This window comes from Macaca nemestrina, chromosome 4 (genome assembly GCF_043159975.1).
Source record: "Macaca nemestrina isolate mMacNem1 chromosome 4, mMacNem.hap1, whole genome shotgun sequence".
NCBI lineage: Eukaryota > Metazoa > Chordata > Mammalia > Primates > Cercopithecidae > Macaca > Macaca nemestrina.
In genome coordinates this window covers 131,022,555-131,270,332 of record NC_092128.1, presented here as the reverse complement: position 1 = coordinate 131,270,332, position 247,778 = coordinate 131,022,555, and the positions used below count along the sequence as shown (strand labels likewise).

General features: G+C 42.3%; 1 protein-coding gene, 1 long non-coding RNA gene, 1 other non-coding gene and 3 pseudogenes across 5 annotated transcripts; 2 read left to right on the top strand and 4 right to left on the bottom strand.

Annotated features, from left to right (window-relative positions):
• The first annotated feature begins 10,446 nt into the window (after nucleotides 1-10,446).
• On the top strand, nucleotides 10,447-126,421 carry LOC139362922 (uncharacterized). Of its 2 annotated transcripts, XR_011622549.1 has the most exons (5): nucleotides 10,447-10,806; nucleotides 111,664-111,737; nucleotides 112,050-112,164; nucleotides 118,583-118,656; nucleotides 124,328-126,421. It is a non-coding gene; the product is annotated as an uncharacterized lncRNA (long non-coding RNA). The 2 variants fall into 2 exon arrangements; XR_011622547.1 differs by lacking the exons at nucleotides 10,447-10,806; nucleotides 111,664-111,737; nucleotides 112,050-112,164 and adding an exon at nucleotides 117,642-117,892.
• Nucleotides 30,138-117,112, bottom strand: LOC139362920 (uncharacterized). 2 transcript variants are annotated; one of them, XM_071095271.1, is made up of 3 exons: nucleotides 116,545-117,112; nucleotides 32,284-32,538; nucleotides 30,138-32,156 (listed from the first exon to the last, which is right to left on the bottom strand). In XM_071095271.1, the coding sequence occupies exons 1-3, from the start codon at nucleotides 116,836-116,838 to the stop codon at nucleotides 32,091-32,093; spliced, it is 615 nt and encodes a 204-aa protein (XP_070951372.1). In that variant the 5' UTR covers nucleotides 116,839-117,112; the 3' UTR covers nucleotides 30,138-32,090. The 2 variants fall into 2 exon arrangements, with proteins under 2 accessions (XP_070951372.1, XP_070951371.1); XM_071095270.1 differs by having other exon boundaries at nucleotides 30,138-32,538.
• Nucleotides 126,422-149,994: 23,573 nt separating the features above from the next.
• LOC139363055 (U6 spliceosomal RNA) lies at nucleotides 149,995-150,101 on the bottom strand. The gene has a single exon (XR_011622936.1). It is a non-coding gene; the product is annotated as a U6 spliceosomal RNA (small nuclear RNA).
• Nucleotides 150,102-160,736: 10,635 nt separating this feature from the next.
• LOC139362918 (septin-14-like) lies at nucleotides 160,737-231,694 on the bottom strand (annotated as a pseudogene).
• Nucleotides 175,684-179,434, top strand: LOC105463717 (protein capicua homolog; annotated as a pseudogene).
• LOC139362496 (borealin pseudogene) lies at nucleotides 191,997-195,035 on the bottom strand (annotated as a pseudogene).
• Nucleotides 231,695-247,778: the final 16,084 nt, after the last annotated feature.

The window sequence follows — 247,778 nt, the reverse complement described above, 5'->3', positions numbered from 1 at the left end:
CCAAGGTTCATGTAGTATTCTTTATATGATGTCCTCTGTGATTGTAAGAATGACTTTTATGAAATTTAATAGTGCTCAGAAAATAACTTTTAGACGTTAGTGTTTCTACAGCGAGTGTTTTTAAGTTACATTCATTCTTTTTCTTTTCATTGGAGAACTCCATTTAAGCCACTTTTTCTTTTGTGATTGTTCTTTTTGTAATTGACATAATCAAGTTTATTGAGCTAATTTGTTTATGTAAACAATAGGAGGCTTCCTACACCATGAGGTTGTTTTGGCACATAAATGAACGTACACAGGGCAGTGCTCGCTGTGTAATAGAAGCTCCATAATTAGCAGTAAACATGCAGAGGCCCAGGGACTGTCATTTGTTCACTGAATTATGCCAGGCATCTAGAAAACTGACTTTACACATTGTGCTGAAAGTATATGTCTTTAATAAACAAACCTCAACAAGAACCTCCTCAGATAGCTGAGTTGGGTAGGGACTCCTCTTTCAGCATCCTAGAAAGTTTGTCTTTCTGTGTCAAGGACAAAATCCAGCTAGAAAGAATCTCAAATGTGGTTTACCAATGCAAAAACAGCTTTGCTTTTTATGTGCATTTTCCAAATGTTGAGGGACACAGACCAATGAGGCAGAGGACTTCTTGGGCAAAAAGACAGGAAAAAAAAAAAAAATATATATATATATATATATATATAAAAGCAACCAGAGCATCCTAAGTAGTCTTTGTACGGAGCCAGGCACCAGGCATCTGCTTACTGTGTCTTATGCCGTTTAGTCCCTATAATAACTCTGAGGTTCATCTTTCCGCTTTTCAGAGGCGTAGACAGGCTCAGAGAGCTGCAGTTATATCCTTAATACCCACCTGGTAGCTTGCAGAGTCACCACTGTTTCTTGGAGGAGACAGACACCTACTAAATAGCTGGCCTGGGAACTGTGCATTGGTGGTGAGGTCCTGGTAGGAGCCCAGGAAGGTGGTAAAGGAGAATATGGCTCAACCTGGAAGTCTAGTACCAGAGGCTCATTTAGCTTCTCCCTTGTACCTGGCTGGGAGTATCTGGATTATTCTCAAGGTTTCGGGTAGACTTATTTTTATATGGAGGGGAACAAGAAGAGGCATATGGTCAATGACAGCACTGTGAACCACTGGCCGTTTGGGGGCTGCGGCTTATACCAAGAAGGTCCTATTTTTCAGAGACTTGTGCATGTGGAGGACACAGGTGTCCGTGGTGAAGAAGGTTCTAGGCTTCCAAAGTTTTATGTGGGCCAGGTGCAGTGGCTCATGCTTGTAATACCAGCACTTTGGGAGTCCAATGTGTGTGGATCACCTGAGGTCAAGAGATCAAGACCAGCCTGATCAACACGGTGAAACCCTGCCTCTACTAATAATACAAAAAATTAGCCAGGTGTGGTGGCAGGCACCTGTAATCCCAGCTACTCAGGAGGCTGAGGCAGGAGAATCACTTGAACCCAGGAGGTAGAGGTTGCAGTGAGCCAAGATCGCACCATTGCCCTCCAGCCTGGGTGACAAGAGTGAAACTCCATCTGAAAATCAAAGAAACAAAGACAAGAAAGTTTTATGTGGCGGTGTTAAGCCATTAACACTGTCAAGGCATCTTCATGATACTTTGTCCTCTGTGGAGCACCAGCACCCACCTATATTAACAGCCTGTACAAAGAGAATTATCCCAGAGAGTCCTCAAAAAACGTCGTTCTTATAGAGTTGGGAAAACACAGGTTCAACAGCACATGGGTCAGAACTGAGAACTGTAAACAGTGAGGCCTGCAAGAAATTTCCCTCAAGCTTCTGGAGACTCTGTCTGCTCCTCACGTGGATGGAAATGGCCTCAAGAAGCCTCATTTTTTATTTTAGAAACAGTGCACAGGGCAAGACAGCCTAGGAATACTTTTTTGACTTTAGCAATACAGTTTTTTAACATTAAAAGGAACTTTGCCAAACAACTGCAATTCCAGACATGACAAGGGGGCATATGCTGGGAGAGTCCAGGATGGGAGAAAGCCCATTTAAAGGGCCAAGAATCGAAGCAGATGACTCAGGGAAAGCACATATGTATGAAGCAATTCAAAGATGACTCAAAAATTTCGGTCGGAAAACTGGAAATCACCATGATTTTATTTGCCACATGGATACCAGATTGGCAACAAATTAAAAGAAAGTGAACATCCGGGAGAATCTAGATTCAGGGAAGCAGCTACATTCAGACATTGCTGGTGGCAGTGTACCTTCCAAAGCCCTTTTGGAAAGTGATCGGTCTATAGCTATTACAATTTTACATGTGCATATCCTTCCACCGAGTAATCTCCTGGGAGTTTGTCATCTACAAGGGAATAATATGTCCAGTGGGCTGAGTGGTGTCCCCTCCCCGAAGTTCACGTTCTCACACTCAGTGCCTCAGAATGTCACTAGTTTTGAGTTTATTGGAGTGGACCCAAATCCAATATGACTGGAGTCCTTATTAGAAGAGGCAGTAAGGACGCAGAGATAGAAGTCAGCTATCTACAAGCCAAGAAGAGAGTTCGCAGAGAAACCATCCCAGCTAACAGCTTGTTGGATTTCTATTCTCCAGAATTGTGGAAAACTAAGTTTCTGCTGTTAAAGTCCTTCAGTCTGCAGTGGTGTGTATGGACGCTCTAGCAGATGGTTACAGACTACTGGGGCACATATAGGATGTTTCCTGAAGAGTGGCCGAAATTGAAACAGAAGATCATCATGTCCAGGCTCCACCTGCATTGCAAGGCTGAACTGCTGAGGGAAATGGCCTCCTTCATGGAATATTATGAAGCCATGTGAGGTTGCAGCTCCAGCCCTGATGGGGCTACAGGAATGAGTTCTGTGGGATAACCAATACATAGAGCAGCTTAACCATCCTTCCTCCCCCTTTTGGCTCCCTTTTTGTGTAAAAAGCATACTAGAGTGTGGACTTTTAAATCTTAAAGTTCTGGCAGGGCAGGGGGGTTGCCTGCTGAAGGAAACACATGGGGTGGGTGTTTAAAACAATATAAATAGGCTGGGCATTGTGTTTCATGCTTGTAATCCTAGCACTTTGGAAGGCTGAGGCAGGCAGATCACCTGAAGTCAAGAGTCAGGACCAGCCTGGCTAACATGGTGAAACCCTGTCTCTCCTAAAAATACAAAAATTAGTTGGGTGTGGTGGCACCTGCCTGCAATCTCAGCTGCCTGGGAGGCTGAGGCAGTAGAATTGCTGGAACCTGGGAGGCAGAGGTTGCAGTGAGCAGAGATCGGGCCACTGCACTCCAACCTGGGTGACAGAGTGAGACCTCTGTCTCAAAAAAAAACAAAACAAAACAAACAAACAAAAAACTATGTAGGTAGCAACACAAAAAGGCACTCATGGCCTAGTGTAAACAAGACAAAACTATTTCTCTCCTCTTACTACAACTATGTGAGCAAGAACTTAGCATCAAACCAAATTTCTGTTGGAGACGAATGAAGGTCCAGTTGTTTTGGGCGGGAACTGTGGGTCACTTAGGTGTGAAAGCACTGAGGCAGAGGCAATGGAGTTTCCATATTTGAGTCTGGGTCCTGGGCCTGCCCTGATTTTCTTGGATTCCTGTCTGAGATGACCCCTCTGTTCCTACTGTCGCCCCACAGCAGTGCTGGCCATGGGTGGTGGCATGGTGCTCCTGCCCTTTGTCCAAGGAGATGGAGTGGTTGAACCTATTACTTATTTTTACTGATCTGCGTGAAGCTGTGCAAGGAGAGTGCCCAGCAGCTGGGCCAAAAGGTGTCAGTAACCTGCCTGGCTATTTCTGCAGGGAGAAAGCCCAATTAAAAATTCTGCTCCCTAGATCAGACACATAAGAGCATCTGCATAGACTTCCAGCCAGAGAGAAAACCAGATTACAGTGTGAAGTCTTGGGGTTAGCATCTGAGTGGACAAACTTGTTCCCCAACACTCACTTCTTATCCTGCCAGCCATGACCTGGAATGTGATCTTGGTAGACCCATCAGATTCCCAACACCTGACAGCCTGCTCCTGTCCAGGGAGGGAAGCCTCATCTCTGGCTCCCCTAACACATGGTGATGGGCAGGAATGTGGGGTTGCCCAGGTGGGATCTTAGGCGAGGTCTGGCCTGGATGAGTCTGCCCTGAGCTGCCCTGTGTTACTTATGGGTGCCCCCTGTCAAGTGACGCCCTCACTTCAAGCCTTCCACAGATGAGAGCCTCAGGAAGTCAGGATATAGCAGGAGAACATCTTGCTCTTGAGCGTCTCCATGAAATTAGCTTGATACAGGGCTGTGTCTAGAATAAGGGCTTCTGGTTACCAGAGTTTGAAGTTCTGGTGGGTCTGTCACCAAGGACATGAGGTTACTTGAAAGTTCCCTCACCTGGGCCCCTTCCTTCAGTATGACCTGCTCACAGGCTCTGCTGGGGTCCTGACTACTCAGCCTCCTTAACCATATCAACTTCTAGAACTGTCTTAATTGCAAATGACATAATCTGTTATATAAAAACGTGTAAGAGTTTCACTAAAATACCACTAGAATTAATAAGTTAATCAGTGTCAGAAGATACAAGATACACATAAAAAATTATACTTAAAGCAACCAACAATGAAAATAAAATATATACATTTGATTTATAATAGCTTCAAAAATAATTAGAAAAAGTAATGTAAGTGCAACAATTTTACAGTTTTTTTTTGTTGTTTTGTTTTTGTTTTTGTTTTTGTTTTGTGGACAAGATCTTGCTCTGTTGCCCAGGATGGAGTGCAGTGGTGTGATCACAGCTCACTGCAGTCTCGACCTCCTGGACTCAATTGATCCACCTGCCTCAGCCTCAGCAGTAGTTGGGACTACAGGTGTGTGCCACCATGCCTGACTAATGTTTGTATTTCTTGTAGAGACAGGTTTCTCCATGTTCCCCACTCTGGTCTCCAACTAGGCTCAAGCAATCTGCCTGCTTCTGCCTACTATAGTGTTGGGATTATAGTCGGGAGCCACCATGCCTGGCCTACACTTAATTTTTATTAATACTGAAAGAAATCAAGATCTGAAATAATTGAAAGGTGTCTAATTTTTAAGGATGAAAATACTTAATATTTCCAAGATAACAATATCCCACAAATGGACCGAGAAATTCGATATAATCCCTTCAAATTCCCCACTATGTTTTTATGTAGAAATTGACAACTCTCTCCCCAGCAAAACCGATATAGATATGCACAGGAAACCAAATACAGGAAATGATCTTGAAGAACAAATGACTTCCACTTCCCAATACAAATTCTTATTGCAGGCCAGGCGTGGTAGGTCACACCTGTAATCCCAGGACTTTGGGAGGCCGAGGGGGGCGGATCACTTGAGGTCAGGAGCTCCAAATCAGTCTGGTCAACATGGTGAAACTCTATCTCTACTAAAAATATAAAAATTAGGTGGGCGTGGTCGTGGGTGCCTGTAATCCCAGCTACTTGGCAGGCTGAGGCAGAAGAATTGCTTGAACCCAGGAGGAGGAGGTTGCTGTGAGCTGAGATCACAGCAATACACTGCATCATGGGTGACAGAGTGGGACTCCATCTCAGAAAAAAAAAGAGGAAATCTTACTGCAAAGAATAATGGCTGTTACCTCACTTCCTCCCCACTTTTCTTCCTCTGTGAAGACAGTATTACAGAGTAACTTGAACACTCTTGTGATACGACCAGCTTCAGCTTCAGGTTTTTCCCTGCAGGCTTCAACCCAAGCCAGGGTCTCGACCATTCCCAGGTGCTGATAAAAATGTTTAGGATGTTGCCCACAGCATCGAAAGAAACTAGCCCTGGCCCGAGGCCAAATTCCTTAAACCTTCATGTGAACTCCATAACCAGACCCACTCATTGCAGACATACTTGGGTAGAATATCTCTGATTCGTGCCTTGCAAGGATACGCTGCAACCCCTCTGTGTTGGTTCCTCTAATGCATGCTTTGGACAGACCACTCTGGGCTTCAGGGCTTCTTTCTTTGGAATTCCAACTGCCCCATTTCAGGATGGTTTGGGGTAGTGTCTTGTGGGAATTCCGCTTCTGTCACTTTTGGGGCAACTCCAGCCACTGGTTCAGCCTGAGGGAAGAGCTGGTGTAGTGGGCATTACTCTAAAGAATGGGCTGGGAGGCCGGGCATGGTGACTCACGCCTGTAATCTGAGCACTTTGGGAGGCTGAGGTGGGCAGATCAGGAGGTCAGGAGTTCGAGACCAGCCTGGCCAACATGGTGAAATCCTATCTCTACTAAAAATACAAAAATTACCCAGGTGTGGTGATGGGTGCCTGTAATCCTAGCTACTGGGGAGGCTGTGGCAGCAAAATTGCTTGAACCTGGGAGGTGGAGTTTGCAGTGAGCCAAGGCCACTGTACTCCAGCCTGGGTCAGAGACTGTGTCTCTAAAAAAAAAAAAAAAAGAAAAAAAGAAAAGGGCTAGGGAAAACAGGACCCTTCTGGGGAGATCCCAGGATGCCTGCAAGTGCCTATGTGAGGCTCTGTCAGCCGCTGCCTGATGCCTGCAGGCTGCCCTGCCCTGTGAGTGCCAAGATGCTGTGAAAGCTCCAGCAGGCTAGAGGAGGCTGATGGGTTAAAAATTGCCAAGGAGCCCAGACCTCAGCGGGTGGAAAGGGGTTAGGCTGGCCTCTCCCATGGGCAGGCCACCTAAGAACAAAGGCTCTGCTGGGGGCCGAGAGCAAAGTCCCTGAGTTAGAGGAGGAGGAATTGCGCCTGGAGAAAGACCTGCCCACTGTCGCCCACTGTTAGTTGCCCCTGTGGAGGTTAAATGGAAGAAAGACTCTATGGAGAGGTGCTGGGGAGCCTGCAGCCTCAGGCCTACTTCTGAGGGTGGCTTTTGATGGTAGTGGCAGCAGGGGCTCTGAGTCCCATTTTCTGTGGCAGGCAGAGAAAAAAAAAAGAGAAGCTGCACCACCTGCCCCACACTCACCTCAGGCTCACTGTGGCTCTAGGTGGTCTGAGGCGGTAGCTGGGCCAGGCCTTGAGGGGCAGGGCTGAGGGCCACAGCAGTGGCTGTTTTGGTGTAGACAGCAGGCATGGCTGATACTGGGACCCGTGCGGGCCAGGAGTAGAATTTTTGTGGCTGGGGATGGAGTGTGGGTGCCAGTGTGAGGAGCAGGCTGGTCTCGCCGCCTCTTCCCTCTCCCAGGAGGGGAGCAAACTCTGCAGCCCCCAACATGACAGGAAGGCCAATGTTCTCAATGTTGGGCCATTGAAGGGGACCAGAGGCCCCATGTGGCTAGAATGAGTCACTGGCCCCTTCAGAGCAAGCAATGAGATTTGTCTCTGAAGGGTCTACATCTTCCCAATACCCGAGCACATGCTGGAGACAAACATTCTCCTGAGAACTGTCCTTGAGGCAACCTTAGACAAGTTCTGTCTTTAGGTGAGGGTCGCAAAAGCCATGCTCTGAGGGGAAGCCAAAAGGAAACCAGTGACATTATCCTGCACAAGAGGAGTGGTGTGCATCAAACAATGTCACCTCCCAGGAGGGCACAGGAGATCATGGCTTTTTCTTTTTCTTTTTTTTTTTTTTTTTGACAGAGTCCCTCTGTCACCCAGGCTGGAGTGTATGGCATGATTTTGGCTCATTGCAGCCTTCACTTCTCAGGTTCAAGTGATTCTCTTGCCTCAGATCCCCAGTAGCTGGGATTACAGGCAAGCACCATGATGCCGGTAAGTTTTGTATTTTTAGTAGAGATAGAGTTTCACCATTTTGACCAGGCTGGTCTCAACCTCCTGACCTCAAGTGATCTGCCCACCTCAGCTTCCCAAAGTGCTGGGATTGCAGGCGTGAGCCACTGTGCTTGGCTTGAGATCATGGCTTCTGTTCAGGACTTCGTAAGGATGGGGATTGCATGTCTGCACAGAGCCCATAAAACAGGTTTGTGTGGTTGGTGCCAAAGCCTGATGGCACTTGGAGTATGATAGTTGATTCTTGGGATATTATGACAGTTGATCATTGATTATTTGGAACTGAATAAGGTGACTCTGGCCATGCATGCTGCTGTCCCCCAAATGGCTCCAATCCTGGAAAAACTAAACACTTGCTCAGGTCCATGGCATACTGTCCTGAATTTGGCAAATGCTTTCTGCAGCATACCCTTAGACCCAAAGTCCCAGGACCATTTTGCCTTCAGCTGAGAGGACCAACAGTGTACCTTTTGATTGCTCCCAGAGAAACTTACACAGCGCAACTCTCTGACATGGTTTAGAGTGACGCGAGACATTTTGGAGTGATGTGCCCGACATTCTCTGGGAAAACCATATGGATAATATTATTCTGACCTCTACAGATTGAAGTCTTTTGTAGAAACCTACCCAGAAACTCCTAGAGCATTTACAATCCAGAGGATGGGCCAGTCGTGCCCAGAAAGTCCAGGGACCATGGGACACCATAACATTCCCGGGCACGGTCGGGTTAAGTAAGAGCCAAGTTGTGCCAACAGTTGTGATCATCAAAATCCAGCCATACCCACAGGCCTGTGTATAGTTTGGATCTGTGTCCCCACCTGAGTCTCTAATTGTAATCTGCAGTGTTGGAGGTGAGGCCTGGTGGGAGGTGATTGGATCAGGGAGGTGGTTCCTCATGAATTGTTTAGCACCATACCTTCCGTGCTGTTCTTGTGATAGTGAGAGCTCTCACAAGATCTAGTTGTTTAAAGTGTGTAGGCCAGGTATGGTGGCTCATGCATGTAATCCCAGCACTTTGGGAGGCCGAGGCAGGTGGATCACAAGGTCAGGAGATCGAGACCATCTTGGCTAACATGGTGAAACCCCATCTTTACTAAAAATACAAAAATTAACCAGGCATGGTGGCACGTGCCTGTAGTCCCAACTACTCAGGAGGCTGAGGCAGGAGAATTGCTTGAACCCGGGAGGTGAAAGTTGCAGTGAGCTGAAATCACACCATTGCATTCCAGCCTGGACGACAGAACAACACTCCCTCTCAAAATAAAATAAAATAAAATAAAATAAAATAAAATAAAATAAGTGTGTGGCACCTCTCCCCGCTCTCTCTTGTTCTTGCTCCAGTCATGTAACATATGCCTGCCTGCTTCCTCTTCCCCTTCCACCATGATTTTAAGCTCCCTGAGGCCTCTCCAGAAGCTGAGCAGAAGCCACTTAGCTTCCTCTATAGCCTGTGGAACTGTGAGCCAATTAAACCCAGTTCCACGTATTTCTTTATAGCAGTGTGAGCATGGACTAATATACCTTGTTTTATGAAAGGGATGTATCTGCAGAGAGATCCCCAACACAGGAGTCCAGAAATCAAAGAATGAGACAGACAAATCCAGTTTGTCAGTAAAAGGTAATTTATTGGGGGGAATTTGTGGACAGAAGCATGGTCTTGAGTGGTAGCATGACAGTAGTTCTCCAGGCTGTTACCCCCAAGATTTAGGGCTTACTTACTGTAGGAAAAGAGTAAATATGCTCTATAAGGAATTTGCAGAGCAATTAAGACCAGCCTTCCAGAAAGAGAATGAGGTGCACATCGTAGCCTATAGTTTGTGTGATGACATCTAGGTAGCTTTGACCTAAGGAGAGGGCTTTCAGTAAGTATGTGCTCTTACACAAGAAAAAGCAGATCAAGTAGAAATCTTAAAGGAATTCCCAGAACTGGGGTTAACCCAAAGTCAACATGGTGAATTCGCATCCAAGATGGAGCTGCTGTAGCCTCCACAGAGCTCCCTCCCCAGACCCATGGAGCCCTTAGGGTTTACAGGACCAGCGTAGAAATTCTCATCCAGGCAGTTTGATCCTTTTGGTTCTCAAAAGGGAATGGAATGTACGTATCTGCTTATTATTCTCAAATAATTTCTTCTTTCACTTTATTATTTCTCAAATCTTTCCTCCTTTTCCCTTTCCACAGAAAAAGCTCCAGAAGATTTACAAGTCTTTTCAGAAAAGACAGTACACTGAGCAGGATTTGCACATCACGAAAAAGTAGAGATGGGAGATGGGAGTCAAGAGCTTTGTGGGGTAGAGAGAAAGATTAGGCTGGAAGGGGTACTGGACCAGGTGTGTGTGTGTGTGGTGTGTGTGTGTGTGTGTAGTGGTGTGTGTAACTTTCTCACTGAATGTTTACTTGAAAAACTCCAGCACTGTCTAGCCTGGATTAACAGAAAGATGTGTGTTTGCCCATGGGCAGGTAGGGGATTTGGGGGGCAAGTGACCCTGGTAATGAGATGGTGATGGCAGCTGGACTGTTGAGCAGGGCCCCAGTTTCCCCCCTCCCCGAGGGCCCTTCAGCATCTTCCATCCAGGCCCTGTCAGCCTCCTGTCCTTCCCTCTGGCTCCAGGAGATCAGAGTCCTCCAAGAAATGCAGCTGTTTCATGACAAGAGGGAATTATCATCTTCAGACTCAGGAGGACTCTGGGGTTTGTTTCAAGTCCATGGAGCAGCACAGTCCAATTGAGAGGTGAGAGCTTAGCGGACTGGCAGAAGGTGGGTGGAGATTCTGTCTTGTGGTCAGTTTCAGACAGCCTGTGGCCACGGCTCCCTGGTCAGCAGCAGGCCCTGTTGAATGGGAGCCCTGGGCAGGGACTGGGAGGGAGGCCTGAGGTGTGGCTCCTGGAGCCTCACAGCTGCTACTCTGTCCTACAGCTACAGCCTATCCTGCCACTGAGCCCTCATCCCAGTATGCCAGCCATGCCCTCATGGCCAAGAAAACGAGGCCCTGAAGAATCTCAGGTCCACTGAGTGCCAGGGTGGCAGGGGCAGAGTGCCTCAGGGCTCAGTGAAGTTTGGACTGATATATCACAAATATCACAAATGTTCCATAAAAGTAAGTAGACATAAAAGTATACATACTGTGTAATTTGATTTATGCAAAATCCAATAAGCAGACAAAACTGAGGTCCTGGCTTTCAGTAATACTGGAGTAGCTTGTTGAATTAACACAGATTATAATGATAACACCAGAATAATATATTATATATTGTTATAGAAACACATCTGTATAATATAAGTATGACCTATGTGTGAGTAAGAACTGAAGGGGGATTTCAGCTGTGCCCACTATAGGGGAGATAGATATTGAGGTTTGAATCCAGCCCAATTAACACCTTTTGTAAAACATACTGCTCTTCAAAGTTACACAACAGAATTGAGCATCTCTATAATGATTCTTTACAGTTTTAGAACACAATTTTAAAATTCATGAGACATGTAGAAACATGAAAATGTAATCCATTCACAATTTAAAAAGCAGGCAGTAGAAGTGATCCTAAGATATTCAAGGTTTTCTAATTCAGGATGTTTAAAGGCAGCTATTATAAATCTGTTTATGGGGGTAAAGGAAAATATTCTAACAGTGAAGAGATGTGGAACCTCAGCAAAGACATGGAAATTATGAAACAATAGAAAGATAAGGAAATTTAAAAAATACTTTTGAGCTTATTCAAAGATTAGAAACAGGAGACAGAGCAATAGAAATTGCCCATTCCGAATAAAAGAGTGAAAAAGCTTAAAGAAAATGAAGAGTCTTAGAGACCTATGGAGTGATTGAGTCCAAGTTGGAGGGGGGACAGAAAAATGAGGTACAAAAATACATCATCAACTAATAGCTGAAAACTTCCAAATATCAGTCAAAACCCCCCAATATTTATATCCAACACGTCAACAAACCCCTTCAAAAAATACAAATAAAACCATACCAAGGCCATATTGTGATTTCGGAGAATGGCAGGGCAGAGCTTTCTATTGATTTGCTGTGATTTCTAATTTTAGCTACTTAGAAGAATGAAAAATAGGTCCTCCTTAGAGTTTCTTTTTTTTTTTTTTTTTCTTGGAGAAAGTCTGACTTAGGCACAGATGACTGGCAGTTATTAAAGTCAGATGTCTTTCCAGCCTTCTCTTAAATTTGCAGTGTCTTACCTTGGAAATTATTTAAAGTTGTTACTTCGAAATCCCGCAGTAATACTGATGCTCCCAAAAGATGTCCCACAGAGATTTTTGCTCTTGTGCATCCATCCTGCCTAGTTGCATTAGCGTGTAGTCATGGGGTACTTTGAGTTAATCTGGAAAACTAAATGTTAAAATGGATTCAGGGCGCGGTAGCTCACGCCTGTAATCCTAGCACTTTGGGAGGCCTAGGCGGGCATATCACTGGAGGTCAGGAGTTCAAGACTAGACTGGCCAACATGTCAAAACCCCATCTGTACTGAAAATACAAAAATTAGCCGGGTGTGGTGGCGGGTGACTGTAATTTCAGCTACTGGGAAGGCTGAGGCAGGAGAATCGCTTGAACCCAGAAGGCGGAAGCTACAGTGAGCCCAGATCAAGTCATTGCACTACAACCTGGGCTGCAGGGCAAGACTCCATCTCTAAAAAAGAAAAAAGAAAAATGGATTCAAAGAATAATCACTGCTAAGTTCCAGCAGCAAATTATTAAACGTGGTTCCAAAGGGATATTTAAAAAGGGAAATTTAAAGTGTTTCTAAGAAAGCCCTATTCACAGCAGCAGCGCAGACACGGTTCGTGACCTCACCACACAAACTTCCCTCATGTGTTGGGAGGGACCAAGGGGCTCTCTGGTCCTGCACCTGTGTTAATTGTGGCCAGGAGGTCCACACTAGGACCCCAAGGCCTGGGAACCAGCCTGGGTCGGGGGGCAGAGAAGTGGTGGATGTGGCTCCCATCCCTGTGGCTGTTTCCTGACTGGATGCAGCAGGGTCAGGTCTTTTGCTGTGACGTTTTCTACTCTATTAGAGTGACAGGAGTATTCCTGGGTGAGGCCTGACCCAGGTGTGGGCCAGGCAGCCAGCCCCGGGTCCAAGGAGCACTCCTGGCATGCAGAGGAGGATTTGTGACAGCCCAGAGGATAGAGGAAATGGTGGCTTTGAAAACGCAAGTGCCAGGTTGTCAGGGACCATGTATCTCCATTTCTGGCAGTAAATTGATGGTTTCAGACACTCATGAGAAAGCGGAGTCTAGCTCTTGTTACCCAGGCTTGAGTTAATGGTGCCATCTCAGCTCACTGCAACCTCCACCTCCTGGGTGTAAGCAATTCTCTTGTCTCAGCCTCCTGAGTAGCTGGGATTATAGGCATGCACCACCATGCCTGGCTAATTTTGTAATTTTAGTAGAGACGGGGTTTCACCATGTTGGTCAGGCTGGTCTTGAACTCCCGACCTCAGGTGGTCCGCCCATCTCTGCCTCCCAAAGTGCTGGGATTACAGGCGTAAGCTGCTACACCCAGTCTAGTATGAGTATGTCTTAAGGCTCCTCTAGTAATTCTATTATGCACCCGGGGTTGATAGATACTGGATTCAACAAGTAAGAGGTGATGATCTCGCCTAGAGGTTTTCAGGGAACAATGAAACAATGAGTTTTGGGTATTTCAGGTGGACTGATGGGAGTAGGGCACATAGATGGCTATGTCAAGTCATGGGCTGAGAGGTCACGTGCCATTTCTCATTGTGGGTGTTGTCAGCACTCGGAGCAGTTGTTCACTCTCTGCTCTGAGCACCCCCATATCTCCTCTACTGCACTCAACATTTTGTTTCCGTTTTGCTATCTCTAGAGATATGTGTCTATCTACTGACCATCTAGCTATCTATCCATCTGTCTATCATATCTGTGTCTCTCCTATTGATTTTGTTTCACTGGACTACCTTGATAATACACAGTCAATCCGTAATTTGAGACAGACAAACTCAGTCTGGATGTGGTACCTTGAGCCTGTAATCCCAACATTTTGGGAGGCTGAGGTGAGAGGATCACTTGAGGCCAGAAGTTTCAGACCAGCCTAGACAGCATAGCAAGAAACTATATCTCCAAGAAAGTAAAAATAAAAGTTAGCCAAGCCCAGTGATGCATGCCTGTAGTCCCAGCTACTCAGAAGGCGGAGGTGGGAAAATTGCTGGAGTCCAGGAGTTTGAGGTTACAGTGAGCTGTGATTGCACTACGGCACTCCAGCCTGGGGCCAGAGAAAGGCCCAATCTCTAAACTATAAAATTATGAGAAAGGTTTGTCCAGACCCCTAAAATAATCTTGTAAAGATGTATTTGCTCTTTGTTCTCCTCACTTAATAAAGTGTGGGTTTCCCTTCTACTTTCTCAATTCAAACTTAACAAAACCCATTTGCTTCCTAGAATGTGTATGATCTTAGTCTTGACATAGTCATGCAGATTGAAAGGAAAGAGGGAGGATAAAAATAAAATAAGCAAAAGTTTCCATTCTTAAAGAGTTAGTGGGAAAAAATGGTTATGTTTTCAAATACCTATATGGCAGATTATATTTTTCAAAAATAGCAGCAACAGTATTTCCTTTCCCATATATTCTCCTGCAATGTAACTTTGCCATTTTCTCAACAAGAAGTGGAGTTTAATTTTCCTTCCTATAAATTTGGTTGACCTTAGTTACTTGCTTGACCAATATAATTCAGTAAATGTGATAGTCTGTGATTGTCCTGCCTCAGCCTCCCCCTTGACCAATACAAGTCAGTGAATATGATCGTCTGTGATTTTCCTGCCTCAGCCTCCCAAGTAGCTGGGACTACAGGCCCCTGCCACCATGCCTGGCTAATTTTTGTCTTTTAAGTAGAGATGGGGTTTTACCATGTTGGCCAGTCTGGTCTCGGTCTCCTGACTGCAGGCGATCCACTTGCTTCGGCCTTCCAAAGTGCTGGGATTACAGGAGTGGACCAGTGCACATGGCCAGGGCTTTATTTCTAATTTAAAAATGATTATGTGTTTTATTTGTGAAATGTGTGTTCATCCTAATGACATAGAAGAAACATGTTTTGAAGACCTGAAAAAAATAGATCTGTATCATCAATGTTCTTTCATCAGTGTTCAAAATTATTACTATTATCATTATTTTTATATTACTCTCATTTTCTTGATTAACCCCATCTTATATAAAGTCTTGATAATGTATCTCCTGTACTATTTTCTAAACCAAATAAATGTATGTATATAGAATTATGAATCTCTCTATATAATAAATACATTTTCAATTTTGCCTGTCTAAGGTGCATACTATCTATGTTCCTCATGTACCTTGGCCTTCATCTCAGTAATCATATCCTTATTCTGTGTTCTCTCATTTTATATTTAGCACTTCAGTTGAGCATATAAAATGAACAGTATTTGTACAGTTGAATAGAATTAAATGTATGTTAATATGAAAAGACTCACTAAAACAATTAAAAATATATTCAGTTGAGTCTTTCTCGTGGTCTATCATTTTGATACAATTTGTTCATCATCACTCTTCCATGATTTTTGACCCTTGTGATTTTACTGGACTCACCATGATAAATTCATGATATTTCATCAGCATAATAGCAATATTCATCCTATCTGCACCCTTATCTTCTCTGTCATGAATTGTAATGTGATATCTTGGAATTCAAATGTCAATATCCTTATAGGGGCTGGGGGACGTTATTCTGCTTAATGAAACCCTAATTTACTGTATATAATATAGAAATGGTCCTGGCTATCTCTCAGTTTAGTTCATATCCCATAGATTTATTATGCAATCTCTCTTTATCTCAGAACACGTTTTAAAATATTTTCCTCTCAGTTAACAACAAAATAAACTCTATTTTTTTTTTTTTTTAGACAGAGTCTTACTCTGTCACCCAGGTTGGGGTGCAGTGTTGTGATCTCTGCTCACTGCAAACTCTGCCTCCTGGGTTCAAGCAATTCTCCTACCTTAGCCTCCCAAGTGGCACTCACCCTACTACACCAGCTAAATTTTGTATTTTAGTAGAGAAGATTTCACCATGTTGGCCAGGCTGATCTCAAACTTCTGACCTCCCAAAGTGCTGGGATTACAGGCCTGGGCCACCGAGCTCGGCCACTACTTTTAATTACTTTGTTTCACCATAAAGTTGAATCAAAATAGTCACATGTTGGTCTTCTTCCTGAGACTTCACTTAAAACAGAGATACTCTACCAGCCTAGAAAAATACTTAAGTCTTAGTCTTAGTATTCAATAAGAATTCTAAGTCTTCAATAAGACTTGGTATTCAGTAAGATTTAAAAAAATACTTCAACTAGATCTTCAATAAGATAAAAACTACTTAGTCTTCAATAAGAAAGATAATTCCTCTCAAGTTTTCTTGGGATAACTTCAGATAAATTGTAAAATTTTGCAGAACAATTTTGCAGTTACCATTTCATGTTATTTGGCCAAGATTCAGAAGTCATTTATTATTTTACTTTAATCCAGATCTAAGAACAGTTTAGCTTCATGACATTAAAAAAGTGAAACACCATTAAATTCACTCAGATTTTTTTTTTAAATGAAAGTGTGTCTGATTCGAGGTCACGTATTATACAATTCCATAAATAAAAATATATGAGATGATGCAAAAATGTTGACATTGAGTATCCTTGGATAATAATAAAAAATTAGTGACTGAGAAAAAGTTGCTCTAAAACCACCAGATATGTTTGATTTTATAAAGGAGACATTTAGTTGATTAAATGGTTATTATTCTTTCTACAAAACTTTAATAAGTAATTGCATTTATCCTGGAAACAATGAAAGATTTCCACCAGCATACATCTACATCATCAGCACAGTTCAGTTCTGCTATTGAGTTGAAATCAGAAAAAAAAAAAAAAGTAATTTTAAATTAAAGGCTTAATGGTATCCAAATTTTAAGGATCACATTTCAGTACTAGAAAAATATATTTGAACATGAGATAATATATGTATAATGAGTTTTTTTCTATATATCTGTATAGTTTTATTAATATAACCCTTATGAACCAAACACCAAAAGAAGATACAGGACAAAGAATTAGATTAAATAACATAGATAAGAATTTTAATATTTTATTTTTTCACCCTAAAAAAATCCAGTTTATGCTAAATCATTCTCTGTAAATAACCTAAACATACTGAAACGGAATAATCTTCTGCATGATCAGATGGTGTGTTTTTCCACTGAGGCTCTTGAGAGCATTGATGCTGATCCCAGACGAGATCAGCAATCTTGGCCGTCACGATCTTGGTTGTCATAAATTGGAGAACACAAATAGAGTATGATTGAATTGATTGTATCTTCAAAAATTTTTCTCGGCCGGGCGCGGTGGCTCAAGCCTGTAATCCCAGCACTTTGCAAGGCCGAGTTGGGCGGATCACGAGGTCAGGAGATCGAGACCATCCTGGCTAACACGGTGAAACCCTGTCTCTACTAAAAAAAATACAGAAAACTAGCCGGGCATGGTGGCGGGGGCCTGTAGTCCCAGCTACTCGGGAGGCTGAGGCGGGAGAATGGGGTAAACCCGGGAGGCGGAGCTTGCAGTGAGCTGAGATCCGGCTACCGCACTCCAGCCTGGGCGACAGAGCCAGACTCCGTCTCAAAAAAAAAAAAATTATTTTTCTCACCTGCCAGAGCTAAACAATTGATAATTGGTTTTAATATATTGCAGAAGTCATTTTTAATCGAAATATTAAACTTAGCTGTGTTTTATATTGTTAAGTCTGGCAACTACACCATAGAAGAATTATGGAATTTGCATTGATATGATGCCAAACTGGGTGAAACAAAATAGGGGAAAAATCTATAGATGCTACTTTTAGGTTGTTCAGAGTGCAAAATAATTTGATTCTATGTGACCCGTTAAAAATTTCAAAATCTAACTGCAGAGCTTAGCTCTCGCTATTAGAAGTGACAACCTAAGGCTGCTGGGGCTGAGGGTGAAGCTCCTGAGCACTGTCAATAAACACATAATGCAGCTCAAGTTTACTCTCATTATACTGCCTTTCACTTTAGTATATTCTCAATATTTGTAAGTCCCAAAATGTATAATCATGTATAATAGGGGAATAACACCATTATACAGACCAGGAATGAAAATCTGATCACAAAAAACATAAGCGACCTGGCATGGTGGCTCATGTCTGTAATCCCAGCACTTTGGGAGGCCGAGGCAGGCGGATCACGAGGTCAGGAGATCCAGACCATCCTGACTGACACGGTGAAACCCCCTCTCTACTAAAAATACAAAAAATTAGCTGGGCGTGGTGGCGGGCGCCTGTAGTCCCAGCTCCTGGGGAGGCTGAGGCAGGAGAATGGCGTGAACCCGGGAGGCGGAGCTTGCAGTGAGCCGAGATCGCGCCACTACACTCCAGCCTGGGCGACAGAGCAAGACTCTGTCTCAAAAAACAAAACAAAACAAAAACAAAAACATAAGCTTAGATCAGACATCTGAAGCAAAGATAAAGGGTTTATTAAAGGAAAAAGTCACAGAAATCCAAAAGCTGTTTTGTATATGATGGATATGTTATTTGTATTCATAAATAGAAGTTTGTTTTTTTGGTTTTTTTTGAGACGGAGTTTTGCTGTCGTTGCCCAGGCTGGAGTGCAATGGCGCGATCTCGAGTAAGCGCACTCTCCGCCTCCCAGGTTCAAGCAATTCTGTCTCAGCCTCCCGAATAGCTGGGATTACAAACATGCACCACCACGCCCGGCTAATTTTGTATTTTTGGTAGAGACGGGTTTCTCCATGTTGGTCAGGCTGGTCTGGAACTTCTGACCTCAGGTGATCCGCCTGCCTCGGCCTCCCAAAGTGCTGGGATTACAGGTGTGAGCCACTGCGCCCGGCTAAAATACAGTTTTTTAGTATTGTTATTTTATTAATAATATTATTCGAATAGTGATGTTTGCACTGTCCCTTGTGTAGATTTAAAATATATATAAATGTAAAATGTTTTTAATTAATAACATTTAATTCTCAGCTTCCTCGAAGGAAAATATAAGCAGGAAAATTATTACTTTAAATGTAGGCAGTAGAAAAATACTAGAGGGTCTTGATCACAAATTCTATGCTACTAATTTTGAAAAAGCATAAAATCCTTTTGGAAGAGTGTTTCTTTCTGATTATTTCAACTGAGAAGACACCAGCTAAGTGTAACACTCATTTTCCTCTAAAAATTTGAAAGGTCTTGTACAATCATGCCCCTGTGCATCACAGTATAGACAAGAGTCTCACCAAATATGTCAAGTATTGAATTTGGAGGAGTATTTCCAAGTTGAAAATTCCAATTTGGAAAACCACATCTTCTATTCTTCACGTACACTTACTATGAGCAGTTCAGCTCCTTCCTCCCTAAATACATAAAATGCAGATATGTGAACCACTTAGAAATGCTTTTTTTCCCTAATGTTCAGAGACACAGTGATTTAGTACTATTATATTTCGTTGAGGGCTTGATGCCCTTATGAGCCACAATTAGACAACCATTGCCAGGTGCGGTGGCTCACGCCTGTAATCCCAGCGCTTTGGGAGACAAAGGTGGTTGGATCACAAGGTCAGGAGATCTACACCATCCTGGCTAACATGGTGAAACCCTGTCTGTACTAAAAATACAAAAAATTAGCCAGGCGTGGTGGCGGGCGCCTGTAGTCCCAGCTATTCAGGAGGCTGAGGCAGGAGAATGGCGTGAACCCAGTAGGCAGAGCTTACAGTGAGCCGAGAACATGCCACTGCACTCCAGCCTGGGCGACAGAGCAAGACTCTGTCTCAAAAAAAAAAAAAAAAAAAAAAAAAAATTACACAACCATTATTGTTATCTTTTTCTTTTCTGTTTTGACTTCTCCGTACTCCTTCCTGTCTTTTATATGTTAAAAATCTCAGCACTAGAGAACATTATTTCCTAATAAAGTTAGACAAAATTACCTTATATATTTTAACAGCAAAATTAAAATATACTGGCCACATTCATGAATATTTTTTAATATGTAAATTGCAAATTTGAAACTTACAGAAAAAACTGTAAGAATGCAAAAGTTGGAGAATTTTTTATAAAGTTGTAGCTTAATAAAATAACTTATTTTAGCTGCTTATATTAATAAAATATAATACACTAAAGCTGAATTTGTTTTACAAATTTGTAATCATGCTTAGTATTACAAGCTTTTATATGTGTAATGTAGTGATTAACTCTACAAAATGTGATAAAAGAGGGATATTTGTTTTTCATGGTAACCAGAACCAAATCCTGTATGTGCCATAACCACACCACAATAAAACAAAATAATTTTATGGTCATTCACTGAAAGCTAATTAATGTAAAATATGAAATGGTAATCATGCTTTGAGATGACTCTAAACATTATAATATACTTAAGTGTTTTCAAATTCAAAAGAACAAAGAAGTATGACTAAATTCTTATGAATTAGTTCTGATTTCTTGTTTCAAAATATAACATTTTAGCTATGTATATACAGTAAGTTAAACTGAGAAAAAGCTAGTATAATAATATTAATGTAAAACATTAAATAGTAACCATGCTTTGAGATGACTCTAAACATAATATACTTAAGTGTTTTCAAATTTAAAAGAACAAAGAAGTATGACTAAATTCTTATGAATTAGTTCTGATGTCTTGTGTCTCAAAATACAAAATTTTAGCTATGTATATACAATAAGTTAAACTGAGAAAAAGCTAGTATAATAACAAAATGCAATTACAATTCAAATACAATATTATAAAATTAACAAAGTATAAGATCGATATATTATGGCCTCAGTATTCATAAAGTTGCTTTTTTCATTTGGAATCATATTAGATACTTAGATATGATTGACTAAGACATGACTGAAATTATGAAAAGACAATGATCCTAGCTCTTCATTGAAAAAATTCTGCCTCATCCCACCACTCGCCTGAGTCTTGAGCTTTCACTGGTAATAATGCTGACCAACAGTCACCCAGCTGAGTCTTCAGAGTGAGTCCATGTTTGAGGGATGAGGCTCACAATATGTGGCTATAAGGAAGCAATGCCATCAGCCCATCCCCTCCAGGCCTGTAATTTTCACGTCAACTATAAAGATAGTACAAGCTCTGTTTTTGTGATTTTAAGAAAGGAACCACCAAGGGAAATGAAACTTTTTGATTCCTACAAAATACATTAGAAATAGCTGTGCTCCAACTTTTCCACTTGTAAGCTTATTTCCCCAGGTATATTCAGCCCAGTGGGTTGTATGGTGCCTGTTCTTGTAAACAAAACAGTAATTCCCAATTACCCTACCTTCAAAATCAGTAAAACACAATGTCAGATTTTCCACTGCATTACTACTGGTTCAAGTAATTCATGGTTGCCCTCACTAATGTTCCTCAGTAATCTCTAATTTTCATTAAGAAGTAGACCAAAAGCACCTTTGTGAGAATCAGAAAAAGTGCCACCTCTGTCAGACCTAAATGGGCAAAGTGCTCCATTTTCCAGAGGATGCAGTTCTGAGTCAGGGCACTAGACATGGGAGCAAAATGTAGGCTGCTTTATACCTCTCACTACTTTGTCCAGGTACATTTACAGAGTAAAGAAGTGCACATCTATTTCAAGCAATGAGTGTTTGGATTCAAACTGTCCATGCCAAGAGATTTTTTTTTTTTTTTTTTTTTTTTTTTTTTTTTTTTTTTTTTTTTAGATATGGACTATCAAAGAGTTGTTCTACCATCCTGACCTTCAGGTTTCTTTGTGGCTTCCACTCACAGGAGTGCTTTACACACTCAGTAGTAGAGCACACATTATAACAAAGGCCTTTTTTTTTTTTTTTTGGCTTCCGTGACACAGATCAAACATGATTCTATTAAAACTAAAGTTAACATTACTCATAATTATCACTGCCTATTTGTTTTCTTAGTCTAATAGTGTATGTTAAATTGTTATATGTTAAAATGGTGACTTCTATTTCAATGAACCTGTGGATCTCAGCACAGTGCAGGTGCTCAGCCTCTTTAGTTTCAGCATGGCTGTGCTCTCATGCATCATCTTTCATTCTCTAAAAAGCATGCCCTCCGTTTGGCTTAAGTCAGGACCAAACAACTCACAGACCTATTGTCCACAAGTTTAATTCTTCCTGGTCTCTGCAACCCAGTCCAACATATCATCAGCTGTCATCAATATAATTTTATTTTCAATTTAAAAAGTTTCATTTCCATTTTTTTAGATCATAATTTAGTTGCCTTTTCTAAGCCTTTCAACTCCATTTAAATCTTTGTCTACTCATCGAAGAAAAACCGTCAAGAAGTAATTCTCTGAATGGGAAAGCTATCAATAAAAAATAAAGGCAACATAAGACCTTTCTAGGTAAACAAAAACTGAGTTGATTTCAACTAGGTAAAAATACAAAAATTAACTGAGTGTGGTGGTGGGCGCCTGTAGTCCCAGCTACTCAGGAGGCTGAGGCAGAAGAATCCAGGAGGCGGAGGTTGCAGTGAGCTGAGATCATGCCACTGAATTTCAGCCTGGGCGACAGAGGGAGACTCCGTTAAAAAAAAAAAAAAAAAAGAAGAAGAAGAAGAAAGAAGGAAAGGAGGAAGGAAGGAAAAAGAAAAAGTGAGGGAGAGAGAGAAAGAAAGAAAGGAAAAAAGAGGCCTGGCGTGGTGGCTCACACCTGTAAAACCCAGCTTGTAGTGAGTGGAGGTCGCCCCACTGCACTCCAGCCTGGGCGACAGAGTGAGACTCCATCTCAAACAAACAAACAAAAAGGCCGGGCGCGGTGGCTCACGCCTGTAATCCCAGCACTTTGGGAGGCCGAGATGGGTGAATCACGAGGTCAGGAGATCAGACCATCCTGGCTAACACGGGTGAAACCCCGTCTCTACTAAAAAATACAAAAAAACTAGCCGGGCGAGGTGGCGGGCGCCTGTAGTCCCAGCTACTCGGGAGGCTGAGGCAGGAGAACGGCGTAAACCCGGGAGGCAGAGCTTGCAGTGAGCCAAGATCACCCCAGTGCACTCCAGCCTGGGCGACAGAGCGAGACTCCCTCTCAAAAAAAAAAAAAAATCAACCAAAAATAATAATTTGAATCTACATGAAATGACAAAAGCACCAGTAATCACGTCATTGTAAAGATATCGTGCATACATTTTTTATTTCTTACATTGTTTTTAAAAATGAATGTGTAACAATATAAATAAAATTGTATTGTTGGACCAATTACAAATACGTGTAATATACTCACCAATAACTGAACAAAACAGGTGAGTTATAATATGTTTCGCAATAAAAATTAGCTGAATATTCTGGAACAAATGAGAAAATTCAGAAATGGGAAATAAAAAGGTTGACATCAAACAATTTGTAGCTATATCTGCTCTCTTTTCTCATTAAAAAATAAAATTATATAAAATAATAAGTGCAAAATATTGTTTATATTATATGTAGATGTAATAACTGTAAAATTTATATCACAAAATAAGAAGCAGAAATAAAAATACATAGAACATTTGTATAACTCATCAGTATTGTTATTATAAATGTAAAACAGATTCTGATTGATGAAGACATATATCAGAAGCCCTAAAAGAACAAGAAATAGCTCCAAATATATATTAAAAATTATTTTTAAAATTGCAATGTTACATAAAAATGCTTTCTTAATGCAAAAGAAGGCAAACTAGTAGGAAAAGAAAATACACTTGATATGTAGAAAAAATAATACAGAAAAAATAAATCCAGCTATATAAATACTAAATATAATAAGATTAATTAATTAAATAAGAAAAACTGAGATTGTTAGACAGAATATAAAAATATGATACAAATATATGCTGTGTACAGCACAATTGCTTTGGATCCGAATAAACAAATTGTGTAGACGTGAAAGAATAAAGCTTGCAAAGAAGAGCCATAATAAAGTTGTAGTTGCAATTACACAAATAAAAAAGAATTTAGGCCGGGCGCGGTGGCTCACGCCTATAATCCCAGCACTTTGGGAGGCCAAGGCCGGCAGATCACCTGAGGTCCTGAGTTCAAGACCAGCCTAATACGGAGAAACCCCACCTCTACTAAAAATACAAAATTAGCCGGGCATGGTAATGCATGCCTGTAATCCCAGCTACTTGGGAAGCTGAGGCAGGAGAACTGTTTGAATCCAGGAGGCAAAGGTTGAGGTGAGCCAAGATTGCGCCATTGCACTCCAGCCTCAGCAACAAGAACGAAATGCCGTCTCAAAAAAAAAGGGGGAATTTAAAACAAATAAAAATAAAAACACATGCTTAGGTGTAAAATGAGACATTCATTATTGACCAAAAAAGAGTCAATTCCTTAGGAAGATGTAACAATCATCAACCAATATGCAAATAAGGAATGAGAAAGAAAATACATGAGGCAAACAAAGACTGACAAAAATAAAGCAAGCAAGAAATAATCAAAAAATAACAGAGATTTAAATACTTCACTCTCAATAATGAATTAAAAAACAACAGGTCAAAGAGTAAACAGACTTGAAGAAAACAAAACCACTGAGATCTAAAAGACATGTGTAGTCGGATCCACCTGCCAGGAATAGGCTAGGCATTTTTAGTGCACATGGAATGTTCTTCGGAATAAACTATACTCTAGGTGATTAAATACACAAGAAAATTAAAAGAATTGTGAAATGCAAAGTATTTTCTCTGACTGCAATGGAATAAAATTAAAAATTAATGACATCAGGAAATTTTGGTAAGTCAGTTACGTGAAAATTAAGCAGTGAAATTCTAAATAGCCAATGTGTCAAAGAAAAATTTAACAATTAGAAAATATTTCACATAAATAAAAATGTTTACTTGACACAACAAAGCACGCCAGATACAGCAAATTTATAGCAGTCAATTTCTTCATGAAAAAAAATGGATTTCAAATCAATAACCTTGGGCAAAGGAATTTCTTTGGGGCAAAAAGTAATCACACTGACATGCCCAACAGGAAAGAACGGAGAGTCAGTGCTTTGGGAATAAGATATTTGAGAATTGTCCACATAGTTAAGACAATCTAGCAGGCAATATACAGGATAAGGGCCAGCTGATGGCTCAGAAAAGACCTAGAAAGACCCTAATTTCTGATGTCTGTTTGATCTTCAATCAGTACAGGGAAAGGCCAAGTTGAAAACATTCTGGTAAACTGGAAAACGTATTCTACAAGAGACACACAGAACACTGCTTCAAAGAACTTGGAATTTTTTGCCTTGGTAAATTTATTTATTTAAGTTAGTAAGTTATTCTATAACTGTCACATAATTTCTTTTTTCTTTTTTTTTTTTTTCTTTTTTTTTTGAGATGGAGGCTCGCTGTGTCTCCAGGCTGGAGTGCAGTGGCGCCATCTCGACTCACTGCAACCTCTGCCCTGTGGGTTCAAGCGATTCTCCTGACTCAGCCTCCGGAGTAGCTGGGACTACAGGCCCATGCCACTACACCCGGCTAATTTTTATATTTTTAGTAGAGACAGGGTTTCACCATGTTGGCCAGGATGGTCTCAATCTCCTGACTTCATGATCCACCCACCTCGGCCTCCCAAAGTGTTGGGATTACAGGCATGAGCCACCTGCCAGGCCCTAATTTCAAATATTTATAGGGTATAGTGTAATGTTTTAAAACATATGTACATTGTGTCATAATAAAATTAGGGTAATTAGCATGTTCATGATCTCAAGCTATTATCCCTTCTTTATAGTGATAACTTTCAAGTTACTGTTTTCTAGCTATTATAAAATATATGTTGTTATTATACCATAGTTGTTAGAGTTACCCAACTGTGTAATAGAACACCAGATCTTATTTATTCTATCTAACTGTAACTTTGCACCAATGAATGACCTCTCTTAGTCTTTTTCTTCCCAGACCCTTCCCCAGACTCTGGTAACCACCAGTCTCTGCTTAACTTCTGCAAGATCAGCTTTCCTATATTCTACTTATTAGTGAGCTCATGCAATATTTGTCTTTCAGTCTATGCTTTATTTCATTGAACATTATATTATCTAGGTTCACACGTATTGCCACAAATGACAGTATTTTGTTCCTTTCTGTAGTCAAATAGTATTCCATTGTGTATACATATACCACATTCTCTTTATCTATTTATTTACTGATGAACATGTTTTGATTTTATCTCTTGGCTACCATGAATAGTGCTAGAATAAATCTCTTAGTGCAAATATCTTTTTGACATACTGATTTTAATTACTTTGGCTGTATACCAGTAGTCAGTAATGAACCATATGTTAGTTCTATTTTTAACTTTTGGAGAACTCACCATACTGTCTTTTATAGTGATTGTACTAAGCTACATCCCCACCAACAGCGTCAAAGAGTTTTCCTCTCACTACATCCTCACGTGGATTTGTTATATTTTGTCTTCTTGATACTAGCCATTGTTACTAGGGTGGGATGGTATCTCGTGGCTTCAATTTTCATTTCCCTTATAGTTAGTAATGTTGAGCATTTTGTTATAAACCTGCCAGTCATTTGCACACTTTTTTTTTTGGAAGACTGTCTATTAAGGTATTTTGTCATTTTTAAATTGGATTATTTGTTTTGTTGTGTTGTTTGCTTGCTGGTTAGTCATTTGAATCCTTTATATACTCAGGATATTTGTATAGTTTGCAAATGTTTGTGCTCATTCTGTAGCTTGTGTCTTCACTATAGAGTTTTTTGTTTTCTTTGCACCTTTTTAGTTTGATGTAATCTATTTGCCTGTATTTTCTTGTGTTGCTTATGCTCTTGAGGTCCTACGCAAAAACTCCATTTAAAGATCAGTGTCATAGAGAATTCCCCATTTGGTTTCTTCAAGTAGTAGCGTAGTTTTGGGTTGTATACTTAAGTTCTTAATGCATTTAAGTGGATTTTTGAATATGGTGAGAAATAAGGATCTGGTTTTATTAGCCTGCATGTAGATATACAGGTTTTTTCAGCATCATTTATTGAAGAGACTATTTTTCTCCAATGTGTATTCTTGTACCTTTGTCAAAAACTCAGTTGTCTTTTTAGTGTGGATTTATTTCTGGGTTCTCTAATCTGTTCCACTGATCTAAGTGTCTGTTATTATTGTCAATACCATGTAATTTTTGTTACCATAGATTTGTAGTATGTCTTGAAGTCAGGTGATGCAATGTGTCCAGCTTTGTGTGTGTTCTTTCTCTCAAGAGTGCTTTGGCTATTTTTGGTATTTTTTTGTTTCATTTGAATTTTGTTATTTTTTTCTGTTTCCATGAAGAATTTCATTGACATTTTGATGAAAATTGTCATAATTATATAGATCATTTTGGGAAGTGCAAACATGTTAATTGTATTATTCTTCAAATATGAATGCAGAATATCGTTTTTGGTATCTTTAATTTTTTAACAGTGTTTTATATTACTGTTTACATTACTTTTTTTTTTTTTTTTTGAGACAAGAGTCTCGCTCTGTTGCCCAGGCTGCGGTGCAGTGGCGCGATCTTGGCTCACTGCAAGCTCCGCCTCCTGGGTTCATGCCATTCTCCTGCCTCAGCCTCCCGAGTGGCTGGGACTATAGGCGCCCGCCACCACGCCCGGCTAATTTTTGTATTTTTAGTAGAGATGGGGTTTCATCGTGTTAGCCAGGATGGTCTCGATCTCCTGACCTCGTGATCCGCCCGCCTCCGCCTCCCAAAGTGCTGGGATTACAGGCGTGAGCCACTGCGCCCGGCCTGTTTACATTACTTTTAATGGCAAAAGCTGCAATTACTTTTCAAAAATCTAATAATTACTGTAGATATCTTACACTTCCTTGGTTAAATTTATTCATAGATATTTTATTTTATTCTGTAGTAATTATATATAAGATTGCTTTCTTAATTTCTTTTTCAGATACTTTGTTATTGACATATAGAAATGCTACTTATTTTGTATGTTGATTCTGTATCCTGCCACTTTACTAAGTTAATGTATTAGTTCTAATAGTTTCTTAACGGAATCAAGATTTTCTATATACATAATCATGTCATCAGTGAAAACAACTTTACTTCCTTTTTACCAATTTAGATGTCCTTTTTTTCTTTCTCTTGCATAGTTGCTCTGGCTGGGACTTCAAGTACTATGTTGGAAAAAAAATGGTAGAAGTAGGCTTACTTGGTTTGTTACATATCTTAGGGAAGGGCTTTTAATTTTCCCCCATTTAGTATAATGTTAGCTATTGATATTTCATATGTGGCTTTTTATTTTGTGGAAGTATGTTCCTCCAATATCTAAATTGTAGAGTTTTTATCTACAAAACTCTTTATGAATGGTGCTAAATTTTACTGAATACATGTTTTTGGATGCATTGAAATGACTATATAGTTTTTGACTTAGATTATGTTGTGATGAATCTTGTTTATTGATATGACTATATTGAACCATTTTTGCATCTTTGGGATAAACTCCACTGGTTCATGGTAAATAATCTTTTTAAAGTGTCATTGAGTTCAAATTCCTAATGTTTTTTCAAGTATTTTTGCACCTGTGTTCATGAGATATTGGTCCGTACTTTTACTTTTTGTTGTGATTTTGGTATCATGGTAATACTGGGCTTGTAGAATGAGTTTGGAGTAATTTCCTCCTCTTTCATATTTGGTAAAGATTTGAGAGGTATTAATTCTTCTTTAAATGTTTTCAGATGTTAACAGTAAAGCCATTAGTCCCTGGGCGGTTTTTTTTTTTTTTTTTGAGAGTCTTTATTTCCAGTTTGATCTTGATACTAATTATTTGTCTGTTTATGTTTGCTGTTTTTTCATGATTTAATCTTACTAGATTGTATGTTACCACACATTTATCTATTTTTTTCCCAGTTTTTCATTTTGTTGACATACAGTTGATCTTAATGGTCTCTTGTGATCCTTTGTATGTCTTTTATTTATTTGAGTCTTCTCTGTTACTTTCTTAGTCTAGTAGGAAGTGTTGATTTTATTATTTCAATAAACCAACTCCATCATTCATATTTTCTATTTTTAATTCTCTATTTTATTTATTTTTACTTTGATTTTTGTGATTTTTTTTCTTCTACTTTTTGACATTTGTTTCTTGTTTTGCTGGTTCTTTGAGATGTAATATTAGGCTGTTGATTTGAAATATCTCTTCTTTTTCATGTAGGTGTGTATTGTTATAAATTTTTATCATTGCTTTTGCTGTATCTCACTTTTTTTGATATGTGGTATTTTCATTTTCATTTGTCTCAAGAAACTTACCAATTTTCAATTTTTTCACCTACCTACTCATTGTTCTAGAGCCTGTCATTTAATTTCTACAAAGTTGTATAGATTTCACCACCCCTTCTGTTATTCATTTTTAGTTTTCTTATATTTTGGTCAGGTAATACAGTTAATATAATTTCAATCTTTATAAATTTATTAAGACCTTTATTGTGATTTAACATATGGTCTCTGCTAAAGAATATCCCATGTCCTGTCCAGAAAATTTTATATTTTGCTGATGCTGGAGGAAATGCTCGGTAAATGTCCTGTAGGTACATTTGGCATAAAGTGCAGTTTAACTCTATTTTTGTGTTGACATTTCCTATTATTATTGTATTATAGTTAATTTCTCCCTCTAAGCCTATTAATGTTTACTTTAGATATTTTGATGCCTCAGTGTTTAGTACATATTTCTTTACAATTGTTATAAACTCTTGTAGTATTGACCTCTTTATTATTTTATAATGGCACTTTACCATTCTGATTTAAAGTCAATTTTATCTAATATAACTATATCTACTCTTGCTCTTTCTGGGTTTTCACTTCATGGTATACCTTTTTCCATCACTTTAAGTCTATGTGTTTTTGCAGATTAAGTGACATTTTTGTAGACAGCATATATTTGGTCTTTTTTTAATCCATTCAACCATGCTTCATTTTTTAATTGAATAATATAATCCATTTACATTCAAGGTTATTATTTATAGGTAAGGGTTTTCCACTACCATTGTGTTACTTCTTTTCTGGTTTTTTTGTAAATCTTTTTTTTCTTTCTTCCTCTCTTACTGTCTTCCTTTGTGGTTAAGTGATTTTCTCTAGTAGCATGCTATGATTTTATGCTATGTCTTATAATGTATCTATTATAGATTTTTGTTTTATAGATAACATAATGAATGCTTAACAAAACTTCTTATGGTTATAACATGTTCTTTTAAACTAATAACAACTTAACTTTAATTACAAATACAAGTAATATAAAACACTCTACACTTTAACACCATCCCTGTGACGTTCTTACTTTTTGACATTTTAAATTAACATCTTCTTATAAAACCTATCTCTTAACCACTTGTCATAATTATTCTTGAGGCTAGTACTTTTGTATTATGTCCATACTTATAATATAAGCAGTTTACCTGCCACAATTATAGCATTATTCAGATTTTTTCTGTATTCCTATTAATATTTCTACCCGTGAGTTTTATAACTTTAGATGTTTCTTTGTTACATGTCAGTGTTCATTCCTTTTAAAAAATTGTCCTTGGCATTTTCTGTAAGACTCATCTGGTGTCAAGAAATTCCCTCAGCTTTCAGTTGCCTGGGAAAGTCTTTATTTATTTTTTGTGTTTGAAGGCTAGCTTTGGTGGGCACAGTATTCTCGTTTTTATTTTTGAGACAGAATGTCTCTGTCATCTCGGATAAAGTGCCGCAGCAAGATCATAGGTCGCTGCAGCACTGAATTCTTGGTCCCAAGTGATCCTTCCACCCCAGCCTTCCAAATACTTGGGACGACACAGTTGTTTTAAATTATTCATAAAGCAAGACATAAATCTGTTTGTCTTTAGGCTTGTTTTCTGAAGGTTTATTTTATTTCTATTGAGCCACATTTTCCTGTTTTATATGCTTCATAATCTTTTTATGAGAGTTAACAATTTGCAGGAAAAAAAACAAGCACTTTATTCACTGTTATACACAGGCTTATGCAGGAATAAACTGTCACTAGTCAGTGTGGTGTAGAGATGCTAGGAACTCACAAAACCTTCCTGAGCTTTTAGTGTATGTTTTTATTCCAGTTTCTGATAAATATGCTTCTCATGTCTCCTTTCAAGAGAGGGTCTAGGTTTGGGGCTGGCATCAGGCCAGAAGGAGTCTTCTTGGAGGGGTCTGTGCCTTCACCCTGTTTGTCCTGGGCACCTTGCACTGGGCAGTGCTGGTTCCTTTCTGGACACCCCTAGGATCCAGCTCTGCACAGGAGGCCACAGATCAGGGAGGCTCAGGCAGGGAAGCACTTGCCACACTCCTGCGTTTCATCTGAGTTGTGTCAGGGGTAGGTTCAGTTTCCAAGAGGACTCATGGTGCCCTGTCCAGCCCACCAGGCCTAGCTTGGCTTGGCCCTCCCTCTGGGCTAAAGCAGAGGGTCCTGTGGGAAGTGTGAGCTCTGCCCTGGGACCAGGTTTGTTGTGCTTGTGTGCTCCCCCGGCACCTTCTGTACATGGGGACAAGGTTCTATGCACTTTCAATGCCGCATGTGCCCTGGCTATGAGCGTGAGCTCGCCCTGCAGAAGGCAGATGTTCCAGAGCCTCAGGATAAGTTTGTGATGAGCTTGGAGTGGGTTTGTGGGGACAGCAGGCATGGGAGGACCTGGCCCTTTAAGGCAGAGGGCTGGTGGCCTGAGCAGGGCCTACTGGGGCCTCAGTCTGTGGTGTCGGGGTCCCCCTCTGCATGGGATGAGGCCCCCCCAAGGAGGCTGGATCAGATAAAGTCCTGCAGCTGCTTATGGGGGTGTTCTCATCTCCATCAAAGGTGGCCCCTGACAAAAGGGGCTTCCCAAGTGCTCTCCCAAGATGAGTCCTGGCCCAGTCTGCCCAGGATGCTGGCCCTGAGTCCCAGCCTCAGCTGTGTGATGTCCCTTCTATGGCAGGGCATGGTTTACATGCCCTTCAAGGACCTGCCTCTACTTCCTGTGCAGAAAAGGGGAGGTGGATCCTTCTGCAGGAGCCAGACCCCTGGGCTGGGGAAACCAGGCCCTGTGGGGCAGCAAGGTCCCTGACCTGAGGTTTCCTGTGCACACTTGTCCCATCAGTCAAGCACTGTAGGAGCCACTTTAAAGTAGCAGTCTGGGTGCACAGCATTTGCTTGTCTTCATGGAAGGAGCAGAGGTGGACTGCTGGACTGCCCTGGAAACCTCACTTTTCAGGCCCTTCTGCAGACCCTTCCCAAGGCCAGATCTCCAGGCAGTAGGCTGGGCTATCACCCTCTTCTCTGAGACCCTACCCTGTCCTGAGACCTCCCCATTGTCCCTCAGATGCCCCATCCCTCTGGATTCCCCACCTCCCCTGGGACCCTCCAGGCCCCACCTGCCTTACTTGATGCTGCAGCGCTCTCTGAACATGGCGTGGCTTGTGAAGGTTTGGCTCACATCTAGGTCATTCTGGTGCATGTTCACTGAGGACATCTTGGCCTGCTCCATTTTGTATACAGCAGTGCGAAGCCTCAGAACAGACACAAGACTCACTGTCAAAACTGCTGTCATAAAACAGCCGTTCTGCAAGGAAAGGGGGCTTTTTCTGCAGATACTTCATTTCCATAGCCAGGGAAAGTCAGCAGCGTGCAGCTCACCTGTGTTGCCCACACCACTGTCTGCCCAGGATGTGTGACTGATCCCTTCCGCCCCCTTGGGGTTGACTTTCCCTCCATCTTGGTAACTGGGCTTCTGACACGGTCTGGCCTATGCATTCTGCTCTGGCTGGGACTGGAAGGACCAGAGCTGCTGTTTCCCTGGTTCTTGGCCTTCACCTTCTTGACATTCAGTAGGGGTGACCATACTGGATCCCAGACCTCTGTGAGGATTCCTTCGTAGACCCAGTGAGACATCTGTGGACAGAAGAATGCTCTGGTGAGACAGGCCTCAGGGTGACCTCAAGGAGGATCTGAGCCTAAGGATTCTGGAAGCTTCCAGCCTTTGGCTCCACGGTTCCTCGGGAGAGGTTCAGTCTGCCAAGAACTGGACCTCCCTTCCAGTGAATAAAGAGTGGGCAAGAGCTCAGGCTGTGAACTCTGATCTGGATTTATTCCTTCCTTTGGAGTGACTAGAAGATGTTCCTGTTCCTGGCTTAGAAGTGGCCCAGGCCCAGGCATCAGATTACTCCCAGCAAGGTGATCCTTGCAGAGATGGGCAGGAAGGCTGGGGACCAGGCCTGTGGTCCTTTGAGTGAGGACAATGTGCCCTGCTCTGTCTGAGAGGCAGGCAGCACCAGGCAGCAAAAGTGGGCACCTGTCCTAAACCCTGAAGAGCAGTCACAGGGACCCTCACTCACTGCTGCGCCTTTTCGCTCTTCCTAGATTTATTCCACCTGTTAAGCATTCACGGCCATTTATCTGTGCAGCTGATGCCGTGATGTTTTTGCTGTAGGTAAGAAGTGATGGAGTGAGCTGAGCTGCCAGGCTTCCTGGAGTGATTCTTGGATGCTGGGTCATGTGCTTAGAGGCCCCGATGGGACTGAACTGGAAGGAGCCACAATAGGACAGAACCCAGTCCCTGATGAGTGGGCACTGGTGGCCTGGCCTCATGACCACAGAACACACTGTTCCCAGGGCACAGACACCCTGGGCTTTGGTTGGGTCTTGGCCTCTTAACTTAGTTCAGTGATGCTGTCTAACAGCTCTGCTTCATCTAGACTTTTGACTAGTTTTCTTAGTATCATCTGTGAACCATATATAAGAAGCTAATAACAATGTCCCAGAAAATACTGCATATTTGCAATACAAATCAAATAGGTGGTATGAAAAAAAATCATGAGTGAGAGATCCTTCAACAAGGGTTAGATTGAGTTAAATGGAGTGTTTGGCACCTTTTTTTTGCAGTTACGTTGTAGAGGGGGAAAGACTGCAGTTATGCAGTTAACACACCAGCCTGATACAGCATTTCCAATATGGTATGATTCATTATGATTCGTGCCTTTGGACTGTTGAGAAAATAAAGGCACAATTTAAACAAAAATATGAGTTACATTTTATATAACTACTGTTATCATTACCATTCAAATACTCTCCATATGGTTATTGGTAAAATTAACCCATTTTAAACTGTGATAGTCATTACTGGAGTATGAAATTATAAACACATATGAATAGCAATTTCTTAGCCACTTAGGAAGGACTTCAATATATTGAAATATATAGATAGGAGAATGACAATAGAACTTTGTGTCAACTTTTTTCTTAATGCTCTATACTAAAGTAGGAATCAGACATGTAAGAAAATAGCTAACAATCCTAATTTTATTTAACTAGTTATAAATGTTTCCAGTAGATACCCCATTATTATTATTGTCAATCTGGACATTTACTTGATTTTAATTAGTCTTAGACTATTTCCAGAACACAAATGATCTTATGTAATAAAATACGTCAGAATTAAAGTGGCCAGAATTTTTCTATCTCTGTTGTTTGTAATAAATGACTACTTCCTCCTCTCGGTTGATTAAAAAGAATAATTCATGGAGAAATTTGTGTCAGTTAAAACTTCTAGACAAATTTTCATAAGACACTTGGCTTACTGTGTACCAGACACTATAGTAAGTGCCTTATATGGATTATCTCATTTAATACTATTAATATCCTATAAAATGTACTATTATTACCTTCCATTACAAAAGAGAAACAGAGGCTTCAAGAATTCAAGTAATGTAGTCAAGGCAAAACACATGACAAGTCATGGAGATGAAACATGGACAAAGATTTATCATCATCATAATAGCTGTTTAAGACACTTAAAGCTAACAATAATTGAGCATATCCAATGTGCCAGCTCTCTGCAGGATACTTAACACGTATCAGTTAATGTAATCCTCAAAATTCTATATTATGTGTGTAATAAGGTGACATTATATCAGGCTCTGGGCATATAGACATGAAATCTCTGATGAATCTCTGAGTACAGTTAATATTTGGGTTACAATAGATATAGCCAGGAGAATTCAGAACTCTGGATATGGGAAGGTGTGAAGCAAAGTGTTCAGAAAGAAAAGTTGTGTGATCATTGTAAAACATGTTCTAAAATTCTGACACCTAAGTAAAGAGGGAAGATCTATATCACCTCCCTTTGAGTAACTGAACTTAATGACTTATCTGAAACCAATGGAAAGGAATGTAAATGATGCTGTGTGACTTCCAAGGCACAGTGTGATAAGGCAATGCAACTTTGGTCTTATTTGCTGCAACGCTTGCACTTGGGGCCCTGAGCCCCAACATGGAAAGTTCAACCTCAGATGCCAAGCAGTGAGGAGGTCACACTACATGGAGAGACCACATGTGGCTATAGTTGGCCATCCTTGTCTTTAAGTTAACCCAGAGTAGGCAACAGATACGTGAATGAACAAGATTCCAGAAGATTCTAGATCCCAGACATTGAGCCATTCCCAGTCAACAAGACTTACCTTCAAGGCTCTAGAACCTGTGGAGCAGAAACATGTCACCTCTGCTCTGCCTTTTCATATCCTGACCACAGAATCTATGAGCATAATAAAATGGTGATTTTACACTAATATGATTTGGGGTGACTTATTATGCAGCAATAGTAATTGGAGCAATGCTTTTAGAAATTTAAACAATAGTCATAATGATAAGATATCTCACTAATATTGGACATTTTTAGCCTGAAAGGAGAATATTACTGAAAATAATTTGAAAATATCTATAGTTTGAATATTTGTCCCCTTCAAATTTCACATTGAAATTTGATTCTCAGTGTTGGAGGCGGGACCTAATGGACAGTGTTTGGGTCATGGTGATAGATCCTTCACCAGGTGAGTGACTTCTTAATGTATTAGTAACCGTAAGAGCTGGTTGTTTAAAATACCCTGGCACCGCCCCCTCCCCCATTCCTTTCTCTGCATATGCTGGTCCACTTTGTCTTCCACTTTGAGTGGAAGCTGCCTAAGGTGCTCATCAGAAACTGAGCAGATGTCAGCACCCTCCTTCTTGTACAGCCTGCTGAACTGTAAGCCAAATAAACCTCTTTTATTTATAAGTTTTATTTATAAGTTACTTTGCCTCAGGTATTCCTTTATAGTAACTCAAAATGGATTAAGACATAGACAATACAAATATATTTGCCGTTAATTAATATTTCCTTTGTTGACTTAATGAATAAATGAAGGGAATGAAGATATTCCATTCATTGGGACAAAATAGAATGTCCCAATTTCTGCTGTCTTATATGATAACACAAGCCACAAGTGGCTATCAATCGAATAGAGATGTGCTATAAGTATAAAATACAAGTGTTTGAAGACAGTTTTTAAACTTATCTCAATAATTTTACATTAACCATTGAAGTGATATTTTGGATATCTGAATAATTTTTATATTGATTACATGATAAAATAATATTTTGGATAGTGGGTCTGATAAAATACACTATGAAGATTAATTTCATAAGTTTTTAAAATTTTTATTAATTTGGTTCCTAGAAAATGTTAAATTTAACAGCAACTCATATCTGTGATTCATATTGTTTATGTGACAGCACTAGACTGACCATTATTTTATCTTGGAAAATACTAAAACTAGCGAAAGAAGATAGAATCTGATTAATAATTCTTATTTTGCATAATTTTGTCAAATTCCAAAAAGCGAGAAGATAGATATTAGTTTATCCAATGATTTATATAACCCTAGTAACTAAAATAATGACTTTGAGATGCTTGTCATTCCAAAATAAGAAAGCAAAAAAGACTTGGTGTCAAAAACACATGCACAGTAAAGTTGTTGGTACTGCTGATGCCAGCCCTGTCTGGAACTGCCGTTACTAAGATGTGGGCTGCACAGAGGAGGCACGGCCAGGGTTACGCACCTCACAGAGTCAACAGGTGCCATGAACAGGCAGGATCCCTGCTCACTACCAAGTCATCAGGGCTGGAGCCCCATGCTCCTGGGCACAGCTGCAACTTACTAGCCATGGCTCTGGACCCAGGCATCCCTGTGCTCTTAGGAACCCAGGAAGCCCCTTGCCCCTGCAGGCTTGAAAGGGCTTGCTCCCATTGCCTGTCCTCTGCCCACTCCTGGCACCTGGGAGTGGGCGGAGGAAAGTCATGGCCGAGCCTGGGTGCTGTTGCAACCCGGCCACATGTGTGCCTGCTTGGGCGGTGTCAACATGACAGCCTCCTGCTGCCTTGGCCCCCTCCAGACTTTGGGCACCAATGATCATGAGAGGGAGGCCTAGGGGGGCTGAGGACTGCTTGGCATGGGCCTGCAGGTGCCCTTCCATATGAACAGTCTGGGCGCCATGGATGACGTGTTGATGGTGCCAGGAAGCAGACAGGCTCATGGGCAGAAAGGGACAGTCTCAGGTGAAGCCCCACCTTCAAGCTGGAGACAGCCTGAAGCCTGTGGGCCGAGCTGTCAGTTCCAGGTGGAGTCTGTGGCCCCCAGTGCGAACTTATGGTGCTTTTTCTGGTCCTGCCCATGTCTGCCTATGGACCAATCAGCATGCGCTTCCTCCCTTCTGAGCTCATAAAACCGCCAGACCCAGCCAGACTCACATAGACGTTAAGACTAACAGCTGCCCAAAGGAGCTAACCACTTTGGGTCTCCTTAACTTGTTGGGACAGCCTGCCTGTGAAAGGAACTACCCACTGTGGGTCATCTCTCCACTGAGAGCTGGAGACTTGTTGGGACAACCTGCTTGTGGATAGGAGCTACCCACTTTGGGTCTCCTTTCTGCTGAGATCTGGACACTCATTGGGATGACCTGCTTGTGGAAAATTGGCTACCCACTTCAGGTCTCCTGAGAGCTGTTCTGTCATGCAATAAACCTCCTCTCCACCTTGCTAACCTACCAGTTGTCCATGTACCTCATTCTTTCTGGAAGTGGGACAACTGAAAGAGCTGTAACACAAACAGGGCTGAAACACCACCCGACTTGCCACATTGCAGGCAACTAGAAGGAAAGAAGAGCTGCAGCCCAATGGGAGCCCAGACCTAGGTGAGACTAACTGTTTCCTTCCCTCGAGGAAGTGTATAACCCCTGAGCCAGGGCTGTGACACCCTCTTTGGGGCTCTGTGGTTGCAGCTTCAAGCTTCCAGGCACCACTGCCTTCCCCTTGACAAGATGTACATGCCCACAGCAGAAGCTGCTTGTGGTGCATCTAATCCAGCCACAGGCTTGCACCTGGTGCCTGTGCTAGCACCCGGAGCTGCCCACCCCACTGCAGCAGCCGGTGTGCCTGGCTGTGTGCGGTGGCCAGACCTTGTGCTCACTCACTCATGCACTCCTTGTCACTCTGTGCCTGACTCACCCTTGGAAGGCATGGGATCTGGACCAGTAGCATGAGATGAGTGCACTTGCCAGGCTGAGTGGGCGGAAAAAGCCCAGCGGGCCCAAGCAAAAATTCAGGCAAAGGCACCACCGGCTACAGAGGTTTCTGGCTGGAAAAGCAATTCCCTAAGGTGTCCATGACAGTGTCACATTAGATGCTTTATTTTATTAAATTAAGGTTGCTCTATTTACTGTGTTTTATTAGACTATTCAAAATCTTGATTGGCTTAGAATCTCTTCTTCATTTTCACACAAAAATATAATGAATCAAAACTATTCACAAATTTTCTGAAGTTTCTCATTACCTTTAAAGGTATTTACTGTAATCTCTGCCCCTTTAACATGTAATTTATTTATACTTTCTCACATTTCCCTAGCTCTTAAAGCAGAGACTAGGGTGACAAAATGCAGTAAGTTACAATAATCTTTAGATAGAATCTCAACATCTTGAAAACTGTTAAAAAAAAGGGGGGGGGGGAATTCATATTAACATTTCAAAAGTAAAGGGATTAAAAGTTATCATTTTAATAAAATTCTGACAGTTTTTCTTCGGACTGCTAAGATAATTTTGAACTCTTAAATCTATATATATTTTAGCCTTTCTATCCCTAATCAAACCCCATGCGTGCGCTGAGCACAGCCTAACTTCCTTTTCTGCCAGCAAACACAGTCTTCTCTTTACCACTCGTCATTCATCTGTCACTCTTAATTCCAGACTTCACTCTACCTGCCATGCTGCTACAGAGCTGCCACCAGTTTCATCTTAAAAGCCTGACATTTAGTCTTTCCTGCTCAGCTTCAGTCAGTCAACTACTTGAACTTTGTGAATGTATCTTGCAAAATATGTGGATAGTGTCAGCCTGACTAAAAACTGTGAGATTGACTGTTTCCTTCCCTCAAGGAAGTGTAAAATTATGCCAAATGCAACTGTTGGCCTGCTTATCTGATGGCGTTTCTGTCATACACTCTCCTCAGAAAGACCTAAAAACTGTCAGATAAAAGCTGTGTGAAGAGGTTGGTGTCACCTCTGGGAAAACACCTGTCAGCTTCTATGTGCAAGTCAAAAACTCAGAACAAGAAGACACTCAAGGTGGTGGAATTACAATGAGAGAGATAGGTACCGTAAACTAACATGCAGCTTGATCAGGAGTTCTGTCAATAACCTCCAGTCATTTTGCTGTGGACCAGTGCCAAGGTCTGATTAAGGTTTAGAGTTGCAGTCACAAATTCAAACGTCTTCAGAAGCCAAGGAGGTAAGATGTATTTGTGGAGAGACCAGATATTACTCTTACTCTTACTACAACTATTACAATTATTGAGAACTTACTATATGCCAGGCTTTTTCTCAAGCAATAGATAGATCTAGATCTAGATCTGGATCTTTATTTAACCTTTAAAAAATGCTACGAGTTAGGTACTGTGATTTTCATTACTTTATGGATAAGTATAGTGAGGTGTAGACCACATAAGCAAGAAGTGTGGCATTCAATTTAAACTACTTCTGGAGACTGTGTGCTAGAAGGAGTGGTGGCACCTGTGTCAATCTGAAGAGCAAATGTATTACCTTAAAGCATTCAATTTTGGCCACATTAAAAAAAAAATGCATCTGCCATCCTAATTCAGCTAGTGATTTGTCTACAAAATCAAAGTTGGCACAATTGTTTTCTAAATTCCGGCCATGTGAGCTCATGCAACCTGAAATTAAATATAAATATTTAACTGTAAAACTCAATTTTTTTGTAGTAACCAAAACACGTGTTTTACTTACAACTTCTTTACAGTATCCCTTAATGCTTAAGTTCAGTGCTTTTTTCATTTATATTTATAGGATAAAGAAGAAACATAAAAATTTCACAGTATATGAAAATGAATGTTGCTTACTTTCACAGTCTAAAATAGTTTTAATGTTTTGTCTTTAAGCTAGCAAGTAAATGCTTGAAGAAAAAAATCACTGATTATTCCTTAGTTTGTGGTCAAATATGTGACACTCTCCTTTTTAATATTAACCACTGGATATGCCATTGTGAAATATTCTTTTTACTTTATAATTAGGAAGGATGTGATAGAATAATAACTTGTTTCATATCCAATATTGTCATTCCTTTAAATCTGGCTATGTTGCCCAGGCTGGTCTCTAACTCCTGGGCTCAAGCGTTCCTCCCACTGCGGCTTCCCAATTACCTGAGATTACAGGTGCACACCGCTGTGCCCAGCCAATATTCCCTTTTCTAAAACTGCAGGGTAATCAAAGCTAGAACTGCCTTCAATCACTTTCTGTCCCTGCGGAAGTCATCAGATTTAGGTTGCTGAAATCACTTATCTTAATTTTCAAGTAGAGACTCTTCGATATGCCAATGAGATAAAATCCCCTCCCATTAGTTTGACATGCTTAATCAAAAAGCAGAGGATATCCATGTCTGAATCTGTTATGGCACAGAGTTCCCATTGATGCCCCTGTGCAGTAAGAATGAGCCTTTGCTGTGTCAGCAAGATAAGTGCCAAAAGAATGATCTTTTATTGACTAAACTGTCTACCTCAATCTTGTGAGGAAGAACACTTTCCATGCTGCACTAGACAATTATTGACCAGCAATATTGCATAAAAATTTAAATTGTTTCATTAAAAATTTTATCCACAAGCTAAAGCAAACCAATTATACTGCTTCTATAATTCTATAGAAGAAAGTGAGTCTTTCAAATTATCTTAGGTTGTATTTAAAATTGTTTGAATAATCTTCACTATTTCATATAAAACATACATATCTCAAATACGAGATTTTATGTTTATTTTTAACTAGAAACAAGTAATAGGCACACATGTTTAGGTCTGGCTTACAAACAAGTGACAGACACATGTGGGGTTTTAATGGGAGATTCAGTAGCACTGAAATAAATAGAAAAGACATTTTTAATTTCTACTGCAGAATAAAAATGTAATGCTGTAATCTTTTTTATAATTCAAAAATCTGAGGTTGAAGGTCTCTGCATCATCAAGGGGGAAGAAATGAAAGTAAAATCTTAGATTATTCTGACACTGAGTGAAAAGAGCCAGAACTTTGTGGATTCCAGAAACTTTTAGCTTATATGTCATATAAACAACTATTTTTTAAATTATAAATAAAAATATATGATGATTCTTACTAAATTTTAGTCTGATGTCATAAGAATGGAGATATAACCAAATATTTAATTTTATTAATGGTTAGAAATATTCCAAATAAAACATTACTTAATTCTACTTTCAGCCATGACAGAGTTACTAAAATCACCTTGAGCCTACTGCCATAAATAACTACATTCAGTGACTATATATATAGGAAACAAACTGAGAACACAGGACAAGAAACGTGGCTGGGCGCGGTGGCTCAAGCCTGTAATCCCAGCACTTTGGGAGGCTGAGACGGTCGGATCACGAGGTCAGGAGATCGAGACCATCCTGGCTAACACAGTGAAACCCCATCTCTACTAAAAAAAATACAAAATCTAGCCGGGCGAGGTGGTGGGCACCTGTAGTCCCAGCTACTTGGGAGGCTGAGGCAAGAGAATGGCATTAAACCCGGGAGGTGGAGCTTGCAGTGAGCTGAGATCTGGCCACTGCACTGCAGCCTGGGTGACAGAGCGAGACTCCGTCTCAACAACAACAACAACAACAAAAGAAACATGTGAAGTATGTCCTATGATATCACCCAAGCTTTCTGCCAGGAGGATTTTTCAGATCATGGTGAAAAAAAGGTGTGAAGGGTAGAGAGAGGGATAATTAGTGACAATAGGCTTTCTGGGTCAAGGAGACAGAGAAAAGTGTTTGGGAAAATTGAGGCACCTGGAATATCTTGGGCAAAGTGCTGGAGAAAAGGGAGCACGGTGGAAAAAGAATCCAAAAATCTGCATAGGAGTCTCCTTGAGAGTGTTACTGAATATTAAGCCATGCATATATATGGAAAAACTTCAGAAGGCCAGCCAAAGAACAACTGTGGGAGCTATAAATGTGAGTTCAACAATTATCAGAATGCACAAAGGACTGGAGACATATTGGTTCTGATAAGTCTTTTTTAAACAACCAAAGAATTAAGAAGAGTAATATTTTAATAGTAGGGTAAAAGTAGGTCATTTTGGAAAAGTTTTAAAATATGCCTGAAAAAGAAACAAGCTGATCTACAAGTAACTTTAGTTGCCTGTCAGATTAAAGCCTAACACTCTTTAAAGACAACTAAACTCAACAATGACATCAACATAAATTTATAAGGTCCAGTATCCAATTAAAGCTTAACAGACATGGAAGAATCTAAATTTGTAATGAGTAGAAAGGTTAGTAGAAAAAGATACTTAGAAAGAAATGACAGAGCAGGTGGAGATACTATAAGCAAGCCTAAAATTAAAAGAAAAGCATGAAAATAATGAACAGAGAAATGAAAAGTATATAAAAGAACAAACTGAACTTGTGTGGATGAAAAATACAATTATCAGAAGTGAAGAATTCTGTGGATGGGATTAATAGCTGATTTAACACTATTCAAATAAGATCAGTGAAAATACAGCAATAGCAAATATCCAAAGTGAAGAACAGAGAAAGATAAATGGTGGGAACTGACAAGAACTTCAGTAAACAGCTTAAAACCATCAAGATGTTAAACATACATGAACTGGAGTTCAAAAAGAGAGAAAAATAAATACTTGAAGAAAAATATTCCATATTCTATGAAATAAACTTACTGATTCAAAACCTGTAAAAAACCTTACTGGGTAAATCTAAAGACAATCATACCAAAGTGTTTCCTAATGAAATTGTTGAAAACCAGTGAATGAAAGAAAATTTTGAAAGTAGCCAGAGGAGAAAAGACCTATTTTGTACATAGGAGCAAAGATTACCACAGTTTTTGCATCAAAAATTAAGTCAGAAATCAATTAAATTCCATTTTGAAAGACCTGCTAGAAAAAAAAAAAACTATAATACTAAAGTTCTGTCCAGCAGAACTGTTCTTAAAAATGCGGACAAAGTAGCTGAGAGAATTTGCTGCTAGATCTGCAAGGTGTTTTTCACATGGAAAGAAAAGAACCCTAGAGGGAAATTTCCATTTACATAAAGGAATAAAAAATACCAGAAATAATAAATATATGAATAAAAAATTTTAAATTTATTTAAAAGATAAGTGATCATTTAAAGTAAAAAATATATATATTGTGTTAATAATATACATAAAGTATAATGTGAAAATAGTAGGAAAAAACAATAAAAGGTTATGGAAGTACATTGTTGTAAGATTCTTACATTATATATGAAGTGAAATAATAGGATTTGAAGATACACTGGGATTATATAAAGTTGCAAATTTTAAACTGTAACCTGACCACTAAAAAAAGAAGCAAAAAAAATCCAATAGCAGAGATAAAATGATATTCTAAAAAATAATTATTGAGAAGATTGGAAAAAAAGGAAATAGAACAGTGAATGGACAAATGAAGGCAGATAAGATAGTAAATTTAAATGCAACCATAATAATTACATTATTATTTAAAGTGCAGATATCTTAAGACGGGATCATTTTCTTATATGTCATTGCAAAATTTTTCACTTATTTCTTTTGCTCTTTCACTTATTCTAAAGTGCATCAAAATCAGAATTCTCTTCAAAATCTATACATGAAGCAATCAGAACAGAGGATTCTATTTGTAAATAGAAGAGGAGAGTGGTTAGAAGAGAAATGAGTTAAAATGATAAGAAAGATGATTTTCCAAATTTTGCCAATATCACTGTATAAGACAGGGTTCTACAGTGAAACAGAACCAATAGGTTGTGTACTTGTGCATATGTGTGTGTTTAATTTTAAGGAATTGATTGACACAATTGTGGGAGTTGGCTTATCTGAAATCTGTAGGGCAGGCCATCAGGTTGGAAATGTAGGAAAAAGTTGATGTTGTAGCCTTGAGACCACAATTCGAAGGCAGGCTGGAAAACTGAAAACTCAGGCAGAATGTATATGTTACATCTTGAGGCAAAATTTCTTATTTCTCCAGGAAACCTCAGTGTTTGCTCTTTGTGCCTTCAGTTTAATGGATGGTGCCCACCAATGTAATTGAAGGTAATATCTTCTACTTATCAGTCAATTGATTGCTCATGTGATTAACATCTGCAATAAATATGTTAATAGCAACATATAGACTAGTGTTTGACAAAACAAACAAACAAACAAACAAAAACACTCGGCACCATTGCCTAATCACATTGACACTTTCACGCTCAAGAGTGAACCCTATTTTATTCTCAAAGGAGGTCCAGTTTAGAGGACATATTAGTCAAAATGGGAGGTTCTCCTGACAGTTTGGCTGTAAATTATGACAATGGGTAAATCTTGACACATTAGAATCTTCTAGAGGGCTTATTAAAAATATAGCTATTTGAAACCAAAATCAAAGACACAACAAAAAAAGAAAGCTACATACAGACTGATCTGTTTTATGAAAATTGATGTAAATATCCTCCAGAAAATACTAGCAAATTGAATTCAGCAGTGTATTAAAAGAATTATAGAACATGACCAAGTTAGATTTATTTCTAGAATGTAGGGATGGTTCATTAAACAAAATTTGATCAATGTGATACTTTACATTCACAGAATGAATTAAAAAACATAATATCATCTCAATTGATGCAGAAAAAGCATCTGACAAAATTCAATGGCCTTTCATGATTAAAAAAAAGGAATACAAGAAAACAATCTCAACATAAAAGCCATAAATGTAAAACTCATAGTCAACGTTATACTTAATGGTGAAAGATTAAAAGATTTTTTTTTTTAAACAACAGGAACAAGGCACAAATGCATGCTTTTACTACTTCTGTTCAACATAGCACTAGAAGTTCTAGCCAGAGCAGTTAGGAAAAAACAAAAAACAAAGCAAAACAGAGAAAGAGGCATCCACATTGGAAATAAATACATAAAATTATCTCTTTTTTTTTTATAATATGATCTTATATACAGAAAATACTGAAAATGCCACAAACAACTGTTAGAGTTAATAAATCAATTAAACATAGTATCAGGTAGCAGGATAAAAATTTGACCTAAAAAAATCAATTGCAGACAATAAAAAAATCTAAAAAATTTGAAAAAACAATTCAATTCAACTTACAATAGTATCAAAAGAAATGAAAAACACAGAATTTAATTAAACCAAGGAGGTTAAAGACTTACCCGATGAAAATTACAGAATAAATTAAGACATAAAGAAATGAAAACACATCCCATGTTCATAGATTGGGAGACTTAATATTGTTAAGAGGTCCATATTACCCAAATCAATCTGCAGACTCAATGCAATCCCTGTCAAAATCCCAATGACATGCTTTTGCAGAAATAGAACCCATACTAAAATTCATGTGGAATGTGAAGCAACCCTGAATATACAAAACTATCTTGAAAACGAACAATAAAGCTGGAGGGCTCATATTGGGAGACTTAATATTGTTAAGAGGTCCATATTACCCAAATCAATCTGCAGACTCAATGCAATCCCTGTCAAAATCCCAATGACATGCTTTTGCAGAAATAGAACCCATACTAAAATTCATGTGGAATATGAAGCAACCCTGAATATATAAAACTATCTTGAAAATGAACAATAAAGCTGGAGGACTCATATTGGGAGACTTAATATTGTTAAGAGGTCCATATTACCCAAATCGATCTGCAGACTCAATGCAATCCCTGTCAAAATCCCAATGACATGCTTTTGCAGAAATAGAACCCATACTAAAATTCATATGGAATGTGAAGCAACCCTGAATTTACAAAACTATCTTGAAAACGAACAATAAAGCTGGAGGACTCATATTTCCTGATGTTAAAAGTTACTACAAGGCTATAGTAATCTATACTATGTGGTACCAGCATAAAGACAGACATACCAACTAATGGAGTAGAATAGAGAACCCAGAAATAAATTCTTGCATACATGGTCAAGTGATATTTGACAACGCTGCCAAGATCACTCAATGGGAAAAGAACAGTCTTTCTGACCAACAGTTCTGGGAAAACTGATACTCAAATGAAAAAGAATAGAACTCAACCCTTACCTAACATCACATACAAAAATTAACTCAAAATGGATTAAAGACCTAAATATTAGACCTCAAACTATAAAACTCTTAGAAGAAAACATAAACAAACACTTAAGAACACTGGATTTGGCAATAATTTCTTGGATATGACCCAAAGGCAAAAGCAGCAAAAGAAAAAACAGACAAATTGAGCATCATTAGATCAAAAACATTTTGTGCAACAAAAGGTAATATTGGGTTCTGGTGTTCGAGATGGCTGACTAGAAGCAGTTAGTGGGTGCCTCTCATGGAAGAGAATTAAAATAGTCAATAAATACTAACACTTCAAGTGGATCAAGCATATTTGAATTCATTAGACAAGTGATAGGATTTATGGAAAGCAGAGGAGAGTAAAGCCAGGCAGCCTATAGAGCTGGCACCACAGCAGAGCTGGGAGAGGCTCCTTAATGTGGGTAAGGGGTGAGTGAGCGAGAGACTCCCAGGGTTCCACACTTTCACCATGGACCTTTACAATCCTAGTTATAAGGGAGCCTCTTTGACCCCCTTGGGCTTCCAGGTGAACACAGAGAGCTGCCTGAAGATTGTGTAGAGGCACTGCTCAAGACCAAGTGGAATACCACAGGCTTTTAATTCCCAAACATCCTGGTGTCAGCTGTTGCCACCTGATAAGGGCAGGGTGGGGAGGACAGGCACTTTCACACATCCCAAAGACATATTGCAGACATAGTAGGAAGGAGTGGACAGACTATACTGCACAACTCCCTGCTTCCACTGTTGCCTGCTAAAGAGGGCCCACCCACCTCAGCATTAGGCTCCCAGTACAGCTGCCTTGTTCCCACATGAGCACTATGGCTGCAGCTCCTTACAGTCTGACGTCCAGGCTGTAAGGACACCAGTAAGCCCTTCAGCTCCCCAAAAAGTCACTGCCACTACTACTACTGCCTCTGCCGTCCTTGGGCCAGGGAGTGAGCAGAGAGTCAGGGCACATTCATGCACTCCCAGCAATGAAATGCACTGCTGCTTCTGTGGGAGGGAAATGTCAGTCTATTGGTCCAATTGAGTGGGGCATGACTTCCCCAGTGAAAAGCCCACAGCATAACCACCCTGCTACAACTTGACCATTTCAGCTGCAGCCTGGAGCACTCTGACAGCCCTCCTACCACAGGCTTGTGATCTGCCCTCAGGCTCCTACCACCTAAGCATTCTGCCTGCTCCCACCTTACAGTTCTTTGAGTGACCCTAGAGAACAGTGTTCCCTGCTGTAACACAGCTAGCACATGAATTCTTGGCCCCAGAGAGCAAGTCTGGTGTTGTGGTCCTGGTCCAGCCCTTTCAGGACATGTCTGGGCCATGCTATAGATCATTTAGGGGTCTGGGAATTGGAGAATTGCCTCGTCCAGTCCAACACTACTGGCATCTGACCACTGCTCCCAGGGGCTGAGGTTGGGCTGACCCAAGTAACCACTACCACCACAACTGACATGACTTGTATGGAAGCTCAAGGTGTGGACTATATGAAAGCTCAATGAAATGAAAGAGAAAGTTGAAAACCAACACAAAGAAACCACAAAAGCAATCCAGGAAATGAAAAAAGGGATATATATTTAAAACAAACAAACAAACAGAACTAGTAGAAATAAAAAATTCACTAAAGAAATTTCAAAATACAGTTAAAGTTTTAACAATCTACTAGACAAATCGGAAGAAAGAATTTCAGAACTTGAAGGTCAACCTTTCAAATTAACCCAGTCAGACAAAAATATAGAAAAAATAATTTTTAGAAAGGACTTTGATAAATATGGCATTCTGTAAAACAACAAAACCTACTACTTGTAGGCATTCCTGAGAGAGAAAAAAAAGTAGTAAATCTAAAAAACATATTCGAGAGAATAATGCAGGAAAATTTCCCTGATCTTGTTAGAGATGTAGACATTCAGATCCAAGATATGCAGAGAATGCCTGAAAGATACTGTACAAGATAAATATTACCAAGTTATATAGTCATCAGACTATCCAAGGTCAACATGAAAGAACAAATCTTAAAAGCAGTTAGAGAGTAGTGTCACATCACCTATAAAAGGAATCCCATGAGACTAACAGCAAACTTCTCAGCAGAACCACTATAAGGCAGAAAAGAGTACAGGCCTATTTTGGGCCTCCATAAAGAAAATAATGCCAGCGAAGAATTTCATTTGCTCCCAAATTAAGCTTCATAAATGAAGGAAAGAAAGTTAAGTCTTTCCCAGACAAGCAAACACTAAGGGAATTTATCACTATTAGATCAACCCTATAAGAAACACTCAAAGGAGTTCTAAACATGGAAATGGATGGATGATACTCACCATCATAAAAGGGCATGTAAGCACAAATATCACAGATCCCAAAAAGTAATTACACAAATGAAACTTCAAGGCAACTAGCTAACAACACTATGACTGGAAAAATTCTCACATATCAATATTAACCTTGAACGTCAATGGCGTAAATGCACTATTTAGAAGAAAGAGTGGCTACAGGGTAAAAACAAACCAACCAACAACAAAAAAAAACCAAGACCCAAACATCTGCTGCATACAACAGACCCACCTAATTGCTAAAGACACATACTGACTCAATTTAGGACTTAAACTGGACTACAGACCAAGTGGACACAATGGACGTTTACAGAATATTCTACCCAACAAAGGCAGAATATACATTCTTTTCATATATGCATAGAACATTCTCCAGAAATTACCATATGCTTGGCCATAAAACAAGTCTCAAAAACATCAAATTCATATGAAATGTATTCTCAGACTACAGTTGAATAAAATTGGAAATCAATTCCAAGAGGAGCTCTCAAAACTACAAAAATGCATGAAAACTAAACAATTTGCTCCTGAATGGCTTTTGGGTAAATAAATAAATTAAAGCAGATATCAGAAAAATTTTTCAAAACAAATGAAAATAGACAAACTATAAACAAAAACCTCTGGAATAAAACAAAAGTGCTGCTAAGCGAAAAGTTTATTGCATTAACTGCCTACGTAAAAAAGAAAGATCTAAAATTAACGACCTAATATCACACCTTAAGAAACTGGAAAAACAAGAACAAATTAAACACAAGGCTAGCATAAGAAAATAAATAACAAAGATTAGAGGAGAACTGATTGAGATTGAGACCAAAAAAAATTATAAAAAGTACCAATGAAAGAAAAAGTTGGTTCTTTGAAATGATAAACAAAATTGATAGACCACTACCTAGTTTAACGAAGGAAAAAGAAGATTCTAACAAGTACAATTAGAAATTTTAAAGGTGATATTAACAACTCATATCACAGAAATACAAAAGATCATCAGAGACTGCTATGAACACCCCTATTTGCACAAACTAGAAAACCTAAAGGAAATGGATAAATTTCTAAAAACATACAACTAGCCAAGATTGAACCAAGAAGAAATAGAAACCCTTAACAGACCAAAAATGAGTAATAAAATTGAATTGGTAATAAAAAAAATCTTCCAACAAAAGGAATCCCAGGACTAGAAGGATTCATAACTGAATGTCATCAAACATAAAAGGAAGAGCTATTTCAAAATATCAAGGGGGAAGGATTCCTCCCTAGCTCATTCTAAGAAATCAATATCACCCTGATTCCAAAATCAGACAACAAAAAAGAGAACTACAGGCCAACATCCATGATGAACCTAAATGTAAAACTCCTCAACAAAATACTAGCGAACAGAATCCAACAGCACATAAGAATTAATTTGTCATAGTCAAGTGGGTTTTATTCCATGCATGCAAGATTGGTTCAACATATGCAAATCAATAAATGTGATTCATGACATGAACAGAATTAAAAAATATATATGATCATCTCAATAGATGCAGAAGAAGCATCCAATAAAATCCAACATCCCTTCATGATTTAAAAAACCCACAAAAAAACAGGCATTAAAGGAAAATACCTCAAAATAATAAGAGCCATCCATGGCAGATACACAGCCAACATCATATTGAATGGAGAAAAGTTGAAAGCACTCCCCCTAAGAACTGGCACAAGACAAACATGTCCACTCTCCTCACTCCTATTCAACATAGTATTGGAAGTTCTAGCCAAAGTGATCAGGCAAGAGAAGGAAATAAAATGCATTCAAATTGGAAAAGAGGAAGTCAAATTATCTCTGGTCCTTATGACATGATTATATACCTAGACAACCCTAAGATTCCTCCAAAAGACTCCTAAAGTCAATAAATGATGTCAGTAAAGCTTCATGATACAAAAATCAATGTGCATAACTCAATAACATTTCTACACACAACGTTCAAGCTGAGAGCAAAACCAAGAACTCAATCCTATTTACAGTAGCCAGAAAAAAAATACTTTAGAATACATTTAACCAACTAGGTGAAAGATCTATACAAGGAGAACTAAAAACACTGATGAAGGAAATCATAGATGACACAAACAAATGAAAATATCCCATGCTCATGTATTGAAAGCATCAATATTGTTAAAATGATTATACTGCCCAAGGCAACCTACAGATTCAACACAGTTCCTATCCAATTACTAATGCCATTTTTCACAGAATTAGAAAATCAATCCTAAAATTCCCATGGAAGCAAAAAAGAGCCAGAATAGCCAAAGCAATTCTCAGCGAAAAGAAGAAATCTGGAGGCATCATATTACTTGAATTCAATTCATACTACAAGGCTATAGCAGGTGTAAAAGCATGGTACTGACACAAAAATATACATGTAGATCAATGGAAAAGGATATAGAACCCAGAAATAAAGTCACATACCTACAACTGATTGATTTTTGACAAAAAGGTCAAAAATAAAAAACAGCAAAATGAAAACTTATTTGATAAATGGTGCTGGGAAAGTTGGCTAGCCATATGCAAATACATGAAACTGGACCCCTATCGCTCATCATATATAAAAATCAACTTAAGATTGATTAAAGACTTAAATGTATGACCTAAAACTGTAAAAATCTTCAAAGAAAACCTAGAAAAAAGTCTTCTGGACATTGACCTAGGCAAAGAATTTATGATGAAGACCCTAAAAGTAAATGCAACAAAACCAAAAATAGACAAATGACACTCAATTCAACTGAAAAACTTCGCCACAGAAAAAGAAATAATCACCAGAGTAAGTACATAACCTAGAGAATGAGAGAAAATATTTGCAAATTATGCCTCCAACAAAGGACTAATCTAGAATCTACAAAAAACTCAACATATCAACAAAAAAAAAAATAAACAATCCCATTAAAAACTGGGAAAAAGACATGAGCATACATTTCTCAAAAGAAAACACACAAGCAGCCAACAAACACATGAAAAGAATGCTCAACATCACTTAATCAGAGGGAGACAAATTAAAACCATACTGAGGTATCATCTTGCAACAGTCAGAATGACTACCATTAAAAAGTCAACAAGCAACAGATGTTGGCATGGATGTGGAGAAAAGGGAATGCTTACGCCCTGTTGGTGGGAATGTCAGTTAATTAAACCTCTATGGAAAACAGTATGAAGATACCTCAAAGAACTAAAAATAGAATTACCATCCAACCCAGCAATTCCACTACTTGGTATCTACCTAAGGGAAAATGAATCATTGTAGAAAAAAAAACAAAAAACAAAAAACCTTCACCCGTATATTTATCACAGCACTATTCACAATAGCAAAGTCATGGAACCAACCTAAGTGCTCATTAATGGTTGATTAAAGAAAATGTGGTATATATACACACCATGGAATATTATGTAGCTATAAATAAAACAATAAAATTGTTCGCTTTGAGGCAACATAGATGGAGATGGAGACCTAAGTAAAATATCTCAGAACAAAAAATCAAATGCTGCACATTTTCACTTATAAATGGGAGCTGAACAATGGCTAAACATGGACATACATACAAAAATTTAAAAGTTAATATGAACTGAATTCTAGAAAACCCACAGAATGGGAGAAAACATTTGCACATATTATATCTGATAAGTGATTAATGATGAGAATATATAGAGAACTCCTAAAACTCAACAAAATAAACAACCCTATTCAAAAATGGGCAAAAGACTTGAATAGAAATTTCTTCAAAGAAGATATACAAATGGCCATAAAGCACATGAAAAGATGCTCAATATTACTAATCATCAGGTAAATGTAAATTAAAACCACAATGAGATATACTCTTAAACCTGTTAGAATTTCTATTATCAGAAAAACAAAAGATAAGTGTTGGTGAGGATATGGAAGAAAGGGAACTCTTGAACACTGTTGGTGTAAATATAAATTCATACAGTCAGTATGAAAAACAGTAATGAGGTTCCTCAAAAAATTAAAAATAGAGCTAGTATATGATCCAGCCATCCAACTTCTAGATCTATATCCAAAGGGAATGGAATTAGAATGTCAAAGAGATAGCTGCACTTCATTGTACCATTATCCACAAGAACCAAAATATGGAAGCAACCCAAGTGTTCATCAATGGATGAATGGGTCAACAAAATGTGGTATATACATACCATGAAATAATATTCAGCCTTAAAAAGGAAGGAAATTCTGGCATGTCCTACAACACAGACAAACCTTGAGGATATTATGCTGAGTGAAATAAGCCAGTCAAAAAAAATTATTGTATGATCCTACTTGGGTGAGGTATTCAGAGTATTCAAAATCATAAGACAGAAAGTTGAATGGTGGTTGCTAGAAGTTGAGGGAGAGAGGAAATGGGAGTTATTGTTTAATGGATATACAGTTTTAGTTTTAAAGGATGAAAAGATTTCTGTAGTTGGAAGGTGATTATGATCGCAAAACTTATGAATATACTATTATTAATACCATTAAATTGCATACTTATAAATAAATGGTCAAGACGATAAATTTTACATTAGGTATATTTATCACAATAAAAATATTGAAAAAGAAATGCTGCCATCTGTATCTTACTCCTCAGTAAATCTGAGGCAGGTCTTGGTCCTTATAGAGTCACACATTAATTGATACATGCCAAAATTTGCAAATGACTAATTCCAGATTGAATGAAGTTTGAGTTGTTCCACCTATAGCAAACATAAATTTAAACTTTTGTGCAAATGATAACATACTTTTCTACTACAAGACTTCTGAGAGATATTTATGGCCTAAGTTTCTCATTCCTAATACAATCTGTAGCCTAAAATAACCTCGAAAGGCCTTTGAAATGAATTAGTAAATAGGCTTCCCAGTTCAATGCAAATAATGACGAGAAAATGATAGCAAGTTAAAATGTAGTCAATTCTTAGGCTGATAACTTGAATAACTCTAACAAGTGATTCTTTCCATATTCAATATAAATGAGGAATGGGAGGAAATTGTTCGAGGAGATGGGATAGGCTGGTAGAGAAATTTTAAAAGAAACTGTAAACGAGAAAATTATATTCAAATGTATTAACACAGTCACTTTGAAAAATCTAATATAATCATAGACTCAAGAGTATGTTGGTTGTATAAAACAGTATAGCTCTTTAATTTTAAAAAGCTGGGAAAATTGGGGCCAAGTTTCAATAATTTAGATAACTTACCCACAAGTAATTACTGGTTTTAGAAAAACTAGAGATACATTGTTTGGCTCTTATTTCAGTTTCTTAAAAATAGTATATTACCCAGTAAATTTTGGATATGTACTCTCAAGGTTAGCTGTCTGATTCTATTCCTTCATTAACTTGGATAATTGCACCATAAAGGTCTTCAACCATCTGAAAAAAATCACAAGCATGAGTTCTTGTTTAGTTGCATAATTTCTGAACAGACATCCAGAGTCAATATACATTTGTAGTAAATGAATAAAATGTTCAAAGAAAACAAAAATGTCTACTGCTATATAATAAAGTATAATGCGAATTAGACAGAAAATAAGTGACTCTAGTATGTAAAGAGAAGAAAAAAATCCTTGGCTTTGTTGTAGCTTGCTGAAGCCTTTAGTCATTCTAATATTTAATTTTCTTTTAATTTAGGAACATATCTGCTGTTTTGATTGTTTATTTTTCATAGTCTCCACCCCTGCCCCACCAACTTTTTCCATAGTTTGAATTTATTTGTATATTTGTCATTTTTTTGTTTCAGTATACAAGAATATTATTATAATGTAGTTTAAAAATTCTTTTGTTGCAGACTTTCTCTCAAAAAGAGAAAGAGTAAAGGGCACAGCATGAGAAAGCACGAAATGTTCTATGCAATTCAAGATCATCATTCTTTCTCCTAATGACATCCAAATGACCTACAGTTAAATGGCCCCTGTGAAAAAATACACACCATAATACTTCCATTATCAATGGATACTAGTAGCCAAATGACTGAACTTTTGCCTGACCTAATCAAATGAATTGGTTTTATTTTCAATGTACTAAGGCACAAAGCAATTAATTCATTTCACCTTTAGTTACTGGAGGGAGAGATGGGGTAAAAGAAGGAAGTAAACAATTTTGCGCTATTTTGTTTATTTCATATACATTATTTTACTTAATCCCCCAAGGTAGGTGGTATTAACACATTTTACAATGAAGAAGTTGAGGATGCTCAAAAAAGTTATGTAAATTATTCATGATTCACAGTATAAGTAAATAGCAAAGTTAAAATTTGCACCTAAATGATTGTAACCTTAAATCCTTCTTTAGTTGGCACTTCATCACAATCAACAGGCATTCAGACATTAATTCCATAACTATTTATTGAGATTTTTTATTTTTATTTTTTTTTTTTTTGAGACGGAGTCTCACTCTGTCGCCCAGGCTGGAGTGCAGTGGCCGGATCTCGGCTCACTACAAGCTCCGCCTCCCGGGTTCACGCCATTCTCCTGCCTCAGCCTCCCGAGTAGCTGGGACTACAGGCGCCCGCCACCTCGCCCGGCTGGTTTTTGTATTTTTTAGTAGAGACGGGGTTTCACCGTGTTAGCCAGGATGGTCTCGATCTCCTGACCTCGTGATCCACCCGTCTCGGCCTCCCAAAGTGCTGGGATTACAAGCTTGAGCCACCGCGCCCGGCCTATTGACATTTATTATGACTAGCTCTTTTCCTAGGAGTTGTTGAAGATCCATAAAACTAATAATCCTATTGTTTAATGTTTTCAAAAAAAATTCTAGGATAGACTATTATTAAGCGAATCATTTTTTCAACCCTTAGTAATCCGTTACAATGCATAATACCTTCAAAATTTAAAAAACCTTTTTCACATACAGCATAATCTTATTTAATTATAGGAATTCTCTTCAGAAACTAGCTTTAGTTTCATAAGACCAAGTGATATTAAAATAAATATTTCCTGTTTTGATGCTAGATGCTACATAAGTTAAATGTGACAGAAATTGATTATCTTGATTTGCCAAGATATTTAATAAAAATATCCTATGCCAGCCAAATGGGCAACATAAGAGAAAATGGCTATGAAAACATACAGTTTGGTAAATTTATAAGTGGTTGAACTTCTGCACTCAAATAGTATTAGCTAATTAATCTATTTTGTCATTATCTACATATGTAATTTATATAGTCCAGGAGAGAGATTCTTTGAGATATAATTTAATACTGTCCCATTCATTGGTCACCAGAAGGTAGATAACACAAATCTCAGGGAAGCTGCTTATATATTAGAAAATAGAATAAGACATTTAAAATAATTTTTGTAAATGAAAATTATGAAAGCATATTAACAAAATGAATATCAGCTTTGATAACTATAAAGCCTTGATTTACACTCAGATAAGTAAATTGCATGAATGCAGCATGAATGGATACTTGCCTAAATAGTATTTTACATGAGCTTTTTATGAACTTTTTATTTTATATGAATCTTTATATGAAGATTTTAATATATTTGTTGATTGAACAATCATTACAATACAAAATGAAAGTATTGCTAAGTAATTAAACTTGGGCCGCACTAATATAAATATGATGATATGTAGTTTGGGAGATTCAGGACCTTGGAAAGCTTTTATTTCTGGTGTTCAGACAATAATTTTAAAAACCTTTATGTCTGTAAAATCACTATTCTACAAAAGTAACCAACAATTCAGGGAGAAGCCATGCAAGGATTAGCAGGAAGATAATAAAAGATCTAGAAACTACGAATGGGAAAAACATTGAAGGGATTGTGGCACAGAGCAAAACATAAAAGACTTTAGCAATAAAATGTTTACAATTTAAAAATATCTGAATGGCTATCACATGGATTGAGCCTTAAGCTTCTCTAAAGATGCAGATTATAAGCCTGGGAAGAAGTTAACATTATGAAAATGCAGGGTGAAGCTTAGTCCAGGAAATATTTCCCAATAGTAATAGTCATTTTTAAAAGTGTTCAAGAGAAGCCAGATTATTATGTGTGACAGATATTAATAGGGGTGTTTCTACAGAGTATGAGATTGGGCTAAGGATACATAAGAACTTTTTGCTTTCTAAGACTTCTATTTCATAGAGTACATAAGAGAACCTACTATTTATAGGAGGAAACATGTCAAGAGGTGGTAAAGAAAGGCAGAGCTAACTTACATTTTGTACCACTTTTTAAATTAAGTATAATGATGTTGAGGTTAGAATTGACGGAAGAAACATGATTATAAGAATTAAATCTAAGAGAGGTAAAACTGTTATAATAGTCACTAGAAAGTAGTTTATATGAAGAAATTGTTCCTTTTTGTATTATTTTGTGTATATATGTCTTCAGTTCCCCCAGGGAAATTCTCAAATACATTTTTACATACCTGTACAAATTTTACATAAATGCAAAATTCTAGAAACTCCTGAAATCACTTTGAAATATTTTTATATTGTTAAAATAATGTCCTTAAATGTAAAAATTAAAAACAAAGCAAATAAGCATTACATTTTTCAAAATCTATAATAAAACATAAATCCCAAATACGTACAGAATCATGTAACCAAAATAAGCAACAGAATCATTATATCTTTATTCACTTAAAAGTGAATAACAGGGAGACATCTTTTTAAAACATTATCTTTAACCACAGTGTAAGGAAAAGAAGGTTTATTTCTTGTGGAGCAATTTCCTGCACATAAAAACAACAAAGAAAAGATCTAGGTTCACTGTGCCATATCGAACGTTGGCAATTTAAAAAAAAAAAAGTTACCAATTTAATCAGTCAGCTTTGCTTACACTAAAGGCTCTAAATCTGCCCCAAACTACTGGTTCTTCTAAGAAAAAGCACAATTTTCCCTTAGGTTTCCTTGAAACCTGAAGGTACATTTCTACACAAAATTGTTCCAAGAAAGCTGGATTAAATACAGAAAAAGTAAACATGTCCATGTGCTAAATAACTATTTCAAAATAAGAAAATTAAGGAAGATATATTAGTCACATACACCTATTTTCCATTTCTAATATTAATTTCTGTGAGATAGACCTGTATTTTCTATTTTAAGAGACTAGAGATTTCTTAGCAATTGTATTGGCTTGTTGGGTGAAATTGCTGCAATAATCACGGTAACCATGGAGTAAAGATTGAAGATATACATCTGGAGCAGACTAGAGCTAGGATTTCATGACCTGACTCCATCACAGTCCTGCCAAAAAAATTTCCTATCCTACTGGCTTCTGTGGCCTTGGAGATGCCAACTGAGCAGCTGAGGCACCAAAGAGACTCAAAAGTAAGGATGCAGATGGATTCAGAGTGCCCAGGACTATTCACAGCTAAACTCTGTTCCCATTTTGTAGATGAGAAAACAGACTTGGATGAGAAAACTGTGATCATATACACATCTGAACATACCTTTGGATACTTCTGAATGATTTCAAACTTTTTACGGGCTTCAAGTTTCATTTTCCAATGATAGCCTGTATTGTATGTGATTGTCAGTCTTACAGATGTAAATTTAACTTGACTATGCTAGAGACTGTACTTAACTCATACAAAGGTTCTCAGGAAATAGAGTGTGAGTGCCAGTGTAATAGTCTGCCTCCCCCAGTTCCTCTTTCCTAGAAGATGTTTGTGCTGTTTGGTTTTCTTGTTTTTCCTCTGTATAATTTTCAACGCTCTTAATGGCATTGTTTTCTTGTTTGTTTGTTTTTGTGTTCCTTGTGAGCTTATGTTTCATGAGAATCAAGCCAAGATGCTATGTAACCTTACGTAGAAATAACCTGTATCTTTTCCTGTGGTTCTGTGATATACCAGTTGGAAAGCCACCAGTCCTCCACTGAAGGAATTAGGAAATTGCTCTACTCCTGAGTTTCTTTGCCGCCAAACGCATTACTGTCATATTCTCTGAGCCAGAAGAGATCCAGATCCCCTGTGCAGTTCATCTGTTACAAAGGGGTCATCAGGTACTCCTAGGACTGCCCATGTAAGAGTGACTGCATTCCTTTCCAGAATCCACATTTCTCTGCAAGGCAAGCTTTCCAGGTATTCAGACCCTCATCCAAAGGACTCTATGCCATAAAGCCACAGGCTTCTATATTGCACATATGGTGACTGAGTCTTGTGTCCAAGGTCTCTCTGCATGGTATTCCCTGTCTCTGATCACCTTGGTAGATTAGCGTAATGCCTCTCTAACTTTAATGAGCACAGGCATTGCCTGGAGATCTTATTAAAATGCAGAATCTGATTCAGTAGGCCTCTAGTTGGGCCCCAGTGTCTGTCAAGTGAGACAAATGTTTCTGGTCTGCAGACCACATTTTGTATAGCAAGAAGGTAGTTAGTCTAGTTAGTAGTGATTTGAAAAGGCAAAAGTGGCAAGTAGCTGTATTAGTGAATAGTGGTCACTGCTAAAGCAGGATGCCCATCTGTTCCATTTCTTAGAAAACTTTTCCTGTAAATTTTATACCACCATTTTTTCACCTACTTGATGGAACTCCTAATTATAACTGTAAGGAAAAAACAAATTATGTTAATATATTAGTAGAAATATTAAATTGGTAAATTTAGGAGAATATGTGTTGGTCAAAACAATATATGAAGATGTTAATGAGTTAATATTTGCTTATGAGTTTTTGATACCATTAAACGTAGAGGCATCACTGGTATGACCAAAGTTTATCACAGGGAATAAAAAAAGACTGCAGGTTGTAAACTTGCTGGCTGGCTATAGTTCACTCTCCTTATGCAAATGAACTATAATGAGTAAGATCACATGCAATTAAATTAAGTATCGGGGATGAGGTTACATGATAGCTGGCACACAATGGGATTCACAGGAAGGATTTTACAGCAAGTATTTTGGTCAGGATTTGAATCCAAGAGACTACTGAGTTTGCATTTTTAATCACTAATGTAAGCATTTGGAAGTTGAATTATATTATAGCTTCTGAAGTTTCACATGGCTTGTTCAGCTGTGAAATGACAGTAGGAAAAAAGTCTTACATACTGAAATCAAAGAACAACTGTTCGGTGGAAATCTAAAAGGCCAGGTTGAAAAGAGTTCTTAGATATATCGGCTTCAGTAATACTTCAAAGTACCTAGAGGTCAACTGTCATTCAAAAATTTTAATTGGAAAATTCCAGAAATAAATAATTCATAAGTTTTAAATTGTGTGCCATTCTTAGTAGCATGATGAGATCTCACAGGGTCCCGCTCCATTCCAGGACCCAAATTGTCCCTATGTCCAGTGTATCCATGCTGTCTTCACTACATGCCCGTTAGTCTCTTAGTGGCCATCTCAGCTCTGATAGGATCAGCTCTCACTATTGCAGTGGCTGTGTTCAAGGAACATTATTTTGCTGAATAATGGCCCCAAAGTGCAAGAGTAGTGATGCTGGCATATTGTTATAATTGTTCTATTTTATTATAGTTGTTGTTAATTTCTTACCGTGCCTAATTTATAAATTGAAGTTTATTATTGTTATGTATGTATAGGAAAAAACATAGTATACATATGGCTCAGGACTATCTGTGATTTCAGGCATCCACTAGGCATCTTAGAATATATCAGCCACAAGTAAGGGGGGACTACTGGACCTCATTTTTAAACGTACTCTTCCTACATAATTGTAACTTCATGCCCTTTAACTAAATCTTGCTACTCCCCCACTACAATCCAGTCCCACTCCTGGTAACTACCATTGCTACTCTCTGTTCCTATATATTATACTTTTTTTAGATACCATATATATGTGAGATCATGCAGTATTTTTCTTTCTGTGTCTGGCTTATTTCACTCATAAAATTGCCATTTATAGAAGAAAATGTAATAGGCAGCATATGCAATCCTAAATAACACGATTGTCAGGTCCCTAGGTTAAGAAGAGTTAGATTTTCAGAGATTAGTATTAATTATCATTAATTGGCATAATGCCTGACATATTGTATTCAATAAAACTTATTGAATGAAGACAGGAAGGAGCTTCTGAAAAATACACTCAAACTTCTAGGATTTCAGAGCTTCCCTAAACTCAACGCAAAAGATGATTCCTTTGCTGTACAATCACAAAATCTAGCGGCGAAGATAAAACATCCATTCAACAATTAGAGAGAACCAGAAATAGAGAATAGGTAACTCTCGATTAAGAGAGTTAGCCAAGGGCATTTAATTGACAAGTTCTCTGACTTGAAACCTCCTCTTACAATGTCTTCCCCAAACAGATAAGCACGGTGATGGGCTGCCTCTCTGCAGTGGTCAACCCAAGCATCCATGTCTACCTTATCCTCTCTTCTTCACTTGAAATTTGGTCTCCAGCATCATTTGCCACTGATACAATAATTTACTCTAATCCATATTATCCTAAACCAAAATATTTTTGAATGCAAAATAAGAGGTGAGTCTCTCAGCAGAAGAGAATTCTCTGGCAAAGAGAACCACAAAGTTTTGGTGGTGGGGGAGCATTGCTAGAAATAGTAATCACAATTAAGACAACTGAAATAGCAATGAATGGAATAAAAACATAATTATATCCCAGGCTATGCTGTCTCTGTTGTTATTGTATTGTCCCTTCACAAGCTTTTTGGTATTTATAGAAATACCCATGGCTCTGGATAGTTTCTACATTTTGTTGCTGATATTATTATTATCAATATATTTAGTTTAGCTTCCACTTCACCTTCTTTTGATAGCTTCCTTTTTTTGCGTTTTTTTGAGAAATTGTCTCTTTTCCTGTTGTTTACAGCCTAGTGAACATTTTATTTCAGGTATATTACCCTTCCCTAGCCAAGAGATAGATTGGTAACCTGAGACAGATATTTGGACACTCTCTCTCCTTATAATCCAAATATGGCATAAGAATGAAATTTGAAAATGGGTTCATGTGAGTCTAGCTAGCAATTAGACTTTTTAGACTCTGTAGTTACTTTGGATTTATCATTTTCCATGTCTGATTCTCCAGTCTTCTCATGGAAATTGTAAACTCTCGCATAGTCTTCCAATACATTCATTTTTGCTTAGGTTAGGCAGAGTTAGTGTCCATTTGTGGCAATTAAAAAAAAAAAAAAACAAATATATTGCCTACACTTGATTGTAAGAGTTCAGAGCTCTCTTGTACTATGCCTCTACAGCATGCTTGGAGCTCATAACCCAACCCAGTGTCTCCTAGCAGCCTCCTTTCCCCACTGTTTCTTGCCCTTTTACTGCTGACCTGTGTTAGCCCCTACTCTGACCTGATTTTATCTATGTGAAATATTCAACCACAGCTTGATCATATCCTGAGATGTCTAATTTTTTCCTGAGTCCCTTAAATCCTGAAATAAGTTATCACTTTCATTAACATAATTTTTATTTTCACAAGCCAAATCTTTGCTTAGTTACTCTTTAATTGGTAATCATATACTATTTTTCCATTCTATTACACCATTCTTGATGTTCTAATTATTAATCAAAATAGTCCAACCTAACAAACTAAATTCACAATCATCTACATGAAAAATGAATCACCATGAAATGCAAATTTAATCTCACAAGAAGTAAGTATTTTCCAAACTGCTGAATGGGTTACATAAAAAACTACTTCAAAATTTAAAAATATATAAAGGACAAAGGATCTGTTTTCTGCTTTTTGAGATTATCCTAAGATATATTTGTGGTTGAATAAGAGAATAAATATAGTTCTTAATTGCTTCTAAGACAATTATAGTCTGAATTCCCTGAGTATAATTATTTTAATGTTTTCACTTACTGTATCTTTTTATGATTTCAAAATAATTATTACATTAAATACTTACAAACCCACTATTCAAAATACTTCATTAATTAAACTAATATGAACAGAAAAATATTATTTTATCTTTTTTCCCAAATAAAAAATGTCACTCAGTAATTTAAAAAAAAAATGTTAGACAAAGAACCACACAAACAGAAAGTGCTATTTTGGGTCTCTATTAAAGAATATGGAATCATTTTTCAGAAAAAAATGATGATAATGACATGAAAATGTGATGAATGCTTAACGAGACCTTACTATATTGTTTATAGTATTGTTGATTACTATTGTGTCCTTCACAGACTCGGTGCAGTGCAAAGGGCAAAGGCTAGTGACCATCTTTAGAAGAAAGAGAATGATGTGTTTCAGGTGCCCTGAACTCAAAACATGCTGCCAAGGACAAAATCAGAAAGTGCTAAAAGCAATTACAAAGAACAATCCTCACTGAAACTTACAGCACATGTTGAAAAACTATATCCATATTTCCTAATTATCTCTGTAGGAGAACTTTTCCTCTCCAGTGACCAGAAATTTTAAATTCAAATTTTAGTATATATAAGTCAACATAAACCCAGAAAAAACCCCTCATAATTGCAAAACTGGGAAATAAACCCACAGAAGTGATTTAAACGAACAGAAATGGCACATAAATGAGTTCAGCTAACAGAAATAGAAACTATCATTCCACAACAATTTTTTTTGTGTTTTTTATTTTGTATTTTTTTTTGAAACGGAATCTCGCTCTGTCACCCAGCCTGGGGTGTGGTGGCATGATCTCGGCTCACTGCAAGCTCCGCCTCCCGGGTTCACGCCATTCTCCTGCCTCAGCCTCCCCAGCAGCTGTGACTACAAGCGCCCACCACCACGCCCGGCTAATTTTTTTGTTTTGGTATTGTTAGTAGAGACAGGGTTTCCCCCTGTTAGCCAGGATGGTCTCGATCTCCTGACCTCGTGATCCGCCCGCCTCGACCTCACAAAGTGCTGGGATTACAGGCATAAGCCACCGCGCACGGCATTCCACAATTTTTTAAAAAAATCATTCTTAAATGGAAATACAAAGAAATGCTCTAATCTCTTATAACTAAAGGAGTCTATAAGTGAAACAACTAGGCTGATTCACAAACAGTGACTTCTCATCTTTTGAATGTCAGTTTCGCAGATGATTTAAGTATGCTACCAAATACAAAGAAACATGCCAAATATAGTAAATTAATACCTAATTTGGAAACTTGTGAGACCCAGTTTATTTTTAAATTTGTACAACTAATACCAGACAAGTTTATGCTTTCAAAATAGTGTTTTCACTAATGAATATAAAGGAAAAGCACAATTGTTGTAAAGGAATAAGCCTTATTAAGGAAAAGCACAATTCTTGCTAACCCCAATGTTGACTTAAATTATATCTAGTACACTACTAAAATACATATAAATGTGAAACTAAATATAGCTTCTTTACACTTATGATTTAAACAACTATAAAATAAAACTAATTTATAAATTAAACAGAAATAAAACAATAATATCAATAAATTCAAATCAGCAACATTAAATTAATGGGATGGATCATGAAACTAAAAAATAGCTTACAAGATGAACATACTTGTATGGTTCAGGTTCTTTAGACTTCTACATTGTCTTATATCCCAGAGTAATGCTCCCAATGACTGCATTATATGGCTCTTCCAGTAAAATTATTGCAAAATCTTCATTTGGGCAGTGTGACCTAAAGTCTTTTCACTCAAAATTTTCACTGGGCTATTAATCAGCATTTGTTTTTTTTTTCTGATTAGGCCAATTAGGCCACGAAATCATAGCAACAATTTTCTATAGTAAATAGATCTTCTAAAGACTCTAGAATAAATAGTAAATATAGTAAATGGTGCCAACTCTTTTGTAAATACACACTTTGTGTGATAGACACAATTAAAAGGTGGCCATGTTTAAAGTATGATTCAGATTATGCATGTATCATCTTCATTAACATATTGTAATAAATATGTTTAAATGTTCATAGAGAATACATAAGCTATAGCAATATTTTTGATGATTTCAGATTGCGATATAAAGTGATCAATGATATAAAAGAAGTCACAATAGTCCTTTAATTCCTCAGCCTGTGTCACTATTTCCCTCTGCTTTGAGACTCTTATCATTTCCTTTTCATCCAATAACTGCTGATTGCTCTGGATCCATCCCAGGCCTGTCCAGTCAGGGGGAAAATTACTTTGATGAACATAAGGCATTGCTTACATACTGAGTAACAGGTCCCAGGATTATTTATAAAAACTCTCTCCTTCGAGAAAACAATGCTAAAACAAGATGAATTAATTTCTATGATCTCGTACCATAGTGGGGATATAACCAAAACAACAGGGTACTGGCTTAAAACAGACACATTGACCAATGGAACAGAATAGAGAACCCAGAAATAAATCCACACATTTTTAGCCAACTGCTTTTCAACAAAGGTGCCAAGAGCATACATTGTGGAAAGGACAGTTCATTTATAAACAATGCTGGGAAAATGGATATCTATAGGCAGAATAATGAAACTAGACCATGATTATCATATATAAAAATCAAATAAAAATGGATTAAAGACAAATATAAAACCTCAAAATATGGACTTACTAAAAGAAAACATTGGAGGAACTCTTGTGAACATTGGTCTGGGCAAATCTTTCATGAGCCATCACGGGCAATCAAAGCAAAAATGAACAAATGGGATCCCATCAAGTTAAAACACTTCTGCACAGCAGAGGAAACCAGCAGCAAAGTGAAGAGACAACCCAAAGAACAGGAAAAAATATTTCAGACTATCCATATGACCTGGGATTAATATGCAGAATACAAATGTAGCTCAAAAATCTCAACAGGAAAAAAATTTAATAATCTGATTAAAAATGGGCAAAAGATCTGAATAGACATTTCTCAAAAGAAGACATACAAATTGTAAACAGGTATATAACAAGGTGCTCAACATCATTGGTGATCAGAGAAACGCAAATGAAAACTACAATGGGATATCATTTCATTCCAGTTAAAATGACTTTTATCCAAAAGGCAGGCAATAATGAATGCGCCTGAGGATTTGGAATTGCTGTATATGTGTGACCGTTATGGAGAACACTATGGAGGTTCCGGACAAAACTCAAAATTGAACTACCCTATAATCCAGCAATTCCACTTCTAAGTATTCACCCAAAAGAAAGGAAATCAGTATACTGACGTGGTATCTGCACTCCCATCTTCACTGCAGCACTAGTCACAATAACCAATATTTGGAAGGAACCTAATTATCTATCAACAGACAAATGGATAAGAAAAATGTTGTACCTACACACAATGAGTACTATTCAGCCATAAAAAGAATGACATCTGGTCACTTACAACATGAATGGAACTAGAGAACATTATATCAAGTAAAATAAAGCTGGCAAAGAGATTAATTTGCTTATTTTCACAATTTGTAGCAGCTAAAAAGTAAAACAATTGAACTAATGGAAGAGCAAGCAGAATGATGGTTACCAGACTGGGGAGTGTATTGGGGAAGTAGTTAGTGGGTACAAAAATATAGTTAAAATGAATAAGAGCTAGTATTTTACAGCCCAAAGCATGATTATATTCAACAACAACAACTAGAAGAGTACAATTGTAATGTTTGTAACACAAAGAAATGATAAATGCTTCAGATGATGGGTAACCCATTTATCCTGATGTGATTATACACAGTGTATGCCTGTATCAGAATATCACAAGTGCCCTATAAATATATACACCATATACTCATGACATGTTTTAAAAGAAATAAAAAATACTAAAATTACTCAAAGGATATCTGATATAAACCTCCAAAAAAACTGATCTATAATTATGAATGACATCTTCACTGCCAGCATAATTTTGAAATAAAAATGTATGAGTAAAACACTGTTTTTGGTATTTATATTTATATGGATGTTGCAATTTTAACATTGTGAAAATTCAAAGAAACAATTATTAAACATAATTAGAATGTTTGCCTGCCTTCACTTAACAATCAGAGTTAAGAAGAATAACAAAGTCTACCATTAAGTCGTATTACAGGCTTTTCCTGACAATATAAATATCCACATATTTCAACTCATTGAAGGCATACAAGTCATCCCATTTTTAATACATAGCTCCAACTAAAGAAGATACAAATCCCTTCTTTGCAAACTTTTTTATCTATAATATCAATAAAATCTCTTAAAACCTATAATAATGTTGCAATCTTTCTATAGATGTAGAGTAACTTTGATCCTCCTCCTTCGTCTTCCTCCTCCTCTTCTCCAGGATGAGGGTCTCATTATGTTGCCCAAGCTCTAGTGCACGCCTATTCACAGGTGCAACCATAGTGCACTACAACCTTGAAATCCTGGGACAAAGCAATCCTCTTGCCTCAACCTCCCTCACAGTTGGACTACAGGCCATGCCACTGTGTCTGGCTTGGTTTTGACATTTCCTCTTATACTCACTGCTCACACTTGAACAAACTCTACACATTGCAAAGATTCCACATTTTAAGTATTTTATCCTATTTTATTTGCTTTCCTAGTTAATGTTTGTTACTTCTAACAAATCAATTCATAGTCTCTCTATAAAAATTCCCCTCCCAGTAAAGTAGAATTTCAAGAGCCTGGCTAAGCAAAGGGTGGGAGAAAGCCTCCAGCCTTATCTGTATACTGTGAAACCCAGATACTTATAGCAAAGGATTCTGGGATCCATCCAAAGGGCTTGGGTAGTAATGTAGAAGCCAGACAAGATGCAATTACGTGATAATGACACAGTCTATCTGGGAGAGAATATCAGAGTATGTTTGTTAGATGGAAGATAGGGGCATTCTTGGAGTCCATCCATTATGGATATTAATTAATTAAAAATTTTAGTGCATTCATTGTCTCAGCCATGGACAAAAAGAGTTTCTAAGGGCAACAAACCAGCTCATCGAGATGATTTTTCTCACACAAGTGTTTTAAATTATTTTAAAACTTAGATATGGGGCTGGGCACGGTGGCTCACACCTGTAATCCCAGCAACTTTGGGAGGCCAAGGCAGGCGGATCACGAGGTCAGGAGATCAAGACCATCCTGGGTAACATGGTTAAACCCCGTCTCTACTAAAAATACAAAAAAAATTAGCCGGGCGTGGTGGTGGGCACCTGTAGTCCCAGCTACTCCGGAGGCTGTGGCAGAAGAATGGCATGAACCTGGGAGGCAGAGCTTACATTGCAGAGCAAGTTCCATGGGAAAGCTGAAGTAACCCTGATTTGGTGAAAAGTCAGTTATCCAATCCCTAGTTGTATGTGTGTTTGCCTTGTTTTTTATTTTGCCTGTTCTTAAATTCCTTGAACCTGAAAAAGTCTCTCTTAACTTACATATATGTACATAGCACTAAATACACATTTGGTCTGAAAGAAATAGATCTTGGTGAGAGTGAAGTAGATTTATTGCTTGTTAAGAACCATTTTAGTGTGGACTCCTGTGGTTTAATATTTATTGAGTGGCTACTCTCTGAAGTACTGTTCTGTATGAGACACTTCATTCTCAAACTATTTGCACTTAAAAAGCACTTAGGCAGAACTCATTGCGACAGTTTTAGTCATGGTTGCCCTCTCACAATAGCATTTTAGAAGGATGACTTCTGTATTGCATTAAAAGATACACTTCAAACAGTCTGAATGTAATTCCATGGCAATCAGACATCTTAGGTTTCTGGAACAGATGCTGTATGGCCTGATCTGCTTTAAACATACTATGACCAAGTTGATCCAGGGACAAGATTAGGCAATGTGATCCTGGGCTCAAACTCCTCAAAGCTTTTAGAAAAAGAAGTGAATTTTAAACAGTACATCAGAATATATTTTGATCTAGCCTAGTGATCAGCATCTACATTTTTTATATTACTCTCTTTTTACTTAATAGTCACATAATATTATGATGCCATAAAAAGAAAACTGTTATACTGTTTAGTAAAATCTTGATGATAGAAGATCCTGTCATCTTTCAAACACTGCAAAAGGCCTCTAAGTGAGGTTTCTGCAATCCTGCAATTATAAAATAATACCATATCTTGGGAGAATACAATATAACATGATTAAATATGGTTCCAGTCTTCTTAGCCAAAAATTCTCATACTTCGCTCATTTGTAGAATCTGTTTAAAGATGATGATGCCAATCTGTGGAGATTAAATATTGAGATGTAGAAATGTCCTAAATTATCTGGCTTTGGTATTTGCCTCTCCCATACTGCCTGCCATATTAAATATAATTCCTCAGAGATTTGTCACAAATAAAAATATAACTGACATATTAAATATAATTCCTCAGAGATTTGTCACAAATAAAAATATGACATATTAAATATAATTGCTCAGAGATTTGTCACAAATAAAAATATAACTATGACACTTGCTAATCAATATTTTACAAAAATATATGGAAGAAGTTATATAGAGAGAATTAAATTCATTTCCAATTAGTAGTACCAAGCACTAACATGAGCTTTCTATACTATGACTGCTATCCCCAACTCCTGCTTGGTTTCTCACTGTACCTTTCTCAAATTTTAAACTCAGCATAATTCACCTTGTGATTTTCCTTTATACCTACCCCTGTCATTTGCTTTACTAAATTCTCAACCACTAGAGTGTAAACTGTAATGGAAGGCATGCACTAAAATATTTAGTTTCTTGATCTATTGCCAGCACTAGTGTCTGGCATGTAGTAGACCCTCAACAAATATTTTCTGAAAAAAATGAATGAATTATTTAAAGTTCAGTTTAGTTATCAACACTTGCAGGAGGTCTTTTTTGCTTCTCCCTTAGTACCATCAACCTAAATTAGATACCTCTTTATAATGTTCTCATGTTAATACATATATTTTTCTATTGCTGCACAGACTACATTATTTTAGAATTTATTTGTTGATGTGAGTATTTATTCCTAGATGTTGAATTCCCTCTCACTAGGGACTCTGTTTTATTTATTTCTAAACATTTTTTCATGCCTAGTAGAGCAGATGACACATATGGGGCATTCAATATATATCTGTTGAATACATACATGAATAAATTCACTTTTAACACTAAAAAAAATGTATGTTTGTGTGCATTTGTCAAGGTTCAATTCCACCCAGGTTTCTTCTAGGGACTGTCAAGGTTTGATGCATCTGCTTTAGGGACTAGATTGTATTCTCATTCTTTTGATTAAAAAGAAACAAAGATTTTGTATTACCAAAAGAGAGAGATTGTTCCTTTGTTTTTGTTGTTGTTGTATGTTCACATGCTCTTCATTACTTTTAAAACTGAATGCCGAGGGATAGCATTAGGAGATATACCTAATGTAAATGATGAGTTAATGGGTGCAGCACACCAACATGGCACATGTATACATATGTAACAAACCTGTACGTTGCGCACATGTACCCTAGAAATTAAAGTATAATTTTAAAAAAATCTGAATGCCATAAAACATTTACATATTATGTATCTTTGTTCCAGGCTCCTTTTGATATGTGGGAAGCATCAGTATTCTCAATGATTGGGGTAGATGATACAGGGGTTTTGCTAACCACTTTCAATACATTGCCTTAAAGAGTAAAACAATGGTTCTGTTTTCATTGCAGAGCAAAAAATGTGGATCCACCCCAAACCCTGTTACAAACACCTTTTGCTTTATTTGTGATGCAATGGATATCTTTGTCTTACATAATTATCATGGTGTGTGTGTGTATTCTCCCTCAGTACATAGTTACTCTTTCAAATAATTATTATAGTAACCTTGGATTGTAGTTAAGAAAAATAATCATTGACTATCAGTCATATCTTCTGTTGTGCATCATTTCATCTATATGTCAAAAATCTTTACCTAATTTTAAAATCATTCATGGCAATATCCGTGACAAAGATTTGCTTTGATTTTTATATCTTAAAATGAAAATGTAATAGAAAACCAGGAAAGCAAATGTCAAATGAAATATGAAGGTCAAGGCAAAAATGAATCTATTCGCAGAAATAAAAACACATATAGAAGGTAAATTTATTTGAAAGTCTATAAAATTTGTTTGTTTTCAGTAGCAGCAATGGGATATTCAGGAGTTGATGGCCAGTATATGAGGCCAAATGGTTAGCAGGTGCTGCACAAGAGCCACAGGGAACAAAAACAATAAGAGAGAAATACTATAAGATCAACAACAGAAAAGAGGAGCTGGCACTCGGGTTGTTCTATATGGTTGTTCAAGATTCTGTTCAGTTGCTTTTATTCCTCTCTCATTCAAATGAGAGTCACTAAAAGACAAACATGTCCTCGAGGCCTGTGTAGAATTATGTATCATTCCAATGTCTAACATTAAAATAACACTAGCTATAGTTTAGAAAACTTTGAAATGATTTTTTCTCTGTTCATATCTTAAAACAGAATAACTCTGACATTGTCACATTTCCTTTTTCTTCTTTTTTCTTAATTAAGAGAATTACAACACTTCAGTTGACAACAGCCTTTCAAAATTATAATTTTCACAGACATATAGAAATAAAGCCATGCAGAAATATGCTTCCTCTATCAATTACAACAATCATGGTCTTTTAAAATTGCATATGGATGTAAAGAATTTTGGCTAAATCAGACTTCTTTAGTATTTGTGGATAGATGTTAAAATAAAAAATATTTTCATTCTACCATTTTGAACCAATTATTTTGATTAACTTTTCACTTACTTTTGATCTTGTGGATTTTCAAAATTCATGTTGATGAGTGCAAATATTTGATCAGTGCATAAACAGTCAATTTTGAGATACAGTTTTTGAAGTTAACACAAATGCATTTTGATAATTTTCCATAATATGAAGATTAAATATTTAAATGTATTTATTTTCATGTGACTTGAGTTTTTCTTTCATAAATTGTACTATAAAGATGAGATTCATTTAATTTTATAATTTATATCGAACTTTATAACAACTATCTTGCAGTTTTATTTTCTGGCTAAGTGCATTTTGCTTGATCAAATTTGGAGATATTAATAGTTTAAAAATTTAGTTATCTTATTTGATTTTAATCAGTAACACATTTTATCAAGTACAATTTTACCACCAATATGTGAGGTTAATGTATATAGTTTTAAACAGAATTAACCAGATAGAAAGTTGCAGAATTTTATGTATAAAAATTTCAATGTGTTTAAATATAATTGTAGTCAGAATCATTGCTTTATTTTCTTTATTTTCTTATAGCAACATTCAATTTGAAAGATTAATAAAATGAATGTTTCCATTTGTTTTTTAACTCAATTGTACCAAATAATAGCTGTAAACTTCTTAGGTACCACACACCTGCTCCTATTTTTGAAACCACTGAAAGCTCAACATTCTTTTCCTTATCTTTTCTGGAAACTTTTTTTTTAATTTGTGGAAGTTATTTTTCTAAGAAATACAAATTTTTTCTTGGTCATTTTGGATTTGATCTTGGAGGATTTTTTTCCTACAAATTTATACCAAAATATTATAAATTTTTAGGAATTCTATATGTACCTATAACATGATAATGTGTAGCATTAGGACAAAGATCTCAGTTCTTTGTACTGAGATATCTCATGTATTCTCGGGACAGAAGCTCTGGAAAGAAAACAATCAATATCCAATTGTCCTGCTTAGATGTATGCTGAAGTGAATTTAGAATTTATTAAAAAATAAATAAGTTCAAGGCCAAAATTTCCAAACACTCTTTAAAGCTACTTCTGCAGAATATTTTTGATCATATAGAGGAGAGTGATTGCCAAGTTGTGTTGAGTGCAGTGAAGAACTCATGAGAAGACACTTATTCAATTATTTTAAAATGTGTAACTCATAAATTCTTTCTGAGAACTTCTTTTTAGCCACTAGGCTCTGTGTAATACCAAGTTGAATCCCTAGTTGTGGAGGATATACATAACAAATAAACAATTTCTGGATATTCTGTTAGCTAATAGTCTATTTCTTATGGTCTTATCATTAATGGAAGAGCAAAAGTAAAGACTCGGGTGGGTCTTGATTTGCAATTTGTAATTGTGTGAGCTGAAATATTTCCGGGAACTAATAAGAGGTAGGAGCCAAGAGTCATTTGGCAGAGGGAGTCACTTATTTGAAAAAGTTATTTTAGGAGATATAAAAATACATTAGACCCCATCAACTGTCAGATAAGCAGAATAAAGGAATTTTTAAAAAAGTTTAAACAGGGAACCAGATAAAAGATGTAGTCCAAATCACTCTATTGTTTGCCATAATATGTAACTGTATATTTTCCCACAGCATTTATAAAAGAAGGTTCAGCAATCTTTCAAAACAGAGACAATAATTTGTGTAGCCTGTTTTTTGTATTTTTGCTGAATTTAAAGATCTTTAACATTACATCAAGTAACAGAAGGCCTTGAGAAAAAAATAAAGAAAAATGGAAGTGCACCAAAACCAAATTTCACATAGGATTTTGCTTTTCCACTCTTTTTACCTCTCTCGTCCTGCCACCCGAGTATATAACTCTGCTTTCACTTTAGAGCTCTGGGATAATCATGACTTCATAAAGATTTGTTTCTAGAATGAATTCCATGAAAATATTTTCTGTATAGAACAGAAACTAGACATCATTGTCCAGGTCATCTTTATAGCAATTCAGTATTCCTTTGCTTTGATGAAGACTGTCAAGGTTGTAAAATCCAGAATATTTTCTTCTCCCCTCTTAACTACAATAGCATCTAATATTTGTACTATTACCCATTCTTTTGTGCCAATCTAACTTTCTTCCTAATTGTCCCAAGGCTGTTTGTATGGCATGGTAATTTTCCTTAAAATTCACAATTCAGCTTAGTACACCTTTAAGCAAATATTGTCAGGAACCCAAAAATGCAAACGAGTGGACAGAGATAGGCAGTTTGAAATTTTAAGACTGTTCATGTTTTTTGGCACATAACTGAGACGTGACACAAAATAATAAGGACCTTCTAATACAATACTTCATCTAGGCATACATACTAATATTGATTTAATAACTGCAACTTCTAATTACATATCTCTAATCCTTGCCATATTTTTTGTGCTTACAGTTGATAACTGAAAATAATCTTCTCTTAATTTCATGTTTGGTTATGACCTTATAATTTTTTAATGCAATACCATAATTTTGCCACAACAATTTTTATGAAAACATTTTTTTGTCTCCCACTCAAAAAAATGACAATGGGAAGACAAATGTTATTATTACTAAATTCTTCCAGTACATGGCATTCCTCTGGGAGGAACAGGAGACTACTTTCTCTTTGTACTGCTTCATTTTTCTTCTACTTTCCTGTATGCCCTATTTTAACAATTTCTCAGTTAGTATTATTTTTGTGACCCTCACTTCTGATCTCAACTGGAAAAGTATCAACTATTATCAGCACCTAAAATGTTCTAGGCATTACTATAAGCACTCATTTAATTCAGAAAAAAACACTATGAGGTAGATGCCCATTTTAAAAATGGGAAAAATTAAAGCCCAAGGAAGCTGAAAAACTTGCCCAAGATCCAAAGCCGGTAAACATCACAGATGGATTTCAAACTTAGGCTGTCTGGCTGAGAAAGTGTCACTGCTAAAGAGAGTGTCACACACTGTCATTTGGCCTAGCAATTTCTATTATATATTTTCACTTTCAGTATACTATGTCTTCACTCTCTACCAGAAATATTTCTTGTTTTTAAGTTTCTCTTTCTTATTCTACTCTGATTATGAACATCTCTCTATATTCATTTTTGTTCCTTCTGAAGTCTAACTTCTTCAACCTGAACTTCTAGGTCACTCTTTAATATTTAATCATGAATTACAGTAAAATTCCAAACTTATTAAAACCTTTAATAATTCATAACTCCTTTATAAATGCTAAGGAGTAAGGTTCCAGTGTTAATGTTGGATACATTTCTTGCTCTTCAGGACCTGAAAATTTGCCCAAAGTACCTGTTACTTACAAAGGAAGTTTATTACTTCCAGGTAAAATCAGAAGTACATATCAAGCAGAGGTTAAGCATACACAGCACATGGTTTACACAGTTATTCTTCCAGGAATAACTTATTTCTGTAGAACAATAATCCCTGGTCTAGCAAATGCTCCTCAATCCATATTCAAAAACTGTAATGCAGAGACTGGAACTTTGCTGATAAGGAAACTATACCTTTAACATGATTGACTTGGGTGATCTAAACTAGTTTTTTTTGGTCTGGGTAGTTAATCATTTTTTCACAATGAAGACAGCTACTCAAAATAGCCCAAAGATGTTAATTCATTGGTAAGTCCAAACAAGGTTTTCTGATGAGAACATTATATCTATTAAGAAATACCTTGTTTATCCACGTGGAGCAGGGTTAGGTACCTGGAGAAATTGCTGAAGCATCAGAAAGCAGTTACTACATTTTCTGCAAAAAAAAAAAAAAAAAAAAAAAAAAAAAAAAATCAAATTCTCCAAGGGACAATGTAGGAAGGAGAAAAAAGAGCCAACATGTTTGGTCATATGTTTAAGAAGAGAAAGAGTGAATTTCCAGGAAGCAGTTATGATGGCACAAACAGTTCACATGGGATATAAATGTGTGTGTGGGGTGTGTGTGTGTATATGTGTGTGGTGTATGTGTGTGATTTTCTGCACTGTGAAATGTGACCATTTTCTACCACCTTAAGGACTTTAAGAAAGACTACACAAACATTTCAATACCTGATGTGAACGGATGTCATCTGAAAATATATAACGGGGCCAGATTTTGCATCTTAGAAAGGGTGGATGGATATATACATGTAGTTGGAAGATCCTGGGCTGTTTTCTGAATTACATGGGTAATACTATATTAATTGCTTAGTAAGTGTCAGCAAGACAACATGAATTTAAATCTGGAAGCCAGAAACAACAATTTGGGATGATCAATGAATTCACAGATGGGAGCCAAAATGTTCCCGTGTGTGTGTGTGTGTGTGTGTGTGTGTGTGTGTGTGTTCCTGAGGGATGTAATCAACATTTTTTTAGAACAAGTACAAGGAACATTTCCATTATTTTACAACTCCTCTTACCAGAGCCAGAGGAGGAACAGGTGGATCATTCTGGGCACTTAAAATGACTTATGCCAAAGTAATGTATTAAATAAAGACTTTTTGTTGTGTCTGAATTTCAGACTTTCATCTATATAAATCATTCTTAAGATCAGATCAGAGCTCACTTTTCTCAAGTAGCGCTTGACTGATAAAAACTTTTCTTCCTGGCTTCATCTGTATATCCGTTTTCTATTGCCACGTTACAAATTACCACAAATTTAGCAGCTGGAAACAGCACACATTTATTATCTCCCAGGTTCTGTGGACCAGGAATTCTACCATGATTTGCTCACAGGATGAAATCAAGATATCATTAGAGACTCTGAGCTGTTTGGAGGCTCAGAATCCTCTTTCAACATCACATGACTGTTGGCAGAATTCAGTTCCTTGCAATTGGAGGTCTGAAGCCCTTAACAGCTAAAAGCTGCCTGCAGTTCCATACCATTTGACCTTTTTAATAAGCAGTTCATGCATGTCATAGCAGCATGCTTCTTCAAGGCTTGTGATGAGTTTTTCAGTCCCGTCTTCTAAGACAGAGCCTTGCAGAATGTGTTGTAATCACAGAAGTGACATTATATCACCTTTGTTATATTATCTTGGTTAGAAGCAAGTCACAGTTTCTGCCCACACTCAAGGAAGGGAATTACACAAAGGCATGTACACCAGGAAGTAGGGATCATTGGGGCTTACCTAGGGTTGGTATGCCATACCCTGACTACTTTAGTAAATTGATCTTACTTTATTTTGTTCCTCAATTTTGTTCCAAATGATTTCTATCATATTGCCTATAGTAACTAAGTCATTATGTTCATGTTTTTCTTCTCCAGCCCAGTGCCACTTAAATTTCTATCTCTGAAGTCTGCTAATGGCTATTTAGTATGTATTTCTAAATAAATCACATGATGAATAAATGAACAAAATAATTAATACATGAATGTTTTGCATTCATTAAAAGCATGAGTATATAACAGTTTGAGTACTGCAGATGTAAAATCATCTATGCCATGAAAACTTTTGGATTTGAGCAAAGTCTTGACATTTGGTGAGTTTTTGACAGATTCTATAGAGTTGGTGCCATATTGGGGCTGATGAGTGGAAATGCATAACAGCACATGTAGGAGCAGGCATAAACATGAAAGTTCATCGATAAGAGCAGAAGGTTCCTATGGGGCATAGAGAGTTACATCATTACAGTCATATGAAGCCCCTAACCACCATCTTCAGGAGTCTCCTTTTTATTTCTTTTCTGACAGAGTCTCACTCTGTTGCTCAGGCTGGAATGCAGTGGCACAATTAAGGCTTACTGCAGACTCAACTTTCTGGGCTCAAATGACCCTCCCACCTCTGTTTTCTGACTAGCTGGGACCATAGGTGTGAACCATCATGCCTGGCTAATTTTTGTATTTTTTATAGAGATGAGGTTTTGCCATGTCACCCAGGCTGTTTTCCAGTTCCCGGGCTCAGGTGATCTACCTGCCTCGGCCTTCCAAAATGTTGGGATTACAGGCATAAGCCACCAAGCCCGGCCAAAATGTTTAACTGTAGACTAGATTTCAAAAAGATAGGACAAAAGGATTGAAACTATTTGGGTTTTGAGATTGCCCTCTGGGGACCTCTTTCTACTCAAGACAGCGCTATTTTTGAGAAACCTCATGATATAACTTATATATTAAGTGGATATCATGACCCCTGAAAAACTATTAATTTTTTGCTCATTTAATTCCACATTTCACATATGTGAATTACTCAACATTTTTTATATTTTATTATATTACAAAGATAACAGACAATATCCTTTAGCTTAGTTTTTATTCTTTAATAAACTAAATGTAGTCTTTACCCTTCTCTGTGGCAACCTATATCAAGTATTTTGAATACTTCATTTACTAATTTGACTTACTTTTCACCCTTTCCTTTCATTAGCTAGACTTTTGTTTAGAATTTGCACAGTTATTTTCAACTTATTTTTGAACAATTTTTTTTTGAAGCATGTTAATCCCGACCTTTAGACACTCAGTATTTCAAGCCAAGCAAAACTACCTGTATATAGGTCAGTTGAGAAAGCAGAAAGAGCAGTCATATCTTCATACTTTACTTTGTGCATCACAGAACAACAGAAAGACAGCATTGCTTACTTTTCTCACTCCTCTCCTCTTTCTCTTGAATGTGTCTTCTTTCTCAGCTTTTTTACCCCTGACTTCATCCAATTCCCATCACATTCGATGGTGTGAACAATCCAGTCAGTATAAAAGTTCAAACCCATCAATGCACTGTCTAGAATACTGTACATGCCAAAAAAAAAAGAAAATCAACCTTGGCTTTTACATTTATTGCATTCGCACTGTAGGAGGAGCTGCTTTTTGGATTCTCCCTTCCTGCCACTCCTAACACCCACTCTACAAATCAAAATCAAAAAAACAATTTTGCTGCAGCATTAATCACAGTAAGGAAAACATATCTTTAAAAATAAATTGCAAGAGTCCATTTTTTATTAATTATTCGATCATGAGCTTGTTTTCTGGTAAATTCAAAAGATGATCTAAAGCATCTTTGCTAAAGCATTTCAAAGACCTTTAATGTTAATTACTACTTCATTGTAGCTGTCAGCATTTCATTATAGGTAAGTCATTCTGAGGCACTGTTACTCTGATCAGCTTCTACTTGTCATATCTTTGATTGATACAATCCTTTACTGACTTGACTTTTGCTTAACTATACCAATTAAATGTTGCTATGAAAATCCAAACTTAAAAAACCTTATTTGATTAAGAATTGTTGAAGTCCATATATTTTCTTTGGAACCGATTTTCTCAGTATACTCACGATAATTCTGTCTTTCAAAAATCAATGGATTCGTCCAAAACAATGGTCTCCCATAATGTTGTTTAAAAAAATTCCCTCTTTTTGGTCAGGCTCTCACTTAGGTGAGAGCATAACCAAAACTTAGGGCCTTAGCGCTACTCTCAGTTACCATCATCTCGGGTTTCTGGTCTCAGCACGTCATTTATAGGTTAAGGTGTCCTCATGATTGCAGATTTCTTTCAGCTCCTGTTATTATAGTTGAAGAGAGATCATATGATATTGTAGAGATGGCTGCATATAAGCATTTAAACCCTTTGAGAGAATACAGAACACCATGGAAACTATTATGACTACTGGGAGGATAATACCAAGAGTTTGGAGTACACTCCTTACCCAAGATCCCCATAAACCAAACCTCCTAAACTCAAACAGGTCGAACTCACTTGACAAAGCAATTTCTTTGTGAATCTTCTGCCACTGAATTTCTATAATCTTCATTTTATGTATTTCTCCATAGGCCACAAGTGCCAGTAGCTGCACAGGTATTTTTCTGTTTAGCTAATTCTATTATTTAGCATAACTTCCACAAGAGAATTTAAAGACTAAGCTCATGCAGTAGGTCCCAACAAACTGAACCAAACCAAAATGGAGTTGCTTGTGCTAAGACTTTAAGGAAACACATAGATTCTAGAACAGACCAAGTTTTGGTTTTTCTCCTGCAAATCTCTATAACAAACATTTTGACAGCATAGGTTTCCACCCCCTGAAATTCCCATTAAATATTTTAGCCAAATTCATTTCCTCTCGCCTAGAGAACATCAAGTTTCAGATGATCATCCAACAAAGGTTCCAGCCAGTTTCGGGTGAAGACACCACCCCTGGCCATCAAGAAGCTACCCTGCCTCCACTAGACAGAGCAGGGTGAGAGTTTTGTGATCCCCAATAGGTAGGGACTACGCTCCAAGCCATCATGAAGCAATTACAGAAAAACAATAACAACAAAAACAAAACCTCTACTTCCCATAAAGATTTATGGGGATCACATCTCTTGTGGGGGAGATGAGGCAGGAAAGTAGGGTCTGGAGGCAGGGAACATAAGGCCGATTCACATTTCATCTATGACAGGAAATATCTTCTCCATAGGGCGTAGGCCAAGTAAATGACTTTGTAACTTTACTTCATCCTCTCCATTTACAAAAAGCTTACCTCAAATAACCAATGAAATCCTGTAGGGGGTATTTAAACTCTCAAAAATTCTGAAACAGGGCTTTTGAGCCCTGTACTTTCACGTTCAATAAATCCCTTCATTCCTTAAAAAAAACAAATAAAATCAATGAATTTAGATAATTGAACCAAATTTCATGCTATGGGCCTTGAATTAAATTTTAAAAACAAAAGGCAGTGTGTGCTAGCATTTAGGATCAAATTAGGTAGCACTCAATACAAGTTGTATAAAGATTTTTTATAAATTCAGTGAGAACCATATCAGTTAAAAGAACAGAGAGCCTTGATTCATCAAATAAATGCTGCTAAGTGTTTTTCCAAATGAAATTCAAGTAGCTGTTTATAATTTTAATATTTAAGTGGTTTTTTTCACTTTAAGAATTCAAACACATACAGATACATACATACACATGCAGATAGCTCTGATTCAGTATACGGAAATTAGTCCCGAAACTTCTGAATAAATCACCAAGAGGAAAGCTAGATGAATAGATGAACTAGAGAAGCAGGGCAGAAAACTTTGAAAAGAGAACTTGCCAATTCAAAGCTTTTCTGGAAGACACATTTTCAAGGAATGAGGTACAGACTGCTTCTCTAATTGGTAAGAAACATCTCAGTAGGATAGGAATGAGACAAGCAATTTGTATTTGGTATTAAACTAACTGCTTGGCGTTTTCACTCATGTGACAAGTAGCTAAATTATTTTGTTTGTGGTCTAATGTTCTCTCTTCTCGGGGTTATGTATAGAGAAACTTGTCAGTTGTTACTCCAACTCCTAGATAAAGATAAATTTGAGTTTGTACCTTTGCAACACATGGTGTAATTCTCAGTATTTTCCATAATTTGTCTCCCATCATTGTTTTGTTAAGTACCTAAAATTCAAAAATTCAGGTTTTGTTAAGTACCTCACTTTGCACTGAGCTGCCCTAACCCTATTCAACCAGTCTGGTCTCTGGAACTGGCATTACTAGGTAATTTCATTCCTATATTTTCAACCTGTACCTGCCAATATATATGTATATTTCCCCCACAGATTACGGACATGCTAAAATTTCTCCCACTATAAAACAAAATAAAAAGAAGTGAACCATACAGAAACCTAACAACCGCCATTAGATACCTTCTTTCTTCCTTCCTTCATTGCTGAGCTGCTAAGCTCATGCAGATGATATAAAGGCTAATATTTCCCAGGGGATTTGTACTTCTACAAAAATTTCATCAAAATATTGTAAGATTAAATAATTTGAAGAATGTTTGCATCAGATAAATTGAAACAGAATTTTTCATGGCAAGATTTCGAAGAAATCAACTATGACAATTTTCATTGTGAACTTACAAACTGTTGTCTAGTGACCATAAAGATTTTCATTTTTCACTCATCCAATTATTTATTCACAGAGGAGAAAATAATTTTCTTAGTACATTTAAAAGCCTTTTTGAAAAATTATGTACATTTATAGTCTCTAACTTCTGACTTTAAATGTTCATCTCAATCCAGCAAAATGCACATTTTGCCATCAACTCATTTGAATCTTCTGTGACAACTGTCAACAATATTTTCGAAATGGTCGAAAAAAAAACAAAGTAAAATAGGAACTAGTGATCTTTTCAGTTGTTCACTTACTACATCACAGTATTTCAAATCAGTGACTCTTCCCTCCACAGTTATCTTTCCCTTTGACCTTCATTTTTTTCTCTGTTATGATTTTCCTTTCACGTTTGTAAAGTTCCTTCTCGGCATTTTTGGCAAGCTGCCTTATATTTGCCCAATTATGTTCACAAAAATGCTCATCTCTGGTAATCTTACTGTATATATTCACTGGATTATCACATGTGTTCTTTAAAAAAAAAAAAATCTACATTTTCATGACAGTAAAATTGTTCTCCCTGCATTTCTTCAAGCTTCCAGTTCTCACAGCTGGCTGACTGCATCTCCTTCTGGGTTTTCCCAGGAAATCCTCAAATTTAATATGTATAAAAATATCTATTTTCTTCTCCTGTATCAGAGTACATGGCACTACCGTCTGTTCACTCAGCCATGTCAGAAACCTAAAAACTGTTATTTCCCTGTTTACTCCTTCTTCCCATAAATACATGACAGAGTTTCAGTGGTTCTGTTTTCTTTATATCTTGCAATTCCATCTCCTTATGTAAAACTTAAGGGATACTAAGTTAGTTTAGTCTGTTACCTGTCACTTGATTATTGCTATATATTTCTCATAGGTTTTTCTTTTCCCAGTGTTAACACCCAAGAAGGCTTTCTGAATTTTCTAATAAAAATACAAATCTGAACATGTGTCTTTGCAACTAAAATCCTTAAATAACCTCCAATATATAAAGGACAGTCCAAAGTTCATTTACAAGTAAAACAACAGTATTTCAGTTCCGACATGATCTTCCAAAAACTTGTCACTTCCAATCATTAGTTTAATCCTATTTCCCCTCCTATTGAAACGTGGTGGGGTATTGTGACTGCTTTGAGAAAGAGAGTAGAGCTGAAATGATCTTGTTTGTCTTCTGTGGTTAAGTAAAAAAAAAGTAATACATTTCCTCATGGCTTTCTGTTGAGAAGCTTATCCTTAAAAACCAATGACCATACTGTGAACTTAGGCACCTCAGAGAGACCACATATAGGTGTTCTGACAAACAGCCTTAGTTAAGGTCAAAATTCACAGCTGGCACCAGTAACGATGCTGTTAACCAGCTCTTAAGCATTAAGTTACCCCCAGCCTTTAAATCTCCCAGGTTAGACCTCAAAATTTGTGAATCAGAAAAAACACAATATCCCCTGTGCACTGTGGGAATTCCTAACACCCAACATCTGAGAGTTTAAACATCTTGAGTTTCAAAACATTTGTTATCGAAGAATAGATAACTACAACAATTTTCTCCATGATCGGCTTCCTATCTGTGTCCTGTAAATTTATCTCTGTAAGAGTTGTTATATTATGATTGAATCATGTTAAAGTACAAGCAAGATTTTTATGAGTTAGGCTTCATGTTTATCTGAAAAAATATTTTAAAATCCCAAGTTCCACACCTGTGAAAAGAAGAGGAAAAGAATTCCAGCAATACAAATATGATTCAATATTAGAAAATCTATCGAGAGGTCAAAAGACCCTCTGTATATCTAGGAATCATGTTTTCTTAAAATTGCTTTAATATCTTAATTATTAATGGAGTCATCAATTTTTTGATTAACTTTTGTTTTTCTCTTATTTTTAACTTTTGTATATATTTTGTTTAACACACATCTTTGTAAATAACATGTCAATATTTTTATAATCCATTCTGAAAGCTCTTTTAATTGAAATAATTACCAAATTTAAATTAATTCTTATTACACATAACTTTTTTCTTTCACCTTATTTTGTGTTTAATTTTACTCACTTCTTTTCCATTTTTATTTTCTATGCTTTTAGATTGAATATATTATCTCATTCTATTCTATTTTATTTTGGAAAGTATACTATTTCTTTCTTTTTGTAATTATCACAAGTATGTTACCATCCCAAGTTGGTGTCAAAAGTCTGGAGTTAATAACTTTACTAATAATACAAAAATATGTTGACAGATCTCTCAACAAATAGCTACCACTGTACCTATTAAAGATTTTACCTCCCAATGATGGCAGTGGTGGCCTGTCTGGAGAGGCTGCTGTGAAGATGTTGGCTGTAGTGGGGTAGGTGTGGCCAAGACTGTGCACTCCTCAGAGCCACTGGGGACCGAGAACAGGCAGGAGCCCTGCCCCCTACTGAGTTGGCAGGGTGGGAGTCCTGCACTGCTGGGTGCAGGCTGCAGCCACCCAGCTGAGGCTTCAAACCCAGCATCCCTGTTCTCTTGGAGGTTCAGTAAGCCACCCCGGCAGGTTTGGAAGTGCCTGCTCCCTGACCTCTCCCTGGCTCCTGGTGCCTGCTCTGATTTGTGCCTGTGACACAAAGCAAAGTTGTGGCCAAGCCCAGGAACTGTTGCAACCTGGCTGGGTATGCATGAGCTTAGGGTCATGCTGACACACCAGCCCCCTGCTGCCTCATCCCCCCTCTGGACTTTGGGCACTGACTAGCACACAAGGGAGTCCACAGGGACTCAGGGAGGCTTTGCACTGGCCTACAGGTGCCTTTTGGCATAAACAGCCTGGGCGCTATGGATGACATGTTGATGGCAGGAGGCAGACAGGTTCCTGGGCAAAAAGGGGCGAGTCTCTGGTGAAACCCCGCCTTCAGGGCAGAGATGGCCTTAAGCCTGGGGGTGGGGTTGCCAGTTTCGAGTGGAGTCTGTGGCCCAGAATGAGAACTTACTGTACTTTATTTGGCCCACCCATGGCTGCTCACAGACCAATCAGCATGCACTTCCCCCCATCCGAGCCCATAAAAACCCCAGACGTAGCCAAACTCACACAAATGTCCAGCTGTGGGAGAGAGCTACCCACTTCAGGTCTCCTTGACTCTTCTGGACAACCTGATGGTGGAAGGGAGCTACTCACCACAGGTCTCCTCTCCACTGAAAGCTGGACACTTGCCTGTATGACCTGCCTACCAAAAGGAGCTACCCACTTCAGACCTTCTCGGAGCTGTTCAGTCTCTCAATGAAGCTCCTTTCCACCTTGCTAACCCTCCATTTGTGCCTGTCCCTCATTCTTACTGGATGCAGGACAAGAACTTGGGACTCGCTGAATGGTGGGACTGAAAGAGCAGTAACATAAACAGGGTGGAAACACACCCCTGCTCACCACATTGTGGATGACAAGAAGGAGAGAAGAGAAGGAGAGAAGAGAAGGAGAGAAGAGAAGGAGAGAAGAGCTGCAGCCCTTCTGGGAGTGCAGACCTAGGGGCTCCCAGAGCCAGGCCTGTGACACACTGTAATACCACTCTTTGAAGGTCTGCAGTTCCTGGTGTCCAAGCTCTTGGGGGCCACCATGTTCCCCTTGTCCAGATGCTAGTGCCCTCAGTGGAAGCTACCTAAGGTATGTCTGTTTTAGCCACAGCCTTGCATGGAGCCGGCACTTGTGACAGCGCCTGGAGTTGCCCTTTCCACTGCAGCCAGAGCATCTGACTGTGCGCAGTGACCAGACTCTGTGTACTCACTTGCTCACACACCCCTCACTGCTCCACACCTGGCTTGCCCGTGTCAGGCACAGTATTCAGGGCAGTAGCACGAACTGAGTGCAACCTGCCAGGCTGAGTAGGCAAAATGAGCCCAGCAGGCACAAGCAAAACCCAAGCAGAGGCAATGCTGCTCACAATGTTTACTGGCTGGCAAAGCAACACTCCAGGGATCCTGTGACACTAATATTTCTACAAATATGACACAAGAATTTTACAAAGCTACAATGTTATTCAAAGTTAAATTACATGTTTTAAATTAGGTATCTTTAGCTTTAACTCTTAAACTTCTCAAAAGAAGACATTAATACAGCCAACAGACACATGAAAAAATGTTCATCATCACTTGCCATCAGAGAAATGCAAATCAAAACCACAATGAGATACCATCTCACACCAGTTAGAATGGCAATCATTAAAAAATCAGGAAACAACAGGTGCTGGAGAGGATGTGGAGAAATAGGAACACTTTTACACTGTGGTGGGACTGTAAACAAGTTCAATCATTGTGGAAAACAGTGTGGTGATTCCTCAAGGATCTAGAACTAGAAATACCATTTGACCCAGCCATCCCATTACTGGGGATATACCCACAGGATTATAAGTCATGCTGCTATAAAGACACATGTACACGTATGTTTACTGTGGCACTATTCACAATACCAAAGACTTGGAATCAACCCAAATGTCCATTAGTGACAGACTGGATTAAGAAAATGTGGCACATATACACCATGGAATACTATGCAGCCATAAAAAAGGATGAGTTCGTGTCCTTTGTAGGGACACGGATGCAGCTGGAAATCATCATTCTCAGCAAACTATCGCAAGAACAGAAAACCAAATACCGTATGTTCTCACTCATAGGTGGGAACTGAACAATGAGATCACTTGGACACAGGAAGGGGATCATCACACACTGGGTCCTATTGTGGGGAGGGGGTAGAGGGGAGGGATAGCATTAGGAGATATACCTAATGTAAATGACGAGTTAATGGGTGCAGCACACCAACATGGCACACGTATACATATGTAACAAACCTGCATGTTGTGCACATGTATCCTAGAACTTAAAGTATAATAAAAATAAATAAATAAATAATTAAAAAATTCAAATTCCTGGAAAAAAAATATATAGACTTAGAAAAGTATACAAACCAGTTCAGCTCAATTATAACAAAATACTCATTAAATAAAACTGTGATAAAACCACAAAAAAGAGACATACAGCACCCTAGGAGCTCCCTTCTTGCCCCCTTCAAATTATAAACTCCCATTTATGAAATCACATTCAGGAGACTGAGGCAGGAGAATGGCATGAACCCGGGAGGTGGAGCTTGCAGTGAGCCGAGATCGCACCACTGCACTCCAGCCTGGGCGACAGAGCAAGACTCTATCTCAAAAAAAAAGAAAAGAAAAGAAAAGAAAAGAAATCACATTGACATTTGTATCAATTATTTTATAACCAAATTATTTTTCTAAATTTACTATTATTATAATTTTGAGAAAGAGTCTCACTGTGTTGCCCAGGTTGGAGTGCAGTGGCACAATCTGGGCTTGCTGCAACCTCTGCCTCCCAGGTTCAAGCGATTCTCCTGCCTCAGCCCCTCTAGTAGCTGGGACTACAGTTACGCACCGTCATGTCCAGCTATTTTTTGTATTTTTAAGAGATGGAGTTTCACCATTTTGGCCACTATGGTCTCAAACCACTGGCCTCAAGTGATCCACCCATCTTAGCCTTCTATAGTGCTGGGATTACAAGCACGACGCATGACTTCCCGTCCTTTTAACAGATGTATACTTTAATCTCACCTGTATTTAAATTTTTATAATTACTTATTGCTCTTTGGTGATGTGTTTATAGTCAAATTCATTACACTACATTATTTTCATCATTTTTTATATTTTATTAATAAGGTCACCATAATTTATCCTTTCTGTTGTTCTTGCATATTTAGATCAATTCCAATTTTAAGCAATTATGAATAATACAGCCATGAATATTTCTTGTCTTTTTATGTACATATATAAACATATCAGTTGGTTAAATAAGAGAGGAAATGATGGGTTATATTAATTTATATATATAAATTTATATAATTTATACATTTCTTATTTTAATATATTTTGTATTTATATATAATTCATTTGAGTTTATAATTTATTCATATTGTTTTCTTTTCTTTTTTTTTTTTTTTTTTTGAGACGGAGTCTCGCTCTGTCGCCCAGGCTGGAATGCAGTGGCCGGATCTCAGCTCACTGCAAGCTCCGCCTCCCGGGTTCACGCCATTCTCCGGCCTCAGCCTCCCGAGTAGCTGGGACTACAGGCGCCCGCCACCTTGCCCGGCCAATTTTTTGTATTTCTTAGTATAGACGGGGTTTCACCGTGTTATCCAGGATGGTCTCGATCTCCTGACCTCGTGATCCACCCGTCTCGGCCTCCCAAAGTGTTGGGATTACAGGCTTGAGCCACCGCGCCCGGCCAATTTTTTGTATTTTTTAGTAGAGACAGGGTTTCACCGTGTTAGCCAGGATGGTCTCGATCTCCTGACCTCGTGATCCGCCCGTCTCGGCCTCCCAAAGCGCTGGGATTACAGGCGTGACCCACCGCACCCGGCCATATTGTTTTCTATTTATATTGTATGTATTTTATATTTTGTATATTTTACATTAATTAAATTTATGTATATTATCTATGTATATAAATGTATTCTATATTTAAATACCATATATTAAAATTATAAATATCTATAGCATATGTGTATTTGGTAGATACTACCAATACCAAAATACTCATAAGTTATGTGTTTCCTCAACTTTCATGGATGACGGCAAACTTTTTCAAAGAGAATCTATTTTCACAACAAGAATGTATGAGAGTGTTGTTTCTCATCATCACCAGCTTTTGGTATTGGCTTTCCAATTATACAAGGATTTTATAATTATCCTCTTACCATTGATTCCTAGTTTTGTTGGATGTGTCTAAGGAAAGTATTATCTATGATGTCAATAATTTGAACTTAAAAGAGCATTGTTAAATGGTCCAGTATATTGTCAACTGTGTAAATATTCCGTATGTTCATTAAACATATCTATTGGGTAAATTTTTTATATATAATCACATGATTAATTATATTAACTATATATAAATTTTATTTAATATTTTATAATATTCATATTTTAGACAAGATGTATAAAATCTTGCTTGATGGCTTATTGATTTGTCTTTTTAGTTTAGTAAATTTCCACTTCATATATTTTGATGCTACAAAGGTGCATACAAGTTTAAAATGTTTACATCTTACTGGTGAATGGAAGTTTAAATTTTCTGAATCTTTCTTCCATTTCTCAAAGCCTTATTACTTTCTTCGAAGTTTTAGGATTTAGCTTAGTGGCTGAGAGCCACTCACAATCAAATATCAACTTAATCTAACTCTTGAACTGAGATAAAATGAAGCTGGGTCATTCTCTCTGCAAATACTACATTACTGCCTCCCAGGATGCATCGCTTTGATGTAGAGGGGTTTAACAGGACAAATGCCTTGTTATGTCTTGTTGTCCAATTTTTGTATTTTTAGAAATGAAAAGGATTGCTCAGTTCTTCAGTATCCTAACCAGATTTTTATTTGAAGTGAGGGCAACAAGGATGAGAGAGGGAGTCAAATGTCCCTAAATGGAAAGGGGCAACTTACTTGATCCATATTATATTAACTTGCCTTAATAGACAGGCAACAATTTTTACCTGTCAATATTCTTCCCCTTTTCTGAATTTGAATTGGGGCTTGATAATCATTTACTGCCATATTAGATTACCATATTCTTTCTAGTTGGCCTACGTGGGGACATTACTGGTGTATCATTATCAGAAGTAGGATTTTTATAGATTTTTCAACACATTTTCAACTTTGTTCACTATATATTCCTGAATTTCAGATTTTGGACTAGGAAACACTTTCCATTACTCTAAAATATGTCTTTTAGCATTTTCTTTAATAAGAATCTGTTGGTAGAAAAATTTGTTTTTATGAGTATAAAAATTTTTTACTCTAATTTTAGAAAATACTGTTGACTATTTTTATGTGTTATTTATTGTATCTTATTTTATTGAAGACAATACACTCATATAGCTTCCACTTTTGTACTTGAAAATTAATATTATTTAGTTGACTGTAATATTTCTTTTCTGTGTACTTTAAGGTCTTCCCAATTGATTAAGTTGGGGATTTTCATTTTTACTCTACTTGGGATTCACTGGGATTCCTGACTAAGATAAGCTTTCATTAGTACTAGAAAATTCTCATTTACGGCCTCTGCAAATACTACCTGTACTGCCATCCTTTATCTCCTCTTTCCACAATTTTGTTTGAACCCATGTGAGACTTCATTTTATCCACAATTTTAATAAATTTTGTTTTTATATTTTTTATGGTTGTGCGTTTATATTGTGTTTCACATAGATTTTTTTAAAGCTATGTCTTCCAGTTTACTATTTACTTAACTTTTAAAATCAACCTTTAAGTCCATCCATTGAGGGTTTTATTTTTTGGTAATATTATTAATTTCATTTTATTTTTATTTCTAAAAGGCTTATTGGTGTTCTCTACATCTTTTTTGTAACATGAGTAAACATGCCCTTTACTCATGTTTAAAATAATGTTTTATGTCCTTAAGCAAAATAATGCTTTATGACCCATAGAATATGAATTCAGTCCAACAATGCATGAAATGACTGTAATTCCACATTCTCATGGATGACTTCTCTCCATTCAGTGTCAAAGTTGTACAGGCAATTTTCTTTTGGTGAACAGGTTTGTTCCTAGCTCATCCTTTCTGTCACTGTTACCTCCATGTGTCCCTGATTTACAGGCAAAGTAGTTTGTTTCCTTTTAGATTATTTGCTTCAAATATTTTTTAAACATTTTAATGTATATTTCTCATATCCTTACTTATCTTTTCATATCTATTTCAATGTAATAAAATCTACAAAGCATGATTTGATATACTAACAGTATTGATTACTTCCACTTTTGTACCCACACTAAGCACAATGCATTCTAAAACACTGAACCTATTGTATTTTTAAAACTTATTTTTCTATATATCTCATTTCCCCAACAGTTCATAAACTTCTTTAATCAAGACTGTGACTAACTTACTGGTTTACATTCATGACACCTACCACTGATTCTAGCTCATAAAATATACTCTGTAAATGGTTAGATAGCTATAATTTTCAGGATTAGGTGCAGAAATCACTTCCATTTAAAATGTACAGAGATTCTTTCCATTAGGGTTCTTATAAAATCCACTAGCTCTTCTTTAGTATACACAAATAATATTTTCTTAATCTTACAATGGCTGCTATTGTTTGACCAGAGACTATAAAAGGAAAATAACTGTCAATTGACAATTTCTTGAATGCTTATTATATATCATACTACATATTGGATGCACACATTACAGAATTAACTTTTATGAATCAAATATCAAGGATGTGAATTGAAAGCAAGATTATTATTCTCTCTTTTCTTTCCTCTATCAGTTTTTTTCTCCTGACTCTTAGATAAAATCTAGGGCAAGTTTTATGATTTATGTTGTCATGCTCAGATGATAAAAATTCCTCTTGTCACTTCTGATTATAAATATAATCCCATTTCAGGAACAGTCAAATCTACAAATTTTATTTGAATGCAATGCTTTTCTCCATTCATCTTTTGTCAGCAGCGGGAAATGAGGGTTATGATTGATTTCTTCATTTTTTTCAGCTAGTTTTTTAAAAAATTATACTTTAAGTTCTAAGATATGGGCAGGTTTGTTACATAGGTATACAGGTGCCATGGTGGCTTACTGCACCCATCAACCCATCATCTACATCAGGTATTTCTCCTAATGCTATCTTTCCCCTAACTCCCTACCTCCCAACAGGCCCCAGTGTGTGATGTTCCCCTCCCTGTGTCTATGTGTTCCTAGCAGAATGCAGCAAGAGATTCTCCCTGTTGGTTGATAAACTAAGCAGCCATGATGAGGAAGCCCACATGTCAAGCAACTATGGGCAGCCTTTAGGAATCATGGGCAGCCTGTAGGAATAGTGGATACTACTTAGGATCTTAGGAAAGCCTCCAGACAATGGCCAGTGAAAAGCTGGAACCCTCAGTCAGAAGAAGAAAGAAGAAGAAAGAAGAAAGAAGAAGAAGAGGAGGAGGAGGAGGAGGAGGAGGAGAGGAAGAAGAGGAAGAAGAAGAGGAAGAAAGGAAGAAGAAGAAAGAAGAAGAAGGAAGAAGAAGGAAGAAGAAGGAAGAAGGAGAAGAAGGAAGAGAAGGAGAAGAAGGAAGAGAAGAAGGAAGAGAAGAAGGAGAAGGAGAAGAAGAAGGAGAAGAAAGGAAGAAGAAGAAGAAGAAGAAGAAGAAGAAGAAGAAGAAGAAGAAGAAGAAGAAGAAGAAGAAGAAGAAGAAGAAGAAGAAGAAGAAGAAGGAGGAGGAGGAGGAGGAGGAGGAGGAGGAGGAGGAGGAGGAGGAGAAGAAGAAAGAAGAAGAAGAAGAAGAGGAAGAAGGAAGAAAAGAAGAAGAAGAAGAAGAAGAAGAAGAAGAAGAAGAAGAAGGAAGAAAGAAGAAAGAAGAAAGAAGAAAGAAGAAAGAAGAAAGAAAGAAGAAAGAAGAAAGAAGGAAGAAGGAAGAAGGAAGAAGGAAGAAGAAAAAGAAGAAGAAAGAATTATTCCAACAACCTGAATAAGCTTGGAAGTAGATCTTTCCCCGATTGAGCCTACAGAGGAAAATGCTGCCCTGTCCAAATGTGGATGACAGCCTAGTGAGACTGAGTGGAGGACCCCATTAAGCCATACCCAGACTTCTGGCTCATAGAAATTGTGAGATAATAAATGCATGTGTTGTTTAAAGCCACTAAATTTGTGGTAATTGGTTATGCAGTAATATAAATCAAATACACTATATGTCTTACAAAATATATAAAAATGTGTGCAAATGATATAAATACATTTTAAACTCAATATTAAGAGTCAAATGTTTCAATTAAAATGGTAAAATGATTCAATAAGCATGCATTTAAAAATACAAATTGTTAATAAGCACACAAAGGGTACTCGGCATCATTATTCTTTTGGGAAACCCAAATTAAAAGCATAATGAGATAACACTATTCACCCATTAGGAGGGCTATAATTAGAAGGATAGATAATGTCAAGTGCTGGCCAGAAAATGGAGAAATGAAAACTTTCACATAATGCTGGTGGGAACGTAAGTTGATATAACCACGTTGGAAAAAGATTTTCCTCAATTCTTTAATATTCAAGCAAAAACTCATCATATGAGCCAGCAATTTCACTCTTATACATATTGCCTAAAGAAAAAAGAATATGTATGTCCACATAAAGATTGTATATGAATGTTCATAACCACATTGTTTGTAATAGCTGGAACTAATTCAACATCAGCTGGAAAGTAGATAAGCACAATGAGGTATATCTATACGATAGAATACTATTCAGCAATACAAAGAAGAAAATACTGATTCATGTTACATCTTGGACATACATCAAAAACATCATGCTATGTGAAAGAAACCAGGGACAAAAGTCTCCATATTATACAATTGTATTTACATAAAATTAGCAAGCAAATTTACAGAGGCAGAAAGAAATCAGTGGTTGCCTGGGGCTGGCTGGAGTTAGAGGCAGAAATAGACTGCAGACTGACTGGTAGAAATTTTTTTTTTTTTTTTTTTTTTTTTTTTTTTTTTTTTTTTTTTTTTTGAGACGGAGTCTTGCTCTGTAGCCCGGGCTGGAGTGCAGTGGCCGGATCTCAGCTCACTGCAAGCTCCGCCTCCCGGGTTTACGCCATTCTCCTGCCTCAGCCTCCGGAGTAGCTGGGACTACAGGCGCCCGCCACCTCGCCCGGCTAGTTTTTTTTTTTTTTTTTTGTATTTTTAGTAGAGACGGGGTTTCACCGTGTTAGCCAGGATGGTCTCGATCTCCTGACCTCGTGATCCGCCCGTCTCGGCCTCCCAAAGTGCTGGGATTACAGGCTTGAGCCACCGCGCCCGGCCGAAAATTTTAAGGATGATGGAAATGTTCTAAATGTTTTAATGTTCTGGATAATGCTGATGGTTGCACAACTTTAAAAACTGACTGAAAGGCCGGGCGCGGTGGCTCACGCCTGTAATCCCAGCACTTTGGGAGGCTGAGACGGGTGGATCACGAGTTCAAGAGATCGAGATCATCCTGGCTAACACGGTGAAACTCCGTCTCTACTAAAAATACAAAAAATTAGCCGGGCATGGTGGTGGGCGCCTGTAGTCACAGCTACTCGGGAGGCTGAGGCAGGAGAATAGCCTGAACCCAGGAGGCGGAGCTTGCAGTGACCGAGATCGTGCCACTGTACTCCAGCCTGGGCAACAGAGCCAGACGCCATCTCAAAAAAAAAAAGAAAGAAAGAAAAAAAAAAGGTGACTGAAAAATCATTAAATTGTATACTCACTTGGATGGATTTTTGATATATAAATTATATCTCAATACACTGATAAAATAAAACAGAAGGGGAATATGATGTAAGCACATGTTTTTGTTCTACCTGTTAACAATGGTCCTTTCCAATAGCTAGCTTCTCCTTCCTCTACTGATTAATTTGGAGCTAGAAACATACAACTCAACCTAGTTCAAATAAAATACAGTTCTCTAGAATTTGAAACTTGAAATAAAAGACACAAAAATTAAGCTACATTTGAACTCAAATATAGTTCTCCTATTCCATCTCTTTCTGCTACAGAGATCCTGAGAGGCATTTGGTTTCTGCCTTCTCTAGTGATTCGTGCTGTCAGGTCTGCGAGTGGATTTTCTTCCAACAGATCCATTTTTTCCCTATGTTGGAGTAGTTTTCTATTATTTACAATCAAATCAAACTTACCTAATGTAGAATTAAATTTAAAATCTACAAATGCTATATACTTTAACAAGAGGATATATAAATTGCAAGTCACTTATTTGTCTTTATAATAGTGTCTGTACCTTATGTCACTCATCTTCAACATCTGTAAACAAGAAGGAAATTGACAAACAGGGGGATTTGCAAAGTCTTAAAGCTATTAAAACAATGAGTATTCTTTGAGAGATTAGTAATAGACCTTTTAGAGGATTAAGGAAGTAATAATTATTGTTCACCTACCTACTAAAATGATTGATAGAGAATTTTTATATATCTTATTTAATCATAAACTTAAAATATGTTTTTATATTTTATAATTTAAGGAAACTGACAAAATATGAATATATATTTATATAGGAATAGAAAACATTTATTGATCAACTGCTGGGTACCAAGATTTGTTCTAAGAGCTGTATGTAATTTACTCTTCACAAGAACCCTATGAAGTAAGAACAGTTATTATTACCCCTCACTTTGAAAAGAAAACAAGAGGTTCACAGCTGTGAAGTAGTTTGCCAATGAAATCTAGTAAGTGGCAAAACTGTATTGGAATGAAATCAGTCTGGCTGGAGTCCTTAATTGTGTAACCCCTAAACTATAAATCCTCTTCCATTGCCTCATGTATGATAGCTGTAAACTGGCAGAGCTATAGTTGGAATATATTTGTTTGCTTCTAAAGTCTCTGATATTTACTTATCAACATACTCTTCAGCATCTAAAGTAACGTGTCTGGTGGTGGGCAGGAAGTAGAAAGAAGAGGTGCGGTATGGAAGCTAGATATAAGAATTACTTTTTTTTTCTTGTGCATTTTACGTGGGACTGAGGAAACTGAATGAAATTGGAGGGTGGTAAAGAGTGTGACTTCATGATACTAGAGAGGCAATGTGAAAACCGTTCGGTTGCAGAAAGAAAAGGATTTTCTCCCTTGGTCTAACACCATGGTCTAAGTTCCTCTGAAACAACCCTTTTGTTTTAGCCCTCGAGGGTCATGATGGTAATACAAAAGGGTAAGGGCTAGCGTTTAGATGCTTTGGCTCTGCAATCAAACTGGATGACTCCAAATTATATCCCTTCTCTCCTCCAAATTTTCTCTGCAATTAAAGCTTTTTCTCTCTGCTAGGGTCATCTCACAATTCAAAGTGTGATCCTCAACATTTCTATGTTCCATTTCATTTATCTTTAGAACATTATAACATAGTGATGCATAATTTATTTTCAAGCAAGTATTACCTCTAATGACCCCACATAAAGTAATTTTGTAATGTCCTAAGAATGGCCTTTTTTCCATTACACAAAAGCAATTTTCTCTGACATATTAACCTTCACTGAACATTTTTCTAATTTTATCCAGGCAGGATCACACAAGTGAAATGTGAAGGATAAATGATGTCCTATTTCTTTTTTTTTCTTTTCTTTTTTTTTTTTTTTTTTGAGACGGAGTCTCGCTCTGTCACCCAGGCTGGAGTGCAGTGGCATGATCTCGGCTCACTGCAAGCTCTGCCTCCCGGGTTCATGACATTCTCCTGCCTCAGCCTCCCCTGTAGCTGGGACTACAGGCGTCCACCACCACGCCCTATAGAGACATGTTAGCCAGGATGGTCTCGATCTCCTGACTTCGTCATCTGCCCACCTCGGCCTCCCAAAGTGCTGGGATTACAGGTGTGAGCCACTGTGCCCAGCCAATGTCCTTATTTTTTTAGGGAGTTTTTTATGCCATTGAAATTCATGATAAATAAATAAATAAAGTGATTTATTTAAAGGATTAAAGAAAACACCTTGTAGAATAGAAATAAATTGCAAAATATTTTGCAATGTTTTTAGAAAGTGTTAACATCATTGAAAAGAATTGAGCTAACTTGGCAACTTTTTGAAACATTTTTGAAGTTAAAACTGTTTTCTACAAATTTTTATTTCAAAAGAAATGAAGTCTCATATTCTTGGCCTTCGCCCTTCCTCACTAGGTGGTTCCTGAGGTATCTCAGTGTAACTCAAGGACTCCATGGAACACAGTTTTAAAACCAGGGAAATAACTTACTATAAACCTTAGAAAAATTACCTCCAGTGCCAAAAGTAAGAGTTACCAGGAAATAAGGCAACACTGGGAGAATTTGTTCATAAAAGTAGATTTATATAAGACTGAGAAAACAGGTAGAAGCATGTGCTCTGCTATGATGCTTACTGACCTGTAGCCAGTCAGTGATGAACTCAGATCTACAATAATAGGATAAATTAAAACAATAACAACAACAACAAAAACATTCTCCTCCTAACCTCCTTCCCTAGCCCTCCCTCACTTTATCCACCTCGAAACTTTTCTCACTATCCTTTTTAATTAGGTTCCAGACCTATGGACAGCCAGTCTGTGCCACTATCATAGCCACAAGGAATCCTTATTGAGAGAAAGTTGACCGAGTTTTGATGACCATGGCATTTTCATCAAAATCAGGAAAGGTGCTCTCTTTCTGTAAAGAGCCAGATAGCTCTTTATTCTCTTTCTCTAACTAACTCTCTTTCTAAGCCCAGTGTTATATATCCACATGATATTTAGAAGATATATTTTCCATCTAAGTGCAGCAACCTCTGTGGGCAGTAGATAATTATTTAATTACTTTTATTGAAAAAGTCATCTCAAGTATAAAATTGATCTCCATTGTGCTATTCCATGATACCTCCAATATAACACAACTTAATTGCCCTCCAGCAGAAGTATATTAGAGTATTAACATTTAAAACAGTGGTCCTAATCTCAGATGTAGACTGCTCATTCTGTAAAGAAGTTTCATTCACTATTTTCTTAGTTTCTTAGCACAGCCCTCTCTTCAATCTCAATTCTGTACAAATATGTGCCAGAAACAGGTAATACTTAGTATCAATGTAAAGCAAAACATTAACTATGATAATTTTTACTTTTCGTGAAATAAGTTTAAATTAAAGGCAGAGTTAAGAAGACCACTTCAAAGAAAAAATGTCAATCATAGAATCTTAGATTGTTGTAATTTAAATCAACAAAAGTTACGTGTCAATAAGTAAAATGTTTATTCCATTATGTTTCTTTCACAAATGTTCTGCCTTATGATGTTTCCTCTTATCTTTTCCATAAAATATTTTTTATGTAAAAGATATTTATTTTTATAAAGTAATTCACAAAGAAATAAATGTACTATAGTAGTCCAAGATGATGTACATAAGGAATTAGGGTTTTCATTTTTTACTAAAGAAAATATATGCAGTGTAATCACAGAAGAAAAAGCATCCTTATCTTCCAAAAGTAAGACATAATGTGTTTTTGTAACCTGGTAACTCTGTATCTATTACTTTCAGAATTAAAGTGGTTCCTGAATTGGTTTATAAATTAAGTTGATGTTATCCTTTAATATTTCAATGTTTCCTAGCTTATCTTATGTTGCTCACAAATGTTCTTTCATCCTTCCTTTGGAAGATCTTTCATACAAATAAAAAGTATGCACATGCAGTACAATGTACATGAGTAAATACACTTACATTTTCCCTCTACCTACAGTTTATCTCTCTTGGAATAATCTAGAAAACAAGAATTATTATTTTTAAAGGTGTTGATTTCAAAGAAATAAAGGTCTTCATGGAATAAAAGAAAAAAGCAATATGGAGTTTATAATGTCATTGGAATCTTAAAAATTATAAGATATATGAAAAATTGTAAAATAATTTCCAATTTACCTGATCCTCATGGCAGGAAGTTATTGTAGGCTTGATTGGCAGATGATGTACAGAATGATTCCATTTAATGATTGATTCTAAGGACAACCACTGCACTGATATTTAAATTCCCTTGAACACTTGTAGTGAATTTCTAGTCTCTGAACATGGTCAGTCATCAGGAAATTAATCTAATGAAGTTACCTATGTCATTTTTGGAATGTTTTCTAGATTATAAAATTCTTCTCTATTTTGAGTTAGAATTTACTTCCATTAGCTTTGAATCCCTAAGTCTGACTTATAAAGAACAATGGAATATGTAACTTCCGATATGCTGAAAATATCTATTCCATTTCCAGTAAGTTCTGTTAATTATAAAGTTCTTTCTATTTTGAGTTGGAATTCACTTCCACTATAGAACAAATATACTTCCTCTCTACCTAATAACAGTTCACATTTTTGAGGCTCCAGTTGTAACCCATTATATCATTGTTTTTTAAATTTTTAGAGAGACTTCCAGGAAGTATTCCAGAAACCTGAGAAGAAGGAGAGAAAGAGAGAGAGGGAAAGAGTGAGACCATAGAAGGGAAGGAGAACGGGAGAGAAGGGATGGAAAAAAAGCCAATAGAGATGGGAATGAATGGAGGGAGTGCTATTTTCCACATCCCTAAACTCTGCTTCATCCAAAGCAGCCCTGCAGTTAGCTGTTTTCTAACTTAGACTGCCATGTGAGATTTCAATTTCATTAAAAAGATATTAAAAGTCAATAATTCTATGAAAACCCTATTTCTAAGTTAAACATACATTTAATTCTGGGATGTAATGTTAGTGATTTTTTTCACAATATGAGAATGCAGCTACTTTAAAACATTGAAATTGATGTGAACATTAGACCTCATGTACCTCCGGTTTAGAACAGAATCTCAATATCAGCTGTTTGGTTGGGACTTTAGATTTCCCTCTATTTCCTTCCAAATAGTGTTAAGAGTTTCACAGAAGTCTCCCATTGGTTTATCAAGCAATAGCTCTCCTCCATATTTAAAGTACTAATAATTGTTTTCTGCAGCAACTCTGCCTACCGTATGGACAATATACCTTTTGCTCATTGCAAAACATGGAGATTCTTTCACCATTGACCAATAAAAACAATCTACATCATTCTGCATAACTGCCAAAGTAATAACTGTTTTGATGTTGCTGCTGCTGAGTCTACTGATGTCTATGACAAAGTTGTCGTGTTAAAGCCCAAGATATTGTTGTCTGAGCTAAGGGTAATGATGCCCATGAACAGCACATTTAGCACCTCACTCTCCATGTCATCAGGAATGGCATCAGGAATGGCATTACCGTCTCACTCATCATTGTCTTTGCCCAGACATCACCACTAATGTGGCTATTTCATAGCTAATATGCTCACTACAATGCTGCTGCTTCTACCCACAGCATTATGACACCATAATGCCATCAATACCTTTCAGAAAAACATTTTTAGGGTGTATGACAATCTAAAATTCTATCAAATTTCATTATTTTGAACAAAACACCTCTTGATTTTTGACAACTAAGGACATTTTAAACATTTTCCTAAAATTTTAGTACACTCACTTCAAGAATGCCTCCTTACTAAATAAAAGTCAGCAACACATTCCCAGGTCCTCTGAAGCAAGTTCAGATGTTTGATATGGAATTTTCAGTTTGCACACATCCCCATGGGATTTGAGGAGGAGGAGAGGGACATAAAAAAAGATACTGCACAAAAACCATTATCATGAGCATGGAGGAGAGAGAGAGACCACAAGAATTCAGATTTAGCAGTGGCTAAAGTCTTGGTAGCAGTGCTATACTAGTAGCTGTTATTCTTATGCCCAGCAGCAGCTGAAGTAAATTGCTCCTTAGGGTGGCTGACAAGCAGTGTAATCTGGTCATTTTTCTTGATTATGTAGATGCTTTGCCTGATTCTCTGGCATTGCAGAAGATCTGATGGGCCCCCTTTATACTTCAATGCATTTATGTTTTACTCAGAATAGCTACAGTGGATTATGACATGACAGAGAGTCATCATACTAGACATTTGAGTAGAAAGCTGATTAAAAGCACTTAAACTAAAAAGAAAGACACGCAAAAAGCAAACTTTATATTTTATAGAAAAATTTCAAGGTAGATGACAGTGTATTGCTCTAAAAGAATATTATGTATTTAAAACATAACTGTATTAATATTGTCAATGATGATGACTGCAGCCTTTTAAGATAAACTTTGAATTTATAGGTTACAAACACAATGTAAACTTACATTTAAAATAAAAAAATGTAAGTATGCTGCCGCTTACTCCCTTATTTACTAACTTTTTTACATGAAAAAGATGAGAAAAATACAGGATTATTGGGACCACCTAATAAAGTAATAGTTTTAGAAATTTTTTAAATTTTGTTTATTCTAATTAAGTGTCAGGAGATATTATTCCTTAATAGTCAGAATAAATTACAAAAAGTAATCAATAAAGCTAATAGAAAAACAACCGAGATGAATTCAAATTACTTTTATTTATTATGCAGTGAACACTATATTAACTCCTTCATTGCTAGTTTTCTTAACAATGTCATGGGTGTTATATATGTTTTAGCAAACTTCATATGACTTTAATGATAAAAACCAAGAGTAAAAATCATATTTATTTGCTGAAAACTTTTGTCTGACCAGAATTAATTTGCACTATTTGTGTTGATCAACAGAAACAGAATGAATAATGTTGACATCACATATGTTCACCAAAAGCTCAGTTACTTGTCATGATGAATGTCAGACTAATGTTTAACACCCTTTGTTTTTAATGTTGAAATAGAGCACTAGTGAAGGTGTCCAATTAAAATTCATCTGACCAGGAGGGATTCAGAGCAAGATAGCAGAATAGAAAGCCTCAGCAGTCATCCCTATGTGGGAACACCAAATTGAACACCTAGCCACACACAAAATAAGCACCTTCATAAGAGCCAAAAATCAGGTGAGCAGTCACAATATCTGGTTTTAACATTATATCAAGGAAAGAGGCACTGAAGAGGGTAGTAAAGACAGTCTTGTATTGCCTATACCACCCCTCCCCCATCTACCCTGGAAACGTGGGGAGAGAGAATCAGAGAATGAGAGTTTGCATACTTGGGGGAGTGAGAGTGAAACAAATCTGGGACTTTGCACTGGAACTCAAAACTGCCCTGTCACAGCAGAAAACAATGCAGGGCAGAATTCTGCTAGTTCCTACAGAAGGAGCATTCAAACTAGTCCTGGACAGAGAGGAATACACCAGCCCAGCAGTAGAAACCAGAGTTCCAGCTATCTCCACCACCCGCAGATTAAAGAACCCTGCGGTTCTGAATCAATTCAAAAAGCAGTCAGGCCACAAGAACTACAGTCCTTGGGCAAGTATGGGTGCTGTTCTAGGCTCACAGCCAGTGGAACTGGAGTACAAGTCACCAAGCAAGACGCCAGTTGTGGCATCCAAGGGAGTGGTTGCATCGCCCCTCCCCCAACTCCACCCAGAGTACTCAGGGAGAGACTTCTGTTTGTGAAAAGGAGAGGGAAGAGTAAGCAAGACTTTGTCTTGCAACTTGAACACCAGTTTGGCCACAATAAACTAAAGCACAGAGAAGATTCCTGAAGCCCCTGATTCCAGGCCATAGCTCCTGGACAGCATTTCTAGGTGCACCCTGGGCTAGCAGGGAATCTGCTGTGCTAGACATAAGAAGCAGTCCTGGCAGGATTCACCACCTGCAGACTAAATGGCCCTTGGACTGTGAATAAATGTCAGTGGTAGTGAGGCAGTAGTCACCATGGTCCTGGGGTGAAACCCAGTACTGTGCTGAGTTCAGGTTTGGCCCAGGGCATCCTAGCTGTGGTGGCCAAGGAAGTGCCTGCATCAATCTTCCACTGACTCAAGACAGCCCAACAAGTAGAGAGAGAGGCTCCTTCAGTTTGGGGGAACATGAGGGAAGAGAACTACAGATTTTGCCCGGTAATCAGGAGAATTCTCCTAGATCTTACCTAAACCCATGCAGGCTATATGAGTCTGCAAGACTTGCAGCATTAATGAGCTTGTAGTGCCCCTTGTGCAGATACACCTGCAGTGACCGAAGACTTAGAGCACAACACTTAATTCCCTTTGAATTGAGACTTAAAAGGCTTCCCAAGAGAGATAAGTACAAAAGAACTCAGACTGTGAAGATTTCAATAAACACCTAACTTTTCATGCCCAGACATCAACAAACATCCACAAGCACTAAGTATATGCAAGAAAACATGACTTTACCAAATAAACTAAATAAGGCACCAGGAATCAATCCCAGAGTAACAGAGATTTGTGACCTTTCAAGCAGATAATTCAAAACAGCTGTTTTGAGGAAGTTCAAAAAACATTAACAAAATACAGAGAAGAAATTCAGAATCCAGTTAGAAAATACTAACAAAGAGATTGAAATAATTTCTTAAAATCTAGCAGAAATTTTGGAGCTAAAAGATTCAATTAACACACTGAAAAATGTACCAGAGTCTCTCAGCAGCAGAATTAATTCAGCAAAAGGAAGAATTAGTGAGCTGGAAGACAGGCTATTTGAAAACACATAGTCAAAGGAAAAAAATACAAAGAATGAAACATCCTTACAAGATAGAGGAAATAACCTCAAAAGGACAAGTCTAAGAGTTTTGGGCCTTAAGAAAAGATACAGAGGTTGGGGTAAAAAACTTACTCAAAAAAATAATACCAGAGAACAATCCCAACCTAAAGGAAGATATCAATATTCAGGTATAAGATGGTCATAGGACCAAGCAGATTTAACCCAAATAAGACTACCTCAAAGTATATAATAACCAAATTACTAAAGGTCAAGGGTAAAGAAAGGATCCCAAAAGAAATTGATGACACTTAAAGGAGTTCTAATACTTTTTGCAACAGACTTCTCAGTGGTAATTTTACAGACCAGGACAGAGTGGCATGACATATTCAAAGTTCTGAAGAATAAAAAACTTGTATCTTATAATAATATACTCAGTTAAAATAGCCTTCAAACATGAAGGAGAAATAAAGACTTCCCCAAAATAACAAAAGCTTAGCAATTTCATAAATACCATACCTGTGTTAACAAGAAATGCTAAAGAGGGAGTTCTTCAATCTGAAAGAAAAGTGTGTTAGCAAACAATAAGAAATTATCTGATGGTACAAAACTCACTGGTAACAGTAAGTACACAGATAAATACAGAACACTGTAATTGTGGTGCGTAAATATAAAAAATATAAATAAGAGGAATAAAATTTAGAATGCATTGAGAGGTAAATTGTAGAGTTTTTAAGTTTCTTCTTTGCACAATACAAACAGAAAACAAATGGCAGTAGTAAGTCCTTATCTATCAATAATAATATTAAATGTAAATCAACTAAACTCTCCAATCAAAAGGCATAGAGTAGCTAAATGGACCAAACAAAACAAAACAAAACAAAAAAAATGAAAAACAAAAACAAAAACAAAAAACCCACCAACACTCAACTATAGGATGCCTACAAGACTCAGCTCACATATAAAAATACACACAGACTGAAAATAAAGGGATGGAACAAGATATTTCATGCAAATGGAAACCAAAAAAAGAGTAGAACAGTTACTTAATTTAGATTTCAAGAAAAAACCTATAAAAAGAGATTAAGAAGATCATTATATAAAGATAAAAAAATTAATTCAGCAAGATATATAACAACTGTAAATATATATAAACCCAACCCTGGAACACCCAGATATGCAAAACCAAAATTCTTAGAGCTAAAGAGAGAAACTTCAATGCAGTAATAACAGGAAACCTCAACACCCCAACTGCAGCACTGAACAGATCATCCAGACAGAAAATCAATAAAGAAACTTAAGACTTACGTCTGTACTACAGACCAAATGAACCTAATAAATATTTACAGAATATTTTACACCAAAGCTGCAGAATATAAATTCTTCTCCTCAGCACATGGATCATTCTCAATTAAAGACCACATGTTATAACACAAAATGAGTTTTAAAAATTCCAAAAAGCACCACAAAATCATTTCAAGTATCTTGTCTGACCACAAAGAGACAACACTAGAAATTAGGAATAACAGGAATTTTAGAAACTGTACAAACACATGGAAATGAAATAATATGTTCCTTAATGACCAGTGGGCCCATGAAGTTAATAATTACATTAAAACACTTATTAAAACAAATTTAAATGAAAACAAAGCATACCTGTAGGATACAGCAAAAGGATTACTGAGAAGGCCATAGTTCTAAGTGCCTACATCAAAAAAGAGTAACAACTTCAAATAAGCAAACTAACCATATATCTTAAAGAAATAGAAATATAAGAGAATACCAAACCCAAAATTCATAGTAAAAAGAAATAATAAAGATCAGAGCAGAAATGAGCAAAATAGAAATAAAAAATACAAAAGATCAATGAAAAACAAGTTGGTTTTTGAAAAGTTAAACAAAATCAACAAATCTTTAGCCAGAACTAAGGGAAAAAGAGAGAAGGCCTAAATAAATAAAATCAGAGATGAAAAAGGAGACATTACTAGTGATACTGCAGAAATTTGAAGTATCACTTGAGACTACTATGGGCAAGTATGTGGCAATAAATTGGAAAACCTAGAAGAAATTTTATTTTACTACATACAACCTATTGAAATATGAAGAAATCCAAACCTGAAAATACCAATAATAAGTAACAAGATACAAGCTGTAATAAAAATCTCCCAGCAAAGAAAAGCCCAGTACCTGATGGCTTTATAATGGTTTCACTGTGGAATTCTACCACGCATTTAAAGAAAAGCTATACCAATTCTACTCAAACTATTCTGAAAACTGGAGTAAGAGGAAATACTTTTAAACTAACTCTGAGTCCAGTATTACCATGATACCAAAAGTAGACACAACCATTGATGAAAAACTTATCAATAAATACTTGAAAACAAAATTCAACAGCACATTAAAAGATGATTCATTTTGATCGAGTTGAATGCATACAGAGATGCAAAGATAGTCCCACATATGCAAATCAGTGTAATACATCACGTCAACAGAAAGAACAGAAACTAAATGATAATTTCAACTGTTGCTGAAATGGAAGTCCATAAAATTCAACATCCCTTCATGATAAAAGCTCTAAAAACAACTAACTGGGTATGGAAAAAACATACCTCAACACAATCAAAGCCATGCATGATAGACACACAGAAAGTATCACACTGAATGGGGAAAATCTCTTAGGCTTTCTTTTAATATGTGGAAACAAGACGAGGATGCTCAGTTTTACCATTGTTATTCAACATAGCACTGGAAGTCCTAGATGGAGACAACATGATCTTATGTCTAGAAAAACCTAAAGACTGCACCCAAAAATCTATAAGAACTGATAAACAAATTTATTAAAGTTACAGGACACAAAATCAACATATGAAAATCAGTAGTATTTCTATATGCTAAAAGTGAAAGAAGTCAAGCAAGTAAACCCATTTGGAATACTTACAAATAAAGCCTATGAATAACCTTAATCAAAAAGTGAAAGATCTCTGCAATAAAAACTCAAAAATATGGATGCAGGAAATTGAAGAGAACACATGAAAAATGAAAAGATATTCTATGTTCATGGATTGGAAGAATATTTATAAAATGTCCATACTACCCAAAGCAAACCATAGATTCAATGTAATTCCTACAAAAATACCTATGACCTTCTTCACAGAAATATACAAAATAAATCTTAAAATTTATATGGAACCATAACAGACCCAGAATAGTCAAAACTATCCTAAGCCAAAAAAAAAACCAAAACAAAACCAGATGAATTACATTACCGCACTTCAAATTATACTACAGAGCTATAGTAATCAAAAGAGTATGGTACTGGCATAAAAATAGACACATAGACTAATAGAACAGAATAGAGAACCCAGAAATAAATTCATCCATTTACAACCAACTGATTTTTGACAAAGGTGTCAAAAACATACATTAGGGAAAGGGCAGTCTTTTCAATAAATGGAGCTGGGAAAATTGAATATCTATATGCAGAATAATGAAACTAGATCATCTCTCACCACATACAAAAATTAAATCAAAATGGATTAAAGACTTAAATCTAAAACCTCAAACTATGAAACTTCTAAAAAAACAAAATCTAAAATAGACATTTCTTAAAAGAAGACATAAAAATGGCCATTGGTGAGAATGTAAATTAGTACATTCACTATGAAGAACAGTATGGAGCTTCCTCAAGAAACTGAAAATAGAATCACCATATGATGCAGCAATCCCATTGTTAGGCAAACACTGAAAAGAAAGGAAATCAGTATATCAAAGTGATAGCTACACTCCCATGTTTACTGAAACACTATTCAAAATAACTAAAATTCGGAATCAGCCTGTGTCCTACAAGAGAAAAATGGATAAAGAAAACGTGGTACATGTACATCATGAAATATTCAGCCACAAAAAATGAAATCCTGTCATTTGCAACAACAGGGATGGACCTGGAGGACATTATGCAAAGTGAAATAAGCCAGGGACAGAAAGACAAATTTTGCATGTTCTCACTCATATGTGTGAGTTAAAAATGAAAACAATTGAACTCATCAAAATAGAGAGCAGAATGATGGTTACCAGAAGATGGGAAGGGTAGCTGAGGGGTTGGGGGATGTGGAAAATGTAGGGATGGTTAATGATTATAAAAATATAATTAGGTAGAACAAATAAGATCTAGTATTTGAAAGCACAACAGGCTTACTACAGTCAATGATAATATTCTATACTTTCTGACTCTTTAAGAGGAGGGAGGGCCGGGTGCGGTGGCTCATGCCTGTAATCCCAGCACTTTGGGAGGCCAAAGTAGGAGGATTGCTTAAGGATTGCTGGAATTCAAGACCAGCCTGGGCAACATAGTGAGACTCTACCTCTATAAAAATTTTTTTCAAATTATCCAAGCATGGTAGTGTGCGCCTGTGGTCCCAGCTAACTCTGGAGACAGAGGTGGGAGAATTGTTTCAGCCCAGGAGTTTGAGGCTGCAGTGAGCCGTGATCATGCTACTGCACTCCAGCCTGGGTGACAGAGTGAGACTTGTCTCTGAAAAAGAAAAAAAGAAAAAAAAAAAGAAAGAAAAACAGACTCCAGCTTAAATCCTCACTATTCTGCGGTGCTATTTTCCTGTGGCTGCTGTGAACAAATTATCATAAAGCAGGAGAGACTTAAGACAACAGAAATTTGTTCTCTCATAGTCCAGGGGACAGAAGGCCAAAACCACAGTGACAGGAGGGATGCCACCTTCTGAAGGTTCTGAGGGAGGATCTACCCTACCTATGCCACTCTCCATCTTTTCCTGGTCGCTGGCAACCCCAGGCTTGCAGTGGTATCCTTCCAGTCTCTGTTTGTCTTCAAAGACCCCGTGTGTGTGTGTGTGTGTGTGTGTGTGTGTGTGTGTGTGTGGTCTTTTCTGCCTCTTCTAAGGACACATATCATTGGATTAGAGCCAACTCTAAATCCAGGATGATCTCATCTGGTGATTTTTTTTTTTTTTTGAAATGGAGTTTCGCTCTTGTTGCCCAGGCTGGAGTGCAGTGGCACGATCTCAGCTTAATGCAACCTCCGCCTCCTAGGTTCAAGCTCTTCCTCTGCCTCAGCCTCCAAAGTAGCTGGGACTACAGGTGCGCCCCACCACACCCGGCTAATTTTTGTATTTTCAGTAAAGATGGGGTTTCACCATATTGGCCAGGCTATCTCGAACTCCTGACCTCATGATCCACCCACCTCGGCCTCCCAAAGTGCTGAGATTACAGATGTGAGCCACCACACCCGGCCTTTTCTTCCTCTTATAGGGACACATGTCATTGGATCATTGGATTTAGGGCTGACCCTACCCTAAATCCAGGATGATCTCATCTTGAGATACTTTTTTTTTTTTTTTTTTTTTTGAGATGGAGTTTCTTTCTTGTTGCCCAGGTTGGAGTGCAAGGGCATGATCTCAGCTCACTGCAACCTCCGCCTCCCAGGTTCAAGCCATTCTCCTGCCTCAGCCTCCCAAGTAGCTGGGATTCTAGGCACATGCCACCACATGGGCTAATTTTTGTATTTTTGGTAGAGATTGGGTTTCACCATGTTGGCCAGGCTGGTCTTGAACTCCTGACCTCAGGTGATTCCCCTGCCTCAGCCTCCCAAAGTGCTGGCATTACAGGCATGAGCCACTGTGCCCAGCTTGAGATTCTGACCTTATGTAACTGCATCTGCAAACAGCGTATTTCCAAATGAGGTCACATTCATATGTACTATGGGTGAGGCCCTGGATATATCTTTTGGGGGACTGCTAGTCAACCTACTCCATCCACCACAGCTGGCATTATCCCAGTGGCCAGGGTCCCCAAGCTGCTGAGTCCGGCATTGATTCTCCATCCGCATCATGTCTACCCCATCATAAGCACCCCTCTTCTGGGTACTTCTCTCAGCCTCCAGGACCCCACCCTATCCCCTGGTTCTCCTCCTAGATCCCTGGAGGCCTCTTCTCAGTCTCTGCTGGTTCCTCCTCTTCTCCACAATGTGTTCACATTGGAAGGTCCCAGGCTCAGCTGTTGCTGGTTTTTTTCTTTTTCTCTCTTTTTTTTTTTTTTTTTTTTCACAAACAGGGTCTTTTGCTGTCAGTGCAGTGGTGCAATCACAGCTCACTGCAGCCTAAAACTCTGAACTCAAGCAATCCTCCTACCTCAGCCTCCTGAGTAGCTGGGACCACAGGTGCATGCCACCACACCCAGCTAATTTTTAAATTTTTTGTAGAGATGGAATCTTGCTACGTTGCCCAAAGTTAATCACAATTCTTCATTTGTGTTAAATAATTCCTCTGCTTTTCTTATTCTTTCTTTTTTATTTTTGTAGAGACAGGGTCTCACTCTGTCACCTAGGCTGGAGTGCAGTGGCACCATCACAGCTCACTGCAGCCTCCAACTCCCTGGCTTAAGCAATCTTCTCATCTCAGCCTCCTGAGTAGCTGGCACCCCAGACATGTGCTACCACGCCCAGCTAGGTTTTTTTTCCCCCACAGATGGGGTCTCACTATGTTGCCCAGGCTGGTCTTGAACTCCTGAGCTCAAGTGATCCTCCTACCTTGGCATCTCAAAATGCTGGATTACAGGTGTGAGCCACCGCACTCTAATTCTGCTTCTCTTCAATGTTTTTCTCAAATATATGTATCCCTAAATACGTATATTACACATATACATAATACATACATAGATACATGCATAATATATATGACAAATGCTTGTTCATTCACATTTTTAAAAAATATGTTTATGTGCAGAGAAGTGATGACAGTAGTCATCTCCAAATTGTAGGTGACTTTTAATTTTCTCTTTGTTATTTTCTGTATTTTCGAAAGCTTTTGTAATCAACACGGTTTACTTTTGTGATCAGACAATGATGAAATGCATGCCCAGAGATATATGAATGGCCTCATTGCAAAACAGGAGGAACCCTTGTTTGTGAAGCAAATAAATGTCACTTCTGTCCTTATCTCCCTCTATTGCTTATCCTCAAAAACAGGTTCAGATTTGTTTAAAGGGGCAGAGAAGCAAATATTGCATACATTAATCTTGGAAATGACATGCTTACAGTGGCTGGGTGGGTGAGCTGCAATGGAGCCTTCAACATCCTGCTCCCCAGGAGGGGTCCCCTAGGTTCTGCTGCTGCTCCTTCCTGTGATTTGTAAAGCTGACCTGCAACCTGGATGGTCTCCAGTCTTATTACAGTGATTTATCTCTTCTATTATTAAAGACACTGACAGTCCTATCTTTTTCCCTCTTGCAACTGTCAGGGACACCCACCCACCGGGGCTGAGGGTCGTGTGGGGCAGTGGGCTCAGAGGCTGCACTGGGGAAATTATGCCTGTAATCCTATCACTTTTGAGAGGCTGAGGTAGGAGGATCGCTTGAGGCCAGGAGTTCAAGACCAGCCTGGGCAATGTAGTGAGACCCTGCCTCTACAAAAACAAAACAAAAAAACCCAGAAACAACATTGTAGGAAGACAGGGGACTGTGATGGGGGAGGAGGGGCACACAGGGCATCAAATGAACAGGCTGTGTTATCTTCTCAAGCTGGGTGGTGGGCATGTGTGTTGGTCAGACTGGTCTCGAACTCCTGACCTCAGGAGATCCACCTGCCTTGGCCTCCCAAAGTGCTGGGATTACAGACATGAGCCACCACACCCAGCCCTTTGCTTCTTTCTTGTTTGTTTAGAGACAGGGTCTCGCTCTGTTGCCCAGGTTAGAATGCAGTGGTGCAATCATAGCTTAATGCACCCTTCAACTCCTGGGCTCAAGCAATCCTCCCACCTCAGTCTCCTAAGTAGCTAGGAACACAGGCACGAACCCCCACAGCTAGCTAGTTTTCTTATCTCTACTAAAATACTAAAAAAGAAAAATTAGCCGGGCATGGTGGCACATGCTTGTAATTCCAGCTACTCGGGAAGCGAAGGCATAAGAAGTATTTGAATCTGAAAGGTGGAGGCTGCAGTAAGGTGAAATCATACCACTGCACTCCAGCCTGGGTGACAGAGTGAGACTCTCTGTCTATCTGTCTGTCTGTCTGTCTCTCTCTCTCCCTCTCTCTCTCTCTCTCTCTGTGATATATATATATATATATATATATATCACTTTGAGAGGCTGAGATAGGAGGATCACTTGAGGCCAGGAGTTCAAGACCAGCCTGGGCAATGTAGTGAGACCCTGCCTCTACAAAAACAAAACAAAACAAAACAAAACAAAAACAACATTGTAGGAAGACAGGAGACTGTGATGGGGTGCTTCTATATATATATACACACACAGAGAGAGAGAGAGAGAGAGAGAGAGAGAGAGAGAGAGAGAGAGAATATATATACATATACACTTATAAGTGCAGAAACATTGGATTTTTCTCCAGGAGTTTCTCCTGCTCCTACCCAACAGCCATCAGCCTCCCAATTTTACACACACACACATATTTGCACACACAGAGACACAGGAAGCTACACACATGCAGACACACATGTGCACACACACACATACACGTACCTACGCATGCACACACAGAAACACATGTGCACGCCCATATCGACACATGCACAGGTACACAGACATGCATGCACACCAACACACACATTCACACACACCACAGCAGCCTGTTCTCTAAAACGCCACTTCCCTTGCATCTTCCCTCTCTCTTTTCTCCTCATCAGCCCTTTGCCCATCCTGGGTCCCAGTTCCTCAGCATCTCCCAGGATGAAGTTCCTGAGACACTGTATCAGAATCTCCTGAGGGCTTCAGATTAGAAGGGAATCAAGAGATCTCACTGGTGTGAGTCAGTAGGGTGTTGTTCAGGTCCAGTTTAATGGGCAAAGTGAAAGGTGAGATGTGGCCGGGCGCGGTGGCTCAAGCCTGTAATCCCAGCACTTTGGGAGGCCGAGGCGGGCGGATCACGAGGTCAGGAGATCGAGACCATCCTGGCTAACACGGTGAATGAAACCCTGTCTCTACCAAAAAATAAAAAAAAACTAGCCGGGCGAGGTGGCGGGCACCTGTAGTCCCAGCTACTCGGGAGGCTGAGGCAGGAGAATGGCGTAAACCTGGGAGGCAGAGCTTGCAGTGAGCCAAGATCCGGCCACCGCACTCCAGCCTGGGCGACAGAGCTAGACTCCGTCTCAAAAAAAAAAAAAAGAAAAGAAAGGTGAGATGTGCTTGAATACACTAAATGTATGTGGTCTGGATGAGATCCTGGAACAGAAAATGATCATGAGCACAGAAAATCATGCAATGCAAGTACGGTCTTTTTTTTTTTTTTTTTTTTTTTTGGAGATGGTCTTGCTCTGTCATCCAGGCTGGAATGCAATGGTGCGATCTCGGCTCACTGCAACCTCCGCCTCCCAGGTTCAAGCGATTCTCCTGCCTCAGCCTCCCAAGTAGCTTGGATTACAGGTGCCTGCCACCACATTCGGCTAATTTTTTTATTTTTAGTATAGACAAGGTTTCACCATGTTGACCAGGCTGGTCTTGAACTCCTGACCTCAGGTGATCCGCCCGCCTTGGCCTCCCAAAGTGCTGGGATTACAGGCGTGAGCCACCACGCTCAGCCTAAAAAGAGACTCTGACTTCCTTTTTTTTTGAGACGGAGTTCTGCTCTTTTTGCCCAGGCCGGAGTGCAACGGTGCAATCTCAGCTCACTGCAACCTCCGCCTCCCGGGTTCAAGCGATTCTCCTGCCTCAGTCACCGAAGTAGCTTGAATTACAGGCATGCACTACCACACCTGGCTAATTTTGTATTTTTACTAGAGATGGGGTTTCTCCATGTTGGTCAGGTTGATCTTGAACTCCTGACCTCAAGTGATCTGCCTGCCTCAGCCTCCCAAAGTGCTGGGATTACAGGTGTGAGCCACTGCGCCCAGTCCTCCTCTGTGATTCTAACTCCACTGCCCAGCATGTCCTGTTGACTGTGACCCTGACACTGCACCCTCATCCCCTTTCCATGTCCACGGTAGATGAGAGGACTATACATTTCCAGCAGCAGTCACCATGCTTTTGCCTGAGCCTTGTGAATTCTTCTGGGCATGCTGACTTTTTGTTCTTTACTACTGTCTTTTAGAGGAAGAGAGTACATCATTTGATCAGACAGTCTTTTCTATGCTGACCCAATACCTGCTGCTTGGAAAATCACAGGTAAAACCACTGACAGCGTCACTGGTGTGAGTCAGTAGGGTGTTGTTCAGGCCCAGTTGAATGGGCAAAGTGAAAGGTAAGATGTGCTCGAATACACATATTCTCCTGTGTAATAATTACTTTGCAACCCACACACGTTTGGGGACTCAGAATTCATCCTGAAGCAAATCCAGCCTTCCTTGTCATTTTCTGTAAGACAGAGGCGCCATAGTCAGGAATGGCAGTGTGAAAAGCAAACGGAAAAACAAATGATGCAGGGAGGTAGGATGGCTTTCGCATCACTTGCTGGTCAAAGGCTTTCTTTCCCATTAGGATGTGGACATCTGCAAGCTGCGTTGTTTTGGACTTTGACACAAGCCGAAACAGGAAAACTCCCCAGCTTCCAAGCAAGGTGGTTTGAGCAGAAAGACAGCTCTGGGGATGAAATGTGAGTATTTCCCCTGAACTTGGCTCTCCCAGCCTTTTCGGTTATGCCTGAGGTTACTGCCTCATCTTTAAGTTACGAACCAAGACTTGGTAAAATATATAAGGAGCTGAACTCATCAGAGAGGAAAGGGCCCTGCCTGGAGAGTCCGGGGTCCTGGACTGATGGTTTCGACGACTGACCTTGGGAAAGCAAGGAGCCACTGCAGGCCTTGATTTTCTCTCTTGTAAAAATGACAAGGTCATAGCTGGGCACGGTGGTTCACGCCTGTAATCTCAACACTTTGGGAGGCCAAGGCGCGTGAATCACCAAGTCAGAAGTTTGAAACCAGCCTGACCAACATGGTAAAACCGTGTTTCTACCAAAAAGACAGAAATTAGCCAGGCATGGTGACGTGCACCTGTAATCCCAGCTACTTAGGAGGCTGAGGTAGGAGAATCACTTGAAACCAGGAGGTGAAGGTTGCAGTGAGCTGAGATCAGGCCACTGCACTCCAGCCTGGATGACACAGAGTGAGACTCCATCTCCAAAAAAAACAAAACAAACAAACAAACAAAAACCTTGTCCTCACATCTTCAGAAAACAGCAGTAGTACTCCAGAGGAGTGTGAGGAGACAAGTGAAAAACCCAAAAATAAGAAAAAGCAAAAGTTCCAGGAGGTTCCTCAGGAGAATGGAATGGAAGATTCATCTATCTCTTTCTCCAAACCCAAGAAAAGAAATATTTTTCCAAGGAGGAGCTGATGAGTAGCAATCTTGAAGAGAACACTGGCAGCACCAATTTTCCCAAGAGGAAGCAGTCTTCACCCAAGGAGGAAACAGTTAATGACTCCGAAAAGGCAACAGAAGTGTCTCCAAGAAAAAGGAAATTCTCCAAAGAGGAGCCGGTTAGCAGTGGACCCAAAGAGGCCACGGGCAGCAAGAGCAGCTCCAAGAAGAAGAAAAAGTTCCATAAAGCAGCCCAGGAAGTTTAGAATGCAAATGGACATTCTCTGTGAGGTGGGGCATACCATTTCCCACATTTCCCGCCCTGTGTGCTGTTCCCCAATAAAAACAAATTCACACACACACACACACACACACACACACACAAATATATAAAAATAAGGTTGCAATAAATGTTCTGTAACGTTCCTTCTTTCCAGGATCAAACTTCTGTGATTCTACTTCTAACTTCATTGCCCAGAGTGCCCTGTTGACCCTGAGCCCTCAACCCTTTACAACTACGTCCACTGTAGTTGAAAGATCTGTATATTTGAAGACATCAAAGACATACCACTACTGAAGACGTACCACAACTGAAGATGTACCATTTTGGTTTCAGTGACTTCACACAATCCAACCCACAAGTACAGAAAATACCAGGCCAGTGAAATGACAACCATCATGCTTTCTTTACTATTCATATAATAATAGATATTAGCCTTCTATTTGGACCAAACGTGGCAGTAGGCACTGTGGGGTGTTTCCTAAGAAGAATGTGATCTGTGGTGTGCACCTGTAGTCCCAGCTACTTGAAAAACTGAGGTGGGAGGGCTGCTTGAGACCAGGAGTTCAAGACCAGCATGGGCAACATAGTGTCACTGCACTCCAGTCTGGGTGATGAAGTGAGACTCTGCCTTAAAAAAAAAAAAAAAAGAAAAAGAAAAGTGGGGTTGGCTAAGAGTTTTTAGGTGACTTAGAGCAACAGTAGAAGGGGGATAATTCAGTTGGAGGAAGTTAATTCATATAGAGCTTACGACTTCAAAACTCTTCTCACATCTTAAATATTTTACTGAGTGCCTACTATATGATAGGCACTGAGCCAGGTACTATTATTTCTTCTTTCAAAGTCACTGTCAGCCATTCCAACAATGTCCTCATCAGCATCTTACAACACTTGCCCTCTGTGTCCTTCCCATGTTATAATCTTCAATCATAAATTCATCCAGCAAATATTTGTTGAGCACCTATAACATAACCAGCCCTGTGTTAGGGTTAGAGGAGATACACACACACACACACACACACACACACACACACACACACACACACACAAGCTATGCTTCCAGCTTCTGGTGCAGGAATTAAAAAAAAAAAATAATGGGATAGAATTAAAATTGAAATATACTCTGAAAGAGACACAAAGATATTTTAATACCTAAACTATCTAATAAGGAAGAAAACCACTGTAAGAAATTACAAGATCATGCTTCTCTCCTCTTAGACTGACAGAGATCTTTCTAAGCATAAAAGCAAAGGAAGAAAGAATAGTAAAATGCCAATAGTTCCAACCTCACAATTTTTTAAAAAGTACACACACACACGCACACACATACTATACACAATATTGACAAACATCTTTCAGGACAATTGGATGCTGTGAGTTTATGATTAAATGAGGCTCTTTGCTAGAAACTGAAAGATGATGAAACATCAAAAGGAAAACTGAAAGACAGATTGAGGCTCATAAACATCTCATCTATCAGACACAGCAGGAACCTAAGCTAAAACCAGGGACTTCTGGAGCCTGGATCTGGAATCAGGGTTGGGAAGATATCTGAGATGAACCATGACTCTGTTTGAAGATAGGGACTGACACGAAAAGAGACTGGAAAAAGTGCTTCAAATCCTAAGAAAAAAATGTTTAGATTATACATCTAATAAAGGGACTTTCATCTAGAATGTATATAGAACTCTTACAACTCAACAACAAAAACATAATCCAATTAAAAATATAATGAGATGCCATCCCATACCAGCCAGAATGGCTATGATTAAAAAGTCAAAAAATAACAGATGCTGGGGAGGTTGTAGAGAAAAAGGAATGTGTTTACATTGTTGGTGGGAGTGTAAATTTAGTTCAACCATTGTGGAAGACAGTGTGGTGATTCCACAAAGACCTAAAGACAGAAATACCATTTGACCCAGCAATCCCGCTACTGGGTATATGCCCAAAGGAATAGAAATCACTCTGTTATAAAGACGCATGCAGGCATGTGCTCACTGCAGCACTATTCATAATAGCACAGACATGGAATCAAATGACGGTCAATGATAGACTAGATGAAGAAAATGTGGTACATATATACTATGGAATACTATGCAGCCATAAAAAGGAACCAGATCACGTCCTTTGCAGGGACATGGATGGAGCTGGAGGTCATTATCCTTAGCAAACTAACACAGGAACAGAAAACCAAATATCGCACGTTCTCACTTGTAAGTGGGAGCTAAGTGACGACAACACACAGACACATAGAAGAAAACAACACACACTGGGGCCTATCACAGAGTGGAGAGTAGGAGGAGGGAGAGGGTCAGGAAAAATAACTAATGGGTACTAGGCTTAATATCTGGGTGATGCAATAATCTATTCAATAAATATACATGGAACAAGTTTACCTATATCACACATCTGCACATGAACCCCTGAATTAAAATGAAAGTTAAAAAAAGCCCCCCCAAAATAGGTAAAGAATTTGAGTAGATATTTCTTAAACAAGACATACAAATGGCCAATGAACGCATGACAAGGTGCTCCACATCATTAGTTATTAGGGAAACACAAATCAAAACCACACTGAGATACCACTTCATACCCACTAAGATAACTATAATAATAATAAAAAAAAAAGATGGACAATAACGAGTGTTGGCTAGGACATGGAAAAAATGGAATCCTAATATGTTGCCTGTGGAAATGTAAAATGATGCAGCTACTGTAAAAAACAATTATTCTCACAGTTTCTTTATCCATTACCCACGTGATGGGCATCTGGGCTGGTTCCACGGTTTTGCAATTGCGAATTTGCAGCTGACCTCCCGTGGCAGCCTCCCAGCAACCCTCTGCGAAAGGTTAAAAAGTCATCTGGCAGCTAGATAGGAGGACTAAGTTCTGGTGTTCTACAGCACTGTAGGGTAAACACAGCTAACAATAATTTATTATATCTTCTCAAATAGCTAGAAAAGAGGATTTTGAATGTACCCAACACAGACACAGCCTGCGGGAGCGCATCCCAGCTCGAGGAGATTTGGAGATTTGCAAAAGGATAGAGGCTACCGCGACCCCGGGTATTTGGCACCCACGGCTTGGCCACCTAGGTTCGCTAACCCGGACCTCGGGAAGTGTTCGGCGGTCCCGCGGGCAGTCCCGGCGAGCAGGGTGGGGGTGAGGGGTGAAATTTAAACGTTTCCTTCCAGCAAGAGCAGGGGGTTGGGAAAGGATGCCACGCAGGGGACTTCCCGAGCAGGATGGAGACCCTCACCTTTCACCTTCAAGTCCAGCTCACCCAGCGGACGATCACACTCTTCCCAAGGCCATGCCTCCTTCACCCGATCCTCCCGTGTCTTCCGCCCCATGTGAGCATCCCAATTTCCAGGTCCCCCGTCTTCCGCCCCGTACCTCGAGGCTCTTCAGGCGGTCCTTGAGGGTCTGCAGCGAGCGGCTGAAGTGCTCGGGGCGTGGCCGGGGTCCCGCGGCAGGTTGCCCATAGTGTCCTTGCCCGTGGCCCTCCGCGTCGCCCGCCTTGCCGCCCGCCAGCCCCTGGCAGCGCGCCGGGTTGCCCGCGACCTCGTGGATGGCCTCGCGCGCGGGCGCGCCCAGCATCTCTTTCAGCGGTAGGACGGTCTGGCGCAGCTCCAGCACCGCAGCCCGCAGCTCCTCCTCGGAACTCAGCCCGCCGCCCTGTATGGGCATCGCCGGCAGCCGGTAGCCGGCGCGCACCGCCTCCGTGGGCAGCGCCGTGCACAGGAAGCGGCTGCCGACCACCTGGCTGTCCCGGGCCCCGGCGGCCACGGCGAGCGCCAAGCCGCGGCCAGCAGCGCCAGCATCGCGCCACCGCCGAAGTACTCAGCTCCGCATGGTCAGGCTGGCGCCCTTGGGGCGCTCCGCGGGAGGCGCTTTCGCTGCTGGCGACAGCAGCAGTGGCGTATGGAAGGCCGCCTGCACCACGGAGTCGGCGCCACCTGCACTACAGTAACCTCACTGGCCGCGAAGCGCAGTGCTCTAGCCGCGCTCCGCCCTTGCGCCCTTTCTTAAGCTGAGGCGGGGATGGGCACAGGGAGCCGGCGCGTGGAGCGTGCGCCGCGAGCTGTGATTGGCTCGGCCGAGTGCGCGTCACGCAGTGGGCGGGGCGGGGCAGGGGGACTTCTCGGTGTGCAGCAGGTGACTGGGCGGGAGGTAGCGTAGGCCTGATCCTGAGACAAGATCCTGAGGTCCCGAGCCCCATCTCAGGAAAGGAGGCCTGAGGTAGAAAACGATCTTGGGGCTGTCGAGAGCCTATAGGCCGGCCGTGCCCGGGCGCTCCTCGAACCCACACGAGGACGCGGGCGTCATGGACTGAGAAGTCAGGAGCCCATTGGTGTCCTGGTGCCCCTTCCTCAGGGTGGCTTCCGGCGCGGCCTGGGGCCTCGCTATGCGTTAGCCGCCGCCCTCAGGGAGGCGTTTTCCCCAGCAGGAGCAGCCCCCGCTCCGCGGGACCCGAACCCTAGCCACCGTCGCGAGCCACCCCAGTCGCTAGGCGTGGACCTCCTCCTCAAAGCCCGGCCACCTCATTCTCGAGGCGGGAAGGAGCCGCAAGATGGCCGCCTCTGGATGCAAGGTCCCTGGGACGAGCTCCACGGCCCTGCCTCCACCCTCCACCCCGACTCGCAAAACGCTCGGGAAGAATCCTCAGGGACCGGGACCAGGACCAGGCGCCGGACGCAGACCGGAAGGAGGGGACACCTGGAGTTGGAGACACAGTCACGAGGTCACTGCAGAGCCCTCGCGCGATTGTCCTTCGACTGCCCCCGGGCGGTGACCTTATTCAGCAAGACCTGAGCTGGGGAGTTGGTTGGGGGGGGGGGTAGTCTTGGTGACATCCAACTGGAGTCATCGCGGTGGAGCCACGTGGCCAAACAGTGCCCCGTCCTTTTAACCAGGGGCCCGTAGTGTCACCACTTCACCAAAGTGAGGCCACTGCCCTCAGCTTGGAGACAGCAGATATGAGCAGAAACTCCCAAAAGTCAGGAGCAAATTTGTTTTAGTATCTCTCCAAATATGTGGCTTAAAATAAGTTCAGAGCGATTTTGATGCACAGCTACAGACTGAACTGGTTTACTGCACATTTATAAATGGAAATCTTTATTTTTTTTGCTTTCTCTGTTTTTAAGGAAAACTGTTACAAGGTCATTAATCAAGTTATCCATTATACCAGAAACAAATGGATTTGTCACTTGTGGACAAAAGCCGAGATTGATTCTGAAAGCAAATCGTATCAAAATAAATGAAATTATTATGATAATATCAACTAGCCCACAGTGATTAATCTCTAGAAACCAAATTCTGACCTGCTTTGCACTTCAAACAATAGCTTCTGTTATGTAAATAGTTGTGGGGTTTTCAAGGATATTATTGCTAAATTACAAGAAAAGTTCTATTCATGAAAATCTCTTCGTAGATGAAAAATGAAAGACAGGAACCTGGTCTACAAGATATCCAAAGCAGAGGACAATGGAAGTGATGATGGTTCAGGTAAGAATATTCATTAGCAGAAAAAGGTATGGATGGGAGATTTGGGGTGAGTAATGGGCTCATGTTTCTGTTAGCCTGCATCCCCAGGAGGTGTCAGTCCCACCTTGTAACTATGACCTTGACTGGACTCATTGTTCCCACATCCTTTTTCAGCTGGTTAGAAACTCTGAAAAAGTTCAAATAAGCCTACATATGCACGAATTACAATAATGAAGGCAACAGGGTTGTGAAGTACTTTATGCCTTGTTACATTTCAGATGATTCATAAGGCACCAAATCCAGACGTTTTCAAAATTATTCAGATAATGATGTGACTTTTCCATTTTCACTCATAGCTTTGATATTCCTCTTTGTTTGTAGACCTAGGTGGCCCCTAATTGGATGTGACAATAGAGTATTATCGTTCCTATATTGTTCCATATAGCCTTTCTTGACCCACAGACTGATACATTCATATTTGCAACTACTTGAAATAGAAGCTTGTTCCCCTAATAATTAAACAAAATCAAGTCTATCTCCAGAATTCTAATTTCCTCCTGAACAAAGAAAGCAGTGTACAAGAGTAAAAATAGCATATATCCCAATATAATTACTGCTAAACGTCTTAAAGGAGATTCCAGTATGAGAAGTGATCAGTGAAATTACCAAAGCTCAAATGGAAAGACCTAGACATTTGAAATGTTATTTTCTTTGGAGGCCATATAATTAGAGGCTTAGTTAACAGAGTATATGCTATTTACAGTTTTATTTTATCTTCCTGGTGCAATGAAAAGTCTGCTGGTTTAGGCATGAGGGATCCAGTGCTAATTCCATCTCTGTCACTAGCTAAGTGGTTTAGGGCAAGTCATTTCTCTTCTCTGGACTTCAGTTTCCTTCCATATAAGATAAGGGGATTAGACTCAACTCTCTAAAGGTGCTTCAGCTGTACTCAAGGACTTGGTAGTTTGGAAAAGAAGGAATCACTGTTGGTGTGAGGAACGTTTCAGAAACTTGTTTTTTTCTGTGTGTGTTATGAACCACCTGTAACCAAAGGTGAATGTGGAAAGGCAGGATTGTTGTGTAATACAGCAGGTAAACCTTCATACACGGAGATGCTGTAACTGTGGTTAAAACCTGCTCTCCACAACATGAAGGTTCATACTGGATTCACTCACAGCACAACAACCTTGTCTACCTGAAAGATCCTGCATGTATGACTTATGCTCCCCATGAGGATGGTTATGTGAGTGGCAGAGACCACGGCCCACAGATTTTCCTCCACTTGAAAAGTTGTGCAGATCTGCAGCAATGAATCAGCTCCACCTAATCTCTTAGTGTAACTGATGCTGCAGCATAGTAAACACCCACTCATTCACGATGTCAGTTGGTCCCACGTCAGCTGTGAGTCCAATATGGACTTAAACTGTGTGGTGGATATCCTGATGAGCTAATTCAGCCTCCATTTTATTGCCCCATCTGTTTGGTTCTCTTGTTCTTCTCACATGCATTTTTGTCTTCGTCTTCTGAGAAATGTGCTAATTTCCACCATGGTGTGAGAGGAGCCAGTCTTAGGAACTGTCCTCGGTGCTGAATTTCAAGAGGAAAGGGGAAATGGGATGTGTGTGTGTAAAATTCAGTGCAGATATAACAGAATTTGGAAGCTCCAGAGGATCCCTACTAACGCACTTTTATGCTTAAAATGCTAAGACGCTTTCAAGAGTGGATTTTTTTTTCACTAGATTGAACAGCGTGGTAGCATGAAAAGAGCGTGAGCTTTGCAGTCAGCCAGCTTTAGTTTCAGTTCCACTTTTATGACTTGCCATTTTACCTTGAGAGAATGATTTAACCTCTTTCAGCCTCACATGGGAGTATGTGAGATGAGACACTGAGTTTCCGGAAGTGGTGTCCCTGTACAAGTATATTATCACGTGTGGCTAGAGAGCCATGATTTAGGGGAATTCGTTCATACTACTCAACTGATTTCAACAAACAAAAAAAGGCTTTTGGTGGCATCCCCTGATTTCAAGCAATAGAGCATGTCACCAGATATACCGGGGATAATGTCTTACCTCTGTTTTTAAAAGTAAAGGATAATAGACTGGAGGTGGGAAGAGGCTGAAGGAAGGAACATCATCAACTTGGTTTGCTTTAAGAAAATCTTCTATGAATGTAGTCTCAATTTCTCTATATTAGGAAACACTAAGAAAGTGCCCCGCTTTCACACAAGTTACAAGTGGTGAAATTGTCCTATTTCTGATAAAGACGTGGCTCAATATCTCTGTATGATTCAGGCACACAGGCAACTTGCATGAATCTTTGAAAGTGAGAGTTTGAAGATATTTTATAGAATTTTGAAGACTAGGAAACAGTTTGAGAAAGATTAAAAAGTCATATGGCAGCTAGATAGGAGGACTAAATTCTGGTGTTCTACAGCACTGTAGAGTGAGTATAGCTAACAATAATTTATTATATATTCTCAAATAGCGAAAAGAGAGGATTTTGAATGTACCCAACACAAAGAAATGGTAAATATTTGAGGTAATAGATATGCCAGTTACCCCCTGATTTGATCATTACACATTGTAGGCATGTATTGAAATATCATTCTGCGTCCTATAGATATGTGCAATTACTACATGTCAATTAAAATTGTTTTAAAGTGAAGACTTCGCCTCCCAAGGAAAAAAGTTCAAAATCATGCTAAAAAGATTGTATGGCTACTTAACAGCAGGGCCATGATGGAACTCAGGCCCTTTGGTTCCCAGTAAGGGTTCTTTTCTCTGTATCACTCCCTAACATACTCATTAACGTATTAGAATGCTTGGTTTCTTCTTCAATAACAGCTTTCTTAAAAATCAATAATTTGCCATTAATTCCAATAACCCCTTTTCTGTCATTCTCCTGGAACTCATTGAAGCATTGAACATTGTTGGCTAAGTCTTTTTTATCAGAATTTTCCAACATTGGTTTCTATGATGTTGTATTCTTCCGGTTTTCTTCTTTGATTTCTGAACATTTTTTTTCCTTTCTTTTTTTCTGGATCTTCTTTCATTACCTACCTCATCAACACACATATTCAAAGTTGAACTGTCCATAGCACTCTCCTTTCTCTCACTATAATCTCTACCTGAATAGTTTTAAGTTTTTAAGTTATATTAGTGACTCTGTCTTAGTTCATTTTCTGCTTCTATGACAGAATACCACAGACTCAGTAATTTGTAAAGAAAAGAAATTTATTTGGCTCATGGTTCTGGAGGCTGGGAAGTCCAAGAGCATGGTGCTGGTATATGGCCCATAGTGGAAAGGTGGAGGGCAGAAGCAAGTGCGCACATCTGAGAGCAGCTGTGGGAGATAAACCACAAATGGCTGGGCTTGTTTTTATAGCCACCCACTCTAGTGATAATTTACCCACTCGTAAGATGATTGCAATAATCCATTCATGAGGGCTCCCTCCTCATGACCCAGTTAATCCATACTTGGCCCCACCTCCCAACACTGTTGCTTTGGGGATTAAGTTTTTAACACATTAATTTTTTTTAATTTTAATTTTAAGTTCTGGTATACATGTGCAAGATGTGCAGGTTTGTTACATAGGTAAACGTAATATATGAACTTTTGAGGGACACATGCAAACCGTAGAAACTATCTATACTGAGTTTCTGATCATAATAAACCAATCGCATGTTGGACATCTGAAAGATAAACTACCCATACTTCTAACTCTGTATGTCGAGTGAATGTATTGTTCTCTTTATTTTGCCTCTATTCTTTCTCCTGTTTCCTATTTCTTATGTCATTAATGCTTTTCAAGTCATTCAAATTCAAAACTTTGGAGACATCTGTATCTCCTCCACCCCCAATTTTATTCAAACTCTAGTTTGTTTCTAAGGCCTAATTCTGCTTGTACCAACTCTATTCTCACTGCTACAATCTCATTACTTCTGTTCTAAACTACACAATTGCCTCTAACTGAATGTTCCAGCTCTACAATGTCCATTTCAGCTTGTACATTCTGTTGTCAGGTCAGTTTTCCTGAAGTACAACATGAAAGCATTTAGCTGCACTGCTCAGAAACCTTCATTATTTCTCTATGCAAATGTGTAAACTCTTCCATGTCCATCATTTTTCCCCACACCCACCTATTTAGTTCAATTTTCTATATATCCCTTGATGTACCCTCACTCCAAACAAAGTAAACTTACACTTTTCACACATGACCCACATTTTTCATCCTCTGGCATTGGGATTCAGGTTGTTTCCCACATCTAGAGACAGATCTGGAATGATCTTTCTTCCATCTCTAGAACCACAAGACCCACTCATTCTTCACGGCTCTGCTTATACACTACTTCCTCCACAAAGCTTACCCTGATTCTGCTCAGTTTGAAATGACATACTAACATCTTTATTTCTCTTGGTACTTTAAGCCCTGTATTATAAGTATCTTTTCTACTGGATTATAAGCTCTTTAATGGCAACACCTAGGTCTGATGTACTTCCTTCTTTCAATAAATATCTCTTGGATGTCATTATACACAGCCATAATAGCATTGTGGGAAAGAAATGAAGGTTTTGCTCAACATGTAATCAATCCATTCTGCAACTTTGTAAGAACAAAGTTACTGTGTTAGAATAGTAGGAGACATTTTCACGGAGAAGTTGGAAATTAAATTAGCCCTTGAAAAGGGTAATAGAGGGTGTGGTAGATAGGAAGTGCTGGGCATCTGGAAGTGGGGGAAAAGAAGGGAAAGTTGAAGCCATTGGAGAAAACCAAGATATGTAGTTAGTAATCTCTGACTTTTAGCTGTCTGTTCCAGATTGGTTCTCTGTTTCTAAGGATACCTTAGGATAAATTTATCTCATTTCCAGCAGCTCTCACTCACCTCCATCTTGAGGAAGGACAGGGCCATTATTTCAGACAGGTGACCAAAACATCTACTTGCAAGAATTAACAAAGTGAGTAGTAACAATGTTCAGGTTTTTTTTTTTTTTCTTTTTCTTTTTTTTTTTTTTTTTTTGAGACGGAGTCTCGCTCTGTCGCCCAGGTTGGAGTGCAGTGGCCGGATCTCAGCTCACTGCAAGCTCCGCCTCCCAGGTTTACGCCATTCTCCTGCCTCAGCCTCCCGAGTAGCTGGGACTACAGGCGCCCGCCACCTCGCCCGGCTAGTTTTTTTTGTATTTTTTAGTAGAGACGGGGTTTCACGGTGTTAGCCAGGATGGTCTCGATCTCCTGACCTCGTGATCCGCCTGTCTCGGCCTCCCAAAGTGCTGGGATTACAGGCTTGAGCCACCGCGCCCGGCCAATGTTCAGTTTTTAATTGAGCAAAGGAAAGTGGGAATTTGTGTCTGAAATGTCTACACATTCCAGACTTTCTGAAATTCTTCCATCTGGATTCGCAGATGGAAGTGTCACAGAAATGGTGGGGAGAGGTTTAGCTTTTTTTTTTCTTTCTTTTTTTTTTTTTTTTTGCAAGCTCTATAATACCACTTGGTGGGAGTGAAAGTGAAATTATAAAGGAACAGACCTCTCTCCCAGCACTATTACAGGTTCTGAGACCGAGAAGCCACTGAAATTAGAGGGTTAGAAATTAGACAAGTTCTCCAAGGATACATTCTCAACAGATTAGGTTCAGTGCAGCTTTGAGCTACAATTCTTATTGGCCCTTTCATCTTAATCATTTATTCCCCCTAGAATCCTGATGTTCACACCTGGAATAGCCTTCTGTTAGCTGAATGAAAAGTGCGAAAAGACTGCATATTTGAGACTTCTATCGGAAAGGAATCATACCATTACCAGCCTCCCTCAGGAAAATATGTTCATCTATGATCCAGATGTTCCCATTGCCATCTCCACTCAGCCCTGGACTACAGGAAGTGAATTAAACCCTTCATGTACATTTGGGACTCTTTCTTCTTTTGCTCTGCTATTCAGTCTAGCTAATGAGCAGCCCATCTGGGTTAAAGGGGGTAGGAGACATTTCCCTTAAATTTAAGCAGCCTAAATAAATAAATTCTCCAAATACATTTTTCTTCTCTCTTCAACAAGAATCAGTTAAGCAATCTTACTTTACTCCCTAACTCAAATGAATCCCATTTTGATTCATTAGGAAATATTTTTAAACTCTTAGAAGGAAGAAAAAATATTTTGTGTAAAGTGATACTGTGTTATCATTGTTTTTAAGTCTAGCTTCCTGAAAACTACGTAACATAGTAAAAGGGTTACAAGAACAAAGGCATCATAATGTGTTTGTAGCCTTGAGTCTTGGGTTTGACAGATAAGGTCAATTTAATAATAAAAAAAATTCTTATGGCATATGAAAGTAAAAAGAATCTGAGTCAATATGTGGTATTTTAGGCCAAAGCTTAGACTTAATTCTTTTAATGGTATTTCATATTTTCCTTTGCCATTTTGGCACTAGAAGGATTTAGGAATTCTCTCAACATCCAAGCCCTGTAGCAAAATAAATATGCATTAAGTATGCTACTTGAAACTGCAGTGGATGTATTGATGTTTAATCTTTGTTTTTAAACAAATAAGCGGTATTGTGAGTTCTGGTTTGAAACTACCTAAGCCAGGAAGCATAAATAATGTGTATGTTTGCTGGTGAAAGGAAAGAGTGCGATTTCCTTTGCATTTGAAATCAACATTAATCTTCATATTATTGTATAAGTGCAATTCACGATGCCTCAACTCTTGCTGAAAGTTATGCTGATAGAGTAAACTGGCCCAGAAATATTATCTCAACTGATAGTGATAAAGGATAAATACTTTGATTTTGTTTACTTCTGTGTCTCCAGTGCTAGAACATTTCACATATTGCTGTAGGAGTGTAAAATGGCTTACACTTACACAAGTCTGGCACACTAGAGACGGGGTCTCTACCAAAAATACTAAAAAAGAAAAAGAAAATTTAGCTAGGCATGCTGGCACATGCTTGTAATTCCAACTACTCGGGAGGCTGAGGCATGAGAATCATTTGAATCTGGAAGGTGGAGGCTGCAGTGAGGTGAAATCATGCCACTGCACTCCAGCCTGGGTGACAGAGTGAGACTCTGTCTCTGTCTCCGTCTCTCTCTCTCTACTTGATAGTGGAGAGACATTGGATTTTTCTCTAGGAGTTTCTCCTCCTCCAACCCTACAGCCATCACCCTCCCAATTTTACACACACACGTATTTGCACACAAAGAGACACAGGAAGCTACACACATGCAGACACACGTGCACACACATATGCACACATACATGTACCTACACATGCACACACACATACACATGTGCACCCCCAAATCGACACACGCACATGTGCACCTAGACATGTATGCAAACCGACACACACATTCACACACACCACAGCAGCCTGTTCTCTAAAACGCCACTTCCCTTGCATCTTCCCTTTCTCTCTTCTCCTCATCAGCCCTTTGCTCATCCTGGGTCCCAGTTCCTCAGCATCTCCCAGGATGAAGTCCCTGAGACACCCTATTAGAATCTCCTGAGGGCCTCAGATTAGAAGGGAATCAAGAGAAATAACCACTAAATGCATGTGGTCTGGGTGAGATCCTGGAACAGAAAATGAACATTAGCACAGAAAATCATGCAATGTAAGTACGGTCTGTCATTTAATTAACGGCATTTTGGTGTGTTAATTTCCTGGGTTGCACAGTGGTTATGTCTGATGTTAGCTAGAGGCGAAGCTGGGCGAGGGGGGATCTGGGAACTCTCTGTATCATTTTTGCAGCTTTTCTGTACGTTTCAAATGAACTCAAAATAAAAAGTTTTTAAAAGTCACCTTGGGAGTTTTTTGAATTGATGTTCCTGAACCCAGTGCAGACCCAGGGAATGAGAAACTCTAGGGGTAGGCTCCAAGTAGCTACATTTTTTTAGACCCCAACTCCAAATGCAGTCATGCTCTGAGGTTGTGGCGGTTGGGACTACAGCAGATGGACTTTGAAAGACACAGTTTAGCCCCTAACAGTCTAACATACTGATTCCCTGTAAACCTCTGGCCATTCTCCCAGGACACATGTACTCTGCTCTGGGCACAGCCCCAGGGCTCTGTATTACCCATGAACCACACAGGCTCTGGAGAAGGGCAGCAGTGCAGAACCCCATTTTTACTTCCATTCCCTTCCCCTAGTTAGGGTTTGAGGGTGGCTGACAGATCCACCCTTGGGCCAGCCTAGCATTAGGGACCCAGGAAGGACCAGCCTTTGAGGCCAGGAGCAGAACAAAAGGCAGGACATAATGTAGATGAGAAGAGCACAGGCTCTCACAGCCCAGGCCACGAGCTGCCCACTCCATGTAGCTACGTTTTTAGCAAGCATCCAGGGAGCCCTGCCTTTCCGTGAAGGCTGAGAACCACCTTTCATGTGCTCACATATGTGAACCAAGCAAGGCTGCATGCAGTAGCCCAGCATAGGCCATGGAACTTCCTTTTTTCTTTCTTTCTTTTCTTGTTTAGAGAAAGAATCTCGTGCTGTCACCCAGGCTGGAGTGCAGTGGTGCAGTCACAGCTCACTGCAGGCTTGACTTCCTGGGATCAAGTGATTCTCCCACCTCAGCCTCCTGAGTAGCTGGGACTACAGGCAAACACCACTGTGTTCAGCTAATTTTGAACTTTCTATGAGGATGGAAATGTTCTATATTTGTGCCGTCCAATACAGCAGCCACCTGTGGCTACTAAGCACTGGAAATAGGGCTAATGGGAGGCTGAGGCATGAGAGTCGCTTGAACCCAGGAGGTGGAGACTACAGTGAACCAAGATCATACCATTGCACTACAGCCTGGATGACAGAGCAAGGCTCCATCTCAAAAAGTAAATAAATGAATAAATAAATAAAAATTGTATTTAATTTTAACTTTAAAAGTCACATATGGCGAATGGCAGGCAGATAGGCACATATCTTCAGCCCTCTCCTCTTCCATCCCATCCCACACTGTTCACAAACCACAGGGTGACATTTTCCCCTGAACACCAGAACTCAAGGGGGTGACCTGTATCCAGGCAGACCTCTGGGGGAGGGGAGGGGCTTGCAGGCACCTATTGCAATCAGCCTCCCTCCCCACCCACCAGCCACAAGTGACCCTGGATGGCAAAAAGGAGTCTTCCCCAAAAGTCAGTCCAAAATAAAATAGGGCACAGGCTGGATGCACTAGCTCATACCTGTAACCCTAGCACTTTGGGAGGCCAAGGCTTGAGCCCAGGAGTTCGAGACCAGCCCGGACAATAGTGAGATCTCTTCTCAAAAAAATAAACAAATAGAATAAAACAAAATAGGGCACAGATGCATTGTAATTTGAGTCTCCAAAATCCAAACACCTAGGCCCTTTGGGTTCAGATAGGAACATGTCTTCCCCTTGGTCCAGCCTTGTCTAAGCAGCCACAGCCCACACAGCCCTGCACTGGGCCACTGTTGCTCTGAAACCAGATTGGAATTTACATATGGAATGGAAATGCTCAAGAGAGGGCAGCCAAGGGCTGCATCAATAATAAATGTGCGGCCACAGATTGCTCTCAGAGGCATCTTTCCCTTCAAAGCACGCAGTGTCCAGAATCCTAGACCCCTGAGAGACAGGGGCAGCCCCGTTTGTCTTCCAGGGCAGGACTGGGATGGGCCAGGGTCTGAGAGGGGTCACCAAGACAGGCTTTGTTTCAGCCACAGCCCAGACCTCTGCCCTCCAGGGTGGGACATAGAAGGCCTTCTTGTACCCTACCCATTGGCTGCATCTGGCCCCAGATTTGAGGCCCTGATAATGAAAGCCCCTGGATGGCTTCTTCTCCCCCTGGTGGGGGGGCAACTCCCCGATGGGGTTAATGAAGATGTCAGAAATGCAGCAGAGGCTGGAAGATGGGAGGACAGAGATTCCCAGGCTGTGACCCCTGGTAGGAGCTGGGGCTCAACCCGCTGGCCTGTCACCTGTGTTGCAGAGCATTTGTGGGAGGACCCTCTTGTGGGAGGACCCTCATCTGCTGTCAGAGAGCCTGCAGTCTGGAATGGACAATCTGAGAGGCATTGTCTTAGAGCAGACCCAAGACAAGCATTCAGGGTCCTAAAGTTTTCCTGGGAGGTGATCCCAGGAGACACTTTCAGGGGAACCACTGAAACAAGGGAGGTATTTTGGATTAAATTGTGTCCCTGTTCAAATTTATATGTTGAAGCCCTAACCACCAATAGGACTGTATTTGGAGATAGGGCTTTTAAGGAGATCATTAAGGTTAAGTGAGGTTATAAAGGTAAGTCCCTAATCTCATAGGTCTGATGTCCTTATAAGAAGAAGAGACACCAGAATCTCAATCTCTCTCTCTCTCTCTCTCCTTGAAAGCACAGAGGAAAGGCCATGTGAAGATGCAGCTAGAAAGCAGCCATCTGCAGGCCGGAAAGCAAGCCCTCACCAGGAACCAACCCTGACAGCACCTTGATCTAGACATCCAGTCTGCAGAACTGTGAGAAAATAAACTGCTGCTGCTTAACCACCCAATCTATGGCAGCCCTAGCCAAGTCATACAGGAGGGAAGGTGGCCAATAAAGAGTGTATTGTTAAGTCAGCTACCCCTGTAGGCAATGAAGGTTGGCCTACTGCAGAACTCTCTGGAACGTGTCATAAATGCTTCAGAGTTACCCACCCAAGAGGGCAGACTCATGCATTTATCAACTAATTCCTGAAAGTCACTGAGGACGACTTTCAGGAGGTGATAATGCCCTAGATGTGGAACAACTTCAGAGAAAGCCCTAGGGCAAAGTGACACGGCTACTGGCAGCGGGATATCAGGCCGGTGTGCAGTGAGAAGGTAAGTCCCAGGGAATATGGACAGGCAGCAGTGAAATCTGCATCTGGCAGCCTAGCTGAGGTGGGAGCCTGGTGAAAAACGCAATGCACACTCAGAGGGCCCAGCTGAAAAGAGCTGGAGGAAAGGGCTGAGTACAGAGGTTTGAGTGGAGTTCATAGATAGTGAACATTCAAGGTTTAGCATAAGTCAAAAGCTGTTACAACCTAGTGATAGGACAGGGCTGCCAGTCAGGAGGAGAGTGACAGAACCATGGCCAGGCAGGCAGGTAGGCAGTGGGGCAATACATACCCCAACCTTTCCTCCCACATTGCCCAGGCTGGCGTGCAGTGGTGTGACCTCGGCACACTGCAACCTCTGCCTCCCAAGTTCAAGCAATTCTCCCACCTCAGCCTCTGGAGTAGCTGGGATTACAGACATGCACCACCATGCCTGGCTAATTTTTGTATTTTTTCTTAAAGACAGGGTTTTACCAGGTTGGCCAGGCTGGTCTCAAAATCCTGACCTCAGGTGATCCACCTGCCTTGGCCTCCCAAAGTGCTGGGATCACAGGTGTGTACTGCACCGGCCTATGCAAAACTTCCTAGAGAAGGGGTAGTAACTCTTGGGTCATCGAGGCGTTGTCATGGAAAGGGGCAGAAGCTCGCAGGTGTTATGATGTCAGTGTAAACTGACATGGCACACTGGTGGCTGTGTCTTATAGAAAGCTGCTTCTACCCTGTCCCTGTGTTTTGTTTTTCGGGTTTTTTGTTTTTTTGTTTGTTTGGTTTTTTTTTGGGGGGGGGGGACAGAGTCTCACTCTGTCACCCAGGCTGGAATGCAGTGGTGCAATCTCGGCTCACTGCAACCTCAGCCTCCCAGGTTCAAGTGATTCTTCTACCTCAGCCTCCCAAGTAGCTGGGATTACAGGCGCAGACCACCATGCCCAGTTAATTTTTGTATGTTTAGTAGAGATGGAGATTCACCATGTTGGCCAGGTTGGTCTCGAACTCCCGACCTCTGGTGATCCACCCGCCTCAGCCTCGCAAAATGCTAGGATTACAGGTGTGAGCCAGCATGCCAGGCCCTGTCCCTGTTTTAACTAGTCCTCAGTTTGGTCCAGTGTCCAAGCCCCACCTCTGGAGTCAAGTCCTTCCTCCTACCTCCCTTTGAGAGGGTGGAGCAATGGCCTTTCCCCCACACTGCCCTAATTCTGGCTGGCAAGATCTTACAGGGTGCAAGGGGAGGGACGGAGAAGGATGGGGTTGCATAGAGAGGGTTTCTATTACAGCCATAAATCCTTTGTCTCTCGGAAACATGGACACTCTTCCTGATAATAGGCATTTTTTTTGGAAGAGCATTTCTTCGAGAAGGTTTGTTTTCACAAGACCAAGGCATGTCTCAGACACTCTTTACCTAGGCACTATAAGGCCATAAAGTTTCCAGTCTCCTCTCCCACTCTGTGAATTACAACCTCTTCTTGCTCATTCATTATTCATTATTACGGTGACATATCCCACCATCTAATTCATTGTCTCCAAATGCTGACTTCATCTCCTTCCTTAAAAGCTCATCCAGCTGGAATTTCTTCTGAGAAACTCCTGGGCCTCATACTGGTATTATCTTTTCCTGAACAGGCATGATCCACTTAGAACTTTATTGGAGGTCTTGTAAAAGAGCCCTTCGGAAACAATCAGGGCCTCCATGTGTCACCAATCACTTAGCCCGCAGAGAGGACAAACAAGTGCCAAACGCAATTGCCAGTTGCCACGGCACTGCAGAGAAAATTGAAGGTGTCATCCTGCAGCTTCCCTGGGGTCAAGAAGGCTCCAAACGCCACCACCTGCCCCCCACCACTCCAGATCCTAAGAGCCCATCCTGACCACCAAGGTCATTGGCTGCCTGGTGACAGTGGAGAATGGGCCAACATTTTGAATTCCCACAGGTAGGGAAGAGGCTGTCCACCAGCTGAGGAGTGAGATGAAGCATGAACCTCTTTTTAGGGGCCTGTGGATCCCACAGAGTGGAAATTAAGGAAAATTCTGTTTTTTTCCAGGGAAATTCTGGGCACCTCGCTAGCCCCAAAAGTAAATAAGTCAGTTATTAAAAACAAAAGGTAATAGTAGGGTCGGGCACGGTGGCTCACGCCTGTAATCCCAGCACTTTGGGAGGCCAAGGCGGGTGGATCACCTGAGGTCAGGAGTTCAAGACCAGCCTGGCCAACATGGTGAAAACCTGTCTCTACTAAAAATAAAAAATTAGCTGGGCGTGGTGGTGCATGCCTGTAATCCCAGCTACTTGGGAGGCTGAAGCAGAAGAATTACTTGAACCCAGAAGGCAGAGATTGCCGTAAGCCAAGATCACACCGTTGCACTCCAGTCTGGGCAACAAGAGCAAAACTCTCTCAGAAAAAAAAAAAAAAAAAAACAGGTAATAGTAGCCTAAGGCAATAAACCAAGAAAGTTGGAGTTCCTGAGATGTTTGCTTTCCCTATAGAAACTAAAGATAACATCTTACCATATGTCCCTGCATTGTGTTTCAGAAACTCAGACCTCCACTGAAGGCCTGAGATAAGGGGGAACTGAAGACTGAATTCTAAGCACCGTTCTTTAGTTAACATTTTTCTCTGCTGACCTCAAAGTTTTAAACAAAGTTTCTCCCCCTTAACCAATTGCAAATCAGAAAATCTTTGAGTCTACGCATGACCAGTAAGCCCTCACTTCAAGATATCTCACCCTTTTAGGCCTAAACCAATGTGTAACCTCCATGTATTCATTCACAATTTTTCCTGTAGCTTCTGCTTTTCTGAAATTTACCTCTGCCTTTAAAAACTTTTGCCTGCAAGCCATCGGTGAGGCCAGGATTTGAGCAATTTACTACCTGGTCCTTCTTGCTTGGGACCCTGCAAATAAATGCCTGCCTCCCTCCCTCTCTCCGTGCCTGCCTGCCTGCCTGCGTGCCTTCTGCCCTCCCGTTGTTCCATCCCCTTCCTTACTTTATTTTCTTTCTTTCCTTCTTTCCTTTTCCTTCCTTCCTTCTCTCTTTCCCTCCCTCCGTCCCTCTCTCTCTCTCTCTTTCTTTCTTTCTTTCTTTCTTCTCCCCTCTCTCTCTTTCTTTCCTTTGACAGGGTCTCACTCTGTTGCCCAGGTTGGAATGCAGTGGTATGGTCTTGGCTCACTGCAGCCTCAACCTCTCCAGCTCAGGCAGTCCTCCCACTTCAGCCTCCTGGGTAGCCGGGACTACAAGCACACACCACCATGCTCAGCGAATTTTTTATATTTTTTGTAGAAATAGGGTTTTGCCATGTTGCCCAGGCTGGTCTCGAACTCCTGACCTCAAGTGATTCACCCACCTAATCCTCCCAAAGTGCTGGGGTTACAGGCGTGAGCCACCACACTCAGCACCCCCCCCTTTTTTTTTTTTTTTTTTTTTTAAGACAGAGTCTCGCTCTGTGGCCCAGACTGGAGTGCAGTGGTGTGATCTCAGCTCACTGCAGCCTCCATCTGCCTCCCAGGTTCAAGGGATTCTCCTGCCTCAGCCTCCAGAGTAGCTGGGACTCCAGGCATGAACCACCAAGCCTGGCTAATTTTACATAATTTTTAGTAGAGTCAGGGTTTCACCATGTTGACAAGACTGGTCTCCAATGCCTGACCGCAAGTGATCTGCCTGCATAGGCCTCCCAAAGTGTTGCTATTGCAGGCATGAGTCACTGCACCCAGCCAATATATTTAGATACACAAATACTTACCATTGTTTTGCAATTGCATGCAGTATTCAGTGCAGTCACACACTGTGCAGGTTTGTAGCTTAGGAGTATCATCCAGCCTAGGTGTGTAGTAGACCACACGATCTAGGTTTGTATCAATACACTCTATGATTTCACACAACCATGAAATCGCCTAACGATGCATTTCTCAGAAACTATTCTTGTCATTAAGCAACACATGACTCTCTATATGAGTTACTAAATATGTTAAAACTGATCAAATTGTATACATTTTTTTTTTCCAAGACTGAGTTTCCCTCTTGTTGCCCAGGCTGGAGTGCAATGGCGAGATCTCAGCTCATTGCAACCTCCACTTCCCGGGTTCAAGAGATTCTCCTGCCTCAGCCTCTAGAGTAGCTGGGATTACAGGCACTCGCCACCACACCCAGCTAATTTTTAAAAAATTTGTGCAGTATTACATACCACAATTATACCTGAATCAAATTGGGAAAAAAAAAAGTCAACTCAAGGAACTAGAATAAAACATTTTGAGGAGAGCTTCACCTCCCCACTGGCCCTGAATTTCCACATCTTTTAACCCAACTTCTAATTTTAGATAGAAAAGAAAGAAAAGGAAAAGAAAAAAAGACACCGAAGTGAGACATCACTTTAGAAAAGTGTTGAAAATACATTAAACACTGGGGTATTACAATAATAAATGAAATGAATAATTCTAGATCTGTCTTATCAAATATTTAAAAACATTTAAAATTAGCAAGTACAGAGAAAATTAATGTTGAGTAAATAGTTTTAGTGAATATATCCTATTGTGTTCTAATGAGGGTTTTTAAAATTTTGATTTTGTTTTTGTAACAGAAGCTTTGCTTTCCAAGTCTTCTTAAAGGGACTTTATTATTCCACATGTTTAAAACACAATTTAAAGAGAATGAATCCATTTTAAACTAGATAATGAAGTTACCACAGGGCACAGATATGTGCTCTGACTTGTCTCATGTACAGACTTCTTGCCATGTCCTTGGGTTGATTCCCAGTGTGTTTCTTTCTTTCTTTCTTTCTTTTTTTAGAGACAGAGTCTCACTCCATCACCCAGGCTGGAATATAGTGGTGCAATCACAGCTCACTGCAGCCTCAACGTCCCAGGTTCAAGTGATCCTCCCACCTTAACCTCCCAAGTAGTTAGGATACAGATGCGTGCCACAATGTTCAGCTAATTTTTTGTATTTTTTGTAGAGACGGGGGTCTCACTGTGTTGCCCAGGCTGGTCTTGAACTCCTGAGCTCAAGCAAACCCCCTGCCTCGGCCTCCCAAAGTGCTGGGATTACTGGTGTGAGCCACCTCACTTGGCCCTGTTTCTTTTCTGTTTTGAGGCCTTACACAATCATGCTGCCACTCTGAGCCTCAGTTTCCCCATTTGTAACACAGAGACAATAATCCCTCAACCCCAAGTAGCCTGAGGCATAGCACACACTATGGAGATGGAAGAAGGATTTCCTTCCTGTATAGCAATAGCTGATAATTATTTGATTTGATACTCAATTAGCCCTAAAACTGTTATCTCCCAAAGGATATCTGAAGGGAGAAAATGATCATGCTTGTTGCCTTCATTCAAGCCTGAGTGCTGTTTATACAATAAACTAGGTACTTCTGGATGCAACATAAAACATTCTTAAAATAATCCCACCTTTCATTCCTCACCTGCCAGACAGCTGAACCACAGCTTTATGAAATATGAAGGGAGCCCACTTTTATGGCTGAGCATTCACCTTCAGGCTCCTTAGCATACGAGTCCCCTTGGAGTTATTTTATTATTTCCAAGAAACTGTAACTGTAAGAGTGATCACACATAAAGCACCTCAACCAAATTGGAGAAAGGCATTCTTCATCTGGTTTACTGTTTCCTTGAGACAGCTGCTCTTTGGGCTTCGTCACTTGACAGCTTTGATAGGATTACTGAGCACAGCTTTTCATGTAAAAGAAACCTGGAGACCGAGGCAGTCCTCCCTTGGTTGGTCCAGCCAAGGGGCTGGAGTTGACAGGAGGCTCTTCTCAGCAGACGGGGGTCTGGTGAGCCTGACCCAGAGGCCCCAAAGCTGCTCCTGGGTGCAGCCAACATGCTGGGCTTGGAGTAAATGCTTAACCACTGAGAGAGCAGCGAGGGTCTCAGCCATCTGTGTCTCCTCCCTTCCTATGCTTCCGCCCAGCCTCCACTCCCTGTTGAGGCCAGCCATCTTGCCCCTTTTCAGCCAAAGGACCAGGTAAGATGTGTCTGCACAAGCAACAAGTCAGGGTACAAGTATGTGCCCTGTGGTAACTTCATTAGATAATTATTCAAATCTGATATGTTCTCTCTCTCTTTTTTTCTCTTTCTTTCTTTCTTTCTTTTTTTTTTTTAAACAGACAGGGTCTCGCTCTGTCACCCAGGCTGGAGTGCAGTGGCACCTTCTCAGCTCACTGCAACCTCTGCCTCCTGGGTTAAGCGATTCTCCTGCCTCAGCCTCCCAAGTAGCTGGGATTACAGACACGTGCCACCACACCCAACTAATGTTTTACTTTTGTAGAGACGGCAACTAAGTTGCCCAGGCTGGTCTCGAGCTTTTGGGCTCAAGCAATCCTCCTCCCTCAGCCTCCCAAAGTGCTGGGATAATAGGCATGAGCCATAACACCCAGCCTTGTTCTTTTTAAATTGTGCTTTAAACATATGCAATAGTAAAGTCCCTTTAAGAAGATGTGGAAATAAGAACTTCTGTTACAAAAACAAAATCAAATTTTAAAAAGGCCTTCACTGGAACATAATAGGATATATTCATTAAAATTATTTACTCAACATTCATTTTCTCTGTACTTGCTAATTTTAAATATGTTTAACTATCTGACAAGACAACTCAGAAATGAGGCAGGTCTAGCTCCAACTCGCCTCCCTGGGCCTCAGTTTTGCAGTCTTTAAAATGGGGACAGGGCCGGGCACGGTGGCTCAAGCCTGTAATCCCAGCACTTTGGGAGGCCGAGACGGGCGGATCACGAGGTCAGGAGATCAAGACCATCCTGGCTAACACGGTGAAACCCCGTCTCTACTAAAAAATACAAAAAACTAGCCGGGCGACGTGGCGGGCGCCTGTAGTCCCAGCTACTCGGGAGGCTGAGGCAGGAGAATGGTGTAAACCTGGGAGGCGGAGCTTACAGTGAGCTGAGATCCGGCCACTGCACTCCAGCCTGGGCGGCAGAGCGAGACTCTGTCTCAAAAAAAAAAATAAAATAAAAAATAAAATGGGGACAGAAGAAATGTTTTTTATAAAAAGGATCAAATTAGGTGGTGGCAGTGAACATGCTTTGTAAATTAGCCCAAGGCCTTGGTGGTTTACACCTGTAATCTTAGCACTTTGGGAAGCCGAGGTGGGTGGATCACTCCAGGTCAGGAGGTAGAGACCAGCCTGACCAACATGGTGAAACCCTGTCTGTACTAAAAATACAAAAATTAGCCGGGCGTGGTGGCACGTGCCTGTAATCCCAGCTACTTGGGAGGCTGAGGCAGAAGAATCAGTTGAACACAGAAGGCAAAGGTTGCAGTGAGCTGAGATCGTGCCACTGCGCTCCAGCCTGGGTGACAGAGCAAGACTGTCTTTAAAAAAAAAAAAAAAAAAAAAAAAAAAAAAAAAAAAAACTACCTGAGACGGGGTAATTTATAAAGGAGAGAGATTTAATTGACTCACAGTTTTGCATGGCTGGGAGGCCTCAGGAAACTTACAATCATGGTGGAAGGTGAAAGAGAAGCAAGTATGTTCTTCACAAGGCAGCAGAGAGAAAGAGCACTCAGGGGAAACTGCCACTTTTAAATCATCAGATCTCGGGGGAACTCCCTTAGTATCATGAGAACATCGTGGAGGAAACCTCCCCCATGATCCAATCACCTCCTACCACGTGCCTCCCTCACCACGTGGGAATTACAATTCAATGAGATTTGGGTGGAGACACAGAGCCAAGCCATGAGTCCTCCAGCAAATTCCCCAAAATAGGGTCATAGGAGATGTCTCACAGGCAGTCCAGGAAAGAGAACAGACTCATAGAAGGGGTTGGGCTCAATATCCCTCCAGTGGATTCAGCTTTGGAACACAAAATAAGAAAGCCCCTAGGTTTCAGATGCCCCTTTCTCAATATCAGGCTCAGAGTGTGGGATTTCGGGTGCACATACATGTAACATGGGCTCTTGTCCCCTTAAGATGTGTGCTTCCCTCTTGTAGTGTGGACTTGTGCTACCTAACCAGCGACAACATCTCCCAACCTCCCCTGCAGGTGGGTGTGGCCACATGGTCATATGACTGAGTTTCAACCAATGGAATTAGAGGACCTGGTCCAGGCAAACCTCCCCTTCCATCCTCCCATCTCTGACACATTGTCAGATAGGTAGTGATGCCCATGGTGACCTTGGAGTGAGCTGGTGGCATTGGCAGAGACTCAGGAGCTCGAACCAACCACCCACACCCAACCTCCAATTCGAGAAAGAAAAACACTTCTGTGTTTGGCCACAGAGCCTGTGAGGTTTATCTGTTATAGCAGCTAATGTTACTTTAACTAACTCACCACTCAATGTCCTTAGTCTGCTCCTGCTCTCAAAGGGTTGCCAGTGGAGTGTCAACAGCATCAGCCATTCAATGACAACAGTGAAACACTGAAGAAGGTGAATTCGGCCTCTTCCAGGCCAACAACAAAGAGTTATCAGGGCAGTGGGAGAGGACTTGGGAGGAGAGACAAGAAGAGCATAGGCTGGGAGGGTGACTCAGCCTGTAATCCCAGCACTTTGGGAGGCCGAAGTGGGCAGAACATTTGAGGTCAGAAGTTCTAGACCAGCCTGCCAACATGGTGAAATTCCATCTCTACTAAAAATACAAAAATTAACTGGGCATGGTGGTGGGCACCTGTAATCCCAGCTACTTGGGAGGCTGAGGCAGGAGAATAGCTTGAACCTGACAGGTGAAGGTAGCAGTGAGCTGAGATCGTGCCACTGCACTCCAATCTAGGTGACAGAGTGAGACACTGTCTGAAAAGAAAGAAAGAAAAGGAAGGAAGGAAGGAAGGAAGGAAGGAAGGAAGGAAGGAAGGAAGGAAGGAAGGAAGGAGGAAAGAAAGAGCATGCCAGATGGAGGGAACAGCATATGCCAAGGGTTTCCCCACAAACAGCATATGCCAAGGGTTTCCCCACAAAATGTGTCCCCTCAAAATGTCATATGTTGAAATCCCACACCAGAATGTGACCTTACTTGGAAATAGGATTGATGCAGATGTCATTAGTCAAGACGAAGTTATAAGGGTGAGCCCTAATCCAACATAATGGGTGTCCTTAGAGAAAGGGAAAGTTTGGATACAGAGGTATGGATGCTAGAAGAACATTTCATCATTTCGTGAAGAGATATGGGGAAAGATGGCCATGTACAAGCCAAGGAGAGAAACCTGGTATAGGAAGCCTTGTATAGATGATCCCAGCAGGCCGGGTGCAGTGACTCACACCTGTAATCCCAGCACTTTGGGAGGCCAAGGCGGGTGTATCACCTGAGGTCAGGACTTCGAGACCAGCCTGCCCAACATGTCAAAACCCGGTCTCTACCAAAAATACAAAAATTAGTCAGGTGTGGTGGCACCTGCCTGTAATCCCAGCTACTTAGGAAGCTGTGGCAGGAGAATCACTTAAACCTGGGAGGCAGAGGTTGCAGTGAGCTGAGATCGCGCCACTGCACTCCAGCGTGGGTGACAGAGTGAGACTGTCTCAAAAAATAAAATAAAATAAAATGAGTAAAATAAAATAATACAATAAAATAAAATAGCTGCTCCCAGCCCACAGGAGGAATCAACTGTGCTGACACCTCGATCTTGGACTTTTGGTCTCCTGAACTGTGAGAGAATAAATTTCTGTTGTTGAAGCCACCCAGCCTGTGGTACTTTGTTATGATAGTCCTGGTAAATGAATTCACCAAGTAAGTCACAGAGGTTGAAGTTGCACGCAGGTTGGGGGTGTGGGGTGGTGGGGGGACTGCAGACAATCTGTAGCAAAGTAGGAGGTGGCAGTGAGGGCAGATGAGGTAGGGAAGAGGGAAGTTGGGTGCCATGTTCAGGAGTTTGAGATTTGTCTTTGGTTAATGGGGAGGCAGAGAGGTCTTCAAGTCAGAAGGGAAGGTGGTTGGTTTGAGCTTTATAAAAACCCACCTGGGCCAGGTGCAGCAACTCACGCCTGTAATCCCAGCACTTTGGGAAGCCAAGACAGGAGTGAGTATCACTTGAGCCCAGGAGTTCAAGACCAGCCTGGGCAACACAGTGAGACAAAAAATTTTTAAAAATTAACCAGACATGGTGGTGCACCTGTAGTCCCAACTGCTCAGGAGGATGAAGATTGCTTGAGCCAGAGAGGTCCAGGCTGCAGTGAGCTGTGATCACACCACTGCACTCTAGCCTGGGCAACAGAGCAAGACCTTGTCTCAAAAAAAAAGAAAAAAAAAAAAAGAGAGAGAGAAAAGAAAGGAAACTCAACGAGGCTTCAGAGTGAAGGAAGCTGCTATGCCCATCTAGGCGAGAGAAAGAGTTCTAGGACAAAAGGGTGGAGAGAAGAGGGCCGCTCTGGGGTATTTGGGCAGTGACATTAACAGGATTCCACAGCAGTCTGAGGGGGCTAAAGGTGATACCCACCCATGCTTCTGTTGCTCATTATGATCCACGGGAAGATCACTTGAGGTCAGGAGTTCGAAACCAGCCTGGCCAACATGGTGACACCCCATCTCTATTAAAAATATAAAAATTAGCCAGGTGTGGTGGCACACACCTGTAATCCCAGCTACTCAGGAATCTGAGGCAGGAGAATTGCTTGGACTCCGGAGGCGGAGGTTGCAGTGAGCCGAGATCACACCGTTGCATTCCACCTGGGTGAAAGAGTGAGACTCTGTCTCAAAAACAAAACAAAACAAAAAACAGAAAAGATGGCTGTGCGTGGTGGCTCACACCTGTAATTCCAGCACTTTCAGAGGCTGAGGTGGGGCAATCACTTGAGGTCAGGAGTTCAAGACTAGCCTGGCCAACATGGGGAAAACCCATCTCTACTAAAAACATAAAAATTAGCCAGGCGAGGTGATGCACACCTGTAATCCCAGGTATTCAGGAGGCTGAGGCACAAGAATCACTTGAACCTGGGAAGCAGGGGTTGCAGTGAGCCAAGATCGCACCACTGCACTCCAGCCTGGGCGGTAGAGTGAGACTCAAAACAAACAAGCAAACAAACAAAACACTGGAAGCCTTGTGCACTGCTAGTGGGAGCGCAAAATGGTGCTGCTGCTGTGGAAGACAGTATGGCGCTTCCGCAAACAAATTAAAGCAGAATTACCATATGATTCAGCAGTTCCACTTCCGGGTATATAAGCAAAAGAATGCAAGCAGGGTGTCAAAGAGATATTTGTACACCATGTGTGTATTGGCGTTATTTACAGCTGCCAAAAGGTAGAAGCATTCAAGCATCCATTGATGAATGAATGAATAAATGAATGAATGAATGAATGAACAAAATGTGGTCTCATTCATACAATGGAAGATTATTCAGCCTTAAAAAGGAAGGAACCTGGACATGGTGGCACTCACCTGTAATCCCAGCTACTCAGGAGGCTGAGGCAGAAGGACCCCTACAGCCCAGGGGTTCAAGGCTGCAATGAGCTGTGATTGTGCCACTGCACTGCAACCGGGCAACAGAGCAAGACCTCATCTCTAAGACCAAAAAAAGGAAGGAAGGAAGGAAGGAAGGAAATCCTGACACATGCTACAATATGGATGAGCCTTGAGGACATTATGCTAAATGAATTAGGTCAGTCACACACACAAAAATACTGTATAATTCAATTTATTTATTTATTTATTTAGAGACAGAGTCTCGCTCTGTTGCCCAGGCTGGAGTACAGGCGCATGATCTCGGCTCACTGCAACCTCAGCCTCCTGGGTTAAAGCAATTCTCCTGTCTCAGCCTCCTGAGTAGCTGGGATTACAGGCATGCGCCACTGGGCCTAGTGAATTTTTGTATTTTTAGTTGAGACCGAGTTTTGCCATGTTGGTCAGGCTGGTCTCAAACTGCCGACCTCAGGTGGTCCACCCACCTCAGCCTTCCAAAGTGCTGGGATTACAGGTGAGAGCCACTGCGCCCAGCCTGTATAATTCAATTTACATGAGGTCTCTAGAGCAGTCAGACTCATAGAGACAGAAAATTGAATGGTGGTTGCCAGGGGCTAGGGGAGGAGGAATGGGGAGTTTTTAATGGGGACAAAGTTTCAGTGTGGCCAGATGACAAACTTCTAGGGATGGATGGTGGCGATGGTTGCACAACAATGTGAATATGTTTAACACTGCTGAACTGTACACTTAAAAAGTGGTGCTGGCCAGGTGCAGTGGCTCACGTCTGTAATCCCAGCATTTTGGGAGGCCAAGTCAGGAGGATCACTTGAGGACAGTTCATGACCAGCCTGGGCAACATAGCAAGACCCCATCTCTACATATCATTTAAAAATTAGTCAGGCGCGGTGACACATGCCTGTAGTCCCAGCTACTCAGGGGGCTGAGGTGGGAAGATCATTGAGCTCAGGAATTGGAGGCTTCAGTGAGCTATGATTGTACCACTGCACTCCAGCCTGGGCAAAGAGTGAGACCTTGTCTTAAATAAATAAACAATATAAATAAATATTTATTATATTATGTATATTTCTAATGGTGCAGATGATAAACTTCCTGTTATGTGTCTTTTACTATAGTTTTAAAGAAAAGACTAGAAGACGGGGTAAAGGAGGAACCAGGAAATTTCCTTCGCTCTCTCTCCCTCTGGGTAAAGCCTCTGGTGGTGCCTCAGCCACAGCCACAGCCCCTGCTGCACAATCCCTCCCTCCATGGTCCCAGCTCCCTGTGGTCAGCCCCTGCCACAGCCCGCCCCCACACCATGGCCTAGATCTTTGGTTTCAATAAATCCACCTCCTACCTGGGTCTTACCAATGTAGGGGTGCTTGCGGCTTCCTGTGTTGCTAATCTCTGACTTGCCTCATTTAACCCTTTCTGTTTCTTAACTCCCTATTCTACCGGGGTAACCAACAAGTTCACTCTGAAGTACCCAGAGTGGTTTCTCTTTTCCTGACTGGGCCTTGTGTGTTACACACCTTCATGAATGGCTCTCTGGCAGAAGCCCCTCTTAGCCCAGTGGCCAGTGTGGGCAAAGGGGTCCCTGGCAGCCCTGACTGGCTGGGGAACACGGGGCAGTGGGGGGCGGGGGGCGGGAGAGCAGCAGAAGCCTGAATGCTTGGCTACCTCTGATGCAATCTGCTCAACCAAGAACCAAGCTGCTGTCCTCACTCAAACCCGAAGAGGCAGCCAGGCCTCTCGGCTTCCCCAGGAGGTGGGGACACACATGGCAGGCACTCCTCAGGTGCATAGGAGAAGTCAAGGATAATCCACAAGCACCCTTCGAATAGTGTGGTTCTGTAAGTAGCTGCAGCGTTTCATTATTTATACCTGCCAGTGGTAGCTGCTTCTCCAGCCTGGGCTGGGCCCCCACCCAGCCTGGTTTTGCCTTAGGCAGTCTGGAGCTCATCTCCCTCCTGCCTCCGGAACCCCCCAAGCTGTCCCCCCACCTGGGATAGCCTTTTGCCAAAGCCTGGAAAGAGAAAATAAACCTTGCTGCACTCCCCAGGGGGACCAAGGCCTGACCTGACTCCGGAGGCTTCGGACTGATAGGCAGACAGCACACAGAGCCGCCAGCATGGCAGCCCAAATGCAGAGACAGAAAGGCGAAGGTGAGGAGGGGGCCCCCTGGAGATTACCACTGCCAGCCCCCAGCCCATGTAGGAGAAGCCAGGCTCAGAGAGGGGAGGCGGTGGTCCAAAGTCACACAGGCTGTTGGACGGTTGGGGCAGGATGGCATCGGGGACTGACAGTTTTGCTTTCACTGGGCTGTGCAGTGGATCCTTCATTGTCCCTCACTTCAGGGGCCCCCTACATTTGACCCAGGTTCCCACCGTGGCTGCCCTGTCCTGGAGTGTCCAGCCCTGCTCCCTGGACCCTTTTCCACATGCCCAGGCTGACTTTGGTGGGCTGCATTCCCTTTTGTATCAGCCACCTTATAAGTTGCAAGCAACAGAGATGGATCTGGTTAATTAGATAGGAGAAGGGAACTAATGGGCAGAGTACTAGGGAGTCCACACGTTTGCATTTGGGGAAGGCATGGCTGCCCTGAGACAACACGGTCCACGTGACCACCATCACTGGAAAGAATGCCCCTGGAAGAGCAGACCTTGGCTGAACTCTGGTCACATGCTCAGGCTGCAAGGCATGCTGGGAATGGAAGACCTCGTGTTTTCAGTTGCTAGAGTGGGCGGTGTCCCCACTGCCCACCGAGACGCTTAAGGAGGAGCTTTGGGAATGTGTAGGACAGGGCTTCAGATGTCAGACTGCGGAAACAGATGGTCTGTATCCTCCAAGCTTGGGATTCAAAATCCAGGCTGCCCCCATACACACTGGGTCCCATCCCCTATTCATTCTGCACCCTAACCCTTCCGCCCACAGCCCAGAAATTCAGGGGCATCTCCACCATCACTCTGCATGAGGGCCTTCTTGGGAAGAAGCTGGCCATCATTGATGTCCTCTGAGTACCCAGCTCAGCATCTGTGGCTGCCGAGGGGCAGCTGGCCCCGAGGAGGCTCTGATCATTCCAGGAGCGGAAGTCCCCTATGGTATTCAGTGGGGGCAGAGCTAGGAAAAGAAGTCAGTCTTAGGCCACCTGCAGTGGCTCACACCTGTAATCCCAGCAGCTTGGGAGTCCGAGGCAGGTGGAAGACTTGCGGTCAGGAGTTCGAACCAGCCTGGCCAACATGGCAAAAACCCATCTCTACTAAAACTTAGTCGAGTGTGGTGGTGGGCACCTATAATCCCAGCCACTTGGGAGGCTGAGGCAGAAGAATCACTCGAACTCGGGAGATGGAGGTTGCAGTGAGCTGAGATCACACTGCTGCACACCAGCCTGGGTGACAGAGCAAGACTCTCTCTCAAAAAAACAAATAAACAACAACAACAACAACAACAGCAAAACCCTGTTGCTATTGGGGCTGAGTCCTCTAGAACCCAAAGGCCACAGATCCAAACTCAGCTGGTGTCTGAACCTTACTGGTCCCTAAAGGAAGCCCACCCCTGGCCCCTACCCTGAGAAGGAAGTCAAGCTCCCACCTTGGTTCCTAAAATAGGAACTTCTGCCTCCCCGGGAGATACTCCTGTGGGGGTGACAACCTAGTTCTCTTTCCTTTTCCATTCCTGTCACTTCCAGTGAGTGATGACTTTGATTGTGAGATTGGCAAGGGCTGGTACTACCAGGAGACCAGAGACTGCTGCACCTGTTCTCTAGGCAGAGACCTCAGGGATCAGGAAGAAAAGACAGTCCTTCTTGCCTCCCTCCTCTTCCAGCCCATGGACATGTGAGGCAGGATCCACTGGCTCTCCACTCAGCCTCAGAAACATATTGTCTTACAGTCCCAGAGGCTGGAAGTCCAAGGTCTCAGCAAGTTGGTTCCTCCTGAGGCCTCTCTCCTTGGTTGGCAGACGGCCGTCTTCTTGCTGGGTCTTCACATGGTCCTCCCTCTGTACGTCTATATCCTAATCTCTTCTTCTTAGAACAGTTTATATTGGGTTAGTGCCCATGTTAATGATCTCGTTTTAACTTAAACACCTTTTTAAAGAGGTCTCCAAATATAGTCACTGGGGGCGACGGCTTCAGTGAATGAATATGGGGAGAGAGTGACACAGTTCAACCCACAACAGATTGGCTCAGTAGGCAGCTCAGTTGGCGTCAGCCCTTCAGCATAGCCTGTTCCCAGTCCATGGTCATTACTGTCAGGCCAGGTGGACCTCAGGACTCATTCTTGACATCCTGGGCCAGAGTGTCTCCCTGTTTACCCAGATGGTGTGGTATGAAGTTGTGGTGACACAGATGATGTGGACCCAGGAAGGGGAGCCATCCTGGGGATAAAGCTTTGATCACAGAAAGCAAAGCAGAGATAGGAAGAAACCCTCATGACACTGGACTTACCAAATGAAATCCATGCTGGCACCCACCCTGCCTCTGGTCTTTCAGTTAGGAAATCTCCTCTAATGTTTGAGCCAGAGTGAATGCAAACAGCTGAACATATTTTGATGAATGTGGCTGTGCCTTTGCGGTTCCTATCAAATGGCATTCCCATGCACCGCCATGCTCCCTGGAGAGGTATTGGGCCAATGGTCATAGCGGAACAGCTATTCTGCCCCTTGGGTTTCTTTCTTAGAAACCTATCATATCCTGATGGACTTTCAAAACATTATCTTTTTACAAATCTATATCGAGCTTCTCTGAGTGTCCTTTGGAATTTACAGAGCAGGACGTCCCAGAGCAACAGCTGCTAGACCTTTATTCCCTTGCATCACCTGAATATATCTGACTGTTCTCAGCCAGTCCTTGCAATGTATACTTTTGTAAATCTTTCACTTCAGCTTCATCAAAAGGGAGGCCCACACGCTTTAGGCAAATCCTCTCATGGAAATTTTCCGGAAATCCTCACCAGACATCTCTTTCTCTCTCCAAATTTCCCACTACTGGCATCTGCTAAAATAGCTCTACAGCTTATTCATGCAGTAAGCTGGCTACCATTTATTTCTCCCTCCTCCTCTCTGGGGCCCTCAATCCACCCTGCATTTCCGAATTTCTGCCCTGTGATTCTCCTCTAATATTTTCCCCTTCCATTGTTCCTGTTCTTGAGAATTAGCTCTTAACTAAAGAATAGTAAATAGCAAATCATGCACACCACCTCACATGTTCAAACATATGCTCACACATACAAACATACTTACAAATGCAGACACTCAAAGCTCACATACACATATATTCATATATCCCATTCACTCATGCACTCACACAGACTCATACAAATGCACACACACATATATACAATGCACACATTCAAACATATGTGTGTCCATTGTGTGCACATATTCAAACATATATGTATCCATTATATGCATGAATTCAAACATACATGTACCCATTATATGCACACATCAAATATACATGTACCCACTCACACTCACAATACACTCATGCCCCTTCATACACAGGCTCACATTAGTCACTTGCACTCACAGCTACACACACACTGCCGCCTGCACACATATACTTATATGTACTCACACACATATACACTGACACACACAACTTACTCACACTCAAGCTCACACACACACACTGCTATAGAGTTAATGTGTCCCCAAAAATGCATATGCTTAAACCTTAATCTCCAATGTGATGGTTTTGAGAGAGGGACCCTTTGGTAGGTGAATAGGCCATGAGGGAAGAGTCCCCATGAATAGGATTAGTGCCCTTATAAACAAGGCCCCAAAGAAACTCTCACCCCTTTTGCCACATAAGAACATCGCAAGAAGGGGGCTGTCTATGAACCAGAAAGTGGGTCCTCACCAGCCAACGAGTCTGCCAGTGTCTTGATCTTGGACATTCAGCCTCAGGAACTGTGAGTAATAAACTTCTATTGTTCAGAAGCCACCCAGTCTGTGGCATTCTGTTATAGCAGCCTCAATGGACTAAGACACAAACTCACAGTTACATATCCTTGCACTCACATAGACACACACATCCTACTCACACACAGACACCCAGGCACACACACACACATGCACATTTTCCCTTCCTCTCAGGGGCCTCTAGAATGCCACCAAACTCCATCAGGGTGGCTTCATATATCCCACACCTTCCCTCATGCACTCACACAGACTCATACAAATGCACACACATATATACACAATGCACACATTCAAACATGTGTACTTATTATGTGCACATATCCAAACATGCATTATCCATTATATGCATTTCCTCCCAGAAGGTGGCGAGTTCGGCATCTCAGGAGAAGCCAGTCCCTTGGTGTCAACACTCCTTCTCCAGCCCCCAGGATCTGTGCCCAGGTAAAGAGGAAGATGTTCCATATAGCTCTCGTTTCCCTGGTAGGGACTGTCAGCCATGGGATGTTTCTTGCTTCCAGACCTGAAAAAGGTACCCCCCAGATTTCTGAAAAGTCCCTGAGTGGTCACTAAACCTGTCCCATTCATGGTGGGTCTGTGAAACACCAGAGGATGGGAGAACAGGCCATCCAGTGATGCTGCTGCTGATGCCCCCACCACCCCGGAAGCATGCTGGGGACATGGCAACTCCCTCTAGCCCCAACAGGTTCCGGGAGGATTTCTGTCTGCCCCCACCCACTGGCACTGGCTTGTAGAGGTTGCCTTCAGAGCTTGGGTACACCTGCATCATTCCCGGCTCCCCAGGCCTGCCCACTGCACTTTAGTCATTGATCCTGGGGGCTGCTAGAAGGGTCACTTTTCCTCCCCCAGCTGGTGACTCTAACTGTGAGAATTCAGGACCAACTCCATTTTGCAACAAAATCCTGATTTACTCAGCCATTCTTGCTTCCAAGGGGTTCTAATAAGCACCTGACCCACCATGTCTGAATGTCCAAACTTAGTTCAACCACTACCAATGGGTGGGCCTTGGGGATCCATTTCCCCCTTCTGTTGAGATACTCTTTAACAAATGAAGGCCAACCAGATGCTCCTCTGAGCAGTGAGACTGTCCACTCAGAAATGGAGGCATTGGCCAGACATGTGTCTCATGCCTCTAACCCCAGCACTTTGGGAGGCCAAGGTGGGCAGATCACTTGAGGTCACGAGTTCGAGACCAGCCTGGCCAACATGGTGAAACCGTGTCTCTACTAAAAACACAAAAAATTAGCCAGGCATGGTGGTGGGCACCTGTATTCCCAGCTACTCAAGAGGCTGAGGTGGGATAATTACTTGAATTCAGGAGGTGGAGGTTGCAGTGAGCAGAGATTGTGCCACTGCACTCCAGCCCAGGTGACGGTGCAAGACTCCAACTCAAACAAACAAACAAAAATACAAGAAGCCATTCTTTGCTGGGACCACACCTGAAGTCCCAAACATTACAAAAAAAAGACACAGCCCCAGTCTCCCACTCCTCATTTCTGCCTATTTGTATATTTCCTCGTTTCCTTGCAGTAACATTTGGGACCATCCTACCCATAGACACAGAGACCCTGGCTTGGTTCCTGAATTCCTAGGGTCTGATTAGCCCAGCCTCGCAGAGCTGGATGGGCTAGCAGGGTCCAGTGTGGGTGAGGACACTCTTCAGGAGAAGGATAGGGGCCCACCTCTCTGTGACATGGGACTGAGAGGGGGTGGTTTCTTACTGCCCGGAGCCCCAGTCCCAGCCCACTATTTTTGCCAGTCCCAGCTCACTATCTTTGGGGCTCTGGGTACCAACTTAGTTGTATGTGACCGTGAAGACAAGAAATTCTTATATTAAAACTATGAATTCAAAGACAGGCGTGGTGGCTCATGCCTGTAATCCTAACCCTTTGGCAAGTTGAGGTGGGTGGATCACATGAGGTCTGGAGTTCGAGACCGGCCTGGCCAACATGATAAAACCCTGTCTCTACTAAAAATACAAAAAATTAGCCAGGCGTGGTGGTGGGCACCTGTAGTCCCAGCTACTTGGGAGGCTGAGGTAAAATAATCAATTGAACCCAGGAGGCAAAGGTTGCAGTGAGCCAAGATTGTGCCACTGCACTCCAGCCTGGGTGACAGACTGAGACACCATCTCAAAAAAAAAAAAAAAAAAAAAAAAAAAAAAAAAAAAAAACGGATTCAGCTGGGCCTAGTGGCTCATGCTTGTAATCTTAGCACTTTGGGAGGCTGTCCTAACTACCCAGGAGGCTGAGGTGGGAGGATTACCTGACCCCAGTAAGTCAAGGCCACGGTGAGCCGTGACTGTGCCACTGCACTCCAGTATGGGTGACTGAGTGAGATTCAGTCTCACAATAGAGTAAAATAAAAATAAAAAACCATGAATTCAATCTTGAAAATTGCTACAAGATTTTAAAAATTATGTTTCATATTGAGTGTTTTTTGGTAGTTTGTAGTTTTCAAGGAATTAGTCCATTTCATCCAACTTAGTGGATTTATACGGGTAGAGTTGCTTAGTATTCCCTTACTGTCCTTTTACTATTTTTTTTGTTTTGTTTTGTTTTTTGAGATGGAGTCTTGCTCTGTCACCCAGGCTAGAGTGCAATGGCACAATCTCAGCTCACTGCAACCTCTGCCTCCCTTGTTCAAGCGATTCTACTGCCTTGGCCTCTAGAGTACCTGGGATTACAGGTGCCCGCCACCACGCCTGGCTAATTTGTTTTTTGAGACAGAATCTTGCTCTGTCGCCCAGGCTGGAGTGCAGTGACCCGATCTCGGCTCACTGCAACCTCCACCTCCTGGGTTCAAGCGATTCTCCTGCCTCAGCCTTCTGAGTAGCTGGGACTACAGGCACCCACGACCATGCCCAGATAATTTTTTGTATTTTTAGTAGAGACAGGGTTTCACCGTGTTAGCCAGGATTTTCTTGATCTCCTGACCTTGTGATCCACCCCCCTTGGCCTCCCGAAGTGCTGGGAATACAGGCGTGAGCCACCATGCCTGGCCTAATTTTTGTATTTGTAGTAGAGACGGGGGTATCACCATGTTGCCCTGGTCTTGAACCCCTGACCTCAGGTGATCCACTTGCCTCCGCCTCCCAAAGTGCTGGGGTTACAGGCATGAGCCACTACACCTGGCCTTGTTTTGTTTTGTTTTATGGTTGTGAGATGGAGTTTTGTTCTTGTCACCCAAGGCTGAAGTGCCCTGGCATGATCTCAGCTCACTGCAACCTCCCCCTCCCAGGTTCAAGCGATTCTATTACCTCAGCCTCCTGAGTAGCTGGGATTACAGGCATGAGCCACCAAGAATATGGAACACAACACAAATTTGAGTGTCATCTTTGTGCAGGGGCCATGCTAATCTTCTCTGTATCTTTCCAATTTTAGCATATGTGCTACCGAAGTGAGCACAAGTTTTGTATTTCTTTCTTTTTTTTGAGACGGAGTCTCGCTCTGTCGCCGGGGCTGGAGCGCAGTGGCCGGATCTCAGCTCACTGCAAGCTCCGCCTCCCAGGTTTACGACATTCTCCTGCCTCAGCCTCCTGTGTAGCTGGGACTACAGGCGCCCGCCACCTCGCCCGGCTAGTTTTTTGTATTTTTTTAGTAGAGACGGGGTTTCACCGTGTTAGCCAGGATGGTCTCGATCTCCTGACCTCGTGATCCGCCCGTCTCGGCCTCCCAAAGTGCTGAGAATACAGGCTTGAGCCACCGCGCCCGGCCAAGTTTTGTATTTCTTGTAGAGACAGGGTCTTGCCATGTCACCCAGGTTGGTGGCAAACTCCTGAATTGAAATGATTTGACCGCCTCGGCCTCCCAGAGTGCTGGGATTACAGGCATGAGCCACAACACCTAGCCTCAAATGGAAATTTTAAAACAAAAATATAATAACAAAAATTTAAAACTCACTAGATGGACTCAATTAACAATACGAAGGTGAGGAAGAGTCAGTAGACAAACGTGGATTGATAGAAAGAACTCAAACTGGCCAGTCACGGTGGCTCACACCTGCAATCCCAGCACTTTGGGAGGCCAAGTTGGGTGGATCATTTGAGGTCACAAGTTCAAGATCAGCCTGGCCAACATGGCAAAGCCCCATCTCTACTAAAAATACAAAATTAGCTGGGCATGGTGGCATATGCCTGTAATCCCAGCTACTTGGGAGGCTGAGGTGGGAGAATTGCTTCAACCCGGGAGGCAGAGGTTGCAGTGAGCTGAGATTGCGCCATTGCACTCCAGCCTGGGCAACAAGAGCAAAACTCCATCTCACACACATACACAAAGTATCGAAACTGAGGCCAGGCATGGTGGCTCACATCTGTAATCCCAGCACTTTGGGAAGCCGAGGTGGGTGGATCACCTGAGGTCATGAGTTTGAGACCAGCCTGGCCAACATGGTGAAACCCCATGTCTACTAAAAATACAAAAATTAGCTAGGCTTGGTGTTAAGTGCTTGTAATTCCAGCTACTTGGGAGGCTGAGGCAAGAGAAGCGCTTGCACCTGGGAGGCAGAGGTTGCAGTGAGCCGGGATCATGCCACTGCATTACAGCTGAAATGACAGAGCAAGACTACATCTCAGGAAAAAAAAAAAAAAAAAAAAAAATTCAATGGTATTACTTGGTGTGTTTCTGTTTCTTTCACGGAAATTTATCCAAAGAAAGAGAAAGGATATTTCAGTTTTCTCTGAAAAGCTGATTTTGAAGCCCTAGATCTTGTACATAATTTCCTCATGATTCTCTAGAGTTGTAAAAAGGGAAGCACAACGTTAATGTTAAAAGGTTTTTTCCTAAGGCTATTTTTGGACTGGACAGAAATAGCAGAATATTTTGTGTTTTGTGTGGACTTCGGAGTGCACTGAAGGCTATAAAATAACCAATCTTGTTAGACATCTGTATCCAAAGTCATAGGACTCCAACCATAGTATAACCCTTGTATATTACTAAAGACTACCCTACTGTTATGTTTTTGCCTTTTTTTTTTTTTTTTTTTTTTTGAGATGGAGTTTTCCTCTTGTTGCCCAGGCTAGACTGCAGTGGCATGATCTTGTCTCACCGCAACCTCCACCTTCCAGTTGCAAGCGATTTTCCTGCCTCAGCCTTCTGAGTAGCTGGGATTATAGGCACATGCCACCATGCCCAGCTAATTTTTGTATTTTTAGTAGAGACAAGGTTTCACTATGTTGGTCAGGCTGGTCTTGAACTCCTGACCTCAGGTGATCCACCTGCCTCGGCCTCCCAAAGTGTTGGGATTACAGGCGTGAGCCACCGCATCTGGCCATGTTTTTGCTTTTATGATATATTCATTAGAATTAGACTTTGTTTGATGCTGCTTCAGGATATGAGTAATTATTAAAAGAAAATGTGACTTTTTAACAAAGCAGTCCGGGAATACATTGTACAGAAAATAGATGACTGCTTAAAATATGGCTATTGTTAAAATGTTGTGTATATTAAGGAACCTTCGTGAGATCCCCAACATCATTGTGAACACAACCTTTTGTGATTATGTTACACGATTTTCCTTTCATCTTTTTTCAATTTATCTAAGTGCTTGGCCATAAGACACAACTGACCACACTTAACCACTCTTGAAGACATTTTTAAATCTCTAAATGAATACTAACTCTGTTATGCCCAGACTGTTTGTTCCCCAAAGAAGACCACCAGAGTCCAGAGTCAAAGCCAAGCGGCAAGGATCTTTACTACAAGTTCGAACCTGGTCCCTCCTTTACACAGTATACAAGAGGGCCCCGAACAATGCGAGCGTCTGCTTTTTATAGCCCGAAAGTTGCAGGGGAACAAAGAAATTCTTTTGGCTCCTGCGCTTTCAGTAACCTTGAACGGCTGTCCCCTTATCGGAGACTTTCCAGGTGGTGTTTGTACTGGGCTCAGGGAGATTGAGAGATATATGGCGGTATGTGGTGGGATGGGAGGATGGGATGTGTTTGTGCTAGGCTCAGGGAGTTTTGAGCCCGGGGCTGAGGAATGTGCCCAGCTCCTTTCATTCCCCCCTTCTTTTCAGGTATCTTTAGAGCCAATCTTGGGTCTTATAAGTCTGATTCTGTTTCGGCGTTTACAGGTTGGTATTGGGCTCTGAGGACCATGAGTTGTACGGTGTCAAATCTCTCCCTAACAAATTATAAAATTCTGTTAACAACACAAGGTCCTACGGTAAGCAGAAATAGTAGACTTAGCAGGGGTCCAAGGAAGGGGGCTAACAGAGAAAACATAGAGGAATGCCACCATTGGTCTGCAGCTGAAGCAAACTGCCGTGTTTTTACTTCAGTGCTTAACTTGCGTAACTGTTGGACCCGGTCCTCTACAAGTCCTGATTCATTTATGTAGAAACAACAGTCTTCTTTTAGAAATATACATGTACCACCTTTTTCTGCAGTGAGTAGGTCTAGGGCTCTCCGGTTCTGCAAGGTTACCTGAGCTAGGGACGTGAGCTGCCGCTGAAGGGAGGCAAGGGACTCAGCCGACTCCTCCATAGCAACGGCAAATTGTTGGTACAACTTGTTACTTTCTATGAGGGTGTGAGCTAGGGCTCCCCCCGCCAGTCTGGCCGCAATGAAGGATGCAGTGAGGGAGATTCCTGCAATGAGGGGGAGAAATATGGCTCGTGCAGGTCTTGGTCTAGGGTCTGGGTGAATAACAGCACTAGTCCAGTTACCGGTATGCCCTAGGAACTCGCCAGCAGTTAGTAGAGTCAACCAGGGAACTAATGTGACAGGGAGACACAGTAGGTTATTAACAGAAGGACTAGGTAGGTTCTTAGATAAGGTTCCATTACACCAGAAGAATATGCCTGATGGAGCCCTTAAGGTGATATTAGGGGGCGTTGCAGTGATGCTGCAGAGGCTGGAATTGGTTCCTGAGAAACAGTAGGGAAACTTCTCCTGACTGGGGTTTAGGTATAGGGGCACGTTCAGGATAGGAGCATACGAGAGGTTTCGGAGGTTGTTAGCTTGGGCAAAGGTAGAGGATCCCCATGGCAGAGGGACAGCAGTTAGCGGTGGACGCCCTAGAGTGGCGCACAGAAAGCAGCCAGACAGGCTATGAAGTCCTGTAAGGTTAGCAAGTTCTAGTCCTTCTTGTAATAACTTTAACCAGGAGAAAGGACGTAAGTCTTGTGTTAGTCTGTTTTCCTGTCGTTGGATATTCCCGTGGACCAGGGGCAGTACTTGCACTAGGCCTCGCCACAGATAGAGGTGACTGCTAGGCCATGTGGAGGAGGGGGAGTAGTATACAGCCCCATGTTGAGGTGTGGTCCAGTGGGAGTTCCAGGGGTCTCTAACTATACATGTATATGAAAAGTCTCTATCCCATCTACGATGGAAGGGCCACTTAGGGTCTAACTGTTTTCTCTCTCCCCAATAACGGGGTCTATGGATGTTACAATAGTTATAAGGACAGCCGGCATTTTGGTGCCACCAATAGTGTTTACAATTGTATTTAGTCTGATCAAACTCAAAGCATATTATTGGTGTCATAGGTTTGGCTGTTTGAAAACCAGTAAAATTTAGTAGAATTGGGCTGTTGCACCCTGAGGAAGGGCAATCAGCACTGGCCAATAATTTTCCGGGCTTATGAGGTTGCCCAGGGTGGGTTCGGTTTTCATAAAGCCAGAATCTCTAGACAAAGGGATTATGAGCTGGTTTTGTGATTTCTTCAGCGGCCACTAGGGCGACTAACGTTAGGGTTAGACTACCTAACTGCATGTTTGCAGTGAGCTATGCTGCCGGCGCAGGGTGAGTTTTAAGGGGTTGTTCCTAGCTCTGTCCACAGTCCACGTGTCCGGTGCTTCAGCCGCCGCCGTGATTGGTCCCAGAAGATCGGAGGTTGGGTCCACTGGCTTGACGTGGGAGTAGTGGATCCACGATGCGATGCCTTCTACCTTCAGGGTGGTGGGTGTGGTTAGGAGTACCTAGAGTGGTCCTTTCCCCCTGGGTTCTAGGGTCTCTTGTCGGTGTCGCTTGACTAGGACCCAGTCTCCCGGCTGGTACGGATGGGGTGTCGGCGGGGGACCGGTCTCGTATAGTTCCTTCAGCTTGGGCCAGATTTCTTGATGAATTTTCTGCAAGGCTTGTAGGGAAAATAAGAGTTCAGAGACATTTTCTGTTTCGGACTTGAGCAGATTATCTTTTAGGCCGGGAACTAAGGGTGGGGGTCTGCCATACATAATTTCATAAGGAGTAAGGCCCAGTCTGTAAGGGGTATTATGGGCCCGGAACAGAGCGTAGGGGAGAAGGACCACCCAATTAGCGCCAGTCTCCATAGTTAATTTAGTTAAGGTCTCTTTTAAGGTCCGATTCATTCTCTCTACCTGTCCGGAACTCTGGGGCCTGTAAACGCAATGTAGTTTTCAATTTGCCCCAAGGATGGAAGCCAAATCCTGACTTACCTTAGCGACGAAGGCCGGCCCATTATTTGACCCTATCTGGACGGGGAAGCCATACCTGGGGAGGATATCTTCCAGGATTTTCTTTGCTACAACCTGAGCAGTTTTTTCTTGGTGGGGAATGCTTCAGTCCACCCTGAAAAAGTATCTACAAAGACAAGTAAGTACCGATACCCGTATTTTCCTGGCTTTATCTCAGTAAAATCTACTTCCCAGTAGATACCGGGCCTGGTTCCCCTGAGCCTTGTTCCCATTGCAGCCTGGGATTGGGGGTAGACATTGTTAAGCTGGCAGACTTTGCAACTTGTCACGATGTTGCTGGCCATCTCGGCTGTATGTCTGAATTTGAGCTTAGAGCGTCTGATCAGGTCTATCATCCGCCGAGCACCCAGGTGGGTGGTTCGGTGGATGTGTTCTAACACTTGTTGTCCTAATTTTTCTGGTAGGATGGTTTGGTCATTAGTATCAGTCCACCACCCATTCTGGATCTGTTTCAGGGGAAGCTTGTCAATCCACTGGAGATCTTGTTCTGAATAATCAGGGAAATATGGCAAGTCCCGGGGGCCCGGGTCAGGGAGCTGGAGTGCAAGGAGTTGGCTGGGAGCCTTCGCCACCTTTCTTGCAGTTTGGTCCGCCAGAAAGTTGCCTTGAGCAGTTGGAGTAGTTAGTTTCTGATGCCCTGGGCAATGCACAATGGCTAACTTTTCTGGCCTCCATAGGGCTGTTAGCAGGGCTAGGATTTCTTGCTTGTTTTTTTATCTCTTTTCCTTCAGCTGTCAGTAACCCCCGCTCCCTGTAAATGGCCCCATGTATATGCGCTGTTGCAAAAGCATATCGGCTGTCTGTATATACCGTCAGCTTTTTCCCCGCCCCTAAGGTAAGAGCTTGGGTGAGCGCTATCAATTCGGCCTTCTGGGCCGATGTCCCCGGGGGCAGGGGTTCTGCCCAGATTACCTCAGTCTCTGAAGTCACTGCCGCTCCAGCGTACCTCTGGCCCTGATGCATGAAGCTGCTCCCATCAGTGAACCAGACGAGGTCGGCGTCAGGAAGTGGGCGGCCCTGCAGGTCTTCTCGAACTCCGTGCACCTGAGCTAGTATCTCGGCGCAGTCGTGGAGTGGGGCGTCCAGGTCCGGGTTGGGCAGCAGCGAGGCAGGGTTTAAGGTCGTTGTTATCCCAGGTCTTCATGGAGGGCCTCATCGAACAGGGTAGGAGAGTTTTTGAATCTTTGCGGCAGTCTGGTCCATGTCAGTTGGCCACTTATGCCTCTATCAGGGTCATTCCACTCGAAGGCGAAGAGCTTTTGGCTCTGAGGGGCTAAAGGCAAACTGAAGAAAGCATCTTTTAAATCTAAAACGGTGTACCATGATGTTTAGGGTTTAGGGTACTCAGGAGGGTATATGGGTTAGGCACAGTTGGATGTATATCCACAACCCTCTTATTGATTTCTCTTAAGTCTTGTACAGGTCTGTATTCTCCACTATTAGGTTTTCGTACTGGCAACAACAGAGTATTCCAGGGTGAGTGGCATGAGCGAAGGACCCCTTGGTCAAGGAGCCGGCAGATATGCGGGGCAATTCCTTTCTTGGCCTCTAGGGGCATCAGGTATTGGCGTACCCGCACGGGGTCTGCCCTAGGTTTAAGTTCAACAAATAAAGCAGGACGGTGTTTTGCTAGTCTTAAGCCCCCCGTTTCCGCCCAAGCTTCTGGATATTGCTGGAGCCAGGTTGCTATGTCCTGGTCAGGGGACGTTTGCTCCTGGTGGAGCCGGTATTCATCTTCTAGGGTTATAGTCAGGACGGACACGGGTTGATTGTGGGAGTTTGTCACGACGGGCCCCTCAGGGAGGAAATGCATCTGTGCTCCCATTTTAGTTAGCAGGTCTCTCCCTAATAGGGGACAGGGGCTCTCAGGGATGACCAGGAAAGAATGGGTTACATTCTTGGCTCCGAGGTTGCTGTTCTTTGTGTGGTCTATGGGTATTTCTTAACTCCTGTGGCCTCTTGTACCCACGAGGACCTGGAGGATAATTTTCCATTAGTTTTAACTAAGACTGAGTGCTGTGCTCCCGTATCGACCAAGAACTGGACCGGGGACCCCTCCACTTGCAAAGTTACCCTAGGTTCGGGGAGGGGATCCGAACCCCGTCTTCCCTAGTCTTCATCTTGAGTGACTAGTATGGGTGTAGACCTAGGGGGTCCCTGTCCTCGTTGTTTCTTTTTGGGGCAGTCTCTTACCCAGTGCAGTAGGCACATTGGTCTTTTTTCAGATTATCATGCCTGGGGGGCCGCCTGGGTTGGGTGTATTCTGGCTGTAGATGCTCTTTCTGTACTACTGCTGCCAGGACCTTGGTCATTTTTTCAGTGGCCTTAAATTGCCTTTCTTCTGGAGTATCTCTGTTATTGTAAACCCACTGGGCTATCTGAAGGAGGTCCTGAATCTGCTTTCCTTCCAAGTCTTCTAATTTTTGGAGTTTTCTTTTAATATCTGGGGCTGCCTGATTTACGAAAGACATTACAACAGCTGCCTGACTTCCTGGAGCCTCTGGATCTATGGGGGTGTACTGTCTAAAAGCTTCCATTAATCTTTCTAAGTAGGTGGCTGGGCTCTCTGTCTTTTCTTGCAGAATAGAATATACTTTAGCCAAATTAGTGGGCTTGCGAGCAGCTGCCCGGAGACCTGCCATTAGAGTCTGGCAATAAAGGCGTAGCCGTCCCCTACCTTCTGCCGTGTTGTAGTCCCATGCCAGCCTGGTCAGAGGAAAGGTCACGTTTATGAGGTCGGGGTTGGCAGTCGGTTGACCGTCGTCCCCCGGGACCAGCTTTCTAGCTTCTACCTGTATTCTCTCTTGCTCTTCCGTGGTAAACAAGATTCGGAGGAGCTGCTGACAATCATCCCAAGTGGGCTGGTGGGTGAACATGACACTATCCAGTAAAGCCAGTAGATCTTTGGGGTTGTCTGAAAACCGAGTTTTCAGTTATACAGATCACTGGTGGAGAATGGCCAGTACTGGAGCCTGGGGATTCCTGTGTCATCTGGGGGTCCTATTTCCCGGAGGGGTAAAGCCACCATGGAGTCAGGCGGCTGGGGGGGGCTAGTCCACGAAGTGCACCCTCACGTCGGCCCCACCGGCCCCTCAAAGTTACTTTCCCTTTCAGCAGGCCCGTGAGTGCCGGCTGCCTCCCCTCCGCCTGCTCTCTCCCGCTATTTCATTCGCGCGCGCTCTCTTTCTCTCTGTCATCCCGTGTCCTTTCTCCTTCACACTCAGTCTCTTTTTCTTTCTGTCTCTCTCTCTGACTTCCACGTCTGCCGTTTCCTCCCCTTTCCGATTTCCCTTCTCACTTTCTCCCTCTCCCCAGTCTCACTTTCTGTGTCTCTTCCTGTAAAGGAATGTGGGTTAGAATCCCTATAGAGGAAATCTGATCTGACTTATTAATGATAGCTAGTCGCAGGCGCGCCTCAGCAGCCCGGGGACCGGGGCCGGGAGCGCGGCACAGGAAGCCAGGAGCCCGGGGACCGGGGCCGGGAGCGTGGCGCCGGAAGCCGGGGACCCCGGGGACCAGGGCAATTCAGACTGCAAGCGCGCACCCGGGGACCGGGGCAATTCAGACTGCAAGCGCACACCCGGGGACCGGGGCAATTCAGACCGCAAGCGCGCACCCAGGGACTGGGGCAATTCAGACCGCAAGCGCGCACCCGGGGACCGGGGCAATTCAGACCGCAAGTGCGCACCCGGGGACCGGGGCAATTCAGACCGCAAGCGCGCAGCCAGGAACTGGGGTCAGATTCAGCTGTTGCCCGGATCGCGAACGCGCTCCGGCAACTCAGATCACAATTTAAATCAGAAGAGAGCCAGGGGACGTCTCCCACCGGTCTCCACTGGCCGTCCTATAGCGCGTCCGCCAGGACTGTGCCAGCCTCAGTTTCAGACCTCGCGAGTCACAGATTCAGATTCAGAACAGACACACAGACACAGACAGACAAACGGAGACGAGCCAGCTCACCTATCAGTAGATCGATCTTAGCAGATCCGTTGACCAGGGGTCTGGTGGGCTTGGGGAATCCCGGACGGGCCCCCAGATGTTATGCCCAGACTGTTTGTTCCCCAAAGAAGACCACCAGAGTCCAGAGTCAAAGCCAAGCGGCAAGGATCTTTACTACAAGTTCGAACCTGGTCCTTCCTATACACAGTATACAAGAGGGCCCCGAACAATGTGAGCGTTTGTTTTTTATAGCCCAAAAGTTGCAGGGGAACAAAGAAATTCTTTTGGCTCCTGCGCTTTCAGTAACCTTGAACGGCTGTCCCCTTATTGGAGACTTTCCAGGTGGTGTTTGTACTGGGCTCAGGGAGTTTGAGAGATATATGGTGGTGGGATGGGAGGATGGGATGTGTTTGTGCTAGGCTCAGGGAGTTTTGAGCCCGGGGCTGAGGAATGTGCCCAGCTCCTTTCAACTCCAACATATCTATCTTGTTTTTACCACAAGCATTTTGAAAAGTCAGCGTAGGCCAAGTGTGGTGGCTCATGCCTGTAATCCCAGCACTTTGGGGGGCCGAGGCAGGTGGATCAGCTGAGGTCGGGAGTTCGAGACCAGCCTGGACACCATGGTGAAACCCTGACTCTATGAAAAATACAAAAATTAGCTGGGCATGGTGGCAGGTGCCTATAATCCCAGTTACTCGGGAGGCTGAGGCAGGAGAATCACCTGAACAATCCAGGAGGCAGAGTTTGCAGTGAGCTGAGATCTAGCCATTGCACTCCAGCCTGGGTGACAGAGCAAGACTCTGTCTCTAAATAAAAATTAAAAAAAAAAAAAAAGGAAAAGAAAAATCTGATTAATGGGGCAAATCTATATGTGTTTAGAAAAAATGCTTTTCAGGGCTGGGCATGGTGGCTCATGCCCATAATCCCAACACTTTGGGAGGCTGAGGTGGGTGGATCACCTGAAGTCAGGAGTTCAAGACCAGACTGACCAACGTGGAGAAACCCCATCTCTACTAAAAATACAAAATTAGCTGGGCATGGTGGCGCATGCCTATAATCCCAGCTACTAGGGAGGGCTGAGGCAAGAGAATCGCTTGAACCCAGGAGGCAGATGTTGCAGTGAACCGAGATCACACCATTGTACTCCAGCCTGGGCAAAAAGAGTGAAACTCTGTCTCAAAAGAAAAAGAAAAAATGCTTTTCAAATTTTTGCATTTCTGACAACTGGATGTCCCCACCTGCCAACCAGTCCTGTGCCCCCCACTCAGGAACTGACTCAGCCCAAGAGGACAGCTTTAATTCCCTATGATTTCATCTCCTGCACCCAAGCAATCAGTAGGCCCCATCCCCAGCCCCTTGCCCACAACACTATCTTGGAAAAATTCCTAATCTCCAAGCCGTTAGCCAGATTGATCTGAGTAGTAACTCCATCTCCCATGTGGCATAGCTGGCTTCCCAACAATGAAACTCTTTAATGTCATGGTCTTCAGTGGATTTTGTTTCTGTGGGGGTCAGGAAGAACCCCTTTGGCCATTACAAATATGGGGACATTGTAGAGGACCATTTTAGGGACCCCATCCTATTGAGTGCCAGGAATACAGAAAAAAATCATGATTCCATTTACATGTTTTAGAAGTGCGAGAAACTCCAAATATGATATGGCCAAGTTGTGCAACAGAATTCAGAATTTATTCAATATTACAGCGTTTATATCACAGAGAACATGTTTGTCATTTACATAGGCAATTTTCCCTGGGGCTCACATGCTATTGAACACTGTAATGTTTATTTTGGATAGAATCGGTGGAAATGGGGGAGGCATCGTCAACATTCCAATGCAGCATCAGCGAATTCACATGCAACAAAGATTCTATCAATGCAGAAATGTACAAGAGCTTTTGGGAAAGTACAGCTCATTCAACATCAGAGAATTCACAATGGAAGAAAATCGTATGTGTGTAATGGATGTAAAAATGCTTTGAGATGGTGCTGAGAGCTAATCAGACATCTGGGATTTTGTAGCAGACAGGGGCCTTGTGGGCATAATGTGTGAGGAAGAACCTTCAATCAGAGTTCCATACTTAGATGATATCAGCTAATTCGGGTGGGACTTAAAATGGTCATACGTAATGAAGATGGAAAACTCGGGGAAGCGTGGGGAATACGGAATGTGAGAGCATCCACACTGGAGAGAAGTCTTAGCAGTACAATGAGTGTGGAAATTCACTTGGGGACAAGCTTAGCTTTCTCATCATTGGAGAATTCACACAAAGAAACGAATGAGCTTCGACGGATCATGGGAGAACTTTTAGGCACTAATCAGACTAATTCATCTCAGAGAAAAACCTTGATGATGGAAAAGGGGAAAAGGTCTTCCAGTTTTTTTCCTGACTGGATTTCAGAGAATCCTCAGTGACATATAGGGAAACTTGCTGGAGGAATTCAGGGTTTACTAAGATTCACATTAAAGCATTAATCCCACTAAAGTAGGGGTTTAAACTGTTTTGTTTCTTTAACCCCAATCAAAGCTTTCATTTCTTACATCTCTGTTGAGGGAATGAAGAAACAGGCAAGATTCAATGGTGCACTGGCTTTGCCTTTCAAAACATCACACAATATGTGGCGTGCAGAAGGACAGCTTTGAGAGGTGCTGGGTTTGGTGCCAGAATCTGGCAGTTGCAAATTCTAGTGTCATCACAACACACTCATGGGTGGACCCCATACAGCTGATGAACTTCCAGGGCCGCATCTCTACAAATGCTGAAGATTATTTGGAGATGGGAAAATGCAGCGGGGGTGCTTTTCCTCCAGGTCTGAGTAAAATGAAATAATGTGTATTTCTAAGATACATTAGGAGAATGCCAGTTTCTCTTTGCTTCCTATTTTCAAAACTAGAGATTTAAAGAGGACGGGCTAGAGCTCTCGCGTTCAGCTTCTTAATCCATAAGGGAAGAATCAGGCATATTTCTTGTGTTGAAGCCACACACACACACACACACACACAAACATGTTGTTTGGCAAAAGTCAGACCAGAAGAAAGCTTTCTTTAGTCTTCATCAACTGATTGCTTTTCTCCTACCAACCTCATTCCTTGTCCTTGAACCAGCATTCTAAGTCTTCCAATACATCCTTGTCTCTCCCTACAGTAACTCTCCCATTGAGTTCTGTTTTTGTTTGTTTTTTGAGAAGGATTCTCACTCTGTAGCCAGGTTGGAGTGCAGTGGCACAATCTCGGCTCACTACAACTTCTGCCTCACAGGTTCAAGCAATTCTCCTGCCTCAGCCTCCCAAGTAGCTGGGACTACAGGCACATACCAACACACCAGGCTAATTTTTTTATTTTTAGTAGAGACAGGGTTTCCATATGTTGGCCAGCCTGGTCTCGAACTCCTGACCTTGTGATCTACCTGCCTCAGCTTCCCAAAGTGCTGGGATTACAGGCATGAGCCATCATACCTGGCCCACTGAGTTCTTAATAGAAATGAGTTAGGTTTTGTAGATTTTTGGTTCCTAGCTTTGCTTAGAGAAGCCAGAAAGAGGTGCAGTGTCTCATGCCTATAATCCCAGCACTTTGGGAGGCCTAGGCGGGTGGATTACGAGGTTAGGAGTTCAAGACCAGCCTGACCAACATGGTGAAACCCCATCTCTACTAAAAATACAAAAATTAGCCGGGTGTGGTGGCACATGTCTGTAATCCCACCTACTCAGGAGGCTGAAGCAGGAGAATTGCTTGAACCTGGGATACGCAGGTTGCAGTGAGCCGAGATTGCACCACTACACTCCAACCTGGGAGACAGTGAAACTCCATCACAAGGGAAAAAAAAGAGAGAGAGAAACTAGAAAGAAAATGTAGGAAAAAAGAGGAGAGGTAGGGGAGATGAGGAATGAACAAAGTTGCACAAGGGGTGGGGGGGGCGGTGGCTATGCACACAGAGAACGGCAACTGAGGACACCTTATTCCTGAGAATCTAAGGTGGCACTAAGGTTGATGGCTGGAGAGTAACTGAAAGGCCTAGTTCTCACTAGGCCAGTTTAGTTCCGGATGCCATCAACTTTTTCCAATTAGTTCCCTTGCTCATGCTTGAAATCTCAGGCATTAAAGCCCCACTGAATTGCCACAATTCATCATTGAGTCCTGTTTTAGAAGATGTCTAAGGTCAGGCAAGGTAGCTCACGCCTGTAATCCCAGCACTTTGGGAGGCCAAGGTCGGGGGGATCATAAGGTCAGGAGATCGAGACCAACCTGGCCAACATGGGGAAACCCCGTCTCTACTAAGAATACAAAAAAAAAAAAAAAAAAAAAATTAGCTGGGCGTGGTGGCACTTGCCTGTAATCTCAGCTACTCAGGACACAGAGGCAGAAGGATTGCCTGAACCAGGGAGTCAGAGGTTGCAGTGAGCCAAGATCGCACCACTGCACTCCAGTCTGGCAACAGAGCAAGACTCAGTCTCAAAATAGAAAAAGACGTCTGGAACTTTCGTGAATATCTCTTTCTTTCCTTGTCTATGTCCCCTAGGCCTTAGGGTTAGGACTCAGAGCTGGGATTCCTCTGTAGGCTAAGACCAATCCTGATTCTTAATCCCTCCATATGAGCAATAATTTGATTTCTAATGTTTAAACTTAGGTTGATTTTCCATTGGGAGTTACAGCAACAGTCACGGGGTTCTGAGAAGGGGTGAGGGATGCTTTAGGCTGCAGGTGGCAGAAGTCTGCCTAGAAAATAAAGACACGTGACTTACAGATAAGTAAGACTGGAAGTGGGGGTTCCAGGATAGGTATGGTGGCTCAACACTGTCATGGAGGACATAGGCTCTGCCATCCTCAGTATGTGGACTTTTCCCCTTAGTCTTGTTGCCTCATGGTCTCAAGATGGTCCCAGCCATCTCCCCATATGTTTTTGTTTTGTTTTGTTTTGCTGTTGAGATGGAGTCTCACTCTATCGCCCAGGCTGGAGTGCAGTGGCATGATCTCGGCTCACTGTAACCTCTGCCACCCAGGTTCAAGTGATTCTCCTGCCACAGCCTCCCAAGTAGCTGGGATTACAGGTGCCTGCCACTGTGCCCAGCTAATTTTTGTATTTTTATTATTTTTGGAGACAGAGTCTCACTCTGTCGCCCAGTTTGGAGTGTAGTGGCATGATCCCGGCTCACTGGTGGAGGCATAACATCCACCTCCCAGGTTCAAGCAATTCTCCTGCCTCCTCCTCCCAAGTAGCTGGGATTACAGGCATGTGCTACCACATCCAGCTAATTTTGCATATTTAGTAGAGACCAGGTTTCACCGTTTCCGAGGCTGATCTCAAACTCCCAACCTCAGGTGATCCATCCACCTCAGCCTCCTAAAGTGCTGGGATTACAGGCGTGAGCCACCATGCCCGGCCCACAATTTTTGTATTTTTAGTAGAGACAGGGTTTCACCATCTTGACCAGGCTGGTCTTGAACTCTTGACCTCGTGATCTACCTGCCCCAGCCTCTGAAAGTGCTGGGATTACAGGCGTGAGCCACCACACCCGGCAAATGGGATGGCAAGCTGCATGGGCTGGAAATCCCTATATGTTTTAGCAGCACAGCTAAGTCACCCGCCCACTTCTAAGCCAACGGACAGCAAAGGGAACAAGTGGCAAACTGGCTGCAATGACACTCACAGGCAGGAGGTCCCCCTGGGCTGGCTTCTCTTGGCCCTTTGTGGAGTCCCAGCTTGGTTCTTGCTCTGTCCTCCTTTATCCTCTTGCCAAAACCAAGCTCATTTTCCCTCCACTAGGGTATTTTCTCCAAGGCATAGCTTATTTTGGTTTTGTTTCAATCACCAAGTTTCTTCTCCAGTGTAATTCTGGCCAGGACACTGGTCCAACCAGGCCCTACTTGCCCGCAGGACATCTTGTTGCTTATTGATTCTACTGCCTGGTTTTTCTGCTCCAGTTTCCAAAAGGGGCCATCTGACTGGCCTGGCCAGCTTTCCCTACATTTTTGAGCCAGATGACTTCAAAAATCATTGGCCAGCCTATATGGGATCCTGGTCCAATGAACTGTGTATTTGGGGGCTTGGGGGATGGCAGAGAGGCAGGGTCACATGGTGCGACATAGCTGCCTGGGCAGCGGTTTCCATGGAGGGGCTGGGGGTAGCACAGATGATGGTGCAGTGGTGTAGAGTATCCACAGAGGGTGCTCAGAGCCCATCAACTGTACAAGATGACACGGCTACTCTGTCAGGGAGAGAGACCACATGGAGGAACATGATGCACCAGTCACGTGACTGCAAAAGCCACTTTGGACATTTCAGCCCCAATAACTGCTGTGAGGAGAGGCGGCCTCGGACATACTGGAGCAGAAATAAACTGGAACACAAGCCTCACGGAGCTGAAGCCATCATCACAGATTCTTCAGTCCCAGCGGCCTTAAGGTTTCCATGACTCAAGAATGTCCCCCAATTCCCACAGCAGAAATTCCAGTGGCTGCAGTTAGAAAGCTTGAGTTCGCTCATGAACATGGCTTCAATAGTGATTGGAAGTGTTTCTTGCCCACTGGATTTAGGATATTGGGAAACTTTTTTTTTTTTTGCGTCTCATTCTGTCACCCAGGCTGGAGTGCAGTGGTGCGATCTCGGTTCACTATAACCTCTACCTCCCAGATTCAAGCGATTCTCCTGCCTCAGTCTCCTGAGCAGCTGGGACCACAGATGTGCGTCACCATGCCTGGCTAATTTTTTTTTTCTTTTTGAATTGAAGTCTTGATCTGTTACCCAGGCTGGAGTGCAATGGCATGATCTCGGCTCACTGTGACCTCTGCCTCCTGGGTTCAAGCGATTCTTCTGCCTCAGCCCCCAAGTAACTGGGATTACAGGCATGCACCACCACACTTGGCTAATTTTTATATTTTTAGTACAGATGGGATTTCTCCATGTTGGCCAGGCTGGTCTCAAACACCTGACCTCAGGTGATCCACTCACCTTGGCCTCCCAAAGTGCTGGGATTACAGGCATGAATCACTGTGCCTGGCCTTGGGAAACTTTTTGTGGCTTTGACAGGCTGAAGAAGGAACTGTGGAGGCAGGACTATTTCAAGATGGCCCTGTTACAGACAGAAAATGGGCTGGTTCTTCCAGTAAATGGAATTTTAAAATTCCTCAATGGAAAAATGAGAACTTTTAGAAGCATGGGTAATGGGCAGAGCTGGATTTGAACCTCTGCTCTTCTACTTACTAGCTGCATGACTTCGGACAAGTTATTTAGCCTTTTTAAGTTTTTTTTTTTTTTTTTCATTTGTAACAAGAGGATAGAAACACACCTCTCTCACAGGGTTGCTGGTAGGACTAAATGAGATACTGTATGGGAAACAATTGGCACCGCTGGCCCTGGATGCATGACGGGGACTGCAATTATGAGTCGCTTATGCACTTGGCAAGTGAGGGCCAAAGGCCCAGTAAGAGACCCAGCTAGAACTTCAGGGCACTGGCTTGGCTCTTTTGAACAGGGATTTGGTGCCCTCCATTGTGGGGACTGGGGATGGGGTAGGGGTATCTTTACAGCTCTCCATCTAGATCCAGTTTCTTGAGCAATTTCATAGAAGCTTCTCATTCTCTTTATTTATTTATTTATTTATTTTGAGTTGGAGTCTAACTCTTGTCACCCAGGCTGGAGTGCAATGGCTTGATCATGGCTCACTGCAACCTCTACCTCCTGGGTTCAAGCAATTCTCCTGTCTTAGCCTAACTCCTGAGTAACTAGAATTATAGGTCTGCATCACCATGCCCTGCTAACTTTCATATTTTTAGTACAGACAGGGTTTCACCATGTTGGCCAGACTGGTCTTGAACTCTGGACCTCAAGTGATCCGCCCGTCTTGGCCTCCCAAAGTGCTGAGATTACAGGCATGCCTGGCCCTCCCATTCTGTTTAGAATGGCCTTTGCTACCCCCATGGGGATCTCTAGCTTCTCCAATAGCCTTCACCTGGTCTTTCTTCCTCCTCTTTCTTCCTCCTCTCTCCCTCTCTCTCTCTCTCAGGGTCTTGATCTGTCACCTAGGCTGGAGTGCAGCGTATCACAACTCACTGCCACCTCGACCTTCTGGGCTCAAGCAATCCTCCTACCTCAGCCTCCTGAGTAGCTGGGATTACAGGCATGCTCCACTATACCTGGCTAATTTTTAAATATTATTGTTTGCAGGGACAGGGTCTTGCTATGTTGCCCAGGCCAGTCCAGAACTCCGGACTCAAGTGATCCTCCTGCTGTGGCCTCCCTAAGTGCAGGAGTACAGGTATGAGCCACTACGCCTTGCCTGGTTCTTAATTTCAATCTCTGCCACCTCCACCTGTTTTTGTAATTTCTTATCCAATTTGGCCTGGGGATCATCATCAAAGGAGGGATTTGAGAGGGTTTTTTTTTTTTTTTTTTTTTTTTTTGAGACTGAGTCTCACTCTGTTGCTCAGGCTGGAGTGCAGTGGCACAATGTAACCTCTGCTTTACAGGTTCAAGTGATTCTCCTGCCTCAGCCTCCCAAGTAGCTGGAATTACAGGTGCACACCACCACGCCAGGCTAATTTTTGTGTTTTTAGTACAGATGGGGTTTCACCATGTTGCCCAGGCTGGTCTCAAACTACTGGGCTCAAGTAATCTGCCCACCTTGGCCTCCCAAAGTGCTGGGATTACAGGCGTGAGCCACCACGCCTGGCTGAGGTTATTCTGGAGGCTCACTGTAAATGGCATTCCAGTTATACAATTCCAGGACTGCAGCAATGAAGCCAGCAACGGCTGTCTCCTGTGGCCTGGAGAGAACTGGGTAAAATACATGGACCTCTGGTAAGCAGATGGATAGGCAGCTGGCCAGGGAACTCCCTTTCCTTCTTTCCTGAATGCTCAATGACCTGCTGACATGTTCAGCAAATCAAAGTTCAGCAGTGTGGAAAACTTGGCTTTCTAGGAAATGCAGTTCTCACAGGCAGTGCCAACACTAAGAACTAGTTCTTACTATCTGTATCAAGATGCCAAGAACATATTGAACTTACTAGGTTTTTTTTTTTTTTTAAACAAAGTCTTGCTCTGTCACCCAGGCTGGAGTGCAGTGGTGTGATCTTGGCTCACTGCAACCTCCACCTCCCAGGTTCAAGCAATTCTTCTGCCGCAGCTTCCCAAGTAGCTGGGATAACAGGTGCATGCTGCTACGCTCAGCTAATTTATGTATTTTTAGTAGAGTTGCGGTTTTACCATGTTGGCCAGACTGGTGTCCAACTCCTGACCTCAGGTGATCCGCCTGCCTCGCCCTCTGAAAGTGCTGGGATTACAGGTGTGAACCACCGTGCCCAGCTAATAGCTTTTAAAGTTAGAAGAGAGGTCCAAGGCTATATAAAACTCTGGACTTGGCCGGGCATGGTGGCTCACACCTGTAATCCCAGCACTTTGGGAGGCCAAGGTGGGCAGATCATAAGGTAAGGAGTTTGAGACCAGCCTGGTCAACCTGGTGAAACTCCATCTCTACTAAAAATACAAAAATTAGCTGGGCATGGTGGCACCTGCCTGCAATCCCAGCTTAGTCGAGAGACTGAGTCAGGACAATTGCTTGAACCCAGGAGGCGAAGGTTGCAGTGAGCTGAGATCACACCACTGCACTCCAGCCTGGGCAACAGAGCAAGACTCCATTTCAAAAACAAACAAACAAAAACAACTCTGGACTTGTACACAAAATATGTTCCCTTTTTTTCAGGGGAGATTGACATTTCACCACCAACAAAAGACGAGAGAGGCCTTTTCTGTTCTGTGTCCCTGAGACCCAGAACTTAGCCATATACCAAAGGGATGATGTCCTCCCTGGGGGCAGGAGCAGACACAGGTGGGACATTTCAGTACAATCCTCAAGGTCTGTTCTCCTTGCTACCTCCATGAACTCCTTGGCTGCCTGGGAACCAGAGTGCAACGTTCATTCAGCAGATACTGAATGCATACGTACTATGAGCCAGATGCTGAGCTGGACACTGTGGACACACAGACAAGCCTAAGGCATAGCCTTGCCTTCAAGGAGCCCCAGGTTCACATCGAGGGTGGTCCCTGAGCTGGTCATACTTAACTAGGACTGTGATTGGACAGCTCCGCAGCAATGGTGACTTCTATTTTTTTTTTTTTAAGACAGTCTTTCTCTGTTACCCAGACTGAAGTGCAGTAGAATGCTCTCAGCTCACTGCAATCTCCACCTCCCGGGTTCAAGCGATTCTAGTGCCTCAGTCTCCTGAGTGGCTCAGATTACAGGTGTGCACCACCATACCTGGCTATTTTTTGTATTTTTAGTGGAGATGGGGTTTCACCATGTTGGCCAGGCTGGTCTTGAACTCCTGACCTCAGGTGATCTGCCCAATTTGTCCTCCCAAAGTGCTGGGATTACAGGTGGGAGCTACCACCGCACCTGGCCAACAATACTGACTTCTTGCTTGTTCCTTGCCTTTCCATCCCCAAAATCGCTCCCAGGGCCTAGTGCAATGTAGGGCAACTAGCAACACCTCTCAGGCAGAGCTGAGGCTGCAGAGACCAAGCATCGGCCACCTTGGCTAGTGCGGCTGGCCTGCCTGGGGCTGGAGGTTGGGAGGGGAGGAAGGGGTAGCAGTAAGTATAAGATCACCTTCCTCCCTGTGTGACCTTCAAGGGGCAGCCACCCTGAAGAAGGCAGACTACATCTTCAGTGGAAGGTAAACACCCTGCACCACAAACCCGTCTGCCTAGATGACATCGTGACAGTTACAAGCAGTCTGCCTGTCTACACAGGCCGCCAAGCCACCCTGAGTGTCTCGGGGTGCAAAGGATTATTGGACCATCCAGAGGACAAGGGGAGGCCCCTCTTCAAAGATCTTTCAGTCTGCTTGGGAAGAAAAAGTCATCAAAAGATAATGAAGGGCTAAATGTGGCATGAGTGTTAAATGGGTTTCACAGGCCGTGAATTCTCACAGAAGGGAAGCGGGAGAGCGGGGCTTCAGGCTCGCAGCATCCCAGGAAGGCTTTAGGAAACAGGGGGCTTTGGGCCAGGCTTAAAGGATGGGCAGAACGCGGAGTGGCAGGGGTGGGCACCCCGCTGTATTCCAGGGGGCGCTGACCATCAGCAATGACACGGCACTCAGAATAGAGTTTGGGCTGAGCACGGTGGCTCATACCTGTAATCCCAGTGCTTTGGGAGGCCGAGATGGGAGGATTGCTAGAGCCCAGGAGTTCAAGACAAGCCAGGGCAACACAGTGAGACCATAACTCTATAAAAAATTTAAAAATTAGCCAGGTATGCTGGTGTGTGCCTGTAGTCCCAGCTACTCAGAAAGCTGAGGTGGGAGGATCACTTGAGCCCAGGAGGTCAAGGCTGCAGTGAGCTATAATCATGCCACTGCATTCCAGCCTAGGAATGCAGAGCAAGACCCCACCCCTTGAAAAAAAAAAAAAAAAGGTACCACTTTGGGGAAACTGCAGACTCTAAGCCTAAACTCTACTGGCCTGATACACATGGCAAAACACTTGGTCAGGATTTCCAGTAGAATATCAAAGAACTCACAGAGCAGAGGAAAGCTTCGAATATTATGAATGAGGGAAAATTTCCATTCATCTCATAATTCATAGTACAGAGACTCCCAATGAATGGCACCAGTGGAGAAAAATCCTCAGACGGAGGCGAGCTGTTATTGGAGACACAAAAATCACAGGGGAGGACAAAGCACAGAAGCACATGGAACCATGTCACAGCTTGCACCTGAGAGCATCACATGGGAGAGAACTTGCATCCTCAATGAATGGCATTCCAAAAAAGCACAACTGCATCAAGCATCAGACAAGCCATTCTGAGCTCAGTCTTTGCAATGTAATGAATTGGGGGTGGTAATCATTTGAGAAGAAACAGCCCTTATTCATCAGCTGATGGTTCCGACTGGAGAGAGGACAGATGCTCGTCACAGATGATGAAGCTCTTGGGGTGCTCCGATCACATATAATGAAGGCTGCAGAGGCGGCCTCAGGAGGGCTGTCAGGGGGGCCTAAGGGTACACATGACATAAAACATTCACAAGAGGAAAACATTTCAGATGAAAGGGGCAAATTTAGAAAGTGATTTTTGGCTGGGTACAGTGGCTCGCACCTGTAATCCCACCACTTTGGGAGGCTGAGGTGGGGGTGAAATCTGATCTCTACTAAAAATACAAAACTTAGCTGGGCGTGGTGGTGTGTGCCTATAATCCCAGCTACTCGGGAGGCTGAGCAGGAGAATCACTTGAGAGTTGGAGGTTGCAGTGAACTGGGATTGCGCCACTGCACTCCAGCCTGGTGATGGAGTGAGGCGCCGTCTCAAAAAACAAAACAAAACAAAAAAACCCAGGCATGGTGGTGGGTGCCTGTAATCCCAGCTACCTGTGAGGCTGAGGCAGGAGAATCACTTGAACCCAGGAGGCAGAAGCGGAGGTTGCAGTGAACCGAGATCACACCACTGCATTCTGGCCTGGGTGACAGAGTAACTCTGTTTCACACACAAATAAAAGAGACTGGTGGCTACTGGGGAACATGCCCCAGGGGATACTGTGATGGCTGCTTCATTCATTCCTTCATTCTTTTTATCTTTGGAGCATCTGTTCTGTGCCTGGCACTACTCTTTGTGGGAGGATAGAGAATAGGGTAACCTTGGAGAGGACGGTGTTGGGTCAGGAAGTAGCGGCCGCTACTTGAGATTACAGGAGTGTGTGTGTCCCAAGATTCCATAGGGGAGGGAGCTTAGGCGGGGACACTGGGAAAGATGGAGGAAGACCCTGATATAAAGACTGACTACCGCGTGTCAAGCTGGCAGGCAATGTCTCACAGCAACCCTGCAAGCTTGGTCCTGTTTTCCTCACTTTGCAAATGGAGAAAATAAGGTACCTGCACAGCTGGTAAGTGGTAGAGCCAGTTCTGAGACTGGGTCAGCCTTCCTCCAAATCCCATTTCTTTTATTTATTTATTTTTATTTTTTATTTTTTTCTGAGATGGAGTCTTGCTCTGTCACTCAGGCTAGAGTGCAGTGGCGCAATCTCGACTCAGTGCAACCTCCACCTTCTGGGTTCAAGTGATTCTTCTACCTCAGCCTCCCAAGTAGCTGGGATTACAGGTGTGGGCCACCACACTCAACTATTTTTTGTATTTTTAGTAGAGACAGGGTTTCACCGTGTTGGTCAGGCTGGTCTTGAACTCCTGACCTCGTGATCTGCCCACCTCGGCCCCCCAAAGTGCTGGGATTACAGGCCTGAGCCACTGCGCCTCTTTCTGGCTTCTCTAAGCAAAGCTAGGGGTTTCACCATTTAGCCAGGCTGATCTCGAACTCTCGACCTCAGGTGATCTGCCTGCTTTGGCCTCCCAAAGTGCTGGGATTACAGGTGTGAGTCACCGCACCTGGCAAATGGGATGGCGTGCTGCAGGGGGTGGGAATCCCCATACGTTTTACCAGCACAGCGAAGTCACCCGCCCACTACACCCAGCTTATTTTTGTATTTTTAGGGGAGATGGAGTTTCACCACGTTAGCCAGACTGGTCTCGAACCCCTGACCTCAGGTGATCCACCCACCTTGGCCTCCCATAGTGCTGGAATTACCGTGCCTGGCCTCTTTTTATTTTTTAGAGACAGGATCCACCTGTCACCCAGGCTGCAGTGCACCGGCGTGATCATAGCTCACTGCAGCCTCAACCTTCTGGGCTCAAGCTATCATCCTGCCTCAGCCTCCTGTGCAGCTGGGATTACAGGCATGTACCACCACACCTGACTAATCTTTGTTTTTTGTAGAGATGGGAGTCTTACTATGTTGCCGAGGCTGGCCTCAAACAATCCTCTTGCCTCGGCCTCCCAAAGTGCTGGGATTACAGGTGTGAGCCACTGCGCCCAGCCCAAATCCCATTTCTTTCCACCATCACAAGGAACAGAACTAGTCCTTCAGCAGCATTGTTCCTTGGGATGTGTCTGCAGAGGCTTGGGAGACAATGAGAGGCACCCGGTGAACAGGGAGGGAAGGGGATGGAAGGAAGTGCACTGGCTTTTGCAGACCCTTCTCAGGGAACAGGGAAGAATACACTCATTCACTCCCTCATTCACACTGGTTTCCACTGACTAAATTTAGTCAATTTTTTTTAGAGACAGAATCTCATTCTGCCAGCCTGGCTGGAGTGCAGTGGCACAATCATCGCTCACTGCACCTTGAACTCCTGGGTTCAAGCGACTATCCCACCTCAGCCTCCTGAGTAGCTGGGACTACAGGCACACACCACCACACTTGGCCAAGTTTTTAATATTTTGAAGAGATGGGGTCTCAGTATGTTGCCCAGGCTGGTTTCAAACTTTTGGTTTCAAGTGATCCTCCCACCTTGGCCTCCCAAATTACTGAGATTAGTGCAAGCCACTGTACCTGGCCATATTTAATAAAATCCTTACTGAGCCCTGTGGTGTGCAAAGCACGGTATCGAGGTGCTGGGCATGTGTGTACATGAGGCTGACATGTGCTCACCCTCATGGAGCTTCCATCTGAGCATGCTAAGTGGTGTGACAGGGGCTCAGTGGGCTCAATAGAAGCTCAGAGAATTACACACACTCACAGGGTGGAGGGAGACTTCTGGAAAGAGGTAGCTGCTTATGAAATACTGGGAAGGCTGGGCGTGGTGGCTCACACCTGTAATCCCAACACTTTGGGAGGCTGAGGTGGGCGGATCACAAGGTCAAGAGATTGAAACCATCCTGGCCAACATGGTGGAACCCCATCTCTACTAAAAATATAAAAATTAGCTGGGTGTGGTGGCGTGTGCCTGTAATCTCAGCTACTTGGGAGGCTGAAGCAGAAGAATCTCTTGAACCCGGGAGGTGGAGGTTGCAGTGAGCCGAGATCGTGCGACTGCACTCCAGCCTGGGCCACATAGTGAGATTCCATCTCGATAAATAAATAAATAAATAAATAAATAAATAAATAAATAAAATAAAGAAATGCTGTGAAGATCCTTCTGGAAAGGTGCATACAGTAGGGTCTGCTGGTAGCAGAGATGAGTGATCGCAATTGCAGCTGACATGAGCCCAGAGCTGTCTAGTAACAGTACGTGGGGTGGCTGCAGCAGGGAAAAAGGCCGGAAGTGGGGCCAGGGCATCAGAGCCTGACAGGCCTCATTAGGAGTTCAGACTGGGTCCTGGGCAATGATGGGAAACCAGTGAAGAGTGTGAAGCTGGGGGAGATGACCCGCAAAGCCCGAGGCTACAACACAAGGGGAGAGCTGTCCAAAGGTTCGCCAAATTCAGGTTGGGTGCAGTGGCTCACGCCTGTAATCCCAGCACTTTGGGAGGCCAAGGCGGGTGGATCACCTGAGGTCAGGAGTTCGAGACCAGCCTGGCCAACATGGTGAAACCTTGTCTCTATTAAAAACACAAAAAATTAGCCAGGCTTGGTGGTGGGTGCCTATAGTCCCAGCTACTTGGGAAGCTGAGGCAAGAGAATCGCTTGAACTTGGGAGGCAGAGGTTGCCACGAATTAAGATTGTACCATTGCACTCCAGCCTGGTAACAGAGCAAGACTCCATCTCAAAAAAAAAAAAAAAAAAAAAAAAAGGAAAAAAGCAGCATGCAGGAAGTTCTGCCGGTGGCTGAGGTGAGTGAACACAATCACAGCTGACATAAGCCCACTGCTGTCCAAAAACAGTGTGTGGGGTGGCAGGCAACAGGGAAGGAGGCTGGAAGCTGAACCAGGGCATCCGGGGCCCGACAGGTCTTGAGCACATATCCCCCTCTTGTGGCTGAGAGCGCTATTGCCGCTGAAGATACAGGCTGAGGACTCCCTCCAGCCTCTCATTCTGAAAATCACAAGATATGGTCCAGGGGCCGAATCCATCTTGGGGACCACAGGGGATTTCCCACTTGGTTTTTAGAAAAATCTGATGAAAGCCGGGTGCAGTGGCTCACGCCTGTAATCCCAGCACTTTGGGAGGCCAAGGCGGGAGGATAATCTGAGGTCGGGAGTTCAAGACCAGCCTGACCAACATGGGGAAACTCTGTCTCTACTAAACACACAAAATTAGCCAGGCGCAGTGGCACATGCCTGTAATCCCAGCTACTCTGGAGGCTGAGGCAGGAGAATCGCTTGAACCTGGGAGGCAGAGGTTGCAATGAGCCGAGATCGCGCCATTGCACTCCAGCCTGGGTGACAGAGCAAGACTTTGTCTCCAAACAAACAAACAAACAAACAAAATCCCTGATAACTGAATGCTCAGGGAGACTGATTTGAGTAATAATAAAACTCAGGTCTCCAGCACAGCCACCTCTGTGTGAATTATTCTCCATGGCAATTCCCCTGTCTTGGTAAATCAGCTCTGTCTAGGCAGCAGGCAAGGTGAACCTGTTGAGCGTTTCCACTCTTCCTTGGGCCCCTCAGGAAGATGGAATGTAGAATGATAAGGCTCTCAGATAGAATAGTAAGAGAAACTATTATTTCTTAGATTTTGTCTTTCTTTGTATCGGTACTCAGCTGACTCTGCAGTGCTTCCGAGGCAGCTTTCAGTTTATAAAAATCTATGATTTCTCCTTCCAGTTGTTTTTCCTCTTCTTCAAGCTTCCTTATCTCCTCCTGTTGGATCATTTTAAGATGCTCGAACTTGTCCTGCAGCTGTGAAACCAATGTGCAGTTGTGACACCAAAGTACAGTGTGGCTGAACACCCAGAAGAACATGCTTTTTTCTGATCAAACAAACCCAAATCATCAGAGTAGAGCATGATCTTAATAACAATCTCAAAAACTCAGGAGTAAACACTCAGATATGGAATTTTTCTTTTCTTTCTTTTTTCCTTTTATTAGATGGAGTCTCACTCTATTGCCCAGGCTGGAGTACAGTGGTGTGATCTCGGCTCACTGCAACCTCCATCTCCCAATTCTCCTGCCTCAGCCTCCTGAGTAGCTGGGACTACAGGCATGTACCACCACACCCAGCTAATTTTTGTACTTTTAGTAGAGATGGGGTTTTGCCATGTTGGCCAGACCGGTCTCGAACTCCTGACCTCAGGTGATCCTACCGCTTTGGCCTCCCAAAGACTTTTTTTTTTTTTTTTTTTTTAAATATAGAGACAAGGTCTCAGTATGTTGCCTGGGCTGATCTCAAACTCCTGAGCTCAAGTGATCCTCCCACCTCAACTTCCCAAAGTGCTGGGACTGACTGGATACAGTGGCTCATGCTTGTAAACTCAGCATTTTGGGAGGCCAAGGTGGGAGGATTGCTTGAGCTCAGGAGTTCAAGACCAGACTGGGTGATATACACAATAGTAAACTTCAACAGGAGAATCTGTAAACTTGAATATAGATCTTCTGAAATTATCCAGTCAGAGGACAAAGGAAAAAAAAGAGAAAAGAAGGCTGGGCATGGTGGCTCACATCTGTAATCCCAACACTTTGGGAGGCCAAGGCAGGCAGATCATGAGGTCAGGAGTTCAAGATCAGCCTGGCCAACATGGCAAAACCCCATCTCCACTAAAAATACAAAAATTAGCCAGGTGTGGTGGCACACACTTGTAGTCCCAGCTACTTAGGAGGCTGAGGCAGGAGAATTGCTTGAACCTAGGAAGCGGAGGTTGCAGTGAGCCAAGACTATGCCATTGCACTTCAGCCTGGGCAACAGAGCATGACTCTGTCTCAAAAAAAAAAAAAAAAAAGAAAAAGAAAGAAGGAGAAAAGAAAGCCAATGAGACACCATTAGGCAAACCATTTTCAGGTTATGGGAGTTTGAGATGGAAAATAGAGAAAGGAGAAGAAAGCTTATTTAAAGAAAGAAATGCTCAAAACTGCCTAAATCATGGGAAAGATTTAGACATCCAAATCCACAAAGCTTAAAGATTTCTAAAGAGGTTCAAACCAAATAGATACTCACCAAGTCAAAATATAATCAAATAGTCAAAAGTTAAAGATTTTTTAAAATGTTGAAGAGGCAAGAGAAAGGTGGCGCGACATAGACAAGAGAATCTTCATTAGACTACCAGCAGATTTCTCAGAAGAAGCTTTGCGGTTCACGACAGATTCAAATAATACATTCAAAGTGCTGAAAGAAAAAAACTGCCAGCAACTATTACTATGTCTGACAAAGCTATCCTTCTGAAAGAAAGAAGAAATAACATGTTCCCTAGACAAACAAAGCTGAGGGAATTCAGGACCACTAGGTCTACCTTAAAAAAAATGCTTAAGGGAGTTTTTCAAGTAAAAACGAAAGAATGAAGTTGGGCGCGGTGGCTCATGCCAATAATCCCAGCATTTTGGGAGGCCAAGGTGGGTGGATTGCCTGAGGTCAGGAGGTCAAGACCAGCCTGGCCAACATGGCAAAACCCCATCTCTACTAAAAATACAAAAAATTAGCCAGGTGTGGTGAAGGTCACTGAGATTGCACCACTGCACTCCAGCCTGGGCGACAAGAGTCAAACTACATCTCAAAAAAAAAACAAAAACAAAAACAAAAACAAAAACTTGAGGCCTGGCCTTCTGCTCCCCTCCAACCCCCCATCCTCTGGGCCCAAGCCACCTTGGCTGAGGAGGGGGCTGAGGAGGTGAGAGCCCCTGCCAGGAACCCCCTGCCCAGACCAAGAACTCGGCCCACAGGCCCCTGATGCCTGCGTCCAGCGAGGCCTCCAGTGGCGTCGGCACGTTCATGTGGAGGAACGTGGAACCTTGCTCTGTGGCCGTGTCCCCCTGGTATTCCGTCCCCTTCCTGATCCCTCCCTGCAGCCGCCCGAGGCCCAGCAACCTGCCAGTCACTCAGTGGCCTCTAACCAGACAAAAGAACCTGCCAAGTTGGCAGCTGTTGCTCATGAGCATCCACCAGGTGGGACAGGGAGTGCTAACCCTGGGCGGCCCCCTGGAACCACCTGTCCTGAAAGCCCAGGGTCCAGACCTCCACACACTTTGTGGGTGGTGGAACCTGGTAAGGGCCCACCTCCCACCATGGGGGAGGAGCCCTGGGCCCCTCGGGGAGCCCCTGCTGGATGGTGAGACAGAGAATGATGACAATAATGCCCTCCTGTCCATCATGTCTCCTGACACCCAGTTGCCTCTAGCACCCAGAAGATGTCGGACCCAGTCCCTCAGTGCCCTGCACAAGGAACAGGACTCATCTTCTGAGAAGGATGGATGCAGCCCCAACAAATGGGACAAGGACCACATGCAGTGGCCCATGAGTGGCAGTCATGATCTTCAGCAAGTGGCACCAGGCCCTGGCAGGGCCCACCAGCGTCACCCCAACTACGACAACCAGACCTGAGCAAGTGGTGGAACACCCTGGGGTCCAATGAGACGCAGAAGTACCACGACCTGACCTCCCAGGTGAAGGTGGTCCACTTGCAACAAGGACCGAAAGAAGTCCAGCTCAGAGGCCAACCCCACGAGCTTGGGCCTGGCAGGAGTGAAAAAGGGCTCGCGGAGCAGAGCATGTTGGAGATGGGCATTGCCACTGCCCTGTGGTGTCCTCTGAGCTCCTGTCATTTGCAGCCCAGACACTCCTGAGCTGGGATACCAAGGAGCAGCTTCTGTGGGGCAGAAGAGCTGCACACAGGGAACCTGGCTCAGCTGGGCCCCAAGCCTTCTCCCACAGTGGGGTACGCAGCCTGGACGGCAGGGAAGTGACCATCAGGCACTACAGGAATTGATGCAGGTGGTGTCTGGCGCTGCATCAGACTCTGGCCCAAAGCCTTCTACCCAGTATGGAGCTCTAGGCCCCTCTGCAGCCCTTGGTGAGGGAGGTGCCTTGGTGGCCAGTGGGCAGCCCTGCTGCTGCCCACCTGAGCTTCTCATTCCCAGCATGTGGCCAGTGAGGACACAGTGAGTGATGAGAGGTCAGCCGTGAGAAGGAAGGGGTGATGATGTCATTGCTGATGATGGCTTCAGCACCACTGACATTGATCTCAAGTGCAAGGAGCGGGTGACCAACAGTGAGAGTAGGGACGGCTCTAAGGAGGACCCAGAGGGCAACAAGGGCTTTGGTGGGAAGGTGTTTGCACCTGTCATCTGTTCCTCCTTTATCCCCTGCCACCCCTTTGCTGGACCCTGAGCCCCTAAGGCCCCCCCAATCCACCTGTAGCCTTGGCAAGGCTATGGTCCCACCCTGTCCTCCTCCTCCATGTACTTGGATGCTTCCTCCTCAACCTCGGCAGCCACCTCCTTCTCACTGGGCCCAGAAAAGAGTCTGGTCAGGGCAGCAGAGCAGGCCCCCTATGGACCTCCACCCCTGGGGCTGGGGACCCAGTGACACCTTCCAAGGCAACCTGGTTCCTCCCAATGGATCCTGCCACCTTCTTGCACAAGAGACTTGAAAGTGTGGGCGGCCTGGAGCCACCAGGCCCCACAGTCATCGCGGCCCCTCCCAACACAGGCTTTCCTAGGCACCAGCTTGGCTGAGCCACCCGGGGGACGGCGCCTGCAAAGGAGAAACTGACTGGGCTTTGTGGGGTGGGGCACAGGAAACCCCACGACCTGGATCCCACACCCAAGGACCCCACCTCGCCCAAGTGCAAGATGAAAAGATGCTCCAGCTGCAGCCTAGAGCCCAAAACAGCAAAGTGTGCCAAGTGCGAGGGGGACAGCTTCCCCTTTGCCAGCACAGGCAGAGAAGCAGAGGACGGGCTCAGGGAACCGGAGTCGGAGAAGGTGCGGTCCTCCACAGTGTGTGTGCCCTGGACTAGCGCCGGGCCCTGGTCATGCAGCTCTTCCAGGACCACGGCTTCATCCCGTTCCCCAGGGCACAGCCTCCCTCCAGGCCCGCTATGTACCTATCTTCCCCTCCAAGGTTTGTGTGCTGAACATCCTGCCCACGCTATCCCACCAGCTTCAGGCGGTACTTGTCTCAGCACCAGCCCCTGGGACCCAGGCAGCTCCTCCTGGCGGCCCTGCACCCATCACCAGCATCCGTTTCACCTGCAGTTGAAGATCGGTGAGGTGCCCAGAAGATCATGCAGCGGCCACTCCCACGGAGCAGCCCTCGGGGCTGAGGCTTCTCCCCCTGGACCGCCACCCACTGGCACCACTGCTGCCTCTGCCTTGACTCCCAGCCCTGAGGGGGTCCTGACCCCACATCACCGGGCTCAGACTCTGGCTCTGCCCACCACTCCTTCTGCCCCAGACAGCCTGGACAGCCTGGCTGAAAGGGGACTCCCCAGCCCTGCCCCCTACCCCTGGGTCCCTCACACAGCTATCACAGGCAGGTGGGGGACCCCGGAGAAGATCCAGGACTCACAGTAGCCCCTGAGAACATGGACAGTATGTGGGGGTAGCAATGGAGGGCAGGATGGTTATCTCCTCCCGGGTAAAGCCATTTCATCCTTTCCAGTTTGGGGCAGAATGAAGCCTGCTCCTCTTTTAGATACCCCCTGGGGTACCCTGCTGGTGACAGCTGGGGGCGCCGCAGGGGCAGTCTCCCTCCTCCAAGCCCCTGTACATAACCTGGAGTATGTAATCTTCAGAGCTTTTCACTATCCAAGACAGCTCCTGCCAGGGCTGCAAGCTGGAGTGTGGTGCGAACCTTGGGCCACAGGGAGGCGCCTGCAGAGTAGGGGGAGTTCATGCACCCCTTTTTTCCCCAGAGGGGCTGGACTCAGCTTAGTTTGGGGGTGGGGGCTCCTGCACTTTGCCACAGGAACTGGGAGGGTTTTCTCCCCACCCCTTCCTGCCCTTCCAACTTGAGTTGTACTTTCTAAGAAGGTGATTCCCCCTGCCCTTGCCCCCTTCCCCAGAACAGAACATGCTGATCATGTGCGATATTTTTTACTGTGCTGAGAAGCCGCGATGACTGACATTAAAGGTGTTTAACACCAACTAATAATAATAATAATAATAGTAAAATAAAAACTTGACTTCACATTGGTTTGGCCTGATCTGTTGGGGCCTGGTGCAGAAACTCACTCCGAAACAATTACCTCCCGCAATTTTTATAAGATGGTGGCCACAACTCCAAAATTCCATACTTTTGGAATTGATACACAAGATATAAAGAAAAAATTAGAGGCCAGGACCGGAGGCTCATGCCTGTAATCTCAGCACTTTGGGAGGCCGGGGCGGGTGGATCACCTGAGGTCAGAAGTTTGAGACCAGCTTGGCCAACATGGTGAAACACTGTCTCTACTAAAAATATAAAAATTAGCTGGGAGTGGTGTTGGGCACCTGTCATCCCAGCTACTTGGAAGGCTGAGGCAGGAGAATCGCTTGAATCCAGGATCTGGAGGTTTCAGTGAGTTGAGGTTTCACCACTGCACTCCAGCCTGGGCAACAGAGCAAGGCTCCATCGCAAAAAAATTAAAAAAATTAGCCGGGTGTGGTAGTGCATGTCTGTAATCTCAGATATTTGGGAGGCTGAGGCAGGAGCATTGCTTGAACCAGGGAGGCACAGGTTGCAGTGAATCGAGATTGTGCCATTGCACTCCAGTCTAGGTGACAAGAGCAAAACTCGATCTCAAAAAATAAATCAAAGCATACCACTACAAAAATACCAACAAATCACAAAGGAAAGAGAGGAACAAAGGAACTACAAAACAATCAGAAAACAATTAATAAAATGACAATAGTAGGTCCTTACCTATAAAAGTTAAAAATAAATACATGAATCCCACTAATCAAAAGACATCAAGTAGCAGAATATGAATAAAGAAATAATTCTCAATAATATGTGGCTTACAAGAGACTCACTTTTGCCTTAAGGACATACTTAGACTAAAAGTGAAAGAACAGAAAAAGATGGACAGGTAGGGTGGCTCATGCCTGTAATCCCAGCACTTTGGGAGGCTGAGGCAAGCAGATCACTTGAGGTCAAGAGTTCAAGACCAGTCTGGCCAACACGGTGAAATTCCATCTCCACTAAAAATACAAAAAATAAAAATAAAAGAAAATAAATTTAGCCACGCATGATAGTGGGCACCTGTAGCCTCAGCTACTCAGGAGGCTGAGGCAGGAGAATCTCCTGAGTCCAAGAGGTGGAGATTGCAATGAGCCAGGATTGCATCACTGCACCCCAGGCTAGGTGACAGAGCAAGACTCTGTCTCAAAAAAAAAAAAAAAAAAGGAAAAAGAAAAAGATATTATATGCAAATTATAGGCAAAAGAGGATAGGGCAGGTATGCTTATTGCAGACAATTAGACTTTTGGTCAAATTTTGTCATAAGAGACAAGATCACTATATAATAATAGAGATCAATTCATAAAGAGGTTATAACAATTGTCAAATATATGACAACATTGGAGCACCTAATATATAAAGCAAATATTAACAGAAATGAAGGAAGAAACTTACAGCAATATAAGAACAGTAGGGGACTACTGTATCCCACTTTCAGCACCAGAGAGTCCATCCAAACAGAAAGTAAGTAGGGAAACAGTAGATGTGAGTAACTATAGACCCAATAGACTGAAGAGGCATAGATAGATTATTTCACCAAACAGTAGAAGAATACATTCTTCTCAAGGCCACAGGAACATTCTCCAACATAGATCATATATTGGGCCACAAAACGACTCTTAATAAATTTTAAAAGTTTGAAATCATATTATGTATCTTTTTATCACAATAGTATAATATTAGAAATCAATAACAGAAAGATTTTATATTGAAGCACTATTCATAATAGCCAAAATTTGGAAGCAACCTAACTGTCCGCCAACAGACGACTGGATGAAAACAAATGTCACATATACACAGTGGACTACCATTCAGTCATAAAAAGAATGAGATCCTGTCACTTGCAACAACATGGATGGAACTGGAGGACCTTACGTTAAGTGAAATCAGCCAGGCACAGAACGATAAACTTCACATGTTCTCACTTGCTTGTGGGAGCTAAAAATTAAAACAATTGAACTCAGCTGGGCACAGTAATGCATGCATGTAATCCCAGCACTTTGGGAGGCTGACGCAGGTGGATCACCTGGGGTCAGGAGTTTGAGACCAGCCTGGCCAACATGGAAAATCTCCATCTCTACTAAAAATACAAAAATTAGCTGGGTATGGTGGTGCATGCCTGTAATCTCAACCACTTGCGAGGCTGAGGTAGGAGAATCGCTTGAACCCGGGAGGCAGAGGTTGCAGCGAGCTGAGATTCCATAGCCGCACGCCAGCCTGGGTGACAGAGCAAGACTTCATCTCAAAAAAAAACAAAAAACAAAAAAAAAAAACCAGTTGAACTCATGATGATTACCACAGGCTGGGAAGGATAGTAGGTGTCAGGGGAAGTGAGGACAGTTAATAGGTACAAAAATATAAAGAATAAATAAGACCCAGTACTTGATAGCACAACAGGGTGACCATACGCAATAATAATTAATTGTACCTTTTAAAATAACTATCATTGGAATTCTTGTAACACAAAGGACAAATGCTTGAAGTGATAGATATCCCATTTACCCTGATGTGATTATTACACATTGTATGCCTCTATCAAAATATCTAATGTACCCCATAAATAGGTATACTTACTATGTTCCCACAGAAATTAAAAATTAAAAAATATACATCTCTTAGGCTGGGCACAGTGGCTCACACCTGTAATCCCAGTACTTTGGGAGGCCGACGCAGGCGGATCACCTGAGGTTGGGAGTTCAAGACCAGCCTGACCAACATGGAGAAACCCTGTCTCTACTAAAAATACAAAATTAGCCAGGCATGGTGGCTCATGCCTGTAATCTCAGCTACTCGGGAGACTGAGGCAGGAGAATCACTTGAACCTGGGAGGCAGAGGTTGTGATGAGTCGAGATCACACCATTGCACTACAGCCTGGGCAACAAGAGCAAAACTCCGTCTCAAAACAAACAAACAAACAAAAATATCTATATATATATATCTATATATAGAGATATACTATATATATAGATATATAGATCTTTACACAAAAGAAGATAAAAAAACAACATATCAATAGTTATGGGATATAGCAAAAGCAGTTTAAGAGTGAAGTATATTGCAGTAAATGCCTATATTAAGAAAAAAGATGAGCAAACTCGCAAATCTTCAACAAAATACTAGCAAACTGAATTAGATCACACATTAAATACCAGATGGCCAAGTAGAATTTATTCTTGGAATGCAAGGATGATTCAACTACACAAATCAATAAATGTGACCACATGCAGAAAAAGAAAATTAGATCTTTATCTCAAACCATATGCAAATCTCAACTCAAAACGGTTGAAAGACTTCACTGCTGTAAGGTCTAAAGCTGTACAACTACTTTAAATAATTAGGATTAAATTCCTTAAGTTGGGTCCGAGCAATGATTTTTTAGATACAAACTCCAAAGCATAGACAACATAGGCAAAAATGGACAAATAAAATTATATCAAACTAAAAAGCTCCTGCACAGCCAAAAAAACAATCAACAGAATAAAGACTCAAACTATGAAATGTGAGAAAATATTTGCGAACCGTACATCTAATAAGGGGTTAATGCCCAAAATATGCAAGAACTCAAACAATTCAATAGTATGAAAACAACCTCATTCTGAAAATGGACAGTGAGCCTGAACTTTTTTTTTTTTTTTTGAGATGGAGTGTCACTCTGTTGCCCAGGCTGGAGTGCAGTGGCGAGATCTCGGCTCACTGCAACCTCCTCCTCCCAGGTTCAAACATTTCTCCTGCCTCAGCCTCCTGAGTAGCTGGATTTACAGGCATGCACCACCATGCCCGGCTAATTTTTGTACTTTTAGTTGAGACAGGGTTTCACCATGTTGGCCAGACTCATCTCAAACTCCTGACCTTAGGGGATCTGCCCATCTCCATCTCCCAAAGTACTGGAATTAGAGGTGTGAGCCACTGTGCCAAGCCACAATTTTTATTACTTATAATTCAACTGTCTTTGAGTGAGACATCTGGCCTCTAGCACCTAATTACCATTTTATTTTTATGAAAAAGGAAGTTCATGTTCCAATTTACCTAATAAAACTAAATGTTCTTAAACTAAAGCCACCTACACTTGAGAGAAAGAAATTATGGTTTCAAAAATATGTCTTCACCAAAAATGTATTTGTGACAAATAATTAAAACTATATTAATAGCCTTCTTTTCCATTTTATTAGAAATGTCATGGAATAAAATAAATTTACATAATTTACCAACTTCAAATTTTCTCATTAATCAAGGCCAGCACTAGTCAACATTTGCTTATTTATAAAAGTGAAGACAATTTTCTAGTGCATTCATAGCATTAGACAGTCCAAGACTCTTCTTGGGTTTGTCAAAAATTAAACTTATTGCATGAAAATTTAAATTATAAATAAAATAAATAAATTTTTATAAAATTATCTTAAGAGTTATTTAAAGGGAAATTATCTCTAAGTTCTCTAGAAGAAACACTACAGACTATACTTTTGTAAAGGCTATATTCAAATCTACATGGTAAAAAGCTACTTTTTGAAAAATAGCAAGTATTCTCCAAAAACATCAACTAAACTCTTGAGATTGAAATGCCCAAATTAATCGGGGCACCTAAAAATTAATGCAAATTATATCAAATATCAGTACTGACCTCTTTTTCAGCTTCTTTAAATGTTGCTTCTTTCTCCTTGACTCACTGCATAAATCTCTGTTTCAACTCTTCTTCTTCCCTCTGACATTGATTGTAGAACTCTTGTCTTTTGGCTTCAGAGATTTCTTGAAAACTAAAGAGAAATGTTTTCTTAGTTTTATATTAAAATGAGGTAGGAGAATCGCTTGAACTCCATCTCAAAAAAAAAATGCTAGTATAAACATGTAAAAAAATGTATATTATATGTAAGGTCCTATATAAGGAAATTTACCAACATTCTCTCGTGTTTAGCTGCACAAAATGGAAATTTCTGTATCATAAGATGTAAAAACCAAGGCATAAACTTAAGATCAGAGTATATGTAAAGAATAGGAGAAATTTCCAACACTTGTATGAGTGAATTCTTATCCCCAACACTTTCCAGCATATCATACTTCTTCACATCTTTTGACAGTAAAATTCAGGGAAACCTCTAACGTATGAGACGATGTTCAAAAATAGTCTAAAATAAAGCAAACAGTCTTCCAAAATATTATCATTTATTTAAGAGAGTTAACTTTTGGGTGTCTGCAAAGAACAATGAATGTTATAACTGGATTATATACACTACAGTGCCACGTTTTTGCAACAGAAGTACTATTTGTCTTTTTTTTTTTTTTTTTTTTTTTTGAGACAGAGTCTCGCTTTGTTGCCCAGACTAGTGCAGTGGCATGATCTCAGCTCACTGCAAGCTCCGCCACCCAGGTTCAAGCAATTCTCCTGCCTCAGCCTCCCAAGTTACTGGGATTATGGACACCTGTCACCATGTCGGCTAATTTTTTTTTGTATTTTTAGTAGGGACAGGGTTTTACCATGTTGGCCAGGCTGATCTTAAACTCCTGACCTCAAGTGATCCGCCTGCCTCTGCCTCCCAAAGTACTGGGATTACAAGTGGGAGTCACCACACCCAGTTCTATTCTTTTTCAAGTTAGAGAAATACACTTGCTCTCCAACTTCTCTCCTTTAACTTCCAGGACACTGCACTACTGCTTTTCAGCTGGTTCTTCCATCAAACTATGCTTAATACCTTTTGTCAAACTTTGCTAATATTTTTCCATCTTTTTCTTTATCCTTTTGGTTTTCTTTTGAGTTGGAGTCTTGCTCAGTTGGCCAGGCTGGAGTAGTGCAGTGAGGCGATCTCAGTCCACTGCAACCTCCACCTCCTGGGTTCAAGCAATTCTCCTGCCTCAGCCTTCCAAGTAGCTGGGATACAGGTGTGCACCACCACGCCCAGCTAATTTTTGTATTTTTAGTAGAGACAGGGTTTTACTATGTTGGCCAGGCTGCTCTCAAACTCCTGACCTCAGATGATCTGCATGTCTCAGCCTCCCAAAGTGCTGGTATTACAGGCATGAGCCACCATGCCCAGCCTATCCTGTCTTTCATATAATATATACACATTTCATACAAATACAAAAAATAGAACAAAATGCTGGGATTGTTCTTCAAGACACATTTCAGCATATATCCATATTGAATACTCATATTTCAGCATAAAAATGAGATCTCACATTATGTTGTTCCTACTGTCTCAATCTTCATCAAAACATGATAAAAACACCTAACATTCAGCTTGTTTTCTTTAGGATGGTTCAAGGCAGGAGAAGTATAATTATTCTCATACCCAAATTATTGTACTTTGTGTTTGTAAGGACTCCTAAATTATCCATTTGGTTGTGCTAGCAATATTTTTACTCACCTAACTGGCTGGTTGTCTGGGCCCACATCTGTAAAGCCCATTTTCTCCAGTTTTTGGTACCAATAACATTCATAGTGCTGAGTGTGGGTTTTTTCTTTTAGATTTTCCATATTGGTACAAAGAAGCATATCTCAGAGCGTAACGAAGTCAGAGCAATTTTCATTTTCCACTAGTAAAAAAAAAATAATGAATAAACAACACTTATTATCAATCCTTGACAATCATGAATGAATGAAATCATGAAATAATGAATACATGAATAAAAAACGTTTAAAACAACACACAACGGAACAACTTGATTAACAGCTATAATTATTTAAACCATGTAAGTGTGGTTGTACTATACGTACCAACTGTAGGCAGAGATTATTTACAGGTTATCAAATTTGCTTTAAACTTATTACCTGAAGAAGAAGCAGGAAAGATTGAAATAATATTTTATATACATATATGTACAGGTTTTTATTAACAATTGTGTTGTATGTTACAAACCACCTCTGGGTATTTTGGAGTGCTGACAGAATATGTAATATAACATCACTAGTGTAAATAATTTTATTAAAGTAAATTCTGCTAGCAAAAATGCCTTACAATTATACATACTTGTAAGGCCCCTGGCCTGACAATTTCTTAAAGAAGTTAAAACAGAACTACCATTTGACCCAGCAATCCCATTACCAGGTTTATACCCAAAGGAATAGATATTGTTCTATTATAAAGACACAGGCATGTGTATCACAGCACTTTTCACAATAACAAAGTACTTTTCACAATAACAAAGACAGAATCAACCTAAATGTCCATCAGTGGTAGACTAGGTAGAGAAAATGTATATACACACCATGGAATACTGCACAGCCATGAAAAAAGAACAAGATCATGTCCTTTGCAGCAACATGGATGGAGCTGAAGCCATTATCCAAAGTGATGTAAGGCAGGAACAGAAAACCAAACACCACACACTCTCATTTATAAGTGGGAGATAAATATTGAGAACACATGAACACAGAGGGAACAACAGATGCTGGGGCCTCCTTGAGGGAGGGAGGACAGTGAGGATAGAAAAGGTACTATGCTTACTCCTTTTTTCTTTTTCTTTTTTAGTATATGTGCTACCGAAGTGAGCACTTTTTTCTGTTGGTTTGAGATGGAGTCTCTCTCTGTTGCCGGGGCTGGAGTGCAATGGTGTGATCTCGGCTCACTGCAACCTCCGCCTCTCAGGTTCAAGTGATTTTCCCACCTCAGCCTCTTAAGTAGCTGGGATTACAGGCACCCACCACCATGCCCGGCTAATTTTGGTTATTTTTTAGGAGAGAGAGAGTTTTGACATGTTGGTGAGGCTAGGCTCAACTCCTAACCTCAGGTGATCCACCCGCCTTGGCCTGACAAAGTGCTGGGATTACAGACTCGAGCCACTGCATCTGGCCAGTACTATGCTTATTATCTGTGTGATGAAATAATCTGTACACCAAACCCCCATGACATGAAATTTACCTATACAACAAACTTGCACATGTACCCCTGAACCAAAAATACAAATTTTTTTTTAAAAAGGAATTCTTGGCCGGGCGCGGTGGCTCAAGCCTGTAATCCCAGCACTTTGGGAGGCCGAGACGGGCGGATCACGAGGTCAGGAGATCGAGACCATCCTGGCTGACACAGTGAAACCCCGTCTCTACTAAAAAATACAAAAAAACTAGCCAGGCGAGGTGGCGGGCGCCTGTAGTCCCAGCTACTCGGGAGGCTGAGGCAGGAGAATGGCGTGAACCTGGGAGGCGGAGCTTGCAGTGAGCCAAGATCAGCCACTGCACTCCAGCCTGGGCGGCAGAGCGAGACTCTGTCTCAAAAAAAAAAAAAAAAAAAAAAAAAGGGAATTCTTTTCTCCATATGCTTGCCAACACTGGTGATGGTTTGTCTTTCTGATAACAGTCATTCTGACAGACATGAAGTGATACTTCATCATGTGTTTAGTTCGCATTTTCCTGATGATTAGAGATGCTATTTTTTTTCATATTTCTTTTGGCCATTTGTATTTCTTCTTTTGAGAAATGCCTGTTCAGATCCTTCACCCATTTTTCATTGTGTTATTTTGTTCTTTGTTTTCTTGCTATTGAGTTGTTAGAGTCATAGCAAAAGTATTACATATTTTGAACATTAGCCCCTTATCAGATGTATAATTTGAAAATATTTTTTCCAATTTCTGGGTTGTATCTTCATGCTATTAGTTATTTATTTTGGTTTTGTTGCTGGTGCTTTTGAAGTTTTTTGTTTGTTTGTTTTTTGAGGTGGAGTCTCGCTCTGTTGCCCCAGCTGGAGTGCAGTGGCAAGATCTCGGCTCACTGCAATCTCCGCCTCCTGGGTTCAAGCCATTCTCCTGCTCAGCCTTCTGAGTAGCTGGTATTATGGGCACCCACCACCACACCCAGCTAATTTTTATATTTTTAGTAGAGACGAGGTTTCACCATGTTGGTCAGGCTGGTCTGAAACTCCCGAAATCAGGTGATCCACCCACCTCAGCCTCCCAAAGTGCTGGGATAACAGGCATGAGTAACTGCACCTGGCCAGCTTTTGGAATTCTATTCAAGAAATAATTGTCATGACCGATGTCATGGAGCTTTTCCCCTATGTTTTGTTCTAATAGCTTTACAATTTTAAGTATTAAGACTTTTATCCATTTTGAGTTGATTTTTGTACATGCTGTGAGATAAGAGTAAAGTTTTATTCTTCCACATGTGAATATCCAGTTTAACCAATACTATTTATTGAAAAGATCATACTGTACCCAGTATGTGTTCTTGGCACCTTGGTCAAAAATCAATGGACTATAATTACTTAAGTTTATTTACGGGCATTCTATCCTGTTACATTGATTGATGTGTCTGCTTTTATGCCAGTGCCATGCTGTCTGGATTACAATCACTTTATAATATATCTTGAAATCAAGGAGTACAATGCTTTCAGCTTTGTTGTTTTCTGCTCAAGATTGTTTTCACTATGCAGGTTTTTTTTTTCTAATTCCGTATAATTTTAGGATTTTTTTTCTGTTTCTGTTAAAAAATGACTTTGGAATTTTGATAGCAATGGTATTAAATCTGTAGACCATTTTGGGTAGTATAGACATTTTAACAATATTATTTCTTCTAATCCATGAACATGGGGTAACTTTCCATTTATTTGTGTCTTCTTCAATTTTTTTTAAACACAAAACCAGAATTTGTTGAAAGCAGGTACCAGCTCTGATTAGAACAAATCAGCTTAGAGATACCATTACTGAGAAGAACAATACATACAAATGTATATATATATACACACACACACACAGAGAGAGAGAGAGAGAGAGAGAATATATATAATATATACAAAAATATCAAGAAAAGGAGAATAACTTAAAAGAATTCAACTTGAATACGACTATATTATGAAAATGGTCTTGTTGCAAAGTAATAACAAATACCACAAAGAGCCCTACTTGAGAAAACCATGTGCCTTCAAGCCTGTGAGTGAGGACTCTGGTTCTCAAATTCTTAGAACACAGCACATGATTCTCTGCGACAGAGAGGCTGGCTGCAGCACGAGGGCCTCACTGCTGACTCCATTTAACAAAGTCCATGCCCCAGGCACAGGCTAAACACAGGGAATGAGGCCACCAGGCAAATCATACCCACCCCTGCCAACATGAGCCCCATAAAAGAGAAGTGCTTACTGAAACCGACAGACTTGGCAGGGAACACTGGGCCATAGATAGCTTAGAGAGAATTATTTTGTGATCAGTCACATGAAAACCCTAGAATCGAAGCCCTACAATTCCCTTATCCAAATGTCCACTGACACTAGTGAGGTAGAAGAGTCAGACACAGAAGCTGTCTCCAAACCAGTAGTTGGTCTTCAGTAAACAAGAATAAACATAAAACACTGTTTCGGCTGCATACAGTGGCTCACGTCTGTAATCCCAGCACTTCAGGAGGCCGAGACAGGCGGATCACTTGAGGTCAGGAGTTCAAGACCAGCCTGGCCAACATGGTGAAACCTCGTCTCTACTAAAAATACAAAAATTAGCCAGTGTAGTGGCACGTGCCTGTAATCCCAGCTACTTGGGAGGCTGAGGCAGCAGAATTTCTGGAATCTGGGAAATGGAGGTTGCAGTGAGCCAAGATCATGCCACTACACTCCAGCCTCGGTGACAGATTGAGACTCCATTTCAAAAAAAGAAAAACAAAAAAAACCAAACACTGTTTCACAAGTGGGCTTCGAAAGAACTACTGGGCACAGCAGGTGAAAGATCCCAAAGTCCCATTGAGCACCTCCAACAGCAGGAGGAGGAAGAAAGGGAGGAGGGGGAGGAGAGATGAGTGCTGGAGGGGAGACGTGCGTGTTCCCTGTTGAGGTTACTGCTGCAAACTGTCCTGATCTGATGATTTGTACAGTCCCCCCCACTTTCTGGACCAGCCTTCTCATGGCCCAAAGCTCACTTCTCTGAGCCCAAACCTCTCGGTCTCAAGCATAGAGAACAGAAATGCCAGATGCAAAGGCTCTCTGGGTAGGGGTGGTGGAGGGAGTCTTCCGGAGAACACAGGGTTCTTGTGCACCACCTCGGTTGCAGGCAGGGCAGGGCAGGGCAAAGAGGATGCTCAGGTACAGCGGGCAGAAGGCAGCAGCTCAGAGGGCAGGGAGGATTCAGCTGGAGACTGACAGGATGTTTCCATGGCATGGCTCCTGCAAGAAATGGCTGGGGTCAGCTGGGATGGAGGGCTGAAGAGCACAGCCCTACCTAACTGGTGTGGGAACAGCATGTCTCCCCTTCCTGAATTCCCACAGAGGAACACGGCTCTTTGCTTTGGAACTTCACACTCAAACAACAAGCCTGAAGGGAAGAAGTCTTGGCTGGGCATGGTGGCTCAAGCCTGTAATCCCAGCATTTTCGGAGGCCAAGCTGAGGGGATTACCCGAGGTCAGGAGTTCGAGACCAGCCTGGCCAACATGGTGAAACCCTGTCTCTATTAAAAATACAAAAACCTAGCCGGGCACGGTGGTGGATGCCTGTAATCTCAGTTACTCAGGAGGCTGAGGCAGAAGAATCGCTTAAACTCAGGAGGCAGAGGTTGCAGTGAGCCAAGATCATACCATTGCACTCCAGCCTGGGTGACAAGAGTGAAACTCCATCCCCAGAAACAAACAAAAAAAAGGTCCACCCTGTCAACTTTGGCTTCTCATTTATGGTCTGTATGCTGCTGCAGATTTGGGCAAGATGGTTGGAGAGCTTCTTAACATTTCCCAAGGCCTCTGGATCTAGCTGGGTGATGCTAAGCCTCTGCAAGTCACTGGCCAATAATCACATGCGCCCTTTGCCATCCACTGGCACAGTGAGAAAGATCTCTTTGCTGTGGGCAAGGGGGATGCCATTTCCTGAGATGTTGTAAATCCACTCTCCTGTGGCAGGAGTGTGCAGGCCAGGGATTGTGAAGACCCTCGAGTCAAACCTGGGTGTCAGGCCTGGAGTTGATTTCACTATGGACACGTCCAATCGGCCCAAAGCTGGGGTAATGGTGATGGCACAGCTTGACTTTTCCCTTTTGCCTTTTTCTTGTACAGACTGAGTTCTCTTCTTGGATGGAGGACACCTTTTGACTATTGCAGTTTGAAGATTCTTATGTTTATTTTCTTCTTCTTCCTCTTCCACTATCATTTCATCTACTTGTATCACCTTTCATGTTTTAGCAGATTTCAGGGGCGTTTGAATAGCTTCCGTGGTTAGTTTGTTTATTTCAGTGATATCCAGGTCAGCTGTTGCTGCCTCTTCCAAGCCCTGTTTGTTTCCTCCAAGGGAGAAGTAGTCGAGCCATTCATCTATGTGCAATGCCTTGGGGAGCCACAGGATCTGGATGTTGTAGAGTTTATCCACCTCCTTGAAGAGGTTCTGCCTGTCTGACTCAATTGGATTCGTATTTCCACTTCACGGTCGAAGTCTTTAAGAAAGGAGGCGAGTTTCCACCTCCCTAAGGAGTTGGTCTTGGCCACACAACTGCTGCCCTCCTAGGAGCCATGGTGCTTGGTGGAAGCTGTGGGGAGCAACACATAAGGGGAAGACAAACTCTCCTCCAATTTTAAATCAAGTTTGACAGTTCTTTTTTTTTTTTTTTTGAGACGTAGTCTTGCCCTGTTGCCCAGGCTGGAGTGCAGTGGTGTGATCTTGGCTCACTGCAAACTCCGCCTCCCAGGTTCAAGTGATTCTTCCGCCTCCACCTCCCAAGTAGCTGGGATTACAAGCACGCATCACCACGCCTGGCTAATTTTTGTTTTATTTTAGATGGAGTTTTGCTTTTGTTGCCCAGGCTGGGGTGCAATGGTGCAATCTCAGCTCACTGCAACCTCCACCTCCTGGGTTAAAGCAATTCTCCTGCCTCGGCCTCTCGAGTAGCTAGGATTACAGGCATGCACCACCACACCCAACTACTTTTGTATTTTTAGTAGAGATGCGGTTTCTCCACGTTGGTCAGGCTGGTCTCGAACTCCCAACCTCAGGTTATCTGCCCACTTCAGCCTCCCAAAGTGCTGGGATTACAGGCTTGAGCCATCGCGTTTGGCCTAATTTTTCCATTTTTTTAGTACAAAAGGGGTTTCGCCATGTTGGCCAGGCTGGTCTTGAACTCCTGACTTCAGATGATCTGTCTGCCTCAGCCACCTAAAGTGCTGGGATTACAGGTGTGAGCCACAGCACCCAGCAATTTTTATTTTATTATTATTATTATTATTATTATTATTTAAGATGGAGTCTCGCTCTGTCACCCAAGCTGGAGTGCAGTTGTGCGATCTCGGCTCACTGCAACGTATGCCTCCCAGGTTCAAGTGATTCTCCTGCCTCAGCCTCCTGAGTAGCTGGGATTACAGGTGCCTGCCACCACACACGGCTAAGTTTTTGTATTTTTAGTAGAGAAGGGGTTTTGCCATGTGGGCCAGGCTGGTCTCAAGCTCCTGGCCTCAAGTGATCCACCCGCCTCAGCCTCCCGAAATGCTGGGATTACAAGCATCAGCCACCGCGCCTGGCCAAGTTTTACTGTTTTTAGTGTGCAGATATTTTACTTCTTTGGTTAGATTTATTCTTAAACATTTTACTTTTCAGCATTATTCACAATAGCCAAGATACGGAAACAATCTAAGTGCCCATCAACAAGGTACACAATAAAATACTATAAAGCTTTTAAAAAGAATGAAATCTTGTCATGTGTAAAACATGAATGAAATAGTAGGACATTACGCTAAGAGAAATAAACCAGGCACAGAAGGACAAATCCTGTATAATCTCACTTATATGTGGTAACTAAAAATGTCAATCTCACAGAAATAGAGAGTTGACAGGTGGTGAATGGAGGAGAGTGAGGAGGCCGAGGGATGGGGAAACAGAAAATATTGACCAAATGGTACAAAGCTGTAGTTAGACTGGAGGAATAAGCTTCAGTGATCTATTGTATTGCATGGTGTCCACAGTTAATAATAAGCTACTGTATATTTCAAAATTGCTGAAATGTGGAGTGGGGTGGAGCAAGATGGCTGAACAGAACCCCTCATCAATCATTCCCCTACATAAACACCAAATTGAACAATTATCCATGCAAGAAAGCACCTTCATAAGAACAAAAAATCAGGTAAGCAATCACAGTATCTGCTTTTAACATTATATCAAGAAAAGAGGCACTGAAGATTGCAGTAAAGAGAGTCTTGCATAGCCTATACCATCTGACATTCATCCCCCAGCAGCACCATACTGAACTGAGAGGGAATCTGTGTGCTTTGGGGAGGAGTAGTGAAGTGATTATGGGACTTTGCATTGGAACTCAGTGACTGCCCTATCACAGTGGAACACAACACAGGGCAGAATTCTGCTAGTGCCCACAAAGGGAACTTTTTTTTTTTTTTTTAGATGGAGTCTCACTCTTTCACCCAGACTGGAGTGCAGTGGCGTGATCTCGGCTTACTGCAACCTCCACCTCCCAGATTCAAGTGATTCTCCTGTCTCAGCCTCCCGAGTAGCTGAGACTACAGCTGCATACCACCATGCCCAGCTAATTTTTGTATTTTTAGTAGAGACAGGGTTTCATCATATTGGTCAGGTTGGTCTTGAACTCCTGACCTTAGGTGATCCATCCACCTTGTCCTCCCAAAGTGCTGGGACTACAGATGTGAGCCACCACTCCTGGCCAAAAGGAGTATTTAACCTAGATCCCACTAAAGAGGAACCCCCGATGATGGAGACTGACAGGAACTTAAGTTCCAGCTACCTCTACCACTAGTTAATTAAACTGCCCTGGGGTCCTGAATAAATTTGAAAGGCAGTCAGGCCACAAAGTCTGCAGTTCTTGGGCAAATCAAGGTGCTGAACTTGCTCAGAGCCAGTGGAATGGGAATGCGCATGACCCCGTGAGACATCAGTTTTGGTGGCCAAGAAGTGCTTGTATCACACCTCCCCCAACTCCAGGCAGTGCAGCTCAAAGAGAGACTCTCCATTTGTGGGAAAGAGAAGGAAGATTAGAAGAGAACTGTGTCTTAAAACTTGAGTAGCAGCTCAGCCACAGGAAAGCACACCACTAAACTGATTCCTGAAGCCCCCAATTCCAAGCCCTACTTCCTAGACATTTCTAGAGCCACTCTGGGACAGAAGGGAACTTGTTGCACTGAAGAGATGGACCCAGCCAGCAGGACTCACCACCTGCTGACTCTTTTCACCTAAAGAGCCCTTGGGCCTTAAACATCAGTAGTAGCAAGGCAGTAGTTGCCATGGGCCTTGGGCAGGACCCAGTAATTTGCTGGCTTCATATGTGATCCAGCACAGTAGCAGCTGTGGTGTTCACAGGAGAAACTGTCACCCCCTCCCTCAACTCCAAGCAACCTAGCACAGACAGACAGACTCCTTCAGTTTGGGAGAAAGTGAGAAAAGAGTTTGTGAGATTCCGCCTAATAGTCCAAGGAATTCTCCCAGATATTATCCAAGACCACTGAGGCAGTATGAGTCTGCTAGAGTCACAGTGTTACTGGGCTTAGGGTACTCCCTAGTAAATTCCCTTTGAATACTTAGAAAATCTTCTCAAGAAGAACAGGCACAACTGAGCCCAGAATGCAAAGACTAAAATAAATATCTAACTCTTCAATGTCCAGACATAGATGAACAATGACAAGCATCAAGACCATCCCAGAAAACATGACCTCACCAAATGAAGCAAATAAGGCACTAATGACCAATCCCAATCACACATCTCAGGACAGAGATATGTAACCTTTCAGATAACTCAAAATAGCTGTTTTAAAAGAGCTCCATGAAATTCAAGATAACACAGAGAAGAAATCCAGAATTATATTAGATACATTTACCAAAGAGATTAAAATAATTTTTAAAAACCAAGCAGAAATACTGAAACTGAAAAATTTAATTGACATACTGAAGAATGCATCAGAGTCTCTTAACAGCAGAACTGGTCAAGCAGAAGAAACAATTAGTGAACTTGAAGAAAGCTAACTGAAAATACAGTTAGAGGAGAAAAAAGAAAAATGAAATTAAAAATAAAGTGTACCTATGAGATCTAAAAATAGCCTCAAAAGGGCAAATCTAAGGGTTACTGGTCTTAAAAAGGAGGAAGAGAGACAGAGATAGGAATAGAAAGATTACTCAAAGGGATAATGTCAGGGAACGTCACAAACCTAGAGAAAGATATCAATGTTCAAGTACAAGAAGGTTATAGAACACCAAGCAGATTTAACCCATAGAAGACTACCTCAAGGCATGTGATAATCAAACTCCCAAAGGTCAAGGATAAAGAAAGGATCCTGAAAGCAGCAAGAGAAAACAAACAAATAACATACGATGGAGCTTCAATGTGTCTGGCAGCGCACTTTTCAGTGAAAACCTTACAGGCCAGGAGAGAGTGGCATGACATATGTAAAATGCTGAAGAAGAAAACCTTTTAGCCAAGAATGGTATAACCAGCAAAAATATCCTCCAAACATGAAGGAGAAATGAAGACTTTCCCAGACAAATAAAAGTTGAAGGATTTCATTAACACAAAACCTGTCCTAAAATAAACACTAAAGAGAATTCCTTTATATATATATATATATATATATATATATATGGATGTTTATACATATATAGATGTTTATATGTGTATATATACATATAAACATTGATGGGCAATAAGAAACCATTTGAAGGTACAAGACTCACTGGTAATATTAGGTAGGCTCAAGAGGAACTGTGGGCCAGGCACAGTGGCTCATGATTGTAATCCCAGCACTTTGAAAGGCTGAGGCGGGAGGATCACAAGGTCAGGAGTTTGAGACCAGCCTGGTAACACAGTGAAACCCCACATCTACTAAAAATACAAAAATTAGCTGGGCATGGTGGTGGGCACCTGTAACCACAGCTACTTGGGAGGTTGAGTTAGGAGAATTGCTTGAACCCGGGAGGTGGAGGTTGCAGTGAGCTGAGATCGCACCATTGCACTCCAGCCTGGGCAGCAGAGCTAGACTAAATCTCAAAAAAAAAAAAAAAAAAAAAAAAGAGGAACTGTTTTTTTTGCCATTACTTTTAATGCCATAACTTTTAATGGCAAAAACTGCAACTACTTTTGCACCAACCTAATAGTAAGTATACAGATACATGTGGAATGTTATAACAAGCTTATTGTGGTGGGTAAAGCACTCATATCTGGAGTAGAAATACTAAAAGGTAAACCTATCAAAAGTAATAACAAACAACTTTTCAAGACATAGACAGTATAAAATATAAATAGAAATTTTAAAAATGTTAATAAAGTGGAGGCAGGAAGTTAAAGTGTAAAGTTTTTACTAGTTTTTGCTTGTTCGTTAGTTTCTTTGTTCATTTATACAATCAGGGGTAAGTTGTCATTAGTTTAAAATAATGGGTTATAAAATGTTATATACAAACCTCATGGTAACCTCAAATTAAAAAAAAGTACAACAGATACACAAAAAATAAAAAGCAAGAAATTAAAAAGCATACTATCAGAGAAAATCACCTTGACTAAAAGGAAGACAAGAAGGTAGGTAAAAAGGAAGACCACAAACCCACCAGAAAACAAATAACAAAATGACAAGAGTAAGTCCTTATTTATCAATAACAACATTGAATGTAAATGGATTAAACTCTCCAATCAAGAGATACAGAGTGATTAGCCAGGCATGGTAGTGGGCGCCTGTAATCCCAGCTACTAGGGAGGCTGAGGCAGGAGAATTGCTTAAGCCCGGAAAGTCGAAATTGGAGGCCTGGAGGTTGCAGTGAGCTGAGATTGTGCCACTGCACTCCAGCCTGGGTGACAGAGCAAGACTCTGTCTCAAAAAAAAAAAAAAAAAAAAAAAAAAAGACACAGGGTGGCTGAATGGATTCAACAACAACAACAACAACAACAATGGTCTGTTGCCTCCTAGAACACACTTCACCCAAAAAGACACTAACAGACTAAAAATAAAGGGATGGGAAGATAATTCCATGCCAATGGAAACCAAAAAAGAACATGAAAATTTATACTTATATCAGATAGAATACATTTCAAGACAAAAACCATAAAAACAGACAAGGAAGGTCCATTATGTTGATAAAGGGATTAATTAAGAAAGAGACCATAACCACTATAAATACATATGTACCCAACATTGGAGCACTTAGATATATGAAGGAAACATTGTTAGAGCTAAAGAAAGAGAAAGATTACAATATAATAATAGCTGGAGACTTCAACATTCCACTTTTGGCATTGCACAGATCATCCAGACAGAAAATCAGCAAAAGAATCAGACTTAATCTGCAGTATGGACCAAATGGACCTAAAAGATAGTTATAGGACATTCATCTCCTCAGCATGTAGCATATTCTCAAGGATAGAGAATATGTTAGGCCACAAAACAAGTCTTAAACAATTCAAAATATGAAATCATCAAGTATTATCCCTGATTACAATGGAATAAAAGTATAGATCAATAACAAGAGGAACTTTGGAAACTACACAAACACATGGAAATTAAGCAATATATTCCTGAATGACCAGTAGGTCGATGAGGAAATAAAGAAGGTAATTTTAAAATTTATTGAAATAAATGAAAATGGAAATATGAGGCCGGGCGCGGTGGCTCAAGCCTCTAATCCCAGCACTTTGGGAGGCCGAGACGGGCGGATCACGAGGTCAGGAGATCGAGACCATCCTGGCTGACACGGTGAAACCCCGTCTCTACTAAAAAATACAAAAAACTAGCCGGGCGAGGTGGCGGGCGCCTGTAATCCCAGCTACTCGGGAGGCTGAGGCAGGAGAATGGCGTGAACCCGGGAGGCGGAGCTTGCAGTGAGCTGAGATCCGGCCACTGCACTCCAGCCTGGGTGGCAGAGCGAGACTCCGTCTCAAAAAAAAAAAAAAAAGAAAATGGAAATATAGCATACCAAAACCTATGGGATACAGCAAAAGTAGTACTAAGAACAAAGTTTATAGCAAATAAGTTCCCACATCAAAAAAGTAGAAAAACATCAAATAAACAATCTAACAGTGCATCTTAAAGAACTAGAAAAGCAAGAGCAAACCAACCCCAAAATTAGTATAAGAAAAGAATAAAAATCAGAGCAGAAATGTATGAAATTAAAATGAAAAAAAATCAAAGGTCAATGAAATGAAAAGTTTATTTTTTCAAAATATAAACAAAATCTACAAACCTTTAGCCAGACTAAGGAAAAAAAAGAGTAGACCCAAATAAACTCAGAGATGAAAAATGAGACATTATGACCAGGTGCAGTGGCTCACACCTGTAATTCCAGCACTTTGGGAGGCTGAGACAAGAGGATTGCTTGAGCCAGGAGTTTGAGACCAACCCGGGCAACATAGTGATACCCCCTTCTCTAAAATAAAGAAAAAAAAAGAAAGAAAGAAAAAGGAGGCATTACAAACTGATGCCGCAGAAATCCAAAGGCTCATTGGAGGCTACTATGAGCAACTATATGCCAATAAATTAAAAAACGTAAAAGACAGGGATGAATTTCTAGACACATACAACCTATCAAGATTGAACCATGAAGAAATTCTAAACCTGAATGGACCAATAACAAGTAATGAGATCAAAACCGATATAAGAAGTCTCCCAGCAAAGACATGTCCAGAAAAAGAAAAAACAATCTAAAAAAGAAATAAAAACTAATTCAATTTACGATCGCTATAAATAAAATACCTAGAAATAAATGTGACCAAAGAAATGAAAAATCTCTACAATGAAAACTGTAAAACACTGATGCAAAAAATTGAAAAGGACACAAAACAATGGAAACATAGTTCATGTTCATGGATTGGAAGAATCAATAATATTGTTAAAATATCCTTATTACCCAAAGCAATCTATAGATTAAATGCAATCCCTATCAAAATACCAATGACATTCTTCATAGAAAAAGAAAAAACAATCCTAAGATGTACGTGGAACCAAAAAAAAATACTTAAAGCAACTCTGGGCAAAAATGACAACACTGGGGGGAATCGCATTACCTGACTTCAAATTATACTACAAAGCTATAATAAGTGAAACAGCATGGTATTAGCATAAAAACAGACACATAGACCAATTGAACAGAATACAGAACCCAGAAATAAGTCCATATAGGCACACATAACTCATTTTCAACAAAGGTGCCAAGCACATACATTGGGGAAAGGATAAGCTCTTCAATAAATGGTGTTGGGAAAACTGGATATCCATATGCAGAAGAAAGAAACTAGACTTTTATCTCTCACCACATATAAAAATCAAATCAAAATAGATTAAAGACTTAAATCTAAGATGTCAAAGTATGAAACAACTACAAAAAACAATGGGGAAACTCTTTAGGACATTTATTAATACCCCACAAGCACAGGCAATCAAAGCAAAAATAGACAAATAGGATCACCTCAAGTTAAAAACTTCTGTGAAACAAAGGAAACAATCAACAAAGTGAAGAGACAACCTACACAATAGAAAATATTTGCAAACTATTTATCTGACAAGAGATTAATAACCAGAATATACTTAAGAAGCTCAAACAACTCAATAGGAAAAAATTTAATAATCCAATTTAAGATGGGCAAAAGATCTGAACAGACATTTCTCCAAAGAAGACATTTTGTCTTATTGACAACAGCCATTTTAACATGTGTGAAGTAACGGTTCATGGTGGGTTTTTTAAAATGCCAAACAAGCAATGAAAAGGTTTTCAACATCACTCATTACCAGAGAAAGGCAAATAAAAACTACAATGAGATATCATCTCACCCCAGTTAAAAAAGCTTTTATCCAAAAGACAGGCAATAACAAATGCTGGTGAGGATATGGAGAAAAAGGAATCCTTGTACACTGTTGGTAGGAATGTCAATCAGTACAGTTTCTATGGAAAACAGTATGGAGTTTCCTAAAAAAAAAAAAAAAAAAAAAAAAAACACTAAAAATAGAACTACCATATGATCCAGCAATCCCACTAGTAGGTGTATACCCAGAAGAAAGAAAAGTAGTATATCAAAGAGATAGATCCACTCCCTTGTTTGTTACAGCACTATTGACATAGTGAAATAACAAACATTGCCAAGATTTGAAAGCAACCTAAGTATCCATCATCAGATGAATGAATAAAGTAAATGCGGTACACATACATGATGGAGTACTATTCAGTCATAAAAAAAATGAGATCCTGTCATTTGCAACAACGTGGATGGAACCGAGGACATTATGTTAAGTGAAATAAGCAAGACACAGGAAGACATGTCCTCACTCATTTGTGGAGCTAAAAATTAAAACAATTGAACCCATGGGGATAAAGAGTGGAATGTTAATCACCAGTAACTAGGAAACGATTGGGAGGGAGAGAAGTGGGGATGGTTGATGGGTACAAATACATAAATAGAATGAATAAGATCTAGTATTTGATAGCACAAAAGGGTGACTACAGTCAACAACAATTTACTGTATATTTTAGAATAACTAAGAGTATAATTGGATTGTTGTAACACAAAGAAAGGATAAATGCTTGAGTTGATGGGTACTCTATTTACCCTGATGTGATTACTGCACATTGAATGAGAGTATCAAAAATCTCATGCACCCTATAAATATATACACCTACTATGTATCCATAAAAATTAAAAATTAAAAAACACAGGCACAGTGTGGTGGCTCATGCTTGTAATCCCAGCATTTTGGGAGGCTGAGGCAGGTGGATCACCTGAGGTCAGGAGTTCGAGATTAGCCTGACCAACATGCCAAAACCCTGTCTCTACTAAAAATACAAAAAAAAAAAAAAAAAAAAAAAAAAAAAATCCCAGCTACTTGGGAGACTGAGGAAGGATAATTGCTTGAACCCAGGAGGCGGAGGTTGCAGTGAGCCAAGATCACACCATTGCACTCCAGCCTGGGCAACAAGAGCTAAACTCCATCTCAAAAAAAAAAAAAAAAAAAAAAAATTAACAACACAATAAGCTGTTACTTCCCCCATGCTAAAATGGCTATTATCAGTAAGACAAACAAGTGCTGGTGAGGACGTGGAAAAAAGAGAACCCTTGTACACTGTTTGTGGCAATGTCAATTAGGATAGCAGTAAATTAGGATAGAAAAACAGTATGGAGTTTCTTCAAAAAATTAAAAATAAAACAACTAACATATGATTCAGCCATCTCACTACTGGATATATTACCTCCCAAAAATGAAGTCGGTATGTCAGAGAGATACCTACACTACCATTATTCACAAAAGCCAAGATATGGAAGCAATCTAAGTGTCCATGAATAGATGCATGAAGAAAATAAGTGTGGTATACATGTGCAATGGAATACTACTCAGCCTTAAAAATCAGGAAATCCTATCATTTGCAGCAACATGGATGGAACTGGAGGACTTTACACTAAGTGAATACTCCAAGCACAGAAAGACAAATAGTAAATGATCTCACTAATAGATCACATATTTAAAAGTTAAACTTGTAGAAACAGAGTAGAATGGTGGTTATGTGATTTAGGTGGAGGGTATGGTAGGAGAGATGTTAGTCAAAGGATACAAAATTTTAGTTAGATAAGAAAAAGTTAGAGATCTATTGTACAACATAGTGACCATGTTAATAACAATATTTTATATTCTTGAAAATTGCTAAGATAGATGTTAAGTTTTCATCACAAAAATAATTGAGATAACACATATGTTAATTAAATCAACCATTTCACAATGTATATGTATTTCAAAACAACATGTTGTACATAAGTACATACAATTTTGTCAATTAAGATTAATTAATGAAAAATAATTTGTATGACTCTCTCCTGTGTTTATCATGTCCAGAAGATTGACCACAATATATGATTTATTGTGTTTAATACTGTGACCACATTTTATACATCCACATATAGTATAGTTATATATTTTATACTAATATACTAATGTTTAACAAATTTTAAAATTTCTAATATGTCAATTTTTTAAAAACATCATTTGGGGCTGGGCACGGTGGCTCATGCCTTAATCCCAGCACTTTGCAAGGCTGAGACAGGTGGATCACCTGAGATCAGGAGTTCGAGATCAGCCAAATACAGTGAAACCCCGTCTCTATTAAAAATACAAAAATTAGCCAGGTGTGGTGGCAGGCGCATGTAATCCCAGCTACTCAGAAGGCCGAGGCAGGAGAATCACTTGAACCCAGGAGGTGGAGGTTGCAGTGGGCCAAAATCATGCCACTGCACTCCAGCCTGGGTGACAGGAGCAAAACTCTGTCTCGAAAAAAACAAAAAAACCCAAAAAACATCATTTGGAAACCAGTACAAGTAGAAATTTTCCATTCTCCAATAATTAGTACCACAAATATATGAATCAGACAATAAATTACTGCTTACTACACTATTCTAACTTAATATGATGCTAAATAATTATATAAATGTCAAAGGTATAATCTTTAGCCAAAGCTAAACTGTACTGTCTTGTTTTAAAAAGTCTATCAGTCTTTTTTTGTAGTGACCAGTTTAAAATGGTTTTTACATTAGGTAGTAATGAGTTTATGTAACATGTCTACACACTAGTATTTTTGCTTCCATTTTGTTTAAAGTGCTTTCCAGCATTCTCAATGTCATGATTGACACAGAGACAGACAATATGCACATGGCGCATTGGGAGCACTGAGATAAACAAAGAGGTTCTTCCCAGACTCTGTAGGTTTTGGCTTAAAGAGCGTTCAGCAAACTTCTATGAGAATGAATCATGGTCAAAGTAAGCATTAACAGAGTTTATGTTCCTCATTAGTAACTGTTAACTTACAGATTACAAGAGTTACCAATATTAGCCCAAGTCAAAATGTTACTTTGAGACTATGAATGATACACATATATTTAATTTAATCATTCCAAAGCCTGCCCTCTTTCATTTTTACCTTGCAAAACTCCCCAAGGGTAGTGACGGCCTCTGACCATCCTTTCTGCAACTTTCACTTCATCCACACTCCCTACCACAGCAAAGGGTAACAGCGCCTAGAGAACAAGAATATCAATTGAATTCTCTAGCACCAATAGAGCTCACTCTATTACTCTCACTCCTGTTACAAAAATGACAGCGATGATGATATTGTAATAAATTTAATTAGGGATCTACCCTGTATCTCATTTTAAGACTTAACAATATGCGCCAATTGGTTTCTGTCAGCATCAGTTTCAGGCTGTGCACACAGTTGGAAACTGTCTACTGAGCAGAGCCTAAAGCAAGGTATCCTGCTGTGGGAAACACAAAGAAAAAAGATTTTTAGTAGACATCATTTTTCTCACACTATCTCTACCCTGAACCATTTTTACCCTGAATGTCGAAGAAATAACATACAAATAACTTGTAACTCTGGTATAAAGTTCAAAGACAAAAATATTAAAAATAACTACAACTATTAGAATAATTAATGGATACAATATAAAATGTATTAATAAGCAATAGAGTTTGGCTCTGTCACCCAGGCTGGAGGGCAGTGGTGTGAGCTTGGCTCACCACAACCTCCACCTTCCAGTTTTGAGTAATTCTCCTGCCTCAGTCTCCCTAGTAGCTGGGATTACAGGCACCTGCCACCACGCCTGGCTAATTTTTGTATTATTTAGTAGACCCTGAGTTTCAGCATGTTAGCCAGGCTGGTATTAAACTCCCGACCTCGGGTGATCTGCCCACCTCGGCCTCCCAACGTGCTATGATTACAGGCATGAGCCACCATGCCCGGCAAAAAGAATTTTTAAAATTTTATAGTACTTAGCATTTCAATTCAGAAATCTATTTAGTGTTTGAGGTATCTTAAAATAAAGGAGGTGTTTCACACAAAAAAAATAAAGAAAAAATTTAAAAAAGGAGGTGTAAATAATAAGAAAAGAGAAATGGAAGAAATGGAATTAACAGTTATCAGTTTAGACTCTGTGTTTCAGATCCTTCACAAAGATTTTGGCACTTACACCTCAAAAAAAAAAAAAAAAAAAAGCCTTAATAGAGGTGTCATTGATTCCATAACATAGACAAGTCTCAGGGAAGATGAGTGAATTGTGCAGGATCTCTTGGCTTTTAAGTAGAGAAGATAGGATGGAAATCTAAATCTACATACTTTCAAAATTTATATCTTTCAGCCGGGCATGGTGGCTCATGCCTATAATCCCAGCGCTTTGACGGGCCGTGGTGGGCAGATCACCTGAGGCCAGGAGTTTCAGACCAGCCTTGCCAACATGGTGAAACCCCATCTCTATTAAAAATACAGAAATGAGTTGGGTGTGGTGATGGGCATGTATAATCCTAGCTACTCAGAAGGCTGAGGCAGGAGAATTGCTTGAAACCAGGAGGCAGAGGTTGCAGTGAGCTGAGATCGCACCATTGCACTCTGGCCTGAGCAACAAGAGCAAGACTCCATCTCAAAATAAATAAATAAATAAAAAATTATCATCTTTCAAATTTTAAGCTAATATTTTAGGTATTTACTACCATAAAATATTTATACAAATAAAGAGTTTAGTCATCTATACTACTGCCCTGACTCTAAAACCAGAGACAACACAGCATTCTGCATCCAACCCCCATCTATTGGTTTTGAGGCAAGTGCATTTGAGAGTTGGAGGCTCCCTTTTAACACTGAAGACCTACTTGTGAAATAGGGGGCCCTGCCTTGGATGCAGCAAATGGAGAAGATGGGGGCCCTGACCATCCTTGCCTAGTACATGAGGCAGTGGCTCATTATGTGGGGAAGCAATCCAAAGAACCTCAGACTGCTGCTCCTCCACAATGAGCTCTCGGTTACCAGCGGGTGCCTGAAGCTGGGGGGGGGGTGGTAACCTGTCATCGTTTCCACCCACAATTACAGAACAATGCCGCAGAGATTTTGCCTTGGAGGGGAAACAGGCCACGAAACAGAGAAAACCCATACAAAAATTTAAATGTCATCCTAAGGGACCTGAACAGCCAAAAAAAAAATTGAAAAGAAAGACCAAATTAGGGGTCTCACACTTCTAGAATTCAAAACATATTACAAAGCTACAGTAATCGAAACAGTTTGGAAGTAGCATAAAGACAGACATGTAGAACAATGGAATCAAATACAGATCCCAGAGTTAATCCTCCCTTACCTATTCTTCTGTTGACAGACATTTGGGTTGCTTGCAGCTCTCAGCTACTGTGAATAATAACACAATTTATATGCCTTTACAAATATCTAACCCTGCTTTCAATTCTTTCAGATATATACCCAGAAACAGGATTGTGAGGTCATATGGTAATTTTATTTTCAATTTTGGAGAAACCACCTGTATTAGTCCGTTTTCACACTGCTGATAAACTTATACCCGAGACTGAGAAGAAAAAGAGGTTTAATTGGACTTACACTTCCACATGGCTGGGGAGGCCTTAGAAGCATGGTGGGAGGTGAAAGGCACTTCTTACATGGCAGCAGCAAGAGAAAATTAGGAAGAAACCCCTGATAAACGCGTCAGATCTTGTGAGACTTATTCACTATCACGAGAATAGCATGGGAAAGACCGGCCCCCATAATTCAATTACCCTCCCCTGGGTCCCTCCCAAAACATATGGAGATTCTGGGTGATATAATTCAAGCTGAGATTTGGTGGAGACACAGCCATACCACACCACCACCATACTGTTTTTCATAGTGGTTCTACATGAGAAAAACTACAAAACTCCATTGAAAAAACCAGGGACAGGCTGGGCATGGTGGCTCATGCCTATAATCCCAACACTTTAGGAGGCCAAAGCAGGTGGATCACCTGAGGTCAGGAGTTCAAAACCAGCCTGGCCATCATGGTGAAACCCCATCTCTATTAAAAATACAAAAAAAAAAAAAAAAAAAAAAGAAAGAAAGAAAAAGAAAGAAAACAAAAGAAAAACTCAGGGACTATCTAAATAAATGGAGAGACATTCCATGTACATGGATAGAAAGACTCAATATTGTCAAGATGTCAATTTTCCATAACTTAACCTATGAATTCACCACAATCCCAATCAAAATTTCACCAAATTATTTTGTAAATAATAAACTAACTCCAAAATTTATATGAAAAGGCAAAAGAACTAGAATAGCCAACATAACATTGAAGAACAAAGTTGGAAGACATACTATTCAACCTCAGGATTTACTACAAATCCATAGTAATCAAAACAGCATGGCATGGGCAAAATGATAGACAAACAGATCAATGGAACAGAATAGAGAGCCCAGAAATATGCCTACACAAATATAGTCAATTGATATTTGGCAAAGAAGCAATGGGAATTCAATAGAGAAACGATATTCTTTTCAATAAATCGTGCTGGAACTGGATATTTACATGCAAAAATAAGAATCTATAAATAGACCTTACATATTTCACAAAATTAACTCAAACCAGATCATAGGCCTAAATGCAAAGCATAAAATGATAAAATTCCTAGAAGATAATGTAGAGTCCTAATTAGGGAAGGGCAGTCAGGCTGGTGGAGGCAAAGGAAACCAAAAAAAGGGAAGCAGATAAGCTACAAGTCTGCCTTTCTTCATAATCCAGAACACACAGCCCTCCTGCACAAACAACTCACAATCTTCCTTTGCCTGGCTACCAGCAGACCCTCGGCTGATACAAAAAATTGCAAGTTAGCTCACTGCACTGATAGTGGCAGGAGGCAGACAAATGCCTAAGCAGATAGAGGCAAGTCCCCAGGGAAACCCCACCTCCAAGCCAAGGACAGTTTAAAGCCTGAAAGCCAAGCTACAAGTCAAATCCATGGACTGGACTGAGAAGCTGTCTTCTGGCTTGGTGCTCTTTCCTCTGACTGATCCCCGCCCTTCACCTGGTTTACATACACCTACGCTTCCTAATTGTTTTTTCACATTGTTCTGTCCACCATTGGGTGGTGCCTTTGTTTTAACCTTTTTGCATACTCACAAACCAATCAGCATGCACTCCCCTATTCTGAGCCCATAAAATCCCGGGGCTTAGCCACAAAAGGAGAGAAACCACCCCCAGGTCCCCTCTCCAAAGACAGCTATTCCATCACTCAATAAAATTCTTCTCTGCCTTCCTCGTCCTTCAATTGTCAGGGTATCCTCATTCTTCGTGGACATGGGAAAAGAGCTCGTGAACCCCCCATCTCGGGTAGAAGCTATAACACGGCAGGCTGGGGCATGCTGGTACAGCCACAGGCCAAGCCACTGTGCAAGCCAGACTGGGCCAAGTGAATGGAAAGCCTCTTGTGTGGCAGGTAGCATGCCCAAGCAAGGCCCAGGTGGGTTTGTCACTGGCCAGAGGTCCCTGGCTGGCAAAATGACTGAGAAGATTCTTGCATCACAACCTTGGCATTATCAGCACTACACAAAGCCCTCTTCAGCATACAGCCTAAGAACTAGCTTATAAAATCTCAGGCAATCCTTTGTTTGCAGTCAGCTTCTTTCTTGCAAGCTGCCTATTGCCTCCCCAGCAATGTATTTTCCTACTTTCTTTAATAAGTCTACCTTCCCTACCTACAACAAGGTAAACTTTTTTTTTTTTTTTTTTTTTTTGAGAGAGTCTCACTCTGTCACTCAGGCTGGAGGGCAGTGGTGCAATCTTGGCTCACTACAACCTCTGCCTCAACAAGGTAAATTTTTTTTTTCTTTTTGTAGACAGAGTTTTGCTCTTGTTGCCCAGGCTGGAGTGCAATGAAGTGATCTCGGCTCACGGTAACCTCCGCCTTCCAGGTTCAAGCGATTCTCCTGCCTCAGTCTCCCAAGTAGCTGGGATTACAGGCATGCGGCACCACACCCAGCTGATTTTGCATTTTTAGTAGAGGCAGAGTTTTAACATGTTGGTCTGGCTAGTCTCAAACTCCCGACCTCAGGTGATCCACCCACCTCGGCCTCCCAAAGTGCTGGGATTACAGGCATGAGCCACCAAGCCCACCTGGTAAATTCTTTTATGCCTACACCACCAGTTCAGATGGTCATCACTCCCTTGCAACAGATAACATAAAAGGAAATGTAGGTGACTTTGGGTTTAGCAATGACTTCATCGATATAATACTGAAGACATCATCAATGAATGGAAAGAATTGATGAGTTGGACTTCATTAAAACTAAAACTTCTGCTAGCAAAAGACACTGTTAAAGACAACAAGATAAGCCACCGACTGAGAGAAAATCTTTAAAAAACACACACTTGATGAAGCACTGATGTCCAAAATATACAAAGAACTCTTAAAACTCAACAAGAAAATGAACCACCCAATTAAGAATGGGCACAAGATCCAAATAGCCACGTCAACAGAAAAGATATTCAGATAACAAATCAGCATGTAAAAAAGATGATCAACATCATACATCCTCAAGGAATTGCAAATTAAAATACATGATACTACACATTTATTAAATTTCCACCCACTGAATCTAAAATAAAAGCTAAAAAAATTTTTAGTCAGGCACAGTGGCTCGCCCCTGTTAATCCCAGCACTTTGGAAGGCTGAGGTGAGTGGATCACCCAAGGTCAGGAGTTTGAGACCAGTCTGACCAACATGGTGAAACCCCATCTCTACTAAAAACACACAAAAAGTAGCCAGTTGTGGTGGTGCACGCCTATAATCTCCAGCCTGCGTGACAAGAATGAGACTCCATCTCGGCCGGGCGCGGTGGCTCAAGCCTCTAATCCCAGCACTTTGGGAGGCCGAGACGGGCGGATCACGAGGTCAGGAGATCGAGACCATCCTGGCTAACACGGTGAAACCCCATCTCTACTAAAAAATACAAAAACTAGCCGGGCGAGGTGGCGGCCGCCTGTAGTCCCAACTACTCGGGAGGCTGAGGCAGGAGAATGGCGTGAACCCGGGAGGCGGAGCTTGCAGTGAGCTGAGATCCGGCCATTGCACTCCAGCCTGGGCAGCAGAGCGAGACTCCGTCTCAAAAAAAAAAAAAAAAAAAAAAAAAAAGAATGAGACTCCATCTCAAAAACAAAAAAAAAAATTTTTTTTAATTTCCAAAATCCAAAATACTGACAACACCAAATCCTGGGAAAGAGAGCGCAGCAGGAACTATCGCTCATTGCCTGTGGCAATGCAAAATGGCGTAGCCACACTATAAGACTGGCAGTTTCTTTCAAAACTAAATGTGCTTTTATCATATGATCCATAAGTGCACTCATCAGTATTTATCCAATTAAGTTGAAAACTTGCGTCTGTACAAAAGCCCGCACACAAATGTTTACAGCAACTTTGTTCGTAATTGCTAAACTTGAAAGCATCCAAGATGTCCTTCAATCGGTGAGTGGATAAACAATCTGTGGCGTACCTAAACATGAAATATTATTCAATGACAACAAGAAATCAGCTACCAAGCCACAAAAAAAGACACAGAGAAACCTGAAATACTTATTTCTAAGTAGAGTGAAGCCAATCTGAAAGTTCTACACGAACTATGATTCCAATTATATGATATTCCCAAAATGGAAAATTATGGAGTAAAAAGATCAATAGTTGCCAAGGGTAAAGGGAAGAGAAGGAGACAGAAATGAATAGGTCAAATACAGGTGATATTTAGGGCAGTGAAACTACGGTGAATGTTACTGTAGTATGGGATAGAGGTCACTAGACATCTGTTCAAACCCATACAATGTTCAACACAGTGAAGAATTGTCAGATACGAACTGTAGTTTACAAATTACCAATATTGCTTCATCAATGTAACAAATACACCACACTTAAGGCAGGATGTTAATAATAGAAGAAAATTAAGGGAGGGCCTTAAGATCTCTCTGTTCTTTCTGCTCAATTTTTCTACAAACATAAAACTACTCAAAAAAAAAAAAACTAGTCTTTTACATTTAAAAAGAAGGATGGGGCCGGGCATGTGGCTCACACCTGTAATCTCAGCCCTTTGGGAGGCCAAGGCAGGTGGATCATTTGAGGTCAGGAGTTTGAGACCAGCTTGGCCAAAGTGGTGAGACCCTGTCTCTACTAAAAATACGAAAATTAGCCAGGCATGGTGGCAGGTGCCTGTAATCCCAGCTACTCAGGAAGCTGAGGCAAGAGAATTGCTTGAACCCAGGAGGCGGAGGTTGCAGTGAGCCAAGATCATGCCATCGCACTCCAGCCTGGGCAACAGAGTGAGACTCTATCTCAAAAAAAAAAAAAAAAAAAAAAGGATCGAGGTTGGGGTGAAATAAAAGTATAAAGAGACTCCAATAAAGGCTAAATTATAGTCCAATTAGTTTGCAAGAGAGAAACAAACAAGAAGAAAGCTGGGAGGAGGCATCCTGGGGTTGCAACAAATGTCAAACACTGACCTCAGAAATCATTCCTTAAAAGGAGACACAATTTGATAGAATTCATTTACAGAACAATATCTTTAACAGGGCAGTGTTGCAAACAATTGAGCAATCTGCTGGCAATTAGTGGAGCTTATCAGCTGGGTATGATCATGTGAAAAGAGAGCAACCAAAACCACTTCATTCAGTGCGGCTATGGGCCTGCCTAAAACTGCACCTTAACGAGGAGAAACATCAAAGGCTTAACACTGTAGGAGGAGAAACAGACTTTACTCAAACAATTCTGCCAGTTACTGAACAAATACATAACAATAACAAGCTCTACGGGAGGAGACAGAACTCTCATCCCAAGTTGTTACAATGCAGTATCTAAAATACTCCATTTGTAACAAAATATTACATGGAATGTATAAAATAAAATATACCCCTAAAAAAAGAAAAAAAGTGGTCAACAGAAACTGGCTGTGAGACTGTTAAGATGTTGGATTTATTCTAAAATTATTTTATTTCCAATAGTCATTATAATTAGGTCCACAGATCTAAGAGTAACCAAGATTAGAGAATTAAAGGAGAGTGACACCTGCAAGATAAGAGAATAGGAGATCCCAGTTCTTATCCCCCGAGAAAATGCTAATTTGGCAAGCATCTATGGACAAAAGTGCCATTGTGGGAGCTTTGGGATCCAGATAGCAGATTATGATATTCTAGTACATTTGAAGACCAAGGAAAGCCCCTTTAAGAAGGCAGGCTCACACTTTAGTAGCAAATACATTAAGTGCAGACTCAGCAGACCTATAAGCATCTGCATTTCTCTGTGGACTTGGCTCCAACCCCACATGCCCGAAGCACTGAAGCTCCTTGTCCAAAGTCCTTCCAAGAGCTTCACCCACATACAGACTGACTACAGAACTCACAGAAGACCAGGACCCGATCCATCCCATATGACCATGGTCCCTAAGGTAGTTACACCAGTTGGGAGCCTAAGATGAGAGTGTCTTTACCTAATAAGACAAGTCTGTAAAGATGAGAAGACAAGATTGCTCCTTTAAATAAGCAAAGACCAATGCAAGACTATGAAGATCATGAGGAAGAAGTCAAACATGACCCCACAAAAACAAAAAGAGAAAAAAATCCCTAATATAGAGCCATTAACAGGCCCTAAAATAATGAAGATCCATGTGCTACTTGAAAAAAATTCAAAATAATTACGTTTGTTTGTTTGTCTGTTTTGACAGAGTCTCGTTCTGTCATCCAGGCTGGAGTACAGTGGTGTGATCTCAACTCACTGCAACCTCCACTTCCCAAGTTCAAGCGATTCTCCTGCCTCAGCCTCCTGAGTAGCTGGGACTACAGGCACGCACCACCATGCTCAGCTAGTTTTTCTATTTTTAGTAGAGACGGGGTGTCACCATGTTGGCCAGGCTAGCCTCAAACTCCTGACCTCAGGTGATCCACCCACCTTGGCTTCCCAAAGTGCTGGAATGACAGGTGTGAGCCACCACACCCGGCAAAAATTCAAAATCACTGTCCACAAAGAAAGCTAAATAAACTTCAAGCAAATACAGATAAATGACAAAATGAAATCAGGAAAACAATACATGAACAAAATCAGAAGTTCAATAAAGAAAGAAAAAACACACAAAAATTCTGTCTCTACAAAGTAAAATAATTGCACTGAGAATTTTAGTGGACAGCTTCAATGCAAGACTCAATCAAGCAGAAGAAAGAACGAGTGAACTCTAAAACAAATTATTTGAAATTATTATTAGATGAACAAAAACAGAAAGGATGGAAAAAGTGAAGACAGCCTATAGAACTTACAGAAAATTGTCAAGAAAACCAATGTACGCATTATAGAAATCTCAGAAGGAGGCAGAACTTGCAGTGAGCCAAGATCACCGCCAGTGTACTCCAGCCTGGACAACAGAGTGAGACTACATCTCAAAAAAAAAAAAAAAAAGGAAAAAAAAGAAATTACTCATTTTGCAAACTGAATCTTTGTATACTCTGTCCTATATCACAAAGAGAATTCTGAAAGCAGCAAGAGAAAAACATCTTGTCCCATATAAGGGAGCCTGCATAAGACTATCAATGGATATCTCCACAGAAATCTTGCAGGTCAAGAAACAGTGGGATGATTCAATGTACTGGAAGAAAGAGAAGACCAAAAGGAATACTTTACCCCCCAAAAACTGTCCTTTAAGAACAAAGGACGGGCTGGGTGCGGTGGCTCACGCCTGTAATCCCAGCACTTTGGGAGGCTGAGGCAGGCAAATCACCTGAGGTCAGGAGTTCAAGACCAGCTTGGCCAACGTGGAAAACCCCGTCTCTACTAAAAATACAAAAATTAGCCAGTGCGATGGCAGGTGCCTGTAATGCCAGCTACTCAGGATGCTGAGGGAGGAGAATTGCTTGAACCCAGGAGGCAGAGGTTAAAATGAGCTGAGGCCCTACCATTGCACTCCAGCCTGGGCACCAAGAGCAAAACTCTGTCTCAAAGAAAAAGAATTAAGAACAATGTTCCCATCTGATCACTTCAGCTGTGGCCTGGCACTCTTCTGAGAGCCCAGCCCCCAGGCACTTGCAATCAGCCCTGGCACTGCTGTCGCTTTAGCAGTCTGCAGTTGCCTGAGCATTCTTCCTGCCCCTGCCTAAGTTTTCTGCCAGTTGTGTTGGGCCAGCCTGCCCCTCTCTATCACAGCCAGCATCTGAACCCTGGGTACCTGAGGACACATATGCCAGCCAGTTTCTGATCCAGTCCCTCCAGTACTTATGCATGCCATCCAGAACAACATATAGGGATCTGAGAATCAAGAAAATGGCTAGCCCAGTCCACCACTGGCACCTGATCACTCCCTCTGGAGAATAAGGCTGTGCCGACCCAGCCGGCCGACATTACAACAGCTGAAACCCACCTTCCTGTGCTGAAAGGTGAAGCTGCTTCTCCTGTGTACACAAAGTAGCAGCGTTCCTGCATGAGAGAACAGGCAAGCCACAGGGCTGTCTATTGGGCTGAGCAACCTCCTACCCTCAGGTTGCTCCTATGAAGAGTCATCAGACAGGCATTTTCAATGGCTCTTGGCTACATTATGACGTGGAGGTAGATGACAACATCTGAACTAAGAGTCATGAGCTCTGGGACAGGGGTAGGATAGGGAAACAGATCATGTTCCTACCTACATAGGAGGCAGAGCTGGTACAGCTCCTCCCTCCCTACAGAGACCTGTGAGCATTTCAACAGGAGCTGCCTCAGCCACCCCCATAAAGGCTACTGTTCACGTTCATCTTGAGATGTTGGTGGGTAAGCTTTGTGGTCCAGCTCTGCCCAGCTTTGTCTTCCCCTCTGGGCTGAATAGGCAACTCAGAGTCTAGGCATTACATAGACCAGCCTATCACCTGAAACAACAGAGAGGAAATCACAGTAAACAAAGATCAAACACACACCATCTGTTTCTGCCATAGCTGGCTCTTATTCATGAGTGCCACTTACTGGCATGGAGGTTAAATGGCACAAACCAATAAAAAGTCTACTGACAGAAGGGCACAGGACTAAAGAAACAAAGCCAAAGCCCCCTACCCTATAGACGCTATAGTTACACCCACAAGGGGGAAAAGCCCCATCTAAATTAAAGTAAATTCAAAAATAAGAAGGGACAACTTTCCCAGATGAGAAGAAACCATCATAAGAAATTTGGCATCATGAATTTAAAAACAAAACAAAACAAAAAAACTCAGAATGTTTTGATACTACCAAAGGATGCACTAGCTCTCTGGCAATGGATCCTAACCAACCAAAATGACAATTCTGAAATGAAAGATAATGAATTTAAAATATAGATGAGGAAGCTCAATGAGATCCAAGAGAAGATTGAAAATCATCACAAAGCTATCAGAATAATGCAGAATGTGAATTAAGTACAGATATCTTTAAATTAAAAGAATGGAATTTCTAGAAATGAAAAACACACTGAAGGATCGATTTACGGTTGAAAGCTTTAACAATAGGCTAGACTAAGCAGAAGACAGACAGAAAATAAAATCCCAATGCCTTCTGGCTTGTAAAGTTTCTTCTATGAAGTCTGTAGTTAGTCTAATGTGATTTCCTTTATAGGTGATTTGAAATTTCTCTCTGGCTTCTTTCAGAGTATTTTCCTTCTAGTTGACTATTAGATAGTCTGGTGAAGTTCATCTTGCAAAGTATTTCCAGGTATTCTCTGAGCTTCTTGCATCTGGATGTGTACCTTTCTAGCAACACCAAAAGAGTTTTTCTGATTATTCCCTCAAATATGTTTCCAATCTTTTTATCTTCTCCTATTCTCTCTCGGGAATGCCTACAACTCATAAGTTGGGTTGCTTTACTTAATTTCCTATTTCTTGACCTCTTATTTATTTAAATTTTCTTTATTTTTTACCTGTGTTAGTTCAAAAAACCTGTTTTGTTTTTTGAAAAGATAAGAAAATTGATATGGTGTTAGGCCAGGCACAGTGGCTCATGCCTGCAATCCTACCACTTTGGGAGGCCGAGACAGGTGAATCGCCTGAGCTGAGGAGTTCGAGACCAGCCTGGGCAAGATGGGGAAACCCTGTCTCTACTAAAATACAAAAAATCAGCTGGGCATGGGGGCGGGTGCCTGTAATCCCAGCTTCAGGAGGCTGAGGCATAACAATTGCTTGAACCTGGGAGGCAGAGGTTGTAGTGAGTCAAGATCGTGCCACTGCACCCCAGCCTGGACAATAAAGTGAAACTTGTCTCAAGAAATAAAAAAAAAAATAAAAGAAAAGAAAGAAAATTGATATGGTGCTGGCTAGATTAACCAAGAAAAAAGAAGATTTAAGTAAGCACATGCACAATCAGAAGTGATAAAAGTGACGTTACAACTGATACCACAGAAAACAAAAGATCAGAAACTAATATGAATATCTCTATGCATACAAACTAGAAAACCTAGACAAAATGGTTAAATTTATCCCTCCCTGCTCAGATGTGGCTCGAGCTGGAGGCGCACAGGGCGAGATGCCGCAGACCTTCAACCCAGAGCAGCTTGGAGGCAGTGAATAATAGCTCTTCAAGTCTGCAATAAAAAATGGCCTCTTCTAGAGAATTGTTTGAACCTGGGAGGCAGACATTGCAGTGAGCCGAGATGGTGCCACTGCTCTCCAGTCTGGGCAACAGAGTGAGACTCTGTCTCAATAAAAAATAAATAAAAATAAATTTAAAACAAGCCTTTCATAACTTAAATTACAAAAGTAAACTAAAAGACTTACAAGTTTTTTCTTTACCCCAACTCATTCCTTACATGTAGGCTCAATCTTTTCAGTACTTGCTTTAATGGTTTAGCAAAAGGCAGGAAAAACACCTTTGTGGTCATGAGAATGTTATCCAACTGTATGTTGTTTACCTTATTGTAAGTACTGGTGAACAGCTGTCAATAATAGTTTTATATTCTTTAAAAAAATAAAGAAAATGGATAAATTCCTGGAAACATACAACCTCTTAAGACTGAATCAGAAAAAAAATAGATACCCTAAATAGCCCAATAGCAAGTAATGAAATAGACACAGTAATAAAATAATTTCAAACAAACAAAAAGAACGAATGGGTTTACAGCCAAATTTTGCCAGAAGTGCAATGAAGAGCTGGTATCAATCTTACTGAAACTATTCCAAAAATTTATGGAATTTTTGGATTGCAAGAATCAATAACATTACCAAGACCATATTAACCAAAGCAACCTAAAGATTCACCACAATTCCTATCAAATTACCAATAACATTTTTTACAGGATTAGAAAAAAACGATCCTAAATATCATATGGAACCAAAAATGCATCTAAATAGCCAAAGTAATCCTAAGCAAAAAGAACTAAGAGGCATCATGTGTCTGACTTCAAATTATACTATAATGCAATACTAAATAAACCAGTATGGCATTGGTACAAAAACGGACTGATTGATTAATAGAACAGAATAAAGAGCCCATTGCTAGGAAGGATACAGCTAAAAAAGGGAGAAAAAAATTGTGAAAGAAAAGAGAATAAAGAACCAGTAATGAAGCCACATGCCTATATCCAAGTGACCTTTGACAAAGTTGGCAAAAATAAACAATGGGGAAAGGGCATTCTATTTAATAAATGGTGCTGGGAAAATTGGCTACCCATAGGCAAAAGAATGAAACTGAATCCCCATCTCTTATCATATGCAAACTTTAACTCAAGATGCATTAATGACTTAAATGAAACACCAGATGCTATAAAAATCCTAGAAGAAAATGTAGGAAAAACTCTTCTAGATATTGGCGTAGGCAAGTAATTCATAAATTAGTCCCGAAAAGCATATGCAACAAAACCAAATATACACAAATTGGACTGAAACTGAAGAGCGCCGCAAAAGAAATGATTAACAGAGTAAACAGACAATCTACACAATAGAAACAAAATATTTGCAAACTTTGCATCTGAAAAAGGACTAATACGAAGAATCTACAAAGAACACAAACAACTCAACAACAACCAAGAATAAACAACCCCATTAAAAAGACCACAAAGGATATGAACAGACATTTCTCAAAAGAAGACATACAAGTGGCCACCAAACATGAAATCTTGCTCAACATCACCAATCATCAGAGTAATGCAAATTAAAGCCACAATAAAGGCCGGGCACAGTGGCTCACACCTGTAATCCCAGCACTTTGGGAGGCCAAGGCGAGTGGATCACCTGAGGCCAGGAGTTTGAGACCAGCCTGACCAATAAGGTTAAACCCCAACTCTACTCAAAATACAAAAATTAGCTGGGCTTGGTAGTGAGCACCTGTAATCCCAGCTACCCCAGAAGCTGAGGCAGGAGAATTGCTTGAACCCAGGAGGTGGAGGTTGCAGTCAGCTGAAATCATTTCACTGCACTCCAGAATGAGTGACAGAGTGAGACTCTGTCTCAAACACACACACACACACACACACACACACACACACACACACACACAAAAAATATCATCTTACATAGTCAGAATGGCTATTACTGCAAACACAACAGATGTTGGTGTGGATGCAGAGAATAATGAATGCTTATTCACTGTTGGTGGGACCATAAATTAGCACAAACTCTATGAAAAACAATATAGAGATTTCTCAAAGCACTAAAAATAGAGCTACCATTCGACCCAGTGATTATACTAGGCATCTACCTGAAAGTAAACATTATATAAAAAAGTCACTTTCGCTCATAAGTGTATTACATTCCTACGCATAATAGTAAAGTCATGGAACTAACCTAAATGTCCATTAACAGTGGACTGGATTTTTTAAATGTAGTCCATCTACACCATGAAATACTACGCAGCCATAAAAAAAGAGAAATCATGCTCTGTGCAGTAACATGGATGGAGTTGGGGGCCATAATCCTAAGTGAAACCACTCAGAAACAGAAAATCAAGTACCACATGTTCTCATAAGCAGGAGTTAAACAATGAGTACACAAGGACATAAAGATGGAAACAACAGATAACAAGACTCCAAAAGGCAGAGATTGGAAGGAGGTTGATGGTCAAAAAATTATCTACTGGTAGTGAGATGTGATCACGGCACTGCACACCAGCTGGGACAACAGAGTGAGACCATGTCTCAAAAAAAAAAAAAAAAAAAAAAGATCTGTTGGGTACAAAGTTTACTATCTCAGGATAGTTACACTAGAAGCCAAACCTCACCATTATTCAATATATCTATTTGACAAATATGCACTTACACCCTCTGAATCTAAAATAAAAAACAAAGGAAGTTTATAGTAGTAAACACCTACATCTTTTTTTCTTTTCTTTTTTTTTTTTTTGAGACGGAGTCTCGCTCTGTCGCCCAGGCTGGAGTGCAGTGGCGCGATCTCGGCTCACTGCAAGCTCCGCCTCCCGGGTTCACGCCATTCTCCTGCCTCAGCCTCCCGAGTAGCTGGGACTACAGGCGCCCACAACCGCGCCCGGCTAATTTTTTGTATTTTTAGTAGAGACGGGGTTTCACCGTGGTCTCGATCTCCTGACCTTGTGATCCGCCCACCTCGGCCTCCCAAAGTGCTGGGATTACAGGCGTGAGCCACCGCGCCCGGCCAACACCTACATCTTTTAAAAAAAAGATCTCGCCTATGCATGGTGGCTCATGCCTGTAATTCCAGCACTTTGGGAGGCTGAGGCAGGTGGATTGCCTGAGGTCAGGAGTTCAAAACCAGCCTGGCTAACACGGTAAAACACCATCTCTACCAAAAATACAAAAAAAATTAGCTGGGTATGGTGGTGCAGGCCTGTAGTCCCAGCTACTCGGGAGGCTGAGGGAGGAGAATTGCTTGAACCTGGCAGGCGGAGGTTGCAGTGAGCCGAGATTGCATCACTGCACTCCAGCCTGGGCGACAGAAGGAGACTCCGTCTCAAAAAAACCCAAAAAGATCTCAAATAAACAACCTAACCTTACACCAAAAAAAAAAAAAAAAAAAAAAAAAAAAAAAAAAAATTAGCAGAAGGAAAGAAATAACAAAGATTAGAGCATAAATAAATGAAATAGAGAATTTAAAAAATTTTAATCGGCCAGGCACGGTGGCTCATGCCTGTAATCCCAGGAGATCTCTTGAGGCCAAGAGTTCGAGACCAGCCCAGCCAACATGGTGAAACCCTGTCTGAACTAAAAATACAAAAATTAGCCAGGCGTGGTGGCACGCTCCTGTAAATCCAGCTACTCAGGAGGCTGAAGCAGGAGAATCGCTTGAATCCAGGAGATGGAGGTCACAGTGAGCCAAGATTGTGCCACTGCACTCCAGCCTGGGCAACAGAGTGAGACTCTGTCTCAAAAACTAAAACAAAAAAAATAATCAATTAAGCTAAGAGTTGATTTGGGGGAAAAAAAATCAAAATCAAAGCCCTTACCTTGACTAAGGGCAAAAATAGAGAACATGTTAATAAAATAAGAAATGAAAGAGAAGATATTACAAATTATTACAGAAATTTATTTCTTACAGAAATAAACAGAATTATACTGGACTAGTATGAACAATTATAAATCAACCAATTTGACAACTTGGAAGAAATGGTGAAATGACTAGAAACATATAACCTACCAAGACTGAATGGAGAATAAATAGAGAGCTTAAAGAGACCAATAACAAAAAGAGAAACTAAAGAAGTAATTTTTCAAAACTCCAAAATATAGCCCAGGACCAGATTACTTCATGGGTAAATTCTACCAAACATTCAAAGAAATTTTAATATAAAACATCCTCAAATTCTTTGAAAAAATAGAAAAAAGAGGTAACACCTTCAGAGTCATTTTATGAGGCAGCATCCCCTTGATATCAAAGCAAGAAAATATACTTCCAAGAAGAAAATTATAGGCCAATATCCTTGAGGAACACAGTGTTTGAATTAAATCTAAATAAATCTGCTTACAAAGAATCAATTATCAGCAGAAACTTTTCAAAATGAAGAAAATGTAAAAATTCTCACACTAGATTCTGGATAAACACTCATTTATAGCCTCTTTGTCAGATATTGTTACTGAAACTTACATTAATTGAGGAGATCGCTTGAGCAGCAGTTTCTTCATCTGTTAAGAGCTGATGTATCTGGATGCCACTGCAAATCAATTCACTCATTATCTTACTCTTAAACATCTGTAAATCATTTTTAGAAATTGTATCTGCTTTGGTAATCAATGGTACAATGTCCATCTATTAAAAAAGAAGACAAATAAAATCTCAGCATCGAGGATTCATCATTCATCCTATAGTTTTTATAGTAAAGCTTCACAATTCCTGGCAACAAATTGCCTAACTAGATAATCACTGGCTGTCATGCCTTTCTTAAAAATTATTTTCCAAAATTATCAATACTTTTGAAGATTCATCTTTTATCCAAATTCAGGTTTAAAAGTCTTAACTTTGTTTCTCTTCTAAAAATCCCTTATACCTCTACACATATGGAGTTAGTAAAATGTAAATAGTAGGACAATGTAAATTATTTTCAATTTTATTTCTTATTAAGCTGAGTGATGAGACAAATTGAAAGAACTTTCATCAAAATTGTGGAAAGGACTTTGTCTGCTTTCTACATCACTTATTCCATCAATCAATCTTAATTAATGTCCCATTTTCACACACTCTTGCCCCACCTCGATGTGTTTGCAGACAGGTTTTGTTTTTCAAAGATCACCTAAAAAGAATATAGATTGGTTACCATATTCTTTTTTTTTTTTTTTTTTTTTAAGATAGAGTCTCACTCTGTCGCCCAGGCTGGAGTAGAATGGTGCAATCTAGGCTCACTGCAACTTCTACCTTCCAGGTTCAAGCAATCTCCTGTCTCAGCCTCCTGAGTAGCTGGGATTACAGGCGCATGCCACCACACCCAGCTGACTTCTGTATTTTCAGTAGAGACAGGGTTTCACCATGTTGGCCAGGCTGGTCTCAAACTCCTGACCTCAGGTGATCCACCCACCTTGGCCACCCAAAGTGCTGGGATTACGGGCGTGAGCCACTGCACCCGGCCTGGGTACCATTTCTAAAGGCACACGCACGTGTGTGTGTGTGTATAAGAACACCTTGCAAACAAATATGTTCATTTTTCTTTTGTAAAAAGACATTATTTCCATAGGGGAAGTTAAATTTTTGCATATTTGAGGTCGAATTTTTACCCACAAAGTTTTTCCTAGTGCTTCAATATGATCACTCCTGTCCATTGCATTTGCACTTAAATAACTAAACTTTTTAGAAAATAACAATAACAGAATTATAAAATGTTTCATTACTGTTAAAATATCTTATGAAATCATAGCTCCACAAAATCAATATCTGTAGTATAGTAGAAATATATGAATATAAATTTTAGGCAGACTGCTTTCGTTTTAGATTGCTCAAAGCACATTTTAAAAAAAAATCCATGGACAGGCCGGGCATGGTGACTCATTGTCTATAATCCCAGCACTTTGGGAGGCCGAGGCGGGTGGATCACCTGAGGTCAGGAGTTCGAGATCAGCCTGGCCAATATGATGAAAATGCTGTTTCTACTAGAAAATACAAAAATTAGCTGGGCATGGTGGTGAGCACCTATAATCCCAGCTACTCAGAAGACAGGAAGGAGAATCACTTGAACCTGGGAGGCCGAGGTGGCAGTGAGCCAAGATCGAGCCACTGCACTTCAGCCTGGGTGACAGAGTGAGACTCCATCTCAGAAAAACAAAAAAGACAGAGAAAGAAACGGAAATTTTTTATGTCAGTAATTCCTCAGATGTTCAAATGTAAGGGGAAAGCCGGGCGTGGTGGCTCAAGCCTGTAATCCCAGCACTTTGGGAGGCCGAGACGGGCGGATCACGAGGTCAGGAGATCGAGACCATCCTGGCTAACACGGTGAAACCCCGTCTCTACTAAAAATACAAAAAACTAGCTGGGCGAGGTGGCGGGCGCCTGTAGTCCCAGCTACTCCGGAGGCTGAGGCAGGAGAATGGCGCAAACCCGGGAGGCGGAGCTTGCAGTGAGCTGAGATCCGGCCACTGCACTCCAGCCCAGGCTACAGAGCAAGACTCCGTCTCAAAAAAAAAAAAAAAAAAAAAAAAAGTAAGGGGAAAGGCATTCATTGCAAGGAGAACTGACCAACTTGAAAAAGAAGACAAGCAGGGCACGGTGGCTCACGCCTATAACCTCAGCACTTTAGAAGGCTGAGGCCAGCAGATTACTTGAACCCAGGATTTCTGGACCCATCCAGACAATATGGCAAGACCCCCGTCTCTACAAAATCTAAAAATGAGCCAGGCGTGTGGGCACACATCTGTGGTCCCAGATACTCGAGGCTGAGGTGGGAGGATCCCTTGAGCCTGAAAGGTCAAGGCTGCTGTGAGCCTTGTTCATGCCACTGCACTCCAGCCTGGGCAACAGAGAGAAGCCTTGTCTCAAAAAATGAAAAAAGAAAGACAGTAGCCACATACTCTATATATTGGTTTTGTGAAAATTACAGATTTTATATATCTGGAAAATGGCTTCATGGTAACAGGTGACCATGAAATTAAGAGTGTGTATCCTGGCCAGGCATGGGGGCTCATGCATGTAATCCCAGCACTTTGGGAGGTTGAGGCAGGCGGATCACCTGAGGTCGGGAGTTCAAAACCAGCCTGACCAACATGGAGAAACCCCATCTCCATTAAAAATACAAAATTAGCTGGGCATGGTGGCTCATGCCTGAGGCAGTAGAATCATTTAAACCCAGGAAGCAGAGGCTGCAGTGAGCCGAGATCGCACCATTGCACTCCAGCCTGGGCAACAAGAGTGAAACTCCATCTCAACAACAACAGTGTGCACTCCTGACTATTGAATGTACTACTAATTAAGAACTTGAAGCAGCTCTTAATTTAACTAGAAATCTAATTTATTTCAAGTACTTAATGACATCTGAGATTAAATACAAAGTCTCTTTTCAGTTTGAAAAATACATAGTAAAAGTGGAAACTCCTTGGATAAAGGGAACTCAAATTAGAACCTTTTCTCTCTTCAACTAAATAAAGTTGTCTTCAACTAAGTAAAGTTGAAGACAGCATGTTTTGTTAGGGCTGAGTACAGAAAAGAATCTGACAATATGACAATTTCTGTGATATCTATATTGGCCTTCTATTTTTTAAAAAGAAGATATATTTTTAACCCTTTTTTTTTTTTTTTTTTGAGAGAGGGAGGGTCTTGCTCTGTGGCCCTCTCTGCAGTGCGGTAGCATGATCACAACTCACTGCAGCCTCAACCTCCCAGGCTGAAGCGATCCTCCCACCTCAGCCTCCTGAGTAGCTAGAACTACAAGTATATGCTACCATGCCTGGCTATTTTTTGTAGAGACAGGGCCTCACTATGTTGTTCAAACTCATCTAGAACTTTCAGGCTCAGGCAGTAGGGTGCAAAGGGGACTCTAAAGAAGTACTCTGGAAGCCAGGTGTCAAGTCTCAATTTGTCCAAGATATCCTGCCCAAGATATCTTGCCCAAGATAACAACAACCTGTGTTGGGCAAGTCACTTAACCTGTGAATCTCAGACAAAACAAGAAGCAGTAAATACTTCTACATTCTTTTTTCTGGAGATGGAGTTTTCTCTTGTTGCCCAGGCTAGAGTCCAATGGCGCAATCTCGGCTAACTGCAGCCTCTTCCTCCCAGGTTCAAGTGATTTTCCTGCCTGGGATTACAGGTGCCCGCCACCATACCCGGCTTTTTTATTTTAAGGCTCTTGTTGCCCAGGCTAGAGTGTAGTGGTGTGATCTCAGCTCGCTGCAACATCTGCCTCCTAGGTTCAAGCGATTCTCCTGCCTCAGCCTCCTGAGTAGCTGGGATTACAGGCACCCACCACCATACCCAGCTAATTTTTTTGCAATTTTAGTAGAGAGAGGGTTTCACTGTGTTGGCCAGGCTGTTCTCAAACTCCTAAACTCAAGTGACCCACCCACATCAGCTGGGATTACAGGTGTGAACCAACATGTCCGGCTCCAGGTTCTATTCTAATTCTAAAAGTCTCATTATCTCAATGGGGTAGTAAATAGATTGCACTTTAAGATACAGGGGAGGTAATAATCCAACATTTTGATATGGGGGAGGTAGTAATTCAACATTTTGTAAAACATGGCAACTTTTTCATGGACTTGATTTTCAAATACAGTGGACCCTTGAACAACATGGGTTTAAGCTCCGTGGGCCCACTTATATGTGGATCTTTTTCAACCAAATGCAGAATGAAACTTGCATATATGGAGGCCCAACTTTTCATATACCCAGGTACTGCACGGCCCACAGTGGGGACTTGACTATGCCAGGATTTTGGTGAAAACAGGGGTCCTGGAACCAATCCCCTATAGTATATGTCCTATACATATACCATAGGACAACCGGACTATTTTTATAGTTTTAAGAAATGTAGATTTACCAAGTCTATGAGCCTTTCTAGATCATTTGTACTATGCTTACATAGAAACCCTTCTTAGACGGGGTCTAATATACAGGAAATACTTACGTAGAATATTTTGCATATTAAAACCGGGCACAGTGGCTGACACCTGTAATCTCAGCACTTTGGGAGGCTGAGGCAGGTGGATCACCTGAGGTCGGGAGTTCAAGACCAGCTTGGCCAACATGGCGAGACCCTGTCTCCACTGAAAATACAAAACTTCCTCAAGCATACTGGCGGGTGCCTGAAATCCCAGCTACTCGGGAGGCTGAGATGGGAGAATCACTTGAACCCACAAGGCGGAGGTTGCAGTGAGCTGAGATCGCGCCACTGCACTCCAGCCTGGGTGACAGAGCAAGATTCCATCTAAAAAAAAAAAAATTCTGCATATTAGTTTCTCTTGCACAACTTCAAAACTGTTTTAAATGAACATGTCTTTATGTCAGCAATATGCTACATTAAAACAATTAATATCCAAATATATAAACAAGTATATACAAGAAACTTATTATACTTAAAGGCACTTATTATCAAACACTGAAAAAAAAAGGAACATCTCCAATCAATGGTGACAGCTACAACTGAGGACAAACTTTATTTCAGGAACATACATGTATCACTTTTCATCCTAACACTCATCTAGCAAAGTAGGTTTTTTTTTGGTTTATTTGTTTCTTTTTTGAGACAGGGTCTCTCTTTACCAACCAGGCAGGAGTGCAGTGGCACCATCATGGCTCACTATGGACCTCGGCCTCCCAAGCTCAAGTGATCCTCACACCTCAGCATCCCAAGAAGCTGGAAATACAGGCATATGCCACCATGCCCGGTTAACGTTTGTATTTTTTGTACAGGCAGGGTTTTGCCCTGTTGCCCAGGCTGGTCTGAAACCTAAGCTCAAGAGCTCTGCCAGGTGTCAGCCTCCCAAAGTGCTGGGATTACGGGTGTGAACCACTGCACCAGGCCCTAAGTAGATGTTAAAATCTCTAGTTAAGATAAGAAAATGAGGCTGGGCGCGGTGGCTCAAGCCTGTAATCCCAGCACTTTGGGAGGCCGAGACGGGTGGATCACCAGGTCAGGAGATCGAGACCATCCTGGCTAACACAGTGAAACCCCGTCTCTAGTGAAAAATACAAAAAACTAGCCGGGCGATGTGGCGGGCACCTGTAGTCCCAGCTACTCGGGAGGCTGAGGCAGGAGAATGGCGTGAACCCGGGAGGCGGAGCTTGCAGTGAGCTGAGATCCGGCCACTGCACTCCAGCCTGGGTGACAGAGCGAGAGTCCATCTCAAAAATAAAATAAAATAAAATAAAGATAAGAAACTGAGGCATCATGAAGATAAGGCTACAAGTCTAAGAACTGGGAGGGCTGGAAGCCCACACAGATTCCTTAGATTTGAGCTCAGTGTACCAAACCAAGGGGGCAGGGAGTGCTAACTTAATGTTAGCTGGCAGGCTGGTGCAGGTTTGCAGCAGAGTTTTCAATGATTTATGGGAAATAGTAAGAACATGAAAGTAAACTTCTTTTTTTTTTTTGAGACTGAGTCTCACTGTGTCACACAGGGTGGCTGGCGTGCAATGGTGCGATCTTAGCTTACTGCAACTTCGGCCTCCAGGGTTTAAGTGATTCTCCTGCCTCAGCCTCTGGAGTAGCTAGGATTACAGGTGTATGCCACCACACTCAGATAATTTTGTATTTTTACTAGAGACAGGCTTTCAGCATGTTGACCAGGCTGGTCTGAAAGTAAACTTTTCCATAGAGCTAAATGATTCCCCATTTAAAGATCTTTTATTCTGAGAGATTCTGTTCTTTCAAATTGTTTGAATGGAAATATCCTCTTGTTAAATGAAATGATGGTGATAGGAGATAGTGGTGTGTTACTCTTTTTATTGGCTGTACCTGGTAGAATTAAAAAATCAGCATTTCTACTGTAGCCTCCTAATTTGGGGAAAATATTTCTTTAGAAATCTATAAGTCTGGAACGTCCCATCATTATGCCTCCCCAGAATAATAGAGGACTTTACACACAGATGCCCCTCAAGATTCTCTCATTAATCTCTACCTTATTCTGTTTGGGTTAAGACATTTAGGGATTGTGAAATGAGAATAAAGTGAGTTTAAGCAATTCAAAACCATGAGCTGACTCTGGATCCTCGAAGATTACTTTCTTCGGAATCTTTTTCATCTGTTAACTTTCCTCTGGGCTCAAACTGTCTTTTCCTAAAACAGTCACATTTGGGATAGTACTGCTACATGGCAATCACTATCATAATAAACTAACTTGAGGTCTCCAATAATCAGCTTTCATTTAAAGTCTCTTTCAGGTTGACAAAATAAAAACTTTCAATATTTTGTCTACCCACTTCCAAAAGAATGAGTCTATACATGTACAAATATATGTGATTATATATGTATATACGCACATGTGATTTTGATCAGCCTGTTTATAAACTACTTGAAAAACAAGTTGATTTGTAAATTCATTTATGAAATGATAAGTTTATAAACTACTTGATTTTTGCAAGTAGTTTATAAACAGGCTCATCAAATTGAACAAATTTCTTAAAGTAATTTCACTGTGTAGATGGCAAATAAGTTACTTACTCTTCTTATTAGCGTATCTTATTTTTACCCATCCTCCTTTAGCAAGCATCTAAGTTAAATTATTTTATGTCAACAGCTATACAATGAAACATCACTTTCAGTCACAACGTATTAAATTCACATTGAAAACTATAAAGAGATCCAGTTACCTTTAGTCTTACATGTACTTATATACTTTTAATATACTACTTGATGTTTTATGGTGCACAAACACACAGCTTTGCAGGATATATAACTATGAGAATAGTTGGAGTGTATGCTTATTAAATGGTTCAAAACTCTCTTTTTTAAAGAAATGTTCATTCTTACTATTTTTTTATTTTTATTTTTTTTAGATGGAGTCTCACTCTTGTCGCCCAGGCTGGAGTGCAATGGCGCGATCTCGGCTCACTGCAACCTCTGCCTCCTGGGTTCAAGAGATTCTCCTGCCTTAGCCTCCCCAGTAGCTGGGACTACAGACATGCGCCACCAAGTCCGGCTAATTTTTGTATTTTTTAGTAGAGATGGGGTTTCACTATGTTGGCTAGGCCTGTCTCAAACTCCTGACCTCGGTTGATCCGCCCACCTAAGCCTCCCAGAGTGCTGGGATTGAGGCTTGAGCCACTGCGCCCAGCCAAGAAACGGCAATTTTAAGAACTTAAAATTCTTAAGGCTCACGCAGTGGCTCACGGTGGTAATTCCACACTTTGGGAGGCCGAGGCAGGCGGATTAACCGAGGTCAGGAGTTTGAGACACCCTGGCCGACATGGAGAAACCCCCTCTATACTAAAAATACAAAAATTAGCCTGGCATGATGGCGGGAGTCTGTAATCCCAGCTATTGGGGAGGCTGAGGCAGGAGAATCGCTTGAATCCCGGAGCCGGAGGTTGCAGTGAGCCAAGATCGCGCCATTGCACTCCAGCCTGGGCGACAACAGCAAGACTCCCTCTCAAAAAATAAAACAACTTAAGCATACAGTAAAGTACTCTTTCCATGCCCCAATGTTAAAAGGTCCATTCATTATAGACTACTTGTTTCAAAAAAAAAATCAAAAATTGGTAAAAATTCTGCTTAAATTCCATATTAAACTAGGATCAAAAGTTATTTTTAGCTCTTCTTGTTTCTTAAATACTTGAAATGTGCTACTACATTTCTTTCTTATGTATTTATTCATTCAACTAACTTTGGGTGGAAGGTACTTACAAGTTTAAAAGTCCTTTCTGACAGTGGAAATAACATAAAAATATTTGCATAAAATACACTCAATGGTTCTCAAAGAGTATCTGAGAGTCTAATCAGCCTATTAACCTTGGTCTGAATAACCATCAACAAATGTGAGCTTTTTGTCACATCCGTGTATTTTCCCCTGTAACCTGATACCTACATTTTAAATGTATTTTTAAAAAGTTTCATTTGGCCCTATGATAATTATTTCCCCTGTAAAAAGCTACAGGAATTTTGTTTAAGAGCAAATGAGAAAGAGTATCTGGTCCATGAAAAAAGCTAAGTGGAAAGATCAGCTCCCTAAAGTTTGTACCAATAACAAGACAAACTCCAATGCTACCTTGTTCATGTAATCAACAATATGTGAGTCGAAATAAACTAGTGAGCTATACATTTCTGATACATACCAATTTACCAATCAACAGGAGAAGAAATCGCTTAAATGTGACTACTGTTAACAAACATCTGAATATCAGACATAGTCTCTATTAAAATCGTAACCTGTCAATTTTGAAATCATTCCTTCGACTTTTGTTATGTTTTTAATCACCGCATTAAAAAAAAAAAAGCAGCCTCTTTTAAAATGTAAATTCCCCCCTTTTTCAAAGTAACTTGCCTAGGGAAATTTAATGCATTAAAATAAAACCTAACAGACAAACCAATTAAAACATTAAAAAAAAAAAAAAAAAAACTAAAATGATCAGTAACACAAACCAATAGCTCCAGTTTAGCAAAGCGTGTGTTTTTAATCTGTTATGGGTATCCTATTATATTAATAAGCAACAATGTTTAAAAGTCATCCCAATGCCTAAAACACCGCCATAAAAATAACATACTTGTCCTTTACTCCAATGAAGCTTAAACTAGACTCGAACTCAGATCATTTCCCCCCTTCCTGGCACACTGAAATATACGAGAGGGAATCCAAGAAATCAGATATGTTAAGTGCCGGTAACTTCTTCCAGAATAGGGTCAAATTCGTGTTTATCCGCAAATGTCACCGTCCCAGTAAGTCTGCAAATTCTCACCAGTGCTGGAGTACAAAGAGGCCTGACCACGGAAACACCTGACCCAGCATCACGAAGACAGTGGGAAATGCAACCCTCCTCTGGTCGGAGCCGGCCCCAGAGCCTGGCTGCAGTGATGGTGGGGACAAGAGGCGGCCGCTGGTCTCGCGGGTGCGGCGGACAGGGTCCCACACCCCCGGCCGCCTCCCGAGAACCAGGAAACCTGTCAAGCCGGCCGAGACCCACCCTCCGCAGCCACCTCGCGCTCCTGCCCAGCCCGGTCCCAGCCCGCCCGACCGCTCCCCGTCTGCCCCGGCCTCCCGGCTGCACTCTGCCACCTCATTCCTCCCCGGCTGCCTCGCGGCACCGCCACCTCCTCCCCGCGACCTGGGCTTGGGTCGCCCCCGCCCGGCCCGACCACGTCAGTCCCCCCGCGGCCTACAGTCCCGAGCTCCAGCCGCGCGCTCCCCGGCCTCGGCCTCCACGCTCGCCCCGCTCGGCCGCTCCCGGCCCCACTCCCCAACGCTGGCTACCTGGAGGCAAGTGCAGCGCAGCACTTCATCCAGGGTCCCAGGTCGCAGAGGGCCCGTGGTCCCGCTTCTTCTCCAGCTCCACATGGTAGGCGCAGATGGAGAGCAGGATCCCAGCGGCGGCGCACACTGCATGTCGGTTACCCTCTCCCACCGCCGCACCGACACTCTCAGCAGGACGGGCGCCGCCGCCGCCGCCGCCTTCCTCCGCCTCCCTCCGCCTCCTTCTCAGCCCGCCTGGGTCCGACGCAGCCGCCACCGCAACAGCCACCGCTGCCGCCGCGCCCTATTGGCTCCGTCTCCCGCTCCGGCCCCGCCCCCACAGGCGTGTGGCCCAACCGCCCTGAACCGAGTGAGGCCTGTGGGCCGAGATAGGCGAGCGCCGCGCGGAGGGAGGGGGCGGAGCACGCAACCGCCGGGACCCCCGATGGCCGGCGGAGACTGAGGCCAGGGGGCAGGCGTGCTCCAGGCGTGGGGCCCGGGGAAGGGTGGGGCCCGGGAGAGAGAGGCACGGAGCCGGGAGGGGCGGTGTCTGGAGGAGCAGGGCGGGGGAGGGGGGGGCCGGGGAGGGGCGGGGCCGGGCGGGACCGGGCGGGACCGGGCGGGACCGGGCGGCTAGCGCGGGAGGGATTTAGGGGACCGGTGCAAGGAAAACATTGCAAGGATGCTACTGTGGGTGACTGGGGGAGGCCTCGGCCCCTCCCTCTGGATTCCCATCCTTTTTCACTTTTTCGTCGTTATCACTTGGTATTTCTGACCCAATCCAAATCAACCCTGGCCAATTCTCGGAACTTTAGAGCCACACTCCTATGACCTCATCTTCCCACTACCATTTCTAGGCACTCTGTGTTCAACCTGTGCAAAACTTTTTTTTTTAATGTGCGAAACTATGTTTTAAATTAAAAAACTGTTTTTATAAATTGATTTATGGGCCGGGCGCGGTGGTGCACAGCCTGTAATCCCAACGCTTTAGGAGGCCGAGGAAGGTGGCTCACTTGAGGTCAGGAGTTCGAGACCAGCCTGGTCTACATAGTGAAACCCCGTCTAAAAAAAAAAAAAAAAAAAAAAAAATAGACGAGTGTAGTGGTGAGCGCCTGTAATCCCAGCTGCTCGGGAGGATGAGGCATGAGAATTGCTGCAACCCAGGAGGCAGAGGTTGCAGTGAGCTGAGATCGTGCCGCTGCACTCCAGTCTGGGTGACAGAGTGAAAGACTCAACAACAACAAAAACTTACGAATGCCTTGCTTCTCTGTAAGCCGAATTTGAGGTGGTTTGCCATAATTCAAATAATATAGAAAAATATAAAGATGAGCTAATACAATCAGGACGAAGAAAACCAAAAGTCAGAATAAAATGAAAGGCCAGGAATCAGAACACAGATAAGCAGGCTATAGGGGCTTACAAAATTATAAAATTGCGTCGTAAATTTGGCTCTGAGCTTCCTGGTGGCCAAAACTAAAAGGGAAACAAATGTATATGCTTTCTCACTGTCTTCAAGAAGAAACAGTGTTCTTGGAGATTTTCAGTGTTTCCCTGGTTGCAGCTTTCAATTTTTCAGGGGCTTTATATAGTGATTTTGAGCAATAAGCAATATCCTTGTAATCGTTATCTCTTGTTGGGTAAAAATTGCCCCCAATTCAGCAGCTTAATAAACAATAAACTTTTTTTTTTTTTTCTCACAGTTTCCATGGGCTATGAATCTGGGTGAGGTTAGCTGTGTCCTCTGGCTCAGGCTCTCACCAGGATACAATCGAGCTGTCAGCCAGGGCTGCAGCTCTCTCAAGGCTTCAGAATCCTCTTTCAAACCCCCTTCCGCGGCTGCTGGCAGGCCTCAGGTCCTCTCTGGCTGTGGGCTAGAGACATCCAGTGTTTCACCATGTTGGCCAGGCTGGACTTGAACTCCTTACCTCAGGTGATTCACCCGCCTTGGCCTCCCAAAGTCCTGGAATTACAGGCATAAGCCACCGTGCCCGGTTTTTTTCATTTGATTATTTTGTTTTTTGTTTTTTGCTATAAGGTCTAGTTCTGTCCCTCAGGCTGGAGTGCAGTGGTGCAACCATGGCTCACTGCAGCCTCTATCTCCTGGGCTCAAGTGATTTTCCCCCCTCAGCCTCCTGAGAGCTGGCACTACAGGCGCGTGCCACCACATGTGATGAAGTTTTACTCTTGCTATCCAGGCTGGAGTGCAATGGCCTGATCTCAGCTCACTACAAATTTTGCCTCCCAGGTTCAAGCAATTCTCCTGTCTCAGCTTCCCAAGTAGCTGGAAATACAGGCATTCGCCATCACACTGGCTAATTTTTGTATTTTAAGTAGGGATGGGGTTTCACTATGTTGGCCTGACTGGTCTTGAACTCCTGACCTCAGGTGATCCACCAGCCTCAACCTCCCAAAGTGCTGGGATTACAGGCATGAGCCACTGCACCTGGCACACCTGGTTCAGTTTTTAAATGTTATTTTTGCAGAGACAGGGTTCTCTGTACGTTGCCCAGGCTGGTCTCAAAATGTTACCCTCACATGATCCTCACCCTTTAGCCTCCCAAAGTGCTAGAATTCGAGGCATGAATCACCGTGCCCAAACTCATTCTCTTTCAATTAGCTCAGTTTCAATTTCTTATTATAGAAATACCATCAAATAGAAAATGTCAATGTTAAGCAGGATTTCCATGTAAAGATGGCAAATCACAAAATCTTCCTTCCTTGATACTTATTCTTTCTTTTTTTGTTCTTTTTATTTATTTATTTTTTGAGATGGAGTCTCACTTTGTCACCCAGCCTGGAGTGTAGTCGCACAATCTTAGCTCACTGCAATATTCACCTCCCAGATTCAAGTGGTTCTCCTGCCTCAGCCTCCCCAGTAGCTGGGATTACTGGTGTGCACCACCATGCCCAGCTAATTTTTGTATTTTTAGTAGAGACGAGGTTTCACCATGTTGGCCAGGCTGGTCTCAAACTCCTAACCTGAGGTGATCCACCTGCCTCGGCCTCTCAAAGAGCTGAGGTTACAGGCATGAGCCACTACAGCCGGCCCCTTGATACTTATTCATTCTAATGACATTTATTGTGTGTCTACTATGTCCCAAGTACTGTATTAGGTTCTGAGAATGAATAAGATGGGACTCCTGCCGCAGGGAGCCTCTGTTCTGGTTTGGTGTGAGTTTGGGAGGAGGACATACAGACAAGCAATTCAATAAATAGCAAGCTGATTTTTGAGTGTGATATCTGCTTTGGGAAAACCCGGCAGGAGGAGGCAATGAAAAGGAGGATGATTCCCCCTCCACAGGATGAGGGAGGATTTCTCTGCCAAGGTGATATGGGAGCTGAGGTCTGAAACATGAGAAATATCCAGCTTCAGCAGGAGGTATGGGAAGTCCATTTCGGGCAGGGGAGAGCATGTGCAAAGGTCCTGAAGAGGGAAACCACTTGGCATTTACAGGAGTAGAAAAGCAGCCCAGATGCCTGCTGCACAATAAGCAAGAGGAAAAGAATAGAGGGTGGCAGGCAGGGTCAGATCATGCTAGGATTGGTTTGTTTTTTTAAGAGACATGGTCTTGCTCTGTCACCCAGGCTGGAGTGCAGTGGGGCAATCATAGCTCACTGAAGCCTCAACCTCCTGGGTTCAAGGGATCCTATTGTCTCAGGCTCCCAAGGAGCTGGGACTACTGGCATGAGCCCCACCATGCCTGGCTAAGTTTTTTTATTATTAGAGACAGGAGTCTTGTTATGTTGCCTGGGTTGGTCTCGGTCTCAAACTCCCAGACTCAAGTGATCATCCCATCCTGGCCTCAAAAAACACTGGCATTACAGGTGGATGCCCCACATATGGCCAAGATAGGGAGTTTTAAAAGCTTTACTTTAAATTTTTGTGGGTACTTAGTAGGTATATATATTTTTGGGGTGCATGAGACGTTTTGATACAGGCATGTAATGTGTAATAATTACAGGAGGGTTACTGGGATACCCATCACCTTAAGCATTTATCCTTTCTTTGCTTTACAAACAATCCAATTATGCTCTTATCACTTTTTTGCTTTGTTTTGTTTGTTTTGTTTTGAGATGGAGTCTATCTCTGTCACCTGGGTTGGAGTGCAGTGGTGCGATCTTGGCTCACTGCAACGTCCACCCCCCTCCCCCAGGTTCAAGCAATTCTCCTGCCTCAGCCTCCTGCATAGCTGGGACTACAGGTGCGTGCCATCACACTTGGCCAATTTTTGTATTTTTAGTAGAGACTGGGTTTTGCCATGTTGGTCACGCTGGTCTCGAACTCCTGACCTCAGGTGATCCACCTGCCTTGGCGTCCCAAAGTGCTGGGATTACAAACATAAGCCACCACATCTGACCTCTTTTAGCTATTTTAAAATATGCAATAAATTATTGTTTACTACAGTCACCCTGTTGTACTACTACATACTACATATTATTCATTCTAACTGTATTTTTGTACCCATTAATTATTCCTGTGCACCCCCTCCAGCCTACTACCCTTCCCAGATTCTGGTAATCATCATTCTACTCTCTATTTTTGAGTTCAATTGTTTTAATTTTTAGCACCCACAAATGACTGGGAACGTGCAAAATTTGCATTTCTGTGTCTGGCTTATTTTAATTAACATAATGATCTTCAGTTCTACCCACGTTGTCGCAAATAACAGGATTCTATTCTTTCTCATGGCGGAATAATACTCCATTGTGTGTATGTAACACATCTTCTCTATCCATTTACCTGTTGATATACACTTAGATTGCTTCCAGTCTTGGCTATTGTGAATAGTGTTGCGATAAATATAGAAATGCAGATATTTCTTCAATATACTGATTTTCTTTCTTTGGGATATATACTTAGCAGTAGGATTACTGGATTATAAAGTAGCTCTACTTTTAGCTTTTTGAGGACCCTCCAAACCGTTCTCCGTAGTGGTTGTACTAATGTACATTCCCACCAACAGTGTACCAGGGTTCCCTTTTCTCCACATACTCAATAGAATTTGTTATTGCCTGTCTTTTGGATATAAACCATTTTAACTGGGGTGGGATGATAGCTCATTGTAGTTTTGATTTCTGTTTCTCTGATGATCAATGATGTTGAGCACATTTTCAAATACCCATTTGTCATTTGTATGTCTTCTTTTGAGAAATATCTATTCTGATCTTTTGCCCATTTTAAAATCAGATTATTAGATTTTTTTTCCTATTGAGAGAAAAAAATGAAAGAAAGAAAAAAGAAGGAAGGAAGGAAGGAAAAGGAAAGAGGGAGAAAAAGAAAGAAAGAGAGAGAGAGAGAAAGAGAAAGAAAGAAAGAAAGAAAGAAAGAAAGAAAGAAAGAAAGAAAGAAAGAAAGAAAGAAAGAGAAGATTGTGTGCAGAGATAGAGAAGTACATAGTAATCAAAGGGCAAACCGTATACCTGGAAAAACTAATACAGAATGACTGGCCTGGAGCCAACCCTGGCTAAACTATTGAATTTTAATGATAAAGAAAGTACTCCAGTGGCCTTTGGGCAGGAAAACATAAGTACATGTGGGAAGAACCTCCAGCCAGGCTCAGAGTTCCCATAACCCCAGCCAAAGCTAGATGACAATAAAGTCAGAAGTTAAAGGAAAAACTGAAGAAAAGGAAAATGAATCAAGAATATTCTCCCAGGCCAGGCGCGATGGCTGAACGCCTGCAATCCCAGCACTTTGAGAGGCCGAGGCGGGCAGGTCACCTGAGGCCACGAGTTCGAGACCAGCCTGGCCGAGATGGTGAAGCCCCATCTCTACTAAAAAACAAAAATTTCCAAGCATGGTAGCGTGCACCTGTAATCCCAGCTACTCAGGAGGCTGAGGCAGGAGAATCGCTTGAACCCGGGAGGTGGAGGTTGCACTGAGAGGAGATCGCACCACTGCACTCCAGCTTGGGCGACAGAGCAAGATTCCTTCTCAAAAAAATAAATAAATAAATAATAAAAATAAAAAGAAATAGCTATCCAAGTATAAACGCATTAAACAGAAACTCTCAAACATGCACCAATTCAAAAAATACGGCAGCTGTAGGTGAAAATAGAAACTGCAGATTAAAAAGAATCATGATACTTTTATTATCTTCTTTCATAATTTTAATGAATGTCGAATAAAAAGATATCACTTTCACATAGGCATTTATCTGAAGTTCAGAAATTCTCCCACCTTACTTTAGTTTCTTCAGCTTCTGTTGTATCAAGCAAAATGAAAGTTATATATATTTGAACTAAAACACATATAAAATACGTAAAGTTATCTGTTTGGTTTTTTTAGAGTGTCACTCTGTTGCCAGGCTGGAGTGTAGTGGCGTGATCTCGGCTCAATCTAACCTACGCCTCCCAGGTTCAAGCGATTCTCCTGCCTCACCCTCCCAAGAAGATGGGATTACAGGCACCCATCACCATGCCCGGCTAATTTTTGTATTTTTGGTAGAGACAGTGTTTCACTCTGTTGGCCAGGATTATCTCTAACTCCGGACCTCATGATCTGCCCGCCTTGGCCTCCCAAAGTGCTGGGATTACAGGCCTGAGCCACCACACCAGGCAAAGTTATTTTTAATGCATTAATATATCAACTTACCTAACTACCTATTAGCAAAAAAAGGGGTATGAATTATCAACATTTTTTTTTTTTTTTTTTTTTCCGAGACAGAGTCTGTCTCTGTTGCCCAGGCTGGAGTGGAATGATGTAATCTTGACTCACTGCAACCTTTGCCTCCGAGGCTCAAGTGATTCTTGTGCCTCAGCCAGGCATGGGCTATCAGGCCTGGCAATATCACTTAATGTTGAGTTATTTCTTGGTGGCTGAAAATTTCATGATTTATTACTGGCTTCTTTGTACTTTTTTTCTCTCTCTCTCTCTTCTCTCTCTCTCCCCCTCCATCTCTCTGACAGGGTGTCACTCTGTTACCCAGGCTGCAGTCTCAAACTCCTGGGTTCTAGTGATCCACCTGCCTCAGAGTCCCGAGTACCTGAGACTATAGGTGCATATTACCATAACTGGGTTTTAATTTTTTATAGAGATGAGATCTTGCTATGTTCCTCATGCTGGTCTCATACTCCTGGCCTTGAGCAATCCTTCTACCCTACCTTTCAAAAGTGCTGGGATGACAGGTGTAAGGTATAGCACCCGGCCTGCTTTGTACTTTTCTATAGGACTTAGATTTTATATAATAATTACAAACAATTTTTACAAAAGCAGTAGTCATTCTAAACTTTTTAAAATTAAGCAGTGATTAAGAATGAGCTACAGAAAGTAGTATTACTTCAGCACCTATTATATACTAGATATTTTGCATATAGCAAATCACGTAGTCCACATATCAAGGAAGGAATTATAATCTTTATTTTCTAGGAGGAAAAAATGTGGATTACAAGCCTTTGTTCATTCTAGAGTTACACAGCTGCTGCCAAAACAAGTGCCCTCTTCCCAGAAGCCTGCTCCCTGCTGGTTTTATCAAATTCTACCCCCCACTTCCTCAGCCACATCTGTGAGCAAGAATGTTCACACACACACATTTCTGCTATATTCCATCTGCCTAGGCCAGGAGCTTGTCATGACAAACCAAATGCAATACCTATTTCCTGACCAAACCTGTTATTCAGTATCTCTGTGATTTGAGAAATGGTTTGATTTCATTCTGACAAGGATCACAATGAGGTCTTAAAATAAGTTAGAATTACAAATCATCCTAGTCTATGTGAAAGGGTGTGATTTTCAGATATACCCAGCCCTTTGAGATGCTCTGCTGGAAGGTGGTTGAGGTGCAAAGTACTATTGACTCACGGTCATCTTGGTCCATTGTCATTAATAATGATAGTTTGTACTTCTTTCGTGTTTGTGCTAAAGGTGGTTTCAAAACCAGGAAGAAGCTTATCAATTTCTAGGTATTCAAATATCTATTTCACACTGTATATGTGCGTGTGTGTATGCTATGAAAATATATACACACATATATTCACATACGAATACATACACACATTTATATATTTACATTATACTAAAAAAAAGTAATTTTTTTTTTTGAGATAGAGTCTCACTCTGTCACCCAGGCTGGAGTGCAGTGGCATAATCTCAGCTCACTGCCACCTCCGCATCCCAGATTCAAGCAATTCTCCTGCCTCACCCTCTGGAGTAGCTGGGATTATAGGCACCTGCCACCACACCTGGCTAACTTTTGGTAGAGATGGGGTTTCACCACCTTGGACAGGCTGGTCTTGAACTCCTGACCTCGTAATCCACACACCTCATCCTCCTAAGGTGCTGGGATTATAGGCGTGAGTCACTGTGCTGGCATAAAGTAAATTCCCAAGAAAATGGTCGGCCAGGAGTGGTGGCTCCCACCTGTGATCCCAGCACTGTAAGAGGCTGAGGGGGGAGGATCGCTTGAGTCCAGGAGTTTGAAACCAGCCTGGGAAACACGGTGAGACCCCCTCTCTACAAGAAATATACAAATTACCTGGCTATGGTCGCTCGAACCTGGGATCCCAGCTACTCAGCAGGCTGAGGGGGGAGGATCACTTAAGCCAAGAAAGAAGAGGTTGTGGTAAGCCGGGATTATACCACTGCACTAAATCCTGAAGGAAAAGTGGTACTTTGCCTCAAAGAAAGGGAAAAAATTGGTATCCATGAAAAATTTAAACTGTCTATATCTACATAAATCTATACAGAAATAGTATATTAATCAAAAAGCAAACTCTTAATAGTTCATGACAAGCAAATAGCAAGCCAGGTATGGTAGTTTATGCTTGTAATCTCAGCACTTTGGGAGGCTCAGGCAAAAGGATTGCTTGTGTCCAAAAGTCTGGGAACAGCCTGAGCAACATAGTGAGAACCAATCTCTCAGAAAAAATCAGAAATTAGCCAGGCATGGTGGCATGTGCCTGTAGTATCAGCTACTCAAGATGCTGAGTTGGGAGAATTACTTCAGGCCAAAAGGCCAAGGCTGCAGTGAGCCATGATCACACGACTCCACTCCAGCCTGGGTGACAGAGCAAGACCCTAAAAAAAACGTAACTGTAAACAACATAAATACAGAAGACATGAAGTGAGAAGCTACCATGTCCAGAGTGAAGAAAAAGGGCCCGAGCAGAGGCTCATTCCCATTCCCACCAAAAAAAGAAAAGAAAAATGATGAGACATTAAATAAAACAAAACTCAGTATGAAACCACGCAGGTAGAATTTATTATAAATTTGTCACAAATCCATTGTCAAGGTTAAAATAAGAGGCAGGTGTTTTGCTAAAGCACTCTGCTTTAAAGTTACCAATAAATAAGAGTCCAGAGAAGCTTTAGGTTCCTTGATACTCTGGACCACCAAAGATTAAAAAGATGGATCCAGAAGAGGTGACTGTGGGGCAAGAGGAAAGGGAGAAAAGGCCACGAAGAGGCAGAGGATGGGCTTGACTGTCCACTATAACGCCGAAGGTGGGCCAGAAGAGGCCATCGTGAGACAGGAGCTAGTATAACACACAACACAATAAGACAGGAGCTGGGACTTGGGAGGCAGGCACAAGGAAAGAGACAGGCAACGTGAAAAAAGCAAAATGCAGCATCTGGGCCTAGAAACACCAATGTGAGAATGCTAAGGCAGCTTGGAGAAGAAATAGTCAGGCAAAAGCTGTGACAGCTCATGCTGCCACAAGTAAGGTAGTGAAATTGGAGGGCTGGACTTGAGAAACTTCTCGGTCTAAATGGCCACGAGGAGCTGGACAGGAGTTGAGTCCAAACAGATTGTGGTGAGGAAAAATTTAAGCACCAGCCAAAACTGGGAGGAAGACCTGGGCAAGAAGGGGATGATGAGATGCAGCAACTGGGTGAGGAGAGGCCGGCTTAAAAAACGTCTGGCCCTGGAGAGGCCACCAAAAGGCAAAGACGGGGGCTGGAGAGGCTATTCCCTGGGAAAAATGAGCTCAGTAAAAAGAGGCCACTGGGAGGGAGGAGCAGGGCCGGGCGGAGCAGTGGAGAAGCAGGAGGCGCTCTGGTGTGTGGTGGCCACAATGAGGAGAGAGCTAGGTGTGGAGAGTCCGCTGGGACACAGAGTCTGGGCCGGTGCAGCCCTTCGGGAGGCAGGAGGCTGGTGTTGGAGAGGCTGACTAGAGGTCAAGTCCAGGGATGGAGGAGGCCGCCAAGAGGCATGAGCGGGGCTGGGCCTCAAGAGACCAGTGGCAGGCAGGAGGAGCTGGGACTGGAGAGGCTATCCTGAGGAAGTCTAGCAGCTGGAGAGGCCATGGAGAGGCAGGAGCTGGGCCATCGGAGGCCGACAGGAGGACGAGTTGGGCCTGCAGGGGCCGCCAGGGGTAGGAGCGAAGCCCAGAGAGGACGACTCGAGTCCAGTGTGGGCCTGGAGAGGCCACCGGGAGGAGGAGCTGGGCCTGGAGAGGCTGGCTGGAGGAAGTCTGGCGCGTGGAGACGCCGTTGGAGGGCGGAAACCGGACCCAGCGGAGCTGCCGAAAGGCAGGAGGAGCTCTGGCCTGGGGAGGCCGCAGTCAGGCGAGAGCTGGGCGTGGAGAGTCCGCTGGGCGCCTGAGGCCGGGCCCGTGCAGATCTTTTGGAGGCAGGAGGCTGGGCCTGGCGCGGCCGACTGGAGGTGAAGTCCCGGGCCTGAGGAGGCCGCCCAGAGGCGTGAGCGGGGCTGGGCCTCTAGAGGCCAGTGGCAGGCAGGAGGACCTGGGCCTGGAGAGGCTGACCGGAGGAAGTCTGGCCGCTGGAGAGGCCGCGGAGAGGCAGGAGCTGGGCCGGCGGAGGCCGACTGGGCGACGAGTTGGGCCAGCAGGTGCCCCCGGGAGCAGGAGCGAGCCCTGGAGAGGCCGACTCGAGGCCAGCGTGGGCCTGCAGAGGCCGCCGGGAGGAGGAGCTGGGCCTGGAGAGGCTGGCTGGAGGAAGTGTGGGGCATGAAGACGTCATCGGAGGGCAGGAGCCGGGCCCGGAGAGGCCACCATGGGGCCCGGCTTCAGGACGTTTGGGACCTAAAAGGCCGCTGAGCGTGAGCTGGGCTGCAGCCGAGTCCAAAGAAGTTGTTGGGAGTCCAGAGCAGGGCCTGCGGCCGCAGCCAGGAGCATGAGGAGCTGGGCCTGGACAGGAGGCTGGGAGGCCGTAACTGGGCCTGGAGAGGCCGGCCAGAGAAAGTTCTGGGCCTGGAGAGGCCGACAAAAGGCAAAGGCTGGGCCTGGAAAGGCGCTTCCCCGTGAAGAATGAGCTGGGCCTAATGAGGCCACTGGGAGGCAGGAGCGGGGCCTGGCGGAGATGCCGAAAGGCAGGAGGAGCTCTGGCCTGGGCAGGCCGCAGTCAGGCGAGAGCTGGGCGTGGAGAGCCCGCTGGGAGGCAGAGGCCGGGTCTGTGCAGGCCTTCGGGAGGCAGGAGGCTGGGCCTGGCGAAGCCGACTGGAAGTGAAGTCCTGGGCCTGAGGAGGCCGCCCAGAGGCGTGAGCGGGGCTGGGCCTCAAGAGGCCAGTGACAGGCAGGAAGAGATGGTCCTGGAGAGGCTGACCTGAGGAAGTCTGGCAGCTGGAGAGGCCACGGAGAGGCAGGAGCTGGGCCGGCGGAGGCCGACTGGGCGACGAGTGGGGCCCGCAGAGGCCGCCGGGAGCAGGAGCGAGCCCTGGAGAGGCCGACTCGAGGCCAGCGTGGGCCTGCAGAGGCCGCCGGGAGGAGGAGCTGGGCCTGGAGACGCTGGCTGGAGGAAGTCTGGGGCGTGGAGACGCCGTCGGAGGGCAGGAGCCGGGCCCGGAGAGGCCACCGTGGGGCCCGGCTTCAGGACCTTTGGGGCCTTCAAAGGCCGCGGAGCGGGAGCTGGACCGGAGCCGAGTCCAAAGAGGTTGTCGTGAGGCCGGGGCTGGGCCCGCGGCCGCAGCCGGGAGCAGGAGGAGCTGGGCCAGGACGGGAGGCCGGGAGGCTGCAACGGGACCTGGAGAGGCCGGCCTGAGGAAGTTCGGGGCCTGGAGAGGCCGCCGAAAGGCAAAGGCTGGGCCTGGAAAGGCCGTTCCCCGTGACAAATGCACGGGGCCTAGTGAGGCCACTGGGAGGCAGGAGCGGGGCCCGGCGGAGCTGCCGAAAGGCAGGAGGAGCTCTGGCCTGGGGAGGCTGCAGTCAGGCGAGAGCTGGGCGTGGAGAGTCCGCTGGGAGGCAGAGGCTGGGCCTGTGCAGGCCTTCGGGAGGCAGGAGGCTGGGCCTGGCGCGGCCCACGGGAGGTCAAGTCCTGGGCCTGAGGAGGCCGCCCAGAGGCGTGAGCGGGGCTGGGCCTCAAGAGGCCAGTGACAGGCAGGAGGAGCTGGGCCTGGAGAGGCTGATCTGAGGAAGTCTGGCCGCTGGAGAGGCCGCGGAGAGGCAGGAGCTGGGCCGGCGGAGGCCGACTGGGCGACGAGTTGGGCCCGCAGGGGCCGCCGGGGGCAGGAGCGAGCCCTGGAGAGGCCGACTCGAGGCCAGCGTGGGCCTGCAGAGGCCGCCGGGAGGAGGAGCCGGGCCTGGAGAGGCTGGCTGGAGGAAGTCTGGGGCGTGGAGACGCCGTCGGAGGGCAGGAGCCGGGCCCGGACAGGCCACCGTGTCGCCCGGCTTCAGGACATTTGGGGCCTACAAAGGCGGCGGAGCGGGAGCTGGGCCGGAGCCGAGTCCAAAGAGGTTGTCGTGAGGCCGGGGCTGGGCTCGCGGCCGCAGCCGAGAGCAGGAGAACCTGGGCCTGGACGGGAGGCCGGGAGGCCGCAACTGGGCCTGGAGAGGGCGGCCTCAGGAAGGTCGGGGCCTGGGGAGGCCGCCAAAAGGCAAAGGCTGGGCCGGGAAAGGCCGTTCCCCGTGACAAATGCGCCGGGCCTAAGAAGGCCACTGGGAGGCAGGAGCGGGCCCCGGCGGAGCTGCCGAAAGGCAGGAGGAGCTCTGGCCTGGGGAGGCCGCAGTCAGGCGAGAGCTGGGCGTGGAGAGTCCGCTGGGCGCCTGAGGCCGGGCCCGTGCAGATCTTTTGGAGGCAGGAGGCTGGGCCTGGCGCGGCCGACTGGAGGTGAAGTCCCGGGCCTGAGGAGGCCGCCCAGAGGCGTGAGCGGGGCTGGGCCTCTAGAGGCCAGTGGCAGGCAGGAGGACCTGGGCCTGGAGAGGCTGACCGGAGGAAGTCTGGCCGCTGGAGAGGCCGCGGAGAGGCAGGAGCTGGGCCGGCGGAGGCCGACTGGGCGACGAGTTGGGCCAGCAGGTGCCCCCGGGAGCAGGAGCGAGCCCTGGAGAGGCCGACTCGAGGCCAGCGTGGGCCTGCAGAGGCCGCCGGGAGGAGGAGCTGGGCCTGGAGAGGCTGGCTGGAGGAAGTGTGGGGCATGAAGACGTCATCGGAGGGCAGGAGCCGGGCCCGGAGAGGCCACCATGGGGCCCGGCTTCAGGACGTTTGGGGCCTAAAAGGCCGCTGAGCGTGAGCTGGGCTGCAGCCGAGTCCAAAGAAGTTGTTGGGAGTCCAGAGCAGGGCCTGCGGCCGCAGCCAGGAACATGAGGAGCTGGGCCTGGACAGGAGGCTGGGAGGCCGTAACTGGGCCTGGAGAGGCCGGCCAGAGAAAGTTCTGGGCCTGGAGAGGCCGACAAAAGGCAAAGGCTGGGCCTGGAAAGGCGCTTCCCCGTGAAGAATGAGCTGGGCCTAATGAGGCCACTGGGAGGCAGGAGCGGGGCCTGGCGGAGATGCCGAAAGGCAGGAGGAGCTCTGGCCTGGGCAGGCCGCAGTCAGGCGAGAGCTGGGCGTGGAGAGCCCGCTGGGAGGCAGAGGCCGGGTCTGTGCAGGCCTTCGGGAGGCAGGAGGCTGGGCCTGGCGAAGCCGACTGGAAGTGAAGTCCTGGGCCTGAGGAGGCCGCCCAGAGGCGTGAGCGGGGCTGGGCCTCAAGAGGCCAGTGACAGGCAGGAAGAGATGGTCCTGGAGAGGCTGACCTGAGGAAGTCTGGCAGCTGGAGAGGCCACGGAGAGGCAGGAGCTGGGCCGGCGGAGGCCGACTGGGCGACGAGTGGGGCCCGCAGAGGCCGCCGGGAGCAGGAGCGAGCCCTGGAGAGGCCGACTCGAGGCCAGCGTGGGCCTGCAGAGGCCGCCGGGAGGAGGAGCTGGGCCTGGAGACGCTGGCTGGAGGAAGTCTGGGGCGTGGAGACGCCGTCGGAGGGCAGGAGCCGGGCCCGGAGAGGCCACCGTGGGGCCCGGCTTCAGGACCTTTGGGGCCTTCAAAGGCCGCGGAGCGGGAGCTGGACCGGAGCCGAGTCGAAAGAGGTTGTCGTGAGGCCGGGGCTGGGCCCGCGGCCGCAGCCGTGAGCAGGAGGAGCTGGGCCAGGACGGGAGGCCGGGAGGCTGCAACGGGACCTGGAGAGGCCGGCCTGAGGAAGTTCGGGGCCTGGAGAGGCCGCCGAAAGGCAAAGGCTGGGCCTGGAAAGGCCGTTCCCCGTGACAAATGCACGGGGCCTAGTGAGGCCACTGGGAGGCAGGAGCGGGGCCCGGCGGAGCTGCCGAAAGGCAGGAGGAGCTCTGGCCTGGGGAGGCCGCAGTCAGGCGAGAGCTGGGCGTGGAGAGTCCGCTGGGAGGCAGAGGCTGGGCCTGTGCAGGCCTTCGGGAGGCAGGAGGCTGGGCCTGGCGCGGCCCACGGGAGGTCAAGTCCTGGGCCTGAGGAGGCCGCCCAGAGGCGTGAGCGGGGCTGGGCCTCAAGAGGCCAGTGACAGGCAGGAGGAGCTGGGCCTGGAGAGGCTGATCTGAGGAAGTCTGGCCGCTGGAGAGGCCGCGGAGAGGCAGGAGCTGGGCCGGCGGAGGCCGACTGGGCGACGAGTTGGGCCCGCAGGGGCCGCCGGGGGCAGGAGCGAGCCCTGGAGAGGCCGACTCGAGGCCAGCGTGGGCCTGCAGAGGCCGCCGGGAGGAGGAGCCGGGCCTGGAGAGGCTGGTTGGAGGAAGTCTGGGGCGTGGAGACGCCGTCGGAGGGCAGGAGCCGGGCCCGGACAGGCCACCGTGTCGCCCGGCTTCAGGACATTTGGGGCCTACAAAGGCGGCGGAGCGGGAGCTGGGCCGGAGCCGAGTCCAAAGAGGTTGTCGTGAGGCCGGGGCTGGGCTCGCGGCCGCAGCCGAGAGCAGGAGAACCTGGGCCTGGACGGGAGGCCGGGAGGCCGCAACTGGGCCTGGAGAGGGCGGCCTCAGGAAGGTCGGGGCCTGGGGAGGCCACCAAAAGGCAAAGGCTGGGCCGGGAAAGGCCGTTCCCCGTGACAAATGCGCCGGGCCTAAGAAGGCCACTGGGAGGCAGGAGCGGGCCCCGGCGGAGCTGCCGAAAGGCAGGAGGAGCTCTGGCCTGGGGAGGCCGCAGTCAGGCGAGAGCTGGGCGTGGAGAGTCCGCTGGGCGCCTGAGGCCGGGCCCGTGCAGATCTTTTGGAGGCAGGAGGCTGGGCCTGGCGCGGCCGACTGGAGGTGAAGTCCCGGGCCTGAGGAGGCCGCCCAGAGGCGTGAGCGGGGCTGGGCCTCTAGAGGCCAGTGGCAGGCAGGAGGACCTGGGCCTGGAGAGGCTGACCGGAGGAAGTCTGGCCGCTGGAGAGGCCGCGGAGAGGCAGGAGCTGGGCCGGCGGAGGCCGACTGGGCGACGAGTTGGGCCAGCAGGTGCCCCCGGGAGCAGGAGCGAGCCCTGGAGAGGCCGACTCGAGGCCAGCGTGGGCCTGCAGAGGCCGCCGGGAGGAGGAGCTGGGCCTGGAGAGGCTGGCTGGAGGAAGTGTGGGGCATGAAGACGTCATCGGAGGGCAGGAGCCGGGCCCGGAGAGGCCACCATGGGGCCCGGCTTCAGGACGTTTGGGGCCTAAAAGGCCGCTGAGCGTGAGCTGGGCTGCAGCCGAGTCCAAAGAAGTTGTTGGGAGTCCAGAGCAGGGCCTGCGGCCGCAGCCAGGAGCATGAGGAGCTGGGCCTGGACAGGAGGCTGGGAGGCCGTAACTGGGCCTGGAGAGGCCGGCCAGAGAAAGTTCTGGGCCTGGAGAGGCCGACAAAAGGCAAAGGCTGGGCCTGGAAAGGCGCTTCCCCGTGAAGAATGAGCTGGGCCTAATGAGGCCACTGGGAGGCAGGAGCGGGGCCTGGCGGAGATGCCGAAAGGCAGGAGGAGCTCTGGCCTGGGCAGGCCGCAGTCAGGCGAGAGCTGGGCGTGGAGAGCCCGCTGGGAGGCAGAGGCCGGGTCTGTGCAGGCCTTCGGGAGGCAGGAGGCTGGGCCTGGCGAAGCCGACTGGAAGTGAAGTCCTGGGCCTGAGGAGGCCGCCCAGAGGCGTGAGCGGGGCTGGGCCTCAAGAGGCCAGTGACAGGCAGGAAGAGATGGTCCTGGAGAGGCTGACCTGAGGAAGTCTGGCAGCTGGAGAGGCCACGGAGAGGCAGGAGCTGGGCCGGCGGAGGCCGACTGGGCGACGAGTGGGGCCCGCAGAGGCCGCCGGGAGCAGGAGCGAGCCCTGGAGAGGCCGACTCGAGGCCAGCGTGGGCCTGCAGAGGCCGCCGGGAGGAGGAGCTGGGCCTGGAGA

Bases quoted from the DNA above. Each gene is read 5' to 3' on its own strand.
- LOC139362920 (XM_071095270.1), bottom strand. From the start codon at position 116,838: ATGCCCATACAGGGCGGCGGGCTGAGTTCCGAGGAGGAGCTGCGGGCT. The intron at 32,539-116,544 runs GTACGGGGCGGA...TTCTGTCCACAG, and splicing joins ACCGCCTGAAGAGCCTCGAG to ATGTCTCACTGGGTCTACGA.